Genomic DNA, 288,358 nt, shown 5'->3' on the forward strand with positions numbered 1-288,358 from the left:
TAGTCCAGTACAGGAGAGGGACAGGATGTAGCCACAGAATAATAGTGACGGGACACTCCAGGGTGACAGGTCCACAGTAGCCTGGAAGCAGCTGGTCTAGAGGTGGACAGGTACAGGGGTTACAGGAGAGAGATCACTGAAAAAAAAAATGAAATTGATAGATGACATGATGTCATCTACCAAACATACTGCAAGGAGATTTTACACCTCTGGTAGGAAGTTTTGAGATGTTTAAGTCAGAGAAACAGTTAAATAATAATAAGCAAGCTTTTAAAAATGAGATCATTTTAACTCTAGGAAAAAAGTCATGTTTTAAAGGAAAGGAATTGAGAATTACATCACTATAATAATGTAAGCACAGTATTTATTGAAGTAGCAGTTGTGTTACAACTATCCTGGGATGATGGAGAGAAGAAGAGTGTGTATGTGTTTGCACATGTGGGTACCGCGTGTGTGTGTTTCTGTGTGGCTGGGGGAGGAGTTGAAAGAGGGCTGCCTTGTCATGTTACGTAGTTGAAAGTCAATAAATAATTATATGAATCTGAAAAAATAAAAGAATAGTTGTATATGCTTATTATTATTTAAGACTATGAAGGTAACTACCAGAGAAACAGGTAAGTGGATCAGAAGTTCTCCCTCTAGGAGTAGTAGGTAATCCAGGGTGGTGAGCGGTAGGGCAGAGGACTGCTATTTTTCATTATAAGCCTTATTGTATTTAAAAAATAATAAATGCCTAGTACATAATAGGTGCCCCAAATGTAATAGCTACCATTTTTTTAAAAAAATCAGTAATTTCCTTATAGATCAGAAATTGCTGGTTTTATTCCTAAAAAAAATAATTAAAAAGAATCTACACATTAATTACAAATAACTATAAGATATCTACTAGTTACCCTAACAAGAAATGTGTATGATCTATGATGAAAAATTAAAAAGTCAATGGAGAAATACACAAATCTAAATAGAGAGACGTCAAATTCATAGATGAGAAGATGCCAATTCATCTCAAAATAACTCACAGTTTGACTAGAGTCCCAATCAAATGCCCATAATTGTTTTGTTTTGATTTTGATTTTTGTGGTAATTTGACAATAATTATATTAAAGTTAACCTGAAAGAATAAATAGGCAAAATCAATTAAGAACATTCTGAAAAAGAATCTGAGGGCCTAACTGTCAACATGAACTCATATAAAGTTCTGATAATTAAAAGCAACTTACTAGGATAAGAGCCAGCAGGTCCATGGAACAGAACACACATCCCTGGATAATACCTCCCATACAGGGAAGAAATGTCCTGGAGCCACTGTGGCACAGAGGACAAGAGCATGGGTTTACAGGGGCCAAGTCACTTGAGTTCAAATCCTGGCTCTGCCACCTACTAGCTGTGTAACTGAGTGTGAGATGAATGGAAATGATAAAAGTACTTCCCTGGGTGACATGTAAAGTATTCAGAGCAGAACCTGGTAAGGTGAGTGCCATATAGTGTCTGCTTATCACTGTAGGATGACCAGTGCAGTCACACCGGGCCCTGCTCCTAGGAAGGCCCCCATACTGGTTAAAAATACTGTCACCATATTAAAATTCTGAAGAAGCTTTGAACAAGGAGTCCTGCATTTTCCATTTGCAATGGGCCTGACAATTTACATAGTGAGTCCTGCAAGCCATTTAGGACAAGGATGAATTATTCAACAAATGGTGCTGGGAAAACTGATATTCCAATGTGGCGGGGAGGGGCAGGTTTAAGTTAGGTTCTCATTTCACACCATGTGGCGTACTAAAAACATAACTGTACAGTTTAAATTAAAACTCCATGTTCTGAATTTGAATGAGTACTGGTTTTGACACAAGATGAATTTTTATCTTTAAAAATTAATAATACGTATATTCTAATACTGTTCACCGAAGAGATCTAGAAACAAGAACCCAATAGCAAAGAGCACTCCCAGCACTTGGGTGTGGCCTTGAAATACCGTTCCCCACTAAAGGGAGCTGGGGTTCCCTGGAGAAACGGCTAATTCCAGAACTTGCACAGGAAATGGACAAGATTTGTCAGGAGCCTCAAACAGGAAATATAGATGAAAATCTTGTCCTACCAGAAAGCAAGGAGGTCAGCAAAGACCATGTGGATGTGTCAACTGGAAGAGATTCCCACTGGCTAAAGATCATTATTATTGGAGCATCAATAATAATGATCAGGGCAACTGGTTATCATGTATATTTACATGCATGACTTCATTCAAAAGAGAAAAAACTTAATGGTCATCTGAAAGAACCAACTCATTATTTTGAAAACTGGCAAATACATACTGAAAAATCAAGCATTTATCCTGCCATTATTATATGAAATGAACCTCAGGGTAGCCAAATAGTTGATGAGAGAAAGTTTCCCTTGGTAGAATTCTAGCTAAATGAAGAATTAGGATATCACCATTTTGCAACCCCTGATGAATCTAGGCAGTGATCATCAGTGACCGCTAATATCGCAACAAAAGGTAACCATGCATTCAATGCCACCTGCTGGAAGTTAAAACACTGATCAAGCCTTTAGATCTAACTACAGGGAAGAATATGTTAAACACCCCCTTAGGGGTGCAATCAGCAGAATCCAGACTGTGGGAAACCCTGCAGGACAAAGGACCCAGTTTCTTCAACTAATAAACTGCAAGGAAAAAACTAGGAGATGAAAAGGAAACCTATAGTTTGTAAAAGAGACAGCAACTAATTGCAATGTATGGACTTTATTTGGATTCTGATTCAAACAAGCTAAAGACAAGAACAAAAATGAGACAGTCAGAGAAATTTGAACACTTGCTAGTTTGGTTTTTTTTTTAAATGATATTTGAGAACTATTGCTAAGTATTTCTGGCTGTGACAATGGTGTTATGGTTATATATATATATATATATATATATATAAAACCATATATTATATATATATATATTTAAATTTCTTACCTTTGGAGATATACACGGAAATATTTACAGATAAAATGAAATGATGCCTGTGATTTGCTTGAAATAATTTTGGAGGTGGGAAGAAAGTGGGTGGGGATACAGGTGGAACAAGATTGGCCATGAGTTGGAAACTAGGGCATGGGGTACATGGGAGTTTACTATTTTGTGGGTGTGTTTAAATTTTTACATTAAAAGTTAGAAAAAAATATATCCGGGGAGAAAAAAAACTTACTTGTGAAAAGATGTTTAAACTGTATGAAATATATGAGTGAATATTTAACTGATCTGAATGACTTGCTAAGTGTAAAGTAAATGAATGAACTAAGGAAAAGACTGCTACTTTTTTCTTAACATCTTTATTGGAGTATAATTGCTTTACAATGGTGTGTTAGTTTCCTCTTTATAACAAAGTGAATGAGCTATACATATACATATATCCCCCTGTCTCTTCCCCCTTGCATCTCCCTCCCTCCCACCCTCCCTATCCCACCCTTCTAGGTGGTCACAAAGCACCGAGCTGATCTCCCTGTGCTATGCAGCTGCTTCCCACTAGTTATCGGTTTTACATTTGGTAGTGTATATATTTCCATGCCACTCTCTTTGTCCCAGCTTACCCTTCCCCCTTCCCGTGTCCTCAAGTCCGTTCTCTAGTAGGTCTGTGTCTTTATTCCCATCCTGCCCCTAGGTTCTTCATGACCAGTTTTGTTTTTAGATTCCATATATATGCGTTAGCATACGGTATTTGTTTTTCTCTTTCTGACTTACTTCACTCTGTATGACAGACTTTAGGTCCATCCACCTCACTACAAATAACTCAATTTTGTTTCTTTTTATGGCTGAGTAATATTCCATTGTATATATGTGCCACATCTTCTTTATCCATTCATCTGTCGATGGACACTTAGTTTGCTTCCATAAGACTGCTACTTTTAATTAAGTAAAAACTAAAAATATGTGTGTGCTTTTTTAAAAATTTTATTTTATTTATTTTATACAGCAGGTTGTTATTAGTTGTAAGTGTTAGTTATTAGTTGTAAGTTGTAAGTGTATTGTAAGTGTGTACATTTAAAACGTACTAAAATTAAAATACTCTAAGAAAAATAATTGCAACTTATGACAAATTAAAGGTTAAAGTGCTTAAGATATAAAGGTTAAAGTGTTATTAAGGAATTAATAACAATAGCTAATACATTGTGTTTATAATGCACTAGGCATTCCTATAAGCACTTTACAAAAACCATCTAAGCTATCATAAAATTTAAAAAGTACTAACATTCTTTGGTCTAATAGGTATCTCATAGAATAAGTTCAAATAATCAATAAACAAATAAATATGTATTCAACTTCACAATAATCAAATAATTGCAATAATTACAATTTAAATAATTGTACTAAAATTTTAACCTATCAAAATAGTGAATATTGTTGTTAATAATGAGCACCTCTTGTTGATGGTGCAGTGATGTGGCTGACTTCTTACCTTGCTAGTGGGCATTTAAGATGGAAGACTCTTTTTAGAGAGCCATTCAATGACATTAACTGAGTCTTGGAAACATTTATACCTCTGAGCCTATTGTTACGCTTTCAGGAATTTATAGCATTGACACGATCAGAGATGCATATAAAGATGTGTGTGGTAGGTGGTTCATAAGAGTTTTGTCTGTAATCAAGAAAAACTGGAAGCAACCTAAATTCCAAAAGAATAAAAGGAGCATTTGAATAAATTAGAGGACATCAATACCTTGAGATATTAAGGAATCCTTAAAGTCGTGTGTTGAAGTGGAAAATAACCCATCAGCAGATGAATGGATACTTTAATTGTGGAGTATCCATGTAATGAAATATCACTCAGCGACAAAAAAGAATATATATATATATATATATATATATATATATATATATACACACATACCTGAATCACTTTGCTATACACCTGAAACATTGTAAATCAACTATACTTCAATAAAAAATAAAAATAATATTCATCCTCCTGAAAAAAGAATGACTGACACAACAACATGAATGAATCTCAAAACATTATGCAGAACAACAACAACAAAAAAGTCAGACCAAAAAAAGGAGAATATACTGTTTGTATCCGTTTATATGGAATTCTAGAACAGGTAAAACGTGTCTCTGACTAAAGAAGTCACATTAATGGTTTCCCCTGAGGTGAGTCCAGGGACTGATTTGGAAGGAACATGAGGCAAATTTCTGGGTGGGCAGAAATGTTCTATATCTCGAACATATTAGTGTGAGCTAATTGGGTATATCCTTTTGTCAAACTCATCCCCCTCTACCTACTTAAATTCTGCTCAGACTTCACATAAGATCTTGACTTTGATTCTAAGCAAATTAGACCTCAAAAGATCATATTTTCCAAGATTTAATAAAATAGGTAAAATATTCAATTTATGGTCTTAATTGGAAAAAAGAACCATGATACAATGCTATGCATATAGCATTGTCCTAATTATGTAAAAGAAAATACATGAATAGAGATATACAAAAATAGAAATGGCAAGAAGGATATATTCCAATGAACATGTATAACTTTCATTATTAGAAAAAACAGTGAATATTCTTTAAACCCCACTTTAATGCAGAATTCCCTTTTTCTCTTTACATTCCAGCTTTGGCCTTCTTTCAGTTCCTCAAATACAGAACTTATGTTTCCTATGCTTCTGATGACCTCCTCATTCCCTCCGGTTATTTAATTCCTGCTCAGCCTTCAGGTTTCAGATCAATCTTGACCTCCTAAGAGAAGCCCTCTGTGGCCCTTCCCTCTCTAGGCTGTTTGCCTCTCCTCTGTGACCTTAACAACTGTGATTTTTTATTTCTTTGCATGCACCTTGAGTTAGCCAAACCTCAAGGTTAAGGGCACAGTCCTCTAGACTGCCAAGTCTTCTAAGACTTCTGATACTGACTGCAAGTTTAGGGGTTTTCCAAAACCACCCTCAGGTCCAGTAATTTGCCAGAGAAATTTAATTCACCAAAACCTATTATATTCATGGTTACATTTATTACAGGGAAAGAATACAAATTAGAACCAGGCAAAGTTGGAAGAGACACATAGGGCAGAGTCTGGTTAGTTTCCAAGTGAGGAACTTCTGTCCTCAGGATATATTACCTACTAGTCTTTATATGTTACAACAAAATGCACAGAGGATTGTCCACCCAGGAAGCTCTCTGAGCTTGGGTGTCCAAAGTTTTTACTGAGGCTTCATTACATGAGCATGATTGATTCACTGATTGATTGCCCACATGGTCTTTCTGGCTTTCTGGCTATGGCCAGCTTCTACCCTAAGATTATTGGGTGTGACTGTCCCCACCCTGAGAAACTCCTTAGCATAAACATAAATCAGGTGTGTTCTAAGGGGCTCACCATGAATAACAAAGACACTCCTGCTATCGCTCGGGAAATTCAAGGGTTGAGAGGTTACTTCTCAGGAACTGGGGGGTGGTGGGTGGCGGTTAGGACAGGTGGCCAGACCTTCTTTGAGCAGGCCAAATTTTTACATACAGCATGGTTAGGTAAACAATACCCCCACCCCCTCCCAGTTCCAAGAGTCTAGGATCACATCTGGTTTTGCTCCCAGTCTCATCCCTGGCACCTAACAGAGTGGTGGGCAAATGTTGAGAGTTGGCATGACATAGAAGTTTATAGCATGGAATTGGCAGAGTCCGAATTTGAATGTTGCCTCTTCTTTTCACTGAGTTGACCCTGATGGGTTATTTAACCTCTCGTTGCCTAACTGTCCTCATCTGTAAATTGCGGGTAATGATAATACCTATCTCAGAGAGTTGCAATGAGGAGTAAACAAATGAACATCAGTAAAGTTCCCAGAATAGTGCCTGGCACAGAGTAGAAGCTAGATAAATGTCTAATATTATTAAGTGCTCAATAAATAATTGCTGATTGAACAACTGTCTGGCACATGAGAGGTGCTTAGCAAATATTAATTGAAAAAATATAAAATAAGATTTTCTTCTTTAGCAGATTTAAAAATTTTTCTACTAACATAGTACTAAATGTATTGATTTGGACATGTCATCAATATGTCTGATTTTCAGGTCTCCAATCAGCTATTATTCCAAAGATTATATAGCTCAATAATATGCTTAGAAAAGTACAAAAAAGTTTCAGTCTTTTCACCTCTCCAGTAGGCATTACCCCCAACCATAGAGTGAGGAGTTGAATTACACAGGGTTCAAGGTGTCTTCCAACTCCAACAAAATGTTATTTGTCCTTAGGAAAGAAACTAGATATAACAAGAGAAGGCCATTTAACATGGAGGCATGAAAGCTTTGAATGTGTAAGTTTCCATTTAAAAAAAGGAACAAAGAGAACATTCAGTTGATTACCAAAATCCATCTTTAATATGTGAACACATAGATTTGAACTGTGGCCATGAATTTTTACTAATTTGATGGCCTTTGACTCCCTGGCAAATCATGCACTAAGGCCATAGAAAATTTATTTCAATCTGTGAGAAACGGTTTATTTTATCTTGTCACTTAAACTGGCCTGATGGAAGGTGATAGAATCAGTAATGTCTCCTTAAACACCTTCAAATAACATCATTAGCAATTAGAAAAAGAATCAAGTCTTAAAACCATTATGTTAGGGCTTCCCTGGTGGCGCAGTGGTTGAGAGTCTGCCCGCCGATGCAGGGGACACGGGTTTGTGCCCCGGTCCGGGAAGATCCCACATGCCGCGGAGCGGCTAGGCCCGTAGCCATGGCTGCTGGGCCTGCGCGTCCGGAGCCTGTGCTCCGCAACGGGAGAGGCCACAACAGTGAGAGGTCCGCGCACCACCAAAAAAAAAAAAGTAAATATGTTCCAACCATTCTTCTTACCATGTTTATTTTCCAAAGATAGCAAGTGTTAACAGTTTGGTCTACATACTTCTATGCATATACACATCATAGAAAATATGTATCTATGCTGCTATGCCAAGTATTTGTAAAGTACTACTTTTTCTTGCCATTTTAGTTTTACCTCAGGCCGTCACCCAGTTTGAAGAATTGGTTGGTATGGCGGAGGCCCTGCTCAAGGGTGGAGGAACCCTGTCCACGTCTGCGTCCACCCTCTGGAGAGCAACAAATAACTCCTCACCAGATTCATTTGCCTCCACATGTAGTAATTCTAATTCTAATTACAGTTCACCAATTTCCTTGAAAACTGAGGAGGAGCATCACGTGGATGAGAAACAGGTCAGCTGGTAGACCATCCCATCTTTCTCTGGAATACAGTTACATACAAAATTAAAATTACTGTACAACATAATCACTGTCTTATCAGATCACTTTATGTAACTTTAGGTCAATCATAATATTCTGACTACGTAAAACAGTCTTTTACAATAAATCTAATATTTGTGAAATGAATATCCAGTTCAGAAAATTAAAGTCAAATGGTGGACAATGATGACGTTATTAAACTAGGAAATTCTTAAACCAGTGACAGAAGGACAACTATGCATTAAAGGTTATAAAACTGTATCATTGAGACAAGGTGAATTTTAGGCTGTACATGCTGGCAGAACACAATTCTTCTACTTTCCCGACTTCTCTTAATCAAGAAATAGAAGCTAAAAATACAAGTTTTGTTAGAATCGGCCTGGGAAATTATGCCTTCAAGAGCAGTAATTAAATGCTCACTATCTAACATTCAGAATATTTGAATCTTAGTGTACTGGTTTCCTTTGCTGTGTAACAGATTCCCACAAACTTAGTGATTTATAATAATACAAACTTACCACCTCAGAGTTCTGTAGGTCAGAAATGCGGTAAAATCAAGGTGTTGGCAGGTACTCTCCTTTTTGGAGGCTCTGGAGAAGAATCTGTTTCCTGTCCATGGGGGTTGCTGTAGAACTCAGTTTCTTATGCTTCTAGAGCCGAGTTCCCTGTTTTCTGTTTTCTTGTCGACTATAAACTGAAGGCCATTCCTGCTTCTAGAGGCATCCCCCTTCCCTGGTTCACGGTCCACTTCCATCATCTTCAAAGCCAGTCAGGGCAGGCAAAGCCCTCTCACTCTTCTATTCTCTCCTCCTTCCTCTGTGTCTTCTTTCTGCCTCCCTCTTCAGCAGTTAAGGGCTCATGTGAGTGCTCAATAAATGTTAGCCATTTTCATTATTATTATTAACATTTACGATGTGCTTACTACGTACCAGATACTGTGTGTATATATTTATAAACATAAAGTTATATGTGTATGTAAATATACATATTCGTACCTGCAATAAAGTACACAAATTTTAAGTGTAAAAAAAAAAAAAAAAGGCTCACGTGATTGGACTGGACCCACCTGGATAACTCAGCATATTTTCCCCATCTCAAGGTACTTTAATGACACGTACAAAGTTGATTTTCCCATATAAGGTAACGTATTCAAAGGTTACAGGGATAACGATGTGAATATTGTCAGTGGGCCATTATTATGCTACCATGCTTAGTAGGAAATGTTAAGTATGGATTAATCCTTAAAGCACCAAATCCAGATTACATGACAAGAATTTGTATACACTCTAGAACAAATACCTCATATATGTTGGGAATTATCTCAAAGTTAACATCTAACTCTAACCCCTGAAATGTACAATATATATTAAAAGTATCATACATCACCTTAAAGACTTGGTTTTGTTTTCTGGTCTGTATTAATTCAATGAGTAATATATTCTTCAGATATTCCTTTCCTTTCCTTTTTCAGTTATTTCAATTATTATTTTTAATTTTTTAGTTCAAGATTGAAAAATGGCAGATTGCCCGTTGCAACAAGAGCAAGCCTCAGAAGTTTATTAATGATTTAATGCAAGTGCTCTACACAAATGAATACATGGCCACACACAGCCTGACGGGGGCAAAATCCTCTACTTCAAGGGACAAGGCAGTGAAACCAGCTATGAATCAGAATGAAGTTCAAGAAATCATAGGTGATAATGTGTTTGTATTATATTGTCACATGAATCTGAAATTATTTTACCATTCAACTTTAAGTTGTTCTTTCATTATCTTTTTTATTCTTCAAGTTTATTTTTCTATGAGAGAAAAATCTGAGGATAGCCTAAACCTCTTATGATATATGGGGAATTTTGTATAACAACTTTACATTAAAAATGGTTATTAAAATAAAAATGAATTTTATATCACTGAAAAGTTTGAATTCATAAAATTCATAGCTTTAGAAAAGTAAATTTTCAAAATCCTTTCCAACAAAATTTTAGTAACAGTTTATGTCTTATTTTCTTTTTCTTATCTTGGTTAGAAATATCCCTTATCTTTTACTCAGAAAAAAACAGAGTTAATTTAACCATCCTACTTATGGTTTTTAAGTTAATTAACCTCCTTAAATATAATAATTTAGGTTATCAAGTAATTTTTTTGCAAATATCCAACAAATTTAAGGACTCACTGAATCACAGCTCTCTATATTTTAATAGTGCATCATTTCTTAGTTGGAAAAGAGTCAGTCAGAATCTGCTTGTTTCAACTGATGTTGGGAATGGGTAAAAATAAATTCCCAGCATTTTGGATCAAGGGCACTTAGCATTCAGAGCAAGCAGCAAGGTTAAAGCTGAATGGTACCATAGGAAGACATATATGTATGCTCTCAGTTTATGATATAGACTTTTGTTATCTCTTGCTTTGCTTTGAAAAATCTGCCTAGAGATTCATCTATTTAAATATCTCATGGGTGTTGGGCTGCTTTTTCAAAATAGAGACAAAATTATAATGTGAATTGCTTGGTGTTTTATTTCAGTTCATACCTTAAGATGCAGAGGCCTGATAAAGTGGTTTTTTAAAATTAATTAATTTATTTTTATTCAAGTATAGTTGATGTATAGTATTATATAAGTTACAGGTGTACAATATAGTAGTTCACAATTTTTAATGTTTATGTTCCATTATACTTATAAAATCTTGGCTATATTGCCAGTTGTACAATATATCCTTATAACTTATTTTATACATAGTAGTTTGTACCTCTTACCCCCCTACCCAATATCGCCCCTCCCCCATCCCTTCCCACTGGCAGCCACTGGTTTGTTCTCTGCATCTGTGAGTCTACATCCTTCTGACAAAGTGTTTTTCTGTGTTTTGTTGTTGTTTTTACAGGAATCACAAAACAATTATTTCCCAACACAGATGATGTTTCAATTAGGAGAATGATAGGGCAAAAGCTAAACAATTGTACCAAGAAGCCATATTTGAGCAAAAATCTGAACTCTCAGGATATTAAGTAGATCCTTTCGGTAAGTCTTGTAAATCTTCACAATCCTTTCAATGTAGCAAGAAGACACAATACTTGTATCTATGGAATAGCATTTCCCAAACACTCTACTAGAGGAGACTAGAGGCCTGTGAGATGCTAATGAGTATTCCTGGGGGTGAAGGTAGGGACGGGATGGGGATTTAAACTTGGGAAATGCTGAGTCAGTTACACGGATTCTCCTTTCCCAGAGCCTCTCAAATATTTTGATGCCCTTTAAATATGCCCAAGTGCACCAGAAATCTCTAAGAAGGGCATATAGTGTAGAGTGTTTTCCAAATGTGTTTCACTAAGGAGCTTTTCTTTCTCTTCACACAACACATGTTAACTTGTGGGGAGGGGTAGAAAGCAGCCAAAGGAGGGACACGTGGCAATTTAGGAAGTGCTTCTCTAGAATAAGGGAAATACAGACCTTTAGGAGGTCTCTGAGGTAGATTAGTGCACTCTACCATCCCCATCCTGCTTCTCAATGTCTTTAAATCTTTAAGTCAGTTGTTATAGTTTGTATTTGTTTGATAAGGATTTTTACCAATATGTTTGTATTAAAATACTAAAAGGAAGAAATATTTGTTTGCAGCGAGTTCTAAAGAAAATACACTTTATGGTCAGGCCCTGCCCTAGGCAAGCCTGTGATGAGGAACTTTGTGTTTGCTTTAGCAACTCAAAGTCCTGGCCATTCCACCTGTTGTCACCCTTCCTCTCCATTATTTTGATGGAAAATATATGACAAATATGCATTGTTGCGCTATTAATATTTTAATTGATAAACAGACGTATATGATAAAAACATGAGGGCAGGTCTTCCTTCCATTTTCTTTACTTCTATCTTTGATTTCCATTTGCCTGCTCTTCGCCTGAGACCATGTCACTTGTCTTTTTCTTCTGACCATGTTTTAAATAGGATATGGACCCACCCCACCCCCACCCACTGTTTTAACTACTGCCCCATCCTCCTTGAGGGTCCCTTAGTATGTTACTATTCAATTAAGGCTACCTCTGCTGAGGGTCAATAATAGTCTCTCTTCCTTAAAAAGAACAAAACAAAATAACCAAAAAACCTACTTATAACAGCTGAAGGGGAATTCTTTCTCTTGGCTCACGCATACTGGTAGACAGACCTGAAGATTTATAAAAGATAAACATATTTGTATCCTTTTTCTCCCCAAGGGATTAAAAATTTCAGTAGATGGTGAATCTCACAACTTGCCAGTTAAGAGATAATTGCTTAAATGAGCCCTTAGAACTTCTCTTTTGTTTTGTTTTTTTAATTGAAGTATAGTTGATTTACAATGTTGTGTTAATTTCTACTATACAGCAAAGTGATTCAATTATACATACATAAAAATTCTTTTTCATATTCATTTCCATTATGGTTTATCACAGTATATTGAATATATAGAACTTCTCAGTTTGATGTCAGGCTATCCAGTTGTCCTGGTGTATCATGGCCAAGTTCCCTGTTTAAATGCCATGTAACCAGACCTCCAGGTCATAGGGCTGTCTTCTGGAGCACATTGTATTTCAGAGCTCTGCAAAGCATTTTAATATCCTAACCTCTGCCTTTTTTATATCCCAGGCTGATGAGGGTAGGCATGAAATTCATCTCTGATAAGTCAGCAGAGTATTGAAGAAATTGAAGTTAAAAAGTTTTTATATCAGTTTTGCTTGTACCAGCCAGTCGCAGTGTTATCAAATCACCTGGCGATAGCATTAATTAAAATTGAAAAAAGGTAGGGCTTCCCTGGTGGCGCAGTGGTTGAGAGTCCACCTGCCGATGCAGGGGACACGGATTCGTGCCCTGGTCTGGGAAGATCCCACATGCCGCGGAGCAGCTAGGCCTGTGAGTCATGGCCGCTGAGCCTGCGCGTCCGGAGCCTGTGCTCCACAACAGGAGAGGCCACAGCAGTGAGAGGCCCGTGTACCGAAAAAAAAAAAAAAAAAAAAATTGAAAAAAGGGAGAAATCTTTTGTTATGAACACAATATGTTCTAGCGCCTTCTGCGCCTGAGCTTGGTTGTCAAGATAGATCCTTGGAATAGAAATGCATATATTTTGAGTCAGAAGTAGAGATTAACACTAGAATGGAATTTTTTTTTCAACCAGCAGATATCTTTCATTTGAAGTATAGCTCAATCCACATTATTTCAAAAGGACTGAGAAAATACACTGGGAGAGACAGGGTCACAGAAAACCTAATTCAGCCATGCTTGGTGAATGAGTCAGATATAGCACCACCTGGTGGAATGCTGCTATATTTTTCTCTTCTTGCTCATTTAACTAATAGGAGCCTAAAGTGAACACATTTATTCAGGCAAACCATACCCTTCCTCCCCCTGCCCTCAAAAGTATTTGGAAAAACAACTGTCCTCCCATTACTATAAGCAAGGCAATAGGTACTGTGAAACCATGTAGATTTCTACAAATTCCAATACATCCAGGAAGCCCAGTAACCCCACCAGGGGCCCTGGTAGACTGTGCCCTCCACTCAGGACTGAGCTCGAAGTTGCCACTGGCTTGCATTTGAAAGGACAACCATTTCCCTGCTAAGATTCATTTCTGTGAAAGCAAGAGCTAAATCCCATCCTGACTCCTTTGTCATCTATTTGTTCTCACTCCTGTGACTGCCCTCAACTTGCTAGCAGCTCGCACTCTGCCTAGAGCTTGATGTTGCCAATCTTTCTGACCTTTCTCCATTTTTTGTTTTCTTACGAGAGCTAAAGAAAATTTAATTTATAAGAATTACAGAATATTAGAAGATCACCTCTATAACATCCCACTAAGTGTTCTAACAGCCTTCTCCTGAAATGTCCAAAGCTGTCCCAGTTTACATAATCTCTACCATAATATTACATACGCATAACTTAAAGGTGATCTAATACAGCAGTGCTCAAACAAAGTGGGAGGGATTTTGTCCCCTGCCCCTGAAAGAGGGGGTTTGAAAACACAGATATTTTGGGTTGTCACAACTGGGCGATACTACTGGCATCTAGTGGACAGGAGCCCGGAACGCTGCTATACATCCAACAATATATAGGACAGCCCCCACAACAAAATAATTACCCAGTTCAAATGTCAGTTCTGTCAAAGTTTAGAAATCCTGATCTAAATGATTTCCTGGTCACCAAGATGGCAGGGTAGGAAGACCCTGAGCTCACCTCCTCCCACGGGGCACACCAAAACTACAATTGTTTACGGAGCAACTGTCTATGAGAACAACCTGAAGACTAGCAGAAAAGGCCTTCTACAACTAACGATATAATGAAGGAACCAGAACAAGAAGGGTAGGAGTGGCGGAGTTGTGGTACAGTCAAGACCCACATCCCTGGGTAGGTGACCCACAAAGAGGAGGATAATCACAATTGCAGAGGTTCTTCCCAAGGAGTGAGGGGTCCAAGACCCATTTCAAGCTTCCCAACCCTAGGGTCCTGCACCAGGAAGGTAAGCTCCCGGAACATCTAGCTCTGAAATCAGGGCTTGCGTTCAGGAGAGCCAGAGGGCTGTAGGAATTAGAGACTCCGTTCTTGAAGGGCAGGTACAGAATCTCAGATGCTCCAAGTCCCAGCTCAGAGGCAACAATCTGAAAGAAGCCTGGGTCAGACTCACTTGCTGACCTTGGACAGCCTCCAGGATAGGCAGGAGGCAACTGGAACTCCCCTGGAGATATAGACACTGGCAGCAGCCACTTTTGGGAGCTCATTCTACCATGAGGACACTGGTACTGGTAAGCACCATTTTGGAGTCCTCCCTCTAGCCTATTAGTGCTGGGGCTTACCTGCCCACCAGCCAGTCACCCCTAGTCCTGGGACACCCTCAGGTTGAACAGGGGCCTGGCCCCACCCACTAGCAGGCCAGAACCCGCACTGGGAGCCCCAAGCCCCACAGCCAGCATGCCAGGTCCCTGCACCACACACCAGTGGGCTGGCACAAGCCCCAGGACCCACTGGGTCTTGCAGCCAGCTGACCTGGGACACCCTGGGCCTGCAGCCAGAATTGCCAGGATCCTGCCTCACCCAACAGTGGGCCAGCACCATCCCCAGGACTCCCCAGGCCATGCAGCCAGCTGTGCCAGGATGTGGCCCCACCCACCAACAGCTGGTAGCTTCTGTAGGAGGTAGGGATTGGCAGCCAACTGGACCAGAGGCCAGTCCTGTGTACCAGGGCACCCACAGTAGTCAGCCCCAACACAACAGAGGGCCCACTCAGCCCACATGGGGGCATCCCTATAGCATATAGTTCTGGTGACCAGAGGGGAGTGTGCTGCTGGGCCCCACAGAATGACTCCTACAAAGGGCCACTTCTCCAAGATCATGAAATGTAAACAACCTACCATTAGGTTACATACCATACAAATAACAAAGAGAATTAGGCAAAATGAGGTGACAAAGGAAGAAACAAGATAAAACACCCAAAGAAGAACTAAGTGAAGTGGAGATAAGCAATATACCTGATAAAGAGTTCAAGGTAATCATCATAAAGATGCTCAACAAACTTGGGAGAAGAATGGATGAACACAGTGAGAAGTTTAACAAAGACTTAGAAAATATAAAGAAGAACCAAACAGAGCTGAAGAATAAAATAACTTAAATGAAAAATACACTAGAAGGAATCAACAGTAGATTAGATGATACAGCAAACTGAAAGACAGAGAGGTGGAAATCACCCAAGCTGAAGAGAAAAAAAAAAAGGAATAAAAAAAAAATGAGGACAGTTTAAAAGACTTCTGAGACAACATTAAACATACTAACATTCACATTGTTGGGGTCCCAGAAGGAGAAGAGAGAGAGAAAGAGGGAGAGAAATTTTTTGAAGCAATAATAACTGAAAATTTCCCTAATCTAGGAAAGGAAACAGACTTCCATGTCCAGGTAGCATAGAAAGTCCCAAACAAGATGACCCCAAACAGGTCCACACCAGGACACATTATAACTGAAATGACAAAAGTTAAAGATAAGGAGAGAATCTTAAAAGCAGCTACGGAAAACTAACTAGTTGTACACAAGGGAACTTCCATAACACTGTCAGCCAACTTTTCAGCAGAAACTTTGCAGGCCAGAAGGGAGTGGCATGATATAGTCAAAGTGATGAAAAGAGAAACCTGAATCAAGAATACTCCACTCAGCAAGGCTTTCATTGAGATTTGAAGGAGAGATAAAGAGCTTCCCAGACAATCAAAATCTAAAAGAGTTTAGCACCACTAAACTGCACTAACATTTACAAGAAATGTTAAAGGGACTTCTCTAAGTGTAAAAGAAAGACCACAACTAGAAATATAAAATTACAAAAGGAAAAAATCTCACTGGTAAGGGCAAACATACAGTAAAGGTAGTATATCCACCACTTACAAAGCTAGTAGGAAAGTTAAAGGACAAAATCATCTATATCCACAATAAGTAGTTAAGGGGTACACAAAACAAAAAGATGTAAATATGATGTCAGAAACATGACACATGCTGGGGAGGAAGTAAAAATGCAGGGTTGTTAGAATGTGTTTGAACTTCAGAGACTATCAACTTAAAATAATCACATGTATATATACAATATATAAACCTCATGGTAACTAAAAGCAAAAATCTATAATACATACACACACAAAAAAGAGAAAGGAATCCAAATGTAACTCTAAAGAGAGTCAGCAAATCACATGGGAAGAGAGGCAAAAGAAGAGCAAAGAAAAGAACAGAAAAAGAGAAAAAAAGGAAGAATGAAGGAAACTATCAACAAAAAGGCATCCTAATGAATGGGAGAAGAATATTTGTAAATGACATACTCAATAAGGAGTTAATATGCAAAATATACAGAGAACTCATACAATCAAACAGTAAAAAAACACACAACCCAATTAAAAAGTGGGTAGAGCATGATACTATACATAGGGAATCCTAAAGATGCTACCAGAAAACTACTAGAGCTAATCAATGAATTTGGTAAAGTAGCAGAATACAAAATTAATGCACAGAAATCTCTTCCATTCCTGTACACTAATGATGAAAAATCTGAAAGAGAAATCAAGGAAACACTCCCATTTACCAATGCAACAAAAAGAATAAAATACCAAGGAATAAACCTACCTAAGGAGACAAAAGACCTGTATGCAGAAAACTCTAAGACACTGATGAAAGAAATTAAAGATGATACAAATAGATGGAGAGATATACCATGTTCCTGTACTGGAAGGATCAACACTGTGAAAATGACCATACTACCCAAAGCAACCTACAGATTCAATGCAATCCCTATGAAACTACCAATGGCATTTTTCACAGAACAAAAAATTTCACAATTTGTATGGAAACACAAAAGACCCTGAATAGCCAAAGCAATCTTGAGAAAGAAAAACGGAGCTGGAGGAATCAGGCTCCTGGACTTTAGACTATACTACAAAGCTACAATAGTCAAGGCAGTATGGTACTGGCACAAAAACAGAAATATAGATCAATGGAACAGGATAGCAAGCCCAGAGATAAGCCCACACACATATGGTCACCTTATTTTTGATAAAGGAGGCAAGAATATACAATGGAGAAAAGACAGCCTGTTCAATAAGTGGTGCTGGGAAAACTGGACAGCTACATGTAAAACAATGAAATTAGAACACTCCCTAACACCATACACAAAAATAAACTCAAAATGGATTAAAGACCTAAATGTAAGGCCAGACACTATCAAACTCTACAGAGGAAAACATAGGCAGAACACTCTATGACATACATCATAGCAAGATCCTTTTTGACCCACCTCCTAGAGAAATGGAAATAAAAACAAAAATAAACAAATGGGACCTAGTGAAACTTAAAAGCTTTTGCACAGCAAAGGAAACCATAAACAAGACCAAAAGACAACCCTCAGAATGGGAGAATATATTTGCAAATGAAGCAACTGACAAAGGATTAATCTCTAAAATTTATAAGCAGCTCATGCAGCTCAATATCAAAGAAACAAACAACCCAATCCAAAAATGGGCAGAAGACCTAAATAGACATTTCTCAAAAGAAGACATACAGATTGCCAACAAACACATGAAAGAATGCTCAACATCACTAATCATTAGAGAAATGCAAATCAAAACTATAATGAGGTATCACCTCACACCAGTCAGAATGGCCATCATCAAAAAAATCTACAAACAATAAATGCTAGAGAGGGTGTGGGGAAAAGGAAACCCTCTTGCACTGTTGGTGGGAATGTAAATTGATACAGCCACTATGGAGAACAGTATGGAGGTTCCTTAAAAAACTAAAATTAGAACTACCATAGGACCCAGCAATCTCACTACTGGGCATATACCCTGAGAAAACCATAATTCAAAAGAGTCATGTACCGCAATGTTCATTGCAGCTCTACTTACAGTAGCCAGAACATGGAAGCAACCTAAGTGTCCATCGACAGATGAATGGATAAAGATGTGGCACATATATACAACAGAATATTACTCAGCCATAAAAAGAAATGAAATTGAGTTATTTGTAGTGAGGTGGATGGACCCAGAGTCTGTCATACAGAGTGAAGTAAGTCAGAAAGAGGAAAACAAATACCATATGCTAACACATATATATGGAACCTAAAAAAAAAAAAAAAGGTTCTGATGAACCTAGGGGCAGGACAGGAATAAAGATGCAGATGTAGAGAATGGACCTGAGGACACGGGAAGGGGAAGGGGAAGCTGGGACGAAGTGAGAGAGTGGCATGGACATATACACACTACCAAATGTAAAACAGGTAGCTAGTGGGAAGCAGCCACATAGCACAGGGAGATCAGCTTGGTGCTTTGTGACCACCTAGAGGGGTGGGATAGGGAGGATGGGAGGGAGATGCAAGAGGGAGGAGATATGGGGATATATGTATATGGATAGCTGATTCGCTTTGTTATAAAGCAGAAACTAGCACACCATTGTAAAGCAATTATACTCCAATAAAGATGTTTAAAAAAAATGGGTAGAGGACCTGAACACACATTTTTCCAAAGAAGACATACAGATGGCCAACAGGCACATGAAAAGATGCTCAACATCACTAATCATCAGGGAAACTCAAATCAAAACCACAATGAGTGATAACCTCACACCTACCAGAATAGCTGTTGTCAAAAAGACAACAAATAACAAATTGTGGAGAAAAGGGAACCATCATACACTGTCAGTAGGAATGTAAATTGGTGCAACCACTATGCAAAACAGTAAGGAGAGTCCTGAAATAATTAAAAATAGAACTACCATAAAATCCAGCAATTCAACTTCTGGATATTTTTCCAAAGAAAACAAAAACACTATTTTGAAAGGATATATGCACCCCTTATGTTAACTGCAGCATTATTTATAATAGCCAATATATGGAAGCACCCCAAGTGTTCATTGATAGATGAATGGATAAAGAAGATATATATATGACAGAGGCAAGGCAGATTTGGGAAATTTCCTGATACTTAAACAATCAATAAGTGTTACCAAAGAGTGACAAAAAGAATTGTTGATAATATTTTAAGATGCGTATGTGGGGATCATTAATTTTCCTTTGTGTGTTTGAGTTTTTTAAAAGTCTTGTGAGATAAAAATATATGTTAAATATTTTAGTTGTTATCTATGCTGGAATTCTTCTGAATAGATCATAAAATAATTCCTAAGTCACCTCAACAATAATTGTTCTTATTAACAATTTTGTATTTTTAAGCAAAAATTTGTAGTTGACACAAAGATAAATAACTCATACTGTTATTATAACATATTATTGTAACCTAAAAACTGTTAAAAATACTATAAGAACTCTAACATAAATTTGCTCTGTTTTTTTTTTTTACTTGCTTTTTATAGGTATTATAGTTACCTGAAACAAAAGAACCTTCAGTAGTAAATCTAACATTGGATTTTGCTGGAGACTCTGCAGCCTCCCTGGCAGTGAGCACAGGGACAGGTGCAGTGAGTGACAGGCTGGGAGAAACCTGCGACATTGTTGGGCTGCCCTGATGGAGCACAAGCTTGTGAAGAAGCTGCATGTAGATTTCACCCTCAGTACCAGTGAGGCATCAAACCAGAGAATTTCTAGCAGGCCCATGAGCATGCAATATGGTTTCTTGGAAATATGCACTTTCCCACCCCAAAGTGGTCCTTTGTACAGCTAAACTAACAGGACAATCAGAGCTCTTACCCTAGCAACAAAAACTTTAACCCCAAAGATTCATCATTGTCCTAATCAATCCCTGTACATTTATTATTACCAATGACTCTCCATTTTAGCTTTTGGATCTTTAGTATAAGCACATGTTTGGAAAAGTAAACAGTGAAATAATCAATGTTCACAAACATGACAGCAGCAAAATCAGCCTAAAATCTGATAATCATATCTAATGAAGTAACAGAGTTTTGGCAATAAGATTACAGGATTATTCTGTTACATAAAATTGTATAAAATAAGAATCTGAAAAAATTAGAACAGCAAGACCTTTTTTTTTTTTTTTTTTTTTTTGGCGGTACGCGGGCCTCTCACTATTGTGGCCTCTCCTGTTGCGGAGCACAGGCTCCGGACGCTCAGGCTCAGCGGCCATGGCTCACGGGCCCAGCCGCTCCGCGGCACGTGGGATCCTCCCGGACCGGGGCACGAACCCGTGTCCCCTGCATCGGCAGGCGGACTCTCAACCACTGCACCACCAGGGAAGCCCCCAGCAAGACCTTTTTATTTGAATATTAAACTATTCCACTGTGCTCCTGAAAAAGAAATAAACCCAAGTTTTCATGATTGCTAAAACAATGCATCAACTTTTTAAAAAATCTTTTTTCATGTTTGTTTGTTTACATGCTTCTTTTTATTGCCCAAAGTATATTAAATATGCATGTGTAATACAGAACATCACACTGCTACATTGCTTAGTTTTAACTGATTTGTTTTCATAGTATCAGAAGAGAAAATAATTGAAAACAAAATCATATGGGTTTAGTAATCACACATATATACAAATACCATTTTGTAAATGAATAAAAGATAAAACATTCTTTATCAACAGGCCTCTCGTTTGATATCAGGTTGTCACACGTGACAACTGTACAATGTCAAGCCATGCTTCTTCAGTGCACAAGGCCATGTTCAAACTTGGAAAGGAGGATGATTATGATGGTTAAAAAGTCCAGCACTGTGGACCCAGGAACATTCCATAAATGTTGCTTGATAACAATGTGGTTGTACAAAATAAATATTCTTAAGGAAATAACTTATGTTAACATTTGCTATTTTTACTTAAATATAAATAAGTCCCATTGAAAACATAAAAAGTATTTGCTTTTTTCTTATTAATGTATAAAATCCAGGGAGAAAATCATTTTCTAGGCTGATGGCTTCTTTACATAATACAGGGGTGCCTGTATCTTTTCGAATTAGAGTTTTGTCTGGGTATATGCCCAGGAGTGGAATTGCTGGATCCTACGGCACCTGTATTTTTAGTTTTTTAAGGAACCTCCATACTGTTCTCCATAATGGCTGCACCCATTTACCTCCCCACCAACAGTGTAGCAGGGTTCCCTTTTCTCCACACCCTCTCCAGCATTTATTATTTGTAGACTTATTAAAAAGATTAAAAAAACCTAAAAATATAAAAATAAAAAGCTTCATATATTGAATGATCATATATGCTTGTCAAATAAGAGCTGAGATGAATTTTTTTTAATTCAGTGTCTGCAACGTCATTGTCTGCTCTCTGGGTTTCAATTTTGTGGTCACCTGATAGACCATCCACTGGAAGTGTATGTCCATGTTCATTCTGTGGGCTCTGGTCATTGTGAGGTGGAGCCTGGGCAGGGCTAATCATCCTGGGGGTCAATAACAAATATCAGTGCTCCTGTTCCCTGGTTATAGTCAAATACAGGGTCAAAAAGTCAACGTGTCTCAGGAAGTCCCAAATCTGAAAATTAACAAAGCAGTTAAAACCTACAGCTAACATTATACTTCATGATGGAAGACTGAATACTTTCCCTTTAAAGTCAGAAACAAGTCAAGAATGTTCATTCTCACCACATATAGTCAAGATTATTTTGGAGCTTCTAACTAGTTCAATAAACCAAGGAAAGAAATAAAAGGTATTCAGGGGACTTGCTTGGTGGTGCAGTGGATGACTTCACACTCCAAATGCAGGGGGCCTGGGTTTGATCCCTGGTCAGGGAACTAGATCCCACATGCATGCCACAACTAAGGAGCCCATGAGCCACAATTAAGGAGCCCACGAGCCACAACGAAGGAGCCTGCGAGCCACAACTAAGGAGCCTGTCTGCCACAACTAAGACTTGGTGCAACCAAAAAAAAGAGTCAGTGGAATGTGCAAAGTCTTTAAAAATAAATAAATAAAAAGTATTCAGATTGGAAAAGAAGCAGAAAAACTGTCTTTATTCATAGACAACAAGTTTATCTATGCAGATGATCTAAGGGAATCTCCAAAAAGGTACTAGAACTAAAGAGTAAAAAAAGTGTAAAAAAAAAAAAAAAGAACTAAAAAATGAATTCAGCAAAGTTGCAAGATACAAGATCAATTTACAGAAATCATTGTATTTCAGCTGTCGGGTCAGCAAGATGGCAGAATAGGAGTTTTCTACCATCATCTTCATCCATGGATGAGACTATCTTTGTGGGAGCCCAGGGGTCCAGCAGAGAGGTTCTAGCACACCACTGAACAAAAAAATCCAAGAATAGATGGACTGAAGATGGTAAGAACAGTTTCACTTTACCCACATCACCACTCCCCCAAGGTGGCACAGCTTAGTACCAAGAGAAACCCCCTTGGACCATAATTTCTCCCATGGGGGTAAGTGAGAGGTAGTGAATGAGCTGGTCCACCCAAGCCATGCTGAACGCTGCCTAAGAGGTCCACTTCTTTCTTGCCTACCCAGAATCCCGAGGTATTTGACATGGCTAGATAGGGGAGAGGCTGGGTGCAGGGAAGAGAGATGGGAATTACAGAAACCAGGACCCAGACTCAACAAAGGGCTGAGGATCCTACTGACTGACAGACTCCACCAGGAGGCCTGCCCACCAGCCCCCTGGGACACCTCACATGCAGACCCCCACAAATAGGACACCCCCACTGGTCTGTTCATAGATTGTAAGAATAATATTGTTAAAATGTCCTTAAATGATCTACAGATTCAATTATAATCTCTATCAAAATCCCAATGGCATTTTCATGAAATAGAACAAACAATCCTAAAATTCCTATGGAACCACAAAAGCCACTGAATAGCCAAAGAAATCTTGAGAAAGAAGAACAAAAGCTGAAGACATCACAATTCCTGATTTAAAGTTATATTACAAAGCTATAGTAATCAAAACAATATAGTACTGGCATAAAAACAGATAGACCAACAGAACAGTATTGAAAGCCTAGAAATAAAACCACCCATATATCAACAACTAATCTTTGACATAGGCATCAAGAACACACAATGGGGAAAGAATAGTCTCTTCAATATATGGTGTTGGGAAAACAGGATATTCACATGCAAAAAATAAAATTGGACCCTTATCTTACTGTATACACAAAAATCAACTGAAACTAAATTAAAGACTTAAATGTAAATCCTGAAACTGAAAAACTAATAGAAGAAAATGTAGGGGAAAAGCTCATTGACATTGGTCTTGGCAATGATATTTTTGGATATGACACCAAAAGCACAGACACCAAAAGCAAAAATAAACAAGTGAACTGCATCAAACTAAAAAGTTTCTGCCACAGCAAACTATCAACAAAACAAAAAGGCAACCTACAGAAGGGAAGAAAATATTTGTAAACCATAAACCAAATCTCTTTAAAGAGAGATTAACATACAAATATATAAGGAACTCATACAACTCAATAGCACAAAACCAAATAATCTAAAAATGAGCAAAGGACCTGACCTTATTTTTCCAAAGAAAACATACAAATGGCCAACAGTTATATGAAAAGGTGCTTAATGTCATTAATCATCAGGGAAATGCAAAGCAAAACCACAGTGAAATATCACCTTACCCCTGTTAAGATGGCTATTATAAAAAAGATAAGAAATAATAAGGGCTGGCAAGTATGCGGAGAAAAGGGAACCCTTGTGCACTTTTGGTGGGAATGTGAATTGATACAGTCACTGTGGAAAATAGTATGGCGATTCCTCAAAAAATTAAAAATAGAACTACCATACGATCTAGCATATATCTTCTGGGTATATATGCGAAGGAAATAAAATCTGTATCTCAAAGAGATATATGCACTCCAGTGTTCATTGCACCATTATTATGATAACCAAGACATGGAAACAACCTAAATGTCTGTTGACAGATGACTGGATAAAGACAATATGGTACACATACACAGTGGAATACTCTTCCACCTTAGAAAAGAAGGAAATCCTGCCATTTACAGCAATGTGGATGAACGTGGAGGACATTATGCTAAGTGAAATAAGCCAAACACATAAGGATAAATACCACATGATCTCATGTGTGGAATCTAAAAAAGATGAACTCGTTGAAACAGAGAGCAGAATGGTGGCTACCATGGGCTGTGGGGGTGGGGGAAATGAGGAGATGTTGGTCCAAGGGTACAAACTTCCAGTTATACGATGAGTAAGTTCTGGAGACCTAACAGATAGCATGGTGACTATAGTTAACAATAATGTATTGTATACTTGAAATTTGCTAAGAGAGTAGATCTTAAGTGTTCTCACCATGCACACACCCAAAATGGTAACTCTGTGAGTTGACAGATATCTTAATTAGTTTGATTGTGGTAATCTTTTCACAATGTGTAATAATATTGAAACATCATGTGGCACACCTAAATGTATACAATTTTTATTTGTCAATTATATTTCAATAAAGCTAGAGAAAAATCTATTTTATTTCTGTAATAATAATGAACAATCAGAAATTGAAATTTGAGAAATCATACCAATTACAATACCATCAAAAAATATGAAATACTTAGCAATTAATCTGACGAGATATATAAGATAACAAGATATAAAATACAAGATACAAGATAACATCTGACAGTGAAAACTACAAAACGTTGTTGAGATAAGTTAAACACCTACAACAATTAGATAAACAAGAAGATAAAGCTGAAAGACTAACACTATTTGATTTCAAGACTTATTGCAAAACTACAGTAATCAAGATGGTGTGGTACTGGTGTCAAGATAGATAAATTCATCAGTAGAATATAACTGAAAGTTCAGAAACAGACCTACACGAATATGGACAACTGATATTTGACAAAGGTGCAAAGGCAATTCAAATGAAAACTATTCTTTTCAGCAGCTGGTCCTGGAACAATGGTATATACATATGCATACCTCACATCATATACAAAAATGAATTCTAAATGGACCACAGACCTAAAATTAAAACCTAATTTTAAAACTTTCAGAAGAAAACAAAGAAGAATATTTGTAATCTTGCTTAGATACACCACCACCAAAAAAAAAAAAAATTGATAAATTAGACTTCATCAAATGTAAGAACTTCCCTTTGAAAGACAATTTTAAGAAAATGGAAAGAAAAGCCATAGCCTGGGAGAAAATATTTGCAAATCACATATCTGTTAAGGACTTGTACCCAGAATAAATAAACAATTTTCAAAATTCGATAAGAAAATAAATAACTCATTTAAATAACAGACAGAAGGTCTTAACAGACACTACCAGTGAAGACATACCGATGGCAAAGGAACACATAAAAAGATGCTCAACATTATTACGTTATTAGTCATTAGGTTAATGCAAATTAAGATTACAATGCAGGGGACTTCCCTGGTGGTGCAGTGAATAAGAGACTCCCTGCTCCGAATGCAGGGGGCCTGGGTTCGATCCCTGGTCAGGGAACTAGATCCCACATGCATGCCACAACTAAGGAGCCCTGAAGCTGCAACTAAGGAACCCACCTGCCGCAACTAAGACCTGGTGCAACCAAATAAATAAATACATATTTTTTAAAAATATCACAATGCAGGGCTTCCCTGGTGGCGCAGTGGTTGAGAGTCTGCCTGCCGATGCAGGGGACGCGGGTTCGTGCCCCGGTCCGGGAAGATCCCACATGCCGCGGAGCAGCTGGGCCCGTGAGCCATGGCCACTGGGCCTGCGCGTCCGGAGCCTGTGCTCCGCAACGGGAGAGGCCACAAGAGTGAGAGGCCCGCGTACCGGAAAAAAAAAAAAAAATCATAATGCAATATCACTACATACCTATTAGAATATCTTAAATGGAAAAGACCATCCCCTCAACAATTACCGAAATGAAGGGCATGAGCACATTTGGGCTCTAGGCACATACGTGCTGCTGTTTACCAAGAGCTTAACTGGAAAACTCCCAACGGCAACCTATGACAGTGCGTTTCTATTGAACTTTTACCAGCAGACTAGGAAAATTGTTTTTTTTTTTTTTGCGGTACGCGGGCCTCTCACTGTGTGGCCTCTCCCGTTGTGGAGAACAGGCTCCGGACGCGCAGGCTCAGCGGCCATGGCTCACGGGCCCAGCTGCTCCGCGGCATGTGGGATCTTCCCGGACCGGGGCACGAACCCGTGTCCCCTGCATCGGCAGAGGGACTCTCAACCACTGCGCCCAGAGGGAAGCCCCTAGGAAAATCTTTTAAATGCAACCCTCTCCTAGACATTTAAGGGATTTAGAAATGGTTAACTTACCTGTGGCTTTTGGGGAGATCATCATGGTAGGTCCCTCCTGTTCGCAACTTTCTTTTACAAGCCCCAAATTTAGTTGGAACAAGTGCACTTTGTGAAAATGCAAAAACTATAACAGTCGTATCTAATACCACCTATGAACATAATGTCATGTGCTCATTTAGACTGGCAAAAACGGACCTCCGACGAGAAATTAAATGTCTGCTGGGCTTAAATATCACACACACATTAAAGTCAGCTTAAACAGTAACAAGGGACAGTATCTCTACCAAAGAAATACGGCACAAAGTCAAAGTGACTTTGATAACTACTGGTTTCTTATTTGCTCAATGAGAAACTTTGTACTCTAAAATCAGACTATGAGACACTTTGATCTTTGAAAATGTATCAGTAAGAATGAAATGCCCCTCTCTTGGCTGGTCTCTTTGATATAGAGAACCAGCCTCATATCTCACACCTGGCACAGGGGTTCCTGGATACATCATTTAATATCTACCTTAATTTGTAGTTCCCAAGTTACCAAGACCTTTGCAGTCCAGACCTAATGTTGAACTCTTTACACGCGGCCCTATAATTGCTTTTGACCCTATCAGAACAGTTTCACTGACATTTCACCTATGTAAACCCTTCCTTAAAATCTCATAACTCCATTCCTTTGTCTCCTGAGGTTATTCCGCTGTATGGCCTCGCTCACTGCAGGCCAGGGTCAGAATCATAAAGGTGATTCTGTGGGAATACAGGTTCGTCGGACTACAGGTGATCTTAGGCTGATGGGGAAAGGAGAAAAAGCTTTACATGTCCTCAGATAATACCTGTTTTCACACATTTTATCTGTTCACAATCGTTCGTGTGTTTTTTAAAGAAAACGGTTGGTCACGATTTCACTAGTAAGCATTTTAACACCATTGAGCTATTATATAAGCCACAATTTTGTTCTAAAACAGAAAACAGAAGTTGGGAGACAAAGGTCACCTAATGACTCCACTTGAGCAGCAGAAGCTTCTCGAGGAGCGCATGCGCAGTAGCTCAGTCGTCCCGCGCCCCTCCGCGCGCGGAGCGGTCTCGGCGCGGCCGGAACTACATTTCCCAGCGGCCCGCGCGGCGGGCGAGGGTGTCCGGAACTCTGGGAGGGAGGCCAGGCCCCACGGGCCTACTGGGCCGCTGCTCAGGGGAAGCGGTTTGCAGCCCTTTCTACCGCCGGTGGCGGAGGCGGCGGCGGGGAGATGGAAGACCCAGGGTCGGAGGTGAGTAGCGGGCTGGGCCCGGCCTTGTGCAGAGTCCGGGGGGTGCTGGGCTGTACCTGGGGTCTGGGGGGCTTAGGGGGCCTGGGGAGCTTAGGGGGTCTGGGGCCTAGGAGGCCTGGGGGCCTGGGCCTGGGGGACTTGGGATCTGGGGCCTGGCGGACTAGGGGCCTGGGGGTCTGGAGGCCTAGAGTTTGGGGCCTAGAGTCTGGGGCCTGGGGACCTAGTGGGCCTGGGGGAGAGGGCCCCGCAGCAACAGTGGCCGCCCGGCTCGGGGACCGCTGCTCGGCGCGGGCGCGGCGTGGATTCCGAGGCCGACTGCCTCTTGGGGGAAGCGTGCTCCCTGCTCCTCGGAGAGAAGGGACGCGGAGGGGCCCCTGCGGTCCACGGACGCGAGCTCGGGCTCGCGGAGGCTGGGGCTTCGTTAGGTCTCCGCGAGAGCTTTCGTTCTTCGTTCCCTTAGGAAAAATCTTCCGTAAGTGCGGGGTTGTCTAGATAACCGTGTTTTGGCTTATTTTATAGATAATAGAATGTGTCCCTCCAGCTGGGCCTGAGGCGTCCGAGTAAACACCCGAGGAAAATGAAGATGACATTCAGTTTGTTAGTGTAAGTAGCGACGATATTCGGGTTTTTCCAAGTCAGAGACTATGCGTGATAAGCCGTGATGTGATTACCTCTCACCTGTTTGTTCTTCATGCAGCAAACGTGTGTGAATGTCTGATAGAGACTGTACACTGTGGAGTAGGGCATAGGAGTAGGGAATTTGCCTGAAGAGGTGTCTGAGCAGCCCCAGTAGGCATCACAAAGCCTGTGGCCTGCGGTGCGTGTTGTACCCTGAATCTCGCCTCTCCCCCTGCACTTAGAGCCTTTCATGTACGCAGGGTTGTGGTCTCCTAAGAGTGTTTTGAAATGAGACAAGAGTAACTTCTAAAAGATAGCACACAGGTTAGGGAGAAGGGGCGGCTAGTGATGAGGAATGAGGTAGAAAACCAGAAGGGCTGCAGGAACTCAACTTCTGAGCCTGTGTGTCTCCATAACGTGAAGGCGGGTGGCTTGAAGACTTCACTAAGCTCCGAGCTCATCCTGTTACAGCACAGTCCAGCAGGCGAGGTTCACAATGAAGGGCCCGTATCACCAGGAGCATCCTGTATCTTTCTGTTTTTATTTCCTTCGGACAGTAGTTTTCAAGCATTAGTAGTAGAAGTGTGTGGATTCCCGGGCCTCACTCCAGACCTATGGAATCAGAAATGGGAGGTGGGGCCCAGGAATCTTCATGTTGGTGCAGGGGTGTATGAAGCTGTGAACACACTTTATAAAATATTGGTTGCAAAAACTGAAGGGGGTGCTATGATACATTTGAGGATAATTTCCACCCCACACTGTTAAAGTTTTACAAAGGCTCTGCTTAAAGTAGTATCTTAGTTAGCTAGAGAATATTTCTACTGTGAACGACTCTTTTTGAATATTGTAGTTAGTTGAGGTTTGCTGTTAAAGGTGTATAATCTTTTTTAAAGGTTTGCCTGTTTAATTTTTGTGTGTTTCTTAGTTACTGTAGGTTTATGGCAACCATGTAATTGACTTGGTTTTTTTTTTATATTTTTTTTCAGTTTTTTTTGACATCTTTATTGGAGTATAATTGCTTTACAATGGTGTGTTAGTTTCTGCTTTATAACAAAGTGAATCAGCTATACATACACATATATCCCCATATCTCCTTCCTCTTGCAAATGACTTGTTTTTAAATCAAACAAAATTCCCTCCCTAAAGGTTGTGGTAACATTGTTTTTATGTTCTAGTAGGGTTATATAGAAATTCTTTAAAAGATCAAGATCATTTCCTTGACATTCTTCGCCACAATAGTGCATGTGGTACTTTTTTCTTGACACTTGAACTTTTATAAATTTGGGGATACCAAGAAGGATTGTATGCTGACTTTGCCTCCCCATGTGGTGAGGAGTAAGTGATGTAGGTGTGGAAATTGAAGAGCCATGATGTCTGTTTTTGTACTGAAAAACATTTGGAAAGAGGATTGCAGGGGTCATTAGGAAAAATAATTTAGGTTCTTCCTGACCGTGGTATAAAGACAATGAATAGGATACGATGACCTTGATGGTGTTTTGTGCAGCTCTAGCTAGGCGTGACACAAGTGTTTATGATTTGTGTGCCTTATTTTGAGAAACACAGTAGGATTCTACAAAATTAAGGTTGGAGAAATAAATGGGTGTAATTTTGTGTCATACTCTCAGGATTAAATGCATAATCATGTTATAAATTCTGACTGAGTTAATATTAATATTAGCTTGTGTTAAGGTGAGGTTTAGACATCTTAATTTACATTTTATTTTAAATATAGAGAATTTTTTGTACCTTTGCATCCAGAGTAGTGTACATCCAGCTTGATAGAACCTCTTAGAAATAGCCTTGTTTACAATTAGAGGATTGAAGATTTGACAGCTCAATAAGAAATGAATTATATGCACTGAGTGGAATTGCAGTACGAAAAGAATCTAGTAAAAATATTCCTGTTGCATTTAAATGGTGCCACATAAAAATGATCATTTAATTCTCCTTTAAACTACATTCAGATCAGAATTTACTTCCTCTCACCCCATCCTATGCTGGGTTCCATCAGGATGTGTTTATTACTATGTTTCTTAGGCTCTTTTTGGGTTTTGTCGTCATTGCATATTGGTCTTCTCTGAATCTTTACCTCTGCTGGTTCTGTTTCTGATTATTTTGCACCACGGGTGAGGCCACCTCTTCACAGGAATTCTTGCTAATTCCAACCAAAAAACCCCTAGTGATTGTAAAGGCACATTTGGTTTGAATGATTGTTAATGACTTGTAAATTTGCTGACTTCCTTTTTAGGAGGGACCATCAAGACCTGTTCTTGAATACATTGATCTGATCTGTGGTGATGATAAAGAGCGTAGCACCTATCATAGTGATGTAAGTATATTATATTTGTGTTTCTTCAGTTGTGTCATTAAGTGCAGTATGTGCTGGAGGTGGCTTGAACTGGCTTGCAAGAATTGTTTGTTAAATTTGAGCTGATTGTTAAACATAGCCATTATTAAAAATTCAAGTATAACTCAGCCATAAGAAAGAATGAAATAATGCCATTTGCAGCAACATGGATAGACCTAGAGATTATCATACTAAGTGAAGTAAGTCAGAAGGAGAAAGACAAACACCATATGATACCACTTATATATGGAATCTAAAATATGATACAAATGGACTTATTTACAAAACAGAAACAGACTCACAGATATAGAAAACAAATTTATGGTTACCGAAGGGGAAAGATAGGGGAGGGATGAATTAGGAGTTAGGAATTTGCAGATACAAACTACTGTATATGAAGTGGATAAACAACAAGGTCCTACTGTATTTTGTAATAACCTATAATGGAAAAGAATGTGAAAAAGAATATATATAACTGAATCACTTTGCTGTACACCAGAAACTAACATAACGTTGTAAATCAACTATACATCAATTTAAAAATTGAAGTATATAAAAACTTAAAGGTAAATAGATTATCATGTTTAAGGTAATAGATGCTCAAAACTCTTCATACCCTAATATCTACACACTTGAGGTTATTTACATCTGTTGTACTGTGTGGTAGGAATATGGTATAACAATGTGCTCCTGAAGGAAGATGGAAGTGTTTACAGCAAGGTAATTGGCAAACGATTGTACAGAGCAGGGCGTGATTTATTATTTGTTGATTGTCTAAACTGAAGGAAGTGATGGATGAAATGTTAATGCAGATTAAGCCTAAAAACATGTCTCTAACTACTAGGCTCTATGCTATACAAAACATTGAGGAAATCTTGCAGTATTTGAAAACTCTTCATTGAGTCAACAAAGATGTTGATGTTATCATTGATGAATGAGTGGAGTTCTGATATACATCTTTTTTTACATTTTTCTTAATAATGTAAATGAAAGTATCAACCACTCTTCACACTAGAACTATACTTGTAAATCATATGAGCAACTTTTCTGTTGAATTGGGTGATCATCAAAAGTTCAGTCAGATTTTGTGACCTTATTATTGGCTATAGAATTTAAAAAAGTGATAGTGCATTTTTCAAGAAATAGCAAGTCATATTGAAGTTATAGCTATAAACTGAAAATCAAGGTAAGTATTCTAGTTTAAAAATAATTTCTAAAATTATATAAAGAAATCATTAACAGAAGTTTTTACATTAACCCTAAAAGTGTTATCGTGACTTTTACTTACATATGTAAAATTATTTTTCAGATTTTGTTCCCTAAAATGCCAAAACGACAGGGTGATTTATTGCATTTTTTAAATGTGAAGAAAGTGAAAACAGGCACAGAAAGTAACAATAGGAACAAAAACTATTGTGGATTGTCTAAGTCTAAGGAATCAAATTTCAAATATGTTGAACAACCAATCATTGAAGAAAAGCCATCATGTTCATCAAAGGAAGAAATGGATAATCTTGTGCTTTCAGATTGTTGGAATGAAAAACAAGCATTTATGTTTACAGAACAGTACAAATGGCTTGAAATAAAAGAAGGTAAATTAGGATGTAAGGATTGCTCAACAGTTCAGCATTTGGGATTGAAAGCAGTAAAGCATGTCCCTGTGTCCAAGGAGTGGATTGCATATTTAGTAACCCCTAATGGCAGTAATAAAACTACTAGACAAGCTTCCCTGCGAAAAAAAATTAGGGAACATGATGTTTCTAAAGCCCATGGTAAAATTCAGGATTTGTTAAAGGAATCAATTAATGACTCAGTTTCTAATTTAGTGCATAAACAAAGTAATAAAAATATTCATGCTACTGTGAAAGTTTTCAATACTGTTTATAGTTTAATAAAACATAATAGACCTTTATCTGATATTGAAGGGGCAATGGAATTACAAGAGAAAAATGGAGAGGTCAGTTGTTTAAATACACGATACAGTGCAACAAGAATAGCAAAGCATATTGCAAAAGAAATGAAGATGACGATATTTAAGAATATTATAGAAGAAAATGCCAAAATCTGTATTGTAATTGATGAGGCATCCACAGTTTCAAAGAAAAGGACCTTCGTGATTTATCTCCAGTGCACAGTTCAATCGGTTCCTGCACCCGCTATGTTATTTGTTGCTTTGAAAGAATTGGTGTCAACCACAGCAGAGTGTATTTTCAATACATTATTGAGTACTTTAAATGATTGTGGTTTCACTAATGAATATTTGAAAGCAAATTTAATTGCATTTTGTTCTGATGGTGCTAATACAGTGCTGGGAAGAAAGTCTGGAGTAGCTACAAAGTTGTTAGAAAATTTTCCTGAAATCATTATTTGGAACTGTTTTAAACCATCGATTGCACTTGTCCCTTGATGATTCAATATCTGAAATAAAACAGGTGAATCATTTAAAAATATTTCTCCATAAAATTTATTCTAATTATCATCAATCTAATAAAAATCTAAACAAGCTTTTAGAAAATGTAGCTAAAGATCTTGAAACTGAAATTGTTAAAATTGGCCGGATAATGGGACCAAAATGGGCGGCATGTAGTTTACAAGCTGCTACTGCTGTATGGCGTGCATATCCTGTATTATATATGCATTTTTCTCATTTTCATTCTGGTTTGGCAAAGAGATTAGCTAACATTAATTTCTTGCAAGACCTTGCTTTAATGATTGACATTCTTGAAGAATTTTCACTACTTTCAACTGCATTACAGTCAAGCTCAGCTAACATTCAGAAAGCACAAAAATTGATCAAACGTACCATAAAAGCCTTGGAAAATTTAAAAATTGGTGCTGGAAAGCATGAATCTCAAATTGAAGGTTTGATTAAGTCAGATAAGTTTAAAGATATTCCATTTAATAAAAATAATAAATTTAATGCCCTTCCTAGGAACATGTTACTAGAAAATATAATTCAACACATGAACTTACGTCTTTTATCTGACAGGAACCATGATGAAAGTATTTTTAATTATTTTGATTTGCTAGAACCTTCTACATGGCCTTATGAAGAAATAACTTCACCATGGATAACTGGTGAAAAAAAATTATTTCATTTGTGTGAAATTTTAAAATTCGAAGTTGATTTGAATGATTTTCAGGAATTTGTAAATAATAATGTAAAGTCAAACAATGTTTCAATTCCTACAACCGTACAAAAAGCTAAAAGATAGCACCATTGCAGTCAATAGTGCTGAAGCTGAAAGAGGTTTCAGTTTAATGAACATAATTTGTACAAGGGTGAGAAATAGTTTAACAGTAGGTCATATATCAGATTTAATGACTATAAGTTTGTTGGGAAAAGAGTTAGCTGTTTGGGATGCAACTCCCTTTGTAAAATCCTGGTCAAATTGCAATCACAGATTAGCTACAGATACAAGAGTTTGACAAAAGTCAACAAAAGTCTATGAGAATCAGTTGGCTATATGGAACGTACAAGAAAGAGTATTGTGTGGGAATTCCCTGGTTAGGTCTTGGCGCTTTCACTGCCGTGGCCTGGGTTCAATGCCTGGTCAAGGAACTAAGGTCCTGCAAGCCGTGTGGTGCGGCCAAAGAGAAAAGAGTATTGTATATGATTTTATCATTTGTAAATTGTATGCTGCACATCTTTTAAATGCATACATTTTTATTTCAAAAGCCAGTTGTTAAACATTATTCAGCACGTTGCTGTTTAAAAGGCATTCTCCAAAGAGATAAAGTTGATTGTTTTTAGGAGCAATGGGTTTTTAGAGGTTGGTCCATGTCTGCTAGAGTGAGCCAAATACATATTTCAGGGAATCCTATACAGAACATCCAACAATTCCATTTTTGCTTTGTTTTATTTTTTTGTGAGGATACGAAAGAGTAATATAACCCAAATAACTTCTGAGCCCTGGAAGTTATATCAAATAAAAGAGAAATGGAATAAAAACTGCAAGCCTTGTGACTTTTGCCTTTCTCATTTCCAGATCTGCACTATCTAATATGGTAACCACTAGGACCATGTGGCTATTAAGCATTTGAAATGAGTTCAGTAGGACTAAGAAAGTAGATTTTTAAATTAATTTTAATTAAACATAAAAACTAAAGCAGTGTGAAATATTTTTGTTGAACTCAACTTATTTGTTTTTTTAAAAAATACATTTAATTTTGTTATCTTGCTTAAGGTGTGATTGTTGGAATGTGCTTGTCAGACTCCATGTGCTATGTCTGGTATTATATATAAACATCACTGATTGAGTTGGTGTTGGATTCAATGTAAATTATTTTTTACTATGAATCAATGTAACATAGTGTATTTATCTGAATATTTTATGCTGACAACAGGAATTACAGTGATTACTTCTGTAAATCATAGTTGATAATTGATATACTTGTTTTACTTACTATTTTTCTAGTTTAGACATGAATATGAACGAACTTTAAATTTTAAAATGAAGGCATACTGAAAAAGCAGCAAGTAGAACTGCAGAAGCTAGTCCTACAACTGGGACAGTAAACAAAGACTGGAAGAAGGTATGTTGCAGATTTCACAGTGAATGAGGATTGCAGTTTGTTGTGGCAGAGAAAAACAAGCTATAATTTAACAAAAAATAAGACAGTAAAGTAACAATATTGAGACAGTTCCAGCAAATGCATAATGAATGGGTGAATGAAGTTACCTTTCAAAAGTCAAAAAAGAATTGAAATTTAGTCGCCTGAAATCACAATGAAATGTCCAACAGAATTTTTTTGAACAACTTTTAAAAGGATTGAGTTTGTTAAGTTTGGCCAGATATAAAACAGCTTGGATTCTTGCATGAAAAAGAATTAGCTTTAGATAGATGGAGAGTAAAGTTCATTATTTCAGTTATAGAAATTGTTAGAAATTTATGAGTTAAAGCCTAAAAACATCTTATAAAAAAAGTACAGAGTCTTCAGTTGTCACCAAATGTTGCTTGTAGAATACAGGAACTTTTAACAATATTAAAGATTAATTGATTCAAAATCTGAAAAATTACAAGTACTTTTCTTTAGCTTTAGATGAGTTATGTAATAGAAAATGTGCTGTCCAAGTAATACTTGGATTGCGTTTTGTCTCATAGGACTTAAAAATTTACAAAGAAATAATTTCAATTCATGACCTGTATAGCTATATTTTAATCTTTAAATTATCAAAAGAGTTTCATCTAGATGAGAAAAAAGTACTTCTTGTCACAATAAATGGCATTCCAGCTAGGTTAGGTCAAAAGTCAGATTTCACTGGAATTTTTAAATGAGCTTGGTGTTTCCCCTATTTCTTCATTCCACTGTGTGGTACAGTTTGAGAGTACTTGTGCTCAGTTTTCTGAAATGATCTCTATGATGCTGTCATGGGTACAGTTGTTACGTGTTAAGTGCTATGAGTCAACATCAGCTTACAGGATTGCTGAACAAATGAAAAGACAATGAATTTAGTGATTTGTGTACTCTGCCAGTTGGTTGAATTGTGGAAAAGTTCTACAAAACTTTACCGTTAACACCAGTTCAAGATGTTCTTGCAACAACAGAAATGCTAGCCAAATATTTAAATAATCAAAGAGAAAATTGGGCCGTTTGTTTTCTGCTCAGTATTAAACAGAATATGAATGATCTAAATTTGAAGCTCCAAGTAAGGGAAAAAGCCTACTTGTGCTACCTAGACAAGTACTAGAATTTATTTATTTATTTAAAAAATTTTTAAATATTTATTTATCTTTGGCTGCATTTGATCTTCATTGCAGTGCGTGGGCTTCTCATTGCGGTGGCTTCTCTTGTTGGGGAGCACGGGCTCTAGGCACGTGGGCTTTGTTGCTCTGCGGCACATGGGATCTTCTTGGACCAGGGCTCCAACCCGTGTTCCCTGCATTGGCAGACGGATTCTTAACAACTGCGCCACTAGGGAAGCCTCTAGAATTTATTTTGAAATTGAAACTTTAAAAAATAAAAGTCAGAATAACTTTACACATTTTTCTAATATGAATTGGTATGCATAAGATTTTAACTGTTTTTGACAGGTAAATTTACTACAAAAACTACAAGAAAAATTTGAAAAATGTTACTTATTGATAAGTTTAGAGTTGCTTTTCAATTTACTCAGTAACTCTGAGTTCAGTGTTAGCAATACTGAGCTGACACAAGATTTATTGAATTTACTTAACTTGGACAAATGTAGTTTTCAAACTGCTGTGCTTTTGCTCTGAAGGCAAATCAATTTTTTTAAAACAGATAAACAGGATTTTTCCAGTGTGGATTTAAAAAGTAAAGGAAAAATTTTCTTTCAGGTACTGGCAAACTTAAATGTGTTTGGAACAGTATGGGTATGTGAATCTACTTTTTTCAACTGTAAGTTTTATGAAATTTATGTATAGATCAAGTATTTGTGATGAAAAAGGCATTCAGATTAATTGAGATGAGCTTTAAGTATAAAATACACATCAGATTTTAAAGACTTAGCATGTAAATCATCCCCATTAATAACTATATTGATAACATGTTGAAATAATATTTTGGAAAAACTGAGTTAAATAAAATATTAAAATTAAATCCATCTATTTATTTTAACTTTAGAATTACATATGTAATTAGAATTACATTATAATTCTGTTGGACAGTACTCTGTATCTGATGGTACTCTCAAATCTGGGTTTCTCTAATCCAGACCTCACTCTTGACTTCAAGATCCATAGTCAAATGCCTTATCATTTTCACGTGTTGTCCCATAGGTATCCAAGCTGAATATGTCCAAAGCTGAACTTATGCCTCACCATATGTGTTTTGGAGAATGGCATGACTATCCACCTAGTTTCTCAAACTTGAAACTTAGAAGATATTTGAAACCTTTTCTTTATCTTGCCTTTTCTCTCTCACCTTTTAAATATCTCTGAATCTATATTTTCCTCGCTATCATCACTGCCCTTGTTTCTCTTGCTTAGAGTACAATAATAACTTAATAACAAGTCTCACTACCTTCATTCTTGTCCCTTCCTAATCCATCCTCCACAGTAACTCAGGAATGGCTATTCTGAAATACACATTTATTCTTATAACTTTTATTGGTCAAGAAGACATTCAGACTCATGACAGAAAACCCAACTAAATCACTTGAATGGACTTATCATTTTGAATAACAAGAAATCTGGAGATGGCTTCAGGCTTTGCTTGAGTAGCTCAGTGGTATCATTGCTATGTTACCTGGGATGATTTTGGCCTTTCCGTTAGGGTTATAGCATGACTGGCACAGTTTTACACATGCTGGATTTAAGGCAAGAAGGCAAGGGTTGGAACAAGCCCTGGATATCAAAAAATCAAAAGGTTTGCCAGAAGGCTTTTCAAGTAGATTTGCATTTCACTGGCAAGAACTGTATCAATGTGGCCATCCCTCATTGCAGTAGAGGCTTGGAATGTGAATTTTTACCTTTCCTAGCTTCTGTAATAAAGGTAAGCAAGGCGGGCAAGGGGAGTGGATGGTAGTTTAGCCAGTCTGTGAGGTTTACCATTTTTCTCCCCTACTGAAAATCCTTCACTAGTTCCCCACTTTCTTCAAGAGAGTAAAGTTCAACCTTTCTGGTTTCCTTATAGTAAGAGTTCATTTTTTTTGTCATTTTCCCCTACTAGGTAGTGAGTTTCTTGAAAAGAGTCTATAACCCTGGTTATTAGCAATGACTAGCACATAGTAGAAGCTCAGTAAATGCTTGCATAGTGTTGGACATTTCCTACATATCAGTTCTTTTTTTTTTTTTTTTTTGTGGTACACAGGCCTCTCACTGCTGTGGCCTCTCCCGTTGCAGAGCACAGGCTCCGGACGCGCAGGCTCAGTGGCCATGGCTCACGGGCCCAGCCGCTCTGCGGCATGTGGGATCCTCCTGAACCGGGGCACGAACCCGTGTCCCCTGCATCGGCAGGCGGACTCCCAACCACTGCGCCACCGGGGAAGCCCATATCAGTTCATTTTTATGAATCGTTTACATCTCCAAATTTTCCTATTTGCCAGTGAACTTCTAAGGGAAATAAGATACTCTTTTGTTTTAAATTTCAGGTATATAGTTACGCCTTATATAACCTTTCATGTTTACTTTGAAGAGAAATTGAGGTACTCTTAAAAATGAGTTGAAAATATTTCCTGTTTTTTTAATATTGTAGAGATTTCAGGGTTTGGACAGAGTATTTTCAACAAGATTTTTATATTAAGCATTTTTTAAAAATTGCAATTGCTAGTGTGAAAAACAAAAACATCTTATAACCAACTTACCTTATAATCAGTACTGCTACCTGGTTTATTGCTTAAGTTTGTGTTTTAATTTACAAGCATGTTGGTGCCAAGTGATATTTCTTTACTTGTCATGAGTTAATGAGGAAGGTGAGGAACAGTCTTAATATAAAATTTATATTCATCCACATTAGAGGAAAATGGTGCACTTTGGTAATCCTCAAGTTTTGAGAAGTGGTGCCGATTTGACCAAAAAGCATGGGAATGGTTAAATAGGCAAATATAAAATACCATTTTTTCTTGTTGATTTCTTTAAAAGAAAGCAAAAGTTGTAACATTATTTTGTCATTTGTACTAGACACATGACAAGTAGAGCAGGGGTCCCCAACCCCTGGGCCATGGACTGATACTGGTCCGTAGCCTGTTATGAACTGGGCCGCACAGCAGGACGTGAGCGGCGGGTGAGCGAGCAAAGCTTCATTTGCCACTCCCCATTGCTTGCATTACCGCCTGAACCACCCCCCAACACACACACAATACACCCCCCCTCCCCCCCCCCCCCCCCGCCAACGTGGAAAAATTGTTTTCCACAAAACCGGTTCCTGGTGCCAAAAAGGTTGGGGACCGCTGAACTAGAGCATAAAATAGTAGGGGTTAGGTATAGTGAAGTATATGGTTGCAAAGTTTCTATGTATTACATGAAGTGGTACAATATTAACTACATAAAAAGAAAAGATTGTATAACTAAAAAATATAAATAAAATGGAAGTTTTAAAAATGTTTAAATGTTTTTTTAAAAGGCAGGAAAAGGTACAGAAGAACAAAACAGTGAGTACAAACAAAACTTACAATTATGTTTAAATATAGCCATAGCAATAATTACATTAAATAATAATGGTCTGGACTTCCCTGGTGGTGCAGTGGTTAGGAATCTGCCTGCCAATGCATGGGACACGGGTTTGAGCCCTGGTCCGGGAGGATCCCTTATGCCACAGAGCAACTAAGCCTGTGTGCCGCAACTGCTGAGCTTGCATTCTAGAGCCTGTGAGCCACAGCTGCTGAGCCCACGTGCCACAACTACTGAGGCCCGCACACCTAGAGCCTGTGCTCCGAAACACAAGAAGCCACTGCAATGGAAAGCCCTCACACCACAATGAAGAGTAGCCCCGGTCGCCACAACTAGAGAAAGCCCACACGTGGCAACGAAGACCCAACGCAACCAAAAATAAATAAATTTATAAAAAAAATAAATAATGGTCTAAACACACCAGTTAATAAGGCAGAGATGAACCAAAATGAATAAATAGCAAGACCCAATAATGTGTGTCTAGAGGAGATAGATATAAAATCAAAAGTTGAGGGTAAATGGGTGGGGAATGTACTTTGGGATTCCTCCTGCTATGTACTGGAAACCCTGAACATTGTTTATAAACATAAGAAGACTGAAAGATGGAGAGAAGGCAGACCAGCTATGAACGTTAGAACTCACAGAATGATAGAATGGTGAGTTCCCTGAGTTTTCTATTTGCCTCATATCCCAGGCTTGGAGCTGAAGAAGCTAGCAACCTGGAAATGCCAATGGATGCAGACAAGAAAGCCCTGCAAAAAGCCTGTCTTCTCTTCAAAAGATCAGGGAGGGGCAGGTTAGCAAGACAGAAAACATATTATTTTACACAATAACCTCTCTGCTTCAGCCAAATACCACAGAGAACACTGCAGCTTCACCCAAACCACCAAAGGCCAAGTGGGGAGCCTGGACTTCCACCTTTGCCAGCTTATAATGAAGTACCACTGACCTGAATCCCATCCCACTGGGCTGATGTCAGAGGAGGCCTAATGGAGAGTCATGACGTTTACCTTTGCTCAGCATTAAGGAGCCCCTTCCCCCAACTTCAGGTATTAACAGAAACTAACTAGGGAGCTTGGACTTCTTTACTACCTGGTAGTAACCAGGCAACAAACAACATCCCCCTTTCTGCTCCTAAAGTGGTGTCAGCGGAAACCAACTGAAGCAGAAAGTTTGTGATCTAGAGTCTCATAATATAATAACCAATATGTCTATGTCTGTTTCAATAAAAAGTCACATGTCATTCCTAGAACCAGGAATATCTTGAGTGAAAAAGACAATAGATACCAACACTGAGCTGCCATAGATGCTAGAATTATCTGACACAGATTTTAAAGCTTCAACAAGAAATTAAGACGTGTTTTTGAAATGAATGAAAACATAGAATGTCTCCGCACAAAAAAGAGGAAGTCTCAGCAAAGAAGTAGAAGATATAAAGAACCAAATGGAAATTTTAGTAATGAAAAATACAATAACCAAAATAAAAAACTTAATGGATTGGCTCAAGAGAGGAATGGATGGGACAGAGGAAGGAATCAGTGAAGTTGAAGGTAAACAATAGAAATTACACAATCTGAACAAGAGAGGAAATAGACTGGGGCAAAAAAGAATCCAGCCACAGGTACCTGTGGGACTATAACAAAGAAGCTAATATTCATGTCATCAGAGAACCAGAAGGAAAGGAGGAGGGCAGGGCTAGAAAAGTAAGATACATTGTCTGAAAACTTTCCCCATTGAGCAAAGACAAATCTCAATTCAAGAAGCTGAGTGTATTTAAGAAATACACACCAGTTACAAAGTCAGATTTTGTAAAACTAAAGACAGAAGTCTTGACAGCACTGAGGAAGAAAGGCACCTTACATATAGAGAAAAATAGAAGAGGCCAGAAAGAGGCACAACATTTTTCAAATACTGACAGAACTGTCAACATAGATTATCTGGTGAAAATATCTTTCAGGAATGAAGGAGAAATCAAAACATTCTCAGGTGAAGGAAAACTAAGGAAATTTGTCATCAACAGACCAATGCTAAAATGAACATTTAAGGGAAGTTCTGTAAACAAACGATTAAAGGAGGAATCTGGGAACATCAGGAAGGAAGAAAATATAGTAAGTAAAAAGGGTAAGCATGAAGCAGTATTGTGTTGTTTGAAAGTGGACTTAGATTTGTTGTAAATATATGTTGCAAACACTAAGAGAAACCACTAAAATATTTTTAAAAAATTTTTAAAGTATAATTGATATGCTAAGAAGATAAAATTTAAAAAATTTTTAAAGTATAATTGATATGCTAAGAAGATAAAGAAGATAAAATGCTCAATTAAAACCAGAGAAGGGAGAAAAGATTGGAAAACAAAAACAAAAGCAAAAACAAAAAAAAGGGGACTTCCTGGTGGTCCAGTGATAAAGAATCTGCCTTCCAGTGACTGGGACACAGTTTTGATATCTGGTTGGGGAACTAAGATCCCTTGTGCTGTGGGGCAGCTAAGCCCACACGTCACAACTACTGAGCTCGCCCGCCTCAACGAGAGAGCCCACGAGCCGCAGACTACAGAGCCCACGTGCTTTGGAGCCTGCACCACAACTAGAGAGAGAAAGCCTGCACACTTCAACTAGAGAGAAGCCTGCGTGCTGCAACGAAGACCCAACGCAGCCAAAAAAATAAATGAAATAAATATTTTTTTAAAAAACAAAAAAAAGAAGGAAGAACAAGGTAACATGTAGAAAAGTTACAAATGTAGTATATGTTAATCTGTCTATACCAATAGTCACTTTATTTTTATTTTTGGCCACACCACACGGCTTGCAGGATCCTAGTTCCCCAATCAGGGATTGAACCTGGGCCCCCTGCAGTGGGAGGACAGGGTCCTAACCACTGGACCACCAGTGAATTCCCCCAATAGTCGCTTTAAATGTGAATGGTCAAAATATACTAATTAAAAGAGATTGTCGAGTAGATTAAAAAAAGTAAGAACCAACTGTGTGTTTTCTACAAGAAATATTTAGGTATAAATCCAACAAAATATGTGTAAGGGAATATATGTGTTAGGAAATATATATGTAAGGAAAAATTGTGTACAGAAATGTATGAGGAGAACTAAAATTCTGAAGAAAGAAATCCAAGAAGATCTAAGTAAGTAGAGAGATATTCTGGGTTCATGGATAGCAAGACTCAATATTGTTAAGATATCAGTTCTTCCAGTTTGATTTGTAGATTCAGTGTAATCCAGATGAGAATTCTAGCAGGTTACTTTGTGGATATCAACAAACTGATTCTAAAGTTTATATGGCAAAGCAAAGACCCAGAATAGCCAACACCGTATTGAAGAAAAAGAGCAAAGTTGGAGGAGTGACTACCCAGCTTCATGACTCACCAAAAATGACAGTTTGGTAGTGACAGAGTGGGCAAATAGATAATGGAACAGAACACAGGACCCAGAAATGGATCCACAAACATACAATCAGCTGACCTTTGACAGGAGCAAAAGCAATTCAACAAAGAAAGGGTAGTCTTTTCAACAGATGGTGCTGAAACCACCAAACATCCACATGCACAAGAGTGCTGTGGTGCTTCCAGAGCATAGAGTACTACTCAGCAGTAAGGAGGAACAGATTTTTGTTATTTAAAACAACTTAATTCTGAGCGACAGAAGTCAATCTCAGAGGATTACGTATCGTATCGTAGGATTCCATTTGTATAACATTCTTGAAATGACAAAATTCTTAAGATTAAGGAGTTAAGGAGGTTAAGGAGGTGGTGAGGATGTCAGGGAAGTGAGTGTGACTGTAAAAGGACAGTGGTAGGGATCTGTGGTGATGGAAATATTCTGTATCTTGACTGTCACTCAGTATCCTGGTTGTGATATTGTACTATAGTTTTGCAAGATTCACCAAGGGAACACTGAGAAGAAGATACATGGTGTCTCTGGGTATTGAAATCCTTACAACTGCATGTGAATCTAAATTATCTCAAAAATAAATTCAATTAAAAAAGAAAAAACCCTCATCTAGACATACTTCATGAGTTAGTCAAATACAGCACTGCCCAGTAGTATACGGCTGTATTTTTTTCTCTTCTAGGCTGGTTAACTCAACAGAACCCTAAGTGTAATTACACTTCTTTACCCCTATATATTCCTTTTGGTGGGGGGGTGGGGCTGGCTGTTTTCCTATAGTCATTATTAGGAAAGAATATAAACCAAAAAATCACCAAATTTCTACAAATTTTAACGTGTCCAAGAGCCTAGCAACCCATGCCCCATGCCCTGTGATAGACTGTGTCCTCCACCCAGTACTGAGTTCAAGGTAGCTGTCATTGGTCTAGTCTTGAAGGGACGACTTAAAGATGATCTAATAGGATCTCTTTTTTGTACACAGCAAAACTGAAGTTCCAAGAGGTTAAATGAATTGCCATAATCACAGAGTCATGAACAGATAACCAACACTTAGCCATATCGTTTTTTGTATTTACTACTATTGAAACTGTGATTTTAAGTCATGTTCTGCCTTTTAATATCTACATGACCTTGAAGAACTGATCTTTCAACAAGGATAATATACTAACCTCATAAATGGTTCCAGGTTTTGTGGGGCTTATTGCTTATTGAATTTGGCAAGCTGTTTAAGAAAACCCCCACAAAACTATGAATACAGTATTAGATGCAATTTGAAATATTATTTAGGCCAAGATAAGCATACATATTGTCTTTTCATTTGACAACTTTGTAATATACTCTTCTATAGTAATAGGAGTAATAGGAAGCTCATTTTGAGTATCTTTTAACATAGTTGATGGAAATTTGCTTTTTATTTTTGATAGTTTACAGAGGTTTCTTTCAAATTCTCAACCGTTTGTTAGTAATACAGTGTAATTTTTTTTGATTGTTGTCAAATTTGAGGAAACTTCTATTGAGTTTCTTTGAAATCTGAGCTGTAAGATTTTGGTGCATTTTAAATTTTCTACAGAGTGAGTGCTCTTAAATATTCTTCAAGTTGACCACATTCAGAGTATTTCTAGAAGACATCCCAAACTGAGATGGCCAGCAATAACGTAATTAATTACACATGGAAGAGATTACAAAACACAAAAGTATATCCCAGTCAACCCTTAATAAAATCTTAGAAGTGCTCACTGCCACTTTGTGGAGGAGCAGGAGAAGGCACAAAGGAGCAGTTGAAGTGGAAAGAGACAGCGCTCTTAATGGTTAAAATGTGTGATTTTTGCAAATTTTACAAAAACATAACCATGTGAACATATTTCTAGGGCCCCTTTGTTGGAAGGTATCCAATGCAAGTAAACTGTTAGCTTCACACTAATTCTGCCACAACCTCGTTCGTTGGGTTTGTTAGCTTTAAATGAGGTAAGGGAGGCTTGGACATTTTCCAGAAACTTAACAAGCAATCAATAAATGTGACTTGAAGAATGACAGAATAGTTGATAACTTTTTAAAGATGATGGTTATGTATGGGTGTACTAGGGGTTCATTTTACTTTGTGTTTTAAAACTTCTGTAATACTTTTTTTTTAATGTCACTTGAGATAAAAATATATCTAAAATACTTTAGTTTCTATGGTGGAATTCCTCTGAATAAATTATACAGTTCTCAATTCTCCTCATGAATAATAGTTACTAATAATTTGCATTTTTGAGCAAAAGTAGATATAGTAGATATCTACTAATATAAAAATAGGTATAAAAATAACATGTAACTATTAAAAGTATTATAAAACTGCCATAAATTTGCCCTGTTTTTTTAAATTTGCTTTTTATGGGTTTTACAGTTACCTGAAACAAAAGCACCTTCAGTTGTAAGTCTTAACGTTGGATCTTGTTGGAGACTCTGCAGCCTCCCTGGCAGTGAGCACAAGGACAGGTGCAGTGACAGGCTGGGAGACACCCATGACATCGCTGGGCTGTGCTGATCGGAGCACAAACTCGTGAAGAAGCTGCAAGTAGATTCCACCCTCAGTACAAGTGACGCATCAAACCAGAGAATTTCTAGCAGGCCCATGAGCATGCAATATCGTTTCTTGGAAATACGCATTTCCCCATCCCAAAATAAAATAGGTATACTGAAAAAATTTAAGTCTATTCCTGCCTCAAACCAAATTCCAGAAAAAAATTAAAGATGGAGTAAAGAGCTAAAAGTGAAGCCATAACAGAAAAGTAAACTGGTGGATATTTTTATGTTCTCTAAAGGAAAAGGACTTCCTAAGTCTATAGTTAGTGCAACAAAAGTGCCAAAGAAAAATTTATTAACATCTGAGTTCCTGCCCTGTGTTCTGCGTCCTCCGTGGAGATGACAGTCTCACAGAGAGTTCTACCCTGTGCTGGAATGTGCACTCAGTGTTTTCATCTGTTCTATGGCAATGTTTTTCTGTGAATGGCTTTCTTGCGTTTGACAATTTTGCAGCTCTTTCCCACATTTTTTCTTATAAAATCACTGACCGATGCTGTGCCATAGCCTTTCATGAACACTTGTTTCTTAATGACTTGGTTTTTCCCAGCTCAGCTATTTGCATCTGGGTTTGTGGATGATAGGAGGGGCCCTCTTTGCTTCACAGAGACCACTGACTCTGGCTGCTGTGGCTCTTCTGAGGAATGTTTTGTGTAGCCCTGCTTCCTCTGTCGTCTGACCCAGGCTCAGTCGGAGAGGACTTGTCACTGGTCCTGCATCCCCAGGTCCTTCACCAGCACAGCAGACAGAGGACAGAGCCCCTGCTCTTCCAGATGAGCCCTGCACCTCAGGGGGTATGTTTTTGCTGGACCTTTCTGAGATCTGCTGCCGGGAGCCCTCCAAATACTCTCTGTGCCTGTTCTCTCTGCATCTGACTTCTGCTGAAGCTCAGCTCACCTCCCCCCTCAGTTGTTAGATTTACAGATTCTAGATTTTGCATTTCTGGAGGAGTTTCTGCCTTTCAGGAAGTATACTTGCCTGGTACTTTCTGAGATCTGCCACTTATGAGGCCCATTGACATTTCCTTTGCATTTTCTGTTTAATTTTAATTGCGTTTCTTTAGAGTTTTTATTTTATTTATTTATATTTCTTTTTGGCTGTGTTGGGTCCTCGTTGCTGTACGCAGGCTTCCTTTAGTTGCAGCGAGCAGGGAGCTTACTCTTTGTTGTGGTGTGCGGGCTTCTTATTGCAGTGGCTTCTCTTGTTGCAGAGCACGGGCTCTAAGGCACGCGGGCTCAGCAGTGTGTCTCGCAGGCTCTAGAGCGCAGACTTAGTAGTTGTGGTGCACGGGCTTAGTTGCTTCGTGGCATGTGGGATCTTCCCGGACCAGGGCTTGAACCTGTGTCCCCTACATTGGCAGGCGGATTCTTAACCACTGTTGCCACCAGGCAAGTCCGTGTTTCTTTAGAGTTTTGCAGATTTTTTCTGTCACCTATTTGCTGAGAAAGTGGGGCATTTAAAAAGAATCTTTATTTGGTTACTTATTTGTTATTTTTCCTCATTGTTTTGTTTGCTTTCTCAGAGGAGGAGTAGAGAGGTAGCAAGGTTACCAGCGTTTATACCAGAGTTACATCTACTGTTGCTATTTGGATGCCCAGTGCAACTCTGATTCTCCTTTTACTCAGAACCTGTGTCCTCATACTCCTTGGGGCTCTTGTAATCTTTGTCTCTGATATACTGGAATTGGAAGAACATGTGCCTGTTGTTTAGCTTTTTAAATTTATTGTACTGGGTACATGATGGATCTCTCAAATCTGGGAAAATTTATTTTATTACTTTTTATACAAATTATAATGTTCTCCCACCCTTCAGTTTATCTCTTTCTGGAAGTCCAATTATCCTGGAAATCCAGTTACCTTGAACTGAATCTCTGTCTTATATCTTTTTCTGCAATTTTTTGTGAGTCTCCCAAGCTGCTTTTTCTGTTTCTGAGACATTTCCTTGCCTATGTAAATTCCAGCCATCTATTGAATTTTTAATTTCAACTGTCAAAACTCGAATTTCCAAGACCTATTTCTTGTTCCCTGATTATTTCTTTTTCATTAAAATACTATGTTTATTTCTGGATGCCCTTTATCCCTCTAGAAAAAAATTCTTTTAAATATTATTTTCTGGGCAGTATCTGTTTCACGGAACCAAGATCTCTTTTTCTTGTTACCTTAGATTTACTTTTTCTCTCCAGGGCCTTTCCATTTGATCCTTGGATGTTCTTTCATATTTAAATGTTATGGGGAACTTCACTCTTGAATCGCTGGGTAGAAAGCTGTCTGTTTGGGTAGTTATCCTATGTATCAGTCTTGAGACTGAGTCCTTTGTTTGGTGCTGCATTGCTCTCCAGAAGATCCTGTGGTTCTTCCGGCTGTTAATACTTTGCACATGTGACAGCAAAAGGGGGCTGGAAGTGACCGTGTTCCCAAAACAGACTTTCAGTGAATTCTCTTTTCAGCTCTCACTCATGCCCACAACTGCACCTGGTGTCCTGGGCCCTGGATGTCTCCTTTTAACTTAATGCAGAGAATGTCTTGTGAGTAGAGATGTGGAGATGTGTAGGAGGAGGGATTTATGGCTCCTGCATGCAGTCTTTCAACCTATCTTTGTTTTATGGAACCTTATCTACATCATCCATTATACCAGGTCAGTTCTGAGCCCCTCCTGGGTTTTCTGGGGCAAACTGGTTTGCTTCCTCTGCCCTGTGAAATCAGTTACTACTCTATTTAATTTCTCACAACATTTTTTCAAATGGCTGATGCAGATAATACCAGATAATACACTGTAAGGTTGTATGGATCAAATGAAGTTATATGTGTAAGATGCAAAATACAGCACCTGGCATGGAGTAATCATTCTATAAATGGTAGTTATACATGTAAAATGACCTCTCAAAATCCCAGATTACTTCCCAAGATGATGAAGACAAAAGAAAAATCTCTGTTGCTGTCTTTGTGGACTTATTTATTTTTTTATATTCATCTTGAAAAAAAAATTGCGGGAGAAATGAAATGAAATCATGCTTTAATTTGCCATTTTAATGTCTTAATTACTAGAGGTTGTAACACCTGATAATTATAACTCAAAATTCTTTGTTTTTTAAGAATATTTTGACTATTTTTATAAGTTTATTAGTCCAGATGAGGTTTTGTTTTTTATTTTTGGCTGCGTTGGGTCTTCGTTGCTGTGTGCGGGCTTTCTCTAGTTGTGATGAGTGGGGGCTACTCTTGTGGTGGTGTGGGCTTCTCATTGCAGTGGCTTCTCTTGTTGCAGAGCACGGGCTCTAGGCACATGGGCTTTAGTAGTTGTGGCACACAGGCTCAGTAGTTGTGGCGCAAGGGCTTAGTTGCTCCACGGCACGAGGTATCTTCCCGGACAAGGGCTCGAACCCGTGTCCCCTGCATTGTCAGGGGGATTCTTAACTACTGTGCCACCAGGGAAGCCCCCAGATTAGTTTTATGATCATTTTGATTGGAATTACACTTAAATAGTTTTCAAATTGAGAAAGAAGTTATATCTCTGCAAAACTGATTCTTCCAATTCAGGAACAAGTTCAGTTTAAATTATAGCTTTTCTTTTTTTAGTAAATATTTGCATTTTTTTCATATAGGTCTTACACACGAATTTAAATCCTACGTTTTTTATATTTTGTAGGTTGTTGCTGTAAACATTTTTTTCTGTTATTTGTTTTGTTTTATTGAAGTATAGTTGATCGGTAATGTCATGTTAGTTTCATATATACAGCAAAGTGATTCAGTTTTACATATATACACTTTTTAGATTTTTTTCCATTATAGATTATTACAAGATATTGAATATAGCTCCGTGTGCTATACAGTAGGACCTTGTTGTTTATCTATTTTATATATTACTATATAATAATTATATTATTATATATATATAATGTATGTGTATCTGTTCATCACAAACTCCTAATTTATCCCTTCACCCCTTCCCCTTTGGTAACCATAAGTTTGTTTTCTATGTTAGTGAATGTGTTTCTGTTTCGTAAATAAGTTCATTTGTATCTTTTTTTTCTTTTAGATTCCACAAATGAGTGATATCATATATTTGTCTTTCTCTGACTTACTTCACTTAGTATGATAATCTCTAGGTCCATCCATGTTTCTGCAAATGGCATCATCTCATTCTCTTTTATGACTGAGTAATATTCCATTGTATATATACACTACATCTTCTTTATCCATTCCTCTGTTGATGGACGTTTAGGTTGCTTCCACGTCTTGGCTGTTGTGAATAGTGCTGCTTTGAACGTAGGGGTGCATGTATCTTTCCAAATTAGAATTTCCCCTGGATATATGCCCAGGAGTGGGATGCTGAATCATATGCTAACTCTACTTTTAGTTTTTTAAGGAACTTCCATGCTGTTCTCCATAGTGGCTGCACCAATTGATATTCCCACCAATAGTGTAGGAGCGTTCCCTTTTATCCACACACCTCTCCAGCATTTATTGGAGTTCTTTTTTTTTTTTTTTTAATTGAAGTCTCCAGCATTTATTATTTGTAAATGATGATGGCCATCCCGACTGGTGTGAGGTGGTACCTCATTGTAGTTTTGATTTGCGTTTCTCTAATAATTGGTGATGTTGAGCTTCTTTTCATGTGCCTGTTTGCCATGTGTATGTCTTCTTTGGAGAAATGACTATTTAGGTCTTCTCAGTTTTTGATTGGGTTGTTTGGCTTTTTGATATTGAGTTGTATGAGCTGTTGGTGTATTTTGGAAATTAAGCCCTTGTCAGTTGCATTGTTTGCGAATATTTTCTCCCAGTATATAGGTTGTCTTTTCCTTTTGCTTATGGTTTCCTTTGCTGTGCAAAAGCTTATAAGTTTGATTAGGTGCCATTTGTTTATTGCTTTTATTTCTTCTGCCTTGGAAGATTGACCTAAGAAAACATTGCTGTATTTCATGTCAGACTATGTTTTGCCTGTGTTCTCATCTAGGAGTTTTATGCTTTCATGTCTTATATTTATGTCTTTAAACTATTTTGGGGGGGGGGTGGGATTAACATTTTTTTTTATCAAATAATTTTTTTATTGGAGTATACTTGCTTTACAGTGTTTTGTTAGTTTCTGGTGTACAGTCAAGTGAATCAGCTATATGTATAAATATATTCCCTCTATCTTTGACCTCCCTCCCCCTGCCCCATCCCACCCATCTAGGTCATCACAGAACACCGAGCTGAGCTCCCTGTGCTATACAGCAGGTTCCTACTAGCTATCTATTTTACACATGGTAGGGTGTTTATGTCAAACCTAATCTCCCAATTCTTCCCACCCTCCCCTTCCCCCACTGCATCCACACGTCCGTTCTCAACCTCTGCGCTTCTGTTCCTACCCTGAAAATAGGTTCATCTGTACCATTTTTCTAGATTCCACATATATATATGTGTTAATATATGATATTTGTTTTTTTTCTTTTTGACTTCATTCTGTATGACAGACTCTAGGTCCATCCACATCTCTAAAAATGACCCAATTTCGTTACTATTTTTTTTTTTTTTTTGCGGTATGGGGGCCTCTCACTGTTGTGGTCTCTCCCGTTGTGGAGCACAGGCTCCAGACGCGCAGGCTCAGCGACCATGGCTCACAGGCCCAGCCGCTCCGCGGCATGTGGGATCCTCCCGGACTGGGGCACGAACCCGTGTCCCCTGCATCGGCAGGCGGACTCTCAACCACTGCGCCACCAGGGAAGCCCCCCAATTTCGTTACTTTTTATCTCTGAGTAATATTCCAGTATATATATGTACCACATCATCTCTATCCATTCATCTATCGTTGGACAGTTAGGTTGTTTCCATGTCCTGGCTGTTGTAAATAGTGCTGCAATGAACATTGGGGTACCTGTCTCTTTTTTAATTATGGTTTTCTCAGGGTATATGCCCGGTAGAGGAATTGCTGGGTCATACGGTTGTTCTATTTTTTGTTTTTTAAGGACCCTCCATACTGCTTTCCACAGTGGTTGTATCAATTTACATTCCCACCAACATTGCAAGAGGGTTCTCTCTTCTCCACACCCTCTCCAGCATTTATTGTTTGTAGACTTTTTGATGATGGCCATTCTGACTGGTATGAGGTGATACCTCATTGTAGTTTTGATTTGCATTTCTCTAATAATTAGTGATGTTGAGCATCTTTTCATGTGCCTCTTTGCCATTTGTATGTCTTCTTTGGTGAAATGTCTATTTATAGGTCTTCTGCCCATTTTTTGATTGGGTTGCTTGCTTTTTTAATATTGAGCTACATGAGCTGTTTATATATTTTGGAGATTAATCCTTTGTCCGTTGCTTCATTTGCAAATATGTTCTCCCATTCTGAGGGTTGTCTTTTCATCTTGTTTTTGATTTCCTTTGCTGTGCAAAAACTTTTAAGTTTAATTAGGTCCCATTTGTTTATTTTTGTTTTTACTTTCATTACTCTAGGAGGTGGGTCAAAAAGGATCTTGCTGTGGTTTATGTCAAAGAGTGTTTTTCCTATGTTTTTCTCTAAGAGTTTTAAGTTTATAGTGTCTGGTCTTACATTTAGGTCTTTAATCCTTGTCTTGTTCCTTATCTTAGAGGAAATACTTGCAGTTTTTCACCATTGAGAATGATGTTTGTTGTGGGTTTGTTGTATATGGCCTTTATTAGGTCCTGTATTGGATTCTGTTTGCTAGTATTTTTTGAGGATTTTTGCATCTATGTTCATCAGTGATATTGGTCTGTAATTTTCTTTTTTTGTGATATCTTTATCTGGTTTAGGTATCATGGTGGTGGTGGCTTTGTAGAATGAGTTTAGGAGTGTTTCTACCTCTGCAGTTTTTTGGAAGAGTTTGAGAAGAATCAGTGTTAACTCTTCTCTAAATGTTTGATAGAATTTGCCTATGAAGCAATCTGGTCCTGGAGTGTTGTTTGTTGGGAGTTTTTAAATCACAGATTCAATTTCAATACTTGTAATTGGTCCCAGATTAGGCCCGGGACTTCAACAGGCTCCCCAGGGCTCAAGTGGCCAGGGAAAACTCTAGCTGCACTCCCTTCCGATCCTCTGCTTTCCTGAGGGTCTCCCCTGTCCCCATTGATCCCTAATTGTGGGTGAGCCGCTCCAGGCATGGTACCCTTCCCCTCCACCCAGCTGCCCCTCATGGGTGCTGGTCCAATTCGGCCAGCTTTTAGTTTTTCTCCCCCTTTCTCCCTCCCACTCCCACAGGACCCACGTGGCTGGAGGAGGTCTTGATGGGCAGAGGATCAGGCCCAGGACCTCAGCAGGCTCCCCAGCGCCCAAGTGGGCAGGGTAAATGCTGGCCTCATTCCCTTCTGATTCTCTGCCCTCTCCAGGGTCTCCCCTGTTTCCCTCTGGGCGTGGGAACCCCTCCCCTCCCCCAACTGCTCCTCAGGGCTGCTGGTCCCATCCCACCTCTACTTCTCCTCCCCCCTCCCTCCCCCAACATCCTGCCCAGTCGCTTGGGCATCTTCCCATTCCCTTAGTTGTCTGTGGTTCCCCACCAGTGCCTGGTAGGTGCACTAGTTGTGCAGAGATGTGAATTCCACATCCTCCTAGTCCACCATCTTGACTCCACCCCAAGATTCTAAATTATTTTTTTAACATCTATGTATTTATTTGGCTGTGTCGGGTCTTAGTTGCGGCACGCAGGATCTTTGTTGTCACGTGCAGGATCTTTGTTGCAGTATGCAGGATTTAGTTGTGGCATGTGGGATCTTTAATTATGGCATGTGAACTCTCAGTTGTGGCATATGGGATCTAGTTCCCTGAGCAGGGATCAAACCCGGGCCCCCTGCATTGAGAGCACGGAGTCTTAGCCACCAGACCACCAGGGAAGTCCCAAGTCTTTAAACTATTTTGAGCTTATTTTTGCGTATGGTGTGAAGGAGTGTTCTAACTTCATTGATTTACATGCAGCTGTCCAGTTTTCCCAGCGCTGATTGCTGAAGACACTGTCTTTTCTCTATTGCATATTCTTGCCTCCTTTGTCGAAGATTAATTGACCTTAGGTGTGTGGGTTGATTTCTGGGCTCTCTATTCTGTTCCATTGATCCATATGTTTGTTTTTGTGCCCGTACCATGCTGCCTTGATTGCTCTAGCTTTGTAGTATTGTCTGAAGTCTAGAAGGGTTATGCCTCCAGCTTTGTTCTCTTTCCTCAGGATTGGTTTGGCAATTCTGGGTCTTTTGTGGTTCCATATCAATTTTTGGATTATTTGTTCTAGTTCTGTGAAAAATGTCATGGGTAATTTGATGGGGTTCACATTAAATCTGTGGGTTGCTTTGGGTAGTATGGTCATTTTAACAATGTTAATTCTTCCAATCCAAGCTCATGAGTTATCTTTCCATTTCTTTGAATCATCTTCAGTTCCCTTTATCAGTGTTTCATTGTTCTCAGCGTCTGTCTTTCACCTCTTTGGTCAGTTTTATTCCTATGTGTTTTATTTCTTTTTGATGTGATTTTTAAAAGGGTTGGTTTTTTTTACTTTTTCTTTCTGTTGTTGCATTGTTAGTGTAAAGAAGTACAACAGCTTTTTGTATGTTAATCTTGTATCGTAATACCTTGGTGAATTTGTTTATCAGTTCTAATAGGTTTTTGTGTTGAGGCTATAGTTTTCTAGAGAGAGTATCATGTCATCTGCATATATTGACAGTTTTACCTCTTTCCTTCCAATTTTTTTTTTTTTGCGGTACGTGGGCCTCTCACTGTTGTGGCCTCTCCCGTTGTGGAGCACAGGCTCCGGACGCGCAGGCTTAGTGGCCATGGCTCACGGGCGCAGCCACTCCATGGCATGTGGGATCTTCCCGGACCGGGGCACGAACCCATGTCCCCTGCATCGGCAGGCGGACTCTCAACCACTGCGCCACCAGGGAAGCCCTTTGCTTCCAATTTGGATACCTTTTATCTCTTTTTCTTGTCTGATTGCTGTGGCTAGGACTTCCAACGCTATGTTGAATAAAAGTGGTGAAAGTGGGTATCCTTGTCTTGTTCCAGATATTAGCAGGAAGGTTTTCAGCTTTTCACTGTTGAGTATTATGTTGACTCTTGGTTTGGCATAGATAGCTTTTATTATGTTGAGGTATGTTCCCTATATAGCCACTTTGGTGACAGTTTTTATTGTGAATAGATGTTGAATTTTATCAGTGCTTTTTCTCATCTATTGAGATGATCATGTGGTTTTTGTCATTTCTTTTTTTGATTTGGCGTATCACGTTGATTGATTTGCATAATGTTGAACCATCCTTGTGGCTCTGGAATGAATCCAACCTGATCATGGTATATGATCATTTTTATGTGTTGTTGGATTCGGTTTGCTAATATTTTTTTGAGGATTTTTCTAACTATATTTGTCAAAGATACTGGCCTGTAATTTTTTGGTAGTGTCTTTGTCTGGTTTGGGTACCAAGGTGATGGTGGTTACATAGAATGACTTTAGGAATGTTCCCTCTTCTTCATGAGCTCCACCCCTCCGAGCTCTTGGAATGCACAAGCTCTGGAAGGTTGTCCACACATGGAGACAGGGCTGAAGTCTGAGCCGATTGCCTGCATTCCCCTGTGAACACACTGCTATGGTGGAGCCTGCCCCTCCCTTCGCATGATGGACCTGGGCTGTGTCCTGCACACACCCCCAGTTGCAGCCTGGACCACATTCTAGGCCCTTCGGACTGTCTTCGCACAGCCAAACTGAGTCCTCTCCCTGGGTCTGTCCACTGAAGCCTGAGTTTCAGCCCCCAGTTGCCACACACACCAGCAGGCATGCATCATGGGCTGGGAAGTGCAGTGAGGTGGTATTTTGTGACTGCCTTCTTTCACTTACCATAACATTTTAAGGGTTCATCCATCTTGTAGTATGTACTGGCACTTTATTCTTTTTGTGCATGAATAATATTCCATTGCATGTGCATATACTACATTTTATTTATTAATTCATCAAGTGATGAATGTTTGCCTTGCTTTCACCTATTAGCTATTATGAATAATGCTGCTATAAACATTCTTGGAAGTGTTTTTGTATGAACATATATTTTCACTTCTCCCGGGTATATATCTAAGAGGGGAATTGCTGGATCATATGTTAACTCTTACGTTTAATCATTTGAGGAATTGCTACACTGCTTTCCAAAGTGGCTGCAAAATTTTACATTCCCCTAGCAGTACCATGAGGGCTACTGTTTCTCCACATCCTTGTCAACTCTTGTTATCTGACTTTTTAATCTTAGTTATCCAAGTGGGTGTGAAGTAGTATCTCATTCTGGTTTTGATTTGCACTTACCTGATGACTAATGATTTGAGCATATTTTCATGTGCCTATTGATCATTGTACATCTTTATATATCTTTGTATAGCTTTACATTCTGGATACAAGTGTCTTATCACATATATGATTTGCAAATATTTTCTCCCATTTCTTGGGTTATCTTGTCACTTTCTTGATGGTGTCCTTTGAAGCACAAAAGTTTTTAGTTTTGGTGAAGTCCAGTTTATGAAGTGATTTTTTAAAATTTTCATTTGTTGTACTTTACAAGTTCCATCTTTTTGTATAATTTTTATCTTTTATTGATATTTTCTATTTGATGTAACATTGCCATCATACCTTTATTTACTTCTTAATCATGTTTCCTGTAGTTCTGTGAATGTGTATATAATGGCTGATTTGGCATCTTTTTCTTACAAATCTGTTCTCACAGGCAGTTTCTGTTGACTGCTTTTTTGTTGTTGTTGTTTTTTAAAGTTAACCACTCCCGGACTTCCTTTGTGGCTCAGTGGTTAAGAATCCGCCTGCCAATGCAGGAGATACAGGTTTGAGCCCTGGTCTGGAAAGATCCCACATGCTGTGGAGCAACTAAGCCCATGTGCCACAACTACTGAGCCTGCACTCTAGAGCCTGCGAGCCACAACTGCTGAGCCCGTGTGCCACAACTACTGAAGCCCGTGTGCCTAGAGCCTGTGCTCCACAACAAGAGAAGCCCCCACAATGAGAAGCCCGCACACCACAGCAAAGAGTAGCCCCTGCTTGCCACAACTAGAGAAAGCCTGCACGAGCAACAAAGACCCAACGCAGCTAAATAAATAAATAATGATAACCACTCCTAATTTTTTTTAAATTAATTAATTAATTCATTTATTTTTGGCTTTGGCCATTATTAGGGCAAGATTTCATTTAATTCCCAATTAAGCAAGTACTTGTAAGTATAAATTCTGTATGAACATAATAAAATCTTCCCAGTGTCTTTCAACGGAGGATAACCCAGGTACCTAAGTTCAAGGAAACCTGTTACTCCAGTGAGGAGTTTAATACCACCAAACAAAACTTAGGATCATGAGCCAACAATGGGAGGTTAGAGACACAGGAGAGACTCACTCAAATTTATCTGGACCCTCAGAGGAGGCAGATGGGCACAAGAGGCCTCTGCTGGTACCCAGGCTCTGGATCCTCATCGAGTTTAGGCAAAAGAGAGAAGTCTGCTCTGGGTCTCTTCATTGGTTGCCAAAATTATTGACAGAAAAAACACGAAACACATCCTAAAAAGTTTCAAGTTACATGTTTTATTTGGGGACCTTACTGAGGACTGTAGCCTGGGGAAACAGCCACTCAGATAGCTCTGAGGAGCTGTTCCAAAGAGGCGATAGGAGAGCCAGGATATGTAGGAGTTTTTGCTGAAAAAAAAAAAATGTAGCAAAGATCACAAGGTAACTGCTAATCACACAAAAAAAGACATCTCAAGTTAATGATTTCAGTGCTCTTTTATGTATGGGAAGATGCAAGAATCTTGGGTCATTGAAATTATTCCTTCAATATACATCTTACCGATCTAGGGCCAGTACCCTTTTTTTCTCCACCTTGAATTCCCCTCAGTGTGCACTGCAGTGGCTGAGGGATGGAATCCAGTAACATGTGTTTACTGGAATGACAGGTGACATCATTTGTCCACATCAGCATAGCTCTGCACATCATCATGTCACAAGTACTCTGTATTCTTAAAACTGCACGTGAATGTAAAATTGTCTCTAAAGAAAAAAATACTAATCAGAACATAGATATATGGCATGGCCAAGCTACATCTAAAACAAGTGTTACAGGTCACAAGGTAGAAAAAGTAGATGCACAGGAAGTTGTGAATCAATGACCTCTGATATTCTGAACCCCTAATATCCACAGTGATTACCAGGTAACATGCTAGGAAGGCTCTTGATGTGACTGTATCTGCACTCTGTACAAACATCAAAAAATCATTCAATGAAAGGTTAGAAATGAATTAATACATGAAAAATTATTTCAGGGCTTCCCTGGTGGCACAGTGGTTAAGAATCCACCTGCCAGTGCAAGGGACACGAGTTTGAGCCCTGGCCCAGAAAGATCCCACATGCCATGTGGAGCATCTAAGCCTGTGTGCCACAACTACTGAGCCTGAGCTCTAGAGCCCACAAGCCACAACTACTGAGCCCATGTGCCACAACTACTGAAGCCTGCGCGCCTAGAGCCCACACTCTGCAACGAGAAGCCGTAACAATGAGAAGCCTGCACACTGCAACTAGAGAAAGCCCGTGCACAGCAACGAAGACCCAACACAGCCAAAAATAAATTTATAAAACGTTATTTTAAAAGAAAAGGTAAGACTCTTACAGAAGAATGCCAGCTGAAAAAAGTTGAGAGGTGGCATTATTTCATTCTTTTTTTATGGCTGAGTAATATTCCATAAAACCAAATAATGCCGTTTGCAGCAACATGGATGGACCTAGAGGTGACCTTACTTCATACTAAGTGAAGTAAGAAAAGGACAGAAGTCGGAAAGAGAAGGACAAATATATGTGGAATCTAAAAAAATGGTACAAATGAACTTACAAAACAGAAATAGAGTCAGAAAATAGAGTCAGAAAAAGAGTCAAAACAGATACAGAAAACAAACTAATGGTTACTGGGAGGAAAGCAGGGTGGGGGAGATAAGTTAGGAGTTTGGGATTAACATATACACACTACTATATAGAAAATAGATAACTAATAAGGACCTATGTATAGCACAGGGAAGTTTTCTCAATACTCTGTAATGACCTATATGAGAAAAGAATCTAAAAAAAAAGTGGATATATGTATATGTAAAACTGATTCACTTTGCTGTATAGCAGAAACTAACAGAACATTGTAAATCAACTATACTCCAATAAAATTTTTAATTAAAATCTTTCTTAATAAAAAAAAGTTGAGAGAACAGTAGAGTTGGGATATTATCATTTTGTGGCCGTCATAGTAAAGTTTGGGAAAAGCAAAAATCATCAGAATATGCTATATATAGGCAATACATTTCATGAGGCATAGTGTTTGAATGGTCTAAAAGTATATCCCCCCAGATGGCCTATTATTTATAAGGGGGAAATTACATATTGTTGATATGGGGCGATACCTTGACCAGGTGATTAAAATTAATATCCTCAATGAGGGTCAAATAGCCATCATGGGTCTCTGGATGTGATCACCTAAAACACTTCAGCATCACTTCGATTTATTTTGTCTGGTAATGCATAACATGAATCAAATCATGAGGAAACATCTGACGAACCAAAATTGGGGAGCATTTTATAAAATATTTGGCCTTGGGAATTCAAAAACATCAATATCATGAAAGACAAAGTTGAAAAACTGCTCCAAATTAAAGAAGAATAAAGAGACATAACTCAATGCACTATGTGATCCTGGAGTAGACAATTGATAAAATGTGATAAAGGACTGCAGATTAGGAAAAAAAGGATCATTCCATGTTAAATTTCCAAATTTTGATGATAATACTGTCATGGCCTACATGTTTATGTCCCTTCAAAATTCATCCCCATTAGGATGGTATTTGGAGATGGAGTTTGGGGGAGATAATGAGGTCATGAGGGTGGAGCTCTCACGATGGGATTAGTGTCCTTACAAGAAAGACACAAGAGAGCTTGCTTCTCTCTGCTTTCCACCCTGTGAAAGTAAAAGAAGACTGTCTGCAAACCAGGAAGAGGGCTCTAACCAAGAACTGATTGTGCTGGCACCTTGATCAGGGACTTCCCAGCCTCCAGGCTGTGAGAAATAAATTGTTGTTTAAGCCACCCTCTCTATGCTAAATTAGTAAAGCAGCCCAAGAGGACTAAAACAAGTACACATGTCAAAGAAAATCCTGATTCTTAGGAAGTACACACTGAACTATTAAGGGATAAGGAGGCATGATATATGCAACCTACTCTCCAGTGATTCAGAAAGAAAAAAGTATGTGTATATTTCTATGTAGATAGAAATACAGAATACGATAAAACAGATACTATTCTTGCAATTTTTCTGTAAGTGTGAAATCATACAGAAGTTTTGCTCGTGCTTAGGATTTTTCACCCTTCAGTTTGTGGGAAGAAAGAATATTATACTTGCCTTAAATTCCTCCATAGTCACTCTTTAGTAAATAAATTTTAACAACTATTCTAACATGTAGATTATCATAAAAGAGGTTAAATAGATCTTAATACTTATGACATCTTAATACCAGCCAGCAAGATAGTAACAAATATACCTACGGTTAAACTGTGCCACAGACCAATTACTTTATCAGATACAAACCATTTCTAATATTTTGGTTGTCCATGGTGTTTCCAAAACCCTTGTGACCCACTACAAGTTGAACCATCAGAAGTTTTGTTCAGTGGCCTTATATGGAGGAGTAGTACTGCTATGAAGCAAATACTGAAAGATGATCCTCCAAACATTTCTAGAAAGAGGGTGGGAAGTTTTGCAAATACTACTCACAATATGTAGTAATGTTACCCCAAACTACTGTTCCCAGTTTACTCATAAGGGCAAATACCTGATTGCTTGAAGGGGAGGATTCCTTTCCCGAAGAAGTAATTATCACAGCTTCCTCTGATGAGAAAAGTGGCTTGTACATATGACCCAACCATAGAAATGAACCACCCCTTTTTTCCTGCGCTTCTTTTCCTTGTGTGCAACACTTGTACAGAATTCCAGACCTGAGAGGAACAAAGAAATTGTACTACAGACCTAGTGGATAGTCTTTTGTACTCTTTCAGATCTAAATGCTCTTTGTTCTGCTCTCACAACTCCCAGAAAATGACTGTGACAACTGGTTCCAAAGTATCTTAAGAGCCATTTTTCTTCCCTAAAGAATATTCTATTTTGGAATAAATGCCTATAAATCTATTTCTTACTTTATCAGAACTTATTAAAGAGACCATTCCAGTTGCCAGGTCTTAGAGCATTTACTCAAAACCAAATATGGTTCTTAATAATACAAATGCATTGGAAATATTTGTTCCTTTTCTAAAGCATAATATTTGGTGCTGTGTATATATTAACTCTTTTCCCCAAGTTGAATGCTCCTTAAATAAATGACAGGCTCATGGTAGCTATACTTTCCCTTTTTTGAGATTTATGAATATTGGACAATGATTCTTTTTTGTTTGTTTTGGCCAGGTGGCTTGTGGAATCTTAGTTCTCCGACCAGGGATTGAACCTGGGGCCCCGGCATTGAAAGTGCTGAGTCCTAACCACTGGACCACCAGGGAATTCCCTGAACAGTGATTCTTAAAGAGGGTTTGAGACTTACTGATGCATTTAATTTCCTCTTGGTGTCATTCCCTTAGTCAAGAACCAGGACTTGGAATCTTAAATCCTGGATGCAGCCAATGTTCAAACAGATGGTTCTATAAATAATCACTCAACAAAACCAGCTAGAAAGTCAATAGAAAACTGCTGAAATCAAAACTAAAGTTGAAGCCTGTACTTATTTGTTTCAATGAGTTGAAGGAAGGATATCAACATGTAGATTTGGAAATTATTATAATGTTGTGTCCAACAAAGTCTAAGAGAACTGAATTTGAGGGGTTACCAAACCCATTGATGGGTTCCCTTCAGGATCTTAACTCATAAAGCAAAATAATGGATCCACAGTGAAACATAAAAAACATTTTCCCATGGTTAAAAGTTTCCATTTTGAACCCTGAACCAATCAGCAAAGAACTCTGCTTTTTCCAATTCTAACCAGTTCCCTACCACACCGACTGGCCTTTAAAGCACCCCACCCAATCTCTTCTTAATTTCCTAAGATTAAGGGACTCCCAAGCTTTGCCTATAGTTTGTTCTCCTCTGCTACACCAAGCTAAATAAAACTGGCCTTACAGGAACTACAGGCATGTCGCTTAAATATTAATGGGTTTCAAAAGATTTTCTTATTAACACATAGTCCAGCTCCCCAGAGAAAATTACTATTAGTACTTAAGTCGGGTTCCTATTTCAGGCATGGTTTGCTTGGTGGTTTGATGTGGTTCTGATCATATTATATATGCCTTGCATTAAAAAAAATATGCTTTTAGAAATTTTTTTTAATACCTTCCTCAGAGAATCATGGTACAGGTTCAATCTTAACAGCAGTATCTATCTATCTATCTATCTATCTATCTATCTATCTATCTATCTATCTATCAGTCTACCTTGGCTGTGTCAGGTCTTCATTGTGGCATACGGGACTTCTTAGTTGTGGCATGCATGCAGAATCTAATTCCCTGGCTGGGATTGAACCCTGGCCCCCTGTATTGGGAGCGCACAAGGAATGAAGAGTTATGAGCATATTTGGGCTCTTGTTTTCCAAGTTTTACACATTAACTCCTACCTGCAAATGGTTAATGTAAATGTTCCACTGAACTCTCACCAGCACATTAGGAGAATCCTAAATACAAGTTTTGCCTAGACATTTAAAAGTTTTAGAAATATTTACATACAGCTTTTAAGGAACACAACAGGCAGGTCTCTCATTCTCAATTTGCCTCTACAATTCTCAAACTTACGAAGTAGAAAAGCAACTTAAGTCATAAAGCCCTGGAAGGAAATATGGACTATTAAGCAATAATTACTACCAATATAGGTAATCACATGTTGGGCATGTATGCAGACAGGCAAAAAAGGCATCTAAGATTTACAAGAATTTTCCAACTTAAAGTCTTTTCAAAACCTTTACTAACAATTGTGGATGTGTAAAAAAAAAAATGGGGCTTTTTGGTAAGGCAGTTAAGTGAAAAATATGAGAACACATATTTGAACATGAGTGAACTATTTTACAGGATTTTTGAGTGTGAACACTGGAAAACAGTCAACTATTCTATTTTACTAAGATACTATCTGAGAACGTCTTTAAAAAGTACGTTGTAACATTACTGTCCTACTGGGCCCAGGATTCTCTAGCCTCGCCAGCTTTCTTCAGGTCAACCTGGAGATGGGAGCTCAGGGCCTCAGTTTTCCTCCTCAGGTGTATTAATACAGGCTCTGAGTGGAGACTGAGGATGGAGAACAGGTGAGCAGTGTAAGGCTGCCTCAGATTTCTGCACTGATCTTAGAATTCGGCTAAGCATCCATATCTCCGACCCTTCGGAGAAAAAAGGAGAAGTGATAAATTAGTCTCCATCACCCGCCTGTCACTTCCACAACCACACGAAACGCATGCCTACGCACTCCTCCCCATCCTCGTCCCCGCCCTTTACTGTAAAACAGAACCCCGCCAGCCCACCGCCCGGCGAGCGGCAGTGACGTCAGCCTCGAGGAGCGCATGCGCCATGCCTCGGGGTCCTCTTCCGTTCTTTTCCAGTAACGCTTAGGGTGGTCTCGGTGCTGTTGAAACTATAGTTCCCAGCGGCCGGCGCGGCGGAGGAGGGAGGCCGGGACTGCGCCAGGGAGGCCAGGCACAGCGGGCCTAGCGGGCCACTCCTCCTCGGGAAGCGGTTTTGCAGCACTTTCCGCCCGCGGTGTCGGCGGCTCGGCGGCGTCCTCGGCTCGGCACGCACGCGGGGGCGGGTCACGGCGGCGTGTGGCTGGCTGGCCGGCGGGTTCGGCGGGGAGGCTGAGGCGGCGGCGGGGACGGCGGCAGCGCGGGTGCCGGCAGGCGGGCTGTCGGGGAGATGGGAGACCCAGGGTCGGAGGTGAGTAGCGGGCTGGGCACGGTGTGGTGCGGGGTCCGGGGGGTGCTGGGCCGGGCCTGGGGGCCTGGGGGACGAGGGTGCCTCAGCAACAATGGCCGCCCGGCCCGGCTCGGGAACCTCTGCTCGGCGCGGGCGCGGCGTGGGTTCCGAGGCCGACTGCCTCTTGGGGGAGCGTGCTCCCTGCTCCTCGGGAGAAGGGATGCGGAGGGGCCCCTGCGGTCCACGGACGCGAGCTCGGGCTCGCGGAGGCTGGGGCTCCGTTAGGTCTTCTCGAGAGCTTTCGTTTTTCGGTTCCCTTTGGAAAAATCTGTAAGTGCGGGGTTGTCTAGATAACCGTGCTTTGGCTTATTTTATAGATAATAGAATGTGTCCCTCCAGCTGGGCCTGAGGCGTCCGAGTCAACACCCGAGGAAAATGAAGATGACATTCAGTTTGTTAGTGTAAGTAGCGACGATATTCGGATTTTTCCGAGTCAGAGACTATGCGTGATAAGCCGTGATGTGATTACCTCTCACCTGTTTGTTCATCATGCAGCAAACGTGTGTGAATGTCTGATAGAGACTGTACACTGTGGAGTAGGGCATAGGAGTAGGGAATTTGCCTGAAGAGGTGTCTGAGCAGCCCCAGTAGGCATCACAAAGCCTGTGGCCTGCGGTGCGTGTTGTACCCTGAATCTCGCCTCTCCCCCTGCACTTAGAGCCTTTCATGTACGCAGGGTTGTGGTCTCCTAAGAGTGTTTTGAAATGAGACAAGAGTAACTTCTAAAAGATAGCACACAGGTTAGGGAGAAGGGGCGGCTAGTGATGAGGAATGAGGTAGAAAACCAGAAGGGCTGCAGGAACTCAACTTCTGAGCCTGTGTGTCTCCATAACGTGAAGGCGGGTGGCTTGAAGACTTCACTAAGCTCCGAGCTCATCCTGTTTACAGCACAGTCCAGCAGGCGAGGTTCACAATGAAGGGCCCGTATCACCAGGAGCATCCTGTATCTTTCTGTTTTTATTCCCTTCGGACAGTAGTTTTCAAGCATTAGTAAGTAGAAGTGTGTGGATTCCCGGGCCTCACTCCAGACCTATGGAATCAGAAATGGGAGGTGGGGCCCAGGAATCTTCATGTTGGTGCAAATGCGGGGGTGTATGAAGCTGTGAACACACTTTGTAAAACATTGGTTGCAAAAACTGAAGGGGGTGCTATGATACATTTGAGGATAATTTCCACCCCACACTGTTAAAGTTTTATAAAGGCTCTGCTAAAAGTAGTATCTCACTTAGCTAGAGAATCCTTCTACTGTAAATGATTCTTTTTGAATACTGTAGTTGAGGTTTGCTATTAAAGGTGTATAATCTTTCTTTAATTCCCTGTCTGATGTGTATTTGTGTTTGTTGGTTCTTGGACAGTTTTGAAAAACTGGTTATTAAACAGTGTCTTCTGTGTACCCCAACATTAGGCCATTGTGATGCATTGTTGTATTGTGTTTCAGTGGGTTTGTTTAGGAGTCTTTCACAAGATCATTTCTTGGGTTTTTTGGTCTTTGCCCATGCATATGGTGCTGTATCCTTTTCATTTTAAACTTTAAAGGTTTGGCGGGGGTGGTAGAAGAAATTGTATCCTGCCTGTTCCTTCACTGTGAGTTGAAGTATGTTTGGCTCTTCAGGACAGATATTTCAGGTTCTCCCTGAATATGGGTATATTTGTGAATGGAGAATATTTACCTTGGTATTTTGTGGAAATTAAAGTAAGAAGGATACACTTCTTTATGAACTATGGGGCTTACTTTGAGAATCATAGATGGAATCTACAAAAATAAGATTAAAAAATATATATATATAGGTACTGTGTGGAGTGAAGAATGGTGGTGTAGCTTGTCAGTACTTAATGTAAGCATGTATTAGACTGAAGTTTAAGAATACTCTTTTAAGTTAAATATTATTTTAAATGTAGAGAATCTGTTATATCTTTGCATCCAGAGTAAAAATACACAGTCAGTGAATATGTGTCCATCTTGATACATCTTATATTTATCTCTGTTTCCAAATATAAATTCAAAGGTTTGATAGTTCAAAATGGAGAAGTGAATTATATGTATTAAATGCAATTACAGTACTAGAAGAAACCTATTAAAAACATTCCTTATGCCTTTATGGTGATAACACTTCAATGTATTAATGATACCTTAATTCTATTTTAAAATACATTAGAGACAGAATCTTCTCTCTCTAACCCAATCTTATACTTGACTCCTCAGGTAGTGCTTGTTCAATAAAAATAATAAATAGTCTGTGCTTAAGATTTCTTCAGATACAAAAAGAACATTGTGATATTACTTCTTGATTTACACTGGTTTGGATTTCTTAGTTCATTCTTAGCCTAACTTTCCCATCTTTAATCCGCATGGTGGCACAGTAGTTTTTGTGTGGTTTAGAAAATACAGAGTTTGAAACTAAGCATATTGAAGGAACGGAAGGATATAGATGTGGAGGTGCAAAAATGAGCCCTTTCATTTAAATTTTATTGAAATACACATACAGAGAATTGCACAGTTCATAAGTGTACCGTCTGATTTTTGCGAAGCCAATACACATGTGTAAACAGTGCTTTAACTCAAGAGACAGAATATTACTATACAAACTTTTCATTTAGGTCTTTTGCTCTAATTTTCTGTTTAATTTAGTAATATGATCCCTTATTCAGCCACCATATTTATTCTCTGCATTCTTTGAAACTGCAGATATGTTAGTTAATTTACTCCCAGAAAACTGTTTTAACTCAGGGCTAATGACGTGATCTTTCACAGTGCTACTCTAGATACAAAGGTATAAAAACTGCTGAGACAGCCTGTCGTAATCTTGATAACAGCACATGAGATTTAGGCTTCAACCAAGATGATTGGTATAATGTGGAATCATTGAACATGTGGAATATTTGTATATTTTCATAAATTACTTCGGGGGGTCATGGACAAATAATGAGGGTGTCTTTTGGCTGCGTATCTTGGGGTTGTATTAGCTCAGTAAATAAAAATAATGTTGGAGCAAAGTCCTGAATTAAGTACCTTAGAACTACAGAGATTAGTTGGAAGTACATCCTACCCGTAAGTGTCAGTATTTCAGTGTGAGAGATGAGATAGGGATGAGGACTTTGTAAATAGTTCTAGTAGAAAGTTCTTTTATAAAAAGTACAAGGTGCTGTAAAAAAAAAAAAAAGACATACGATTTTCAGTTTATTTTTCATAGGAAGCATTTAGTGTTTGTATGTGTTTAAAAGAGTATTTTAAGAAGAAACAAGGAAAGTCATCAAAATGGGAGAGCAGAGAGGATTATGCTTAGTTCTGAAGGGTACTTTTTTTTAAGTGGGAGAAGGAAGGATGGGCCGGATAGTATAGATTTTGAATTGTGGACTAAATTTGAACTTAGAGCAGGCATTTGGGAATCATTTGAAATGTTTGAATCGGGCGGGACTGCAGAAGTAAACTATGTCCCTAACTTCTCTATGTGGGGAAAAAAACCCGTGTTTTGCTTCTGCCTGTGCTCCTGCCCCTAAATTGTGTGACTTTGGAGTAGAATCCTTTGATTTTGTTACTGGTACAGAGGGGATGAGAATGATGGTTCACTAGTTGATGGATGAAGCAAATTTAAATAAAATACCTTGGAATTGGAGGACCACATGCATTTATACTTTTTAAGAATATAAGCAGCCATTATAAATGTAGTAAGAAATTGCCTTTTCTTGATATTTGTATTATAATTATTACTGTTTGAGGAGAATTAATAACTTATTTTTTGGCTAGTGTTGTGAGTTATTCAGAGTTGGGGACAGTAGCAGGTAGACTTTTTCCTCAAATTAAAGGAAGAGAAAGTATCTTATCTCTGAAACTTAGGAAATAAGCATTGATTTAAACATAGTGTGTATACTTGGAACTGCCTCAGAATTATGTGATTAGAGACCACACAGCCAATGATGTGATTAGAGAACCAGATGGGCCTCAGTTAGTTTTCTCCTTTGTTAAATGGTACAATAGTGAAGTAATGTGGGGATTGAATGAAATAACATACGTGAAAAGTTTAGTACCTTTGCCTGTACAGGGCTCAGTGACACATGTTCCCGATTAGAGTAAAATCAACGGAGTACCAAAGGGTGTTGATTCCTTAGGTTCGTTATGGTGGAAGTTTGGCCATATCCACTGTGAAAATTAGCTACAGTTAGAGTGTTTGTTTATAAGTAATATTTTCCTTTGGAATATCTATCTTCCGTTGTTTTTCCACTCAGCCTCTTTGCCTTTTTAGGTCTCAAACACATGCTGTCTTCTCCTACCATTCTGTCAGTTATAACTCCATAATATTTGTTGAGTGAATGAATACTCTCAATGACCCCTGCTTTTTCTCATGTATGGACTTCCTATCCTGATTCTTTTTATTCTGCTCTCTTAATTAGTGTGAATCATAAGTTGTCATTGTTCAGTAGTTCAGAGGTGGCTGGGTATCAGTTTAGTGGTTGACCCCAGCAGGATATTTATGCTACTTTTTCTCATCTGTCCTTACTCCTGCCCTTTCTCCTGTTTCTGCAGCTACTTTTTCATCTTGTTTGTGACCATTTTCCTGCCCATTCTACTTTGTGCTTTGTGCCCAGTTATCCTTTCATCTCCCTTTTTTCTCTACCTGCCAACCCTTCATGGAAGCTCTGCCCCAGCCTCTGTGTGTTTCTGGTACCTCAGGGACTTTCTTGGTGTGCTGCTTCACTGGGCGTGTAATAAAAGTTCCTAACGTACATTTCTTGAGGAGAGCAAGCTATTATATTTTTATCTCCTCTACTACCTTCTTGGATTGAATGTATGATTTTGATAACCTTATTACAAATGGTAGGTTTGGGTCTTAAAGTAGGTGATTCATCTCTGTTGACCACACATTGCAGAATATCTGTCTCTCTAATCCTCTTTTTAAATGTCCATTTTTACAGCTCAGGCAGAAATCCTAATTACTTTATTACATGAGCCCTGCCCAGAAGTTTTGCTCTCTGGTTTTATCTTAGTGGCTAAATCACCACCTGCAGGGAAAGCAGTTTCCTGCTTGGAGAGAAGTTGCAGCCTAGGGGAGAAATACACTGTCTTTGAGACTGGATGCCTCCTCTCAGGAAGAGGATCTTTAACTAGATCTTAGCTTCTGTCTCTTGACCTGAGGTCTTTTTCTCTTAATTTTTCCACTGAATATATCACTTTGGCTTCCCAACAGCCGTCTTTACCAATCCTGAGAAATCTTTCCCTCAGCCATGTTCTCCCCCATGTCCCTTTCTCTTGTTTTAAACATAGTAGAATTTTTCAAAGAATAATCTTTACTCTTGGCCTTTACTGCCTCATTTTCAGCTTAATTTTTTAGAGCCTGACTGGTATGCTCACTGCTATCTTGAAAGTTGCTCTGTTTGTTGTTAAATTCAGTGGCTTTTTTTTTTTTTCGGTGCTCAGTGTTTTTGGCCACATTTAGCATTGACACCTTTTCATTGAGGTTTTCTCTGTCTTTACGTTCTTTGAATTTGTGCATTTCTGATTCTTCTCAGATCTCTGATTACCTACTTAGCTCTTCTTCCTAAATCCTAAAATTCCATCATTTCCTCAAGAGCCTCCTTGAATCCCTTCTTTCTCCTCTTTGCTTTCTTCCTTGGCAATATCATAGTTTCAGTTTAGTTCTAGAGTTACTAGTCTTGTAGGGGAGCATCTTTCCAGTCTCCATTTCCAGTTACGTTCCTATACCCAGATTACAGGCTTGCATTTCCAGCTGTCTGCCAGGTGCCTCTGTGTACCCCTCGTACATCATCCCATTATGGCCAAAGGAATGCCAGCTCTGTCTTTGTATTCCAAATTTATGTCTATCCTTTAGTCTCCTAAGCTTGAAACCTTAGTGACCACTTTGACTCCTTGTGGTTGTTGGGGTTTTGTTTTTATAGTCAATCATTTTTTGTTTTTTGTTTTCATCTTACCTGTATATCCTTTTGTATATGCACCACAGCATCACTGTTATTTTTGCCATCACCACTATTTTAGTTTTGCATTATTATGTGTGTGGACTGATTAATTATCCTGCTTTCTATACTTCTCTATGTGATTAATCTTCTTAAGGTAAGCTCTCATGATCTTATTCCCATCTTAGTATTTATTGATTCCCTTTTGCCTACAGAATAAAATCTAGGCTTTTAAGCTTAGCATTCAAGGCTTGGTCTGCTGTGGAGTCAGTATGGATGGAAAGAAAAGATGAAGGAGAACCAGGTTTGATGTGTGACTGTAGGAGTCGGAAGTACAGCCTAGTTCCTAGTCAGAGATACCCATCCCATCTGAAAAGCATTGGCTTACAGTATCTGACCTTGTAGCACTATTCCTGTGTTAATAATCCTCTCCCCAAGGAATCAACACAGTCCTAATACCCTACCTTGGCCGAGTCTCTTTTAGGTCTTGTCATCATTTCTTAGTCTTGTGCTATGAATATTTTCATCTGCATTTGTTTTGATTATTTTCTACCACCCATAAGGCTTCCTCTTCAGAAGAGTTCTTGCCAATAAATCCCAGCATCGACAAAAAGGATTGTTTTAAATGCTAATTTAGTTTGAATAACTCTCCATGACTTGTTAATTTGTTCATTTTTTCCTAGGAAGGACCATTGAGACCTGTTCTGGAATACATTGATCTGGTCAGCAGTGATGATGAAGAGCCTAGCACCTCTCAGAGTGAGGTAAGTATATTACATTTGACTTGCATTTCTTCACTTCTGGCATTTAAGAAGCATTCTCTAAAGAGAGTCATCAAATCAGCGATGGCTGTGTTTAGGTGCTATTGTGCTTTAGAGAACGGCCTGTTTCTGTTAGAATGGCCCTGAAAGGTAGTCCAGGGAGTCCTCTGCCCAGAAGATCTCCTGCTTCCAGCTTTGTTCCTCTACTTTCAGCGAGGATTTGAAAGGATTATGTGACACAGGAAAGTTCTAAGCCTTGGAGGCCATATCTGATAAAAGGGAAATGGAATAAAACTGCAAGATTTTTGGCTCCCTTCTCCTTTCCTGTCTCTCCTCAGGTGCCCTGTAGAACTGGATCCTTTTCTTCCAGAACCATGTGGCCACAGAAAATTTGTTGTATCTTGGAAGAAAGGATATGTGAAGATCCTTTAGAAATGGAATATGGGGAAGGGTTGTGGATTATTCAGGTGTCATCCTTTTAACCTCCTCTTTCCCCCTCATATTTGGGGTTTTCTCTCTGACCTGTGATTTATTGGTTGTGGGTTTGACCTTTAAACTTATGCTTCCCCTACTCTGAGAACCAAAGTAGCTGAGCACTTTGTAGAAATCTTGTCTTTCATTTGTCTTAGCCCGAATTTCTGTTAATGGGCTCTTTTCTTGATTCATTAGAGAACTGGCTGTGTGTTCAAGGCGGCCAGAAAGCTACTTGCTGTATGATATAAAGTATTGGGACTTGAACTTGCAATCAAAATACCTAGGTTTTAGTGTCAGCTTTACTTCTTATTAAGTCTGTGAATTTGGATAAGTAGCTTTTTAACCTTAGTTTCTTTACCACATAAGAATAATACCTACCTCACAGGGTTGTTGTGAGGATGAAATGAGGTAACAAAGCTCCTTGAAAACTACAAACCGTAGAGTAGAACTGTGCAACTGGAAAATTTTGTTCATGGAGAGTGAATGAGAATTTTTAAAGGGATTTAAAAGTGACTCTGCAGTGCAGGACTTCTAGAAATGTTTTTTCTTCTCAGTGGAACTTTTCCCAAGTTCTCTTTGCCATTATTAACGTCTACTTGTTGCCTTACATATGTTGAATGGGATTTTTTTTTTAATTGTTTTCACCAATAGTCTTGTTGCCTCTTCTTATTCTAGCATGGGAACAAGCAGCAGGCTAGGATGGCACCCCTTGACCTGGGCTTGTTTTTACTCTTTTTCATAGACACAGTGCCAGGTTAATGCCAGTAGTTGGTTTGGGGCCTTTGGGGTAGTGAAATTTGTGGATTTGACTTCTGTGGTCCCCTTGCTGACCTGAAGTGGATTGTATATTGTTAATTATAATAATTTAAAAAATTGAGTTCTACTTACTGGACATGCATCTCTGCACTTGAAAGTTAACATATTAAAAGCATATTTTTTTTCTTCCTTGGTTTTCTTGTTCATGTGGATAACCCAGAGAATGCCTGAGTCTAAGGTGCCATCCTCTGAGAGTCATCGCCCAGAAATGTGCTCTAGCTGCAGTGTTCCTCTTCCCAGTGGAGACAGCAGCTCCTCCTCTGGGAGCTGTACCAGCAGTCCACACAGGATAGTTTCTCAACCTTCTTCTGTTGAGAACCCATTGGAGAACCAGAAAAGTGATCAAAGTAATTCAGTTATTAAGATCTCTGAGACAGAGACGCTTAAGCCATCACAAAATTGCCAGATTCTGCCTTCATCTCCACTTCTGGTCCCCCAAGAATCTTTGGCCTCTTCAGAGGTCAAGGAGGATTTACCTGTAGAGTCTTCTGCTTCACAGCACGGACAGGATGCCATCCTCTATCTCCAGACACAAGTGGCTGAGATGTCCCGAGTGATACGTGATCTGCAGTCTAGGAGCTGTTTTCGATTTCATCATTCTAGGCCAAGTAAGAATTCCTCGGTTCCTTGGGACATCTCTACCTCCAAGGAAGAACATTTATCCACAGTGGAAGAAGAAGCTGACTGCAAATCCCCCTCAGCTGATGACAAAGGGCAGCCAGGTGACCCTAGTCAGTCTAGTTTCACAGGGCTTTTGAAAAGAATGGAACAAAGAGGTATTATCAAGAGAGTCACGTTACAGTCCGAAGCAGAACCATGTGAAGGGAAACCTGATTGTGTGACTTCTAAGAAACGTTTGGTCCCTCCACTGCATCCTCTTCTGAGAATCGCCACCACTGAGGTTTTTAAAGACCCTGCTGATTGCCATCCTTCCTCCTTCATGGGACACAGGGTATATCCTGTGGCCAAGGATACCTCTCCTTTCCAACCAAATCCACCGGCCGGGGGCCCCATCGTAGAAGCATTAGAGCACAGCAAGAGAGGAAGCACAACATCACCTCTGGATTCTACCTCGAAAGAAATGGAGGTCATGGGTTGTAGATTCTACCATGCTGCTTCCATTGCAGCCCGAGCTGCTAGCTACATGGCCTATATGACTCAGTATCAGCGTAAACTCTGGGAAGACATGGAGGATCTGGTCCATGACCCAGAGTTTGATCGTGGAAAAGCAAGATGTATAATATCTGATGGTATGGATGCGGGCCTTTGGCAGCTTTGTACTACTAGGGATATAATGGACTCTGTGGTCAGAGTTATGGCAATGGCAATAGACTACAGAAGGCAGGCTTGGCTTCGACTCACATCTCTCACTAAGAAAACCCAAGAGAAGATCTCACACTTGCCCTTTGACGGTACTTCCCTCTTTGGACAAGATGTGAATGCTGTAGTTGCCGAAGAAAACAGTATAAAGGAAAATGACTATAAAGACCACAGCAAATACTATAACCAACATCGATACTTCTGTAGTCATGACCAGAAAGCACATTATCACAGTAGAGGATACTCCAGAGGGGATTGGTACAAACCCCGAAACCACCCCTATAGATACAGGAAAAAGGGAGAATCTCCAGAACGCCATGGGTACAAGAATTAGTAACCCATTCACGTTCAGCAGTGCACCTGTCCAAGATGCTGACTGTGCTACTTGCTCCTCCCATCCACACAGGATCTACAGGTAGGAGGGCACCTCAGAATCTGAACGCATGGCTGGAATGATCACAGCTGACATTTGAATTCTAGACTTTTAGAATGAAGTAAATAATAAAGAGACTCATGCTTTCTTGGCCAAGTGAGTGGTAGAGACGTTCAGTAGGGTTGAACAAAGGTTTACCTGTTATTTCTAGTCCAAAATAAGTCTAGAGGAGGGTACTCAGGAATCTGAATCCTCTTACGATTAAGGAAAAACATAAATATTTCTTCCCCCTCAGGAAAATCTCACTGGTAAACTGAGGACTAGGAGATTTTGGATCTGGAAATAACCTACTACTAGATCTCTAACACCAGAGGCAGATCCTTCGTTTTTAGGTCATCAGTGCTTCCTTGTTTAGGCTTCCGTTTGTCAGATCTTCACAAAACGACAAATCTGTTATAATCTCTTTATGTCAGGGTGATCAGCTCACCAAGTGTCCATACTACTGTCAAGCTCTGTGAGACTTCAGAATCAGCCTTGAAGCTGTATATCAAGAACTAAAATTCAAATCAGAATTTGCAAAATCCAGTTTGCTTCCAGTGGGGTGGCTAGATGTCCCAGGTCTACTGTGGACACCAGCTGGAAGAAGACTTTCCTACCTGTGACATCTCTGTAGAAACTTTCACAGTAACTGTCTTCACCACCCAAAGCTACACAGAGAATTCTCTGCAGTTGTCACTCCTAAGTCTGTCAAGCTCTCATATATCACAAGCTGTGAGACCTGGTCATGGTGTTCTCACAGGATAATCTGGGCCTTTCACCAAGATGACCTTGACTCCCTTCTAAACTCTTGAGCTCCGTAATTCATCACGCTCTAAATACAAAAAAGATAATGCACATTAGTGCCCTGGAAATCAAGGATGTTACACCATCCAGGCATGCAAATCTGAACTCTTGAAAGAGCAAGAATTCCAAACATGCCTGACAATCTGGTCCTCTGATTATAATAAAGAGGGATGCCATCAGTCTAGATTTTACTGAGAAATCCTTCAGATTCAGAGCGTAACTGTGGATGTAGTAGAGAGAACATCTCATGCACTTCTCTTTCTGGATGTCCATTAATGGTTTCTCAAGACTTCAGTGGTGTGTTCTTGGTTTACTGGTCCCTTAATCTAGTCAGACTCTTACCATGAGAGACGACTTATCTTTTCGTTCTCAGTTCTTCGCATTATGATTTCTCCGTCAGACTGGAACTGGCAGCAGATACCTCAGTTACATGTCCTACAGTATCTGTCTCGAGGCAGTGGCTGTGCAGTGCCCAGCCCTTAGACCCTTGTCTTCACATCATGACTTCAGTGTTGGAGAAACTGCCAAATTGGAGGGGTCTGAATACATCATCTAGAATTATTTGCTTGGCCAAATAGAAAAAAATATTATCAGTAGACTCATAATTTTGTAATTTCTTGGTTTGTCGAACATCTGCATTATTATTATTTTTTCATCTGCTTGACCGTAGTATTTTGGGTCTACTGTTAGTGGACCATGACACTGTTTTCAGGTTTATATGGTTTCTGTTTCTTGCCATGGTTCCTGCAGACTGGTGACTGATGCTTTCCCTGGTGCCCCACTTTTTGATAGTTTATTGGAAGCCCATTCCCCCTCCTCATCATAACCATATTCAGCACCCTTTTTGTTTACTTTTCTTCCTCTCCCTGTTTGTGCTGTAGAGGTTGAAGATGCAAATATCCCTACTTGGAAGAAGTTATTTTATTTTGTCAGATAGTTTCAGGGTACTGTATTGATTCTGTTTGTCCTATTTGTAGATGAAGCTTAAGCTGCAGTCTTGATAGAGTCTCCTCTTGGCACATTTGGTCAAGTCATATCTAGAGTTAACATTTACCTTTAATTTTTCTATACTTTTCACAAAGTTTTACTTCTGTTTTAGGTCCATGCCAGTGCTCTAAAAATTCTTTCAAATTGAACACTAGAAGAGCACTGATACTGTCTAAAAAGAAACAAGGGCCTAAGAAGTCATACGAAGATTTTTATAGTTCACGACGTGTACTCTGCCAGTTCAGCAGTCTCATGTGCCCTTGCTGTAGCACCGTAGTTTTCTTCTGTGAAAGGACTAGTCGTGGGAAACTTGCTGGAGAGAGAGATCTTGACACTTTTCTGTACGGCTGCACATAGATGTTCCCAGTTGTCTGAGGCTACTTTGCACTGCTCCCACTTTTCCATTTCTCCCCGTCCCTTCCCTGAATTGCATACTGTGTCACCAACTTGATGATTTTTGAGATACTCTTATTTTCCAAAATTCAAACCAAAATTATGTTGCTTGAAGACCTGGTTCTCTGAAACTGCTCTGGCATTTCCACCTAACCTGCTCTTTTTAATTTTTTTATATTTAATTGTGCTTAAAAAAAGACAAAACATAAAATTTACCATCATAACCATTTTTAAGTGTATAGTGGAGTAGTGTTAACTGTTCTCAATGTTTGTAGAGCAGCATTGCTGCTGTCTTCATTTTGTGTTATGTTGCTCCGTAGCAACAAGTAGCATTGCTTTGCCACTCTCTGATTGATATGCCCAAGCATCTCCAGAGATCTTTCCTGAAAATAAAAAGGTATTGAGATATCATGGAACTGGTGGTCAGGTGGCTAGCTTCTGAAGGGGTTCGGCAGTTGCGTGGGGATGGGGCAGAACACCGAAGTGTGGGAGCAGGTTTAGCTGTAGATTGGGTGCTTGACTGCAGAAGAAACAATATTCTTAACCTGTTTTTTAAGATTAGTTTAAAGTCTTTCTCTGGCATACTTGAATGATGATGGTGTTATAAAACTAAAAACAGGGATTTGGTGTAGGGAAACAGCCCTAATAGACAACCATAGTAGTGTATGGAATTCATAATTAGATAACAAGTTTTCACATCATGTCTGCCATTTGCAGAGCCTTCAACAAGATTCTCCATCAGGCCAGCCTCTGATGTTTGAACAGCTCTAGGTCTTCTAGGAGGCCTAGCAATCATCGCAATTTGAGTGATTTGGTGTTCTTGAAAGGGATGCATCTAATGATCCTTTTTCTTTAAAATGTTATAGTTTGACTAGACATAAAATGTATGTGGAAATGATATGATTTCTCATGGTTACTGTGTGTACACAGAAATGCTGTTTCTATTCATTGTTACATGAAGTGCCTTTTTAAATTTCACACTATTGTTTAAAACTTAACATTTTAATGTGTTGCATATGTTGCTGGTGATATTTATGTAAATTCTGTACAGTGATTTTTTTATCTTGTAGTTTATTCGTCTTCTGTACAATTGCACTATCTAAATGTACTCTCCTTCTGAATGTTACTTTGTTTTCATTACAGCACTATTGATCCATTTCAGAAGGTTATAGAGTATGTCCTTCCCCCTTTATTTAAATAACTTCACAGTAGTTATTTTAGTTTTTAGTGATTGGCTCAGTTTTCTGGGCATTGAGGCAGCTTTGTTTTCTATATCTAGGTTCTAGGTTTCTGATTGAACCATTTGTCTCATGTCTAACCTTGTTCTTAGCCATGGTAACACAACTTCAATTTGATAAGTGGGTGTGTTTACTCGGTAATACGTAACAAGGACATTAGGAAAATGAGTACATTTGTTGACACTTTATCTTTTTTTTTAAGACTGTGTGACAGCTTATCAGTGTAATTGCATTTAAACATTATTGTTATTATTATTATTATTTACTGTGTGGCAGCTTCTTTATCAGTATAATTCCATTTATTTACCTAGCCCTCAAAATGTCATTTTGAGGGGAGCATAAACTCAGGCTCCTTGGGTACTGTTTAGTATATTACATTACTATTATACTAATAATTTACTGAATGATACCTAAGTGACCTGATCGATAATGTCCTTAAGGCCTGCTCCATCCAGGATAACCTCTCAGGTACCGTGAACAAGGAGGTTGGAATCGACGCAATCCAGAATCCCTTCTAGCTGTAAACTTGGATACAGAGTTAAATGACATGGATGAACAGAGTTAAATGCCACATTCAGTATTCTTGAGGACATACTTTATTGGGATTCTGGTAAAGGTTAGAAATTATGGATTAGATCTTTGTAGAAATAAAGACTGCAATAACTGAAAACTTTTTTTTATTTTTTTTTAATGTGAGGCATGTTTTGCCCAGACTTGCACTGTTCAGGTTCCATTGTCTTTTGAAATTTACCATTCTTACTTAGTGGCTAGTCCAGTAATTGACTGTCAGATCTGTATGCATCTCCTTCTTGTCATTTAGTTGGCTGGACCTATTCTATATAGTTTTTCATTAGTGTTTACCCCAATCAGGTCTTCATTTTTCACTTAAGAAAATAAACAGGTGGAAGTCGTCAGTAAGCTGATGATGATCACTGTATTGAATGCAAATCTTTCAGTTATTTATCCAGATATAACAAGTTTTGTAAGCCATTAAAATATGTTATGGAATGTCTTTTCCTGGATGAATGATGAGAATATTGTTTTATTAAATCTTTTTTTCTTGTATTGATTAGTGGGATGATATCTTTGTACTACTTTGTCTTTTCATTTGCTTGACTTTATAAGAATGAAACCATTTTTATAGTAGTGTTTGGTACCATTGAGATACTACTCAAAATTAGGTTTGCTTCCCGTGGATATATCTGGAAGTGATCACAGGCCAACCATGTCCTTTTGTTGTTAGCATCTCAGTTATTTCATTCTTTGTATTGGGTCTTTTCTTCCCCTTTATGTAAAACCCCTTTCTAAAAGGATGTCTGATCTTCCTTAATCTCTTTGATGGAGATTATATTTTTTATTCTACCAGTCTATACTAGCCAGGATTTTGATGTGGCTTTTTATGTTTAAATACAATGCCTTCAGCATTATTGTAAGAGATTTTCTAGTTTTCTCTTAAAAATTTCCTTTTTAAAAAAAAATAGCCAGTCCGGTCTCACAGTATTTGGCTATTGAACTTTCATCAGTTTTTAATGCCTTCTTGTTTACTGGTGGTAGTATTTTCTCATTTCTGTATAGTCTTTGTGCAAATGTATTATTACATGTAGTTTGTGGTCAATTGCATTTTTTCTCTCTAATAAAAATTTTAAGTTCATCATCATGAATTTATAGTACAGCCCTGACATATACTGTATCTTTAACATTAATCAGGTTTTTTTCTAGGGCATAAAAACTTTACTGGTTTTGTTGAGGTAACTGTCTATTTCAAATGGTCTGTTGGATTTTCTGATGCCTTGTCAATTCAATAAGACTTCTCAGGTTGTCTGTAGTTTCTTTTAGGACTTCGGAGATCTCTCAAGTTGTATTGCGTTTTCTAATATTCCTGAGTAGTGTATTCCTTGGTAGAAGTGAAAGCAGATCCTTTATATCTGGTAATATTAAAAGAAATTCTTTGAACTTAAATGGTTCAAATGTTATCTTGTGGGTTCTGTTAGTAGTCCCTTTGTAAGACTAACTTTCATATACTTTTTTTTCCCCATGAGCTATCCTGTGCTTTCTGTTTTCTTTCATTACCCATAAAAGTGGCTCTATCACAGCATTCAATTTTAAGGGCTACAGTTAGACCTCTTGTTAACTCCTGGTTTTATGTTATGGCTGTGTTTCACATTGCCTTGACTTACAGTGTAGTGATGTGCTAAAATAATTATGTTTGTGGTCCTTCTTTCTATACTGCTTTTATTTAGTGAGGCAACAGTGATGTGGATGATAGGGGAAAAAGATATTTTCCAAGTCACTAAACATAGTTTAAAATTTTCAGTTCCATTTTAAAAAACATTTAATTACATTAAGCTTTCTGCTTTTAGGTGTGCAGCCCATTCCTTTCTGCCTTAGGGAGAACAATTGTAATTAGTTTCATTTAGATTCTTAACACAGGTTCGAATGCGTGTTGGTCTTTGCCTAATGGTTTATAACAGCTCCTGTTTTCTTTTGCTTTTGACAGAAATATATTTTGACAGATGTTGGAAGCTCTTTGATAGTATTGGGTCTAATTGGCATCTTCCTACCTGGGAAGGATTAGAGGAGAGAGCCTCTATTGATAGAACGTATACGTACCAGGCTGTCTGTTGGTTGCAAGGGACTCTTGAGGCAGAAATGCACTCTTATTTTGCAGATAAGGAAATGGAACTTATATTAAACAATTTGCTCAAGTGGTGAGCTTTGAATATACACTGTTCCTCCAAGTTTCAATTCAATGTGTACTCAGTGGCCTTCTTTTGTCTTTCAAGACGCCACTCAAATCTTAACCTCTCTGAGAAGGTAATTTGTCAAATAACTACCCTTCCCTGGATTTTGTGTTTATGGCCGTACTCTTATCCCTTATTACTTGATGTCTTTATTAACTAATTCCTGGTTATTTCACTTGTCCAATCAGAAACCCTAACCTTCATTCTCACATTGAGTTTTCACTGTGCTGGACTGAGATGATTTCTGGATATGTTGTCGTTGGCTTCTGTTTCATGGATTTCTTATTTGTGTCCCATTCATTTTCAGCACTGATCATTTCAGTCATAGTTCTTGATGCTTGTGTTTTTCTTTGTTGTACCTCTTTTGTTCGTTATACGCTTTTTGTTTCAGATATACACTTAAATTTTTTTTTAACTGATGTCTTGAGGATACTGGCTTAATGAAAGGAAGGTGGAATGCTAAGCACATGGTATTTGAATTCCAGAGATCTTAATCTGAGTATTAACAAGTCACTTATTCTCTGAGACTAAGTTTTCCTACTCTCAAATGAGGTAATAATGCCTGGAACTTGAAAGCCTGATACAAATTTCCTTTCTATAGTGGTTATGCTGTTTCTACCCACATTTGTAGATTTCTCATAACTGTGGGATGGTATTGGATATAAATACAAATATACCTTAAGATGTATTTAATAGTATATAATAGTTCATTTCATGTCATCATGTCATGTTCCCCTTGTTTACAGTTTTTTTTAAGGCTGAACCATTAAGCTACATATATATAATACAAGCCCAACAATGGATTAAGTCATTGAAAGATGTATTTAAAATAAAATAGTCTCTTAAGTGCAAGCTAAGAAATGCTCATAATAAACAATAAGAAAAAAATTAAAAATAATGTAGAATGAAGAGCTAGAATGTATAGGTATGTGTATACAATTTTTGATGGATGGTATTTTGTCATTTTGTGTCTCTGATGGAAACAATCAGTACCTGCTATGTGCAAGCAGGCCCTGAGGAAGGTCTGTGGATACTGGGAGTTAATAAGAGATGGTATATTCTCTTGAGAAAGAAATACCAACACAGTGTAATTGTTCTATTTAGAGGAATGCCTATGATGAGGTTGGAACAAAAGAGAGGGCCATCTGAAGTGGTCCAGGAAAACTTTTCTTACCAGATGCTTGAGCTGTGGTTTGGAACGGGATTGGAACGGGATTGGGCTAGTGGAGAAACAGGAGCCAGACATTCAGGTGAAGGAATCAGTGTGTGCATGAGTGTGGGGAACATCGTGTATCTGGTTTTTCAGAATTGTAAGGAACAGCCGCTATGGGCGCAATTGGAGGAGATCAGGTTGAAGCAAGGATAAATGTACATGAGAATGTATTGGTTCCTACCTATTCCAAGTGTACTAAGATACGTAGCCATTACTTGTAAGGTCGTAGAAGTAGTCTGTCTAGAAGTTTCTTTGTCCACTATGGACATCTAGGCAGTTCCTTTTTTTCCTTGAACTGAGCCAAAGGAAAGCTCTCCATCAGTACACCTCTAGCCCCAGGGACGGCTCCAGCAGTGACAACAAACTGGGGCCCTGTGGGAGAACAGATTTGGTGATGAACAGGATGCTGCTGCTGAAGAGGGAGGGGCATTCCATCATGGTGGGCAGGTGCACACTGCAGGACCACCTGTGGGCCATGTTCCTCACTGCAGCTCAGTGTGGCTTGTTTCCCTGTGCATTGGCTTACAGATAATTTGAGTGTGGACTTGGAGAAAATGAAGGTATTTCTTTAAAAAATGTTGCTTTTTAGGAGATTGGAGATGTGTTGCACAGGGCCTGTGAACCTTGTGCCAGTGGCATCTCCAGCAGCACCTAGAGCACGTTTTGTCAACTTCCTTTTTGTTTTTTCTCTGCTTTGAGTTTCTTTCCTTGCTCTGGTTGCTACTTTCACCTTTTCTTATCTCTCTCCACAATTCTTTCTTTTCTTACTGTGCCAGAGGTAGAGCAGTGGCACTAAGGGTTGAAACATTGTAACTCCCTTTTGTTTTGTCACAGCTTCATTGTAGGAGATACTAAAAAATTCTCCTAAGTTCCAAGGTTGTTTTTTGGGGGGTTGGGGGGGGGTCCTGTGTCTAAAGAGAATCAAAATCATTCTGCCTAGGAGGAGAATTTTACAAATATAGATATTGGTAATTAACCCAAAAGACATTGTAGGAAGAATCTTATTGAAGAGGTTTGGTGGTACGAACCTTCTTCACTGAGTAGTACTTTACAGAATGGTGTATATCTATATGTATGTTTTAAAATTTGTTCCTATAAGGCATATGTTCCATGTACTTTGTATTTGTAAACACTAACCAGTTTGGGGGTGGGAAGGAGATTGCTTTGTACAAAAGGGTTGTTTCCTGGTTTTAAAGCTTTGCTGCTGGAGATGGTAAATAAATATTGTACAGCTTTGCTGGGTTTATCTCTTATGTTCTATCTGTATTTGAATATAAAATTCTTGAGAAAAATTGTTGTTTTTCAAAATGTTATTTGGGGTGTGGTTTCAGTTATAAGTTGGGTACAAGGAGATTCTGGTAAACAGAACTTATTCTGGGAGTGTAAACCTCTAAGACCAAACTAGAGACCCAAGCTTTGAAGGGATGGGCAATGAGAAATAGGCTTTGAAACTGGAGTTTGTATGAAGTAAAGCAGTTGTTTCAGGAATTCTGTTCAGCCTGTTGAACTGAAAATGGCTTGCCCTAATTCTTGATTAATACCTGTTTCTGTTATGTTTAGGCAATAATGTAATCCAGTCATTGCACTTCTAGATACAGAAAGAAACCTGGAGGGAAAAAGTTATATACAACATTATGTTCCTTTTAGAGACAAAATTTCCATTTGCGTTTATGAAGGATACATGTTAAACTTATATTTTTAAAAGGCAAAAAGTAGTGATTTAAGCCAAATTCATTACATTTCCAAACAAAAGATTGAGATCCTCGAGACTTTTTGTCTTTATACAGTCTTGTTCATTAGTAATTAAAATTTTCTTAACAATTTTATAGCATATTCTAATGCAGAAATATTAGAAAATAGAGATTTAAGGAAAAAGATACCCTCTAGACAGAAATAACTACTGTTAACATTTTGATTTATAGCCTTCTAGATTTGGTTTCTTCTAAATATTTTTACAAAAAATGGGATCATTTTCACTTAAAAACAAATACAAATGATGTGGAAAAAAGACATTGAAATATATACGTTATAGCTTCATTGACAAGTGGGATTTTGTGCTGTGTCATTAATTTGCTTATTTAAAGATTTGGTATGCATTTATTTTATGGTTCACATAGCAGGTCACAGTTCCATAGCAATGTTAGAAATTTTAATAGTTTCCAGGAAATCTTTGTTAGCTCATTAAACTTGATTAGTATATGAAAGTATTAATTGCTTTGGTAAAATTTTTGCCTAAATAGTAGAATTTTCATTGGACATTATTCCTGATGATCTTTTATGAGCAAGATTGTGAGTCCATGGCCAGAACCGTTTTCACGTTCACTTGAACTGATTTCAAGTTTGAAGTGGTTATTTGTAGCAAAAAGAGAAAAATCAGGACAGTGCAACTAGTTTTCACAAGGTTAAGTTTATTCAATAATGAGACTACTGAGGGAAATTTTGAAGTATTAGCTCAAGTTTGTGTCTTCATTCTTATGAAATGAAAAGTCACAATGCTGACCATTGATATTAGTTCCTTTTTTAAAAATACCCTTACTTGACAAAATAAGGGAATTCTATATCAGGCTTTCCTTCCTCCCCTGTCCCCTCCCCAATTATAGAGACCCACTGAATCCCACTATTACAGATTAGATATCAGAAGAAAGCCCTCTTCCCTTCCCGCCCAGGTTATCTATTTCTGGACTTGGAATTTTTGCTGTGACTGCCAAGCTCCATTAAAAGATAAACATTGTCCTCTAAAACAGAAGAATTCTTGCTTATTTTCTCCTAAATATGCTTAGCTTTCATGGATATGTGCACTCAGATATAACCAGTATCCTTAATCTGCTGTCATTTCTAGGACACAACCCAAATTTGCTTTGTATATAAGAATTTCGTAGTGTCCAGGGGTGAGCATAGACAGGGTTGCAGGGAAAGGCCATATTAACCTGGCTTCTGAGGTTCTGGAACAGCTTTCCTTCCTGTACCCAGTGTGGCCCTCATTTTGTAACCTTCCAACTCCTGATCACCCACGGATTTTGGTATGTTGGACTATGTCATTGGAATCATACCTCTGCTTCCCATTTTTTAAAACCATCATTTTAGTTAAAAAAAATTTCATAGGGACTGAACTAGAATCTGCTCTTTAACCTTTTCTGGCTTTACAGCTTTCTCCTTAATTGTTAGGACCCCACAAACTTCCCCAATGGGAGCGGGTGGGTATGGAAGAAAAACTAACTCAGAGAAGTGATCTAAAATATTGGCAAATAGGGACTTTCCTGGTAGCCCAGTGGTTAAGACTCCACGCTACCACTGCAGGGGGTGCGGGTTTGATCTCTGGTCAGGGAACTAAGATCCTGCATGCCATGTGGCACGGCCAAAATAATTTATATATATCGGGGGGGGGGAGGAGGGGGAGAGAGAGAGAGAGAGAGAGAGGCAAATAGAGACTCTCCCCTCCCCAATATATTTCTTAGGACTTTCCTTTCCTATGCTTCTCCCCCCAGATAACTGAGCGGATACACTTTCTTGCTGGTCATTTGCTATCATTGTGGACTCTTTAATATTACTCTTTAGTAGTATTTAATATAGAAGTTAATCCAGGGTAATCACAACAAGTGCTTCAAGAAGGATGACTGAAGATCTGTAGCTGCTAACATTCTAAATGAAACTGAGAGCCCATTATTCTTACCATTGGGAGCCAATTCCATTTCTAGTTTGAGAAGTTACATATCTGAAAGCCTGACCTCCCTTAGAAAAACTCCAAGGGCCTAAAAGCTTCTTTAGACTATAGGCTTTGGGGGAGATTGGCAAATATAGCCTAAGAAGAGTCCTGGAATTTTGTGATTTCACATTAAATTACAATTCAGCATTGTGGCACTAACGGAATGGTGGAAATTCACAAACTGAAAGATACATTGGCCCCTTTTCATCTTAGTTCTACAGGAAACATTTAAGACATTTTCATGTAGCCTGAAATCAGTTCACTTTCTGCCCATATTCTGACAGTACTGTAGCTTTGGTTCTGCAGTTGGGTGAGTAACAAGGTGGCCTGCAGTAAGTTTTTCCCCCATGTTCTGATCAGTTAAAACCTATTTCTGAACATATTGATTCTTTGAATTACCAGTTAAACTTCTGTGCAAAATAAGGCCTTCTGTGACCTAATGGGTTAAATCGCTAACATGCATTTTAATATCAATGATCCCTCTGTTTTTCCAATGCCGATATGTTCTTCCAGAACCACAGAAGAATATAATTCAGTGAGATCTGAGGCCAGCCCTCATTTTGGATCACTAACAATGGAAATCCCAGGGACTTGGCTTTCTGGAGAGAGTGAGTGTTCATAGATAACCTATTACTCATGCCTGGCTTTAACCAGCAACCTTGATTCCCAAACCCAAGTCTGTGATGGAAAAATATCAAATGAATATCACCCTGCTGCACATGCTTAATTTCTTTCCTCTTTAACACATTCTTCTTTAAAGTACTTCCATTTTGTCATTTTTAAATGGCAAAGATTTCAAAGCTGAAGTTCTTCCTTTCTCTAGCTACCATTTCTTTTCATCTACTCACAACAGATTGTCTCTCAGATCTGCTTTTCTGCTTTCAGTGTAGGTAGCCAGAGTTCTTTTTTTTCTTTTTTTTCCTGGAAACTAACCCACCTTAGAGGGGAAGGAGAAGGAGACCAAACACAATTCTGAATGCCTTTTGTTTTCAGAAAGCATCAGGGCCATAAGGTCTTTTGAGCCCTTCAAAGTCATGAAAGTTAACAAACAGATCAGCAGAATTAATTAGAAATAACATAAGTAATCCTGTTTTGACATAACCATATAGTTAAATAAAAGACAACAGGCTACTGATAGCTAAATATAAGAAAAATAATTTTAACAATAATACCAACAGGTTATACTTACTTGACCTTTAAAAGGTAAAGTTCTAGGGCTAGAGATTAATTTTAGAATGAAGTTGAAGAGATCCAAACAAAAGTTTAAATGTTGATTAAAGGGCTAAATAATTTATCTTCCTAGCATATGTATATAGCTTGAAGGGGGTAAAGTTTTAGGAGCATACTTATATTTTGACTAGTGGATTACTAAAAATTTTTCCTGTAGGATATATAATTGCTGTATTTCTGGCATTAGTTTTCATTTAGCTTTGCATCCAGAGTTTATAATTTACAGTGTAAATCAGAGGATCATTACTTGTGCTTTAATGTAAACCTTAAGAAGAATAAATATTATGTAAAGTTTTCCTGAATGAGTATAACTTGGGAAGTAATTCAGAATGGTTATTTTGTCGTGGTTTGGGAAAACGTAAAATGATAGTGGAACCATCAATTCAAGGTAACTCTTCCTGGATTAGGATTACCTTAATTACGTTAATTAACCTTAATCAACCCAAAACATGGCCTTCTTCCTGTCTCCAGAATATTCACATTGTTGTGACACAACAACATATTTTGTCAGTAAATCCTAATTTGCACCTTGTCTACCTCATGTGTTAACATGACCTTGGTTTACCTGACCTTCCAAGCATGACTTTTGCTAGCGTTTAAAACTTAAATAAAATGTCATCTCTGTCAGGAAAACTAACACACTATAGGTCCATGTTTAAATACTGTTAACTTCCTTAAATTAAAAATTCTTTTAGGGCTTCCCTGGTGGCGCAGTGGTTGAGAGTCCACCTGCCAATGCAGGGGACATGGGTTCGTGCCCCGGTCTGGGAAGATCCCACATGCCGCGGAGCGGCTAGGCCCGTGAGCCATGGCCGCTGAGCCTGCGCATCCGGAGCCTGTGCTCCGCTACATTTTCTTCTCAAGGTAGTACCCACATTTTAAAGAGATTAATTTTTTATCTTCCCAAAGAGTAAATTTCATTTGCTTTTAAGACAGAGATACACTTATCTCAGGATCAGAGCTCAGATAAATAAATTTTTATGACTATCATTTTTAGTAAGCTGCATTGTCCTATGACTTGTAAAAGGACATTTTGAAGTTGGTAAGATGCCACCTGCTACCTGATGCAGTGGTATAGGCTGGCCAAGTGGTCAGAAAGTTAGTTTGGGACTACTTCTACCCAAAGTGATCCTGTGAACATTCTTTACTGCAATGATGTAGCCTTGTACCCAAAATACCACCTCGGCCTTGTTACATATGCTCACTTCAGTGGAACTTCTGTGTACTTGGAAAATCACACCTGCTGTTTGATTTGGTTGATGCAACTATGTCCCAATTTAGATAAAATTTGGGTTGTACATATATGATTGATTTGCCTAAAAAGGGATATTTTCGTTAGTAACACAATCTTTCTGGTAGAATAACATTAAAAAAATTTATTTATATTTATTTAATATTTATTTATTTATGCATGCATGCATGCTGTGCCAGGTCTTAGTTGTGACATGCGGGATCTTCGTTATGGCATGCAGACTCTTAGTTGCCGCACGCGGGATCTAGTTCCCCGACCAGGGATCAAACCCTGGGCCCCTGCATTGAAAGCGTGGAGTCTTACCCACTAGACCACCAGGGAAGTCCCTAGAAAAACATTTTTTTTTTAATAGACGCCCATATGATTTAAATTTATTTATTTATTTATGGCTGTGTTGGGTCTTAGTTTCTGTGCGAGGGCTTTCTCTAGTTGTGGCAAGCGGGGGCCACTCTTCATTGCGGTGCGCGGGCCTCTCACTATCGCGGCCTCTCTTGTTGCGGAGCACAGGCTCCAGACGCGCAGGCTCAGTAATTGTGCCTCACGGGCCCAGTTGCTCCGTGGCATGTGGGATCTTCCCAGACCAGGGCTTGAACCCGTGTCCCCTGCATTGGCAGGCAGATTCTCAACCACTGTGCCACCAGGGAAGCCCTAGAAAAACATTTTTAATAGAGTTTATGTTTTAGAAAAGTTTTAGGTTCACAGCAAAAAAAAAAAAAAAAAAAGAGGAAGAGATCTCCCATATACCTCCCCACCCCTCAATAAAGCTTCCCCCATTATCAACTTCCCCCAACATAGTAGTACATTTGGAATAATCAGTGAACCTATGGTGACACGTTATTACCCAAAGTCTGTAGTTTGCATTCGGGTTCACTCTTGGTGCTGTACATTCTATGGGTTTGGACAAATGTAATAAGGTATCTACCTTTATAGTGTCATATAGAATAGATTTCCTACCCTAAAAATCCTCTGTACCCTGCCAATTCATCCCTCCCTCTCCCCTAACCCCTGGCAACCACTGATCTTTTTTTACTGTCACCATAGTTTTGCCTTTTCCAGGATGCCATATAGTTGGAACCATACAGTAAATAGCCTTTTCAGATTGGCTACTTTCATCTAGTAATATGTATTTAGGTATTCCTCCATGTCTTTTCATGGCTTGGTAGCTCATTTCTTTTTAGCACTGAATAATATTCCATCATCTGGATGTATACAGTTTATCCATTAACCTACTAAAGGTGCTTTGTTGCTTATGAATAAAGCTGTTACAAATAAAGTTTATGAATAAAGCTGTTATAAATATCTCATAACACAGGTTACTTCACTCCTAACTACTGTGTGGTTTATTTGCATGTTGTTTTTCTTAGGAAGAGCATTTCTTCTGCAAAGAAAGAGGGTTTTATTTCTTCCTTGATTTGTGGTTTGGTGTCTGACATTAATTTGGGGAAATTATTGGTCGTTATTGCGTCAAATAGTTCCTCTGTTCCTTTCTCTCTTTCTTCCCCTGGTATTCCCATTATGCAACAGTAACAGTTTTTGGATATTCTGGGTTTTTTTTTTTTTTCAGTCTTTTTTCTCTTTGTCTTCCAGTTTTGGAAGTTTCTGTTGACATATTCTCAGGCACGCAGATTCTTTCCTTGGTGGTGTGCAGTCTGCTGGTGAGCCATGAAAGGCACTGTTCATTTCTGTTGTGGTGTTTTTGATCTCTGATTTCTTTCTGGTTCTCAGGATTTCCATCTCTCTTACATTACACATCTGTTCTTACAGGTTGTCTATTTTTTCCATCAGTGCCCTCAGCATAGTGATCATGGTGGTTTTAAATTCCTGGTCTGATAATTCCAACATCTTTGCCAGGTCTACCATTCTTTGCTCACTCTGACTCTTCAAACTGTGTTTTTTGCCCTTTGGTATCCTTGTAATTTTCTTGTTGAAAGTTGGGCATGCTGTCGTGGGTCAAGGGAACTTTGGTAAACAGGCCTTTAGTGATGAGTGGTAAGGCTGGGGGAGTGTTGGTGCTCTGTGTGCCTGGTCTCAGCCTTGGAGAGCCTGTGCGCCTGGACTGGGAACCCGGTGGTGCTTCTCAGGCCTTCCCCTCACCTGGGAGGGTGGCTGCAGTGGCCTGAAATGGCCTAATTCCCATCTCCCAGGTCGGTCAGGCTCTCTTGAAGTAGTTTCTCTTGAGACCAGGCATTGTTAAGGACAGAACACTCTGACATATTTTGAAATGCTTACTTTTCTTCTCCCCCTGCTGGAAACAAGGTGGGATTTTTCTCCAGTCGTCACTGTGAGAACCTGGTAGAGCTTTTGAAGGTAAACTCACAAAAAGAGTAAGGTCCCCTTCCTTGACTGGGTCCCCCTGGAGTTTAAGTCTTGTTAATACTTGACAACACTGAGCTTCCAGCACTTGGTCAGTTACAGTTCAGGTTTTCCTCCCCAGCACTGGTCCTGCTGAGGTTTCCACCCTGGGTTTCTGCTCCACTCAGTTGTGATTCTCTGTATCTGCCCCTCTGTCTCTCCCATTTTTGCATCAGTCACTTACACTGTGACCTCACTTCTATGGTGGATCTAAGAGAGGCTGTTAATTTTACAGTTTGTTTCAAGCTTTTAACTTGTTAGGATGGAGTGGTGACTTCTAAGTTCATTCTTTACATGTTGAGCCAGAAAACAGAAGTTAGAGGTATTCTTTTTAATCAATAATTTTTCTTACATAAATACTGTCTAGGAATTGCTGAAAAGCCAGAACCAAGGGGGTTGGTGCTATTAGACTTTTAGGGGGTGGACCAATGGCTTGGCATTACCTTATGGGCTCAGAGCAAAGCAATGCCAAACTTTTCAATATCCAGATGATCATAAAGTAAATAAGGATGATTAATAGGTTATGTAACTTTTTGAAAAACAAAGATGCTGGTGGGTGACTGGCTGTCCTACAAAATACCACAATTTTAAAACATAAACAAAACAGGTTCTTAGAAATTTGATAATGATAAAAGTAATTAGTTCCTTAATCAACAAGGACCCACTGTATAGCACAGGGAACTGTACTCAGTATACTGTAATAACCTGTGGGGGAAAATAATCTGAAAAAGAATGGATATATGTATCAATATAAATGAACCACTTTGTTGTACACCTGAAACTAACACAACATTGTAAATCAACTATACTCCAATATAAAATAAAAATTAAATTAAAAAAGTAAATAGTTCTTTTTTTTGAATTTTATTTTATTTATTTTTTTATACAGCAGGTTCTTATTAATTATCCATTTTATACATATTAGTGTATATATGTCAGTCCCAATCTCCCAATTCATCACACCCCCCCAGCCTCTTTCCCCCATTGGTGTCCATACTTCTTTAGTACAGTAACTCTTTGGTAAGTGGATCTGTGTTATTCCAAAGCTAATTTTGTTAACTAGAAGGAATGAAACTTGTTTTTTCAATTATAGGATAACGTTAAGCATAAAGACCATATTGACCATCAGAAGGATAAAGTTGCCTTGACTCTGGCTCGTCTAGCCCGCCATGTTGAAGTGGAGAAACAGCAGAAAGAAGAGAAGAATAGAGCATTCAGGGTATGTGGCTGTTTTAACTGATATTTTACCAGATTATAGAGTTGTTTATAAGAAAGTTAAAGAGGTTCTTGTATAATCAAAAAATGTATAATTGGATCCAAGTTCAGCATGAAGTCTGCATAGCTCACTGAGTTAGTAGTAATTCATGACGGCCTTTTACATTTGTTTTTGTTTGTTGGATTCTGCTCATATATGTATACAGACAAAAAAAGAAAAAATAGAATTAAGTGGACTTTATTTTTGGGAATTAAAAATCATGGGATTCCTTAAGCTGGTGAGCAGTTAAGGGTTTCTAGTTACTTTATCACAGTTTATCAGGGCTTCTGTAGATAGAAGCTGTTGAAAGGTTATTTTCTACTAAGTACAGCCAGACCAGTTTCACTTCAGCCTCTCCCTTCAGATTATTGAATTAGTGTGGTAGAAGAGCTACTACGTGGAAAATGAAACCTAATTTAGACTCTTGCATGATATAAACGTTTTAAAACCTTGACTTGCTTTATTTATTTTTTTTAAGATTTTTTTTTGATGTGGACCATTTTTAAAGTCTTTACTGAATTTGTTATAATATTTCTTCCGTTTTATGTTTTGGTTTTTTGGCCGCGAGGCATGTAGGATCTTAGCTCCTCAATCAAGGATTGAACCCGCACCCCTTGCATTGGAAGGCGAAATCTTAAACCACTGGACTGCCAGGGAAGTCCCTTGACTTGCTTTAGAAGGCACCAAATGAAATTACCTTAAAGAACTTCCCCAATATTGCCAAATGTCTGTTAGGAGTAGAATGTTGGCAAGTTGGGTAAAAAAAAATCCTACTGGGAGTTTAAAAATGGAAGTAGAAATCATGGCATAATTTTACCTTGTATGTTTTTGATTCCTTGTTCCATTGCTTATTATAAAGGAATTTATATATTTCTGTTGCCTCTATTTTAGTATCTCCTAATCTAATGTAGAATACATTAGTCTTCTTTAAATTTAGAAGTAGCTTTGTTTGGGGACTTTAACTTTATAATGTAATACCAGTTAAATTAGAGCTTAGTATTCTAATTGTATGTTTAAAATGCTTAATACATTAGTGATACTTTTTTTTTCTATAAATTTATTTTATTTTTGGTTGCTTTGGGTCTTCGTTGCTGCACACGGGCTTTCTCTAGTTGTGGCGAGTGGGGTCTACTCTTTCGTTGCGGTGCGTGAGCTTCTCATTGCAGTGGCTTCTCTTGTTGCGGAACACAGGTTCTAGGCGCACAGGCTTCAGTAGTTGTGGCACACGGGCTCAGTAGTTGTGCCTTGTGGGCTCTAGAGCGCAGGCTCAGTAGTTGTGGAGCATGGGCTTAGTTGCTCCGTGGCATGTGTGATCCTCCTGGACCAGGGCTTGAACCTGTGTCCCCTGCATTGGCAGGTGGATTCTTAACCACTGCACCACCAGGGAAGCCTAAATTAGTGATACTTTTTTAAAAAAAAGGATTCTTTCTTTTCTGGTAGAGACACTATTCAATTTTTTTTTTTTTTAATTTTTACTGGAGTGTAGTTGATTTACAGTGTTAGTTTCATTATGATCAAATCTTTTTTTTTTTTTTTTTGAGCCAAATTGCTTTACAATGTGTTAATTTCTGCTGTACGATGAAGTGAATCAGCTATGTGTATACCTGTTTCCCCTCCCTCTCGGACCTCCCTCCCACCCACCCATTTAGGTCATCACAGAGCACCAAGGGGAGCTCCCTGTGCTATACAGCAGGTTCCCACTAGCTATGTATTTTACACATGGTAGTATATTTATGTCAAACCTAATCTCTCAATTCGTCCCACCCTCCTGTTCCCCTCACTGTGTCCACAAGTCCGTTCTCTACATCTCTATTCCTGCCCTAAAAATAGGTTCCTCTGTACCATTTTTAGATTCCACATAATATGCGTTAATATATGGTATTTGTTTTTCTCTTTCTGGCTTACTTCAGTCTGTATGACAGACTCTAGGTCCATCCACATCTCTAAAGATGACCCAATTTTGTTCCTTTTTATGGCTGAGTAATATTCCATCATATATGCATACCACAACTTCTTTATCCATTCATCTATCATTGGACATTTAGGTTGTTTCCATGTTCTGACGATTGTAAATAGTGCTGCAATGAACATTGGAGTACCTGTGTCTTTTTGAATTATGGTTTTCTCAGGGTATATGCCCAGTAGTGGGATTGCTGGGTCATATGGTAATTCTATTTTTAGTTTTTTTACAGAACCTCCATGCTGTTCTCCATAGTGGCTGTATAAATTTACATTCCCACCAACAGTGCAAAAGGGTTCACTTTTCTACACACCCTCTCCAACATTTATTGTTTGTAGATTTTTTGATGATGGCCGTTCTGACCCTTATGAGGTGATACCTCATTGTAGTTTTGATTTGCATTTCTCTAATAATTAGTGATGTTGAACATCTATTCATGTGCCTCTTTGCCATCTGTATGTCTTTGGTGAAATGTGTACTTAGGTATTCTGCCCATTTTTTGATTGGGTTGTTTGCTTTTTTAATATTGAGCTGCATGAGCTGTTTATATATTTTGGAGATTAATCCTTTGTCCGTTGCTTCATTTGCAAATATTTTCTCCCATTCTGAGGGTTATCTTTTCATCTTGTTTTTGGTTTCCTTTGCTGTGCAGAAGCTTTTAAGTTTAATTAGGTCCCATTTGTTTATTTTTGTTTTTATTTTCATTACTCTAGGAGGTGGGTCAAAAAAGATCTTGCTGTGGTTTATGTCAAAGAGTGTTTTTCCTATGTTTTTCTCTAAGAGTTTTATAGTGTCTGGTCTTACATTTAGGTATTTAATCCATTTTGAGTTTATTTTTGTATATGGTGTTTGGTATTGTTCTAATTTCATTCTTTTACATGTAGCTGTCCAGTTTTCCCAGCTCCAGTTATTGAAGAGGCTGTCTTTTCGCCATTGTATTGTTCTTGCCTCCTTTGTCATAAATTAGGTGACCATATTGTGCATGGGTTTATCTCTGGGCTTTCTATCCTGTTCCATTGATCTGTATTTCTATTTTTTTGCCAGTACCATAATGTCTTGATTACTGTAGCTTTGTAGTATAGTTTGAAGTCAGGGAGCCTGATTCCTCTAGCCCTGTTTTTCTTTCTCAAGATTGCTTTGGCTATTTGGGGTCTTTTGTGTTTCCATACAAATTGTAAAATATTTTGTTCTAATTCTGTGAAGAATGCCATTGGTAGTTTGCACTGAATCCAGTTGGGATTGCACTGAATCTGTAGATTGCTAAGGGTAGTATAGTCATTTTCACAATATTGATTCTTCCAATCCAAGAACATGGTATATTTCTTCATCTGTTTATGTCATCTTTGATTTCTTTCATCAGTGTTTTATAGTTTTCTGAGTATAGGTCTTTTGCCTCCGTAGGTAAGTTTATTCTTAGGTATTTTATTCTTTTTGTTGCTATGGTAAATGGAATTGTTTCCTTAATTTCTCTTTCTGATTTTTTGTTAGCGTATAGTAATGCAAGAGATTTCTGTGCATTAATTTTGTATCCTGCAACCTTACCAAATTCACTGATTAGTTCTAGTAATTTTCTGGTGGTATCTTTAGGATTTTCTATGTATAGTATCATGTCATTTGTAAACAGTGACAGTTTTACTTCTTTTTTTCCAATTTGTATTCCTTTTATTTCTTTTCCTTCTCTTATTGCCATGGCTAGGAATTCCAAAACTATGTTGAATAGAGTGGCAAGAGTGGACATCCTTGTCTTGTTCCTGATCTTTGTGGAAATGCTTTCAGTTTTTCACCATTGAGAATGATGTTTGCTGTGGGTTTGTCATATATGGCCTTAATTATGTTGGGGTAGGTTCCCTCTATGCCCATTTTCTGGAGAGTTTTTATCATAAATGGGTGTTGAATTTTGTCAAAAGCTTTTTCTGCATCTGTTGAGATGATCATATGGTTTTTATTCCTTAATTTGTTAATATGGTGTATCACATTGATTGATTTGCATATATCGACGAATCCTTGCATTCCTGGGATAAATCCTACTTGATCATGGTGTATGATCCTTTTAATGTGCTGTTGGATTCTGTTTGTAGTATTTTGTTGGGGATTTTTGCATCTATGTTCATCAGTGATATTGGTCTGTAATTTTCTTTTTTTGTGACATCTTTGGTTTTGGTGTCAGGGTGATGGTGGCCTCGTAGAACGAATTTGGGAGTGTTTGTTCCTCTGCGGTTTTTTGGAAGAGTTTGAGAAGGATCGGTGTTAGCTCTTCGCTAAATATTTGATAGAATTTGCCTGTGAAGCCATCTGGTCCTGGACCTTTGTTTGTTGGAAGATTTTTTTTTTTGCGGTACGCGGGCCTCTCACTGCTGTGGCCTCTCCCGTTGCGGAGCACAGGCTCCGGACGCACAGGCTCAGCGGCCATGGCTCACGAGCCCAGCGGCTCCGCGGCATGTGGGATCTTCCCGGACCGGGGCACAAACCCATGTCCCCTGCATCGGCAGGCGGACTCCCAACCACTGCGCCACCAGGGAAGCCCTGTTGGAAGATTTTTAATTAGTTTCAATTTCATTCCTTGTGATAGGTCTGTTTATATTTTCTAATTCTTCCTGGTTCAATCTTGGAAAATTGTACCTTTCCAAGAATTTGTCCATTTTTCATGGTTGTCCATTTTATTGGCATATAGTTGTTTGTACTAGTCTCTTATAATCCTTTGTATTTCTGCGGTGTCAGTTGTGATTTCTCCTCTTTTGTTTCTAATTTTATTGATTTGTGTTCTCCCCCCCCCTTTTTTTTTTGATGAGTCTGGGTAAAGTTTTATCAATTTTGTTTATCTTCTCAAAGAACCAACTTTTAGTTTCGCTATTCTTTGCTACTGTTTTCTTCATTTCTATTTCATTTATTTCTGCTCTGATCTTCATGATTTCTTTCCTTCTACTGATTTTGGGTTTTCTTCATTCTTTCTTTAGTTGCTTTAGGTGTAGGGTTAGATCGTTTGAGATTTTTCTTCTTTCTTGAGGTGAGCTTGAATTGCTATAATTTCCCTTGTAGAACTGCTTTTGCTGAATCCCATAGGTTTTGGGCCTCTGAATCTGAACTACTGGGCTAACAGAGGACCTCAGACCCCAGGGAATATTCATCAGAGTGAGGTCTCCCAGAGCTCCTCATCTCAGCACGAAGACCCAGCTCTACCCAACAGCCTGCAAACTCCAGTGCTGGAAGCCTCAGGCCAAACAACTAGTAAGACAGGAACACACTCCCACCATCAAAAAAAAAAAAAAAAGAGATGACAAAAAACATGTGTCACACATTAAAGAGCAAGTAAAAACCTACAAGACCAAATAACCGAAGAGGAAATAGGCAACCTACCTGAAAAAGAACTCAGTGTAATGATAGTAAAGATTATCCAGAATCTTGGAAATAGAATGGAGGCACGGATTGAGAAAATGCAAGAAATGTTTAACAAAGATCTAGAAGAACTAAAGAACAAACAAACAGAGATGAACAACACAATAACTGAAATGAAAAATACGTAGAAGGAATCAATAACAGAATAACTGAGGCAGAAGAACGAATAAGTGAGCTGGAAGGTAGAATGGTGCAAATAACTGCCAAGGAGCAGAAGAAAACAAAAAGAATGAAAAGAATTGAAGACAATCTCAGAGACCTCTGGGACAACACTAAACACACCAACATTCAGATTATAGGGGTCCCAGAAGAAGAAGAGAAAAAGAAAGGTTTGAGAAAATATTCAAAGAGATTATAGTGAAAAAATTCCCTAAACATGGGAAAGGAAATAGTCACCCAAGTCCAGGAAGTGCAGAGTCCCATACAGGGTAAACCCTAGGAGAAACACACCAAGACACATATTAATCAAACTAACAAAAATTAAATTCAAAGAAGAAATATTAAAAGCAGCAAGGGAAAAGCAAAGAATAACATACAAAGGAATCCCCATAAGAATATCAGCTGATTTTTCAGCAGAAACTCTGCAGGCCAGAAGGGAGTGGCAGGATGTACTTAAAGTGATGAAAGAAAAAGACCTACAACCAAGATTACTTTACCAGCAAGGATATCATTCAGATCCAATAGAGAAATCAAAAGCTTTACAGACAAGCAAAAGGAAGAGAATTCACCACCAAACCAGCTTTACAAGTGCCAAAGGAACTTCTGTAGGCGGGAAGCACAAGAGAAGAAAAAGACCCACAAAACCAACCCAAAACAATTAAGAAAATGGTAATAGGAACATACATATTGATAGTAACCTTGAATGTAAATGGATTAAATGCTCCCACCAAAAGACACAGACTGGCTGAATGTATACAAAAACAAGACCCATATATATGCTGTCTACAAGAGACCCACTTCAGACCTAGGAACATATACAGACTGAAAGTGAAGGAGTGGAAAAAGATATTCCACGCAAATGGAAATTAAAAGAAAGCTGGAGTAGCAATACTCGTATCAGATAAAGTAGACTTTAAAATAAAGACTGTTACAAGAGATAAGGAATGATCATAATGAACATAATGATCAAGGGATCAGTCCAAGAAGAAGATATAACAATTACCAATATTTATGCACCCAACATAGGAGCACCTCAATACATAAGGCAAATGCTAACAGCCATAAAAGGGGAAATCAACAGTAACACAATAATAGTAGGGGACTTTAACACTCCACTTACACCAATGGACAGATCATCCAAACAGGAAATAAATAAGGAAACACAAGCTTTAAATGAGGCAGTAGACAAGATAGATTCAATTGTTATTTATAGGACATTCCACCTGAAAGTGGTGAAATACACTTGCTTCTCAAGTGCACACAGAACATTCTCCAGGATAGATCACATCTTAGGTCACAAATCAAGCCTTGGAAAATTTAAGAAAGTTGAAATTGTATCAAGCATCTTTTCTGACCACAACGCTATGAGATTGGAAATTAATTACAGAAAAATAAGCTGTAAAAAAACACAAATACATAGAGGCCAAACAGTGCACTACTAAATAACCAAGAGATCACTGAAGAAATCAAAGAAGAAATTAAAAAAAATACATAGAAACAGATGACAACAAAAACACTATTCAATTTTAAGGAAGATCCTTTCCCCAGACTATGTTAAGTGTGTTATTTATGGGTCATGGGCAAAGTCTCTTTGAGAGAGGAGTGGTTTGCAAGTTGTCCCCCCTTTCTGCCCATTTCCTCAGTATGCTCACTTCTTTTCCCAAATCAGATGTTACAGATGTGTTAACACCACATAGGTAATAAAGCATTTGAGATGAGTTCAGAATCTGTTAGTCACTATGACAAGTAGGGTTTTTCTCAAGGGTAGTTTCAGCTTTTACCCATGTAAATTTCATTCATTGTATTAAAGACTTTAGCATTTGAGAAAGTTTTTTTAAACTTTGAAATTCTTGTTTATCAATTGTAAAGAATAAATTTATCTAGATTTCATTCTTTCCTAAGAAAGAAACTGACTCACACAGATACTTTAGCTCATTTTTTGCTATTCATTCATGACTTTTTTTTTCTTATTTGATTCTCCTTATGTATAACTTGTTTTTTAAAACTAGATGACAGAAAACAATAAGAAAACAAAACTACCCGAAAGGAAGATAATGAAACTAAAGTAAAACTCATTCTTGCAGAATTTTAGTAGGTGTTAACTGTGACTAAAAATATGGTAGAAAATGTTTTCCAGCTCTTCTAGGCCTTTGTGAATTGTTGGTGTCTCACTGTTAAAGTGGATTGTCCATCTTCTGTGACGGAAAGGTTTTAAAGAAAATTTGTTAAAATCTTCACTGGATAAATCACTTTCAGAGATAATGTGTTGTGCTTGACTAGTTGATCAGTTACCAGCTTTGCTTGTTGATATTCCAGGAGTTAAGATGACTTGCCTGAAGGGATGTACCCCTAAGGTGTGTGGAAATAGCTGGGTGACAGGAAAAGGGTGACTAATTTGGGGGTGATTTTAGCCAGCAAATGTTTTTTGAGCATTGACTATGTATGGCCACAGAGTTCAAATTCTATTGTAAGAAATGCCAGAGAACTTTCTTTTTAAAAAGCCTGCTTATTTTTAATTACTGACAGTAGTTTAAAATAAGTAGGCTATTGGCTGGCATATAGTAATATTTAATCTCAATTATATTTACTTAATTTAAGGTGTTTTTTTTTTTAAAGATTTTTGTAGGGAACTCTTCTGATAGATGGTTTAATTTTGTATGTAAGAAAATGTCTTTATAGTCTACCAGAGGCTTGCCATATTACTTTCTTTGGATAAACTAATTTTGTTTCCCATGGCATGTTATCCAGAGCACTGATCCTATAGGATACACTTTGAGAAACAAAAAAGTAATTTGGTGACTTATCAAGTTGGGATACTGTGTATTCACTGAAAGGAAAATCACATGTGTGTTAGCACTTCAAAGTTTTGGAAGTCCTACACAGAAGGGACCTTTTGAACTCTGTTTTGAAACCAATGGTTCTAAATTTGATTACAGAGAATTTTAAAATATGTATATAATGCATATTAACATCTTTGGAAAATTAGTATTCTATGGCCATACTTAGAACAAAGTTGTGTAGAAGATTTTTTTCAGAGTAAAATCTTGAATCTCCCTGTCCCCCTACTTACCCTTGCTGATAGAATATCCTGTTATAGTGATAAGTAGGTCATTCAATATTCTGGTCTGTTTCTTGCAAATCCAGCATTTGTGGATTTGTGATTTCTTTTTAACAACCTTTTTGAGACACAGTATGTTGTACAGTAAGTCCCCTACTTATTAATGAGTTCCATTCTGAGAGCGTGTTCATAAGTCCAATTTGTTTGTAAGTCCAACAAAGTTAGCCTACATACCCAACTAACACAATCGGCTATATAGTACTGTACTGTAATAGGTTTATAATACTTTTCACACAAATAATATGTAAGAAACAAACACACACAAAATATAAAGAAAACATTTAAAATCTTACAGTACAGCACCTTGAAAAGTACAGCTGGCATACAGAGGCTGGCATCGAGTGAACAGGCAAGAAGAGTTACTGACTGGAGGAGATCCTGGGCTTGAAATATAGGTACTGTACTACCGTACTCTATACAATACTGTACAGTAAAGTACACAAAATCACAACCAGTTGTAGAGTATGCACACATGTGACAATGTACGCCAGACATGTGAACTAACTTACTTGACTGGACATGCAAACACACATTCGTATCTTTGAAAGCTCTCATCTTGAAGGTTCGTGTGTAGGGGACTTACTGTACTGGTTAAGTGAATGGATTCTAGAATCAGGTTGGAGAACGAGAGTTTAAATCCTGGCATTGTTATTTATCCTTGTGCAATTTATTTGACCTTCATGTGCCTCAGTTTTCCCATCATAAAATGGGAACAATAATAGTACCAATCTCATAGAGTTATCGTGAGAATTAGATCTAAGATGCTTTTAGACAATGCCTGGCACGTGGTAAGTGGTTAATAAGTGTTACTTGTTAAATACAGCATGATTAGAGTATGCAAATAGCTTTATTAATAACGTAACTAGAAAGATTTAGAGACTGTAACAGTCTAAAGCATCTAGTTTAGTGGTTGGCACTGGCCCACTGCCTGTTTTTATAAATAAAATTTTATTGGAACATAGCCATGCCCATTTGTTTACATATTATCTATGGCTGCTTTCATGCTGCAGCAGCAGAGTTGAGTAGTTGCAAAAGAGACTGTATGGGCTGCAAAGCCTAAAATATTTACACTGTGGTCTTTTATGGAAAAAGTTTGCCAGCCTTTGATCTAGATGCAATAGATGCTTTATGCTGGCACATTTTAAGTACTAATGTGTGTCTGCTCTTATACTATTCACTGAACAAATATTTAATAGGCTTCTGTATACTTAAGACTATATATGGAAAATTTGAAGGAAAATGTATAAAAGGTTAAAGATGAAAATAATCATTCATATTTCCATTCCAGAGATAGCCATTGACGTTCATCATATTTATTTTCTGCCTTTTCCCTCTCTGCAGATAGAGTTACATATAGCTTGAAATAATCTTTGTTTATATTTGGCCTTATTTGTTTAATACTATTTGGTGACCCACTTGATATCAAAAGTATATTTCTGCTTCAATGAAAAAGTTTTGTTAGTGTTTCTAATGACTTTCATGAAATGTACACACCATAATTTACTTAAATGTACCCTATTGTTGGAGATTAATTTGTTGCAAACTTTGTGCAAATGTAGATGACATTGGGATCAACATCTTAGAGCATGAACCTTTGGTTTGACTTACCTCTTTAAGATAGAGTTCTAGGTGTGGAGTTACAGGAATAAAGGATAATCAATATTTTCTGATCGCTGTTGTGACAAAATCATTTTCTTAAGGAAACCGGATTAGTAACCATAGGTTAATTGAGTTTTTTCTTAATATCTTTAGGAAAAAGTAGATTTTCAACATGCTCATGGGTTACAAGAATTGGAATTTATTCGAGGACATTCTGATACAGAAGCAGCGAGACTGTGTGTGGACCAATGGTTAAAAATGCCAGGTAGGTATTCTTTAGAGATCAGAGTGGAACATAAGATTACCAAGCTTCCCTAAAGCCTTAAAACATTGTGTCTGTTTTATTCAGTTGCTAATAAGTACATAAAGTATTGAAATTTAGTTCAGTAATACTTAACAGAAGACCTACTTTACCAATTGTCTTCCTACTTTGGCAAAAGTATATTTTGAGTATAAGTAATCCTTGAGCTGATCATTTATTCATTCATATGTCTTCTAGTTATTACCCTCTATGGGAGGGCGTGTAACAGGTTACTTGAGGTCAGGCTTCTCTAAGGAAGTGGAATTTAAGCTGAGATGGAAAGGATTAGCATTTACTTTTTTATTTGTCAGTGCAGCCTGTGTAGATATTTTGTTAAGGAAATGTCCATGTGGGAGGCTTATCAAAAGCAGTGGGTAGCTTCTTCATTGCTAACTCTTTGCAGACCTGAAATTCTTGGAAGAGTCACTGTGCAGTGTTTTCCTCCTACCAGATAATTTGGTAGAATTTTTAAGAGCCACCATGGCAACTTTTCTAGCTTGTCTTGTAGAAGACCCACTGAGCCCTTAAAGGCTTGGGATATCCACAGAAACCTTAGCTGTGGATTCAATCCAGCAGAAAGTTTAATTACAAAAAGTCTTAGAAATATCTATGTATGCAGTGCTCAACTTTGAACCTAGGTATCTTATTCTGTAGTTTTCAGAGGGCTTTTCTTTGAATAGAATCAAATTGCAACTTTTAAAATAATTCCAATAATTTGTAGATATTTTAACACCTGGCCACTCCCTGAAACTGTATTTTCTTCTTATCTCCCAATGTGTTTGTGCCTGGCAAACTCCCACCTTGCCCCATCCTCCTTTTTAAATACCCTTTCCTCTTTTTTTCTTCTTAATTGCCTGTGGGGTTAGCCCTACAGATAACATTCAATACTAGAGGTTGCTAGGTTTATTTAGTCGGCATAAGTTTGGTTGTTCAGCTGTCTTTGATCCCACAGTGCTTTATTCATTTCTCTCAAATAGTTTCTACCCTGTTATGTTGCATTGATAATTTTACCAGATTTATATGCTCCGTGGGGACAGAGACTAAGGCTTATTAATCCGTTTTAGTGTCAGTGCCTAAAAAGAAGGCTCAGCATAGAGATGTCCAATAAGTGTTGGTTGAATATTATACAAGAGTGGGCTGTAGGATTTGCATATGAACACAGAAAAGAAGCCTAGAACTCGGGTACCAAATGTGACTGTCATTCAACTAAAGAAAAGAATTGTTTGGCATTCCAGACCTACTTTAGAAAAAATACTTAGAAATTATGGTCCTTAGCTGCATCAGAATCACCTGGGAGTCTTAAATACACGTATCTGGGCCTCACCACTAGAGATAATTCTAGGGCATCTGTAGATTTGGGAAGATTCCTATGTGATTTTGGTAGGAAAATGGGCTAGAACTACAAGGCTCAATCTACAAGATCTCTTGTAAAAATCGTTCATCTCATGTGAATCTAACACTTACAAGTCTTGTCTAGAATGATTGCTGGGCCAGTAATATGTCCCTTTAGGCCTAATCCCTGGCCTCCAGATTGTCAGAATATTTTAATTCATTGTAAATTGAATTCATGAGCATCTGTTTATATATTTCTGGGAACTAATGAGTCACTTAGCTGTGTCTTTAGGATTCTTTGCAAGATGTGATATTGTATCAGTATATCACTTCAGGTGACATCTGGTTCATTGGTGGCTGATAAGCTGTGCCTTGAGTTAAGGTCTTTAGTTATGCTCTTTTTATGTGATGGTTTTATCTTTTTACTTGGTCCCTGCCACTCCGTAACACTGAAGTCTGGGGTCTTTTGCTAGCACAGCTGCCTTAGCATTGGGCTATACTTGGTGTGGTGCAGTTCCATACATGGGCTTCAGAGAATGCTGAGATCTTTGAGGAGAGGAGAGCTGGGGAGAATAGAGATGGCATTGTTCTCGTCAATTATAAAAAGTGAGATTCTGCTTCTCAATAGCATTAAGGGACTTGTTCAATCTGTTCCAAAGTATCCAACCATTATAATTCAGTTCTTTGATTAGAAGTAGTTTGAATACTTTATAATTACTCAAACTGGAAATCCATCTTTTATAGACTTTTATAGTTAGGCCAGTTTCCACACATTTGATTACTTAGTAATTTAAAAACAACACTGTACTATTTAAGGGAAAGAGCTGTTTAAATCTCTCTGTATTTTGCCTTTCCATAGATAAAGCTTATTTTCTTTCTGGCTTGTTTTCTCCACTTTGATTTTTATCCAGAACCTCTGTTTGGCTAAATAAAGGTTTTAATAGGCAACACCTGGAATGTGGATGGACAGGAAATAAAAATTATTATAATTCTGACTGCATTAAAAAATTAAAGATAAAAAAGTATATTGTTGTTAATGCCTCTTTTAATATGATTAATGCTATGTTAGTCGTTGTTTATTGGTAGAACACATTTATAAGCATTTTGGCAGCATTTAATAGAGGCATTTCCCCCATTAACAGCAGAAAAGCATGGAAACTTTCAACATATATAACCATTTGGGGATCTTAACTAGATGATGTTAAAGGAATAACATTTATTCTAGTTAAATGCTTAGGGGCTTCGTAGAAATTGCCATAAAGATAAATACGCAGCTTTTTGTTGTATGAAATATTTAAGGTATTTGAGTGAAACAATTTATAAGAAATAATAGTAAAAGATAATAACCAAACTATCTAGAGTATATATTAGAATCCTCCTGGCAGTTTTTACAATTCTTTGTTTATACAGCATAACTCTAAATTTTTCATTGTGTAACATGTATTGGGAGTTTGCCTGGGAAGAAAATTTGGCTAAGTCTAGAAAGTTATGTGACTGTTAAGACCAAGATTATAAAGAAAGAAAAGGGATGAAGAATGGACCAGGATAAAGGGATAATTAAGGCATTCTCCTTGTCTCTCTGTCCTCTTCACTCCTTCCCACCCTCCCAGTTGCATTGTTTGACATAATGTTCATAGAACCCAGATCCTCTATAATATAACTAAACCTTACGATGTGTTTAAGATAGTTAAAAGAGAAAATAAGAATTAGAAGAAAAAATCTTTGCCAACTTGCATAAATGAAAAGAAGGGAGGCAGGAATAGGGGTTCTGTAGAGCAACTGGTTTTCTAATATATTCCATCTTTGATGTTTCCTGGCTGTTGAACTTAAGGGAACTGTTTTTTTCCTCAGATAATGTTACTTGGGGATGTTAACGGCTTCCCTTGTCCCAAATAGCTATTTACTTGTAGGTTGTTGTACCTTTTATAAGAAAGTTTGTAAACACCTAATTACAAGTAGGATCACCCAGTTGATGCTGCACATGTTTTTCATTGTTTTTTCATGATTCTGATTACCAGTCCAAAGGACAAGTATCTGAAATAGAAACTTAAGAATTTATATTCCAATGATGCAGGACTCAAAACAGGCACAATTAATTCTGGAACAAAAGGTTCGTTCCGAAGAGGAGGCCAAATACGAGTGTCTGGGAAGCCAATTTCATGTCCCATAATGCACTGTAACAAGCAGTTCGATAATGGGCACCTTCTCTTAGGACATTTGAAAAGGTAAGTGTGATATTCAGAATAGTGGATGCTGAAGATGAAATGAAAGCGTGATGCACCTCTGCCATTGTGATTATAGCTTTATATTCCAAACTCATTGTTCTGTGCTATTATGATATAATTTTTTCTAATGTACATTTCTTAGCCTTCCTAGAATGCTTGAAATCAGATTATTTTAGTGATATTCAATCCTAATATGTCTCATAAAATTCTGACCAGACTTTTTGCATTGATATGCATTTGGATCAGTTTTAGAGAAATGCAGTCCATTAGAAAATCCAGCATTTAGTAAATTTGAAGAGACACAAAGCACTTAACAGATATTTGGGCTAGCCTAAAGAAAGCTAGTATGGCATTACAAAATAAATGCTAAAGGCAAACCAAATGTACCAAAGTTAACAATAAATATTCTATTTATGAAATCCATCTTATTAATTTACTGAATTTTTGAATAGTAGAGCTTGAGAAAGTAAATATCAAGGGAAGGCAATATTAAAAGCATTAAATAGTCTTATCTTCAGTCTCCCCTTCTCATAGTTTAAAGATGGGAATTGAGAGTTTGGAGCTCTAAGCCTTCTCTTTTCCAGATGTCTCACCCTACTTACGCCTTACCTTACTCTTAGAGCCTTCTGGAGGGGCTTCAGCATTCTACAGATAACTGTATTCTAAGTATTTTTAAAAAGTCTCTGAGGCAGTTTTAAATGACACAAATTTGTTAAATGGTTAAAATGACATTTTAAAAGGATTAAAAGCCATTTTTAGGAAATAGGTGTGAGCCAGAAATCTTGACATGAGATTATTATTCCAGTGGTTCATTTACAATTATTTGTGAGTTTTATGGTAAATAAAGCAGGAAGGAACAGATGATGGCTGTACAGTTTTCAAACTGGAAGTTTACCAGTTTGGCAAGACATGCTTAAATCCATTTTATTGGATCTTGAGTACTTTTATGAAACATAAAGCTGTTGGTCACTGTTTGAAGAGATTGCATGGCATATGGGAACCACTTGATATTTCTTGAATATAAAGAACCTTAATATTTCAGTAGAAAAAGTGTAAAGTCCTGAATGTGTGTGTGTGTCTAGCTTAACAAATGAAGCAACATAGTTCTGCCCCTAGAATGTCAGATTTTCTAATGTTACCTCTCTTTTGCTGAGTAGGTTTGATCACTCTCCATGTGATCCAACAATTACACTGCATGGACCTTTCATCAGTTCTTTTGCTTGTGTAGTATGTTATAAAAATTTTGTTACTCAACAACAATATAGGGATCACCTTTTTGCTAAGGTAAGAGCATATCCTAAGCTAAGAGTAGGTATTCTTTTTCTAGAGAACCGTGGAATGGGATATAGGTGTTTTCTTGCTGTTCTTAAGGTTGCATTCAACAGTGATGCACATAAAGATCAAAATTATGATTGTCTATGGGGAATAAAATTACTTGGAACATTAAGTTATCATGGGCAGGTAACCCTGATAGCTGAAAGCCAGCAGTCTTAAAGAATATCATTTTTATGGAGTTGCTCTATGAAAATAACTTACTTTGTTCAAGATGTTCTGTGAGTTAGTCACATGATAACCAGAACATTATTCTTAAGTGTGCTGCCGTTCACTGCTGGTTGAATTGTTGGAGCCACGTAGTAAATAATGATTCCTTTATTAATGCTGGTATTAAGAAATAGATCTGGTATTTAAAAGGCTGGTATTTAACACCCACATTAAGTGTTAAATCTCAAGGGATATAAGATTGATTCATGATATTAGCAAATTCAATGTAATGAAGAACTCTGTAATAAGTGTTTCCCACACTTGATATTAGATATCTCACTAGTTAAAATTACAAAATGTTAATTGTGCAATATGTTCACTGTGGAAAAATTTTAAAATACTAACAAAAGGAAAATAAGAAATCACTTTTTAAAAAAATTTATTGAAGTATAGTTGATTTACAATGTTGTGTTAATTTCTGCTGTACAGCAAAGTGATTTAGTTATACATAAATATACATTCTTTTTTATATTCTTTTCCATTGTGGTTTATCATACGATACTGAATATAGTTCCCTGTGCTATACAATAGGACCTTGTTGTTTATCCATTCTATATATAATAGTTTGCCTCTGCTAACCCCAAACTCCCAGTCCTTTCCTCCTCCATTTCCCCTCCCCCTTGGCAACCACAAGTCTACTGTCTGTGTCTGTGATTCTGTTTCTGTTTTGTAGATGTGTTCATTTCTGTTGTATTTTGGATTCCACATATAAGTGATATCATATGGTATTTTTCTTTCTTTTAAGAAATCGCTCTTAATTTCACTTATAGAGATAAGCATTGTTAACATTTTTATGTATATATTTCTGCTTTTTCTTCCTATGTAAATATTTTTACATAGGATAAAGTATGTAAATTTTTTCGTTAAGAAAAGCAGTGTGTTGTAAACATAAATGTTTAAATATATGTTGAGTCAGTATGTACATTTAAAATCAATGAATGACATTCTGTATGAATATATTATAGTTCATTTAATTTCCTACTAGATGTATTAATTGTTTACATTTTTCTGTTATTAAAAACAATAACACATTAAATATCCTTGTAGCTAGAAACCTGTGAGATCCATACATGATGTATTTGCTGAGTAAATATTAGGTTTTGAAGTAGTAAAATGCTAATGTCCAGAGAGAACTAGGGTTTTTCTTTAAACCATGTTTTCAGAATTTGCTAATCTCTAGCCCTATACTTGAAAATTCATGTGGGTAGTAACTTGGATTCTGTAGAGGTTCACACAGAAAATGAAGACTTGCACTCCCAGGTGTCTCTGGTTGAGTTCTGTGGTTGACTGACCCCTGTTCTGGTGCTGGAGAGTGTTCCCAGGATAGATGCGCCTATTAACGCTGAGTTCGTTGTATACTTAGTCATTAGTTTTGGGGAGCCTGTGTCTTGTTCAACCCTGATGAGTCACCGTAGTACGAGAGGAATCCATGTGCTCTAGAATGAATAAGCTGCAATGGTACATCATTAGGTGAAATAGGAGTTCAGGGGAAGGGGAGAGGAGTAGCAGAAGAAGCTGACAGAGCACTGCAGAGGAGAAGTGGTCCTCCAGGCTTGGGTTTGGATAGATGGAAAGGACAAGTGTAATCACAGGAAGGTTTGAACAAGAGCCTACACAGAGTAGCAAATATGGGAATAGGTAGAGTGCAGAGAGCAGGTGACATAGCAGGCCTGAGACTTCTGTCCTTAGACGGACTTGCTTGCAAGGTTGGCACTGGGCTGTTGTCTAGGAACTTAGATTTGGCGGGTCCCTATGAATCTCTGATGAGTGGCCCTTTGTGTGTGAACTGTTGGTGCAGACAGTGTGGTTTATGCCGAACACCTAATTTCCTTGTGGAAATTAGGTGTGTCTGTGTGTCTCCGCTGGGAGAGGACCCTTGGAATCTTACACCTGGTTTCCTCTGGACCTTGCCCAGTGTGCTTTTCCCCCTTTGTATCCTTTTGCTGTAATAAATCATAGTCATGAGTACAACTGTACACCAAGTCCTGTGAGTCCTAGCCAGCCACCAAGCCTGGGGATGGACCTGGGGACTCCCAACACAAGTACAATAGTAACTTGACTATAAAGGCACAAAATTTAAACTTGATATTGGCAAGATACTGGCACTATCACAGGACGTGACATGATGAAAATAATTGTTATATCTTCAGAGCTAGAGGGACTTTAAATTCTAGAACCAAATTCCTTCTCCTTTTTTAGGGACACCAAAGAGATGGGTGGTATTAGAATGGCACCAGTGTTAAGGGTGGATTCAAAGATGTGGACAAGGAGACCAGTTTAGGTGACTTCAGCAGTAACTTAGCTTTGAGATGAGAAAAGAGTTTACTTAGGTAATGACATTTAAAATAAAGACCTTAAAGTGGATCCAAAAGACACATTAAAGAAAGAAATGATAGGGCTGTCTAGTGCCCTGACACAGGTTTGGGGAGAGAAAGGAAAAGGGTGCAACTACATTCCATAGTTTTTTAGTGTTTGCAGTGGGTCACTAGTATTCCACCTTTTTCAGAACTGGAGTTCTTTCAGGGCATGTTTTTCTATTCCATGCTGTAAGCATATTCATCTTTTTTCTTCAGTAAATCTGAATAGATATTTTAACCTTAAAATTAATTAATACTCTCATTTGTGTTTTCCCAAATTTCATTAATTTGTTTCCTTTTTTTTCTGGGAATCACTCATCCTATGCTGTTTTGCCCTCCCTTTTGCCGTCTCTCTGGGAAGTAAATTTATGATATTCAGCCTTCTGGGAAGCAATCTGGTAAAACAGAGCAAAGGCTTTGGTGTCAGACAGACCTGGATTCCAGTTACTTTTATTAGCTATGTGTTCTCACCAAGTTACAGCACATCTGTGAGCTTGGTTCTTCATCTCTAAAGTGGAATTGTTATACTTACATACAAGATTGTTGAGAGAAAACATAATACAATATAAAGCACTTATGGCCTGACATATAGTTTTTAATAAAAGCTCCTATTGCTTATTCTTTGGAGTGTCTGTCACAAGGACTCGGAAGGAACCAGTCATTACGTATCTTAAATGAGCCAGAAGAGGTCGCTAGAAGATTGCATGCCTGTGAATTCTGTTTCATAAAGATGATGTTCTTCAATGAAATTGTGAAACTGTCCACAATTTGCATTGTTTGCCTTGCTGCCCTTCCGTTTTCTTTTTATCTCCAGTTTCTTCTGTCTAGACTCATGCCTCTCAAACTTCAAAGTGCACACAAATCACTTGGGAATCTTGTTAAAGTGCAGGTTCTGACTCAGTAGATCTGATGTGGGGCCTTAGATTCAAGATTTCTAACAAGCTTCTAGGTGATGGCAGTGCTGCTGGTCTTTGAGTCATACTTTGAGTAGCAAGTGTCTAGTGTTTTCTGACATTCAAGCTATCCAGGGACTTCCCTTGTGGTCCAGCGGTTAAGACTCCGTGCTTCCACTGCAGGGGGCATGGGTTCAATCCCTAGTCAGATCACACATGCCTCGCAGGATGGCCAAAAAAAAAAAAGACTGTCCAGTGGGTCTGTCACTGCGTAACTTCCTGCTTTTCTCCCTTTTGGTGCTGGTGGGGATGGTGGAGGATGTATCGTAAGCCCCAGGGTGCCTCATTGTCACTTGTCGGTCTCGGTGGGCATTACAACTCTCTCTCATTCTGTTCCTAGGGCCATTCTGTCATCGAAGGTGACTCTTCCCCCTCCCCAGCCTGAGGCAACTAGTACACTACTTTCTGTCTCTGTGGTTTTTGCCTTTTCCAGACATTTCATTAAATGGAATCCTACAATATGTGGCCTTCTGTGACAAGATTCTTTCACTTACCATGATGTTTTCAAGGCTTATCCATGTTGTGACATATGTCAGTACTTCATCCTTTTTATTGCCAAGTAATATTCCATTGTATGGACATATGCCACTTTCTGTTTATCAGTTCAGTTGGTGGACACTTGGGTTGTTTTCACTTTTTGACTGTTGTGAATAATGCTGATATAAACAAATGTACAAGTCTTTGTGTGGTCATACTTTTTCACTTCTCTAATGAGTTAATTGTTGGGCCATATGGTTATCATCTTTAAGTTTTTGAAGAACTGCCAAATTGTTACCCATCACAGTGTACCAGCTTACTTTCCCACCAACAATGTTCCAGTTTCTTCACATCCTTGCCAACACTTATTATCTGTCTTTTAAAATAGCCATCCTAGTGGGTACCTATGAAGTGGTATCTTATTATGGTTATACTTTTTTTAATGTATACATATTTGTATGGTGTGTTTTGATTTAATATAACTGGAAATATAATGGTAAAAAGGAATTGAGTACTTCCCAGATACCCTATTTCCCATTCCTTCCCCTGGTTTGTAGAAGTTATTTGCAAATATGCTATACTTTTGCAATAGGTATATTCCAATAAAATTTTATGTAGAATCACAGTTTTTGTTCTATTGAGCAAACAGTTTAAACAAGCTTATTTTGAATCCACTTATAACTCACAGTTGAACTAAAGCTTATTAGAGTTCTTCAGGTAGGGGTCATTTGTACAAATTGGTTGGTAGTAAATGCTTTTAGTGCTCTTATTTGGAACCTTCTAATTGGAATGCAAAGTGTCATACTGGGTGTTATCTTCTGCATGGCTGTCACCAAAATAAAATAGGGTGAGGAGTAGTGGAAAGAGCACAGGATTTACCACCACAGCTGTAAAGCTGGGTGTGAATGGTAGCTTTGTCTCTTCTGAGGGTACAACTTGGAGGGGAGTGATAATTTTGTTGACTTATGTAAACTTAAGTTTTCTTATTTGTAAATAATGAAAATAGTACTTCACGGGGTTATTGTAAGGATTAAGTGGAAAAGCACATTTGAACCGTAAGGTGGTGCTTGACATATACTCAGTATAAATGTAAATTTCCTATCACTCCTCCTGTTGCATTTCATAAGCAACTACACAAACTATTTTGATATCCCTAATGTTAATGATAGTAAATTTAAGAAGACACAATGCAACCTTTAAGGCTATTATTCTAAAGACCATTAACAAGAAGTTACATTATATTTATACACAGCACACATACAGTTATACATATACATATAAATATACACTTAAAAATATTTCCAATTTGGGGATAGAGGAGACTCTTAGCCAAGTTTGGAAACCTGGACCCTAGAAAAGACATACCTGTTTGTATCAGAATTTTAAGGTGACCATATACTAAATTAATAGCTGTTTGATGAAGAATATTTGAAAAATAGAGGATGAGACAGAGTTAGTTTTGATAACAGAGAATGGATACAAGTTGACCAGAGGGGAAAAAGCAAAAACAATCAAAACATGAGGCTGGAATGGAATAAGCAATGCACAGAATTGTATGAATAAATGCTCACACTCACTAGTAGACAGGAAAGGCAAATTAACATAACACACATCTGTAAGACTGCAGACATGACAATAAGATCTGTAATAGCTATTGTGCCAGGCTCACTCAGTGCTAGGGAATCGGAATTTGTAGAGCCTTTTTGAGGAGCAGTTACACAATATCTTTTAATATTCAAATAATGAACCTTTTAACCCAATGCGGCCAATCTTGGTAATGAGAGAAAAGCACTATTTAATGAGGATATATAGTCAACAATATTTACAAAACCATTGTTTACAGTGGCAAAAAAAAAAAAAGCCTGGAAATGAATAGTTGACTAAATCTCAGTAGATCCACATCACACCATGGAGTAGTTTGTAGCCATTAAGAAGAATAAATTAGAGCGACACCAGTTGATTTTTAGGGATTTCCATTAGTTATTGTGGAATAAGAAAACTAAGAGGCAGAAGAATCTGTAAGATGACAATATTTGATAAAACAATGGCAATTCCCTCTGTGTATTTATTTTTGTATGGAGAAATTTATAGAAGAATACGTATTTGTAAACATAGGTTATATTGCAGAGTAGAGTGAACAAAGCAAAACATAAGAAAAAGTATATGTGATATGAAAACATTTATGCATTTATATAATATTGCATGTAGATGTATATATAAAAAAATGTATAGAAAGCAAATGTATGTTTATTGTCATAGAAAGATGGTAATAATTTGTTTTTAAGGAAATAATTTAAAATTTCATATATGGGACCTCATTTATGACAAAAAAATCCACAGTTCACACTCAGGGAAGAAAAGTTTTCATGTTAAAAACTGATACAAAATATTCCAAATAAATAGGAAATTTTGAAAGTTGATTTAAGAAATTGAATATTGATTTTAGTTGTCTATAATAAAGCTTTGCCTTATATTTTAGGAAGCTGCAGATGATGGACATAAAAACAACCTTCTTCCTCAGATTATTCAGTGTTTTGCGTGTCCAAATTGCTTCCTTCTTTTTAGCAGCAAGGATGAGTGTTTGAAGCATATGTCTGGAAAGAATCATTTCCATCAGAGTTTTAAACTGGGTGGTATGTTAATACTCTCTTCCGCTGAAAATTATTAAACTACTTTAACCTTTGCTGATTTACCATACTTCTCAGATAATTCTTGAGGTAACTTATCTTCACATTAGTTTTGAGAACCATGAAAGCAAAAGGTTTTTATCTCATTTTTTATTTTTCAAAAAAGATTCTCATTATTTATTTGCACCTAAGAGTAAGGTTTACTTTGAGGAATGAAAAGAAACTTGAGAAGAAAACATTTATGCAGGATAATGTTTTTGTATATATCCATTGGGAAGTTGGGTATTTCTCTGCATTTAAGATTCAGATTTTAACTTGAGCATGAGTTCAGCATCCACTGCACTTAATTGAGGCTAGAAAACGACTTCTCTTAGATTTTTATCACATAAATAACCATCTTCTTTTACTTACGTCACCTGATGTTGAGAAAGGCAAAGGGGAGGAAGGCCGGGTCACTCTACTCAGATCTTTGCAAGTCATAGTTCATTTTGTCTTTCAGATGACAAGGGAATGGCACAGCCAATATCATTTCCATCTTTTGCAAAGAAACTTTTGATCTCTCTGTGCAAAGATGTTCCATTTCAAGTTAAGTGTGTGGCCTGCCACCAGACACTGCGTTCCCACATGGAGCTCACTGCCCATTTCAGGTTTGTAAGGGGCTAGTCTTGGGCTGTAAGATTCCCGCCCAATAAGCTCCACAACAGCCAGAGGACTCAACAAATACTTTTCTATTCCATGTTTCTCTCCTTCTAAAATGAGAATGTATATTTGCCTGGACATTACCCAAACTTAGCATAATGAAAGAAGTGAGAGGTGTGAGAAAAGTGGATATATTGATGTTGCTGTGAACATAAAACAAGCTAACAGTTCTAAGTTCTGCATGTGCTGTTGAGGGTTGTGCCTGGAGGAGGAGAGGGTTATGATAGAACCTTGGCTTTGAGTCAACCAGCATGGAAAGTATCACAAACAAGTGAAAAATTACATGTCAGTGAAAGGCCAAATTTGTCAAACAATCAAGTATGCTTTTTTTGTCTTTACAATGGAAATTATCAAGCACTATACAAAAGTAAGGAGAATCGTATAATGAACCCCAGTGTACCTTTCACGAGGCTTCAGTAGTTATCAACACATGACAGTCGTGTTTTATTTATACTCTCATCCCCAGAAGTTCTTATTTTGAAGCAAATCTTGTCATTTTATCTGTAAATACTTCAATATATATCTCTGAATGATAAGCACTCTTTTTTTTAAAGAAAAATAACTAATACCATTATCACACTTTAAAAAACTATTTTTTTAAATATCATCAAACACCTAGTCAGTTATCAAATTTCTCCGATTACTTCATGATGTTTTTTACATTTGGTTTGTTGGAATCATAATTCAAAGTCTGTACTTTACATTTAGATGCTGTGTCTCTTAGGTCTTTTTTTCCCCATTATTTCTTTAAAATGCATTAAAATTGTATCACACTACTAAATGATACAATTGCATTTGTTTTAGTAGAACAGTTGTTTTCACAAACCTTCAAGTAAAATATGTTCTCAAAAAACAGAGGCAGTGGAGTATAATCACTCTGTATACACTCAGTATAATTATTGATGTTAACAGTCCTGGTTCTGACTTATATTTTATGAGTTCAAATCCTGGTTCTGCCCTTTATTTTTATTCCTAATTTTTTTAATGGAAAATTTCAACTGTATGGAAGTCAGCTGAATAGTATAATGAACCTCCATTTACCTGTCACCCAGTTTTAATAATTATCAACACTGCCATTCTTCTTTTATTTATATATCTGTATGTTCCTTACTACCCTTAATTATTTTTTACAGTTCTTTGTTTCTGAGATACAATTTCGATTTATTGAAGTATACAAATCTTAACCTTTATGATTTTGACTACTGGATACATCTGTTAACCCACACTTTTACCATCCTGTGTTACCTCTCCATGGAAAGTTCCATTGTTCCCTTCCTGGTCACTTCCCACCCTCTCACCCTCAGGCAGTCTATTCTGATACTTTTTCCACCTTACGTTGGTTTTATCTCCTCTAGGACTTTATGTAAACGGAATCATATAGAGTATGCACTCTTTTGTGTTTGTCATAATATCTGTAAGATTCATCCATATTGTTTAGTACATTGTTCCTTTTTATTTGTGAGAAGTATTCTCTTGTATGAATACAGCACAATTTGTTTATTCATTCTTATGTTGATGGACAGTTTTTAGCTAGTGTGAATAAAGCTGCTATGTACATTTTATACAAGCCTTTTATAGACATAGGTTTCATTTCTCTTGGATGAATATCTAGGAGTGGAATTGCGGGATCGAAGAGTATGTGTATTTAATTTTATAAGACACTACTAGACATTTTCCCAAAGTGTTTGCACTGGTACACATTCCTACCAGCCAGGTGTGAGAGTTCCATTTCCTCCACATCCTTGCCAAGGTTTGCTGTTGCCAGTCTATTTCATTTTAGTTGTCCTTTTGAGAGTCTCACTGTGGTTTTAATCTGGATTTCCCTAATGAACAATGATGTTGGACACTTTCTTTAGTATAAAAGCAACCATGGGCATGGCATTTTCCTAACGTAAAATCAGTTCATTCTTAAAGAATAGGTACAGGGTTGTTGAGAGTCTCACTGTAGTGCTCCTCTGTATTGTTTAATTACCACAGAGAAGTTAATTACTTGCTTGTCTCATGACGTTCCTATCAGTGCATTTGATATAGTTTGTACTTGTCTAAAATTTGTCTGAATTTTTAAAAAAATTTTTGATTCTAGTTTTACCCTTTGGTATATGGATTAGAAACAGATAAGTGTAGGTAATGGTCAGGTAGATAGAATATTATTATATCATCTGCAACTTTATTTTTTAAAATTTATTTTATTTATTTTTGGCTCTGTTGGGTCTTCGTTGCTGCACGCAGGCTTTCTCTAGTTGCCGCGAGCGGGGGCTACTCTTCATTGAGGTGCACGGCTTCTCATTGTAGTGGCTTCTCCTGTTGCAGAGCATGGGCTCTAGGCACGCAGGCTTCAGTAGTTGTGGCACGCGGGCTCTAGAGCGCAGGCTCAATAGTTGTGGTGCAAGGGCTTAGTTCTCCGCGGCATGTGGGATCTTCCTGGACCAGGGCTTGAACCCGTGTCCCCTGCATTGGCAGGTGGATTCTTAACCACTGTGCCACCAGGGAAGCCCTGCAACATTATTGAAAAACAATTTTTAGTGCTTGTGTATACATTGATTACTTTATAATTCCTACAATAAAAAGCAGAGATACCATATTTAGAAAATACTTATGAGTTTATTTTTTTGTCCAATTTAGAGTTCGTTGTCGAAACGCTGGTCCTGTAGCTCTAGCTGAGAAGAGCATTGCTCAGGTGGCAGAGAAATTCCTACTGAGAGGTTATTGTCCACATTGCAACCGTGTCTTTGTGGATGAAACCAGTACCCGGAATCACAAGCGGAACTCAGGACACAAAGTCCGAGTCATTAACTCAATGGAAGAATCAGTCTTACTTTATTGCCACAGCAGTGAAGGGAACAAACCCCCTTCTGACTTGCACCTGTTGCAAGATAAGTCAAAATTTTCATCACTTAAAAGAAATATGTCCGTTCGAGAATCTAGCTCAGAAGATTGCAGCACTGTTCCAAAAAAGAAGATTAATTTAGGAGATAAAAGCCATGGGGGTATGGTTTGTGTTCAGAAGGAAAAGTCACTTGTTAAAACCTGGTTTTGTGAATGCCAGCAACGCTTCCCAAGTGAAGATGCAGTAGAAAAGCACGTTTTCTCAGCAAACACGATGTGTTATAAGTGTGTGGTCTGTGGGAAGGTGTGTGAAGATTCAGGAGTCATCCGTTTACATATGAGCCGCATTCATGGAGGGGCACATTTAAATAACTTTCTTTTCTGGTGTCGGACATGCAAAAAGGAGTTGGCAAGGAAAGAGGCTATAATGGCCCATGTGACTGAGTTTCATAATGGACACAGGTATTTTTATGAGACAGATGAGGTAGAAGGTGACACTTTGCCGTCATCCTCTACAACGTTGGTGAATGATCTGACTGCTGATAATCCTTTTTCGACTATTACTATTCTTGATCATTCCCCAGCAACCAGTCCTCCAAGCGGTAAATGGCAATGCCGAATTTGTGAAGATATGTTTGACTCCCAAGAATGTGTGAAACAACACTGCATGTCTTTAGCAAGTCACCAGTTTCATAGGTATAGCTGCGCCCATTGCAAAAAGACTTTTCACAAGATGGAAACACTGTATCGACATTGCCAAGATGAGCATGACAACGAAATAAAGATGAAGTATTTCTGTGGCCTTTGTGATCTGATCTTTAATGTGGAAGAAGCGTTTCTGAGTCATTATAAGGAGCACCACAGCATAGACTATGTATTTGTGTCAGAAAAAACGGAAACTTCCATTAAAACCGAGAGTGATTTTCCAGTTATAGAGACCGGTAACCTACTCACGTGCGGCTGCCGGGAGAGCTACCTCTGCAAAGTCAACAGAAGGGAGGACCACGCTCGCTGTCTGCAGACTCTCCTGGGCCAGGGCCGCCTGTGGTTCCGCTGTGGCGTGTGCTCGGCCACGGCGCAGGCCACGGATGACATGCTGGCACACGTGCGCCAGGTGCACGCGGAGCCGGAGGGCGCAGAGGGCACGCCGCGGTGCCTGATCAAGTGCGGCACCTGCACCAGAGCCTTCCAGGATCCCGAGAGCGCGCAGCAGCACTTCCACAGGAAACACTGCTTCCTGCGGGAGCCCAGCGTGGCCTGCTTTGGGCCTGAGCAGACGAGCCCGTACACGTTTGCTGCCAGTTCCTCCCGTGCAGAGAGAAAGCTGAGACAGGCAGCAAGCTGTCCACAGACTTCAGACCTGGAGAGAGGAGCCGAGACTGACGTGAGCTGTCAGAGTACAGGTACGGCTCCACAACCCTGACGTCCGTACACGTTTCCCATTTCCGCTTAGAAACACGTGCATGTGTAGCCACCCTCTTTGCTCCTAGGGAGCCAGTGTTGAAGCCAGGACTTGATGGGCTGATACGTGGCGTGCACTTTACCGGGAGGAATCTGTATTCCCGCTGCTTCAGGCAGCCACTCTCTCAACCTAAGGGCACAAGGAATATCTGTTACGCTAAATAATAGGTACTTTAGGTAACATTTTCTTTTCTTTTCCAAAAGACATGGGAATTTTGAAAGATGAGGGAAATAGATGGTCCTTCTGAAAGTCAGATTTGAAAGTTATCCTGCACGTTACTGTCATTTAGATTTAAGTTCAATAAAAAGATAAATCAGGTGAATTCTTTTTATTTCTATTTTGACCTTATTCTATAAGTATGAGAAGTTTTAAAGGTCACTTGAGAATTTGTATATTTTTGTTACCGTCTTCGGAAGCAAAGCTTTTACTTAGAGTTAAAATAGCAATTAGAAGTCGAGTTGTTAAGTGGTAGCAAGAAACCAGGCAGAAAACTGAGGTATGGATCCCCTTGTCTGTGCTTACTCTAGGCTTCCCTTCTTCTTTGATAAGATTAAGGAAGTCTAGAAGAGTGCAGTGTTTTCATTTTGTTTAGAAGTAAATTGTTTTCTTTAGAGTATAATTTTAAGTGTATATTCTTTTAAAGATTAACTCTTCATAAGTTATACAATGTCGAGTGGAAAAAATGAAATATGCGAGTATTTTGGTTCATAAAATATGTTTATGAATTACTGAGTTTGTAGCACATGTAGATCTCAACATTGCCTTTAGCCACGGTATGTTTTATGTGAGAAATGATGATCCATTCAACTCGATGTCAAACAGTGAAACCGTGGTCACACTATTTTATGTTCTGTTGTTTTCCTTTTGCTCTTGTGATTGCTTTGGGGGGATTTGTGTTGGTCTGTGTCTGATAGGAGGTCATTGTTGTATCTATTAGTATTTTAAGAAGACAGATAGGAAGATGGGTGGTTTGGAAATGGGAAGATGGCAGTCTTTTTCTGAGGGAGTCTCTAGTAGGTGGAGTAGAAGCTATCCATTTTAAAAATAATATAAACATTTAAGGCTTGCATTGCTACCACTCGAAACTGTAAGGCCCTGTCAAAGTGAAAGGTATGAAAGAAGAGAAGAGGAGGGAGGGGAAGAGGAGGGAGGACAAGAGTTGCAGATGGTGGGAGGTGAGAGGCCCTGAGTTGACTGAGGAAGAGGTGTCCTTGGCGCGAGGAGCACCGGGCCCTGTTCTGCACGAGCCACAGGAGCCTCTTGTGGTCTGTCTCGTGTCTGCTTTCAGGTGTGTGAGCACAGAGCCAGAGGGCTGCTGATGAATCAGTCTACATTAGGAAAAGAACAAACTCCTGGCGGCGAGAAAGTTCTTAGCAAGTAACCCTGAAAGTTTATTTTGATGGATGGTGCGAGTTTTTAGTTATTTAGCCTTAAAACTTGGTCTTCCATATCTTCCAGTATACTAATTTTTTAAAAACTTTCTTTTATAAGTGACTTTTAAAGAAAGCCAGGATCAATGGTACATATTTGTTGAAAGAATAATCATTTCTGAAATATTCAAAATATTTCTTATCTGATATAAATATATTATGTCACATACAGGTTTGGATTTCATGACATGGTTTAGATAGAAGTAAATAACATGTAAGATTAATATTAAGTTGACAAATTAAAAAGTTTTTAGCTAATTCTTATCAAATTCATGTTGATGTTTCTCTCTTCTCAGATGAAGAGGTTGTTGAGCTCCCAGATTTGGATTACCTGCGAACCATGACTCACATAGTCTTTGTAGACTTTGATAACTGGTCCAACTTTTTTGGTCATCTACCAGGGAATCTTAACCAAGGAACATTTATTTGGGGCTTTCAAGGTATGGTTAATAAGGAACACATTTGAGACAACCTCCCTTTTTTTCCCCCTTAGAATGTGATTTGCTTTAAAAGGACTCCTTTTGAACCTTCCTGAATAGAAGATAGGAACATAATTGGAATTTTGTCACTTTGCATTATAGTTACTCTGCTAGAATATTTTTCTCTTTACATTTCTCTGAGGTAAATATTCGCTCTACCTGGTGACCCACAGTTTGTGGATCTTTAGATACAGATTGAAAGAGCCTTTATTCAATATCTACAATGCGCCAGATACTGTACTTGGTACTAATGCATGCTTACTGATTGTTATAATTTTCACCCTTTAAAATATAAGGAAGAAGGCTGAGAAGTTTATTTTTCACAAAGTACAAAAATAATAAATAGTAGTGTTAGCTTTCAAACTGGGGCCTCATGACTACAGGACTAGTGTGTTTTCAATATAACTGCCTCTTCACTTCATCCTTACTGTTCATAAATGTGCATCTTCACATAAATCTCCCTTCCAGGTACTAACCAGGCCCAGCCCTGCTTAGCTTCCGAGATCAGATGAGATCGGGTGCATTCAGGGTGGTATGGCTGTAGTCTAAATCTCTTTACAAACCATTGACCAAACCTGGGAGAGAGACTCCTCTTCGATTAACTGAGGCTTAGTACAGTGAGCCTCTGATGTACAGGCATCCCTAGGAGATACTGCTGGTTCAGTTCTAGACCACTGCAAGTCACATGAATTTTTTGGTTTCCCAGTGCATATAAAAGTTATGTTTATACTATACTGTGGTCTATTAAGTGAGCAACAACATTATGTCTAAAAGAAGTCTTAATTAAAACATACCTTGGGACTTGCCTAGTGGCACAGTGGTTAAGAATCCGCCTGCCAATGCAGGGAACATGGGTTTGAGCCCTGGTCCAGGAAGATCCTATATGCCGTGGAGCAGTTAAGCCCATGTGCCACAACTACTGAGCCTACGCTCTAGAGCCCGCGAGCCACAACTATTGAGCCCGAGTGCCACAGCTACTGAAGCCTGCGCCTAGAGCTCATGCTCTGCAACAAGAGAATCCACTGCAATGAGAAGCCCGCACACTGCAACAAAGAGTAGCCCCCGCTCACCACAGCCGGAGAAAGCCCGCAGGCAGCAACGAAAACCCAATGCAGCCAAAAAAAAAAACCCTATTGCTAAAAAAATGCTAACCACCTGAGCCTTCAGTGAGTCGTAATTTTTCTGCTGGGGGGGGTCTTGCCTCCATGCTGATGGCTGCTGACTGATCAGCCTGGGGGTTGTTGAAAGCTGGTGTGACTGCGGCAGTTTCTTAAAATAAGACAACAATGAAGTTTGTAGCATTGGTTGACTCTTCCTTTCATGAACGATTTCTCTGTAGCATGCAATGGTGTTTGATAGCATTTTACCCACAGTAGAACTTCTTTCAGAATTGGAGTCAGTCTTCTGAAACCCTGCTCCTGTGTTATCAGCTAAGCTTATGTAATATTCGAAATCCTTTGTTGTCATTTCAACAATCTTCACAGCATCTTCACCAGGAGTGCGTTCCTTCTCAAGAAACCACTTTCTTTTGGCTCATCCATAAGAAGCAACTCCTCACCCATTCAAGTTTTATCCTGAGATTGCAGCAATTCAGTCACATCTTCAGACTCCAGTTCTAATTCTAGTTCTCTTGCTGTTTCCACCACATTTGCAGTTCCTTTGTCTACTGAATTCTTGACCCCTCAAAGTCATCCATGAGGGTTGGAATCAACTTCTTCCAGACTCCCGTGGATGTTGATATTTTGCTTTCTTCACATCTTCCCAGTCATGAATGTCCTTCCTGATATCTAGAATGGTGAATCCTTTCTAGAAGGTTTTCAATTTAGTTTGCCCAGATCCATCAGAGGAATCACTACCTATGGCAGCTGTAGCCTTACGAAATTTATTTCTTAAATAATAAGACTTGAAAGTCAAAATTGCTCCTTGATCCATGGGCTACAGAATGAATATTACATTAGGAGACATAAAAACAAAATGAATCTCATTGTACATCTGCATCAGAGCTCTTGGGTGACCAGGTGCATTGTCAATGAGCAGTAATATTTTGAAAGGATTCTTCTGAGCAGTAGGTCTCAAAAGTGGGTTTAAAATATTCAAGAAACCATATTGCTGTCATCCAGGCTTTGTTCTTACATTTATAGAGCATAAGCAGGGTCAATTTAGCTTAATTCTTTTTCTTTCTTTTTTTAAAAATAAATTTATTTATTTATTTTTGGCTGCATTGGGTCTTTGTTGCTGCGTGCGGGCTTTCTCTAGTTGTGGTGAGCAGGGGTACTCTTCGTTGCAGTGCATGGGCTTTTCATTACAGTGACTTCTCTTGTTGCAGAGCACGGGCTCTAGACGCACGGGCTTCAGTAGTTGTGGCATGAGGGCTCAGTAGTTGTGGCTCGCGGGCTCTAGAGCACAGGCTCAGTAATTGTGGCTCACGGGCTTAGTTGCTCTGCAGCATGTGGGATCTTCCGGACCAGGGATTGAACCCGTGTCCCCTGCGTTGGTAGGCGGATTCTTAACCACTGCACCACCAGGGAAGTCCTAGCTTAATTCTTAAGGGCCCTAGGATTTTCAGAATGGTAAACGAGCATTGTATTCAAGTTAAAGTCACCAGCTGCATTAGCCCCTAACAAGAGAGTCAGCCTGTCCTTTGAAACATTGAAGCCAGGCATTGACTTCTCTCTATCTGTGAAACTGCTAGATGGCATCTTCTTGCAATAGAAGGCTGTTTTGCCTACACTGAAAATCTTTTGTTTAGTGCAGCCACCTTCATGAATTATCTTAGGACTTATCTTCTGGATGACTTGCTGCAGCTTCTACATCAGCACTTGCTGGTTCACCTTACACTTTAATGTTATGGGGACGGCTTCTTTCCTTAAACCTCATGAACCAACCTCTGCTAGCTTCAGACTTTGCTTCTGCAGCTTCGTCACCTCTCTCAGTCTTCATAGAATTGAAGGCAGTTAGGGCCAGGCTCTGGATTGGGCTTTGGCTTAAGGGAATATTGTGGTCATTTGATTTTCTATGCAGAGACTCAGACTTTCTCCATATCAGCAATAATGTTGTTTCACTTTCTTATCATTCATTTGTTCACTGCAGTAGCACTTTTAATTTCGTTCAAGAACTTTTCCTTTGCATTCACAGCTTGGGTAACTTTGTGGTGCAAGAGGCCTAGCTTTCAGCCTGTCTTGGCTTTTGACATGCCTTCCTCACTAAGCTTAATCATTGCTAGCTTTTGATTTTAAAAAACGTGAGATTCTTCCTCTCACTTGGACATTTAGAGGCCATTGTAGGGTTATTAATTGGCCTAATTTCAATATTGTGTCTCGGAGAAAAGGGAGGCAGGAAGGGAGGGGAGAAGACGGGGGAAGGGCCAGTCGGTGTGGCAGTCAGAACACACACAACATTTATCAGTTAAGTTTGCCTTCTTGTATGGGCATGGTTCATGGCACCCCCAAACAATTACAATAGTAACATCAAAGATCACCATAACAAATAAAATAATGATGGAAAAGTTTGAAATATTGCGAATATTAACGAAATGTGACACAAAGTTAACAAATGCTGTTGGAAAAATGACATCGATGAGCTCCCTCAATGCAAGGTTGCCACCAACCTTCAGTTTGTAAAAAACACAGTATCTGCAAAGCACAGTAAAGCAAAGTGCAGTGAAACAAGGTGTGCATGCCATGTTTGACAGCAAGCAGCATATAAAGAAGACGATTAGGATTTAAGATAGAAACATGCTGACCTGGATAAGGTAGTCAGTACAACCTCTTAGTAAGTCCAGCTTTCCTGATTGCACATCATTTTTATTCACTGAGCAGCCTTGACATATTTGTAAAAAACCACTAATGCGTACATTCATATAGAACAACAGCAGTCAAAGAATTTTCATGCACTTTACTTTTGATTCTGCTTAACATCCCTGTGAGTTTTCAGATTAATAGGCAGATTTGGGGAAGTCGGTCTACTTCCCCAAGATTTAAGCAACAACCTGGTGTTACCTGCACGAGAACTGCCTTGTTTTGCCTTCTAATCTGGTACTTTTCCTCTAGAAACATTTTTTTCTAGTATTTGTTTTTCCTTATAGAGTTTTCAGTTGTATCCAGTGTTCTGTTCTTTTTCTCTTGTTTGACTCATCATTTATGCCTTTTCTAAACATAATAGGAGGAAACACCAACTGGAAGCCTCCCGTCAACTGTAAGATCTATAATTACCTAAACAAGATTGGGTGCTTCTTCCTTCATCCTCGCTGTAGTAAAAGAAAAGATGCTGCTGATTTTGCCATATGTATGCATGTGAGTCATTGTTTTATTCAAAATCAAACGTGCATTTGGATTTTTTCCCCTCTTGAATCATAATGACACTGTAGATTCCTTTTCAGTGTTGTGCTTTTTGTATAAAACCTTTTGCATCAGGTTCTACTTATGACTATTGAGGGCAGGAGTCCATAGCATGTGTTTACTGCTTCATCCCCAGTTCCAGCAGACTCTCAGCTACTCATAGTGCACCCTCAGCTATTTCTAGAATAAATTATCAGGAGATGACACTCCTTGATGCGTGAGGCACTTTCACATTTTAACATCTCTGAAATGGGGGGGCACCATAGCAGTCACTGTTGACCCAGATGGAATTTGCATTTGCTTCTGTCTCTGCTAGTCACCTGGAGAAACAACCCACCTGAGACCCAGTTTAAATTAAATTCTCTGCTGAAGGGTTTCTGTGTCACACTGATACTCTGCAAACTTGTTGACTGCTGCTTATGTTTTAAACCACAGATAGTTTCTTTTTCCATCTAGCCAGTTCTAAGATTGAGTTATGCAAATTACTTTGCTTACCTTTTCTCTATGGCAGATTCATTTTTTATTTACCCTCAGGTTGAGCGCGTAGCCCTGTTAGTGTTCCACCTTTATGTGGGGGCCTCCTGTTATATTCTTTTTGGCTTTCTCTTTCTTTCTTAGTGGCATATAAAAGAGCTTATCTTATAATTGACAGCATTTTATATTTGATTAAATATGGTATATTTCATTTATGAACGAGATCTTTATATCATACTTTGGTGGGAGGTTGAGCGCGTAGCCCTGTTAGTGTTCCACCTTTATGTGGGGGCCTCCTGTTATATTCTTTTTGGCTTTTTTTTTCTTTCTTAGTGGCATATAAAAGAGCTTATCTTATAATTGACAGCATTTTATATTAGATTAAACATGGTATATTTCATTTATGAACGAGATCTTTATATCATACTTTAGTGGGAGCAAGGGAGCAAGCTAAATACACGTTTCTAGGTATGTGTTCATTCTGAAATAGCTGTAACTTGACTGGAAGCTCAGATGCTGATCTTTATCAACTTGTGCCATTTTTTCCAACTTAGGCTGGCCGTCTGGATGAACAACTGCCCAAGCAGATTCCTTTCACCATCCTCTCAGGAGATCAAGGTTTTCTGGAGCTAGAGAATCAATTTAAGAAGACTCAGAGGCCAGCACATATACTCAACCCTCACCACTTAGAGGGAGATATGATGTGTGCCTTGTTAAATAGCATATCTGATACGACCAAAGGTATGCAGCTGTAGCCACAGTGCCAACTGCCCAAGAGGAAGAGACTTCACTTCACTTATTGATGAGAAACCAATAAACTGCTCTCCACTAGTGCCCTGCTGCCTGCTCACTAAACCGCCATGCGCTCATGCTTCTATCGTATTTTTTCTCTTATCTCACTTTAACTTTGAGTGTATTAGAAGGAGAATGAATTCATAATATTTTAGAGCCCATTTTTAATCTAATGAATAAAATTTATATTCATATATTTAAAATATATACTTATGGTTTGAAATATGCTAGTATAGTTTTGCAAAGCTCAGAATCCAGATCTTCATTTCATTTCTAAAATTCTAAATTTATCTTCAGTTTTTCAGAAAGCAAAGTGCTTATAGGAGAAATCAGAAAGCAATAAATGCTAATATGGCAATACCAAAAAATAAAAAAATAAAAATTTAAGAGGTTGACAGTGACAAAATGATGCCCTGAAAGATCTTTATTGCCTTGAAGGGCTAGGCATCCGCTGTCCTACACTCTTCTCTGCCTTTTTGAGATTGTTCAATGAAAGGGCATGCTGATGTCCAATTTCACTAACCAGTATTTAAGAAAGGATGTAATTCTAGGGATCCAGATGGGTTTTGGTTTTGGTTTTTGTAATTTCTGAAATGTGGGTAGGAGAGAATAAAAGAGTAATTTTTAAATATCCTAATAATTTGCAGCCATGAATATGGTTTGAAGGTATTGATGAATGACCTCAATGAAAAACTGACTACTTTTTGGAATTTTTATTATATGCCTTTAAATTGTCCAAGTGTGCTCTCCTCCTAGCTATTTTCTTCTTTCTACATATATAGAGCCACATTTTGATTGAAGATCTATTCTGAAGAACTTTGCTCTAACCACTCACTGCGTTGGATCAATTCACTTTGCAAAGTTAGGAACCATTAAGCTACTGGCACAATTGTGCTCTTTAAAGAAAAATCAGCTCTGTTTTGCATATTTATGTCATGATTCAGTACTGAATTTTGTCTTCCTATTCTGTAGTTTCTGTTTTCATTCACTTGCTTTTTCTGTCTGGCGGGTTTTTTTCTTTTCTTTCTTTTCTTAAAATTTTTAATTAATTTTTTTTATTGGAGTATAGTTGATTTACAATGTTGTGTTAGTTTCTGCTGTACAACAAAGTAAGTCAGTTATACATATACATATATCCACTCTTATTTATTTATTTATTATTTTTAAAATATTTATTTATTTGGCCGTGTGGGGTCTTAGTTGCGACATGTGGGATCTTCATTGCAGCATACAGCCTTCTCTCTAGTTCTCTAGTTGCGGTGTGTGGGCTTCTCTCTAGTTGTGGCGTGCGGGTTTTCTCTCTCTAGTTGTGGCCCATGGGCTCCAGGGTGCGTGGGCTCTGTAGTTTGTGGCACGTGGGCTGTCTCGTTGAGGTGCACAAGCTCAGTAGTTGTGGTGCGTGGGCTTAGTTGCCCCATGACGTGTAGGATCTTAGTTCCCTGACCAGGGATTGAACCTGCGTCCCCCACATTGGAAGGCAGATTCTTTACCATTGGACCACCAGGGAAGTCCCTATTCACTCTTTTTAAAATTCTGTTCCCATATAGGTCATTACAGAGTATTAAATGGAGTGCCCTATGTGTCTGTGGCTTTTTTTAACCTCTTTTTCTCCCATTCTTTTACCATCCCTTTCCCGATCCTTAACAACATCTACTTAATATCTTGAAAAATATTAAAATTTTTACCTTTGCTACCTAGGCCCACCCCCTTTTCTTCCTCCTATGCTGCTGCTCTGGGGAGCATTTCTTTTGTAATTTAGAACATGAGACCTGTAATGGATTTGCCTTTCTTTCAACTTTATTTGGAATGAGAGCTACATATGAGTAGGTCTGCATGGGTATATTAGGGTTGGAGGTAAAGTATAGGTTATTGTTATATACCGATGTTCTTTTCCTAATGTCTCTTATGCTCTAGCCTTTTTTTTTTTTTTTGACATATACTTTAATTTCCTTTTTCACTCATCAGTGTCATAAACCACTCTCTATGTCAGAATATAGAATTCTCTAGGTATTTTTTTTTTAATCATTCATTTGTAATCAGTGCTCGTTTGAACTTACTGCTCTTTGGGGACACATGTATACTTTATTCTGAATTTTTGTGAAATACAGAGACCATGCAGTGCATAAAGAAGGGCATGGTCTTTGATTCGAATACTGACTTCTGCTTCTTAGCTGTGTGATTTCAGGCAAGTTACTCAACTTTTTCTGAGTCTCACTTTTCATATCTATAAGGTTGTAAGAATTAGTGATACGTATAGTGTCTAGCATAGCATAGGAAAGAGCATAGGTGCTCAGTAAATAGCAGCTATTATTAATTATTACTACTGTAAAAAGGAAATATGGTTACTAGCCACTATATATTTTTTTACTTTTTCTTTCCATTTTTTTCATTGTAGTAAAATATACATAAGATTTACCATCTTAACCATTTTGAAGTCTCCAGTTGAGTGGTATTAACTGCATTTACATTGTTGTGCAGCCATCACCGCCATCCATCCCCAGAACTCTTTTCATCTTGCAAAACTGAAACTCCATACCCATTAAACAACCCCACACTCCCCTTTCCCCAGCTCCTGGCAGCCACCATTCTGTTTCCTGTCTATGAATTTGACTACTCTAAGTATGTCGTGTAAGTTAAATCATGCAGCCTTTGTATTTTTGTGACTGGCTTATTTCACTGAGCAAAATGTCCTCAGGTTTCACCCATGTTGTAGCCTATGTCAAAATGTCCTTCCTTTTTAAGGGTGAATAATACTCCATTGTATGTATATACCCCCTTTTGCTTATCCATTTATCCATTGATGGACACTTGGGTTGCATCCATGCTTCAGCTATTATGAATCATGCTGTTGTGAACATGGGGATACAGACATCTCTTCGAGATCCTCCTTTCAGTTCTTATGAGTATATACCCAGAAGTGGAATTGCTGGATCATATGGTAATTCTATTTCTAATTCATTCATTCATTTATGGCTATGTCGGTCTTCGTTGCTGCTCAAGGGCTTTTTCTAATTGCGGTGAGTGGGGGCTACTCTTTGTTGCGGTGCATGGGCTTCTCATTGTGGTGGCTTTTCTTGCTGCGGCGCACGGGCTCTAGGCGCACAGGCTTCAGTAGTTGTGGCACACAGGCTCAGTAGTTGTGGCTTGTGGGCTCTAGAGCGCAGGCTCAGTAGTTGTGGCGCACGGGCTTAGTTGCTCCGCGGCATGTGGTATCTTCCCAGACCAGGGCTCAAACCCATGTTCCCTGCATTGGCAGGTGTATTCTTAACCACTGCACCACCAGGGAAGTCCTTTTTCTAATTTTTTGAGTAATCTCCATACTAATTTTCCACATGGATTGTACCATTTTACATTCTCACCAGTAGTGCATAAGGGTTCCATTTTCTCTGCATCCTTGCCAACAATTGTTATTTTCTGACTTTTGTTTGTTTTTATAGTAGCCATCCTAATGGGTGCGAAGTGGCATCTCATTTTGTTTTTGATTTCCATTTCCCTAATGGTTAGTGATGTAGAGCATCTTTTCATGTGCTATAGCCACTACGTTTTAAAAGTAATGAAAATTATTAAAATTAAGTGGCCAAAGAAGTGTAGTCTTTAAGTCACATATTTTATTTAGGTCTGGATTTAAAGATGCTTTTATAACTCTAAAATTTAAAAAAATATTATGCTGAATCACAGTATGTTCAGATTCAGTTTAAGACAAATTTTTTTCTTCATGGAAGATTGAAAGGCATCAAACTGCCTGCTAATAAACTTTATAATAAGAAAAATCAAAGAACAGTGACTTTCTTGGGTAACTTTATTCCTTTACCTTTCCTAATAAATGGCTTTCTGAATAGTAGAGTAACAGTCTTTGTTAAGAAATGATATTTAATATGTATTGTGACTGAGAAACATCTCTCAGTGTCCACAAATACTGCAGTTCGTGTTGGGCCTGTAGTGTAGTTTTGGTTACCACAAGAATGCCAGGGTAACTCCTTTCATCTAGCTTAACCCAGTGTGCTATCTTCAGATCTGACAACCAGTTATTTTAAGGCAGTGTGGTTTGCGGGTAGGCGTCGATGGACCTTTTTGGGAATCTGAAAAAAGCTTTCCAAACCTCTTTCCCCCAAATGGACATGTACAGTAAGTCCCCTACATATGAACCTTCAAGTTGCAAACTTTACAAACGTGCATTCGCATGTCCAATCACTTAAGTTACTTCACGTGTCTGGCATACCTTGTCACATGCGTGCGTCCTCTACAAGTGGTTGTGTTTTTGTGTACTTTACTGTACATTACTATATAGAGTACAGTAGTACAGTATCTTTATTTCAAGCCCAGGATGTCCAGAAGCAAGCGTAAAAGCAGCGGTGATGTAGCTGGTACTACTGTACTTTTCAAGGTACTGTATTGTAAGATTAAAAATGCTTTCTTTATTTTTTGTGTTTATGTATTATTTGTGTGAAAAGTATTATAAACCTATTACAGTACAGTATTATATAGCTGATTGTGTTAGTTGGGTACCTAGGCTAATTTTGTTGGACTTATGAACGCGCTCTCGGAACGGAACTTGTTTGTATGTAGGGGACTTACTGTACATACAATATCACGTACAGCTTCGGGCATCTGTCGTTTCAAGGCTCCTAGTTACCAACCAGCCACCCCACAAATTCTCTTACAAGTAACACACAGTGAGAAGTTCTCTCATGTTTTATAAGCATTGTGATGATTTTTCACGTTTTTAAAATCTCTGCCATAGCATAGACAAATGATACAAGCTTGAACCTCTTATTTCTTTATAACTTTTCAGAAATTTTCCATTATTAGGACCATAAAGTGGTTTTATTACTCCTGTGTAAACAGGAAGAATCTATTGAATAGTGTTGTCAGAATCAGTGATCATATGGTATCTTATACTTTCTTTTTTGCCAGTTTTTCAGTTAATTGAAAGTTTTTTCAGGAGATACTTATTTCAGTAGAAATAGAGGTATTGGGAAGTTGCTGGCTCCATGTATGAATGTCAGTCATTTGGTCATAAGGTCTTATTATATCTTTGCTTGGTAGGGAGAGGACAGGTAAGTAGTGCTACTGCTGCTACTTTGTTAGATCTCTGACTTGGGTTAAATCAGTTACCCTCTATAGCAAGGTGAGCCTTTATACTAAGTTTGAGATTTGAATGTGTCATGGTTTTTGCCCTTTAAACTCACTCTCCTTCTATGCATCAGGGTTCCAGCACCAACGTTTTGATTACAGCTATGATATATGTGTAAATCCCTGTAGAGATGTGTAAAAATACTAATCTGTCCTGAATTGACACCTTTGGGCCCCTTATCCTTCATCAGTTCTATTTTATATTGTACTCATTTTCACTTTTTAAAAATTTACCAAGATACATGGATCCTTTCTAGTGATCCTAGTCAGAGGAGCCAGGTAGACTTTTTCTTCTTTTATGCTTTTCACACTTTATTCACAAATATGTGTTCATTCTAACTCAAGCCTCATGTTTCAAAGATGCAGATATCACTTGTCATTTCAATTGTTGTTTTAAAGAAGTAAAAGGAACTAACCTTTATTAAGGACCTACTGTGTGCCAGCCACCATGCTAGCTGCCTTTTGTATTTGTAGTGTTTGAAGATATTTGAACATGTTCAAAGAACTTCTGCGTGTTGTTTAATCCTCTTTTCAACGCTGTGAGTTAGGATATATTAGATCGCCCCCTTTCATAGATGAGGGAGCAGAGGCCCAGGAAGGTTAAAATAGCTGCCTGAGGCCACACAGCCATCACCTGTGAAGGCTGAGGCTTTCACTGACACAAAGCCCTGATTTTATTATGTAGAGAATCCATTGTGCATTGTTCGCTCTTACCACGTCCTTGAGGAATGAAGATGAGACGCTCTGTTGCAGTCTAACGGCAGTGCAGAGTGTGTATAGATGAAAATAACATTTAGGAAGATGCTTTTTTTTTTTTTTCCCTAGAAGGTAAAAAGATTTGATTGTGGGTTCTGGGGGTTCTGGTACTTTAAAAAGTAAGCTGATTATGTGTCAAGCATAGCCAACTTATCATTGTAAGTTCTCTGGGATCTTTTGTCTTGTAAGTAAACCAGGAAGCCCCATTTTCTTTTCTTCAGACTGTAGAAATGCAGTCTCAGTGTGAGGGCAGGCTGAGTTAAAGGGACCACGCTAGCACCATTTTTATTTACCCCGTGACGCTGCTCCTGGCTTGTAGTATGCTCTTTGTAAAGTAAAATAACTATGGTACTTGTTTTTACTGTCTTGACCATACATTTTAAGGTTTTGTTTGTTTGTTTGCTTTTACTTTCCAGAGTGTTGTGTTATTGGACCTACTTCAACCACATTCTTGATGACTGAATTTCTGAGTTGCCATTTTCTACTATTTCATTAGTCACCGCCATTGCTTATATAAAAAAATTCTCTGGGCTCTTAAAGATCTGTTTATGTAATAGAACTTGCCTGTATCTTGTAGGTTAGTTCAAGAACATTGTTTGCTTTATGTAAACAGTTTTTAAAAACACAATTTTGTGTATTCAGTTGTTTATAGTTCTTCAGTAATTAAACATCTTCCTTCCAGTTTTATGGAAAGTTTGAACTTTCCTAGAATATTTTTTCTTAGGTAATGCAAGGAGGGACTTGAGCATAGGCTGTTATGAATTAGTGAATTTAAATTGAAAACAGACTTTACTGTGCTTTGACATGATTTTTGTTGAATCTGAACACTGTCCTTGGGCTGTCTGGTTTATGGCCCTGGGACTTTGTTATGTCTGTTTGGTTTGTGTCTTCATTTTGGAATGAATGGGATGAAGGCATTAAGTATGGTTGGTACCAATTATACAGGTTTTTAAAGCCATCTTAAAAGTTGAACATACTAATTCACCCATGCTGTGAAAGTGTAGGTGATTGAAGCAGTGGCATGCCCTATATGAAATAGTTGTTGAACCTAATTCTAAGCATCTATCTGCCTGCTTGCTCAGCCTGTTGATGAGACTATATAGGTTGTTGCTTTGGGCACCATCCTAAAAATCTATATGATACAGTTAATTCTGTGCAAGGTACTGAAAAATAGGGAAAAAATTCATGATTTTCTCTGTTCTACAGATGGGGGGCTGATTGAGGCAAACGAAACCTTTAAAAATTTTTACAACCTAGTGTCAAGCTAAACCTTATGATTCAAACCTGCAGTTTTGCCTTAGGTCTTGGTTGCCATGATGAATTGTTTAGGCCAGTTACCACATGCTGCTTTTGACTGGCCTTGACTTTGAATTGTAATAAAAGAAACCTTGGGTATTTTCTCTTTGTTCCTAATGTTTTAAGACTAAATTTTTTGTTCTTCAAATTGTAAATGTAATGTTTTATTTCACTAAAACACAGCTTGAAATATTTGAAGTAGTAGGTGTATATAACATATTATAGAAAAAGCAATAGTTTTTTTTGCTGGAATAGCAAAAGGTGACTCGTAATAAATTTTTGCAGCAAAGGAATATAAGAGAAATATAGTGGTTTTTATTTATAAACAGTGATATATTGATAAATTTTTAAATGTATATTGTTAGTTTTTATATATTTTCACAGAAGCAAATACGTCCATGTGATTTGTATTGAATACACAATCAGGGTTATTTAAACCCTGATTCAGTCACTCTGATAGAAATTGATTTAAATGTAGTTAAGGTGGAAAGCCAAATACTGGGTCCCTGATGGTACCACGTTCATATTTTAAGTGACTTTTGTAATACCCGGTCAGTCATGTCATTATTTTAAAGCCTTAGGTCTCTCAGTAAGCATATAAGGCATCAAGTGAGTTTGTGCCATGCAGAGACACTGTTAATATAAATCTATGGTCTCTATAGAGATGAATGCATATGATTTTCAAAATACAGGAGAATTTTATCTGTCATCATTAAAAATCTTTTAAAGATGATTTCATGCAAATGAAACTTCGGAGTTTATTTGCTAGATCCAAATAAACATACTAGCTTTTTAAAATACACAGTTTTTAAAAATATACTAGGATTTTATATTTCCTCAACATGCAAAAAGAACTTTTTCAAATAATTTTTTGAATATGGAGCCAAAATCAAATTGCCTATTTCATTCATTTTTATCTTTTTCTCAATTTAAGTAATATTATTTGGTAAGCATTAAAAAACACACAAATCTCTAAGGAAAGTTGTGTAATACTAATGGATTGTAATTAGTAAGCTTGGGTATGGGAGAAGTCATTGAAAGTCACATTGTCTTAGAATACATAAATTATGGCACAAAACTTTTTCAGAAGTACATTTGAATTTATTCTTCTTTACAGAATGTGACAGTGATGATAACCTGGGTATGAAGAGTACTTCAATGGGAGAAGAATTCAGATCCACAGAAGGTAACCTAATCCCTTCCTGACTGTATCTGTATGTTTTTTTTAAATTTCTCCCTCTTTCACTTCATCCCTCCTACCACTGAGTATAAAAAAAAAAAAAAATTGTTCTCTCATTTAAAGGATAGTTTGCATTTCCTCGTGTAAGATGATTTAGGGGCTAAAAGAGAAATCAGCCAGTCGACTGCCTGGTTTTGTAAATAAGGTTTTATTGGAGCTCAGCCACACTCTGTTGTGTAAGTATTGTCTGCGCTGTTGCTTTGATGTCGCAAGAGCAAGGGTGAGTAGTTGTGATACAAATAATAGATCCTCCCCCACCCCGCAACCAAGCCTAAAATAAATATTTTCTGACCCTTTGCAGAAAAAGTTGCTGTTCCAGGGATAGGAGAAGATTTTGGTGTCCTAATTTTTATTTATTTTGAGTAGTATTAAATTAAGAATATTAAAGTTTTGCAGTAGAACTATAAAAGCAAGCACTTACATCTGAATATTAGTGGACTTCTTAAATAAATTAATTATGTTTCCCTCCTCTTAAAGGAAAAGGTATTTCCTTCCATAGGTTAAAGAGAACTTTTTATATTACTTCACATCAAATAATTTACTTGCTGTACCACTATTTGGTTGTGACATAAGTCCAGTTTTTACTATGGTTTTTCCATAACAGACTGTGCTTTTTAATAACCCTGGGGGGAAGTGAAACAACAGATTTTGGAAAATACTTGAACCTTCACTAAAGTAGTTGAAACTTTTCTTTTGGCATCTTTGACATTCAAGGACGACAGTAGGAGTCATAGTATAGTTCCAGTGTAGTATTTGTTGGTGGAGATTTGAGAGTGGAAATGTGTAATTAGAGAGGGAAACGTAGCAAAACAAGCACACACAGAATGGCCACCTGGTTTGTTTCTGCACGTCTCCTTGCGCTCTCCTAGAGTACAATTAGTCTGACTAGGAGCACACTGGATCTTTGTGCTATCTGGGGTTGGAAATTTGAGTGTGGCAGTGGAACTGATTCATCCATTCAGTGAAGTAGAAGACTGATCTTTCCCTCTTATAGTCAAAATTCACTGGTTAAACAAAGTTGGCAGTAAATCTGCAGCCTAATTGGAAGCAAGTTTTCTGACCAACTTGTTTTCCCAACATGGTCTTGCAAGGTCTGGCTCAGTGCTTAGCAGCCACATAATGATGAGTTAAACAGGTGAAAGAACATTTTGTGAGTTTTAAACAAAAACTGCCAGCTAAGTTGTTTATCAAGGCCATGAAAAGATAAACACCGTTGAGCATCTAAGTAGCTCAGACTTTGCAACCTTCATGTACTACCCATGACTAATCCCATGGAAAATGCCAAACAAAATTATAACTTTTAAATAAACACACATGAGAAACCTCCACAGTTCTGTGGGCTCCTAGCTAACCCAGGAAATCTGAGATGTGTATAAATGAATATGTACCAGAATTTCTAGTGTTTTGTTATCTATGTAATACATTTTATGGTTGGGAGATTTTGAGAGTTTTTACATCTTTATCATGTCTTAGTTTGGAAGAAGGATTACCATTAATGGATTCAAGAAAAGATACTTCAAACTTTTAACTAGTTGTTCTATGAAGAAAGGATATAATGCTCTAATTTCAAGAAAAATCAAAGTGGTGTTACGTGTGTGTTTTCTTTCATTTCCTGATGCTTTATGTAAAATGAGTGTGAGAAGCACATAGTGTTACACTTGTAAGTTAGGGAGTGTGGCCTCCTCTGTACTTGCCTCTAATACCTTCCTTTGCCCCTTCTTTTCCCCCAACAAGAACTAGCTCAAATATCATCTCTTAGGTTGAACCATATAGAATTACCAATTTTGTAGACAATTTTGTTTGATCAGTGCCTCTTAGATCTTCCATTTTTAGAGACAGCTACCCACTACCACTCCTAGAATTCCTCCAATTTAAACATTTTTTTTGTTTGCATCTCTCATCCCCACCAGACCATGAGCTCCTCAAGGAGTAGGATCATGTTTCATTTATCTTTATTTCAACAACACCTAGCACAGTGTTTAGCACTAAATGATTGTTGAATGAATAAACTTATAACACATTAGAGCTACGAGGACCCATCTCCCTATAACTGAATAAAGGAAATTAAGACAGAGGCCATTTGGCTGGGAGAATATTGGGTGATTTTGTTGACCCTGCACCATGGGAGCAAAGTGATGTTCTAGTCTAGACCTAATAGCAAAACTCAAAAAAGTATAAGTAACTTCTCAAATCTCTTCTCATTCCTTCCCTTCCCAACACAACACTTTAAAAGCCTGACAAATGAGTGGCAAAAAGCAGGATCAATTTGCTTATGATCTTTTTGCCTTGAGGAAAGGCAGTTTCTCTTGTCGCCGCGTCTCCGCCCACCATGATTTATCTCCAGTCTTCTGTCTCATTCTTTGTTGTTCTCTGTAGACCTGTATCAGATTGTAACTACCCAAGTCAATCATAAAGGTCCTATTTTATCTCAGCTCTGCTGCTTACAAGTTATATAATATTGTGCAAGTCCCTTAATTTCACTGTGTGTCAGTTTCCTCAGGAATACTAGTATACCTACCTTACTAGAGTAGCCTGGCACATGGTAAGCAGTGTATGCATTGGTTGCTGCTGCTGTTATTGTGACTTATTTATTTATTTATTTTTGGCCACACAGCTTGCAGGATCTTAGTTCCCCGACCAGGGATTGAACCTGTGCCTTTGGCAGTGAAAGTGCAGAGTCCTAACCACTAACAAGAGAATTCCCTATGATTTTGATCATTATCATTAGTCACTGTTACCTGCATGTAAGGTGTGCTCTGGAAGCATGCACACTTAACAGAGGTATTCTGACTCAAATCCTTGGAAAAGAAAGAAGACAGCATTATGTGGATGATTGCCAATGCAAAACAGTCTTTCTGTAAATGTCAGCAATTTGCCTTAGAGTTCCTTCAATTAATAGCAGTCATCAATATAATTATTAATATTATAATGTAACATAAACAGTAAAACTCTATACTGTGGCCACAAAGAAAGGATAAGAGACTAGTGTGTTCAGTTTTAACTTCAATTAATGCTTATGAAAAATCTAATACTTTGAAAACTGCTCTTAATCTTAACAACTTATGAGAGTCAGAATATTCTCCTTATTTTACATAAAAACTTAGTCTTCCAAACATTAAGTAATTTGTCTTCAGATTCACAGCCTCAAAATGATTGGAGCATGGTTCGATATAGGTCTTCTAACTCCCATTACTGGGTTCTTTCTTATTTTGTCATATTACCTCTCTTTCAAAGAGAGTGAAATTAAGGCAGAGAGAAAAGAGAATAAGAGAAACATAGACTTAGACATATAAAAGAAAAACAAGGACATATTTGCCATAAATGTTCTTTATTTCTTCATATAGATTTGAGTCACTGTCTAATGTCCTTTCAGTTCAACTTGAAGGATTCCCTTAGCATTTCTTGCAGGGCAGATCTGCTAGTAACAAACTCCTTTAGCTTTGTCTTGATTTCTTCTCCATTCTTTCTGGATATAGAATTCTTGCTTGACAGTTGTGGTTTTGTTTTCCCTTTCAGCACTTTAAATATATCTCACTGCCTTCTGGTCTCCATGATTTCTGATGAGAAATAAGCTATTAGTGTTATTAAAAATTTTACATGTGATGAGTTGTTTCTCTCTTGCTGTTTCTGTTGATTTTGGCTTTTGACAATTTGACTATAATTTGTCTCAGTGTGGATCTCTTTGAGTTTCTCCTGTTTGGAGTTTGTTGGGCTTCTTGGATGTGTAGATTTATATCTTTCATCAAATCTGGGACATTTAATTTGCTGATTCTTTTTTCTGTCTGCTTAATTTTGTTAAACTCCTGTAATGAATTTTTCATTTTAGTTGTACTTTACAGCTCCAGAATTTCTATTTGGTGGCCTTTCATAATTCCAATCTCTTTATGATATTCTCATTTTATTCATACATTGTTTTACTGGTTTCCTTTACTTCCTTGTCCATAGTTTACTCTAGCTCCTAGACGTATGTAAGACAGTTGGTTTAAAGTCTTTGTTTAGTAAATTCAATGTCTTGGTGTCCTCAGGGATAATTTAACTCAATTTTTTTCACTTTGAATGGGCCATACTTTCCTGTTTCTTTGTATTATCTGTGTTTTTGTTGTTGTTGAAAATTGGATGTGCAAATATTATAATGTAGTACCTCTGGAAATCAGATTCTACCTCTTCCCCAGAGTTTGCTGTTCGTGATTGTCAAAGGCTGCGGTTGTCCGTTTGTTTAGTTACTTTTCCAAACCATTTTTGCAATAACTGTATTCCTTGTCACATCTGGTCATTGAAGTCTCTGTTCCTTTAAGCTTTTGTTCAATTAGTGTTTTAACAGAGATTTCCTTGAATACCAGGAGCTAAAACAAAACAAAAAACAACCTCTCTCTGGTTTTGCAGATTGGCTGTGTGCTAGGGCCCTTCAGCATTTAGCCAGGCTTGCACTGAACCTGCAGATCAGCCAGTGGTGAAGGCTTGGTGTCTTCTGAGGTATTTTCTGAGCATGCATCGTGTCCTGGGTCCTAAATTCCCCAGTACACATAGGTGCTTTTGAATGCCCTGATTTCCCAAGGAAATTCTCTTCATGGCTTTTCCTCTCAGATATTAAGTGTTCTATTGTATGTCTCAACCATAATCTTTTACCCCAGGCTGTGGGCTTTTTATTTGTCTTACAGTGTTTCTGAGCAATGCAGCCTGCTTTTCTGCCCTGAGTGGGTTCTGAGCTTCGTAAAATAGAGATGAATGCCTTGTTTCAGTCCTTCAGGTAGCCCCCAGACAGATTAGAACAAACACAATAATTTGTGAGTTCTGCTCTGCTCTGCCTGGAACCAGGGACCAGGGTCCCACACTAGGAGTATGGGCTGCCATCTTTGAGGCTGCTGCGGAGGCACGGGGAGGTGGTGAGGAGAGGGCAAGTGAAAATACCATGAGGCTTTCCTACTGCTTTTATTTGCCTTTTTCTTGATTCAGTGTTTGCTTGGTTGCTGTGAATGTTTTCCAGACTTCTGACAAAGTCGTTTCTGACAGTTTCTGCTTGTGTTTCAGTATTTCTGTGTTTAGAGCTGCCTACTCTGCCATTTTGTTGTATATTCACTCTAAGACCAATTTTATTTCTTCTTTAAATGTTTAAATGTTTCAGAGAATTCACTGGTAAAACTATTTGGGTCTGGAGTTTTCTTTCTGGGGAGTCTTTTAATAATAAATTTACTGTGCTCACTTCGGCAGCACATATACTAAAATTGGAACAATACAGAGAAGATTACCATGGCCCCTGTGCAAGGGTAACATGCAAATTCGTGAAGCATTCCATATTTTTAAAACTCTTAGAGGAAGACATAGGCAGAACACTCTATGACATAAATCACAGCAAGATCTTTTTTGACCCAACTCCTAGAGTAATGGAAGTAAAATAAAAAATAAACAAATGAGACCTAATGAAACTTAACAGCTTTTGCACAGCAAAGGAAACCATAAACAAGACGAAAAGACAACCCTCAGAATGGGAGAAAATATTTGCAAACGAAGCAACCAACAAAGGATTAATCTCCAAAATATACAAGTAACTCATGAAGCTCAATATCAAAAAATCAAACATCCCAATCCAGAAATGGGCGGAAGACCTAAATAGACATTTCTGCAAAGAAGACATACAGATTGCCCACAAACACATGAAAAGATGCTCAGCACCACTAATCATTAGAGAAATGCTAATTAAAACCACAATGAGGGACTTCCCTGGTGGTGCAATGGTTAAGAATCTGCCTCCCAATGCAGGGGACATGGGTTTGAGCCCTGGTCTGGGAAGATCCCATATGCTGCAGAGCAACTAAGCCTGTGTGCCACAACTACTGAGCCTGCGCTCTAGAGCCTGCAAGCCACAACTACTGAAGCCCGTGCGCCTAGAGCCCATGCTCCACAAAAGAGAAGCCACCGCGATTAGAAGCCTGTGCACCGCTATGAAGAGTAACCCCCGCTCGCTGCAACTAGAGAAAGCCTGCATGCAGCAACAAAGACCCAATGCAGCCAAAATAAAATAAATAAATTTATTTTTTAAAAATGCAATGAGGTGTTGCCTCACCCTGGTCAGAATGGCCATCTTCAAAAAATCTACAAACAACAAATGCTGGAGAAGGTGTGGAGAAAAGGGAACCCTCCTGCACTGTTGGTGGGAATGTGAATGGATACAGCCACTATGGAGAACAGTATGGAGCTTCCTTAAAAAACTAAAAGTAGAACTACCATATGACCCAGCAATCCCACTACTGGGCATATACCCTGAGAAAACCATAATTCAAAAAGATACATGTACCACAGTGTTCATTGCAGTACTATTTACAGTATCCAGGACATGGAAGCAACCTAAGTGTCCATTGACAGATGAATGGATAAAGAAGATGTGGCACATATACACAATGCACTATTACTCAGCGCTTAAAAGGAACAAAGTTGAGTTATTTGTAATGAGGTAGATGGACCTAGAGTCTGTCATACAGAGTGAAGTAAGTCAGGAAGAGAAAAACAAATACCATATGCTAAGACACATATATGGAATCTAAAAAAACAGTACTGATGAACCTAGTGGCGGGGCAGAAATAAAGACACAGACATAAAGAATGGACTTGAGGACACAGGGTGGGAAGGGGAAGCTGGGACGAAGTGAGAGAGTAGCATTGACATATATACAGTACCAAATGTAAAATGGATGGCTAGTGGGAAGCTGCTGCATAGCACAGGGAGATCAGCTCGATGCTTTGTGACAACCTAGAGAGGTGGGATAGGGAGGGTGGGAGGGAGGCTCAAGAGGGAGGGGATATGGGGATATATGTATATGTATAGCTGATTCACTTTGTTGTACAGCAGAAACTAACAACATTGTAAAGCAATTATACTCCAAATAAAGATATTAAATAAATAAATAATTTTTAAAATAATTACTTTCTTTAATATATTTATAGGTAGATTTTGTTTAATCTTGTGTTAGTGTTCGAGAATAGTGTTTTTCAAGAAATTTGTCCATTTTACCTAGATTGTCAAATGTACCAATGTAAAGTTGTTCATAATAATATTCCTTTATTACATATTTTTTTATTTCTGTAGGATCTCTGGTGATATCTTCTCATTTTTTCCTGATATTGGTAATTTTTGTTTTCTCTCTTTCTTGATCACTAACTAAAAGTTTATCAGTTTATTTAGTCTTTTCAAGGAATGAACTGTTTTTAGTTGGTAATTTCTCTCTTTTTGGTCTGCTTTTCATTTCACTGATTTCTGCTCTTTATTATTTCCTTTCTTCTATTTTGGGTTTAATTTTCTCATCTTTTATAGCTTTTTAATGTGACACTTAGATTGTTGACCTAAATTTTTTCTTGTTTTCTAATGTAAACATTTAAAGGTGTTTATTTCCCTCTAAGCCAGGGTGAACAAGCTTTTCCTGTAAAATACCAGATAGTAAACATTTTAGGCTTTGTGGTGTCCGTTACAATTACTCAGCTCTGCTATTATAGCATGAAAACAGCCCTAAACAATACATAAATGAGTGTGGATGTATCCAATAAAACTTTATTTACAAAAATTGCTGGTGGACTGGATTTGGCCCACAGACTGTAGTTTGTCAATTCTCTACTTATTGCCGTGTTCCACACCTTTTCATATTGTATTTTTGCTATCAGTTTAAAATATTTTCTGATTTTCCTTATATTTTCTCCTTTGATCTCTTGGTTCTTTAGAAGTATATTGTTTAATTTCCAAATATTTGAATGTCTTATTATTCATTCCTAATCTAATTTTGTTGTGGTAAGAGAGTATACCCTGTGAAATTTAAATCTTTTGAAATTTATTGAGACTTTTATGGCCCAACATGTGGGTTGTCTTGATGAACATTCCATACGCACTTGAAAAGAATGTATTTTCTGTGTTTACTAAGTAAAGTATTTTATACATGTCAATTAGGTCAAGGTGGTTGATAATATCAGATCTACTGTGATTTTTTTTAATCTAGTTGATCTCTCAGTTACTACAGTAGGAACAGTGAACTTCTTCATCAATGATTGTAGATTTATTTTTTCTCTTTAGTTCCCTCATTTTATATTTTTGTATTTTCAAGTTCTGTTTTTAGTTGCATATACATTTCTGATGTGTCTTCGTAATGAAATGACCTATTTTTCATTATGATATTATGAAATGTTCTTTATCTCTGGTAATACCTTTTATCATGAAATCTTCTTTTCTGATATTAATATAGCTACTCAAGCTTTCTTATGCTTAATTTTTCACGGTATATATTTTTCCATCCTTTTACTTTCAATCTATTTATGTCCTTATTTTGAAACTACATCTCTTATAGACACCGTAAAGTTCAATCTTACTTTTTGATTTACTCTAACAGCCTCTACTTTTTAATAGTTGTTTAGTCCCTTAACATCTAATGTAATTTCTCACATGGTTGGATTCCTCTCTGCCATTTTATTTTCTTTTTGTTCCCTCTTTTACCTCTTAGTTCCCCCTTTCTTGCCTTCTTTTGGATTATTATAATATCTATATTTTACTCCATTATATTTATTTAATGTTTACTATTTTAATATACCTACTTGATGTTTTAGCTCTTTAATTTTTATGGTTGCTCTAAAAAATATATATATATATTTGCTTTTGTTATAAATTCTACAAGAAAATGTTATTTTTTGCTTTAAACAGGGCTGTGAGTTTTAAAGAAAGAGAAGAAGAAATATATATTCTTTTATATTTACCCACATAGTCACCATTTCAAATGACCTTCATTCTTTCCAGTAGATTACAGTTTCCATCTGATGTCATTTTTCTTCAGCCTAAATAACTTCCTATTTTATACAATGCAGTTTTGCTAGTGTTGAATATTCTATTTTCATCTATATAAAAATATCTTTATTTTCCCTTTAATTTTGAAGGATATTTTCTCTGGCTTTAGAATTCTGGTTGACCAGTATTTTTTCCCTTCAGCACTTTAAAGATGTTACTCCATTGTCTTATCGTGTGGCCTCCATTGTTTGTCATGACAAGTGACTATAATTTGTATTATTGTTCCCTAATATGTAAAGTATCATTTTTTTTTCTCTTGTTGCCCTTAGTATTTCCTCTTTGTCCTTGATTTTAGCAGTTTTTGATAATGCCTCTAGATGTGGTTGTCTTTGTAGCCTACTTGGAGTTTTCTTAGCTTCTTGTATCTGTAAGTTTATAGGTTCTCTCAATTATTTCTTCATAATTTTTTGCCCCACTCTCTGTCTCTCTTCTTTTCTTTTGGAACTCCAGTTATACATATGTTAGCTTAAATTTATCCACAGGTTTGTTCATTTTCTTCTAGTTTTTTTTCTCTCTGTTCTTCATATTTGATCATTTCTATTGTTCAAACTTCAAGTTTATTGTTCAACCTTATAACACCTCCAGTATTAAGCTGCCCTAGTAAATTTTCCATTTCAAATATTGTATTTCTCAGTTCTAGAATTTCCACTTAGTTTTTTTTTTTTTGTAACAGTTTTCAGTTCTCTGTTGAGATTTCCTATCCACTCAACCTTAAATCCTTGAAAGTATTTATAACTTTTCTAAAATCCCTTTTCTGCTAATTCCAATGGCTTGATTATCTTGGGGGTTAGTTTCTTTTGACTGCTCTTCCTCATGAACTGTGGGTCACATTTCTTGTTTCTTTGCAAGTCAAGTGATTTTTTTTTTGAATAAGCTAATACATGGGAAAGCTCTCTTTTTTTTTTTTAATATTTATTTATTTAATTGGTCGTGTCAGGTCTTAGTTGCACAGGCGGGCTCCTTAGTTGCGGCATGCATTTGGGATCTAGTTCCCGGACCAGGGCTCAAACCTGGGCGCCCTGCATTGGGAACACGGAGTCTTAACCACTGCACCACCAGGGAAGTCCCACAAGTCAAGTGATTTTTGATGTATACTGGATGTTTGTGGATGTAAGTTATAGATTTTCTGAATTCTGTTAACTTTACCTGAGGAACATTAGTTGTTTTTTTCCCCTTGTGGGTAGTTAACGTTCTAGACTCAAACTCCAAACTCTGCCTCCTCCACAGTAGGCGACGCTACAATTGCCTGCTTCTTATAGCTTTCCAACTGTTGCTTTTCACGGAGAATCTTGGCTCCTCTCCCGGGTAAGCACACAGAAGTCAACCAAGTATTTGTAGGATCCTCTTCTGTTACTTTCTCACTTCTGCTGGGAGCTCTTCTTTCTCTCGTCCTACCCACCCTTCCCCCGTCCCCCCCCTCCCCCCGTCCCCCCCGCCTCCTGCCGCCAACTCCACTTTCCAGCTTCTCTGTCAAACTCAGACTCTGTCTTTGACTCCTCAAGGCCACAAAGAGGTTGACTTTCTGGGTGAAGTTCTGCCATTTTGTTTCACAAGGATTGAGGCATGCTCTAAGGCAAAAAATAAACCAAAACAAAACCATAAAGCTGCAAATTTAACTCCATGAAATTCACTTCTTTCAGTGATCAACTTTTGTCCTGTTTGTACCTGATTTTTGTTGCTCTTCAGTGCCTTAAAATACTTTATAATTGTTATCTATGGAAGAGTTAATCCAATATAAGCTACTTCACTATTATTAGAAGTGGAACCATTTAGAAATTGGTTTTGTTTTTATCCAGTCTTTTAACTGGCAAGTTTAATCCATATAAGTTCATTGCAGATATTAATATTTTTGTATTTACTCTTGCTATTTCATTCTTAGCCTCCTCTTTTTGCTTCTTCAAATTGTTTTATAAGCTATGTATGGGTTGGCCCCAAAATTCGTGTTTCTGTTCTTTTTGTGGTCACCTTGGCATTTTACCACATTTTTTATATATAACTTAAAGACTAAAGTACAGGTACATGTTGTCTACCTCTATGCAATGTAAAAGGACTCTGGAACACTTCAACTCTGATCCTTTCCCCCAACTTATATGCTGGTATTCTCCAGAATTTTAGTTCTCTGTGTGTGTATATGTGTATGTAATGCACACAGAAATTGTACAAACATCTCACAAAGCAGGTGACCATCTTTCAGGTTAAGAAAAACAGAATATTGCCAGTGTATTGATTTCCTAGGGCTCCTCAACTAAGTACTACAAACTAGGTGGCTTAAAACAAAAGAAATTGTCTGACAGTTCTAAAGTTTAGACATCTAAGGTCAAGCTGTTGGTAGGGTCGTTGTCCCACACACAGCTTCTGGTTGTTAATGGCAGTTGTAGGCATTCCTTGGCTTTTAGATGCATCCATCCCTCTAATCTCTGCGTCCATCATCATGGAGCCATCTTCTACCTATGAGTCTATCTTCACATAGCATTTTCTTCCAATAAGGACACCAGTCGTATTGAATTAGGGCTCACCCTAGCGACCTCATCTTAACTTGTTTACACCCACAAAGACCCTATTTCCAAATTAGATCACATTCATAGGTACCAGGGGTAAGGACATACCTTTTTTGCCGGGGGGGGGCACAATTCAACTCATAACAACTAGTACCCTAGAAGCATCCCCCTCATTTAATTTTAATTAATTAAAATACAAATAACCACATATAGTTTAGTGACCATCATATTGGACAGCACAGGCATAGTCTATATTCTTTTGGGTCTGGATGCCTTCAGTCAACATTGTTTTACAGATTCACCTGATTGTTAGCATGTAGCTTTGGTTTGTTCATTTTCAATACCTCTATAATAATTTTACACATATATCACAACTCATGTATTATTTATAGACATTTGGTTGGCTGTTACAAGTAATTCCCACACTTCTGGGAATGTATACTGCGGCGGGGACTTGCTGACATTCAGCTTTAGTAGGTTATGCCAAGTTTTTGTCCAAAGTGGTTGTTCCAATTTCCTTCCAGTACTGAATGTGAGTTCCCGTTGATCTACTGATACATCTTCACTAATCATTGAATTATTGGTCTTTTTAATTTTAGCTAGTGATGGTCATTTCTTTGTGGTTTGAGTTTACATTTTTCTGATGAGTAATGTTTATTGACCATCCTCACATCTTTTGCCAGTGCCTTTCCAGATTTCTTGACAGTTTTCTTTTGGATGATCTTTTTTTTTTTTTTAAATTTATTTATTTATTTATTTATTTTTTGGCTGTGTTGTGTCTTCGTTGCTGTGTGCAGGCTTTCTCTAGTTGTGGCGAGCGGGGGCTAGTCTTTGTTGCAGTGCACAGGCTTCTCATTGCGGTGGCTTCTCTTGTTGCTGAGCACAGGCTCTAGAGCGCAGGCTCAGTAGTTGTGGCGCATGGGCTTAGTTATTCCGCGGCATGTGGAATCTTCCCGGATCAAGGCTCGAATTCGTGTCCTCTGCATTGGCAGGCGGATTCTTAACCACTATGCCACCAGGGAAGCCCTGGATGATCTTTTTATTGATTTTTCTGGGTTGAAAATCTTTTAGTTCTCTCTGGATACAAGCAAGATCTATGTATTGCAAATATTTTCTCTCACTCAATGTCTTGTCTTTTTACTCACTTAATGGTGCTTTTGGTGGAGAAAAGTAATTTTAATACATTCCAAAGTACGATTCTTTTTCATAATGTTTTTTGAATCCTATTTAATAAGGATTATTAATCCTATTTAATGACCTACACTAAGGTCATGAAGGTATTCCCATGTATTATCTTCTAGAAGCTTTGTTGTTTTGGCTTTCACAATTATATAGTTAAATATACAGTAAATCTGAAATGTGTTTTTGTATATTCCATAAGGTAGAGGTAAATTTTAAGGTTTTTTCCATATGGCCTACTAGTTGACCATTTGTTAAGAATATCATCTTTCCCCACCTTTCTGCATCACCACCTTTGTTATCAATCTAGTTTCCATATATGCATGAGTCTGTTTCTGAGTTGTCTATGCTGTTCCTTTGGTGTGTTCATCTGTTCTTACACTGGTACCACACTTTTTTTTTTTTTTTTTTTTTTTTGCGGTACGCGGGCCTCTCACTGTTGTGGCCTCTTCCGTTGCGGAGCACAGGCTCCGGACACGCAGGCTCAGCGGCCATGGCTCACAGGCCTAGCCGCTCCGCGGCATGTGGGATCTTCCCAGACCGGGGCACGAACCCGTGTCCCCTGCATCTGCCGGCGGACTCTCAACCACTGCGCCACCAGGGAAGCCCCCACACTCTTAATTACTGTAACTTTGTAATAAGTTTTCATAAAAATAAATCTTGTCACCCTTTTCTGCTTTGCTAAGAGCATCTTGGCTTTTCTGTGCATTTCTTCATCCCTTTGAATTCATCTTAGGGCAACTCACTGACCCAGAATCTAGCTTTAACTTAATGCAGTGTAGAGTAGCTTGTAGTGTTTTAAATTGCCAACTACATAACACTAGTGCCCCAGCTCAGAGGAAGGTGCGGCTGTATCTTAGAAGAATTACCAGTGTCTGTGAACCAAGTAGGCTCTGGGAGACCGTGGACTGGACAGGATGAGATAAATCTGGTGCGAGAAGCTACTGAAGGCCAAGAAACGGACACCTAGTTCCACCCTCTTGGACCTTAGTAGCATCATTCTTGGGAAATGGAAAAAAAGACCTGTGAACACAAGAATGTCAGTCTTGTTCACGGTTGTATTCTGTGCCTGGTATACAGTGGGCATTCAGTAAATATTTGTTCAATGAGTGCATATGTGTATATGCTTCTCAGAGGACATTATATAGCCATGAGTTTGACTCTTTGCTTAGATACTAGAAAGCTTAAAACTAAAATTTTAATAGCCTTTGAGATTTTGCCATTTCATGGTTTTGGCTTTCTATTTCTGCTTTAAGTCTTATATGCATTACCTCAAATCTTTTTGGAAATACATACTCATTTTCCACGTTGAGTCTGGTGATTACCTGTTAGTGATTCCAGAAGTTTGTTGAGTTTCTATGTCCCTAAATGGAAATTACTTACAAGTTTCTTAGCATAATTAAGCTCAGATATATTATAATTCAGTTTGAGATTATATCCAGATTCTCATATTTCAAAATAGTCATATTTTATGATGAAGAAACTGCCAAGTTACCCTCAGTTTCTCCAATTTGTATTTCCTTTCCTTCCTGAAAATACAGATGTAGTTGATGAGACCTACATAAAGCACATCTTTATTAGTTTTCTGCTCTAAATATCAAACTTCTATGTTTTTTAATGCAGATGTGGAATTAGAAGAAGCGATTAGAAGAAGTCTTGAGGAAATGTAATTAAAGATATTACCACACAGCATCAAGTGGCCTTGAAGAGACTCAGGATAATAAATTCTTGAGTTTGTTTTCTAAAGGAGATCAGAAATCTGCTAGTACAAATGTACTTGAAAACTTTTTTTTGCTTTCATATGTTCAAAATCTGATATTGCTTTGTATTTTTGTGCTATTTTGCAAAAATGTATAGAGGAATAGAATACATGGTAATGCAAATACAAATCATGAATTCTAATATAGGTATCATGTTTCCCAGTTAACTTTGAATTCATATATTTAGGTTACAAGAATTAAAAATTAGAAAAGCCCTTGACTATTGTTTATATGTTTCCCAAATAGAATTGGTTCTTTAATTTTATTTGTACAGTACAGATGATTCTAGTTTATTTTTTTAGGAGTGAAAATGAATATAAATAAAGCTGTCATAGCTCACTTTTTCTGTAAATTCTGCTCATGTGGCACTAATATATAATACCTTTGAGATCTTTGATTATTGGGAGAGAGTAATGGAAACTGATCATGGAAAGAGATGAAAAATTTTATCAGCAATGTTCTTTGTGGGTTTCACTCATATGTATATCCCTGCTTTAATTAGAGCTGCATATTGCTGGAATAAAAAAAATTTTCTTTGAAAATAGTGAAAAGAAACTTTTGCCATTCCTTTTACCTGCTTAGACTTTTTTTTTTTTTTGCGGTACACGGGCCCCTCACTGTTGTGGCCTCTCCCGTTGCGGAGCACAGGCTCCGGACACGCAGGCTCAGCGGCCATGGCTCACGGGCCCAGCCACTCTGCGGCATGTGGGATCTTCCCGAACCGGGGCACAAACCCGTGTCCCCTGCATCGGCAGGTGGACTCTCAACCACTGCGCCACCAGGGAAACCCCTGCTTAGACTTTTATGTGACTTGTATTATCTACTGTTTAAAGGGAATGATGTAAAAAATATTTGCATAGAATTAGGCATATTTTTAATAATATTAATTCTTTTATATATATTTGTGTAAACATAGTATTCTTCAGAAAATAACGTTGAAAGTTCTACTCAGGAGTAATCTTCCTTAACCCTTTAAAATTTTTATTTCATATGGAGGTATCTTCATTTTAGTTATTCATTAAAATGTTAGTTTCCTACTGTTGGTATTAAATATTTAATTTTAAATGTTGAGGCCACATTGTGAATAATAAAAAACGTTACCTAATTAGGAGACTAAGAAGGGGTTTGTCGTACAGTCTTTGTGTATATGCTTCAAGTTATTTGACCCAGAAATGTCATCCCTAAAAATTTCAAGTAGTAATTACTTACCAAACTTAAAATTTTCTGTAAATATAAATTTTTCTTTAAGACAGAAAAAAAATATATCATGGCTAGAACTTTGATCTTTCTCTGTAACTAGATAGTTTAGTGTGAAATAGTATTACTGGGTTTTTTTTATTATTATTATAAAGTCTTTTCAATCCACATTGGAAACCAATTTGTGTTTTTATTTCTTAAGCTGTCAGTTCTGTCCTACGTGCTTGCATTTTTTTTTAAGTACACATCATAGCTTGAGAATGTACTAGTCATTTTTCCAAAGTGACCACATTGTATTTTTAATTTGCTTGTTAGAGTAGTTAAGGCTTTGGGTGGTAGTCATGGAGCCGGACCTTAAAGACATCTGCAGGAGCTTGCTCAGTAGTGAGGAGCAGAAAAGAGTGTTCCAGAAAGAAGAGTGGTCCAGTAGATGTAGGGGAGGTGCCACACACAGGTGGGATGCAGCCTGTGTTCTACTAGGACGCTTGTGTGGTGTCTATGGTCAAGAGTAACTGAGGCTTTTCATACGACAGGAAAGGGATAATTCATCATGATCCTTTAAATAAGGTAACTGGGTTGTTTAATGTTTTAATTAATAATTGTCACTGATTCTATTTCTACTTAATAAGCAATTAAAAATCACTTTTAAATTACTTCATAAGTTGAAGTTAAGTTAGACACAAGGAGGAGAGGTAGTCTGGATGTTACAGAAAGTTATGGGGAATATTATCAAGAGTAAATGTTTCTAACATTGACAGTGATGCTTACCTGTTTGTTTTCATTTTTTATTTTATTGTGATTTTTTTCTTGTAAAAAGTTTTTATTGTGATTCCTTATTTTTATACCTGAATAACAACTTTTGTCAAAGCAATGATGGATAACATATGTTTATTTTAAAAAGGATATGTAGATAATGTACTGATAGTATCTGGTTGGTGGTATCATTGATTGTCTTAAATAAAAATATCTCGGTTAAGAAGCTTTTTTTTTTTCTTTCTGGATGCTTGGTATCCTACCAGACCAGCCCTTTCTCCTACTCCTTGTCCCCCTGACGACCTGGCCCTCCACTCTGGCCTCTCCCAAGAACAAGGTACAGGGACTGCTCTGGACACCCTTGGGCAAGTGCAGCTGGGAGACTCAATCGGCTGGGCCTCAATTTAAAGACTTTTTTTTCCATCATTTTTTTCTTTTAAATTTCTTTGAAACAATTCATTTATTCATTCACTCACGAAGTATTTATTGAGTACTTACTGTATGTCAGCGTGGCTGTTCTAAGCACTTGAGATACACCAGTGAGCGAAACAAAGCCTACACTCCTCTCTGGAGCACAGCTGGGGGAGAGGTGACAAGAGGGGAAGGAAAACAGGGAAGGGGAAGATAGTATGGGGGTGGGGCGGGGCAGGAGTGCTTGCTATTTGTAATAGGGAGGTCAAGATCCTTCTGGTAAACTTGAACAAAGACCTGAAGGCCAGGGAGTGAGCCAAGCAAATGTGTATGGGGAGGAGCTGTAGGTGGAGGTGAAAAGTCTGGAAGTGAGCTTGATACATCCATGGAAAAGCAAGAAGGCTAGCATAGGCGAGTGAGCGGGATGAGCTCAGAGAGAAACAGGAGATGGAGTCCTCTGAGGCCTCTTCTGAAGACCTTGGCTTTTACCCATTTCACAAACGAGGGGCCGCTGAAGGTTTCTGAGAAGTGGTGTGGTGCGCCTTATTTAGAAGGATGACTGTAGCTGCTGTGCTAAGCATAGACATGAGAGCAGAAGCAGGAAGACCAGGTAGGAGGGTGTCACGGTGATGCAGGAGAGAAGTGAGGCTGGCCGAGACCTGAGTAGCGGAGTGGGGACAGGCAAGTGGGAGTAGGCCTGGGTGTTCTCTGAAGGTGGAGCCCACTGGGTCTAGGGTGTGAGAGAAAGAGAGTCCAGCACGTTTCCAAAGCTACGTGATAGACTTTCAGACCATTCACAAAATGTCTAAAGATTCCAGGTGTCATGATAGGACAAAACATTTAATGAGGTCAGATAATCTACAGCAACAGTTTATTAGTATTTAGAGTTCAGAGGAATTGGGATCAAGCCTTAAAGGCCTCATCTCTGTTCAATTATTTCAATGGCTTTGATCTCAGATTAAAGGTTGTGATGCAGCTTTAAACTGTTATTATCTCCATTTCAGGTGTCCTGTACATTCTCATCCTTAGAGACAGAGAGCTATAATGAGATGGGAGCAAAGCGCAAGTATTTAAGTCGATACATCTTTGTATTCCCAGCCCCATTCCACTCACTGACCTTTATAATGTCTGACCAAGTGGTCTACTGCGTCTTTTCATAACTGGAGATTTAAATAAGTGGGGTGTGAAACGGCCTTAAATAATAATTATTTCACTCAAATTCCAACCAATAACTTTTTTTAAACATGTGTGGGTGCTTTACCAAAATTCCTTTCTTAATCATCTTTTCTTTTGGTACTTAATTTTATTTATTTTGGCCGCCCCCGGTCTTAGTTGTGGCAGGTGGGAATCTTTCTTGCAGCATGCAGACTCTTAGTTGCGGCATGCATTGGGGATCTAGTTACCCCACCAGGCGTCAAACCCGGGCCCCCTGCACTGGGATCACGGTCTTACCCACTGGACCACCAGGGAAGTCCCAACCAGTAACTTTTTAATACAAAAGAAAGTCATTAAAAATGACTTCATGAGAGCGGGTGTAAAAAAAAGAGGTTCAGCTTGCTCCGTACATCTATCAGCTTCAGTTGTGGCCTCCAGGCTCCTTGTTCTCATCTCGGGAAAGTGCCCAGAGCCGCGGCCGCGGTTGCATGAAGGGCCCTTTCCACCCCAGCACAGCCCAAGCCCGCTCCCCTTGGAGCCCCTGCGGGGCGGGGCCGGGGGCGCGGGCTCCGCCTCGGGCGGTGTTCGGGGCGGAGACGCGTCCCCGAGCCCAGAAAGGCCTCCCCGCCGCGCCGCCCTCGAGGCCGCCCGCGCCGGACAGAGCAGCGGCCGGCTCTCGTGCACCCGCGCCCGTTTCCCGGTTCCCCGGTTCGCGGGCGGCGTGTCAGAGGAGGCGGGTGGAGCGCGGGGAAGGCAGTGATCTCGGGCCGCCCGCCGGACGCCGATGGCTCAGGCGAGGATCAGCGCCAAGGCCAACGAGGGCCGCTTCTGCCGCTCCTCGTCCATGGCCGACCGCTCCAGCCGCCTGCTGGAGAGCCTGGACCAGCTGGAGCTCAGGTGCGCGGGCCGGCCCTCCGAGCCTGCGGAGGGCGCGCGGGGACCGAGAGCAGGGAGCGCGCGGGCAGCGGGGAGCGGCTGGCAGGGGAGCTGGGCTGACCCGGGCCCCGCGGAGGGCCGCGCTGGGTCGGCGGGTCCCCTCACGGGAGCGGCCGTGTTCTGGGTCAGCGGCCCCGCACGCTCCGGCGGCCACGCTCCTTCGCGGCTCCAGACCCGAGCGCCGGAAGCGTGAGAACCGAGAAGGGAAAGTTACGGGTACGTTACTCGACATGGGAGCTGTGACACTGCCCGTCCGCAGAGCTTCTGGAACGTTCCGTGTGGGGGCCAGGTGTTTCCGGCCCAGTCTTTTCCCATAGTGTATTTCTAGGACAGGCGGCAGTTTAGTGGTCACCGTTGTGAATGGTTGATCTCTTTGCAAAATATAAAAATCCATCTGATCCCCTACTTTCAGCCCGGGTGTGTGTGTGGGGGTGGGGGGGGGCTCCTTCTCCAGGTCGCCGGTCACACCTTCCAAATGCTGGTCACTGGCCTGAGAACACGAGTCAGTTTTCCCTTCTTAACTAATGACGGTGTTACTAAGTAATCAGTGTGCCCATTGCGATAAACACGTGCAAGATGAGAGCCTGAGTTGTTCTATTGGGGGAAGTTGGGGGGGGGGGCGGTTCCGGCGCTGAGGTCCCAGGAATGTGACTTTAGAGAAGGGCCCGCGCACTCAGGCGCACATTTGGGTGGCAGGTTACTGCTGACCAGGAGCAGATGTCTCCCTTAATGGTTTGAGTGTTTTTCTGAGTTTGGGAAGATGCAGGAATGTGTTCCTAAGATTTTTCCTGAAAATCTCTGAGTGCCTGTTCTGCTGGTTTTCCCAGAGCTCTGAGTGCCTCATTCCTGCTCTTCTCCTGAATTCTTTCCAGGCTGTGCTGTCAATTCCTGTAGAACCGGGCACCACGGGCACTCCTTAGTGGCAAATGTAGTGGCTGGCTTGTATGGAATTCCTAAATAATTTCTAAGAAATTTGGGAAATACTTTTTTTCCTTTAACAGTGAATGAAAACTTGTATGTACTTCCTGTAACTGTTTATGTCACTAAAGTTACTGTGTAAGTTGTGTGCAAGTGTAGTTACAGGAAAATCATATTGAAGCGCCCACAACTCCCTGAAACCACAAGGAATTTTTTCGCATAGTTTTCGCCAGGTTCTGGGTGAGCAAGGGAGTACGTAAGACAAAAATTTTAAGAAGCATTGCTTATATGTCTTTATCTCCCTGGATTAATATACCAAAACAAGGGGTCCGTTTGCCAATAAAGTACATTAATAACCAAGTGAATGATTTATTAATATATATGTTTAAATTGTCATTTATTATATACATCTTTATTATTATTATCATCATGGGAAGAAACGATGTCTTCTCAGAAAATAAGTTCTCCACCACCATGATTTCATGGAGAGTAATAGAGGGGTCCTGCTTGGAATGAGGCAGATGGAACTAGCTGAACCAGATGGAACAAAACTAGAGCCCCTGAGTGTCCCTGGGAAGATTATGATTTCTTTTTATGTAGCAGCGAAACAAGTGCCTCAAGCGTCTCCTCCGGTCTTTAGAACTTTGAGGGCATGTTCTCAACCATTTCAGGGGTCTTTCTCCCCTAGTTAGAGGGAAAGGATGTTTTCTTAAAGGAACAGGTGGATGCTGCCCCCTCCTTTCTTCAAGCTGATTCACTTTCCTCAAACTTGGTGCCTCACATAGGGTAGGTACAGAAGCAGTCAAGTACTCATCTTTAAAAGGAAGCCTCTGGTTTTGAATATTATTCCAATGCTTCATTAATGTAAAGTGAATTCTGATTACCGTGTGCAAGTGATTAAATAATAACTTGCTGAATTAACCCTTGAGCTAAAGAAGATTAATATGTGTCTAATTATTCATTTTAGGGCCTTTTCTAGTAATTTTAGACTTTTGTGAGCTTTGTTTCTTCCTTTTAAAAAAAATGATGCCGGGCTTCCCTGGTGGCGCAGTGGTTAAGAATCTGCCTGCCAATGCAGGGGACATGGGTTCGAGCCCTGGTCCAGGAAGATCCCACATGCCGTGGAGCAGCTAATCCTGTATGCCACAACTACTGAAGCCTGTGCACCTAGAGCCCATGCTCTGCAACAGGAGAAGCCACCGCAATGAGAAGCCCGTGCACCGTAATGAAGAGTAGCCCCCCACTTGCCACAACTAGAGAAAGCCTGTGCACAGCAACAAAGACCCAACACAACCAAAAAAATAAATAAATAAATAAAATTTAAAAAAAAGAAACTGTTGATAGAATCATGCCTATAAGATCAAGTTTAAAAAGAAAATGTAACATTCATGTGTTCTTATCTAATAGTTTAATTTCATATTGAGGATGGCAGGGTACTAAGTAGGGTGAAAATTACAGGCTGTACCTAGAAGCTGGTGTTTACTGTTCCCCACTGTACTAGTTTTTTCAATTGTGGCAGAACTTTTTCCATATGAAACTGAAAATAGAATTATGCTCACTGCTTTATGACCTGCCTTGTGAACTGATGTCCATGGTGTTTAAAGTGCTTTCAGGTGTTTGGCAGCATCTGACAAATCATTAAAGAAACTCCATTTGTTTCTAATATGTTAGCATGACATTAGCCTTTCTTTTTTGACGCCGGCTCACCTCCTTTTTTGCTTCCTCCTAAAAAGGTGATGCCTTTCTCTCCCGGTTTTCATGACCAAATGGTGTCTGATTTTTCCATTCATCAGTGGCTCTAAACACTTTGCTTATGATTGTTACTAATTTAACAGTGATCATAATTCATAAATGATACCCATTAACAGTTATTTAGTTAATGGGCGCTGACTCTGCAGGCCCCGTGCCTTTGTGGAAATTACCGTCACCTCTGTTCTTCAGGCAGGAAATTGAGGCTTGAGAAGTTAAATGACTCGTCCAAGGTCACACAGCTGGAACCCAGGAAGACTGGCTGTAGAGCTTAATACTTTGTGCCTGAATTTTCTTAGAGTTAAGTATGTCATATTTCAAAAATGTAGGAATAGTATATGATTTTACTGAAAGGTGAAAATTCCACTTAGATTGGTGTCCCTGAGTCCCTGATCTCAGGGACTATTGAACACCTGCTGTGTGCAGGGTGTTGAGCGGCCCCTGAAGGCTCTGGATGGTGGTGAAGATGCTTGGGACGTGGGGTGTGGAGAACAGCCAAGGGGAACGACAGGACTGGGAGACTAGCTGTTCACAGATGTCCCCAAACTCATCCTATTGTGGCTCCCTCCCCCGCCATCAGCCAGTCACCATGGCTTCCATGGCAGCCAAGGAATGAAGGATGGGGCAAGGGCGGATGTGGTCATTTAGCTGACAGTTTCACTGCACCAACGTCCCAGGAGCCACAAGACAAGATGGCACCATAGTTAATATTGTATAAAAGCCTGTAATTTAAAAGATCACTTCTTGTAGACATTGTCATGTGAACCTTCCAAAACCCTCTGAGGCAGGAGGAGGACATATGTTCCCTCCTTTAGAAGCGAGTGAATCCAGTCCAGAGGGACTGAGTGGCCAGTCTGAGGCCATCCTGCTCATGAGTAGCTCCTGACACTAAAGCATAGACCCTTTTTTACACCAGAGTGTCTCAGTAGTGAATGTAATTTATCATTTTGGTGATGATTAGGGAGCCCTTCAAAATCTTAACCTTGCCTAAAATATAAGTGATCTTTGTAGTATTTTCTTCTTCCCCTCCCCTCTCCTCCCGTCCCCTCCCCTCTCCTCTCCATGTTGGGTCTTGTTGCTGTGCGCGGGCTTCTTGTTGCGGTGGCTTCTCTAGTTGCGGAGCACAGGCTCTAGGCACGCGGGCTCAACAGTTGTGGCTCGCGGGCTTAATTGTTCCGCGGCATGTGGGATCTTCCCGAACCAGGGCTCGAACCCGTGTCTCCTGCATTGGAGACCACTGCGCCACCAGGGAAGTACCTGTAGTATTCTTTTTTTTTTTTTTGCGGTACGCGGGCCTCTCACTGTTGTGGCCTCTCCCGTTGCGGAGCACAGGCTCCGGACGCGCAGCCTCAGCAGCCATGGCTCACGGGCCCAGCCACTCCACGGCATGTGGGATCTTCCCGGACCAGGGCTCGAACCCGTGTCCCCTGCATCGGCAGGCGGACTCTCAACCACTGCGCCACCAGGGAAGCCCTCTGTAGTATTCTTTTGATACAAGAATTTTGAATAAGAAACAGGACTATGATTTTAAGAACCTGTTTTAGAAGTAATTTCTTTGAAATAAGTCCATTTGCCATTTCCCCTTTTGATGAAAGCACAATTCTTGTTATTTACAAGCCTGAGTTCATAATGGAAGCATGTAATAACGACCAGGAAGCTAGCGTTCAAGGCACCAGTTCTGGGCATGGACTGCATGCAGTGGTCCCTCAGTGTCTGCAGGGATTGGTTCCAGGGCCCGTGGGGTACCAGAAGCCACAGATGCTCAAATCTTTTATATAAAATGGTGTCGGAGTTGGCCATCCGTATCCACGGGTACTGCATCTCTATTAACTCATAGCTTGTTTAGTCAGTGCTGTCAGTCACTGTGTTAAACTCTTTACCTGCTTTACTTCATTCAGTCACACCATTTCATGATCCCCGTTTTGTAAATGAGGAAATTGAGGCAAAGAGAATGTAAGTAACTACTCGAGGTCACTCAGCTGGTAAGTGGCAGCAGCTCTAGCTTGAGCGGCAGGACTGAGGCCCTTGCAGTCCCCGCACGTGGCACAGAGCACATGCCGGGGTGGCTGGCTGGGAGACCACCTCCCAGCACCTTGTCTCTTGGTCCCCAGGCTTCGATCTCTGGGCCCCGGGGACCAGCCGAGGATGTGTGCGCTCCACATTTGTCCTCGCGGGAACATTCTGAGCACAGGTTCTCTCTGTTAAAGCTTAGTTGTGATTTCATGCAGAGAGTTTTCCAGGAGCGCAGCCCAGGCCAGCCTTGCCATGAGGATCAGTTCTTTCCCAATTTGGACATGTAGCTCTTACAGGATCTGCTGGTAAAACCAGAGCTGCACCCCTCTGCCAAGGAGTGTTGTCAAGTGATGTGTTAACGTGAAGGATAAAGTGAGTTGGTCCAACACGCCTCTGAACAGAGTTCCAGGAGAAATCATAGAAGGGCAGGTGGGAAATATTTGAAGGTTTAATGGCTAACAGTTTTCTAGAACTAATGTAGACAAAAAGATGTGTATATGAATTGAATTTAAGGAGACCAATAGCTGATAAATATGACTTAAGCAAACTAAGTAGAGATGCAGGTTCAGCTTTTTAAAAGAAAAAACTAAGCATGTGATGTCCATACACTAGACAGATATAGTATTGACGGCCTCAAGGGAGGGGAAGGAGGAAGCTGCTAAGGAAACAGTTCCTGCCAGAAGGACTGGGTTTTGAAAAAGGATCACTCAGTAGACGTGGGCCAGGGATAAAGAATGTTCAGGAAGCGGGGGACAGAAGATGAAAGGGACAAGATGCCAAAAAACCCCTGGGAATCTTTACATCCTGAAGAATGAAATTTTATCTTTGCTATGAAATGAAAAAGGTTTACATAAAATCATATATAAGAAGTTCTATAAAAGATGAAATCTGTTTTTCACAGGGAAAATGCCCTGGCAATTTCTAGCCTTGTGGGGAAAAAAAAAAAAAGTTCCATCTAATTGCCTCTATATTTGGTCTCATTTAATGACAAAATATCTTCTTTATATGACAGATTTATTATATTTTTTCTAGAGTGTCTCCTTTCAAACGATTTTCTTGTTAACAACTTCATGAACTTACTAGTATAACTTATTATCATAAATGGAGCATTCTTCTTTAGAGTAACAATTCTCTTTATCATCTTACATTTGAATATAAACTCAGGAGTGCTGGAAAATTAATCTCTTCTTTCAGCAGCATCTCATTTACCAATCAAATGACTCATCTGTGCCATTTAAATACTAGAGTCACGTTTGTGTTTTTGCACAAATGTTTCATGTTAGTGACAACCTGACCCATTTTCATGTGTCCCGGGCCCTGAGAGTCTGCTCATGTGAAATGTGTAAGCACATAATGAATGGGGCTGGAAGGCAGCCTGATGCTGTGTGTTTACTGTTTTATAGAATATTGGTTTTGATTGTTTTCCAGCCAAATTTGTCACATAAGATTCTTACGAGCTCTTTGCTTCTACTGGCTCTTATAAACACAGAATCCAACAATGTATTTAGTATCTTGAGAATCGAGACCCTGTGACTGTACAGTGTGTCGGTGCTATTTTGGGGGATAACAGGTGGGTGCCTGTAGGGGAAAAGGCGTGTGTGTGGTTGGGGTGAGGGCCTCTTCATGGGGCAGGAACACATGCTAGAACACGTGCCCAGGAAGACAGAAGGGATTAGATCTCCTTGTGATCTGTGTTTCCAAGAGCATCTGAGTACTGGAGGTAGGCCTGTCACTATTTATTTTGCAACACTTGGCAACTTATTTAGTTGTGGTGTAATAAAAAAAACGAGAAAGTGCCCTGGAAACAGCACTTTAAACACACAGGACTTTGTTTTGTTTTCTTTCGCTCTCATAATTTCACAGCCTCGTTCTTTAGTCACTGGTTGTGTTCATGTGTCTGTGTAGTAAGTGCATGTGTGTATAGTTGCGGGGTTATCAGGGCTTTACACCAAAAACCTACAGAAGCATTCTCTTTAAATTCGGGAAAAGACAAAGATGCTGTCTCTTAGCGCCACTGTTTAATATCGCACAGGAGGAGTTTAGTCAGTGCTATTTAAGAAAGAAAAATTGGAGCTGATAGGATTGAAAAGGAAGAGATGAGAATTTTCGTTTTTTGTAGATGAAATGATCATCAATCCAGAAGAACTAACAGAAATTAAAAAACCATTAAAAATGAATAAGTGTAAATGAAGGTTGCCAGTTATGACGTGAACCTACCAAAAACAGCATTTCTCTAATCAACAATAGCCAACTATAAAATGTAGTATATATGTAAATATATTATTCACAACAGTAACAATATCCAAAATATTCAAAACACTTAAAAGAGTCTGTAAGACTACCATCAAGAATACTTCAAAACTCTAATAAAGAACGGAGAGGAGGGTCTGGATGAAGGAGACACCCTTAGAGGAACTAACAGTGTTCTAAAGGTGTCTAATTTATTCCAGTTTTTTAAGAAACCCAATAAACTTACTTTAGAGTCTATGGAGGAATAAAAGTCGAAATAGCTATGTTATTTTTAAAGATTAGAGGACTGGGGACTTCCCTAGTGGTGCAGTGGTTAAGAATCTGCCTGCCAATGCAGGGAACACGGGTTTGAGCCCTAGCACGGGAAGATCCCATGTGCCGCGGAGCAACTAAGCCCGTGCACCACAACTACTGAGCCTGCGCTCTAGAACCCATGAGCCACAACTACTGAGCCCATGTGCCACAACTACTGAAGCCCACGCGCCTGCAGCCTGTGCTCCGCAATGAGAAGCCACCGCAATGAGAAGTCTGCGCACCACAAGGAAGAGTAGCCCCCGCTCACCACAACTAGAGAAAGCCCACGCTCAGCAATGAAGACCCAACGCAGTCAAAAATTAAAAAAAAAAAAAGATTAGAGGACTGGTCTACCAGATACTAAGGCATATCACAAACAAAGCTGGTGCTATTTTTAAGAAATGGGTGTTGGTGTAAGAACAGTCAAAATACTACTGGATGGAATAGAGATTTCAGAGGCAGACAATCTACAAATCATTGAGGGAAAGATGGATTTGGGGTGCATAATGTTGGGGAAAATGATTAAATCCTTACCTAACCATATACAGAGGTGGATTCTAGATGAATTAAGACATAAGTATGAGAAAAGTGAAACAAGTTAATAGAAGGAGATGTAGGAAAGTATGTCCTGACCTAGGGATGGGAGGACCCTGAAACAAAACTTCACAGCATGAGCTAAGGCAAAACAAAACCAAGAAAAGATGGATCTTTTTACTTTTCACTTCAAAATAAGGCTCTCTGTTCAGTGAAGGACCTCCCAGACACAGATCATATAGGGTGGGATGGGAGAAGATGGTCACAGTGTCTGTCACCAAATCACCAAGAGGAGAGTAACCCCAGTTTAAAAAAGAAAAAGTAGGCGAAGGTTGTGAACAAGCTCACAAGGATACAAAGAGATGTCCAAAATTATGAGCAATGAAAGAAATGCAGATTAAGTACTGACATATCACTTGTTAGCCTGGCAACAGATGGTTAGAAAGTTGGGAGATGCTGAGTGCTGGTAGGGCTGTCGGGACACAGGGACTCGAGGTCCGGCCATTCTGGAGAACAATCCAGGGTGGAGTCAGATGACAGTCCACACATCCTGTGTCTCAGCAGTTCCACGCTGGGATGGATCCTCTTATCAGGGCCATAAAGGGAAGGGTAATTGTGGACGGGTTGTGAGCAGAAGCTGGGGGACAGGGCGTGTCTCCGCTGGGCCAGGGAGGGCAGATCAGGTGAGGGACACGGGAACCTGGTGATTCTAAGTATGCTGCTGAGTGAAGAAAGAAACAGTGAGATATAAATAAATTGAAAATAGACAAGTACATGAGTGCAGATTTTTTTGGTAAAAACGAATACAAATCGATAAACACTAAATAGAATGAGTGCCCTGTGAGCGGAGAGGAAACTGGGAGCCACAGGGCAAGTGGATTAAAAAGAAAACAATTACAGAATAAAAAATAGAAAGGAGTAAGGAGTTTTTGGGAAGTGTTCCTAATCGTCGTTACACCTGAGCTGGACTGAGCAGTGGAGAGATGAGGAAGATGCGGCTTCCCTCCAGTAACTGTCCTGTCCCCCGCACTCCGCAGGGTGGAGGCTCTTCGGGAAGCGGCCACGGCTGTGGAGCAGGAGAAGGAGGTCCTCCTGGAGATGATCCACAGCATCCAGAACAGCCAGGACATGCGGCAGATCAGCGACGGTGAGGGCCCCTCCCGGGGCCGGGGGGGCGGCGGGGGTGCCGCAGAGCCGCTCCTCCAGCCCAGCAGAGACAGCCGGGCAGGATGTGACAGCAGAGGAAACGGGCACAAGGTCGGCAGCAGAGAAGACAAAAGGAGATGAATGGAGGTGTAACGTATAGAGGGGAAGAGGAGAAAGGCAGGGAAAACAGATTATGGACCCACTGAACCCCGTTCCACAGGAGGGCCGGGTGGCCTGTGATGCTCTGCACCAGTGGGCGGTGCTCCTCCTAACCGGGCTCCCCTGGGGCCGCACAGGACCGGCCTCTGGGCCGAGCAGCTGGTGCGGTTAAGTGTGCATCCCGGCCCAGACCCACACTGTCACACATCTTCATAGGGGTCAAGATCTAGTGTGTCTCTTCACTGTCCTGGCCATAGAGCAGTGAATTGGGAAGGAGGTTACAGAGCAGGACAGGTTGCTGATTTCCATCTAAATAGTGAAGTGATAACCCAGCACCCTCTTCATACTGGCCAAGACTCAGACTACTGGCCTAAATTAGTCTGGAGGGGATGAAGTCAGTGCCTCATTTTCAGGCCAGCTTTTCCTCCCGTGTCATGGCTTTTTTCAGCCAGAATCGGGGCATTGTATTGATACACACACAGAATGTGAGGCCCCAAAATATGCCTCTCTGGCCTAAGGATTATTCCGAACTGGATATTTTTGAGAAACTGCAGACACAGGAGGAGGAGCTCTGAAAACAGTAGAAGTCACTGTTTTGTAAGGGAAATTTATATTTACATTTTGTAAAGGAAATCATTTGTAAGGGTGTCTCCCTTTCTACCAGGAAGAGGAGGATGACAAAACTACAAGAAACCTTTCACCAGTGGAGAAGGCACCTACTGAATCTACATAAGAACCTTACCTTTGTCTATCGTGCCTTTTCTGGGGACCTCCAGAACTTGCCTTCCTCCGTCCTCACCTTCTCTAGCTGAGGGTATTTTGGGTGGAGGCTGGGCCATCTCAGGGGGTTACTCGTTTCCCTGGGGATCTCCCATGTATATACATGAGGTATACATGTCAATAAGCTTCTGGGTTTTTTTCTTGTTAATGTCTTATTACAGGAGGGTCTCAGCCAAAAGCTCAGAAAGGTAAAGGGAAAGTTATCTCCCTCCTCTAATGCACATCCTCACGTAGATCCAGGGCATCCAGTCTCCTGCTCTAACCAGCACAAAGCCCCAGTTACAGACGCACACCTGCCCCAGCTTCTGCAGACGTGACAACCGCAGAATCATCTGGCGTCCAATCTGATACTCTTTATAAATTAATCTTATTGCTGTAGTTTTAACGTGTATCTTTAAGAAATTCATAGGTGCTCACAGGATAGATTCAGCCACACAAAAATACCTTAGTGTTCTTGACATAGATGTGTGTATGTCTCATATTGATTGATATTTCAAACTTTTCATGATTAGGAGAAAGAGAAGAATTAAATCTGACTGCAAACCGTCTGATGGGACGAACCCTGACTGTGGAAGTTTCAGTAGAAACAATTAGGAACCCCCAGCAGCAGGAGTCCCTCAAGCACGCCACCAGGGTCATTGACGAGGTGGTCAGTAAGTTTCTGGATGATCTGGGAAACGCCAAGAGTCACCTGATGTCGCTGTACAGCGCATGTTCCTCTGAGGTGCCTGCGGGGCCGGTGGATCAGAAGTTCCAGTCCATCGTGATTGGTTGTGCTCTCGAGGATCAGAAGAAAATTAAGAGAAGACTAGAGACCCTGCTTAGGAACATTGAAAACTCTGACAAGGCCATCAAGCTGCTGGAGCATTCTAAAGGGGCTGCTTCCAAAACCCTGCTACAAAACACTGAAAGCAGATTCAACTAGTGTTCCAACCTAAGAGCCCTTATAAATAATCACATAAAAATGATAACGTACTATCTTAAGTGATAACTAGTTCTGTTTGTTAGACAGATAACTAGTTCAGTGTTGTTAGTTTGTGAATAACAATTAAAACTAGAAATATTTTGATTACCTTTCTAAAAGTTTTTAGATTGAATTTTTGTCTTGTACTAGGATCTAGCACCTCCTATATATATATATATTTTTACTATTCTGTGGATGAACACTTAGTATGTGGGGGAAATAAGAGCTCAGCTAGGGGTAAAAGCATCATGGTTCTCTCCTGGGCTTTGTCTGCAAAGACACACGGGCACACACTGACCACGCATCTGCTGTGAGCCAAGCAGTGAGCTTTGAATTATGGAAGGGAACCTTCCCTGTGTCTTCTCTTTCATTCAGCAGGTTTTTTAGACATCTATATCAAATTATTTTGAACTTAAACATTTATGCATCTCATAATATGAATGTACTTCTTGATAATACGTGAAAACATGACATAAAATGTGAGAAACTTCACCTCTAATTTTACCACTCTGAACTGTATATGGTATATCCACTTCATCTTCTTCCAAATGCATCATTTCTTTAAATTTTTAATCATTATAGAAATATAATGTTGTAACTTGCCTTTAAAAATTAAATACTCTTTTAAAGTCTGCTTTTAATTCTCAACTTAAGAACCTCTATTCCATGTAGTTGTACAATTTACCCATTCCCCTTACTGGACATTTAGGTTGTTTCCAGTTTGTTGCTTATTACTGCAACATATTTGTGTACATAGAGCTTTTTCCTTCTTTCGTTTGTTTTTGATTTTCTTTGTATAAATCCCCAGCAATTGGTTTTACTTGGTCAAAGGGTATATACATTTCCATGGCCTGATATGTTTCCAAAGTTTTTTTGTATAAGAGTTATATCAATTTATACTGTCTTCAATAATTAAAAAGTTGCTGTTTCACTGAGAGCTTTTCAGCATTATTTTTTTCTAATATTAAATATGAAATACCTTAATTTAGATTGCATTTTGTTCACTAACAAGGTTGACCAGTGTATTGATTATTCTTTTATCTGTGATAAATGCAGCAACTATAGAACACTTTTATTTGTTCAAAATAACTAGTGCTATTGATACACAAAAACTTTAGCTTCCCCAAATACTACTTCAGATTGAATATATCAGATTCAATTTTCATTAAAAGATAGGTATTCTTTCACACTGCAAGAAAAAAAACAGTCAAGCTGCAGATGATTGGTTTTATATATTTATATGTCTCTTCATAAAAAGCAATTACAATCTGAGGACATTCATGATAGTTTTGATGCCAGCCCAAGTTCACCTTATTTAAATCTATTCTTTCGTGGGAAACATTAATTCTCACTGATAACTGGTAAAAGCCTCTTGATTTATCAGACTAATTTGCTATCATTAGGTTCACTGTGAGATAGAAGATTTTCTTTTTGTGCCATCTTTTTCTTTATCAGCTTTTTGAAAATTCAGCAGACAACCAAATTTTTCTCACGTTCCCAAAGACCATCAGCATCTGGAAATCCTCCCCTTCCTGTTCACCATCAGCCCAGACTTTCTCTGTTCATTAGATGACTGCAGTGTGGGACAGATTTTCACCTGTCAGTTCATTTTGTTTTCAGAGAAACAGATACCGTAACAGTAACGAGAGCACTTTAGCAAGTTACCAGTAACTATTTCAAAGGTTTTTAAGAGGGGAAAAATTAATAATATTTTACATTAAAGTAGTTCCCTTTAAGTTGAGATGTCATGTCCTGAGGCCACTTCCCCATCCCAGGATCTCCAGAGGAGACCCAAGCCCTGGAGCCCTGGGCACAGTGGAGCCCATCAGTGAGTTCTTCCCAAGCACTGCGCTGCCAGCGTCTGAGGCACCCAGACAGCACAGGACTGTCGCCACAATGGGGAGGGGCTCTTCTGATAGTGTTAGTTTTACTATATTTTGAAGAAGTACATGAGAGCTGTCAACTTTGGGCAGATAAAAAGGAAACCATTTAGCCTGGTTTTATTTAATTATATCGCCTTATGTGGCCTATTCTGTACACTATTAATTCGAGAGGCAGACTGAAAGAGGAAAAGGAATCCTGAGGACTCGGAGACACAGCAGCCACGCCACAGCCAAAAATGAGCCACGACATACGAAAGCTATTACTGCACAAATGCACAACGTCCCGGGGTCTTAGTATTTCTTCAGCATCCATGGTTCATTAGAAATTAGTAGTTAAGTTATTTAAAAGAATTAAAGGCCTCAAGGTGAAAGAATATAATGTCAATTTTGAAGGTTTTTAGAATTGAGAAAGTAACATATCACTTGTGGCTGATTTTCAGGCCTACTTAATTATTTAAAATGACTAATTATGGTTAGGTAAAATACAGAATTGCAAATTAAAAATTCAAATGTGTAACAAAGATCTCTCTTCAGTTCTTGTTTAAAAAAAAGGACAAAACTAAGTACATAAAATTATATTACAAATATCAGGGGAACTGCAACCATCATCAGATTTTTTTAATGTAGAAAAATAACAAACTTTTACCCACACACATTTAATTAATGTGAAATAGAACTACAACATTTTATATAACGTGGTTTTTCTGCTACTAAAGACTATTTGACGCAAAATATATTTTGTGCAAAAATTAAAGGGACTGTATTTCCAGAGAGTAGAAAAGGGAATCACTAGCGGGTACCCATTGTTAGGAAGAGAGTTTTTCCCCAACACCTATCCCACTGCCAGCAATGGGAGTGGTGACAACTGGTGACATAAAAATAAACATATTACTTTGAAATAGATAATGCCAGATTATTTCAATATTATGAAAAGCAAACCTTCACTCCTGACCACTTAAAGACATTCCCTACAAAATTCTATTATGTTTTCAACATTAATCTGGACAGGGGATGAGGGTGGTGCAGACGGAAGACTTAAAAAAAAAAAGAATGAGAGAGAGAAAACATACAAAAGGAATATATAAAACATTATGCATTTAGTAGAAATAATGAAAAATGACTTTGTGACACATTTTCCAAGAAAAGTTATTTTTACATATATTTAAATCCTGTAAAAACCAGGTATATTGCAAGGGTTAAAAACAAGTCATTGATGAATGATGATCAGTTTTACCAGAGTTCATGCAATTAATTATCTGAGTTGGAAAGCTACTGTCCCAAGTCACAAAATGTATGCTCTGCCACATGATTACATGTTAAAATCACTTATTAAAAGAAATTATTTTGCATTTGGTGCTGACAGAGCTCTTGAGAAAGTGCTATACAAACTGAAGTTTATAGAAATTTTTAAATGATAATCTCAAAATACCATACAAAAAATATGTAAACAAAAAGATGCTTTAGAGTTGCAGGGCATTATAAAATCCATAATGTGGTTTAAGACAAAAGATCACCTCTTGTGTATTTAAAAAAACTGTTAGCATAATCCTAAAAGTTCAGAATTGCGTTGTCAACAGCAAAAGGCACTGGGTACAGGGTGGCCACGCTGCACAGGGCGGGGGTCCTGCAGCCGCCAGCTCAAGCCCGCCATGCATGTGCAGGGACATGAAAAGATTCCGCACGCAACCAGTGCCACCTGGGAGGGGCTCTAGCACTAAGACACTCTTTCATCTACTCTGTCAGAGAGGAAAACTGCTTTTAAAAGAGATTATCAACAGTATAAATTCTGGTAAAGCACTGAAAATTAGGTATGGTATTTTTGGCACAAAAGCACTTTTAAAATCTGAGCTCATTTTGCAAAATATCTGTCTAGAATTTCTCATTTGAAAATAGAAACTTATAACATACACATAAATGTGTAAATGGTTTCATGAATGAATGAGTTAGAGTCTATGTTTCCTTAAACACTGCACACACCTTCTGTTTACTCCAGAACCAGGGATCTGCGTGTGCACGTACCTCCACATTCCACATCTACAGATATTGCACAAGTAACATTGCCAAAGTACACACTAATGCAGTCTGGCAAGATTAGGGTTCGCCTTTCAATATTATTCTTTTCAGTATTCAGATTCAATACTACTTCCTAGAAAAGCTAGATGACCGATTTCAGAGAAAGAACGGTTGCTATCTTTCCTTGATCCATAATATTAAAATCTGTACCAGTATATTTAGGCATTTCATTTATGTTTTCCAGCATTTCAAATTCAGCAAAACCTGTTTTTGATGTTTCTTATAGCATTCCTTCAAAAACAGGAGAAGCTTCGTCTAATGTAAAAAAATTAAAATAAGTCCAGAGGGCAGTAATTTTCCCACCAGAGATCTTGCTCCATTCTGAAAAGCACTGCAGAGCAGTGCTATCTGTTTAAGTCTGTCAGCTTTCAGAGAGCCATTAGGTGCAAAGTCTGCGAAAAAATTGTGTTAACATACCGTGACAGCTGGATGTATCTTACTGCACAATACAATTCATTTCTTCCTCCCTGAAGCATTTTAGGGTATGCTACAGCTGCTAAAAGGATTTCGGTTTTTCTTGGTCCTCTGTCTGTTGGGCCTGAGGTTGATGACATCTCCACCATTAAGGGTACTTGAATTCTGACCCAAGTGACTCCCAGCAGACGTGCTAAAGACACCTGGACACGTTGAGGGAAAACACAAAGGTTAACACTAACGGATCTCAGGGTCACCTGAGCGGACAAAAGGGATGAACTAAAGAAACACTTTCAACTGTTAGAGTTTTCATTTTGAACACTGTTTGTTCTAAAATGTAATCTCCAGTTTATGGGCTATTTATCATCCACGATACACAAGACTCTGGGCCAGAGACACTATGAGCGACACAAAGACTACTAAGACTGATTCCTGCCCCCAAGAAGCTTACAATCTGATGAGTGAGGTGAGGCACTACAAACAGGCAGTGATGCTACAGGACACTCTATGTTAAGTGTCATAAAAGAGACAAGATCCCACAGATGGTTCAAAGGAAGAGTCAACCACATCTAATTCATAACAAAGGACAAACTACATGGAGGGACTGGACCCCTGGCAATGCCCTGCACTCAGGTCTCTGTTCATTTAAGAGAAGTGAAGGCTGTGCTTCAGCCAGACAGATAGCCGAGAGCTTTCTCCATAGATGTTGAGGGATGCACAGTTCTCAACAGAAGGTGGGAATGGGAGGCCATTCTTAATGGAAGAGCCAAAATGAGCAAAGGGATAAGTAAGACAGCCCTAGGCAGGCTCAAGAAACAGCGGGCCCTGTGGTGGAACCGTAAACAGGGTACATTACAAAAGTGGGGCACGAGGCTGCACAGGAAGGATGGACCAAACTGTCTTTAAATGCTGGGATGAAGAGAGCCTGCACTGAATGTGTTCCACAACCAGAATCTATCAAAGGGCTTTAATCAGCAGACTGGAAGGAGACAGGGCGGGCCCAGGAGACCAGACCAGACAGCGGCTTATCACAACTGCCCTGTCGTTTCTCAGAGCATGTGAGTGAGGTTCCTGACAGTAGGAACATACACAATAAAAAGGGCAAAGTAAGAAAAGTTAAAACAGGCCAAGAAAATGCTGTGTCTGTGTGCGTGTGTGTGTGTGTGTGTGTGTGTGTGTGTGTAGTGAGGAGTGGGGTGCAGGCAGCAGGTCCTTAGGAAAGAGGACTGGCACCCATCCTCCCAGAAGCCATGGCCCAAAGTAAGATGCGGACAGGTGCTTCCTGTTCTCCAGGAAATACTAAACTCTGCTGGCATCTCATGTTAAAAATCAGGATGGGTGCTCAGCAAGGTGGCAGGAAAGGGAAAAGGTGTGGAGATGGTGCAAGTGTCAAGTCAGAGAAACAAGTGTTCAAAAAGGACAGACCTTTAGAAAATTCATCAGTTAAAAAATCTTTTAACTCAATATACTTTTTTTTTTTTTTTTTTTTGCGGTACGCAGGACTCTCACTGCTGTGGCCTCTCCCATTGCGGAGCACAGGCTCCGGACACACGGGCTCAGTGGCCATGGCCCACGGGCCCAGCCGCTCTGAGGCATGTGGGATCCTCCCGGACTGGGGCACGAACCCGTGTCCCCTGCATCAGCAGGCGGACTCCCAACCACTGCGCCACCAGGGAAGCCCCCTCAATATACCTTTTAATGAGAGCTGATACTACTAAATTTAATAATCACTCATCTCACGCTTTCCAGTCACATTTCTTAAAGAAAGGAGCATACTGTATTTAAAAAAAACCCCAGTAAATATGATAATAATGAATGGAAAATAAATTTACCAGGTAAACATGGGGCTAAAACTTCCTGGGTACTTACCAATTTTGTTACTACTTGAATGCATTGATTCAGGATCCTCAGCTATTTGTTGTTTAAGCTTTTGAAGATATTTTTCAGCCAAATATTTAAAAACTGGAATGAAAACAAAACCAAAAACCTTGCCAGGTCAGTATAATTATGCATGTAAAACCTGTTCTTTCACATCACTTACTATAATATTTATACTTAAAAAACAAATTTAAAATTATAGTTAGAAGTATACAATCTAGTTGAAAAAAATTCAACTTCTAAAAATTATCTGAGTAATACCTAATTACAATGGTAATACTAATAAATATATAGTAGCATTTTATTAGTAAAGAAATGAAATATTACTTGTAGTCATTGGCTCTTTAGTTTTAAGTACCTGAATAGTGACTAATATTCAGCAACACTAAACTGACTCAGTCTTAAAAAGACTCTTTCTTTAACTGAAAACCACTATTCAGGGGACACTGAAGCAACAGCTGAGCTGCAATCTAATAAAATGAGCAGCAATTCCGGAATGAGAAAAATAACCACCATCTTTCTCTAATCTCACTTTCTTAAACTAGGAAACACTATTAAACAAGTTAAGGTCACTGTAACTACCTAGTGGGGTGTCCACCGCTGTGGGGTTCTAATGCAGCAATTTTAGAAGGTACGCTTGAAAAACACACACGCATATACATAGCCAGTTGTATTTTTAAATACAATAAAGCCCACTGGAGTTTTGCTGTAGAGTAACAACTATTCAAAGACATTAGTAAATAATCAAGGACTCAAACTCAGAGCAGCATCAGCCTTTAAACTTTACTTAATGATACATGACAAACAGAAAATTCTACTCTCGTTACAAATATGATTTCTAAACAACAAAAAGAAAAGGCATAAGAAGAATAAACAAACTTCCTGCTGTTAACTGTTAAGAAGGCATTTTACCTTCCGTCACGTTCAGATCCTCCTTCACTGAAGTCCTGTAGAATCTCAGCTTCAACTTTTTTGCCAGTGCCTCAGCTTCCTCACTACACATCAATTTGAAAAAAGCGTATGTAAAGGTACTTTCTGAGAGCTTGTTTTGTTACATTTACTGCATACAGCCTGAGGACAGCGGTCAGCCCTTCCAGAACAGGTGAGAGCTACACTCAGTGCTTGAGCAGGATTTTCAGTTGTCACTGCTCTTGGGGGGGTAAACACCAGCCATCTCACTGTAACGGCAAGACACTTTTCTATAAGGTCACTTACTCTAGCCTTAAAATGACTAAATGTCACTTTTCTTTATATACTACTTTAATTTTCTCTCTTCAGTTATTAAAAACACTTGAATTTAATTACACTCTGAAAGTCTTATACTGCATTACCTATTTTACTCTTATTGGCTACAAAACTACTTTGCTGCCAAAGCCTAAGTCAGTATATTGATGTGTCTAGAACAGTGGACTCCTAATTTTAGTTTCATTATGACTCCCCAATTTTCTAAAATATTTCCCAATGATTCTACCACACGCCTCCCCTCCCTCACTGTAATCAAGTTGGTCTGTGTCATCAATGACATACATAAGTGATGGCGTATGACTTTGAGACTCCTCATAAGAGGCACTGCGGTTTCCGCCTTGCCCCCACTGGGATCACATGCCTGGGGAAGCAGCTGCCACACGCTGAGGACACTTGCAGCCTGAAGGAGAGGCCACCTGCCCATGGCCAAGTGAGGGTGCCATCCCGGAAGCAGACCCCCCTAGCCCCAGTCAAAAGCCCTCCTGTGACCACAGGCCCCGGCAACATATTGACAGCAACCTCATGAAAACCCAGAACCAAGCCACCCAACTAAGCCACTCCCAAATTCCTGACCCACAAAAACTGTGACATAATAAATGTTTGTTGTTTTAAACTACTAAGTTTTGGGCTAATCTGTTATACAGCATCAGACAACTAATACAAGAACTTATAAAAAAATAAGGTAAAAACCAAATAAGTATTTTCAAAGCCAGCAAAACATTAATAATGCAGTAAACAAATACTTATATAGAGAAATTATCTGGATGCCAAACTCTGTTCACAAATGTGAGCATAATGGTTCTGGGTATACAAAACAATACGAATCTGAACTGCTTACCTATTTAAACTCATCAACATACTTATGCTAGACATTAAAACATCTAGGGATGTTTTCCTTTTTAAATTTATTTATTTATTTTTGGCTGCGTTGGGTCTTCGTTGCTGCAGGCAGCCTTTCCCTAGTTGCGGTGAGCGGGGGCTACGCTTTGTTGCAGTGTGCGGGCTTCTCATTGTGGTGGCTCCTCTTTGTTGCAGAGCATGGGCTCTAGACATGCAGGCTTCAGTAGTTGTGGCTCGCGGGCCCTAGAGCGCAGGCTCAGTAGTTGTGGCGCATGGGCTTAGTTGCTCCGTGGCATGTGGGATCTTCCCGGACCAGGGATCGAACCCATGTCCCCTGCACTGGCAGGAAGATTCTTAACCACTGCGCCACCAGGGAAGTTCTGGAATGTTTCTCTTAACATTCTTACTCTGTCTAGATTTGACTTCACATGAGGAGTTGGATTTGAGCTGCAAGGACCTGGAATTCTAAAAGGGCTTTCAAAACGTACTCCTTTAATTTTCTTTACTACTGATTCAGTGTGAACTTTTTAAACCCAAACCAATCACACAATAGCTCACAGAAATTTTTAAGTATAAGGCAGTCTTTTTAAAAACTTTCCTAAATTTTGTAAGTGTATGCAAAAACTAAAATAGGTTTTAGCTTTACAGAATTACAGCCACCCCCTCAACAGTAGCCACCTTACTTCTTTATACAAGAGTCATCAAGGAGATCGATCTTGTTTTGTACAAGTACAGTTGGTATATCTCCAACTTCAGCCACCACCTTCTCTCTCCAACTGGAAATCGCTTCAAAAGATTCCCTGTCTGTGGTGGAAAATACAAGCACACAAGCCTGGGCTCCTGTAAGTTCACAAAATAAAAATGTTATTTACATTAATGAAACAATCCTATGCAGGGTGAGGGAAACTTTTACGTATTCAAAACAATTTTTATGTAAATAAATGTTGAATTCATCTTTGTAGCACTGCTTTTTTTTTTTTAATTTAATTTATTTTATTTTTGGATGTGTCGGGTCTTCGTTGCTGCGTGGGCTTTTCTCTAGTTGCGGTGTGCGGGGGCTATCCTTCATCATGGTGCGCAGGCTTCTCATTGCAGTGGCTTCTCTTGTTGCGGAGCACAGGCTCTAGGCGCGCGGGCTTCAGTAGTTGTGGCTCACGGGCTCTAGAGCGCAGGCTCAGTAGTTGTGGCACACAGGCTTAGGTGCTCCGTGGCATGTGGGATCTTCCCTGACCAGAACTCGAACCCGTGTCTCCTGCATTGGCAGGTGGATTCTTAACCGCTGTGCCACCAGGGAAGCCCTATTTTTTAACATATAAACTCTATTTTCTAATTCAAAGAACCAATTTTTACCAAGAACAGCGGTTCTCAAATTTGTGCAAGTGCCAAAGTACCCTCAAAATTATACACATTCCTTGTGGAACACCACAAAATACTGATATATTTAATAACACTGTAAAAGCCACAGAGAACAGTAAACTAGGCATGAATGACAGAGTTGCTGAGTTCTTCTCGTTAATATCTGTCACCTGCTTCTTAATTTCTTTTGGCACAGATTTAAGAAGTCTATGAGAGAAAAATATCATAATTTTCTCATTCTATTTACTTTTTTAAAAAAATCTATATTATTTTGTTTTAGTAGCAGAATACCATCAATGCTAAAGAATGTAATTTAGGAACCAGTGCCAAGAGTAAAATATTAATATATAGTAGAGAGGAAAAGAGTTTAATTTAGTTTTTCATCCTCTTTAACTGCATAATTCCCATACCATACTCACAATATTTTAACTATCAACTATCACATTAGGTTGACAATATTTTAACTATCAACTATCACATTAGTTGATAATATCTCATTTTAAAAATAAGCATCAACCTTCTGGAAGAGGGTTTTTACCAATGATTTGCTGTTGAATCAGACAGCATAGTGACAAAAACAGGTGAGAAGAGAAAATCGTCCTGGAGTCAAGAGGGTTCCTCACTGCTACTCCTTCCTTCCAGATATCCCAGGTGTAAGAGTTTCCTACTAAGACTCAAGACACACATACCTGGGCTACCTAAGACACTCTAGGGCCAAAAAAGGTTTGTTTATCACCTGAGGGAATATGGTAGGAACCCAAAGAACAATTAATGAAGGAAAAAAACAGCAGTTCACTATGACTGTAAAAGCAGAGGCTTCCCTCCTCTAGAACAGGCTTTGAACCAAAGAATAAATTAATTATGCAAAACTGAGGGGTGGGGGACAGGCAGATTGATAGACACAGCGTGAGACTTGCTCAGAATTGAAGGAGAAGTAAAACTGAAGAGATCACACTAGCATATTGGACAACAAATTTATATTTACTTGAACTCTTAACATTTACTTAAACTACAAATAAAACATTATTTAATCATACTTTAAGAAACTTTTTTGGGGACCTCCCTGGCGGTCCAGTGGTTAAGACTCCGCCTTCCAATGCAGGGGGTACGGGTTCGACCACTGGTAGGGGAGCTAAGATCCCACATACCTCGGGGCCAAAAAACCAAAAACATAAAACAGAAGCACTATTGTAACAAATTCAATAAAGGCTTTAAAAAACGGTCCACATCAAAACAAAACAAAAAAAATCTTAAAAAAAAAAAAAGTTACAAAACTCTGTTAGCTTTAAACCTAGAATTTTATATCAGTCAAGTGTCGTTTAAATTTGAGGGTCCAATAAGGTATTTCCAAGTATACAAGGTCCCAGACACACAAAAAAAACACTTATTAGAGAAAATGTTAAAAAAAACAAAACACGGCTTCCCTGGTGGCGCAGTGGTTGAGAGTCCGCCTGCCGATGTAGGGGACATGGGTTCGTGCCCCAGTCCAGGAAGATCCCACATGCCGCGGAGCGGCTGGGCCCGTGAGCCTTGGCCGCTGAGCCTGCGCGTCCGGAGCCTGTGCTCCGCAACGGGAGAGGCCACAACAGTGAGAGGCCCGCGTACCGCAAAAAAACAAAACGAAACAAAAACAACTAACAAACAACAAAAAAAAACTAAGCAGATGGTGCCAGAGATATGGGCAGTAAGAATAATTAACTAAGAAAAGCACAATTTTGTTTGAAAAATCAAGGATCAAAGGATAAAAGAAAAAGTCTGCCCATAAAACCGAAAATTATTTAGTGGGGGACTGGGTAGAGAGACCACACTGGGCGGGATGGGCCGCAGTGCCCTCTGAGGAGGAGGAGGAGGGACCTGGATTCAGAAGCCACCAGGGACGTGAGCACGGTGCCCCCTCCCCCCACAGGTGCCCTGTGTGTTCCCCGCCCCGACCCTCCAGCAAGGGCTGCAGGGGGCGCTCTGCTCTTCTGCCAGGGGTGGTCTAGCACACCCCCTAAGGAGACTGGATGCCTGGGGAGGGGTGGGGGGGATAAAAAACTCAGCTTCCCTGGGGTGGGGTCACCCCGAGGCGCGTCTCCCCGCCTGCTCTCCCCGCCTGCAGTAGTAACTGGCTCATTACTGCACCCTTTATGCACGGTTCTCCCTTCTTTCCCTGGCCTCTCTCTTCTACATCCCACACCCACCCCGCTGTGTGTGTGTGTGCGTGTGGGGGGAGGTGTAAAATGACCCTAAAAAAATAATAAAGTAAATTAAAATGACCCCACGCTGCTCTACCTTCTTTTTCTTTCTTGGACCCCTAGCTCTGTGTTTGTACCAGCCATCTTTGGGAAAGTTGTTTTAATTTCTCTGTTGTTAATATTGAAAGGCAGCTAGTGTTTTCTACCCATATATTTTACAAAGACCTTTATTTTCCTACTATTCAATCTTCCTTCAATACTACCTACCCTAAAAATTGCACCGTTGGAAAAGTTTCTTCATTATCATAGATAACAGTAAGTCACCCATAAGTAGATCACTTCTAACAGTTAATAAACTACCTCACTTGTCCATGCATCAGAAATACAGAGCTCTGAATAAATTTTTGGTGTCAATGATAAGATCACCAATAGCAAGTATTTATTCCTCCTTAATAAGATCATTCCAAAAAAGCCACTATATTTTAATGCAATTCAGAAAATACTCTCCAAGACACATAATGTGCAGAGAGTAATTCTATCCTCAAATCACTGACAGATCCTACAAGATGGTCTGTAGGCAGGTCCTGAGTGTGGCTGACAGCAGCATCAGTGTCACCTGGAAGGCTGTAGAAATGCAGACTCTCAGAGCTACCCACAGATCTATAGAATTCAGTTTGCATTTTAATGAGCTCCCCAGGGGACTCCTGTGCACAGTCAAGTTTAAGAAACACTGCTCTAGCGAACACCAGCAAAGGCTTTAAAAATACTATTATAGATACTACTCAGGATTTAAAATGCTGTCCCTTATTCTTTTTGACATTCTATACAATCTAAAGCACATAAATTATTCACTGAACCAATCTGTCACAGATTCCATGCTCACATAATTTCAAAACAAACCTCAGACTTGCATAGTCTAATTCTGTTGTTCTTTAATTCTTGCATTTATAACTTATAACTAGCTTCTTGTCCAGAGCTATTTCATTTCCAACAATTTATATTCATTTATATTTGTGAAAAAAAAATATTTTTTAAGAAAATAAGGGTTTCCTTCTACTTATGTGCATGATCTCAAATAATAGGTCTCAAGTCTATAACCTAATTTACATATACTTAGAAGCATTTTTTTTCTGAGAACCAAGTCACAGTAAAAAACTGTAATAAAAATCTACTTCATGTTGTCTGTAACTTTCTGTACTAAGTACGGTTTCTACTGCCTAGGGTGGACTTTCTTAAGGGTTTAACAGGAGTCATCTGGGCTCCCAAAGGCTTCCTAATATGATCTGTGCTCTGTTCTAACCTACTGATAAGGAGATCATGTTTCCACATGTCTCACTGTACAATTAAGCCAGCATTCTAAGAACATAATGATGCGTTGGAGCAATGGTCTTGCTATAATAGGTCTTTTAAATGAATTACAATAAATTTTTTCTTTTTTAAATACAATTTTTATGCATCTTGAATAACACATTTTTAGGACATAAGTCAGTAGGTCATAATTTTATAAGGCATAGTGTTTCTATCACTAAATCTCTATCTTAACTCATTCTGCCCACCTTACCTTTTCTTCCTACTCTTTATTTAATTATATCGTCATCTGAATCTATACTAGTAGCAGATATTACCTGGTGCCTAGCCGCCATCCAGTGCCCTGTCCCCAAGAACACCTCTCCCCCTCTGTACGGTAGCCTATGGTTTAGGCAGCTAAACTTCCCTCTGCCTTGGGGGAGCCCCAAGTGCGCCAAGCCCATTAGGGCAATCACCTTCCTCTGACTACTCACTGTAATCTGGTCAAAGGTGGTCTAATCAGATAAAAGCTCTGGACTTTTGGTCCACTGTTGTAGGAAGTAACCCTCGGTCCCCAAGAATGTGAACAAAAAGCACTGTCGATGGTAGCAAACTTGCAGACAAGAGGAAAATCAGCATGAAGAGGAACCCCACACAAGGAGGCGGCCAGCCAGAACAATCAGCAAGGTTATAGTCCCAACAAACCACAAATGAAAGCTACTCCCAGTAACAAGTCAACAGACGCTAAATAAGTCAGTTTGAAATTGCTTTTCTGCTGTCAGCAACCAAAAGCACTCTGATAGAACCTCAAAAAAAAAAAAAGCATGTAAGTCCAATATGCCATTTCTCAAATTCATGTAACATTGCCACTGTTTGTTCCTTAATTCAAATAGGGATGTGAGGGAAAAAGCTGAAGCTTAAGACCTGTCTCAGTATCTACCCTCTTTGCCATTTTAACATAGTTGGCTAAAAAACGTTACATTTAAAAAAAACCTTTTAACAGATCTATTTATACACTTAAGATTGCTTTAAGTTAAAACGTTAAACACAGGGAAATCAATGCTGTTTAAAGCCTTTTAGTCCAAATGAAACAAAGTGAAAAGAAATTTGAACATCACCCATATAAATTAAGATGTAAATATTAATAATTATGGGCTCTCTTTTTAGTTTCTGGCAAAGAATGTTGTTTGTAAACATATGAAAGAGAAATGGTATGATTCATGGACATCTAACAAGTTAAAACAAGAAGTTTGCAACAAACTGGATGAGTCAAGTTAAAAAAATTAGAAGATAATAATGTTGAACAAAGTCTTATGGCAGTGGATATTAAAATATGTTTAGCTACCTGGTCTTTTTCTTTAAATTAGGGACCCAAATGAGCTACTTAACTGTACAGTTCCAACATTTTCTCCTTTTTATTCATATACGAATCAAATCATTTTGACATTTGACCAGTTTTGTCTTTTTTTAAGTTAAACTTTATTTTGAGATAATTGTAGACTCACAGTTTTGCCCTTTTAAATTAGAGAGACATAATGATAATACTTTCTCCAAAAATAACCATACTAGTTAAAAAGTAATACTGCCACATCACATTGTCAAAAGCTTAAAAAGAAATAGCCCAACCTATTTTTTTCCACACAAAAAGAACATATATTTTAGGCTGAGAATTTAGAGAAGAAAGCTAGGTAGGTAAAAAGAGGAATTTCCCCCCCAGTTTATTTAGTCTTAGATCCTATCATTGTAGCTCTTCCTTTTCACATGTATCTCATACTTCCCTGAACTCGTATAGCCTAGAGAAGGCTTTACCCACATTAAATATCGTAACAAAATGCCATCTTGTCTGCCAGGGCTTTACTTTTTCTTATGTTAGTTTCCACTCTACGTAGTCATTTCCCTGGAGTCAGAGAAGACATTTCACAACTTCTGACTTATTAGGTCTGGGAATGACTATATGAGTCATGTAATTCTAAGGCAGAGATAAACAGTCTATAGCACAGAGTATTATTTACCACCCAACAAGATCTTTAGAAGAATAATAACCTGGGGTTTTAAAAAATACTTTGGAATTGATTTAAATATTCTTAAAGAGAAATCCTTCTATGGGAAACAAGAAAAGCAAAGTTCTTTGTTCAGCTAAAAGAACACGTCAAAACAAACTAAAGACACCCATGATTTACCTCGATAGTAGGCCTTTGTTATTGCATCAAACTCCTCTTGACCTGCGGTATCCCATAACATGAGCCTGACGTCTTCATCATTAACTCTGAAACAAGAGATGAATGAATTTCATATGCAAAGGAAATGTATTTTTCAAATCTGGTGGTATTAAAACTACATTGTTGGGCTTCCCTGGTGGTGCAGTGATTAAGAATCCACCTGCTGATGCAGGGGACACGGGTTCGAGTCCTGATCCAGGAAGATCCCACATGTCGCAGAGCAACTAAGCCCGTGTGCCACAACTACTGAAGCCCATGCGCCTAGAGTCCGTGCTCCGCAACAAGAGAAGTGACCGCAATGAGAAGCCCGTGCATCGCAACAAAGAGTAGCCCCTGCTCGCCACAACGAGAGAAAACCCACATACAGCGATGAAGACCCAATGCAGCCAAAAATAAATAAACAAATTTATTTATTTATTTACTTATTTAAAAAAAACTACATTGCTGGTTTCACTCTGAATAAGTCTGAGCGCTTTTAAATGCTGATACCATTACCAACAGTGCAAGTAAAGGGTGAAAGACACTCCCCTAAAGCTGTAATTTTACACGATTTGGATTTATCTGTCATGTTTTTTCCTTCAACCACAGTCACAGATAGTGGTGGCTCTAAGACTAGCATCCGAGGGGTCCATGCCTGAGGATTCAACCAACTGCAGATAGAAAATATTTGGAAAAAAAATTCTAGGAAGTTCCAAAAAGCAGAACTTGAATTTACTGTGTGCCTGGCAACTATTTACACAGCATTTACATTATATTAGATATTATAAGTAATCTGGAGATGATTGAAAGTCTATGGGAGCACGTGTGTAGGTTAAATGCAAATACTATGCCATTTTATACAAGGGACTGAGTGCCCATGGATGTTGGTGTCCGTGGGATCCTGGACACCCAGGGTCAGCTGTCCTGGGAAAGGGTTCCCTTAGGTCAGTGTTTGCCCTCCTCCTGCTACCCTATTCTAATGGGGGAGAATAGTAAGAAAGGAAAGAAGCAGCTTACTGCTTGGTTGCCCTTTAACCCCCAAATTAACTCTGTTCTGTCACACCTGTTGTCTTATTCGCAGGCAGTAGTTCTGTTCTACAGAGTCACTGCCAACACTGAATTAGCAAATCCTGAACCATTCCTCTGAGGGAAAATACCAGGCGGGTGAGGTGCCTGTGAGCCCCTGGTTACAATTTCATCAACTGATGAATATATAACCTTGTTTTTTGCCTTGTTCTGTTTAAACACACCTTATTTAATATACACTGTTGATTCATTAACATTGAACCCATGGCCAACAGTACTATAACTGGTGCCTGAACGAAGCTTATCTAATACATGTGTTTTCTCCATAAGGCACGTCACAGCTCACCAGACGGCACTTCAGCTCTAGGCTTGGGGCCATTTTAAACAGCGAAACTACCAACAGAAAGCACAAAAATGTGGCACAAAAACAGAACATGAAAAGGCCACTCATGTACAGTATGAGAGATGAAACAAAAACGCAGTGGGTCGCCTTGTTCAACCTCAGCCGAACGTGTGTGTGTAAGTGACTCAAATTTTTTGCTGCTCTGTGCATGTCCACAAATGACCATCAGAGTACTGGGAGTACTGAGTCTGGGGTTACAAATAAATTTTAGCAAGCAGTGAATTTGCAAATATGAAATCCACAAATAATGAGAAGTAACTGCATACTTAAAATATAAATATGGAGTCTGAATAATAAGGGTCAACTGTATACTTAAAATATTAATTTGGTCCAGATAGCAAGTGCAAAAAATAAACATCATCAAGATTTAAAATGAATCCCCTTAAAATATCTAAGAAAGGAAGCAAATAGAGAAGTATTTTTAAAAAGAGGGTAACAGAATACAGATTATAAATTCAACATCTTTAAAACAGTGAACACAATTATCTTTGATGCTAGTGTCTGGGATAGTTAAATCAGATTTGTTTAATGTTTCTCCTACAATTTAAAATATCCTTAAAAGTTCTCAGGACTAATGACAAAAAGTGTTACTTTGATGTGTTTTAGAATCCAATTGGATTTCCTTTTCACAGGAGTATTTAATCCTCTCAAATCTTTCTCTTACTTCTTTAAAGTAAAAACAAATTATTAATTCTCTAACTTCTATAAGCCCAGTTTTAAAAAGAGAAGAGACATTTTACACAAACAGATCCCATAATATAAGAGATGAAAATTATTCTGAGAGACAGGTAACTTTCTTTCCAAATAAAATAGTCGACAGAAATCTCGGTAGAATCAAGCGTCAGTTTGTGTTTAAGAAGTGCTCAGGGTGCCACCAATAAATATAAAACAGATGTAAGATTGAAAAAGAGAGAAGGGAGAAGTGTAGGTAAAAAAGAAGAAAAAAATGAGAGAGAAAGGGAAGAGATGGGGGAGGGGGAAAAAAGAAGGCGAAGACACACAAAGGAGTGAATAACTGAAAACCCGCTGCCACTAGACACCTAGCCTTGGATTGTATTGTACTCAGTTACTATTATTCTGAGCAAACTCTTGGACACAGCTCACATATCAAAAGCGAGAGGATAAAACAGCCAAGTACATACTGTATCTGTCGCTCCAAAAAATCAACTCCAATGGTTTTCTTGTAGTCTTTTGTAAAAATGCCTTTGCAATACCGCTGAATCATACTTGATTTTCCAACTGCGCCATTCCCTACAACCACCATCTTTATGGCCACTTCCATATCTTCCTCCAACATTTTTGGAGTTGAAAAGGTTTCTGTGCCAAATTTAATTCCAGGTGATCCGATCTTCTCTCTCAAATCTGTGGTTTAAAATGAAGTTATTTTTTCATGACATAAAACCTATATAAAATAAAATAAGCTATAATTGTTTTATCAAGAAATAATCATAATGAATTGCAAGAATTTTTTTCCGTGTTAAAATATTAATTTGGTCCAGATAGCAAGTGCAAAAAATAAACATCATCAAGATTTAAAATGAATCCCCTTAAAATATCTAAGAAAGGAAGCAAATAGAGAAGTATTTTTAAAAAGAGGGTAACAGAATACAGATTATAAATTCAACATCTTTAAAACAGTGAACACAATTATCTTTGATGCTATCTGAACAGGGTGGGGGCCCTCTCCCCACCCTGTTCAGATAATGTAAATTCTTTGAAAAAAGAGACAATAATACCATTCACTTTTGCACCCTTAACAACAGCAGAATGTATGACTTCCAGGTACCAATAAATGCCTAGATTACATAGTTCTGCCTTTCACTGAGACTAGAGTATGAGTGTTAAGAGTCGAGGCCTGACTTACTAGTTGCTATTTACTGGTTCTGTGCTCTTAGTGAAGTTATTGCTTAACCTCTTGAAGCTTCAGTTTCCTGAGGATATTTACCTCACAGGATTGTTGATCAATGATAGATACAAAGCACTTAGCACAGTGAAAGTTAGGCATTCAAAAAAATGGTATTTTCATATACCATAATAAATCCTCCTTTTATCCCATTTGGTGGATAGTTACCACCAAATGGGCAACAAATACAAAATCTAAGGAAACTGCTCTTCATCCTCACAGGTAATAATTAATGTCCCTAGAACAGCACCCTAAGGAAGGGTTTTGTATAATGCTATGCAACCACGTGATAGCATCGGGCTCTTAGTTACTGTGCTTTAGTATTTAGATTACAATGGATCCTCTACACATCATCTTATACCATGCATTTTTTTCATCAGTTTCAGACTAGTTACAGTTACTCATATAATGAAAGTAATAGAATGTGTACTGTTCGCATTTTAGACTGAAAAGAACAGAAAGCCAATTTCTTCATATTTCTTCTTAAAATTACTAGTTAAGTTCCTGCCTACTTAGCTATTATATTCTAGCTACCTTAACCAAAAATCCATTTATACAACCACTACACAAAACATGTCTGAAATGTGAAGAACATTCCTTTCTTTGCCCCTAATGGAGTCTCAGTAATTGTCCCTAATGCTTCACAGACTTGCACGATTGTAAGCAGCATCTAGGAGCATTTGTTAAAGTACAGGTTCTAGGTCTCCACTTCAGACATAATTAAATGATTAAAACAACAACTTAAAGTATTGGAACAAGAGAAAGAAGATGACAGAAGCAAAAATATGGGTAAATATAGCAGACTTCTCTTAAATGTTCTGCTACATTTGACAGTTGAAAGAAAAATTATAATACTGTTCAATATGGTTTTCAATATATGTAGAGAAAACATTTAAAACAAGTAATTATACGTGGAAGAGGGGACTTCCCTGGTGGTCCAGTGGTTAAGACTCTGTGCTCCCAATGCAGGGGGCCCGGGTTCGATCCCTGGTCAGGGAATTAGATCCTGCATGCCGTGAGCCCACATGCTGCAACTAAAAAAAGATCCTGGGCTTCCCTGGTGGCACAGTGGTTGAGAGTCCGCCTGCCGATGCAGGGGACACGGGTTCGTGCTCCGGTCCGGGAAGATCCCACATGCCATGGAGCAGCTAGGCCCGTGAGCCATGGCCGCTGAGCCTGCGCATCTGGAGCCTGTGCTCCGCAACGTGAGAGGCCCGCGTACCGCAAAAAAAAAGAAAAAATAAAAAAAGATCCTGCGTGCTGCAACTAAAGATCCCACATGCCACAAATAAAGATCTCGCATGCCACAACTAAAAGAGCCTGCGTGCTGCAACTAAAAAAAAGATGTCGCGTGCTGCAACAAAGATCCCACATGCTGCAACTAGACCTTGCGCAGCCAAATTAAAAAAAAAAATTATACATGGAAGAGGACAAAAGGGAGGTAAGGTTTCTTAACTTCACTTGAACTGGTAAAATGTTGACACCAACAGACTGTGATAAATTACCTATGCAGCTAAACAAGTTACACAAAGAGATACTCAAAAACACTATAAAACACAATAAAACAAAATGAAATTCTAAAAACAGAAAACTGTCAGAATCCAATCAACATTTATAGAGCTGTCCACACAACAACAGCAGAATATACTTCAAGCACCCACTGAACATATACCAAAATAGAACATATTCTAGGCCATCAAACAACCCTCAACAAAAGCCAAATAAAGGGACCACAATGAAATCAAACTAGAAATCAGTAATGGAAAGATAACAGGAAAATCTCCAAACATTTGGAAATTAAAAACACAGATTTCTCAACAACCCATGGGCCAAAGAAGAAGCTCAAGAGAAATTTAAAAAATAACTGAATTGAATTAAAATGAAAATATGTCAAAATTTATGGGACACAGCTAACATACTGCTGAGAGGGAAAATTTACAGCACTAAATGCTTACCTTAGAAAAGAAGAAAAGTCTCAATCAATAATCTAAGCCCCCACCTCAAAAAACTAGAAAAAGAATCGCAAAATAAACCCAAAGCAAGCAAAAGGATGGGAATAATAAAGAGCAGAAATCAGTGAAATTGATATAAACATTAGGAAAATTGAATTTATAACTTTAAAAACTCAAAAAGAAATCTCCAGGCTCAGGTGATTTCATTGGAGAATTCTACCAAACTTTTCAAGAATGATACATACTCTCCCCTGGAATACAGAAGAGGAGAAAACACTCCCTAACTTATTTTATAAAGCCAGCATTATCTTGATACCAGCACCACACAAAGACAGTACAAAAAAGAAAACTAAACAAATAACCCCTCATGAACACAAATGCAAAAATCCTCAACAAAATATTAGTAAATCGCATCCAGCAATATATAAAAAGAATAACCAGGACCAAATGGGCTTTATTCGGGAATGCAAGGCTGGTTCAATACTCAAAAATCAATCAGTGTAATCCACCATATTAACAGAGTAAAGAAGAAAAACCACATCAACATCCATTTGTGAAAAAAAACTCTCAGCAAACTAGAAACAGAAGAGGACTTCTTCAACCTGATAAAGGGCATCTATTAAAAAAAAAAATCTACAGCTAACATCACACTTCATTCTGAAAGACAGATTGAATTCCCCCTTAGACTGAGAACAAGGTAAGGATGTCCACTCTCACTACTCCTGTTTATCATTAGGCCTAGCCAGAGCAACAGGCAACTAAAATACTTAAAATGCTTACAGATTAGGGAAAAAAACTATTTCTATTCACAGATGACATGATTGTCTATCTAGAAAACTCCAAGGATTCAAACAAACAATCCTGGAACTAATAAGTGAGTTTAGCAAGGACATAGGATACAAGAGCAACACACAACACTCAACTGAATTTCTAATATCTTAATGTACAATTTGAAGCCAAAAATTTTTTAAATGATATTTACAATAGTTTCCTCCCAAAATGAAATACTTTGGCATAAATCTAACAAAACATGTACAGGGTCTGTATACTGAAAACTACAAAACACTAATGAAACAAAGAAATAAATGGAAAGATACATCATGTTCATAGATTGAAAGAGTCAACAAAGTAAAAACAGCAATTCTCCCCAAACTGATCTATGGTTTGATATAATTCCAAAGTACCAGCAGAATATTTTGTAGTTAGAGACAAGCTGATTCTAAACTTTATATGGAAAGGCAAATGAACTAGCATAGCTAAAACAATTTTGAAAAAGAATAAAGCTGGAGAAGATTATGCTACCCAACTTTAAGACACTATAAAACTACATCCATCAAGAAAGTTTGATACTGGCAAAGAGAAAGATACAAAAGTCAATGGAACAGAACAGAGGGCCAATATAGACCCACACAAATACAGCCAATTGATTTTTGACAAAGGTGCAAAACTATTAAATGGAGAAGACAGTCTTTTCAACAAATGGTGATCGAACAACTGGACATTCATATGCAAAAAAAAAGTAAACCTTCCCCTAAATCTCACACCTTATAGAATTTAAACTAGGGCTTCCCTGGTGGCGCAGTGGTTGGGGGTCCGCCTGCCGATGCGGGGGGCGCGGGTTCATGCCCCGGTCCGGGAGGGTCCCGCGTGCCGCGGGGCGGCTGGACCTGTGGGCCATGGCCGCTGGGCCTGCGCGTCTGGAGCCTGTGCTCCGCGGCGGGAGAGGCCACAGCAGTGATAGGCCCGCGTACCGCAAAAAAAAAAAAAAAAAAGATTATAGATCTAAATATAAAACTATAATATCTAGAAGATGAAAATCTTCTTGACCTGGGATTAGGCAAAGTTCTTAGACATGCTACCAAAAGATGTACAAAAGGAAATATGGATAAATTAGACTTCATCAAAATTAAAAACATTAGCTCTGTGAAAGACACTGTTAAAACAATGAAAAGAAGCTACAGACTGCAAGAAACTTTTGCAAAACATATCTAACAACTTGTATCCAGGAAAGATAAAGAACCCTTAAAACTCAACATAAGAAAGAAACTACTGAATTTAAAAATAGGCAAAAGTCTTGGCCAGATACTCACCCGAGATTATATATGCCAATTAAGTACATGAAAAGATATTCAACATCTTTAGCCATTAGTTAAAGACACATTAAGACCACGAGATACCACTACATGCCTATTAGAATGGCTAAACTAAAAAATCCGACAATACAAAGTGCTAGAGAGGAGATGAAGCAACTGGAACTCTCACATGTTGCTGGTGAGAATGCAAAATGATACAGCCACTCTGGAAATCAGTGTGACAGTGTATTACAAAGTTAAACATACTTTATATGATCATGTAATCCCAATCTTAGCAGTACCCTAGAGAAATGAAAACTTATGTTCACACAAAAACCTGTATAGCAATGTTTATAGCAGCTATAGTCATAATCACCAAAAACTGGAAACGATCCAAATGTCTTTCATTGGGAGCACATCCATCTAATAGAATACTACTCAGCAATAAAAAAAGAATAAATTGTTGATACATCCAACAACTCGAAGGAATCTCAAAGGCATTATGCTGAGTGAAAGAAGGTTACATGTTGCATGATTCCATTTCTATGACATTCTGGAAAAGATCAGTAATTGCCAGGGCTTGGGGTAAGGGGGAGGATATAAAAGGATAGCATGAGTGTTTTGGAGGTGATTGAACTGTTCTAAATTCTGACTGTTATGGTAGTTACATATATCTAAAATTCACAGAACTGCACACCCCCCAACAAAGTCAATTTTACCATATAATAATTTTTAAAATAATAAAATGTAAAGAAAAGTAAGTGGAATCAGATTTTAACACAGGCAGTCTGACTCCTGTGATTATCAGCCAATACTCTACAAACTTAAAGAACTATACCAAAACAATTAAATTCTTAGAAAATTAGCATAATTCTGAGTACAATACTTTAAAAGCTTGACAGTAACACTTTACATGTGTTCTTCTTCCAAGTTTAATTTTAAAGATTTTGCCAACCAACAGCCGTCCAATACATTAGAAAAGTAAAGGATGAGTTAACTCACTGATCGAAATGGTGGCTTTTTCATCACAGCCTGTACTTCAGCACAGGTATGATTATATTTATAAAAGCACTGAAAAACTTCTCAAGTTCAATGAAGTTACCTAGAAGATGTCAGGAGTTACATAAAACCTGGAGAAGTAGACAGCCCTTTTCAGACTGTACTGCCACTGGGATCCCCGAGTGAAGTGACTCTGCGGTAGCCAGTGTCAAGGAGACCGCGTAGTCAGGCTCATTCATATTCGAGCGGAACCCGAGCAACACCCGGGCTGGGTGGGGCCGCAGGCAGGGAAGGGGCCCGCCGCCCAGGACGGGGTCTGGAAGCCAGGGTGGGGCTTGGGCCCTTTCCCCGCCAGCCCCAACCCACACCTAATGCCCAGTCCCCACCGCCCCGCTGCACCTCCCCGCCCGAGGGCCACCCCAGGGAGGCGGGGGCGCGGGGAGGGGAGGAGGCGCCGGGGGTTGCGCCCACCGCCTGCCGCGGGGACCCGGGCCCCGCACTCGAAGTGCGCGCGCGGCGGCCGAGCCGGGGAGGGGCGCCCGGCCTGGAGGCTCCCGCCGAGCCCCTGTCCGGCCCCCGGTGGGCACATCCCGGGCCGCGGGGACGGGCGGGTCCTCCGCAGCCAGCCGCGGTCGAGGGCGATGAGTGCGGCCAGCCGCCCCGGGCGCGAGCCGCTACTCACCGTCCCCGCGCCGCCCGCCGCCCGCCGCCCGGCGCGACCGCTCCTCCAGGTCGCGGTGTAACCGCTGTCTCCGCCGCCCGGTGCGCCAGCCCTCCGACAGGGCCTCCAGCCGGCTCGCGCCCTCTTTTGCTCTTTTAAGAATGACTGTGACTTTTTTCAGGAACTTTATTGGCAGAAGAACTCGGAACCAGCAGATCGCTGCGGCCCCGCCGCGGAAGGTAGGGCGCGGGAGACTCGCCTACCCTCTGCCGCGGACGCCCCCCACTCGGAGCATGCGCCGGACTTTCAGTGCGCACGCGCGCGCCGCCGGCCTCGCCCCGCTGTCCCGCCCCCGAGTTGGCCAAGGCTGAGGGGCGCCGCGTTCCCTGTGAGGCAGCTGTGGCTGGTGGGGTTCCAGGAGGCTGGCGGGAGAGGACGCTGCCGAGGAAGGGCCGCAAACGCTTCGTTTACCCAGTGGTCAGCTTTCAGAGTCCTCACAGGACGTGCCCTCCCTGGATGCACATCTTATACTCTTGACCGGAGGACATCCAAGTGGCGGAGTGAGCAAAACTGGAGCAAAGTCGAAAACGCACTTGGTCCGTACTCTGTGACTGGACCAAGTGCAAGTCTGCGATGCTTAATAATAAAGAGAACCAAAAGAAATCCAAAAGTTGGCTCCCAAAGCAACCTAAACTTTGCTTCAGTTGTTTTAATACTGTGAAATAGAATAGAAAAAAAAAAAAAAAAGGAAAATACCAAGTGTTGGCGAGGTTGTGGAGTAGCTGAATCCTTCTGTCCTGCTGCTGGAATGTAAGCTAGAATAACTTTAAAAAACAATTTGGCGTGCTAGTAAAGAAGCATACCCTATGACCTAGTAGTTCCATGTCTGTGTGTTCAGCCAAGAGAAGCGTGTGCTTACGGGGGCACCAACAATTATCAGAATGTTCGCAGACGCATTTGTTTTAATACACCCAAATGGAAATATCGCAAAAGACCATCAACAATAGAATAAATTAATACATTCACAGTGTTCATATACTGGAATACTACTCAGCAATGAGAAGAGTGACCTGCAACTACAGGCAACAACATGGATGAACTGCAGAAACATAAAGTTGAGCATAAAAAGTCAGACACGAAAGTGTTACTGACCAGGGTTCTTGGCCTTCCCTAATCAATAGAAATTGACTAGAGGCCAGATAAGAAATTCAGGCAAGGCTTTATTGGGACCCCTGCTGTAGCATGGGGGAGAGAGAACAAGCAACATATTTCCTTGCTTGCTGGCTTGCTCGTTGGGAGGTGGGGGGGGGGCGGGCGGGCGGGGAGCAAGCTTTTTCCTTATATAGCGTGAGGGTAGGGGTGTATCCAAGGGTTGGGCCAGAGGTGTGGCCTAGGTGGTCTGCCCACCCCTTTAGGTGGTGTTGAGTACAGGGGGCATGTGCAGTACCCTGCTTTTGCTCCAGACTCTTCAGGAGTGGCAGTTAGCTTTTTTGGTCTCTTTGTATTTTGGGGGTCCAGAATTTGCCCCAACGGCGCATGCACGCAGTTATTTTTAGTCCCATACAGTTTATTTGTATTTTGTTGCTCGAGGAGAGGTGTGTCCATGTGCAAGCACTGCAGCAAAGGGTCCCTGGTCCCAGCCTGTCTCATTCCCCCCGAGAGACTCTACACCCTTATTCTTAAGGGTAAGGGGCTGAAGGTCTCTTCTTCTGAAACTTCTTCCTGCTGGACAGGGGCCGCAGACCCTAGCCTGCCCTAGATGTCCCTCGCTGACTGTTTCAAGGACCTGTAGGGACTTGGGCCACCTTCCGCTGGAATGGGCTGAATTCCTTGAGCCAACATGAGCCTTACTTCAAACCGTTGGAGCCTGAAAGACACAAACTTAACCAAAAGGTTAAACAAACAAGGGCTAAAAAGGAGAAGAACAATGATAGCCATTAAAGGGCTTAGTAAGGGAAGGAACCAGGGTTAACTTTGGGCTTCCTTAACTGTTGACCAGACAAGGGAGGCAGTATGGTCCCTGCCAAAATTATGAAGCCACTCTTGCCTTGTTCGGCCAGAAGGTAATCAAGGGCCAGAAAATTGTCAAGAACCACATCAGCTAAGGTAAGAAGAGAGGTCCCAAGTCCTGTTAAGGGTTCAAATAGGAGCCAACCCACTACATCATTTTACTTATCTGTTGATGGTGCCTGTCTTTTGAATGGGTATCTCAGATTGTCCACTGGCTCACAGGTGTATTCTTCTTCTGTTGTGACCTGCGGGGTTTCTGGAGGTAAAAGCTTTAGTCTGGACAAATGTACCTAACTAGATGTCCTTGAAGTTTGACAGCAGTAGAGGTGGCTAAAATTACTTTATAGAGGCCCTTCCATTTTGGCATTAGTTGGTGTTGGGGGGGACCCCTCTTTCCAGGTTTTAAGAAGAACTTGGTTCCCGGGGTTTATTTGTAAAGGAACTGCTCCTTCCTCTGTAATTTTAGTGGGAGTCGGCAGTGCCTTGTGGGCATAGTCCTGGATTGCCCTCTGAACTTGTCCTACATTAATAATATATCTCAGGGCCTGGCTCACTTCCTCATCTAGTAGAATGTCAGTAGTAAGAAAAGGCCTCCCATAGGTCATTTCAAATGGGCTAAGCCTCAGACCACTCCTGGGGGCTACATGGACCCTGAGGAGTGCAAGGAAGCAAGTTGGTCCAGAGTGCATGAGTTTCTTGGCAGAGCTTTGCTAGATTTTCTTTAAAGTATGGTTCATTTTCTCTACCTTCCCTGAGGACCGGGGGTGCCAAGAGGTGTGTAGCTTGTAGTCTATCCCTAGGGCCGTTGTGAGTCTCTGTGTGATTTTGGCTATAAAAGAGGGCCCATTATCACTCTGGAGGGACTTTGGAAGTTCAAACCGAGGAACTATTTCTTTTAAAAGGGACTTACAGACGTCCAACCCCTTTTCAGATCAGGTGGGGAAGGCTTCAACCCATCCTGTGAAAATATCAACAAACACCAGAAGATATGTATATCCTGATCATGGGGGCATTTGAGTGAAATCTAACTGCCAGACTTCCCCTGGATATGTCCCTTGGCATTGGATTGGCCTGAGTAACGAAGGAGGGATTGGATGGGTCTGTGGGTTATTATGGGCTCATAAATCACAGGCAAGTGTTATTTGTTTTGCTGTTCTTTTAAGCCCCTTCCCTGAAAAAGCCTTTTGCACCAAGTCCCTTAGTGCATCCCTCCCATAGTGGGTGACATCATGTAAGCTCATAGTGAGTTTCCATCGTTGGGCCTCAGGGCTTAGAACCTTATCCTCCTTTTTATACCAGCCTGTGCTTCCCTTCTCATAGCTCTACTTCTCAGCATTTTCATGTACCTGTGGGGAATACTGGGGAAGGCTAGAGAGTTCAGGGGTGCCAATCACTAGAGCCATAACTTGTTTGGGTTCCTGCAGCCAAGCTCCCTGTTTTGCAATTTGATCAGCTTTGCTGTTCCCTTATCTCACAAAAGAGCCATCCCTCTGATGGCCCTTGCAGTGGATTACTGCGACCTGTGTTGGAAGCTGCACTGCTTCGAAAAGAGCCAGAATCAAATCTTTATGTTTTATGGGGGAATTTTTAGCAGTTAACATTCCTCTTTCTTTCCAAATGGCAACATGAGCATGTAGCACGTGGAACCCATATTTAGAGTTAGTAAAAATATTTAATTTCTTATCCTTCCCTAATTGCAAAGCACTCATTAATGCAGTTAGTTCAGCCTTCTGGGCTGATGTCTGGGGTGGCAGAGCCTTGGCTTCTATGACTTCATCTAGACCAGCGGTCCTCAACCTTTTTGGCACCAGGGGCCAGTTTCGTGGAACACAATTTTTCCATAGACTGGGGCAGGGGCTGGGGGTGGGATTGGGATGATTCAAGTGCATTACATTTATTGTGCACTTTATTTCTATTATTATTACATTGTAATATATAATGAAATAATTATACATCTCACCATAATGCAGAATCAGTCGGAGCCCTGAGCTTGTTTTCACTTGCCACTCACTGGTAGGGTTTTGATATGGGTCTGCAAGCAATTGATTTATTATGGTCTCTGTGCAGTCAAACCTCTCTGCTAATGATAATCTGTATTTGCAGCTGCTCCCCAGCGCTAGCATCACTGTCTCAGCTCCATCTCAGATCATCAGGCATTAGATTCTCATAAGGAGCGCGCAACCTAGATCCCTTGCGTGCGCGGTTCACAGCAGGGTCTGCACTCCTATGAGAGTCTAATGCCGCCGCTGATCTGATAGGAGGCAAAGCTCAGGTGGTAATGTGACGATGGGGAGCAGCTGTAAATACAGATGAAGCTTCGCTCGCTCGCCCGCCGCTCACCTCCTGTGCAACCCGGTACCTAGCAGGCCACGGACTGGTACTTGTCTGTGGCCCGGGGGTTGGGCACCCCTGATCTAGACTAACTATGGCATACCCCGCCTTTTGGGTCCCCATTTCTACAAAACTGCTCCCATCAGTAAACCATTTGACCTCAGGGCTGTCTAGAGGCTCATCTAGAAGATCAGGCCTGCAGGAGTAAGTTTGTTCTATGGTCTCCATACACTGATGCAGTACGTCTCCACTCTCAACCACTTGGAAGCAGAGTTGCTGGGTTCAGGGTTTGGCACACCTTTAAGGGGATGTCGGGGGTGTCCATTAGAAGGGCCTGATAACTTGTTAACCTTCCTCCGGTCGACCAATGATGTCCTTTGACTTCCAGCACAGATTGTACCTGATGAGGGGTTAACACATCTAAGAGGTGTCCCAGGGTGAGCTTGGAAGTCTCATTTACCAACAGGGCTGTGGCTGCTACTGCCCAAAGGCAGCTTGACCATCACAGAGCCACTGAGTCCAGTTGTTTTGAAAAGTAAGCCACTGATCTCTGATCTGGTCCCAGCTTTTGGGTCAGGACTCCTGGAGCTATCCCTGACCTCTCATGAATGTATAGGGTAAAGGGCTTGTCCAAATTTGGAAGCCCCAGTGCTGGTGCTCTACTCAACTCTGTCTTTAGAGTCTCAAAGGCCCGCTGTGGTCCCTATTCCATTAAAGGGGTTCCCTTTTTTCTCCCTCTGGAGCCTCATACAGGGGTTTGGCAATAAGGCCATAATTTGGAATCCAGATACGACAGAACCCATCCATACCTAGAAAGCCTCGGAGTTGTCTCTTTGTGGTTGGAGATGGTAATGCACTAGTTGCTATTTTTTGATCTATGGCCAGGGTTCGTGCCCCTGGGGTCAAAACAAATCCTAAATATTGAACCCATTGCTGTGAGATCTGAGCCTTGGTTGGAGAGACTTTATATCCCCTTTTTGCCGGAAAATTTAGGACCTTAACGGTATTTTGATCTGAATCTTGTTTGGTCTCACTACTTGTCAATAAATCATCAACATATTGTAGCAAAGTTCCCTTCTCAAGGCTTAGTTCCCTCAGTTCCCTTGCTAATGCATTTCCAAAAAGATGGGGGCTGTCCCAAAACCCTGGGGCAGCACCGTCCATGTATATCGGGTAGCTTCCAGGGTGTCAGCGTCCCTCCATGCAAAGGGAAAAAGGTATTGAGAGTCTAGATGTAGAGGAATTCAGAAAAATGCATCTTTGAGGTCCAAAACACAGAAATACTGAGTGCTTCCTGGCATGTGGGTGAGGAGTGTAGATGGGTTTGGCACTAGTGGGTGAATAGGCATGATGGCCTCATTCACTGCTCGTAAGTCTTACACAAACCAATACTCCCTGTTAGGCTTCTGAACAGGGAGGATCAGGGTATTGCAAGGGGATTGGCAGGGCCTAATGAGTCCATGTTTTAGGAATTTGCTGAGCAGCGGTTGGATTCGCCTCAGCAGTGGTTGGATTCACCTTCAGGCTTTAAAGGATATTGTCTCTTCCAGGGGTATTCATCCCCAGGCCTTAACCTTCTTTTTATTGGGAGAACACATTTTGCCCTTCCTGGTACCAAGGTATCCCAAACTGCAGGATCTACCTGTTCTCTAATTTCTTGGGGGATGTCTTGGGGAATATTTTGATGCCCAACAGGTGGGTCATCTGGGGCTACTCATAGATACATTCTCTGTTCCGATTCTTTACCTTCTTAGACTTCACCCTGTCCTAAGAATATACTAGCTTCTAACTTATTTAGCAAATCTCTTCTGAGGAGGGGAACAGGGCATTCTGACATATACAAAAAGGAGTGAGTAATAATAATGGACCCGATTCTGCAGGGAAGGGGAGATGTAAATCGCCTTACCTTTGGATGTCTATCAACTTCTGTCACAGCACAGTCACGGTTGGAGAAGGTGATGGCTGCCCAAGTCAGAACAGAGCAGGCAGCTCCAGTGTCTACAAGAAATTCAGTTCTCCTACCTGCCACATTGAGGGTGACCCGAGGCTCTGCTGGAGTAATGAGGATGGATCAAGTGGGATCTGGAGCTGGGCAGGTGCTCAGGCCCATCAGTCGGTGTGTGGGAATCTCTCATCCGAGAGGTTCTCAAGGAACTGGGGTGGGTCGGGTTTGCCCTTTGGGCATCCCACAGGAGGGCACTCAGGACATTCTCCCTTCCAGTGCCCCCCTCACCAACAAAAGGCACACTGGTTCCAGCCCAGGCAGCTTCTTGTTGGTTTGTCCAGCCTCCTCGGCCCTCCAGGGTCCACGTGAAGTGGTGGGTGAATCAAAGCAGCCAAAAGCTGCATTTTCTTTATTAGCCTCTGATTCTTATTGGACTCCGCCGTTAAGTCTCTGTTGTTATAGACCTTGAGGGCCTTCTCTACCAAGGTTTATAATGGGGTTTTGGGCCCAGCCTCAAGCTTTTGTAATTTTCTTCGGATATCAGGAGTAGCCTGGGTGATAAAATGCATGGCTAATAGTGTCCTCCCTTCTGCAGACTCAGGGTCCGTATTGGTGTACTTCCTGAATACCTCTGTCACCTGGCTCAGGAAGACTGCTGGGTTTTCATCTTTTTCCTTTGTAACCTCTCAGACCTTATCATAATTTACAGGCTTCACCATACACCTTTTCATTTCTCCTGATAGACAAGTAATATAACGTCTCATCCTAGTCTGGCCTACATGATGGTCATTTTTCTTTTTTAAAAATATCTTTATTGGAGTATAATTGCATTATAATGTTGTGTTAATTTCTGCTGTATAACAAAGTGAATCGGCTATATGTATACATATATCCCCATATCCCCTCCCTCTTGAGCCTCCCTCCTACCCTCCCTATCCCACCCCTCTAGGTCATCACAAAGCATCGAGCTGATCTCCCTGTACTATGCAGCAGCTTCCCACTAGCTATCTATTTTACATTTGGTAGTGTATATACGTCAGCGCTACTCTCTCACTTCTTCCTAGCTTCCCCTTCCACCCCTGTGTCCTCAAGGCCGTTCTCTACGTCCATGTCTTTATTCCTGCCTTGCCACTATGTTCATCAGTACCGTTCTTTTAGATTCCATATATGTGCGTTAGCATATAGTATTTGTTTTTCTCTTTCTGACTTACTTCACCCTGTATGACAGACTCTAGGTCCATCCACCTCATTACAAATAACTCAATTCCATTCCTTTTTATGGCTGAGTAATATTCCATTGTGTATATGTGCCATGTTGTCTTTATCCATTCATCTGTCAGTGGACATTTAGATTGTTTCCATATCCTGGCTATTGTAAATAGTACTGCAATGAACATTGTGGTACATGTATCTTTTTTAATTATGGTTTTCTCAGGGTATATATATGCCCAGTAGTGGGATTGCTGGGTCATATGGTAGTTCTATTTTTAAGTTTTTTTTCAATATAAATTTATTTATTTATTTAGTTAGTTTTGGTTGTGTTGGGTCTTTGTTGCTGTGCGTGGGCTTTCTCTAGTTGCGGTGAGCAGGGGCTACTCTTTGTTGTGGTGTGCAGGTTTCTCATTGCAGTGGCTTCTCTTGTTGTGGAGCACAGGCTCTAGACGTGTAGGCTTCAGTAGTTGCAGCATGTGGGCTCAGTAGCTGTGGCTCTTGGGCCCTAGAGGGCAGGCTAAGTAGTTGTGGCACATGGGCTTAGTTGCTCTGAGGCATGTGGGATATTCCTGGACCAGGGCTCGACCCGTGTCCCCTGCATTGGCAAGCAGATTCCTAACCACTTCGCTACCAGGGAAGTCCCTATTTTTAGTTTTTTAAGGAACCTCCATACTGTTCTCCATAGTGGCTGTATCAATTTACATTCCCACCAAAGTGCAGGAGGTTCCCTTTTTTCCACACCCTCTCCAGCATTTATTGTTTGTAGATTTTTTGATGATGGCCATTCTGACTGGTGTGAGGTGATACCACATTGTGGTTTTGATTTGCATTTCTCTAATGATTAGTGATGTTGAGCATCTTTTCATGTGTTTGTTGGCAATCTGTATGTCTTCTTTGTAGAAATGTCTATTTAGGTCTTCTGCCTATTTTTGGATTGGCTTTTTTTTTTAATATTAAACTGCATGAGCTGCTTGTATATTTTGGAGATTAATCCTTTGTCAGTTGCTTCATTTGCAAATATTTTCTCCCATTATGAGGGTTGTCTTTTTGTCTTTGCTGTGCAAAAGCATTTAAGTTTCATTAGGTCCTATTTGTTTATTATTATTTTTTTATTTCCATCACTCTACGAGGTAGGTCAAAAAGGATCTTGCGGGCTTCTCTGGCGGCACAGTGGTTGAGAGTCCACCTGCCGAGGCAGGGGACGTGGGTTCATGCCCCGGTCCGGGAAGATCCCACATGCTGCGGAGCGGCTGGGCCCGTGAGCCATGCCTGCTGAGCCTGCACATCCAGAGCCTATGCTCTGCAATGGGAGAGGCCACAACAGTGAGAGGCCCACATACCGCAAAAAAAAAAAAAAAAAAAAAAGGATCTTGCTGTGATTTATGTCATATAGTGTTCTGCCTATGTTTTCCTCTAAGAGTTTGATAGTGTTTGGCCTTACATTTAGGTCTTTAATCCATTTTGAGTTTATTTTTGTGTATGGTGTCAGGAAGTGTTCTAATTTAATTCCTTTACATGTAGCTGTCCAGTTTTCCCAGCACCACTTATTGAAAAGGCTGTCTTTTTTTCCATTGTATATTCTTGCCTCCTTTGTCAAAGATAAGGTGACCATATGTTCATCTCTGAACTTTATCTCTGGGCTTTCTATCATGTTCCATTGATCTATATTTCTGTTTTTGTGCCAGTACCATATTGTCTTGATTACTGTAGCTTTGTAGTATAGTTTGAAGTCAGGGAGCCTGATTCCTCCAGCTCTGTTTTTCTTTCTCAAGATTGCTTTGGCTATTCAGGGTCTTTTGTGTTTCCATACAAATTGTCAAATTTTTTGTTCTAGTTCTGTGAAAAATGCCATTGGTAATTTGATAGAGATTGCATTGAATCTGTCAATTACTTTGGGAAATAGTCATTTTCACAACGTTTATTCTTCCAATCCAAGAACATGGCATATCTCTCCATCTGTTTGTGTCATTGATTTCTTTCATCAGTTTCTTATACTTTTCTGCATACAGGTCTTTGCCTCCTTAGGTAGGTTTATTCCTAGGTATTTTATTCTTTTTGTTGCAATGGTAAATGGGAGTGTTTTCTTAATTTCTCTTTCTGATTTTTCATTGTTAGCGTATAGGAATGCAAGAGATTTCTGTGCATTAATTTTCTATCCTGCTACTTTACCAAATTAATTGATTAACTCTAGTAGCTTTCTGGTGACATCTTTAGGATTTTCTATGTATAGTATCATGTCATCTGCAAACAGTGACAGTTTTACTTCTTCTTTTCCAATTTGTATTCCCTTTTCATTTCTGATTGCCATGGCTAAAACTTCCAAATCTATGTTAAATAATAGTGGTGAGGGTGGGTACCCTTGTCTTGTTCCTGATCTTAGAGGAAATGTTTTTAGTTTTTCACCACTGAGAATGATGTTGGCTGTGGGTTTGTCATATATGGCTTTTATTATGTTGAGGTAGGTTCCCTCCATGCCCACTTTCTGGAGAGTTTTTATCATAAATGGGTGTTGAATTTTGTCAAAAGTTTTTCTTCATCTATTGAGATGATCCTATGGATTTTATCCTTCAATTTGTTATTATGGTGTATCACATTGATTGATTTGTGTATATTAAAGAATCCTTGCATTCCTGGGATAAGCCCCACTTGATCATGATGTACAATCCATTTAATTTGCTGTTGAATTCTGTATGCTAATATTTTGTTGAGGATTTTTGCATCTATGTTCATCAGTGATATTGGCCTGTTATTTTCATTTTTTTGTGACATCTTTGTCTGGTTTTGGTATCAGGGTGATGGTGGCCTCATAGAATGAGTTTGGGAGTGTTCCTCCCTCTGTTATATTTTGGAAGAGTTTGAGAAGGATAGGTGTTAGCTCTTCTCCAAATGTCTGATAGCATTTGCCTGTGAAGCCATCTGGTCCTGGGCTTTTTTTTGTTGGAAGATTTTTTTTTTTTTTTTTTGTGGTACGTGGGCCTCTCACTGTTGTGGCCTCTTCCGTTGCGGGGCACAGGCTCCGGACGCTCAGGCTCAGTGGCCATGGCTCATGGGCCTAGCCGCTCTGCGGCATGTGGGATCTTCCCAGACCGGGGCATGAACCCATGTCCCCTGCACCGGCAGGTGGACTCTCAACCACTGCGCCACCAGGGAAGCCCTGTTGGAAGATTTTTAATCACAGTTTCAATATCAGTGCTTGTGATTGGTCTGTTCACATTCTCTATTTCTTCCGGGTTCAGTCTTGGAAGGTTGTACTTTTCTAAGAATTTGTCCATTTCTTCCAGGTTGTCCATTTTATTAGCATATAATTGCTTGTAGTAATCTCTCTTGATCCTTTGTATTTCTGTGGTGTCAGTTGTTACTTCTCCTTTTTCATTTCTAATTCTGTTGATTTGAATCTTCTCCCTGTTTTGCCTGGTGACTCTGGCTAATGGTTTATCAATTTTGTGTATCCTCTTAAAGAACCAGCTGTTAGTTTTACTGATCTTTGCTGTTGTTTCCTTCGTGTCTTTTTCATTTATTTCTAAGCTGATCTTTATGATTTCTTTCCTTCTGCTAACTTTGGGGGTTTTTTGTTCTTCTTTCTCTAATTGCTTTAGGTGTAAGGTTAAGTTGTTTACTTGAGATTTTTCTTGTTTCTTGAGGTAGGATTATATTACTATAAACTTCTCTCTTAGAACTCCTTTGGCTGCATCTCATAGGTTTTGGGTCGTCAGGTTTTCGTTGTCATTTGTTTCTAGGTATTTTTTGATTTCCTCTTTGATTTCTTCAGTGATCTGTTGGTTGTTTAGTAGAATATTGTTTAGCCTCCATTTGTCTATATTTTTACAGTTTGTTTCCTGTAATTGATACTAGTCTCATGGAATTGTGGTTGGAAAAGATGGGTAATGTGATTTCAATTTTCTTAAATTTACTGAGGCTTGATTTGTGACCTGAGATGTGATCTATCCTGGGGAATACTCTGTGTGCACTTGAGAAGAAAGTGTATTCTATTCTTTTTGGATGGAATGTCCTATAAATATCAATTAGGTCCATCTGTTCTAATGTGTCATTTAAAGCTTGTGTTTCCTTATTTATTTTCTGTTTGGATGATCTGTCCATTGGTGTAAGTGGGGTGTTAAAGTCCCCTACTATTATTGTGTTACTGTCGATTTCCCTCTTTATGGTTGTTAGCATTTTGCCTTATGTATTGAGGTGTGCCTATGTTGGGTGCATAGATATTTACAATTGTTATATCTTCTTCTTAGATTGGTCCCTTGATCATAATGTAGTGTTCTTCCTTGTCTCTTGTAATAGTCTTTATTTTAAAGTCTATTTTGTCTGATATGAGTACTGCTACTCCAGCTTTCTTCTGACTTCCATTTGCATGGAATATCTTTTCCGTCCCCTCACTTTCAGTCTGTATGTGTCCCTAGGTCTGAAGTGGGTCTCTTGTAGACAGCATCTATACAGGTCTTGTTTTTGTATCCATTCAGCAAGACAGTGTCTTTTGGTTGGGTCATTTAATCCATTTACATTCAAGGTTATTATCGATATGTTATGTTCCTATTATCATTTTCTTAATTGTTTGGGGTTTGTCTTTGTAGGTCTTTTCCTTCTCTTATGTTTCCCACCTAGAGAAGTTCCTTTAGCATTTGTTGTAAAACTGGTTTTGTGGTGCTGAATTCTCTTAACTTTTGCTTGTCTGTAAAGCTTTTGATTTCTCTGTCGAATCTGAATGAGATCCTTGCTGGGTAGAGGAATCTTGGTTGTAGGTTTTCCCCTTTCATCACTTTAAATATATCCTACCACTCCCTTTTGGCCTGTAGAGTTTCTGCTGAAAGATCAGCTGTTAACCTTATGGGGATTCCTTTGTATGTTATTTTTTGCTTTTTCCCTTGCTGCTTTTAATATTTTTTCCTTGTGTTTAATTTTTGTTAGTTTGATTAATATGTGTCTCGGTGTGTTTCTCCTTGGTTTTACCCTGTATGGGACTCTCTGCACTTCCTGGACTTGATTGACTATTTCCCTTCCCATGTTGGGAAAGTTTTTAACATAATCTCTTCAAATATTTTCTCACCCATTTCTTTTTTTCTTCTTCTTCTGGGATGCCCATAATTTGAATGTTTGTACGTTTAATATTGTCCCAGAGGTCTCTGAGACTGTCCTTCATTCTTTTCATTCTTTTTTCTTTACTTTGCTCAGTGGCAGTTATTTCCATCATTCTATCTTCCAGCTCACTTATCCATTCTTCTGCCTCATTTATTCTACTGTTGATTCCTTCTAGAGTATTTTTAATTTCAGTTATTCTGTTGTTCATTACTGTTTGTTTGCTCTTTAGTTCTTCTAGGTCCTTGTTAAATGTTTCTTGTATTTATTCTATTTCCGAGATTTTGGATCATCTTTACTATCATTACTCTGAATTCTTTTTCAGATAGTTTGCCTATTTCCTCTTCATTTATTTGTTCTTGTGGGTTTTTATCTTGGTCCTTCACCTACAAGATAGTTCTCTTTCTTCTCATTTTGTCTAATTTACAGTATTTGAGGTCTCCTTACCCCAGGCTGCAGGGTCATAGTTCCCCTTACTTCTGTTCTCTGCCCCTGGTGGTGAGGTTTGTTCAGTGGCTTGTGTAGGCTTCCTGATGGGAGGAACTGGTGCCTGCATTCTGGTGGGTGGAGCTGAGTTTTTTTCCCTCTGATGAGCAGGGCCATATCAGGTGGTGTGTTTGGGGCTGTCTGTGAGCTTAGTATGACTTTAGGTAGTCTCTGTGCTTATGGGTGGGTTTGTGTTCCTGTCTTGTTTGTTGTTTGGTGTGAGGCATCCAGTGCCAGGAGCTGCTGGAAGTTGGGTGGAGCCAGGTCTTGGATTCAGATATAGGCCTCTGTGAGAGCTCTCTGCGATTAATTTTCCCTGGGGCCAGGAAGTCTCTAGTGGTCCAGCATCCTGGACTCAGTGCTCCCACCCCAGAGCCTCAGGCCCGACTTCTGGTCAAGGAACCAAGAGCCTGCAATTTCGCTCGTCCCAGCAATAAAGGGGATTTAAAAAAAAAGACTAAGAGAACCCAGACAAATGGTAAAAAGTAAAATCAAACAGACAAAAACAGAAACAAGGAAACGTGCATACCCACAAAAGAAACAAAAACAGAACCAAATAAATCAAAAAGCAAGAGAACAGCCAGACAAGCAAAAGAAAAAAGAAAAAGGACAAAGGAGAGGGGGAAAGTGTTGCCTGAATGAGGGTACTGGGGCCCTCAGGGGCCAGGAAGGCAGACTTACCAAATGTGACGTTGAAGCAAGAGGTTCAAGTGGCCGCTTGTCACACACGGGGAAGCTGAGTTCAGTGGTCCCAGAGGTGCCCAGATCCTCTCCCCAGAAGGGGACAAGTGCCCCACGTTTGGTGCCACAAATATGTTACCGACCAGGGTTCTTGGCCTTCCCCAGTCAATAGAAATTGACTAGTGGCCATACAAGAAATTCAGGCAAGGCTTTATTGGGACCCCTGCTGCAGCAGGGAGGAGTGAAAATAAGTAACAGCTTTCCTTGCTCACTCCCCAAGGGGAGCAGTTTCCTTATATGGGGTGACGGTAGGGGTGTGTCCAGGGGTCGGGCCAGAAGTGGGGCTTAGGTGGTTTGCCTACTCCTTGGGTGGTGTTGTGTGCAGGGGGCATGCTCAGTGCCCTGCTTTTGCTCCTGACATCCTGTTTTTGCTCCAGGCTCTTCAAAAGTGGCAGTTGGGTTTTTTGGTCTCCTTGTATATTTTAGGTCCAGAATTTTCCCCAACTGTACATGCACGCAGTTATTTTTAGTCCCATACAGTTTTCTTGTATTTTGCTGCTTGAGGAGAGGTGTGTCCATGTCCATTGCAGCACTGCAGCAAAGGGTCCCAGGTCCCAACCTGTCTCAAAAGGACATATGAGTAAGTCCATTTCTGTAAAGCACAAAAACAGGAAAAATAATCTGCTAAAAGTTAGGTTAGTGGTTACCTTTGTGGGGGGAGGGTGGATAGTGAATGGGAGGGGAGTTCCAATGGGCTCTATTTGTTGATCTTGGCGCTAGTTACACAGGTGTGTCCCATTCATGAAAATCCACCAAACTCTACCCTTATGGACACTTTTATGTATGTGAATTATACTTCACTTGCAGTAATTTTTAAAATTAATTTAATTAAAAAATTTAGAAATTGTTTTACCTATAATTTCGATATAGTTTTATAAATGTAAACATAGTGATTATTTTGCAAGAAACTTAATGTCAGATAGCTACCTTATCTCTAAGATTTGTTTAGTATTGTCTCTTAAACTTGAGTAATGTAGTGACCCCCTTTAAAAAAAAAGAAAAAAAAAAACCTGATTAAGAAATGGACAAAAGACTTGAAAGAAGATACACAAATGTCTAATAATTACATGAAAAGAGGCTCAATATCACTAATCATTAGTGAAATGCAAATCAAAACCACAGTGAGGGGCTTCCCTGGTGATGCAGTGGTTGAGAGTCCGCCTGCCGAGGCAGGAGACACGGGTTCGTGCCCTGGTCCGGGAGGATCCCACATGCTGCAGAGCAGCTGGGCCCATGAGCCATGGCCGCTGAGCCTGTGTGTCCAGAGCCTGTGCTCCACAACGGGAGAGGCCACAGCAGTGAGAGGCCAGTGTACTGCAAAAAAACCCACAAAAAACAAAAACAAAAACCCACAGTGAGATACCACTTCACACTCATTAGGATGGCTATTACAAAACAAACAAAAGCCAGAAAATAACAAGTGTTGTCAAGGATGTTGAGAAATTATAACCCTATGCACTGCTTGATGGTAGGAATGTAAAATGGGGTAGCCACTATGGAAAACATTATGGCAGTTCATAAAAACAAAATTAAAAATAGAATTTATCATATGATCCAGAAATTCCACTTCTGGGTATTTGGTGAAAGGAATTGAAAGCAAGGACTCAAACAGATATTTGCACAACCATGTCCATAGCAACATTATTCACAAGAACCAAAAAGTGGCAGCGACCCAAGTGTCCATCTATAGATGAAATGATGAAGAAAATGTGATACAGACATACAATGGACTATTATTCAGTCTTAAAAAGGAAGGAAATTCTTGCACATGCTACACCATGGATGAACCTTGAAGACATTATGCTGAGTCATAATAGGACAAATGCTGTATGATTCCACTTATATAAGGTACCGAAAGTAATCAAATTCATAGAGACACAAAGTAGAATGGTGGTCGCCAGAGACAGAGGGGAGGGAAGAATAGGGATTTAGTGTTCAATGAGTACAGTTTCAGTTTTGCAAGATGAAAAAAGTTCTGGGGATGGATAGTGGTGGTGGTAGTGCAACAATGTGAATGTACTTAATGCCCCTGAACTGTACACTTAAAAATGGTCAAAGTGGTAAATTTTATGTTAAGTATATTTTACCACAATTTTTATTAAAGGGGAAAAGAAAAAATCCTAGTGGGTCTCAGAGAATAAATCTGCAGATTAAAATTTGAGGGAAACTTCTTTTTAATAAAACATCTTGAAGGGGATCCTCCCCAAATCATTCTTTTTCTCCTCCACTCCCACCCTGCTTTTCACTTCCATGGGATTGTTGGACATTTTCAGTGCAATTAAGTCCACCTTTTATTTGACTCAAGTCTGTACCCAAGGAAAGAGCAGAGATTTGTTTTTTTAATGATGGCCATTCTGACTGGTGTGAGGTGGTACCTCATTGTAGTTTTGATTTGCATTTCTCTAATAATTAGCGATGATGAGCATCTTTTCATAAGTCTGTCGGCCTCTCTATGTCTTCTTTGAAGAAGTGTCTACTTAATGACCAGCTACTTTTTTTGTTTTGTTTTGTTTTAATTTTTTATTTTACATTGGAGTATAGTTGATTTACAATGTTGTGTTAGTTTCAGGTGATTTAGCAAAGTGATTTAGTTTGCTGTTTAATTAGTTTAGTTTTTACACATATCTATTTTTTTCAGATTCTTTTCCCATATAGATTATTAAAGAGAAAGATACTGTTTTTTGTTTTTTAATTTATTTTCTTTTTCTGAATTTTATTTATTTTTATTTGTTTATACAGCACGTTCTTATTAGTTATCAATTTTATACATGTAAGTGTATATATGTCAATCCCCACCTCCCAATTCATCCCACCACCCCCACCACCCCCACCACTTTTCCCCCTTGGTGTCCATAAGTTTGTTCTCTACATCACTGTCTCTATTTCTGCCTTGAAAACTGGTTCATCTGTACAATTTTTCTAGATTCCACGTATGTGCATTAATATACAATATTTGGTTTTCTCTTTCTGACTTACTTCACTCTGTATGACAGTCTCTAGGTCCATCCACGTCTCTACAAATGACCCAATTTTGTTCCATTTTATGGCTGAGTAATATTCCATTGTATATATGTACCACATCTTCTTTATCTAATCATCTGTCAATGGGCATTTAGGTTGCTTCCATGACCTGGCTATTGTAAATAGTGTTGCAATGAACATGGGGGTGCATGTGTCTTTTTGAAATATGGTTTTCTCTGGGTATATGCCCAGTAGTGGGATTGCTGGGTCATATGGTAATTCTATTTTTAGTTTTTTAAGGAACCTCCATACTGTTCTCCATAGTGGCTGTATCAGTTTACTTTCCCACCAACAGTGCAAGAGGGTTCCCTTTTCTCCACACCCTCTCCAGCATTTATTGTTTGTAGATTTTCTGATGATGCCCATTCTGAATGGTGTGACGTGATACCTCACTGTAGTTTTGATTTGCATTTCTCTAATAATTAGTGATGTTGAGCAGATTTTCATGTGCTTCTTGGCCATCTGTATGTCTTCTTTGGAGAAATGTCTATTTAGGTCTCCTGCCCATTTTTGGATTGGGTTGTTTGTTTCTTTAATATTGAGCTGCATGAGCTGTTTATATATTTTGGAGATTAATCCTTTGTCCATTGATTCATTTGCAAATATTTTCTCCCATTCTGAGGGTTGTCTTTTCATCTTGTTTATGGTTTACTTTGCTGTGCAAAAGCTTTTAAGTTTCATTAGGTCCCATTTGTTTATTTTTGGTTTTATTTCCATTACTCTAGGAGGTGGGTAAAAAAAGACCTTGCTGTGGTTTATGTCAGAGTGTTCTTCCTATGTTTTCCTCTAAGAGTTTTATAGTGTCTGGTCTTACATTTAGATCTCTACTCCATTTTGAGTTTATTTTTGTGTACAGTGTTAGGGAGTGTTCCAAATTCATTCTTTTACATGTAGCTGTCCAGTTTTCCCAGCACTACTTATTGAAGAGACTGTCTTTTCTCCATTCTATAACCTTGCCTCCTTTGTCATAGATTAGTTGACCATAGGTGCATGGGTTTATCTCTGGGCTTTCTATCCTGTTCCATTGATCTATATTTCTGTTTTTGTGCCAGTACCATATTGTCTTGATTACTGTAGCTTTGTAGTATCATCTGAAGTCAGGGAGTCTGATTCTTCCAGCTCTGTTTTTTTCCCTCAGGACTGCTTTGGTTATTTGGGATCCTTTGTGTCTCCATACAAATTTTAAGTTTTTTGTTCTAGCTCTGTAAAAAATGCCACTGGTAATTTGATAAGGATTGCATTGAATCTGTAGGTTGTTTTGGGTAGTATAGACATTTTCACAATATTGATTCTTCCAATCCAGGAACATGGTATATCTCTCCATCTGTTTGTGTCATCTTTGATTTCTTTCATCAGTGTCTTATAGTTTTCTGAGTACAGGTCTTTTACCTTCTTATGTAGGTTTATTCCTAGGTATTTTATTCTTTTTGTTGTAGTCGTAAATGGGAGTGTTTCCTTCATTTCTCTTTCTGATCTTTTGTTGTTAGCGTATAAGAATGCAAGAGATTTCTCTGCATTAATTTTTTATCCTGCAACTTTACCAGATTCATTGATTAGCTCTAGTAGTTTTCTGGTGGCATCTTTAGGAGCCTCTATGTATAGTATCATGTCATCTGCAAACAGTGACAATTTTTCTTCCGCTTTTCCAATTTGTATTCCTTTTATTTCTTTTTCTTCTCTGATTGCCATGGCTAGGACTTCCAAAACTATGTTGAATAATAGTGGTAAGAGTGGACATCCTTGTCTTGTTTCTGATCTTAGAGGAAGTGTTTTCAGTTTTTCACCGTTGAGAATGATGTTTGCTGTGGGTTTGTTGTATATGGCCTTTATTATGTTGAGGTATGTTCCTTCTATGCCCACTTTCTGGAGAGTTTTTATCATAACTGGGTGTTGAATTTTGTCAAAAGTTTTTCTGCATCTATTGAGATAATCATATGGTTTTTATTCTTCAATTTGTTAATTGTGTATATTGAAGAACCCTTACATTCCTGGGATAAATCCCACTTGATCATTGACCAGCTACTTTTAATTAAAGTAAAATATCAAATTTGAAGAACTTAGCTTGGTTATGTTGATTATTAAATGCTGAAATGTCTAATGAAGTAAAGATGAGCAGTCTCTATAAAGGAAAATATTAAATTAAAAAAATAGATTGTTATCCATGCTGAATGCCAACTTGGATGTCGAAGTTGTATAAAAAACTTTTTTATTTTCCCAATTCTTAGGTCTTTCGGAGTTCAATTTTTCATATATTTGAGTGACAGATTCATGTAAGTATGTTTTTATTATTTTTAACTAGTTAAGAGAAATCAAAGGCTAAATTTGCTTTCTCCTTGGCTTTTGTCTTGTACAGTGTGTAACTCTTTTATAACTCTTATCAAATTCTATCTTTGTGCTATTATTAAATGTGTGCATATTTCATCTCTTCAATTAAAAATGTTATTCAAAGTTTTCTACTTCTAAAACAGTAATGAAGCTACTTTGCTCCTCTATTAGATTGTGGGCAAAAATATGTCATACCATCTTGAAATTTCTATTATGGTTTTACACAGATTACGAATTACAGTAATTAGAGCAGATTATAAACAAACATTTTAAATTAAAGTATGTGATACTTATTGCTGAGATAAATTAAAGAAGACTTAAATAACTGGAGAGATATATTATGTACATGATTGGAACTCAATACCGTTTAGTTGTCCATTCTCTCCAATTGATCTATAGATTCAGTGCAGTTCCAAGCAAAATCCAGCAGACTTTTGGGCTGAAAATTTCAAGATGATCTAAAAGTTATGCAAAGAAACTAAGACAGCCAAAACAATTTTGAAAAAAAACAAAATTTAAGAACTGAGACTCTCTGATGTTAAGAATTTTAATAAAAGTAAATAAACAGGATACATAGACCATTGAAACAGAATAGAATCCAAAAATAGACCCACACGAATATGGTCAATTGAATTTTTTTTCTACTTAAAAAAAAAACTTTTTAAAAAATTTATTTATTTATTTTTGGCTGCATTGGGTCTTGTTGCTGCGTGTGAGCTTTCTCTGGTTGTGGCGAGTGGGGGCTACTCTTCGTTGCGGTGCACGGGCTTCTCATTGCAGTGGCTTCTCTGTTGTGGAGCATGGGCTCTAGGCACATGGGCTTCAGTAGTTGTGGCACATGGGCTCAGTAGTTGTGGCTCATGGGCTCTAGAGTGCAGGCTCAGTAGTTGTGACGCATGGGCTTAGTTGCTCCGCGGCATGTGTGATCTTCCCTGACCAGGGCTTGAACCTGTGTCCCCTGCATTGACAGGCGGATTCCTAACCATTGTGCAACCAGGGAAGCCCCTGGTCGATTGATTTTTAACCTAAACTCCAAAACAATTCACTAGAGAAAGAGAAAATGGTGCTGGAATAACCGGATACCTATATTTTTTAAAAAATTTCAGTCCCTACGTCACACTGTACTCAAAAAGTCATCTGTGATGGACTATTAACCTAGATGTAAAAGCTAAAACTCTAAGGCTTCTAGAAGAAAACAAAGGAGAATATCTTCATGTCCTTAGGGTAAGCAAATATTTCTTAGAACCCAGAAAGAACTTACTGTAAAAGAAAATACTGATAAGTTGGACATAGTAAAAATTTAAAACTTCTACTCATCAAAAGACATGGTTAAGAAAATGAATAGACAAGTCACAGAGTGGGAGAAAATGTTTTGTAATAATCACATCTGATGAAGGACTTATATCAGAAAAAGAACTTATATTAAAAACATATAAAACTCATTTATAGAAAGGCAAACAACACAAGTAGAAATGCGCAAAATATTTTAATGGCCACTTCACAAGGAAAGGTATATGAATGGACAATAAGTGCATGAAAATGTGCTCGACATCATTAGTCATCAGGGAAATGCAAATTAATACAACAATGAGATACCTTCTCACCTCTAGAATGCCTACAATTAATGACTGACAACACCAAATACTTGCATAGATGCAAAGCAACTGGAATTCTAGTCCAACCACTTTGGAAAAGTGTTTGAAAATTTCTTGTACAATTGAAGAGATATCCTCTCTATGACTCAGCAATTCACTTCCATGTGAATTCCTAACCCTAACCCAAGAGAAATAAAATCTTATGTTTATGACTTATACAAGAATGTTCAAAGCAGCTTTGTTTGTACTAATCCAAAACTGGAAACAATCCAAATAACCACTAACAGATGAATAGTTACTAAACTATAGTATATTCATAAAATGAAATACTACTCATAATTAAAAGGAACAAAATATGTGAAACAACATGAATGAATCTAAAAAACTTTATGCTGAACAAAAGAAGTCTAGCACATAAGAGTAGGTGTTTATAATTTCATTTATATGAAGTTCTGGAGTAGGCGAATCTAATCTAAGATGAAAAACATCAAAACATTGGTTCCCTCTGGGAACATGCCTTGACAAGGAAAAGGCACAAGGGAATGTTCTAAGGTGAGGGACATATTCTATACCTTGATACAGGTATGTGTTACACAGCTGTATGCGTGCACCAAAACTCACTGAATTATACACTTAAGACTATTTATTTCACTGAATGTAAATTATACCTCAATAAAAAATTAGAATAGCAACGTTGTGCTTCTTTTCTGGGAAACACCACTTTAGTTAATATGAGTTGTAATTTCATTAATAATTCTTTGACACTACTTCTAAGAAGGGAGGTGGCTTAAGTGCCGACATTTGGATATCTTTTATGGAAACTGATCAAAATGGCCAATGAAATATAAAATTGAGGAGCAACCTGAGTAGTAAATATTCTCTAAAGATGGCCCCCATGTGATTCTGCCCATCCCTGTCCATGTATGCGGGTCCTTCCATCAGGTGGGAGATCTTATGTCTCCTCTTGAGTTTGACCTGGGCCTGGAGCTGCTTTGTCCAGGTGAATGCAGAGAAGTGACATTCTGGGATCTCTGAGCCCAGGCATTAGTGAGCCTCTGCTTCTTTTCTCTGAAACCCAGGAGCCATGCTGTGAGAAACGTCACCAGTCAAGTGGGAAGGCCACATGGCCAAGAATAAAGGCCTCCGCAGGCCCTGCTGAACTCCCACGTGACAGCCTGGAGCTCCCTTAGAAATGAACTCCCAGCCTCAGTCCCACCAGCCCCACCAGTGCCATGTGGAGCAGAGACGAGCTGCCCATGGAGCTGGCCCAGATTGCAAAATCACAAGCAAATAAATGATTGTTGTTTTAAATTACTAAATTTTGGGGTTGTGTGTTACATAGTAATTGATAATCAAAACAACTTGCATTAGTACCGGAATATGAAGAAAAATACCATCTACACGCCACAAATGTCGAGGAATTTCTCTCAGTATATGTGGAATCAGATCAAAGGAAGATGTGTAGTGCTTGCTCGTAATTCCTTTTCTGAGGAATGAATTCCTCAGAGCAGAGGAAATTCTGGTGAAAAGCTCCATACAATCCCTTTCGGGTTTTAGTTGGGATTGCATGAACAAACACTCGAGATGAATTTGGGGCAAACTGTCATCTTTGTCATATTGGGTCTTCCTATTCACATTCCTGTCATAGCAACACTTTATATGTTCAAGTCTTTGTGTGTGTTCAAGTCTTTGCATGTGTGTGTGTGTGTGTGTGTGTGTGTGTGTTTGTCAATAAACTTTTTGAAATTTGTTAACTTTTCTGTTTATTTATCCAAACAAAGAGTATCTATATTGGTCCAGTATTGGGATTTGAGATGACTTGTGTTGGAGATTATCTGAGTCCTTGGGCAATTCTTTTGGTCCCCAAAAAAGAAGGGGTAAAATTTTATATTTTCTGTGGTGATTTGGCAGGATTTCGAGTATAAATAGCCTGTTTGAGGTATTGAGGAAGCTGTCTCAGAGAAATTCACTGATGTGCCAACTGGTTGCTTCTGCAAGTCTTGTTCCTTGGTGCTGGTCCCACCCCATCTTCCCATGCCCACCTGGCAACAGGCCCCAGTGCCCGTGGTGGGGTCCACAGCATCAATCCCCTTCCTGCTCATTTCACAAGGGCAGGCGTGAGGAGCACTGTTCTCCTGGCGGGGCCTCCTCTGCCAGCCCTGAGCTCTGCTACTTCTGCTCATCACTTGGGAATTTGGGTTCAGTAATGGACACCATTTACTCATTTCCCAAGCAGGTTTCTTCTTTTCCATTTATTAAATTACAGACTGCTCAATTTCCGCACCCCCCCCCCCGATCTGGTCCTGTTTGCACTTTGTCTTTTAGAACTTGCTCTGTCCTATACCTCCTCTTTTTCCGTCCTTGAAACAGAATTATTCCTATTTTTATATTACACTGGTTATTTCAATGGCATTTGAAAGGGTGAAAATAACCGCCCTGAAATGGAAAGTTTCAGAATTATCTTTCTTAAAGGAGATATCTGATTATAAACAAATCTCTCCATAACATCCAAATGTCTCAGCCTAGCATTCAGGGTCCCCAAAGCTCACCTTCTCACTATGTATCTGAGATTTTGACCATGACCATTTTTAGAACATAACACAGTTTGCCATCCTTGGGCTAGTTACATTGATTTCCTGACCTGAAGAGTCTATTCGTTTATCATATAGTTATTGAGTGACTTCCATATACCAAACACTGTAAATAGTAACATTATTTTAAATCAGTCATGCTTAAAACCTTGGAGGAAAATATTGTCTTTGATCAAAACTATATCTTATTTGTCTAGATGTTTAAAAGTATCAAATTTTAAACTGTGACAAAGTAATATGTAGAGTCCATCTATTGACACACGAGCTGAATTAGTGCCATTGGTTCACATGTAAGGAAGCTAAACTGTCTGTCATCCTGACCTAGGTCATGTTGTACTGGGAGGTGAAGGCATAAGTAGTGTCAGCTAATGGTAAGTGAAGTCAGGGCAATAACACCAAAGGAGTCTGTAGGTTTGTAATGAAGAATCATTCCATGCATAATAACTGAAAACAGCATGGCAAGAGGTATGGTGTGTTCTTCTTTGACCAATTATAGATGCCAGGTGCTATAGACTGAATATTTGTGTCCCCCCACGCTCCCCCAAATTCATCTGTTGAAATCCTAACATCCAATGTGATGGCATTAGGAGGTGGGGGCTTTGGTGGGTGATCGGGTCATAAGAGCAGGGCCCTCATTAATGAGATTGGTGCCATTACAGACAAGACCCCAGAGAGCTCTCTTGCTCTTTCTGCCACATGAGGACATTATGAGAAGATGACCATCCATGAACCAGGAAGGGGGCCTCACCAGACACCAAATCTGCCAGTGCCTTGATCTTGGACTTCCAGCCTCCAGAGCTGTAGGAAATAAATTTCTGTGGTTTACAAGCCATCCATTCTATGGTGTTTTGTTATAGCAGCCTGAACAGACTATGACAGAAAATTGGTACTGGGAAGTGGGGTGCTACAGTAACAAACACCTAAACATGTGGAAGTGGCTTTGGAACTGGGTGATGGGTAGAGGCTGAAGAGTTTTGAGGTGCCTAATGGAAAAACCGTACATTGGCATGAACAGATGGTGAAGGGTGATTCTGGGAGAGCTCAGAAAGAAATTCAGAGGGCTGTAGAGAAAGCCACAATCTTCTTAGAGGATACCTGAGAATATTGTTGGAAATATGACAGTGAAGGCCATTCTGGGGAGATCTCAGACAGAAATGAGGTTATTTCTTGGAAACTGGAGGAAGGGCAATTCTTGTTATCAAGTGGCAAAGAACTTGGATGAATTGTTCACGTTCTAGTGTTTTGTTCTAGTTTCCACATTCCCAACTGGTCCTGTGCCTCTAGCCTTCACCTCTCATCCATCCTACACATTGCTGACAGGATGACCTTTCCAAACTGAATTGTAAGACTTTCGGCTTCAGAGCCTTGAGCGACTCTTCACTGCCATTATTATGACTTTGCCCTGGTCTTGTGCTCTAGTCTCCTCTCTCTCCATATCCCTCAATGTTTTCCTTGTTATTCTGCTATTTTGAATAAGTTCTCAGAATGCATCATGTTATCTAATGTCTCTGCGACTTTGATCATGCTGTTTCCTCTCCTAGAATTCTCTTCCCGTCCTTCCTTGCCTTACTAACTCTTTTATGTTCCTTAAGAATTCATTTAAATGCCACCACCCTCAGGAAGTCCTCCCTTATCATCCCACACTGAATTAAGTATCTTTGCTTAGTTCTATTTCTTCTAGAATCCTCTTCTAGTGCCATGATTAAATTTATATCATACTACTTCTTGATCTGCTATGTAAATACTGTTTTTTTTCAGAACATGTACAATGTATCAGGCACCATGCTAAACCGAACTGGTAAAGTGGTGATTAATAAAAACAGTTCTTGCCTATATGCTCATAGACCAAAGAGAAGACAGACATGCAGTAATTGTAAGTGCTCCAAAAGAGAACTAACAGGAAGACCTAGGGGATCAGGAATCTTTAGGCTCAGACATTTCTGTATACTCCATTCCCATGAGTTCCATGATGGAAAACTCTTTATATCATGAGGCAGCAGATTAAATTTTTAGACTGTTATATTTTTTCTTTTATTTATCTGGAAAATCTCTCTCTAAAATTTTTACTCATTGTTCCTAGATATGCTCTGGAGGTGCTCAGGATAAACTCACTCTTCTTCTATATAGGAGCCCTTCAAATATTTTAAGATAAGTTATATGGCCCTGTGTATATCTTATATTGGGCAGGAGTGGATGGGGTGGAGCGGGGTGGTTAAATATTCCCATTCCTTCAAAGTAAGAAGAAAAAAGCATTTGTACAAGAGGTAGTATCTGACTACCAGTTAAAGGTGGTGGATTGAACACAAGCACTCACCTTTGCTACCTCTCCAAACCTCACTCAAATGACCATAAAGGATTTTTAAAAAGGCATAAATATCTCATATTCAAACAGAATGAGGGAGAACACAACAACAAAGGATTTTGGAAGCTGGAGAGTAGATGGATGATAAGTCCTCACTTGTCATAATCAGATTATATCCACGAAAGCAGAACCATGAACAGGAAGTGGAGGAAGTCTAGAAGTGAGCCATCTTGCACACAGACCTCCATCTCAGAGGCACAGGGATTGGCAGTATCATGAATATTAAGCATACCTTTTCATTCCAATGTTTTGATATCTGGGGCCTTATTGATCATGGGGAAGCTGTACCTCCCAGAACCAGCCAATTCCTGGAGATAATAAAGTCCCCCTTTTGGTGTGCTTTTCATGTGCAAACCAACCATTCCAGAGCCCACACTCCCCCACCCCCCCTTCTATTATTCCAGGGCCAGGTACCAAGCAACTAGGGACAGCCACTATGCCACAAAGCCTGCTGAAATTATTCAAAATACCCACTCCTTAACCTGCTCACCCTGCCTCTCCCATTCCTCCCATGAAAACCACAATAAAGGCTCTGCCTATATTTCCCCATCACTCCCTCTGCCTTCTGACCAACCTGGTACTTCCCTGTGAGGCTCTGTAGGGTGTGGCCTTCTCCTCCTCTCAGGAACTGTGAGTAACAAACTAACTTTCCTATGGCAGTTTCCTCCTGAGATGTTGGCCTCACAATATATTTGAGTAATAATAAAACCTAAAATTTAAAACGCCAGGGATCTCTGAAAAAGAAGGTAAAACAGGAGGATTTTTGGAGTTTGCATAAGAAGCAGTTAGATACTCCAGTTCTCCTTTGCTGTTCCCCCACCCCTTGCCTGCCACCATGCATAGCTGGTCAACTGCTCCTTCCCCATGACAGTGGAAACTTTGTTTACTTTCTTTTTTAAAAAAATTTTATTTATTTATTTATTTTTTGGCTGCATTGGGTCTTTGTTGCTGCACGTGGGCTTTTCTCCAGTTGTGGTGAGCAGGGACTACTCTTTGTTGCGGTGCGCAGGCTTCTCATTGAGTGGCTTCTCTTGTTGCAGAGCACGGGCTCTAGGCACACAGGCTTCAGTAGTTGTGGCACTCGGGCTCAGTAGTTGTGGCTCACGGGCTCTAGAGCACAGGCTCAGTAGTTGTGGTGCACGGGCTTAGCTGCTCCATGGCATGTGGGATCTTCCTGGAGCAGGGCTCGAACCCGTGTCCCCTGCATTGGCAGGAGGATTCTTAACTGCTGCACCACCAGGGAAGCCCCCTGTTTACTTTCTGAGCAAAGGTGAACTAAAGTGAGCACAAGGCCCCACCAGGAGTGAGAATACCACACCAAAAACAAGAGTAAGAAGTGCAAGTCTACATATGAAGAGAGAAATCCTAGGTCCACTCAGCTCCAAGATCAGTTGCAAACAGGCTTAGAGCCCCCAAGTAGAACATTGGATACATTTTCTCTGGAACTCTAAGAAGCTCAAAAAAAAAGCCCTAAATATACTGATAATTGGGGGTCGCTCCCAAGTCCCCTCAGCTGGATCACCCTATAGTGAAGCCCACCAGTTGACAAGTCCTGCCCATGCACACAGAGCTTCAACTTGGGCTTGAATGCTTCACTCTTAGTTGGAGTGAATAGACAAGGATTCCAAACATGAGTAAAGTCTCCAACATCAAAGACAGAGACAGAATCCAAGTTTAAGCTAGAATGTAGAGAAAATAGAAACTAAGAGAGAGGAACAGTTTAAAAAAAACCCCAACTCATTAAAATCTGCAGAGATATAAGGAAAAAATAATACATCCATGAAATAAGACTAGATGCATAAAAAAAGGAAAATTATGAGAACAAAAAAGAATTCTTGGAAACTTAAAATATGATAATGGAAAATAAAAATCCCAACAAAAGGATTGAAAGGTAAATTTGAGGAAACCTCCTAGAAAGTAGAATAAAAATGGAAAGAGATATAAAATGGGAGAGAACAGATAAGGAAATTAGAGGATCAATCCAGGTTCAATCCAACATCCATAAAACAAGAGCTCCAGAAAGACTGGAGCAAGAGACTAGAGGTGAAGAAATTATCAAAGAAATAACCCAAGAAAAGTTTGCATAATGGAAGGATCCGATATTACAGATTTCTCATCAATTGTGCCATGTCCCCAGCACAACTGATGAGAAAAGCCCATCATCATGAAATTTCAGAATATTTGGGACAAAGAGACCTTAAAGGTTTTCAGAAAGAAAAACCATCACATACAAGGGATCAGGGATGAGAAGGCCTCAGGCTTCCCAGCAGAAACACAGGGAACCAGACAACAATGAAGAAGGATCTTTAAATTTCTGAAGGTAAATAATTTCTGACCGAGGATTTTTCACCAAGCCAAACCATCTAATAAACATGAAGGTAAAATCAAAACATTTTAATTTATTTTTTAAAAAATTTATTTTAGGGCTTCCCTGGTGGCGCAGTGGTTGAGAGTCCGCCTGCCGATGCAGGGGACATGGGTTCGTGCCCCGGTCCGGGAAGATCCCACATGCCACGTGGAGCGGCTGGGCCTGTGAGCCCTGGCTGCTGAGCCTGCACGTCTGGAGCCTGTGCTCCGCAATGGGAGAGGCCACAACAGTGAGAGGCCCGCGTACCGCAAAAAAAAAAAAAAAAAAAAAATTTATTTTACTGAAATATAGTTGATTTACAATGTCGTGTTAATTTCTGCTATACAGTAAAGTGATTCAGCTATACATATATATACATTCTTTTTTATATTCTCTTCCACTATGCTTTATCACAGGATATTGAATATAGTTCTGTGTGCTATACAGTAGGACCTTGTTGATTATCCATCCTATATATAATAGCTTGCACCTGCTAACCCCAAACTCTGAATCCATCCCTCCCCTACACCCTCCCCACTCTGGCAACCACAAGTTTGTTCTCTATGTCTATGAGTCTGTTTTTCAGATAAGTTCATTTGTGTCATACTTTAGCTTCCACATATAAGTGATATCATATGGTATTTGTTTTTCTCTTTCTGACTTACTTCACTTAGTATGATCATCTCTAGGTCCATCCATGTTGCTGCAAATGGCATTATTTCATTCTTTTTTATGACTGAGTAGTATTCCATTTTGTGTATATATATATATATATATATATATATATATATATATATATATATATATATATATACACACACACCACATCTTCTTTATCCATTTATCTGTTGATGGACATTTATCTTGTTTCTGTGTCTTGGCTATTGTAAATAGTGCTGCTATGAACATAGGGGTGCATATCGCTTTTTGAATTGATATGACAACTCTATTTTTAGTTTTTCTGATGAGCCTCCATGCTGTTTTCCATAGTGGCTGCACCAATTTACATTCCCACCAGCAATGTAGGAGGGTTTCCTTTTCTCCACACCCTCTCCAACGTTTGTTATTTGTAGACTTTTTAATGATGGCCATTCTGACTGGTGTGAGGTGGTACCTCATTGTAGTTTTGATTTATATTTGTCTAATAATTAGTGATGTTGAGCATCTTTTCATGTGCCTATTGGCCATCTGTGTGTCTTCTTTGGAGAAATGTCAATTTAGGTCTTCTGCCCACTTTTCTATTGAGTTTTCTGGTTTTTTGTTATTGAGTTGTATGAGCTGCTTGTATATTTTGGAAATTAAGCTCTTGTTGGTAGCATCATTTGCAAATATTTTCTCCCAGTCTGTAGGTTATATATTTGTTTTGTTTATGGTTTCTTTTGCTGTACAAAAGATTGTACATTTGATTAGGTCCCATTTGTTTTTAAATCAAAACATTTTTAGGCATACAAGTTCTCAAAAAATTATCTTCTATACACATTTGCTCAGGAAGCTAATGGAGAAAATACTTTATGAAAATGAAAGAGTAAGCAATGAAAGGGGAACATACAGGATCCAAGAAATGGGGATCAGCACAGGTGAGAGGTAAGGAAGAGCCCAGGCCAGCAACTGTGGGACAGAGAGAGCAGTCGAACTGGTAGAAGAGGGAGAGGCAAGAAGGGCTGTCTCCAAGGAGATAAAACTGATGGAGTACAAAACAAGTCTGAAAAGCATGTTGAGAGAAGACATATTTCTAGAAAAGGGTTTAGGATAAATTAAGATACATAGAAAACTAAGTAAATGACAAAACAAATACCAGAAAAACAAAAGTTGTACAAGAAAGGAAACATAATCATACTACATGGCTCAGCAATGAAAAACATTTCACAGTCATGGCAATGTAAATACTGACTACTGATCTAATCAAAAGATGAGGCGATAATACATTATATTATGAGGAAGGAGGTGACATATAAATAAATATGTGTGGGTGTAGGGGGCAGTAAATGTATAAGAGAACCATGTTCTCACCTTCCATAAGAGGAAGTTGACAGATATGTAAAACTGAAAAATTTTTTAAAAAGTAATTGACCAAGTACAGAAATATAGTTATAAATACTAAAAGAAACAGAGAAAAGGATTGAAAATTAGTCCTTTGGGAACAAGAATTGGGAAGAAAGCACATGAAGCATCTTTTTTTTTTTCTATTTGTATTTATTTATTTATTTAACATCTTTATTCGAGTATAATTGCTTTACAATGGTGTGTTAGTTTCTGCTTTATAACAAAGTGAATCAGTTATACATATACATATGTTCCCATATCCCTTCCCTCTTGCAGCTCCCTCCTTCCCACCCTCCCTATCCCACCCCTCTAGGTGGTCACAAAGCACGGAGCTGATCTCCCTGTGCTATGTGGCTGCTTTCCACTAGCTATCTATTTTACATTTGGTAGTGTATATAGGTCCATGCCACTCTCTCACTTTGTCACAGCCTACCATTTCCCCTCCCCATATCCTCAAATCCATTCTCTAGTAGGTCTGGGCCTTAATTCCTGTCTTGCCCCTAGGTTCTTCATGACCATTTTTTTATTTTTAGATTCCATATGTATGTGTTAGCGTATGGTATTTGTTTTTCTCTTTCTGACTTACTTCACTCGGTATGGCAGACTCTAGGTCCATCCACCTCACTACAAATAACTCAATTTCATTTCCTTTAGGGCTGAGTAATATTCCATTGTATATATGTGCCACGTCTTCTTTATCCATTCATGTGCTGTTGGACACTTAGGTTGCTTCCATCTACTGGCTATTATAAATAGAGCTGCAATGAACATTTTGGTACATGACTCTTTTTGAATTATGGTTTTCTCAGGGTATATGCCCAGTAGTGGGATTGTTGGGTCAGATGGTAGTTCTACTTTTAGTTTTTCAAGGAACCTCCATACTGTTCTCCATACTGGCTGTATCAATTTACATTCTCACCAACAGTGCAAGAGGGTTCCTTTTTCTCCACACCCTCTCCAGCATTTATTGTTTGTAGATTTTTTGATGATGGCCATTCTGACCGGTGTGAGATGATATCTCATTGTAGTTTTGATTTGCATTTCTCTAATAATTAATGATGTTGAGCATTCTTTCATATGTTTGTTGGCAATCTGCATATCTTCTTTGGAGATGTCTATATAGGTCTTCTGCCCACTTTTGGATTGGGTTGTTTGTTTTTTTGATATTGAGCTGCATGAGCTGCTTGTAAATTTTGGAGATTAATCCTTTGTCAGTTGCTTCATTTGCAAATATTTTCTCCCATTCTGAGGGTTGTCTTTTCGTCTTGTTTATGGTTTCCTTTGCTGTGCAAAAGCTTTTCAGTTTCATTAGGTCCCATTTGTTTATTTTTGTTTTTATTTTCATTTCACTAGGAGGTGGGTCAAAAAGGATCGTGCTGTGATTTATGTCATAGAGTGTTCTGCCTATGTTTTCCTCTAAGAGTTTGATAGTGTCTGGCCTTACATTTAGGTCTTCAATCCATTTTGAGTTTATTTTTGTGTATAGTGTTACAGAGTGTTCTAATTTCATTCTTCTACATGTACCTGTCCAGTTTTCCGAATATCTCTTATTGAAGAGGCTGTATTTTCTCCACTGTATATTCTTGCCTCCATTATCAAAGGTAAGGTGACCATATGTGCGTGGGTTTAGCTCTGGGTTTTCTATCCTGTTCCATTGATCTATATTTCTGTTTTTGTGCCAGTACCATATTGTCTTGATTACTGTAGCTTTGTAGTATAGTCTGAAGTCAGGGAGCCTGATTCCTCCAGCTCCGTTTTTCTTTCTCAAGATTGCTTTGGCTATTCAGGGCCTTTTGTGTTTCCATACAAATTGTCAAATTTTTTGTTCTAGTTCTGTGGAAAATGCCAGTGGTAGTTTGATAGGGATTGCATTGAATCTGTAGGTTGCTTTGGGTAGTATGGTCATTTTCACAGTGTTGATTCTTCCAGTACAGGAACATGGTATATCTTTCCATCTATTTGTGTCATCTTTAATTTCTTTCATCAGTGTCTTATAATTTTCTGCATACAGTTCTTTTGTCTCCTTAGGTAGGTTTATTCCCAGATATTTTATTCTTTTTGCTGCAATGGTAAATGGAAGTGTTTTCTTAATTTCACTCTCAGATTTTTCATCATTAGTGTATAGGAATGCCAGAGATTTCTGTGCATTAATTTTGTATCCTGCTACTTTATCAAATTCACTGATTAGCTCTAGTAGTTTTCTGGTAGCATCTTTAGGAGTCTCTATGTATAGTATCATGTCCTCTGCAAACAGGGACAGCTTTACTTCTTCTTTTCCGATTTGGATTCCTTTTATCTCTTTTTCTTCTCTGATTGCTGTGGCTAAAATTTCCAAAACTATGTTGAATAATAGTGGTGAGAGTGAACAACCTTGTCTTGTTCCTGATCTTAGTGGAAATGGTTTCAGTTTTTCACCATTGAGGATGGTGTTGGCTGTGGGTTTGTCATATATGGCCTTTATTATGTTGAGGAAAGTTCTCTCTATGCCTACGTTCTGGAGGGTTTTTATCATAAATGGGTGTTGAATTTTGTCAAAAGCTTTATCTGCATCTATTGAAACGATCATATGGTTTTTCTCCTTCAATTTGTTAATATGGTGTGTCACATTGATTGATTTGCGTATATTGAAGAATCCTAGCATTCCTGGGATAAACCCCACTTGATCGTGGTGTATGATGCTTTTAGTGTGCTGTTGGATTCTGTTTGCTAGTATTTTGTTGAGGATTTTTGCATCTATGTTCATCAGTGATATTGGCCTGTAGTTTTCTTTCTTTGTGACATCCTTGTCTGGTTTTGGTATCAGGGTGATGGTGGCCTCGTAGAATGAGTTTGGGAGTGTTCCTCCCTCTGCTATATTTTGGAAGAGTTTGAGAAGGATAGGTGTTAGCTCGTCTCTAAATGTCTGCTAGAATTCAACCGTGAAGCCATCTGGTCCTGGGCTTTTTTTTGTTGGAAGATATTTAATCACAGTTTCAGTTTCATTGCTTGTGATTGGTCTGTTCATATTTTCTATTTCTTCCTGGTTTAGTCTCGGAAGTTTGTGCATTTCTAAGAATTTTCCATTTCTTCCAGGTTGTCCATTTTATTGGCATAAAGTTGCTGTGGTAATCTCTCATGATCCTTTGTATTTCTGCAGTGTCCATTGTTACTTCTTTTTCATTTCTAATTCTATTGAATTGAGTCTTCTCCCTTTTTTTCTTGTTGAGTCTGGCTAATGGTTTATCAATTTTGTTGATCTTCTCAAAGAACCAGCTTTTAGTTTTATTGATCTTTGCTATCATTTCCTTCATTTCTTTTTCATTTATTTCTGATCTGATCTTTATGATTTCTTTCCTTCTACTAACTTTAGGGGATTTTTTTGTCCTTCTTTCTCTAATTGATTTAGGTGTAAGGTTAGGTTGTTTATTTGAGATGTTTCTCGTTTGTTAAGGTAGGATTGTATTGCTATAAACTTCCCTCTTAGAACTGCTTTTGCTGCATCCCATAGGTTTTGTGTCATTGTGTTTTCATTGTCATTTGTTTCTAGGTATTTTTTGATTTCCTCTTTGATTTCTTCAGTGATCTCTTCGTTATTAAGTAGTGTATTGTTTAGCCTCCATGTGTTTGTATTTTTTACAGATTTTTTCCTGTAATTGATATCTAGTCTCATAGTGTTGTGGTTGGAAAAGATACTTGATACGATTTTAGTTTTCTTAAATTTACCAAGGCTTGATTTGTGACCCAAGATATGATCTATCCTGGAGAATGTTCCATGAGTACTGCAGAAGAATGTGTATTCTGTTGTTTTTGGATGGAATGTCCTATAAATATCCATTAAGTCCATCTTGTTTAATGTATCATTTAAAGCTTGTATTTCATTATTTATTTTCATTTCGGATGATCTGTCCATTGGTGAAAGTGGGGTGTTAAATTCCCCTACCATGATTGTGTTACTGTCGATTTCCCCTTTCATGGCTGTTAGTATTTGCCTTATGTATTGAGGTGCTCCTATGTTGGGTACGTATTTACAATTGTTATATCTTCTTCTTAGACTGATCCCTTGATCATTATGTAGTGTCCTTCTTTGTCTCTTGTAATAGGCTTTATTTTAAAGTCTATTTTTTCTGATATGAGAATTGCTACTCCAGCTTTCTTTTGATTTCCATTTGCATGGAATATCTTTTTCCATCCCCTCACTTTCAGTCTGTATGTGTCCCTAGGTCTGAAATGGGTCTCTTCTAGACAGCATATATATGGGTCTTGTTTTTGTATCCATTCAGCCAGTCTATGCCTGTTGGTTGGAGCATTTAGTCCATTTACATTTAAGGTAATTATTGATATGTACGTTCCTATTACCATTTTCTTAATTGTTTTGGGTTTGTTACTGTAGGTCTTTCCCTTCTCTTGTGTTTCCTGCCTAGGGAAGTTCCTTTAACATTTGTTGTAGAGCTGATTTGGAGGTGCTGAATTCTCCTAGCTTTTGCTTGTCTGTAAAGGTTTTAATTTCTCCATCAAATCTGAATGTGATCCTTACTGGGTAGAGTAATCTTGGTTGTAGGTTTTTCTCCTTCATCACTTTAAATATGTCCTGCCACTCCCTTCTGGCTGGCAGAGTTTCTGCTGAAAGATCAGCTGTTAACCTTATGGAGTTTCCCTTATATGTTGTTTGTTGTTTTTCCCTTGCTGCTTTTAATATTTTTTCTTTGTATTTAATTTTTGATTGTTTGATTAATATGTGTCTTGGCATGTTTCTCCTTAGATTTATCCTGTATGGGACTCTCTGTGCTTCCTGGACTTGATTAACTATTTCCGTTCCCATATTAGAGAAGTTTTCAACTATAATCTTTTCAAATATTTTCTCAGTCCCTTTCTTTTTCTCTTCTTCTTCTCAACCCCTATAATTCGAATGTTGGTGCATTTAGTGTTGTCTCAGAGGTCTCTGAGACTGTCCTCAATTCTTTTTTCTTTATTCTGCTCTGCAGTAGTTATTTCTACTATTTTATCTTCCAGGTCACTTATCCGTTCTTCTGCCTCAGTTATTCTGCTATTGATCCCTTCTAGAGAATTTTAAATTTCATGTACTGTGCTGTTCATTACTGTTTGTTTGCTTTTTAGTTCTTTGAGGTCCTTGTTAAATGTTTCTTGTATATTCTCTATTCTATTTCCAGGATTTTGGATCATCTTTACTATCATTATTCTGAATTCTTTTTCAGGTAGACTGTCTATTTTTCTTCATTTGTTAGGTCTGGTGGGTTTTTACCTTGCTCCTTCATGTGCTGTGTGTTTTTCAGTCTTTTCATTTTGCTTACCTTAGTGTGTTTGGGGTCTCTTTTTCGCAGCCTGCTGGTTCGCAATTCCCGTTGTTTTTGGTGTCTATCCCCAGTGGCTAAAGTTTGTTCAGTGGGTTGTGTAGGCTTCCTGGTGGAGGGGAGTAGTGCCTGTGTTCTGCTGGATGAAGCTGGATCTTGTCTTTCTGGTGGGCAGGTCCACGTCTTGGTGTGTGTTTTGGGGTGTCTGTGGCCTTATTATGATTATAGGCAGCCTCTCCGCTAATGGATGGGGTTGTGTTCCTGTCTTGCTAGTTGTTTGGCATAGGGTGTCCAGCACTATACCTTGCTGGTCGTTGAGTGAAGCTGGGTCTTGGCGTTGAGATGGAGATCTCTGGGAGATTTTTGCCATTTGATATTACATGGTGCCAGGAGGTCTCTTGTGGACCAGTGTCCTGAACTTGGCTTTACCACCTCAGAGGTACAGCCCTGATGCCTGGCTGGAGCACCAAGAGCCTTTCATCCACATGGCTCAGAATAAATGGGACAAAAGAAAGAAAGAGAAAGAAAGAAAGAAAGGAAGAAAGGAAGAAAGGAAGAAAGGAAGGAAGGAAGGAAGGAAGGAAGGAAGGAAGGAAGGAAGGAAGGAGATAAAATAAAATAAAGTAAAAGAAAATAAAGTTATTAAAATAAAAAATAATTATTAAGAAAAAAAAGTTTTAAGTAATAAAGAAACAAAAAACAACAACAACAAAAATGGACAGACAGAACCCTAGGACAAATGGTTAAAGCAAAGCTATACAGACAAAATCACACAGAAGCATACACATACATAGTCACACAAAAGGAAAAAGGGAAAAAAAAAAAATCTTTGCTCCCAAAATCCACCTCCTCAATTTGGGATGATTTGTTGTCTATTCAGGTATTCCACAGATGCAGGGTACAACAAGTTGATTGTGGAGCTTTAATCCGCTGCTTCTGAGGCTGCTGGGAGAAATTTCCCTTTCTCTTCTTTGTTCACACAGCTCCCGGGGTTCAGCTTTGGATTTCGCCCCGCCTCTGCGTGTAGGTCGCCTGAGGGCCTCTGTTCCCCACTCAGTCAGGAGTGGGTTAAAGGAGCAGCTGATTTGGGGGCTCTGGCTCACTCAGGCCGGGGGGAGGGAGGGGTACGCAGCGCAGGGCGAGCCTGTGGCGGCAGAGACCAGTGTGACTTTGCACCAGCCTGAGGCATGCCGTGTGTTCTCCTGGGGAAGTTGTCCCTGGATCACGGGACCCTGGCAGTGACGGGCTGCACACGCTCCGGCAGGGGAGGTGTGGAGAGTGATCTGTGCTCGCACACAGGCTTCTTGGCGGCTGCAGCAGCAGCCTTAGCGTCCCATGCCCGCCTCTGGGGTCCGCGCTGACAACCGTGGCTCACGCCCGTCTCAGGAGCTCCTTTAAGCGGCGCTGTTAATTTCCTCTCCTGGTGCACCAGGAAACAAAGAGGCAAGAAAACGTCTCTTGCCTCCTTCGGCAGGTCCAGACTCTTTCCCGGACTCCCTCCCGGCTAGATGTGGCGCACTAGCACCTTCAGGCTGTGTTCACACAGCCAACCCCAGTCCTCTCCCTGGGATCTGACCTCCGAAGCCCGAGCCTCAGCTCCCAGCCCCCACCCATCCCAGCGGGTGAGCAGACAAGCCTATTGGGTTGGTGAGTGCTGGTCGGCACCAATCCTCTGTGCGGGAATCTCTCCGCTTTGCCCTCCGTACCCTTGTTGCTGCACTCTCTTCCGTGGCTCCAAAGCTTCCCCCTCACCACCCCCGATCTCCACCAGTGAAGGGGCTTCCTAGTGGGGAAACCTTTCCTCCTTCACAGCTCCCTCCCACTGGTGCAGGTCCCGTCCCTATTCTTTTGTCTCTGTTTTTTCTTTTGCCCTACCCAGATACGTGGGGAGTTTCTTGCCTTTTGGGAGGTCTGAGGTCTTCTGCCAGCATTCAGTAGGTGTTCTATAGGAGCAGTTCCACGTGTAGATGTATTTCTGATGTATTTGTGGAGAGTAAGGTGATCTCTGTTACTCTTCCGCCATCTTGAAGCTCCTCCCCTCTATTTGTATAGCACATGAAGATTTTGCATTACTGTTTTTCACAGTAAACTTTGTGGAACTGTTTAATTTTTTTAAAGTTTTATTTATTTATCTATTTTTGACTGTGTTGGGTCTTCGTTTCTGTGTGAGGGCTTTCTCTTGTTGCGGCGAGTGGGGGCCACTCTTCATCGCGATGCGTGGGCCTCCCACTGTCGTGGCCTCTCTTGCGGAGCACAAGCTCCAGACGCGCAGGCTTAGTAGTTGTGGCTCACAGGCCTAGTTGCTCCGCGGCATGTGGGATCTTCCCAGACCAGGGCTCGAACCTGTGTCCCCTGCATTGGCAGGCAGATTCTCAACCACTGCGCCACCAGGGAAGCCCAGAACTATTTAATTTTTAAAACTATGACTATATAAGCTCATAAAGATAAAATTACATTAAAATTTCTTTGTAAACTGTAAAGCAACAGATAAAGACTATCATTATTAATCATAGTTTTATAATATGTATATATTATGTATGTATATAATATGTATATAATATGTATATAATATGTATAATATAATCATAGTTATAATATGTATATAATATGTATAATATAATCATAGTCTTATAATATAGTCTCATAATATTAATAATAAACTGTTTCTTCAGTTGGTTTGAGACAATAATTATGCTGATTAAATGAGATCATATACATTAATGTCTGGAACACTGCTTGGCACATAATACCAGATCAATAAATAAAGATTTCTTTCTTCTATACCTCTAAATCAAAATACCTAAAAGCTTTCCTCATATCAAAATATATTAAAAGCCTTTATTAAAGCAGTAGTAATTTCCTGCCTGTAAAATATAGTTGTGTTAACAAATACAAAATTTTAAAAAGAAAAGAGAAAAAATTGAGATGTTTTATTTTTTTTTGATCTACCAACAAATATTCCTTGAGAGAATTATCATAATATAAATTATTTTTAAAAGCAATAATTTAATACTGAAAAATTATAGTTCTGTAGATACAAAATGGAAATTAAATAACTTACAATTGACTTAAATTGTTTCATGTTTTCCCAAACCAATATGATGGTTACCAAATGAAATGGAAAAACATAAAATCAAAAGGAAAAACATGCCAGTTAATCATAGCATAATTTTTTTCCTAATATGGTATAAACAATTTTAAAGTTCTTACTGTATGACATCTTAGGGTGTGTATTTTCTCAACTCTCAGAGGAAGATTAGTAACATATCATGTGCCTGTTTTTTTGTTTAACCAAGTTGCTACCCAGACTTTGTTTAGAGCCCTGAAAAGTCCAGGCTCCTTACATTGCAATTAAGCGATGATGTGATCTGACCTGGATTTGTATATGAAGTAATCACAAGCCATCTCATAGGTAGAGTTTTGTGTTTCAGGAATGAATTCTCATGGAAAAGAAGACCTTTCTAGAAATTCTGTTTTAAATGGTTTTGGGGAATTTCATAGACATCCTCAAACAATATGGTATTACTTGTTCCCCAATTTGGTATCAACCAACAATACCACTTATTAAGGCTAGGCACCTGTAATATATATACAAGAGAGTCTTAGATGGTTCCTAATGTCCACTCTCATCTGCAATCTACAATTCATCATTTCACATTTTCACACTTTCCGAATGTCAATATTACACAGCCTCTTAAAATACAGATAGTGAAAAATGCAAAGAATGATGGCAGATTAGGCCTTGATTCAGTTTTTAGGCTCATAATCTATTTCTTTCTAGATCATTTGAATCTAGCTAATATAATGTGGAAACACGGATACCTCGATTGGTTAAGAAGACTTTCCCAGCCTCCCCAATCCTCCCAGTTATATTCTTTTCTTCCACGTGTTTATTAAGGTTGAATGTTAACACATATTTATGTGATTCTTTTATTTCATTATTCTCACCCACTAGACTATAAGTTCCCTAAAGAGAAGCATCTCATCTTTTTTTCTGGTTCAGAATTGTAACCCAGTGTTTGGCAATGTGCCTGGCACATGGTAGATTTTCCATAAATGTTTATTGAATGAATCAACAAGGTACACTGTAATTGGAAAAGTCACTTCACCCCAACAGAAATCACTGTCATGGAAACAAACAAACAAACAAACAGATTCTACCACTAAAATTCTCCCACGATGACTTTGGACTTTGTTGCCAAGAGGCATGTTTGCCCCCGAGCATAGTGGGGTCAACTTGTGGCTGGTACACTTTGGTGGAAAAATTGCATAGGGACTGATGAAGAGGATTAAGAAGGTTGCTCCAGGACCATTGCCAAGCACCCCACACCCTGAAGACAGCTTCCATACCTGAACTGTGATATATGCACCCCCAGGGCTTACTAGGCATTGGCTCAGAAATAACACATAACCCCACTTCCTTCCAGCCCATCTGAGCAGAAGGCTGGGGAAGAGGGAGAGGGGCCATGGGGTCAGGGGTGGCACCCTGGTGAGAGGACACCCTTTCTGTGACGGGGGAGATGCTGCTCACCCTCCCTCCCAAACAAGGCAGTTGGAGTGCTAACAAAATGGTTCAGAAAGATCGAGGGTGCCTGCAAAGAAGGGAGGGTACTGTTGATGTGCCCTGCTCCCAGCTGAATGAGGAAAGGGAAGTGGGGGTGAGTTTGCGGGATGAGAGATGGAAGGGCAGAGGTGCAGCCTGCATGCCTATCATCTGGTGTTGCAAGGATTCATGGGTTTACAACAGGTGAAGTGAACAATGCTGAAGGGGGCTGGGCTGGAGCCATCTTGATGGTACCCTGCCCCCCTGCCCCACCCACCACCCCAACACCAGAGGGCAGCTGGTTGGTAAGGGGGCTGTAGCAGCCAGTTAATATCAGGAGAGGGGTGCGGGGGTGCAGGCAGGGATGATAAACCAGAGCCAGGCCTCACACCTCACACATCTTTTGGGAATCCTGTAGCCAGAGGTCTCCTGGAGCGCTACAAATAATTCACACTGAGGACACAATGGGTCAGTGCTAGTTTGAGAAAAAAGTTAGTAAAAATCCAGGCTCCCAATATCATATTCAGTTCAGATCTTGTAAATTCTGAGAAGTAAGGTTGTACAAACAGAAAAGTAATTGTGGAATAAGCTTCTTGTAAATACGACCTGCCCGAGACACTCCGACCTACTTCTTAGCAGCTCTGTTGAGGAATTTACTGGAAGGCAAGTTGAATTCACCACGCTGACCAGCCACAATTCCATCCTCACCCATTCTGGTGCAGCAGCTGTACAGGTGTGCCTTGCTCTTGGCTATAGTAGTACTCATGAATAACTGCTGGTAAGTAAAATTTATTAAATCGTATCGTAATTTCAGTATAACAAAGGAGTTTTTTCTTTACTAGAAACCTGTAATGAATTCATTGTTTAAAGTTTGTAATAATCACACTAATTTATAACCAGAGCCTGGATTTTCTTATATTTTAGGATTAGTGTGATAACCAGCATGAGATTCCTGCTGCATTACTTTACAGCTGATCACTGGACTTGTCTCTTGCAACTGTTTTATATTTCTTAGCAATATTAGTGGAAAAGAGGTTGTTAACTTGAGGATAAATTGCTTTCTATACGTCAGGATACTTAGCTGCAAGCAACAGATACTTTAAGATCTTATTTAAGAAAAATAATTCATTAAATGAACATTAAGTAGTTCTTAGAATCTCTGAGAGGTTGCGGAAGCAAGGTTTGGAGTCTACAAAGCCAGAAAACAAACCCTGTAGATCATGTAAGAAATGGGCGTCAGGAAGGTATACTCTCCCTTCTGGGCAGACATTGCAAATTCCACTGCTGATCTTATCAGGACGCAGAACTAGACGCAGTTTCCAGCACTGCTGCTGTTGCTCACATTAGTGTCCTGACCAACTGTGGCCACTGCTTTCACCACATCTGTCACTGGAATGGACCCGATGTGGACACTGCCTCTAGCTGTCCTTAGCTGTGGATTCAAAGTCTGGGGGAAGTAGATCTGGTTGGCAGAGCCTAGCTCACGTACTTGTGCTCTAGCAGCAAGAGAGGCTGGGAAAGTGGAACGCAGCACTTTTAACTTCTATAGTGGGAGTGGCTCTACCCTGTAAGGGGTGGGGGACTCCCAACCCATAGAAGGAGAACCGGCAGAATATGTATGGTGTACGTGTTGGGCTTGAGATGTGTATTGGAAATTCAGGTGGAGTTATTGAATAGGCAGTTGTGTCCAGAGTTCAGGGGAGAGAGGGGGTGAGAAATATGAGAGTCATCATGATGTAGATGCTATTTAAAGTCATGGGATGGGGCAAGATGACCTAAGGAGTGTGTCTGGATAGAGAACACGGTGGAAATGGGGTTCAGTTCTTGGGGATGAGAGAAAGAACCTGCAAAGGAGCCTATCATCCTAGACTCACATCTCAAGAGCCCTGGAAGCCACTTCAGTGTTTCACCAGGAGGAAATGATCAACCATCAAATGTTGGTGAAAAGAGAATTTACAGCAGGGTTACTCCCTAGACTAGGGTCTCAGAAGAACAGAGCCACGCAGCGAGTGGCAGAAGCTAGTGCATCAATGCCCTGCCTCGTCCCTACCCTTGCAGATGCTGACAGCCCACACGGCCACATCTGCAGGGTGTCTGGGAAACACTCCTATCGATTGGAGCAATTTTCTGCAACCTGGGGAATGATGCTGCTTTGTGTGACATTTCCCCCTTTATCTGGCAACACAAATTCGATTGGCCAATGACACAAAACATTTAATTAAGAGCGTGATTTTCGGGGGCTTCCCTGGTGACGCAGTGGTTGGGAGTCTGCCTGCCGATGCAAGGGACGTGGGTTCGTGCCCCGGTCTGGGAAGATCCCCCATGACGCGGAGCGGCTGGGCCCGTGAGCCATGGCCACTGAGCCTGTGCGTCTGGAGCCTGTGCTCCGCAACGGGAGAGGCCACAGCAGTGAGAGGCCCGCATACCGGAAAAAAAAAAAAAAAAAAAAAAAGAGCGTGCTTTTCTAGCTAGGAGGGCCGTACCGAGGGATGATCTTTGAAGAGCACGGCAGGAGTCTGAGGAAAAATAACACTATTTAAATGTATATTTTTCTTGTTTAGTTAGAAAAGGTAGTGAAGTTTTTTGTCTTGTTTTATTTTATACACCACAACCACTGATAAATTTGTCTAAGGGGACACATTTATAATAAGAAGAGAATGAGTGAAGATAGAAATAACTCACCCAATTCATATTAATAATTAAGAATTGATATAATTAACAAACCATCAAAATCTGTATTTTTAGCTTTCTTGTCACTAACAAGATGGCCCCCTAACTGGGTAAACACTTAGCTGATCAGGAGGGTTTCTCAAAGCCTTGCTGTTGGTTAATACTTGCAAAATTATATATATCAAGAGAGTAGCCAAGATGTCTCGAGCTCACCTCCTCCTCCGGGCACAACCAAATCACAACTACTTACACAAAAATAGCAACTATTGATGAGAAAGACCTGAAGACTAGCAGAAAAGATCTACAACAAAAGACATAAAGAAGGAACCACAACAAGATGGGTAGGAGTGGCAGATACACAGTATAGTCAAGACCCACAGCCCCAGGATAATCATGATTGCTGAGGTTCTCCCCAAGGAGTGAGGGGTCCCAGTCCCACATCGAGTTCCCCAGCCTGGGGTGCCTCACTGGGAAGGCAAGCCCCAAGAATGTCTGGCTTTGAAGGTCAGTGGGACATGCACACAGGAGAGCCAGAGGGCTGTCCATGCAGAATCTCACACACTCCAGGATCTGGGGCAGAAGCAGTAATTTGAAAGGAGCCTGCGTCAGACCCACCTGCTGATCTGGGAGAGCCTCCCAGAGAGGCAGGAGGCAACTGCAGCTCCCCCGGGGACACAGACTCTGGCGGCAGCCATTTTTGGAAGCCCTGGTCAGAGGTCCTGGGCCCCATGTGGATTCAGCAGGAATCCAGGCCACGACTGATGAACACTGTCTGCCAGGGCCGCCAGGAGCATGTTATTAACCTTATCAGAGGCTTCATTTACCTCGGAGTATAACGAATGGGATGAATTAGATTATTTACATAGTATCTTTCAACTCTAATGTCTTATTAGGTAAAGAAAAATTATAGTGGACATTTTCAGGAATGTTTTAAAATATAGGTTTATTTTTACTTAGATATGGCAAGGCCATTAGATCAGGAGATGACTGCCAGTGAAGAGATAATTTGTTATACTCACAGATCCCAAGACAAAGGGGCACGCCCCACCACAGAGACCACATGGTAAAGTATCAGGGTCCATTAGGAGGCAGAGGGAGTAGGGGGAAACCATGGGTAGCTGTCTCTGGGGTGATTGGGGCAGGTGGACAGTGGCCCTGAGTGTGGATGGGCAAGTTGATTACCATCTCTAGGAACAGGCCAGCCCAGGGGGGCAGCCCCTCCAGTGTCGGCACCATCCCAGGTTTCAAAGCAATAAAATACAGAAAATTAGAAGACATGGTTGTTGCAAGGAATTTTTCGGGAAATTAATTCTCTTTTGCGTTTCATTTGGGTAAATACAGTGTCTCTTACTGCTATGAATCTCCTTTTGATTTTAGGGAGAAAATGTGAGCAACAAGCAATAAACTGTTCTTTTCCAAATGGAAGTGTGCTCAGGCATCTGAAAGAGATCTCCCCTGAGACTCCCATATTGTTTTGGCTGTAATAACAGCATTTGGGGGCTGGTTGCCTACTGTTAACAAAAAGTTATTGAATATTTTTAGGATATTACTTACAGTTCACTGTTGAGACTGCCAAATCTGACCAATCAGTTTATAGCTGCCCATCCGGTGATTAGACAACACTATGATCTTCCCTAAAGGGAAAGACAGATAATATCATAGATTATTGCGTCTTATTGCTAGCTTTTTGTGACTTTAAAAAAAAAGGTTCTTTTGCAAAGAAAATCGATCCTTGTTTAACATGGCATCTCCCTCCTTGTTTTTTGAACAACCACGTGGAACAATACCTTGTCCTAGTTCTGATTTTGTCTTTAAAATCTCTCAAGACTAATATTCATGGTAGAGAGCATCTGATGGACCTAGTTTGGCTCACCTTGTCCCATCACTGTGATCAGGAGATGAGGAGGAAGTTAGTTCTTCTACATACATCAAAGTTTCATGTCACATGCAGATCAATACCATTAAAATGAAAATGGAAATATTAAAATCAGAAAGACAGCAGTAAATGTAAGAAACTAATAGAAGGAGCTTTAAGTTAAGCACTGGGATTTCTAGGACCCGACATAAGAAAGGATGTGTGGTAGATAATTAGCTTCAACTTTGTAGTAGCAAGGAAAGAATTGACACTGAATAATTGTCCCTTAGGGCATCCTATCACCTGGGCTGCTTCCTGGTACCTGAAAGTGAGGAAAGCTTAAGCAGAAGCTCCTGTGGGTCCTCATATCCACCTCAAGCCACATCCTAAAGCCTGACCTCTACATCCTTTTAAATATTTTAAAAACTTACTTTATATTCCACACACCTTTGACATGGTAACATTGAGTAAATACTTTGTTGAATTAAATAATTAAATGTGACAACATCTGTTAAAACCTAAGTATAATTGTCAATGAATTATTCTTCCATGTTTTGAATATTAATTTTTGTTCCCTTTTTAACCATACATATGAATAAGGTCACCAGGAACGAATCATGAATAAGCAGAGCAGGTGTTTAGTTATTTTATTATGTAACTTTACAGACACTGTGAAAGCTTTCCTGTTCCACCTCTTTTCAAAAGAATAAAAAATTACTCCCACAGTTCTGGGATGATGTAGAAAATTAAACTGTTAGACATCCAGTTCTTTGGTTTAATGCTACCTCCAGGCTGGCTACACAATCAGCAGGGCCGAGTGCAAAATAAGACTGTGGAGCCCCTTGTTCAAAAAGCAGGGGAAAAGTGCCACTAAAGGAACTAAAATATAATGCTTTTTCCTTTAAAAATGCTTTTATTACTAAAGACAAGCAGGGAAATAGTGATACCTGAGTAACAACATAACTTACAAACTGAAAAATAATGTTTTTGATGTCATAATTTTTTAATACAATAAATAATAACACTTGATAGAATAATATCTTGAATGATTATAAGACTTCTGGCTTGGCTTTCTGCAAATTAATTTACTAGGTCATCAAAATTTACACTTTTAGGGCTTCCCTTGTGGCGCAGTGGTTGAGAGTCCGCCTGCCGATGTAGGGGACACGGGTGCGTGCCCCAGTCCAGGAAGATCCCACATGCCGCAGAGCGGCTGGGCCCGTGAGCCATGGCCGCTGAGCCTGCGTGTCCGGAGCCTGTGCTCCACAACGGGAGAGGCCACAACAGTGAGAGGCCCACGTACCGCAAAAAAAAAAAAAAAAAAAAAAAAAAAAATTTACACTTTTAGCAACTTCATTTTCAACTGGTATAACTGAAAGTAATGTCAGTCACACTCGGCAAATGCAAGATCACACATGATTTTGTTATAATTAAAATTTTTGAGATCTGCTGATGCAACAGTTACTGGAGCTCTTAAGAGTATTTTATAAGCTGTGACGATGTTGGGAAACATTTCTGATGAATTATTTTGAAATACAAATTTCAACACATATAGATCTCATCCTTCTCATGGAAAAATTTTTCTAGAAAGAAACATGTATTTGTATTCATACAAATACATTTTGTGTAAGCCTGAGTGGGAATTTAGTTTTCAATGAGAATTTATACAATGGCATTAAAAAATTTTTTTTATTGAAGTATAGTTGTTTTAAAATGTTGTGTTAGGGACTTCCCTGGTGGTGCAGCGGTTAAGAGTCTGCCTGCCAATGTAGGGGACACCGGTTTGATCCCTGGTCCGGGAAGATCCCCCATGCTGTGGAGCAATTAAGCCCGTGTGCCACAACTACTGAGCCTGCACTCTAGAGCCTGTGAGCCACAACTACTGAGCCTGCGTGCCACAACTACTGAAGCCCATGCTCCTAGAGCCCCATGCTCTGCAACAAGAGAAGCCACTGCAATGAGAAGTCCGTGCACCGCAACAAAGAGTAGCCCCTGCTCGCCTCAACTAGAGAAAGCCTGTGTGTAGCAACGAAGACCCAATGCAGCCAAAAATAATAAATAAAATAAAATTTATTAAAAAAATAATAAAAAAATAAAATGTGCTAGTTTATGCTGTACAGCAAGTGATCCAGTTATACATATATATTCTTTTTCATATTCTCTTCTATTATGGTTTATCACAGGACATTGAATATAGTTCCCTGTGCTATACAGTATGACCTTGTTGTTTATCCATTCTATATATAATAGTTTGCATCTACTAACCCCAAACTCCCAGTCCTTCCCTGTCCCACACCCCTCCCTATTGGCAACCACCAGTCTGTTCTCTATGTCTGAGTCTATTTCTGTTTTGTAGATAAGTTCATCTGTGTCATATTTTAGATTCCATACCTCACACCTCGTTTACAAAGCACGAGTTCAAAAATAAATTATTAATAATTTCAAGACAGTGTGAGTCCTTCTGAGAGCGTAGGCCAGGTCCCACAGCCATGAAGCCTAGCCGGCCGACCTCCTGTTATGCTCTATAGATTATTCTAGCTGTCCTCTCTGGAAGTGCACCCGATAACTCATGGGGCTGACTTTGCCTGGGGTGTGGTAACCAAGTAACTAAGTAATCTCAAGAAGCTGCAATAAAGCTCCATTTTCCACCCTCTTAGTCCTGCTCTCCCTGGTTTCAGTTTTGCAGGTTTTTACCTAGATTTTCCTTCTCTAGCTCCGAGAGATTGGCCAGTCTAGGTTCCTGGTTTAGCACAAGTGCTGGGATCTCAGAGCTCCAAGGGATCAAACAATTACTCAGCAAGAACATAACGATCAGGTCCCGTGTCCCTGCATATGTATGGAGGGGGTGGGGTTGGGGGAAAGAGGAGACACCTGCAGTAATTGATGATAAACTGTAGGACATGAATATTCCTGTTTACAGAATACGATGGAACAGAGCACTGAATTTTTAATCCATAATTACAACTTTCAAATTATTGAGAAAGACTAGGTGATTCTTAAGAGTGTCAAGGTAATCACAGAAAACATACAAATCTAGTTCTGGTTTTGTATCAGAGGAGTCCTATTACGTCAGCGGTTGCTCACTTACTATATCACATCTATGGCTATTTATCCTTATATGATATAACTGAACTCTAAAATTGAAAAATTTCTCATAAATTTTTATTTTCTCCTTTTATTTTATTCTAAGATTTTTTTCCAGTAGCTCATTTAAATGTTAAATTGTGTTGCAGAAACCTGCGTTGCTTGTTTGATAGGCCACTTATGCACGAAAAGGTATAAGTGTTAAAAAATGATCAAAGTAGACAATTTAGGTAATACAAACTTTAATACTTCATGAAGAGAACAGTCTCCATTCAAAGAACTGCAAAATGGGTGGGTGGGGGTGAAGGCTGGAAGCTTTTACGGGATAAAGAATAGAGAACAAGGAAGAGATGACTAGAAAATATCTGGTTGTCTGGGGTGGGAAGGCCCAGGTTGGCTTGGCCTTTGGTAATTGGCTGACCGGATGCACTGTGTTTCTGGTCACATGGTGCATTTGCAGGGATGCAGGAAAATTATTGAAGTTTTGATTTGCTGACCTTGCCTTTGGCAGGAGCGGCTCTGTCTTGGGCCTAGAAATGTATTTCAACCCAAGTTTTCTTGGTCTGTATTTCAAAGGCATCAATTCTTTTTATTCCTATATAACTTCTTCCCTCTTCAAGTGACAAACAGTAGGAAATTATATGATTTTCTTTCTCCCAGAGGCGTATAGAAAGTGGCTGTGAAACTAGAGATAATGCCATTCTACCTTCGTTAGTGCCTGGGTGGTCAAGGATGTTCATGAGATACAGCTGAAGAGATGCTTCACCCGTGAAGAAAAAGAAACCGCTCATTCCTCTTCTAACCCAGCTGCTACCAACAACTTACCCTGCCAGTCTCTGCTTACCTATGTGATACTTGTTTTGGCAAAAGGGCAGGAGCAAGAGCTGAAGGCAGAGCAGTGATACACCAGCTCAGAAACCAGGAGCGCAATTAACCCTGATGCAGTGGTGCTCATTTACTCAGCCTGTTCCATAGATCATGCCTGTGCCCAGGAGGATGGGGAGTAGAGGGGGAGAGAGGCAGCCTCTGCCCAACCACCAGGCTGGAGCAGGGAGGGGTCGCTCACCACTGCAGGGAGTGCTAGTGTCACTGAACCAAACTCGGATCTGCTCATCTGCATGCAGTAAAGCCAATCCACTGAAACCAGGTTGTGGTGAAGGAAAGTGCAGTGTTTATTGCAGGAGCCAAGCAAGGAGTCCAGGCAGCTAGTGCTCAAATGCCTGCACTCCCTGAAGGCTTTCAGGGAAAGGGTTTTAAAGATGGGGTGAGGAGGGGTGTTGTGGGGTGTGTGATCAGCTCCTGGACATTCTTCTGACTGGTTGGTGGTGAGGTAATCGGGAGTCAACATCATCAACCTTCTGGTTCCAACTGGTCTGGGGTCTATGGGCTTGTGGTCAGCACTCAGTTAAGTTCTCCCACCTTGTGGGGGTTTCAGTCTCTGCAAAACAGCTGAAAGGACATGGCTCAGAATATTCTCTACAGCCCTTGAGGAGGAACTAAAGGTCCTTGGGTTTGTTTAATGGCTAAACTATTATTATTTTGTCTCGTTTGACTGTTTTCCTTTCTTTCTGCATTTTCTCACTTCTCTGATTAAAGTTCCTCTTTGGAATTCAGGGAAGGCCTAGGAGGCTAACATTTTTCGGCAGATAAGAGGCAGGCAGAAGACATGGTTGGGGGGGAGGGGGTCTGTTCTGGGAAGGGTCCTGCTCGGTGGTCCTGCTCGGTGACACTAAGGAGATGCATAACAAGGTAGCATTCCTGTGGATTCCCTCACCTGCTAGTTTCTGCTTCTGCCCTTATTGTCTTCATGTGCTCCTTCCTCTCCAGCTGACATCTCTGGACACGATTTCTTGATCGCCTGGGGCCAGGGTATCCAACATTTCTCCCACTGTGCTGGAAAAGTAACCCTAGGCTTTCAGGCCAGCCTTCCTTCATTGCCATCACATCCAGGGGTGACTTTGGTTGAGGGTGGAAGATTATTCATCAATTCTTTGGCCTGAATATATTGTAATGAGTTTAGGATTTGTCAAATTTCAAGGCTCTGTTTCATACCACACATGGTGTTAGGAATTTGAAAAGTGCTTAATAATTACCTATCAATGAGTAATCTTTGAAGGAAGATAAAAAGTGTTGTGAAATAAATAGCAAAGTTATAATTGAGGCTTATTCAGGGCAAAATTCTTTCTGGTATATTTTGAGCACCAGATAAATGTCAAGGAAACCAATGAGAAATAGCAAAACCTGCTGAAATAGCATAAATTCACATTTGTAGCGGCTGCAGGTGAAACAGCAATGCTCTCTACATGATCTGTGTGAGAAAGTGTTTTATGGGACTATCAAAATTATGTCTTAAAATGTGGTTTAGATGTGGAATCTAAAATATGACACAAATGAACTTATCTACCAAACAGACATAGAGAACGGACTTGTGGTTGCTAAGGGGTAAGGGAGGGATGGAGTGGGAGGTTGGGGTTAGCAGATGTTATTATATATAGAATAGATAAACAACAAGGTCCTACCTTATAGGAGAGGGAACTATATTCAATACTCTGTGATGAACCATAATGGAAAACAATGTGAGAAAGAATGTCTACGCATGTATAACTGGATCACTTTGCTGTACAGCAGGAATTAACACAACATAGTAAATCAACTATACTTCAATTAAAAAAGATATATAGTTTAGGATCCTAACATTTTCATGTAATGATTTGAAGAATCTTGGGGTTTTCTTTTGACATAGCCTAGAAACCTCTGGCAAGTAATTTCTGTATGACTCAAAGGATATCCCCTAGCAGGAGAAGCCGCTATTTGAGCTTTTAAAAAATAAACTCTCAGGGCTTCCCTGGTGGTGCAGTGGTTGAGAGTCTGCCTGCCGATGCAGGGGACATGGGTTTGTGCCCCGGTCTGGGAAGATCCCACATGCTGCGGAGCGGCTGGGCCCGTGAGCCATGGCCACTGAGCCTGCGCGTCCGGAGCCTGTGCTCCGCAACGGGAGAGGCCACAACAGTGAGAGGCCCACGTACCTCAAAAAAAAAGCAAAACCAAAAAAACCAAAAAAAACCCCTGTCACTTTGGATGTATTTGTAGCCCTAGCTAGTGAGTGAGAATGACATTATTTCTGAAATCCTTAAAGAATAGTGAGATTAAGGAAAAATTAAGACACTGGATGCAGTAACGCTAGTCAGCATGTCATTCAATCTGTGCTTGGGAATTTTGAATTTAACCAAAAAAGAATGGGATCTATTACAGGTGTCAATGGTTAGAATCAGACAAAGTGGGAAATTAAGGAATGTACATAAAATCTTGGAGTATATAGATCACATCGAGTGGCATATCCAAATCATATATCGTGTATGTCACAGGGCATAACCATATGTATCTGCACCTGGCTTTGAAGTGTGACTGCAGAGCTGGTCAGGAAAGCAAGCACCCAGGCACTTGGCAAATTAACACTGGGAACATATGGTGGGAGCAGTCTGAACTTGAGGCAAGCTCTTTGGGTTACAAAGCGATTTTCAAATTCATTTTGCTATCCATGGAGAGAGGTAAATCACACCTGTTAACTTACCTAATTGTCCTTAGCTAGCAAATTAGATTCAGCCTTGTAACCCTTTAACTTTCATTTAACAGCCATTTGAGAGGGAATACAATATTTCAAAAAGTGCCTTACAGTGGGGGTAGTGATACTCCTCAATACCCTTAAGTTATTACTTCAAAACACCAATATTCATTGGTTGGCACTGTGTCAATTTTCTCAGCATGTTATTTCTGGAGAACTGATGGCTGCCTCTCCCCTCCCCCCACTTTTTTGAGGCCATGTTAATGGCTGTAACTGGGGAAACAGACTCAGTTCCCTTTGAACAATGGTCAGAGGACAATTATGAAACATGTGAACCTGAAAGGCTAGAATATGATGCCACAAATTAAAAAAAATTGTCCTCCAAAAACATTTTCTTCTTGAATGTGACATGCCTGTTTCAGTGAATGTTTCATAAGGAGAGAAATACTCTAGGAAAATCTCAACTAGCTTTTTTTCCCCTCCTTTGCTTCTGCAAAGAGCATATTTTCCCCCATGAATTTGCTGAGAAATTTTTCCCTATTATGAAAAATAGGCCAGCTGTGGAAGAAAAGTCTTTTTCTAATTGGATACTGGGAGTAAGACTAGCACCAGTCTGCCTGGTCAGAGTGAGGTGAGCCTTCCTAAGATGGGACATAGGTTCTCTACTGAGGGATAAGGGATACCCAGGTTAAAGTGCTGGCTGAAGCCTCGGAGCCAAAAGGTTGTGCAGACAGGCGAGCTGGCACACTGACCTTGACAGCCTGGACCTGGGGAGGCTTTAAGCGGAGTCTTGGTCAGTGCCAAGGTGGAGTGTTGCTCTGTTATGGGCCTGAAGCTCCTAAAGTTACTACATCCACCTGGACTAGATTTTGGCCTTCCTGGATTTTGGAAAACCAGTATCGAAAAGCCCATCTTTCTCATTCCAGTGCAAGTCCCACTGAGGCAGGTGGTTCCTCTGGTGGTTTGGGACATGAGCCCTAAGAGATGAAGGAAGGAACTGATATTTGTTGACTGACCACTCTGGTGCACTGGACACTGCGTCAGACTGTTGACCTTTCCTGACTCACTCATTTTTATTCCCTATTCCCTAATTTTATTCCCTATTCCCTAAGTCTTCAATTATTTGATTCTACAAATATTGCTATCTTTTCAATATGTGAATACTGACTTGGACAGTGTGTATCATTTCTCCAGTATTTCAGGTTAGAAATCTGAGAATTTGTTCATTCACTCAGCAAATATTTATTGGGTATTTACTAGTTTCAGGTATGATGTTGGGCATTGGGTATAAAGGAGTAAAATGAAAGAGACACGGCTGCTGTCTTCATGACATTAACCATCCAGGGGGACAGACTGACTGTAAGTAAATAAACGCCTACAGATATTTGTAATCACAAACAGTGATTTGTGGTAAATACTGTGAAAGAAAAAAATTCAGGGAACTATGAAAGACGATAAAGAGGATTGAGGAGACTCAGAAAGCCTCACATGAAAGTGACATTTGAACAGAGACCTGAGGACAGTCAGGAGAGAGTTAGCCACATGAAGAGAGAGGATAAGAAAATTCCAAGCAGATAATCAACAAGGACCCACTGTATAGCACAGGGAACTCTATTCAGTATTCTGTAATAACTTACATGGGAAAAGAATTTGAAGAAGAATAGACACATATATAACTGAATCACTTTGCTGTACACCTGAAACTAACACAACATTGTTAATGAACTATGCTCCAATATAAGATAAAAATTAAAAATAAAGAAAATTCTGAGCAGAAGGAAGGGCTGAGGCTGGAAACAGCTCATGTGATCAAGATGCTGAAAGGCCACTAACGGCAGTGGGCAGATGGAGAGGGCTGCAAGATCAGGTAGCACTTGACTCTTCCTCACCCATCACACCCAATTAGTGTTTTTGGATGTAAATTTTATTATTATTTAGGCATGGTGAGGCCAACAGGTTGGGAGGTCACTGCCATTGAAAAGATAGGTTGTTACTCACAGTTACAAGAGGAGGGGCACATGAGGCCACCCAGGGCCACGTGGGGAAGCACCAGGGTGGACGGAGGCAGAGGGAGCGAGGGGAGGATTGGGCCGGAGCCTTTGTCGTGGCTCATGGAGAGGAAGGAATGAGGCAGAGGCAGCAGGCTTAGGGCTGGCTCGTTTGGATGATTTCAGTGGGCTCTGGGGCATCGGAGTCATCTCTAGTTGTCCGTACCTGGCCCTTGGGTGATTAGGGTGGGTGGGTAGCAGGTAGTTAGAGTGCGGGGTCTGGACAACTCGGTTTACATAGGAAAGGCGCACTGACAGGCCAGCCTTCACCAGCTCTAGGGATTGGTTAGCCTTTGGAGGGCCAGTCTCCCCAGGGTCAGAATGACCCCGGATGCCAACGCATCAGAAATACAGGCTATGCACAGGCATGATTAATACAATTAGTTATTTTGATTTATCTCTTGTAATCTTCCTCTCAGCCACATCTTATTTTCTTCCCTATTCCCCAATTCAGGCCTTATTATGTGGATTCTAAATTTCTGTGTTGCGTTTGTAACTGATCTCTCTGCTTCCAATTTCTCTTTCCCTTTGATCCATCTTTCAGGTCATCTATAGATTAGATTTTTAAAAAAAATCTTACTTTCATTAACAAGCCCAAGCATTCAAAGGAATTATTTAGGGGTGAGACAGTCTAACTCACTGTATTAGTCAAGATAAGTGAAACACTGCTACAAACAGCCCCCAAGTCTTGGTGGCCTAACACAATACAGGTTGTTTTCTGCTGGGTCACGTCCAGTGTAGGCTGGCAGGGGCTGCTCTGCTCCAGGCAGAGTCATTCTGTGGCTCAGGTCACTTCCTCTCAGTGGGTCAGTCACCCTTAGGTTTTTGACTCCTCTGCTGGACCAATCTCAAATTTCCAGAAGAGACAATCTGAATGCTTTGCTTGGATTAGAGGCTTTCTTTGGTCCAATCAACTGAGGCGGTGGAGGGGGGGTGGTTAAGTCCTTCACACGTGGGTGTAGTGGTCATTTTTGTGGATTGGGACTATTTACACAGAAGGGGGAAGGATCTGGGCAGATACCATCAAACTAGTTGTTCCTCAGGCAGCCTCTTTTACTTCATATAATAGATCTTCATATAGTTGAAGAAAATCATCTAGGCTTCTGCTTTCCCACCAGCTTCATTATTTTCTCATCAGAGGAAATATTGTCTGCTTTCTAAAGCCTGCACAATCTAGGTTATTTAGACCAGCTCATCAACATCCTTCCCAAAATTCCAGTTAAATATTTCCTTCAAACTTCACCTCCTCTAAGAAGAGGTCCTTAATTAGATCCTTTCCTTACTAATTCATCTGTGGTTCTCAATTCCTACATGACTCAATCCACCCAATCAAGCAACCCTTAATCTTGCTTGTACAGTTACTTAGCATTAATCTTTAGCTTTTAAAATTCCATATGTAGCCTCACAAAATCCACAAAAATTAGCCCAAAATGAGTAATAGAAATAAATGTAAAATGCAAAACTGTCAAACTCCTAGAAGAAAACATAGGAGAAAACCTACATGACCTTAGGTAAGGTGATGCTTTTTTAGATACAACAGCAAAGGCACAATCCATGAAAGAAAAAATTGTGAAATTGGACTTCATTAAAATAAAAAAATGCTCTGTGAAAAAGAATGTCAAGACAATTAGAAGGTAAGCCACAGACTGGGAGAAAATATTTGCAAAAGACACATCTGATAAAAGATTGTTATCCAAAATGTAAAAGGACTCAAAACTCAACAATAAGAAAACAAACCACCCAATTAAAATATGGGCCAGTGACCTAAACAGACATCTCACCAAGGAAGATATACAGATGGCAAATAGGCATATGAAAACCTCCACATTGTATGTCACCACTGAAATGCAAATTAAAACAACAATGAGATACCACTACATACCTATTAGAAGGACCAAAATGCTGACCATGACAACACCAAATGCTGGTGAAGATGCAAAGCAATAACTCTCATGTATTGGTGATGGGAATGCAAATTGGTCCAGCCACTTTGGAAGACAATTTGGCAGTTTCTTACAAAACTAAACCTACTCTTACCATACAATTCAGCTATTGCTTGGTATTTACCCTTGATACGTGCCCAAAGGAGCTGAAAACTTTTGTCCACACCAAAACCTGCACATAGTTGTTTATAGAAGCTTTATTCATAACTGGCAAACTTAGAGGCAACCAAGATATCCTTCAGTAGGTGAATGGATAAATAAACTGTGATACATCCAGACAGTGGAAATATTATTCAGCACTAAAAAGAAATGAGCTATCAAGCCATGAAAAAACATGGAGGAACTTTAAATGCACATTACTAAGTGAAAGAAGCAATTAGCAAATGTCGTATATTGTATGATTCCAACTATAAGGAATTTTGGAAAAGGCAAAACTATGAAGATGATTAAAAGATCAGCAGTTGCCAGGGTACAAGTGGGGAGGGAGTAATAGGCAGAGCATAGAGAATTTTTAGGACAGTGAAAATTCTCTGTATGATATTTTAATGATGGATATATGCCATTATACTTTTGTCCAAATTTGTAGAATATACAACACCAAGAGTTAACTATAAACAATGAACTATGGATAATTATATTGTATCAATGTAGGTTCATCCTTAGTAAAAAAACATCCTTCTGGTGAGTTTTGTTGATAATAGGGGAGGCTATGCATGTGTGGGGGCAGAGAGTATATGGGAAATTTCCATACCTCTCAATTTTGTTGTAAACCCAAAACTCCTCTAAAAAAATTGTTTTAAAAAATTCCATGTCTTCCCCACTGGGGATGAAGACATGTCTTCTTCTCACTTTGGATACATCACAACATAGTGCTGACTATATTTCTTCCTGAATCTTATTCAAAAGACTTCATAGTATCTCCCTCCTTAGGAATATTTTTACGTTTATAGAAAGCAGTAAATACTCGATTATCACTTGATTCTGCATTGTGCATTTTTTTAAATTGGCCTGCAGGATGGTGTTGTTTATTTATAAGAAATGCAAACTCAAGTTACCATTTATTGAGTTTCCCCATTTACTGGGAATTCTGCACTTTTATATGCATTATCACTTAACCTTTAACACTATCGTTCTTTCCAGGATGACACAGCTAATAACTGGCTTATCTCTTTCTGGAACCTGAGTCTGTCTAAGTTTCCAAGCTCTCGCCTTAAGCACGTTCCCACTGCGGCTCTGTACTTTCTCAGATCCCACACTCCTCACTGTGGATGCCTAATCCTACCTTCCTGCCTTGTCCATTGGGGGTTGTATTAACTAGAAAGGAGATCTATTTTATTGAAGGAAAGAAATTTATTGGGTTAGTAGTTATTTGAAATAGATCAGTAAATTCAGGGGGCCATTGGAAGTTTCAGACAAGATAAAGAGGGTGAGGTTTCCCAGTGTTTACACTCCTGGGATTCAGAAGAGCAGAGAGCCAAGAGCAAAACTGCAGTGCACCAGGACAGGGGAGGGTCCAGCTATAATGAACTCTGCAGGTGCTGCCTCGTGGTCTGGGTTTCAGGACCCCTCCTCAATTTCCTAAGAAAACAACATTCAAATGACATAAACAGCCGTGAAGGAACCTGTGTAATTAGGGCCGAAGCAACCCGAAGTGTACTTAGTTCTGTTTGGGGAATGATCCCGGTGGCGGTTCAGGAGGGGTTTGTATCACAGCAAAGCGGGAGGCCGTGAGTACAAGACTTGGCATATAAATCACTCCATGAACTTGAGTGCTTCTTAGGTACTACAGGCTGCTGGAGTGAGGCTAAGCTGAGAAATCATTAGTCCGTGTGGCTGTACCTGTTCCATCTGACAAAGCAATGCCCCACCCTTCAGCACTGGGAGATCAGGAGCCTAACCCCCTGCTGGTTTTTATGATTGCACCTGGGTTAATAGTTACTAATTATATATAGTTATTAGCAGTATAACTATGGTCACTATAAAGCATTGACATTATAGTTATTCATCCAGCTTGTCCCTAGTTTCCATCGTGGACGGCTGAGCTCATGCAAGGGCTGAGGATAGGAAGGAGTAGGGTCCACATTCAAGCTGTCTCTGGAAACCTGTTCCACTGTAACTGTCTCTTCTATCCCCAACACTTTCTCCATGATGCTCCCTCCTCCATTTCTTGGCTTTCATTGGAATCTAAATTTCAGAGGTGACTCGAGAGATGGCTGTGATGGTCAGTGGGTGGTGCTGACTCGTCCTTCAGTCCTCCCCACAGCCACTTCAAGACAAGCAGCTATCACAAGGGCTTGTCCAAACACCAATTTCTGAGCCCTACCCTCAGTTTCTGATTCTGTCAATCTGGAGTGGAGACTAGAATGTGCGTTTTTAACAAGTTTCTAGGTGATGCTGATATTGAGGCTCAGGAACCACACTTTGAGAACCACTGTAGGAAATCATTACACTTTCATCCTGGTGAAAATGCTCCTCTTCCTTTGCTACATTGAGCTATGCCATGCACTCTCCAACCTGTGGCTGTGGTTCACGGACATACACACACTCTCAGAAGATCTAATGGCATCAAGCTTACTGTTGTCCCTGCTACTTTAACTTCTGAATTTGTCCTGGGTGTTTCAACAGCCATGGACCTTCTAGCATCCTAGCTTTTAGAACGTATTTACCACCTCAGTTCAATAGATTTTCACCTCAACTCTTGAATCTTATTTCCATTACCCACTTGGAGAGTCATAACAGGAACCTTATCATCACTCTGAACTTCTCTCCCATGTGACAATATAAATGTCCCTTTTCTTCTCTGTAGTTCTCAATCCCATTCCTTCCAATTCTCACATCTCACTGAAGCTGCACCTGCTCTTGAGCACAAGGAAAGCTTGATCACCTCGATCCCTTTATTTAATTCATCTTTCAGTGCCTTGGCTTCTAGCCCTTCTCTATATGGCCTAGAACCCATGGCTGGTCGTTAGAATTACTCTCCATTTATTTGCAATCTTATCTTCCCACTGCTCTTTCCAGTGACCAGTGCTGGGTCATGGCCACAGCCTGTCATGTCTATTTTTTCAATGTGCTGGGAGAGGTGATAAGATATAAACATAAATAACCACCATATGTTGTGTCGCATAAAAATGATAAGCATAATACAGAAATCCACAAACTTGTGAAGGGGGGAAAGACTATCTAATTAGGATGACTGGAAAAAGCTTTAAGACACAAATATAAGAAAGACACTACTAGTCTCTAAAGCTCTTTAAGTATAAGAATGGTGTAATTTATATTCATTTCACCAATAGTACCTAACACTTTTAAAAAGAGAATTAATGAATTGTGTCTCCTCTAATGTCATTCTTTATCTGTTATGCAGTGCAGTGCTCAAGTGAATAAATTTTAAAAAGCAATTTATCACTGTCTTTGTGTGTGTAGATACTCACATACATATATTTGTTCTATAAACATTGAACAAACTGGAGAGGAAGATAAATACTGTCTTGCTTTATCCACCAGCATATTGTTTTCATTTGTGATAAGGTGAATGCCCCCTTTTGTAACTTAAGCTTTTGTAGTAAAAATTAAAATATTATTCTGAAGAAGGAAATCAACTTGCTTTTGGCAAAAAGGGGTAGAAATAATAATCACCTTATGTTTCCTGAGAACCTACTATGTGTTAGGCATACGTTACCTCATTTATCCTCCACCATCACCCTGCAAGGCTGTAATATATATTATCTTCATTCTGCAAATGGAATTCAGATAAATGATTGTTATTTCATTAATTCCAGGATGAAATTTTTAAAAAATGTTTTTGATCTTTGAAATTTGAATGAATCTTGTAACTACTGATGAAGTTTTAGATTTGATAAAATAAGTTGCACTCATTAAGTATTACATACAATGTTCTCATTCATGGTTGAATTTGCTCTAAATCTTCTACTTTTTCCCTCATTAAATTGCAATATCTTTTATAACAAAAGCAGACTTTGAGCTCCTTCTCCAAATTTTCTCTCTCCCTCTTACACACACACACACACACACACACACACACACACACACGCACAAACACATTCTTCTTCTCTCTCTCTTTCACATGTCCTTATATCTCAGTCCAAACTAAAAATATCCTGCTCATAAGATGCTCTGCCTTATGTCAAGTCTTATGTTTATTTTGAGTTTAGCCATGGTGAGCCTCATCTAACTCATGTGTTAGCCTCCTTTCTCTTGCTAAATTACTGTTAATCTATTTTGTTCAATCCCATTTTACCCACAACCCTTTAGAATTAGTGCTTTGACTTTGGGGAAGAAACTAATCTTTCTTATATATTTGGTTAATTGAACACATTAATCATGACTGATACAATAAAGGTATTTTTATTTTTTGGGGGCAAGTTACCTACCCTGGGCCAGTGTTCCTCAAATTGAGCACACCACCTCAAATGCTTGGTGTATCTTCTTGGGGCATATTTTACTTAGAAGGGAAGTAGGACATTGGAAAATGTAGATAAAAATCTTTGAAAGAATTATTTTTAGCTTAAAGCAAACATGTAAATATCATGGACTAGAATGAAGTATCCATATGCATTTTTGATTATATCACAAGTGTACCCCTCTTACTGTCTCATTGTGGTTTCTTCTTTGTCTTTGGATGTAGAATATCTTTTCTGGTAGGTTCCAGTCTTTTTTACTGATGGTTGTTCAGCCATTAGTTGTGATTTTGGTGTGCTCATGAGAGGAGGTGAGCTCAAGTCCTTCTACCCTGCATCTTTGTCTCCTATCCTCCATGCGCATTTTTAAGCTGGTGACAGAGTATTCATGGTGACTCAGGGTTGAAACTACAGGCTTTGGAGCAAGACTTTGAATCTCAGCTCTACCGCTTTCTAGCTGTGGGCCTTGGGAACTTGCTTAACCTCTTTGTGTATCAGTTTCTCAATCTTCTCATCTATAAAATGGAAGTAATAGTGTCACCTGCCTCATGAGGTTATCGTGAGAATAAAGGACAAGCACATGTTAAATGTGGGGAGAGCGGCTGGCATAGTGAGCTCTCACTGATGTGAGGAATTTTCACTTTTATTTATACTCCGCATGTCCCAGGGGCCATTCTCCTCTCCTCTTTCGCTAGGATGTTGGTGTAAATGTCTGAGAAGCCCTTCCCCAGGATTCTCTTCAGTGTGCTGCCCTTGCTTGTCTTCTGTTGGTCTTTTGTAATGTTTCAGGAATGCACTGTTTTCTTTTCTCTTTTCTTTTTCTTTCTTTCTTTTTTTTTTTTTTTTTTTTTTTTTGCAGCACCATTAAAAACAACAAGTAGCTGTTTTAGGAATTTGGGAAGGGAAGGGGGATGACTCTCAGTTTCTCTCATGTTTAAAATGAAATAACCTAAGAATTAGGAATAGTGTGCCATAGTTAAGATTTCAGAGCTAGAGACGTGAACAAAGGGGTCAAACTCCCTTTGTTTGACCCCTTTGTGAACAAAGGGGTCAACTCCCTTTGGACCCCCTGCTCATAAAATATGAAGTCTGCAATTAGAACTTTCTCTTGTAAGACTTGGGGTATGTATAGTCTCATCTGGTTATGGCTCATTTGGGAATGGCTTTTCTGACGCAAATGAGGTTTTAAAAAAAAGCATAGTATCTCTTTATTTGGTCAACATTATTTCTGCACTTTGTTTCTCCTTGTCAGCTTTAAAAGGAAGAGGAAAAAAGCAAAGCACGCTGCCAAAACCTGGCAGTAGAATTTCAGGGAACAAAATCTCTCCGGCTATAGCAGCATTTGAAGTGGCTGCACAAGGAGGGCCCCACAGACCATTCTTGATGCCTCAGAACATGACGTGCTGCAAAGTGAAGAAAACCCCAGAGCCCGGAAGCCATGGGGCAAGACCAGCGTAGGACCAGAGACACCTGCCCCTGTTCTTTCTTGCCTCTTCCATCTGATATTGTCTTTGGCTCAAGGGTCCAGGAACCCACAGGGAGGCACTCCAGTTTACCATTGGCTCTGCTGCACCCAACTCCAGCTCCTCCTACATGGCCAGAACCTACACATGAGGAGGGCAGAGGGCAGGACAAGGGCAGCCTAGGGGGCTGGAGGGCAGTGGGAACTGGCCCATCCTCTGCTGCCCCCCTTCATCCACAGTATCTTCCAGGGGCATTGTTTGTGCACCTAGAAATAAAAGCATGTGTATATGGACCATAACTCATAGTGATCAAGTGCTTCTGACTCGCCTTGTGGAAATTTATTATGAGGAATTGTGGAGACTGAGAAGTCCCCTAAGAAGGTGGTATCTGCTGTCTGCACGCTGGAGCCCAGGAAAGCCAGTGGTGTGATTCAGTCCAAGTCCAAAGGCCTACAAGCCAGGGGAGCTGATGGTGTAAATCCCAGTCCAAGGGCAGGAGAAGATAAGGTGAGATGTCCTGCTCAAGTAGTGAGGTGGGGGGAAAAATGATGAATTCCTCCTTCCTCTGCCTTTTGTGCTATTTAAGGGTCTCACAAGTAGATGCTGTCCACTCACACTGAGGGGAACAAGTTAGTCCACTGATTCAAATGTTAATCTCACCTGGAAACACCCTCACAGACACACCCAGGAATCATGTTGAATCTGGGCACCCACAGCCAGTCACGGTGACACATAGATTTAACTGTCAAAGGTACTGGACACTGGAACAGATCTGCTGAGCCAGAGCCTGTCCTAGGGACTTGCTATCAACGCATAAGAAACCACATCATACAAACAAGCACTTATTTCTATGGTGACTATGGGCCACCCTGGGGGTTAGTGAGTCTACACTGGGCTTGGCCTGGTGGCTGGTCTGGTCCGGTAGCTGTGCTCTAGGTGCCTCTCATCTTCTGCGCCCAGCAGGTCAGCCTGCACGTGTATAAGAAGGAGATTGGAAATATGCAAGGTCTCTTGGAACTGCACACTCACTTCTGTCTCATTCCACTGGGCAAGGCAAGTCACACAGGCAGAGCCCGATGTCAAGAAGCAAAGACACATCCTCTGCCTCTCTAGGGTGGAGTGGACACTGTGCTGTTCCTGCTTGTCCCTGGTCAGAACCAAGGCTTTGATTCCCTCAGCAGCTGGGAACAGTGCTTGCTGATGATGGCCCCCAGACAGCCCCACCCCAACTCCCACCCTCTTACTTCCATCCTCACCCTTGGCGCCCCATCCCCACTGCCTACCAGGCATGGCCCTTGGCTGAAGCACATGGCCTGGCCTAAGGGTGACCCCCATGGCAGCCCACACTCTGGGCTGAGCAGTCAGATGTGGGAAGATAAAGACCCGACCCCTTGCCCCAATTCAGAACATATCTGAAGGGCCACCCTGGCTCCAGAGCTTCCCATGGGATTGGCCAAAGCCTCAGTTGCATCTAAGTTAGCTCCATTTTTTTTCTGCCCGATCTTGCTTCCTCACTCTATAAGTGCTGTTCCTAAGAGCACTCCTCAATAATGACCACATGTGGGACTTCCCTGGCGCCACAGTGGTTAAGAATCCGCCTGCCAATGCAGGGCACACGGGTTTGAACACTGGTCCAGGAAGATCCCACATGCCGCGGAGCAGCTAAGCCCGTGCACAACTACTGAGCCCACACTCTAGAACCCGCGAGCCACAACTACTGAAGCCCGCGTGCCTTAGAGCTGGAGTGCCATAACTACTGAGCCCGTATGCTGCAACTACTGAAGCCCGCAAGCCTAGAGCCTGTGTTCCACAACAAGAGAAGCCATTGCAATGAGAAGCCCGTGCACCACAACAAAGAGTAACCCCCACTTGCTGCAACTAGAGAAAACCCACGCACAGCAACAAAGACCCAGCGCAGCCCAAAAATAAATTTAAAAAAATAATAATGACCACATGAATATCTAGCCTTCGGCATGGGAGGAATTCTGAAGACAGTGGCAGAGGGCATGGATGGAGCGTAGGAAAGAATCACACCGAGAATGTGGTTTCCTGCAAACCACACCTCAGCATTCAACAACTAAAGTGCATCCCAGCTTAGAACAAAAAGTATGTGTTAGAGAAACACTGAACCTCTGTCTGAAATGTCCTAATAAGTGTTTGGACCCTTGATTGGAGCTGGAACTCAGTTTGCAAAGGCAGGTGGTCCTGAAGAGTTGTGGGCAGATAGAAACTTTGTAAATTGGATCAAATTCCAAGTGCATGGTGGGAGTTTGGTATTCTAAAGTGAAAAAGGCACTGAATTGTTTTGTGGATAATCACTTTAATAACGTATTGATTTTTCTATGTCAGGTTTTCTAGATCAGCATTTATTTCATTTTTTAAAACCCATTCCAGTTTTTTTTTTTATAATTCCATGTATGAAATTATAGCATGTTGTCATAAATTTGGGGGCTTTCATTCTTAGTAGATTTCCTTTGTATCAACTGATAGGAACCTTAGTGGATTCAAGGGACTCTGGGGAAAGACATGGGTGTAGGATTGTTGGAAATGCGGGCTATGGGTATAGTGAACAGAGCAGACAAACATCCCAGGAGAAGAGATTTTTGGCCAAGTAGTTATTTCTCTGGTAAACAAGCAGGAACAGAGAAAGTAGAGAATTTGTTCGCTTCAGGGATTGTGTTGATAAGATAACTGCAGCAGGAGGACAAGAAAACCAAGAATTCTGATAGGATAGTTCTTACAAGGCTGTTTGCGACCCCCAGGGGTAAGAAGGTCTCACTGGTGTGACCTCCAGTGAGAGGAAAGGACCGGCTCACAATAGTGATTTACTCAGTGCTTTCATGATATGCAAGTTGTGCTTACATTCATTTTCCCCCCCACTTTCTGGGAAGGTTGAGGTTTCTGTTGTGAGTTTCCTATGTCAGTCAGGGTCCAGCAAATAGTCTTGATATTTTACATAGACAGAATTTAGTATAAGGGATTCATTACACGGGAGATGACAGAGCAAAGAGACCTGAAGTGGGACAGAGAGGCATCCCTGAGGTCATTCAGAGCAAGACGCTGCTGCCACTGCCTAGAGCTTAAGGGACAAAAGGACCTGGGGTGGCCAGGAAGAAGCTGGAACCACAGCAGGTCTTGCAGCAAGAGTTGGGTCCATGGGAGAGGCAGCTACTGCTGTAGACACCACCCGAGGCACCAAGAGAGGAGAAAATGCCCTGGCTTCTCCTCTCCTGCCCCAGAGTCTCCGTCAGGGCCTCCCTCTGGCTGAACTGATGCAGAAAACAGAGGGCAAAGGAGGCTGGGAGCAGTGATCCTTGTGACATAGGACAGGGCAGAGTAGGGCAGGGAACGGCCCAGCCCAGCATATGGCCTCAATGTCCCTTCTCTCCATGGAAATGTCTTCCTGCTCCTCCCTCTCTGTGAGTCTCCCATCCCCGCCGCTGCCTGCCTCTCCCAGGCTCCCCGACAGCAGGTTTCCAGGGGGCACAGCTGGTAGGTGGCAGGGGCAGATGGGGAGTGAGAGGGGAGATCAGATTATCCTTCCCCACTCTCCCTGCTTTGCTGCTGCATCTCTGGTGGGGCCATGTCCTTCCAGGATTATGGATGTGGCTGGTGGCCTTTCCTCCGTGGCTCCACGTCCTGCTAGGACCCACTAGGACTGTAATGGCTTCCATCTACTACAGGCCTCTGGCTGACTGACTATCCCCTGTTGGTTCTCTTAATCCTGCCCACAGCTGTGTCAGTAGTATCTTTATTTGTCTCTTCATTCAAACAACTTGGGTTGCATTCTGTTTCTTGCCAGGACTCTGGCTGGTGTCCTGACCTACTGCAGTCTTTTCCAAACTCCTTGCAAGTGTCATGCTTTCCCCTTGCCTAGATCAGCAACTGTGGAACAGCAGCAATAGCACAGAGCTTAGTGGCAGACAGACATGGTTTTTTGTTTTTGTTTTAACGTTTTATTTATTTATTTATTAATAATATTTATTTAGTGGCACCCAGTCTTAGTTGCCACACGTGGACTCCTTAGTTGAGGCATGCATGTGGGATCTAGTTCCCTGACCAGGGACTGAACCTGGGCCCCCTGCATTGGGAGCACAGAGTCTTATCCACCGCGCCACCAGGGAAGTCCTGGTTTTATTTCTGATTCAGTCACTTAGTGACTGGGTCACAGGATGGGAAGGTTATTTAACCTCCTAAGCCTCAGTTTTCTGGCCTGTAAAGTGGGGATAGTAATGGGTTTCGGTTGAATTAAGTGGGAAAATCTGTCCTAAGCAGTGTGTTCGGAGCCTCATCAGCCTGCTATCTCCAAACAAGGTCTCACATTCTCTTCATATTCTAATTTTTATGGCATGAATTCCTATCATACTTGGCTGTAGTCAGTTAACTCCCTTCAAAGTATTTCCAGTTAGTTCTAGAAGTTCCCAAAGACGCTCACTTGCCAACCTGCCTCTGTCACAGTTGCCATGGGCCTCTGCCCTCCTCTGTCCTCCTACCCTGGCTCCCATAAGTTCACCATCTGCTTGCAAGGCCACCAGCTGCGGCTTTGCCAAGGCTGGAGTGTCTCCAGGGTCACTGTCCACTGTGAGAACACAGCCCACGCCCAGGATGCTGACTGCTGCTGCTCCCAGAGAGCCTGGTCCCTGGGTGCCTCCTCATGGCCCAGTGCTTTGGGAGGAAAGGACAGTGGCTTCCCTGGCTCGAAGCTGTCTCAGCCCCAAATGCAGAGCCTCCGGAGCCTCTGACTGCTTCCTCACCAGGTTTCACATCAAAACAAAACAGCTCACAGAGGTTCTGGAACTTGCTTCCACCCTCTCTTCTACAGGGGGCTCATGGCCAGGGCTAGGATGGGAACAGATACTTTGCCATCTGCTCCATTTCTGACCCCCTCCCTCCCCAGCCATCCCCAAACCCCACCCCTCCTTCCTCTTCCATTTACCAAACTGAAGCTTCTATGTGTATCAACCATTGTGGGGTGGAGCGGAGGGTCAGTTAGGGAGGTGAGGTCTACATGTCCACGCCAGTTACATACGAATGATTCCTGGTACAATACTTGGCACATGGTGGGTCCTCAAGAAATGGTAGATACTATGATCGTATAAATAGGAAATCCCATTTCCTGCCATCCAGATGCTACAAGTTCTTCAAGGTTCAATTCAGATGTACTTCTTACAAGAATCTGTTTAGTAGAAAGGGTTCTCTCCCTCCGTATTAGTTTTCTAGGGCTGCAGTTACAAAGTACTAATAACTGGGGGGCTTAAAACAACAGAAATTTATTCTCACAGTTCTGGAGTCTAGAAGTCTGAAATCAACGTGTCTTCTCCCTGGTCTACTCCAGGGACGGATGCATCCTGGCTTCTGCTACTTCTCTCAATCTTCAGCACTCCTTGGCTTGTAGCCGCACCCCTCCAGTCTCTGCCTCTGCCTCTGCCGCCTCGCGGCCGTCCTCTCCCTGCGTCTCCATCTCCCACGGCATTCTCCTCTCCTATAAGGACACCAGTCATAGCAGATTAGGGCCACACTGATGACCTCATTTTAACTTCACTGTATTTGCAAAGACCCTATTTGTAAATAAGGTCGCATTCTGAGGTACTAAGGGTTAGGATATTTTAACATATCTTTTTGGGGGACAAAATTTAGCCCGTAAGACCATCCAATAATCTAAAATTTAATAGCAATAATCTTATTTCTCTTTTGATATCTGTCACATTCTAGCTTATTTTATAGTATTTATCTTTTATTTCTCCTTACAACACTGAACACTCTGAAGACAGAATCTATTTCTGATTCACTTCTCTGTCCCTGACAATACCTGACTGACTATAATAGTTTTGATAGTTAATAAGTGACTGGGCTGCTCTCCTGACTCATGACCAATCCATTAGGCTAGAGTCTGTTGCCACATGCTTGGGACACGCATTTCCGAGTTCCTTGTGTTTTCAACTCTTTGGTTGATTTCTTTTCTTAAAAGTACATAGTTCAGGGAGTTCTCTGGTGGACTAGTGGTTAGGATTCGGCACTTTCACTGCTGTGGCCTTGGTTTAATCCCTGGTTGGGGAACTGAGATCCCGCAAGCTGCACAGTTCAGCCAAAAAAAAAAAAAAAGGAATATAAATCAGGAGGATGGCTTTGGCCAGCTGAAATAGCTGGTTACAGCCTGCCTCGGGTGGTTAAATATTTATGTTTTCTGGGGTGAACAGTGGGCTTCACGCTACCAGGAAACAATCTTGTTTGTTCCCAGTTTATGACTCTTTATTTTTCTTTTGCATTTTCAATGTCCTAATGATGTCCTTAGTTACAGTTGCTATAGAAGTATTTTGATGTTTCCTGCAGTGCTGGGTGGGGCAGTGCCTGGCGCCTCTTTAGTGAGGGTTCCTGACGCCGCCCAAGCCGGGGGCTTCATTTGCTAGTTTTCTGGCCTAGCAAATTGTCATGAGGTTGTCATGAGGGAAGTGATGCATGTTTATTTTGGTCCCCTGATTTATCACACTGATTTTTTTCTTCTTCATTGGTTCTGGAGTGCTCATCATCTTCTTGAATAATCAACCCATCATTTCACAGAATGTAATGATGGGAACAGCCTTATGTTCTTGACATTGAATAAATCGGTAAACAGATACAGTCCCTCTGATATCAGTGTGGTGAGAGGAAATCTAAGTAAAAGCACTTGAAATCTTTTAGGGACGTACAGTTTAAGAGTTGAGCTTGAGGAATGGTTAGAGGAGAGAAAACTGAGCTATCTGGAGACTTGGACTCTAGTCTCTTCTGTAAAATGGGAACAGTTATAGTGATACATGTCCACCTGCTTGACAGGATTGTTGTAAGGGTCACATGATTAATGTCTGTGAAAGCAATTTGTAAGCTATACAGTGCTATAAATGCTCACAAATGTCATTGTGTGTCACAACAAGTAGAATCTTAACAGTCTTGGCTCTGTCTTTGAACTGAGTGACCAAGGGAAGCAACTTAATCTCCCGTGAAGACCTGGGTTTGCCTCTTTCCTAAACCATCCAGGCAAACAGGCCATTTTGCAACATTTCAAGGTCATTTTGTGTGTTAACCTTGTCTATTCTTTCCTCATTTTTTATTTTGGGGAGGGAAGGGATAATGTGACTTTAATTATTAGGTGGAAAAGGAGGAAAAATTGTGATATTTTGGATATCTTTTTTCAAGTTAGTTGTTTAATATACAGTCTCTGTGATGCATCTGTTGCTTGTTTGGCATGTTGGCATATGCCATTATAATTTTGCTCCTCTAAAAAGGTGTGGTTTTTTTTTTCATGTACTTTGTTTTAGCAGAGACACTCAGCAACTTACCAGAACACATTTAGGCATGCGGACTCTGACATTTCTAGGGAAAAGTTCTTGAATGCATTTAGTGATATATTTTAGTTTTTAAAAAATCTATCAATTTAGTCTAGAGATGCTCCAGAAATTGAGCATCTCTTTATAAATTCTTTATAAAGAATTTCCTGCCTGACAACTCTAGATATATTTATTATGCAGCTTCTCTTGACGCATTTTCAATTCGCTCCTTTGGAGCAAATCTTGTGTGTTGAATGCGGTTGGTTCCTAGACACTGACTCATTTTCCAAATATGAGTACACATTTTTTTTTTCCAATTGACTTTCTCCTGCCAGTATGTCATCCAACTCTTTTTAAAGTACTGTCAGAATATGGTCAACTCATCATTAACAAGGAATAGGCTTTCTGCCTACTTTTACAAAAGTAGGATGAAGTCAGATAATTTGATTTTTAAATTATAAGAAAAAAAAAAGAACAGCCAGAAACCCAAGTAATTTCCAGGCTCGGGACTACTATTCTAAGAAGATTGAACAAATGAAACACCCAGAAACAAAAGGAAAATCTGCCATTTGCATGGTTTTGAGTAGAATGCAGCAAATTTTTCCATTTTATTTTAAATATCAAGTAGCTGTAATGTGAGTCAATATAAATAAACCAAGGAGCCAAGGCTTCATGGAAGACAACAGCAGTTTCATGTGGGCAGACAAGTGTTTAAGCATCTTGACATGAAAACTTGGCCGTACACTCAGGACTATTTCTCTGTATTTAGAATTTTGGTGCAAATTACATCTCTGTATCTAGAAAACAAACCCAGAAGTCGTACAAAGTCAAGAATAAACAACTCATTTTATTAAAATTCCAATAATGTCAGCTCTAAAAATACCCGAATTTTCTGTTCTACCTAATCAAATAATCACCTTGACAGTTTTTGCAGCCACAGTTGTTTATGGGACTGATCAGTGACCATTTGTTTAAGATGAAGTTCAAAGTTAGCTAAATATAAAATATATAGTGAAGATTTGATTCAACCACGTGGATAATTCACCCCAAAAATGTATGTATAATTCATACATTTCCTATATGTCAGGAGATGCCCTTAAAATGTTCTTAAGTTGTGGAGGAAAGGGATAATTTGTCGCTGTTGAATTATCAGGTTACCTGCCCCCATCTTCCTCTTCACTTCAGGTGTGTATTGTAGCCTTTATTAGAATAATATTTTGTAGGGTAAAAATAGTTTATCCTGCCAAAGCTTCTCTCCATTTGCCAGTTCAGAACTTTGAAGTGGGTATAATAACACCTCTAAAATAATAAAAGGTTGTTGCAGTGTTAGCGGGATGATGCAAAGCACTTAACACAGGGCCTGACATATAGTAAATGGTCAATAAATCTTAACTATTTGTACCTTTACTATTAAAGATGGGAACTTGGAAGTCATTAAATCTTTTTCAAATTTGTTCTTTAGCTATAAAAGATAATGTCTCGATATGTCAGGAAATGCCCTTAAAATGAATATAGTACCTCCACATGCAAAATGAAGTGTAGAATTTAAGCAATTGCCTTCATTAATTAATCAAGACACTGTTTACCTTAGTGGTTGTTACATGCTTTGGAGAAGGGCTTAATGCACAAAGGTTTACTTTGAAATTATTTTTATTACCATTTTGCCAGTTATTTTGGTATTCCTCATTTACTAGGATGTGATAAGAATTTGGGTGCAAATAGCTCATTTGGGTGCAAATAGCTCATTTGGGAGGTAATCCCAGCTAACGTGATCAGGGAGTGGGAAGTGAGACTGGCAGGAGAGGAAGGCCATCAAGGGCACCTTGTGAGCAGTCACTGCAGTGGGCAGGTGGACCCAACCCCACTGGGGTCGCTCTGAGACCCCAGTATTCATGTGCAATACATGAACCTGTGGGCTTTGAGCAGTCTCATCCATCTATCCCAGCACTGTGCAAATCTCATCCCTTCCTGCGAGTGCTACCACACGAAGAAGTTTGGGAAGCGTTGATATAAAGAATGGCTGAGAGAGATGTAGAGCCCTCACTGGGAGAGGGGAAAATCTGTGTTAAGTTGGGGGTCAGAAGGTGTGAGGTCAGAGGTGGAGGCTTATGGTCTTTGTCTACTTGGAAAACTGTCTGGGAAAGAAGAATTAGGGTAAAAACAGTGTCAACTGGTGGAAAACTCAGGGAGGCAAATACAAGTTCCTATCAGAGCCATCTCAAAGTGAAACAGACTGCTTGTGAAGGGCAGTGTGTTAGCTCATTTGATTCTATAACAATCATGGCGATTGGGATCTTTACTTTTTCCCTCAACCCCCAATCAAACTATACTATAGATGAGAAAAAGGACGTTTCAGAGGTTTTGTTGTTCACCCAAGGTCACAAAGCTAGTAACAGCAAGTGCACAGATTAGGACTTGAGTTTGTCTGTGTTGGAGCCCATTGCCTTTTCTTTATTTGAGACTAAACTTGTTCTCTCTCCCAGGAAGTGTTCAGGCAGAGACTGGTTGGCTACCTGGAAATTGGAGGGGTTGCTACCATGGTAGAGAACCAGATGACTTCCAAGCTTTCTGCCATTAACGATTCTGTAAATTGGTGAAATAGCTGTCATATGCTAAGCCCTCAAAATTCCTTCCTTTAATTTATGAATTGTTTATTTCTTAAGAATTTAAATTCTTGTTTATTTTAGTGGATATTAAGGATTTTTGAATTATTTTTTTTTTTTGTGGTACGTGGGCCTCTCACTGTTGCAGCCTCTCCTGTTGCAGAGCACAGGCTCCGGACACGCAGGCTCAGCGGCCATGGCTCACGGGCCCAGCCACTCCACGGCATGTGGGATCTTCCCAGACCGGGGCACGAACCCGTGTCCCCTGCATTGGCAGGCGGACTCTCAACCACTGTGCCACCAGGGAAACCCCTTGAATTATCTTTGATTTGATACTAATAACACCTGTTTTGTTAATTGTTTACAGCATCCATTATTAACATCTCTTTTTAATTAGATTGAAATATGCTGTTTGAATCAGTTTAGGGAACCAGAGGTCATTACAAATAATCAAGCAAGAAAAGGTTGTAAATTAATAAAGACTAGAAATGGAAACACAAGAGAAGTCCAGACAGAAAATGCAGAAGGACAGATTACATTGAACTGTGTCCCAGGAAAGATGTGAGAGTCACACAAAACAAGCCCGATGTGAACAGAGACAGCTGAGCTGTAGGAGGTGGGCGTGTGGGGGCAGAAACACCATCCTGTTAGTGGACTATGCGCTGTTTAGGCTTGAAAAGAATGACGGCTCTTGTTTCTGGCTTTGCAGTTTAAACGAGATGGGTTTAGAACAGCTCAACAAAGGTTATAAAAGTGTTGGAGTGGGTGGAAAGTTCTGTGAATCAAGTAAGCTGTTACTCTGTCTCCAGCGGTTGGGAGGGGGGGCATCTTCCTCCTTGGTCCAAAGAAACTACTTTATTACTGTTCCCTCAGTGCCCGCTGGGTGGTGCTCCAATTACTGCAGAGAATTCCGTGCCATCTAGTGGGATCTTAGGATGTTACATGTTAGAACCAAAGGCAGGACGTATTCGTTTGAGCTCATGTGAGGATTTCATCTATTGAGAGGACAATCAAGGCTTTTAAAATACCATGTGACATTAAAATGTCTATCCATAAAAGGTGAAAAAAATGCTACCTCAGAGTCAAGGTTAACATTGTGGGTAGAAAAGTGGATTTCATTCAATATTTTTTTCTACTGAGCTTTAAGAAGAATTCTAATACACCAGGTTCTGGGGCATTTAAGAGGATTTTAACTTACATTCATATATCTTTTGGCTACCAACACTGCTAAGGAGTCGTTTTTCCATGTTTATACATAGTCTTTCAATGTCATCTCCAAAATGGATAAGTCGTGGATCAGTAATTCTGTCAAATGCAATGATTTGGAGGAAAAAGAGAAAAAGGCAAGCAGAATAAAATTCCAGTTGCAGAACTAAGAAGACAAGCCTAGAGTTAAAAGTAGACAGTGTTACTATTACTGAGTCCAAGTTCATACTGCTTGCTGCTTGACAGGCCAGTAAATGGAGAGATGAGTTGTTGGGGCAAGGAATAGTGACTTTATTTGGAAAGCCTGCAGACCAAGATGGTGGACTAGTGTCCCAGAGAAGCATTTTACCTGAGTTAGAATTCAGACTTCTTTTATACTAAAAGGGGAGGAGGTGTGGCTGGTGTTTCAAACTTCTTGGTGCCAGCCAGACCCCAGAGGATATGTGATAATTCTTTGTTCTTGCAGCTGTCCATGTAGGTCAGAGGTCACCATGTTCCTGTAAACCTCCAACAAGACAACTGTTATTATCTGTTCTGCAACTTTTTATCTCTATATGAATGAAAAGTGTTAGACCTTTAAAGGTTAGAGCCCTGAGAATAGGCTATCCTGTATATTTCAGGCTATAGGTAACATTCTTTTACAAAACCTGCAGAGCCAGCATGACTAAGCACAGGTAACAGAGCACAAGGGTTAGAGCTAAGGGAATAGATCCAATGTGGAGTCAGGTTTGTTCTTCTCTGTTATATTACTACTGGATGGTTTCAGACTACTTGAGGCACAATCTTAAAATAATTTTTTTCTCCGAAACCCAATCCTGGGCGAATCCAAATATTTGCTTTCTCCAGTCCTACACTTGAACTGCCAGGCTGCTAGAAAAGCATCTCATAGCAGGGTAGCTTGGTGCCATGACAAAGTCAAAGTTTTGTATAGAGGGTTGGAAACATGACAACTTGAATGCATTCCTCCTTACTGTCACTGCCACTCCAGCACAGCTCCCTCTGAGCCACTGAGTTCCTGGGTCTGAGGTGGCTGGAGGGTGCCAGCTCTTTCTGAGTCCTCATGAAAAAGTCAACTGGACTTTCTCCCCAGGGGCCAACTGGAGCCCCCTCTTTGCTCCCACCTAAGGGTAACAAAAATGTGCATAGCAATAGTGTTCCTAATAGCAAAATTGAAAACCACCTACAGGTCAATTAGTAACAAAGTGAATTGATCAGCTGTGATATATTTGTACAATGGAATGTTATATTATACAGCAGTGACAAAGAACGAACTAGACTGCCATGTTTCCCATGAAAACAAGCAAGTATTACTTATACAATAAGTTAATAACTGTGAAATAATACTATATACATATACATATATATATAGTAAAAAATAAAGGATAACAGCTACTTTTAGGAAGGGAAAAGCATTTTGGGGGAGATACATACAGGGGCTTCAATTATAACTGTAAACCTCGATTTGTGAGTTGAGTGGTGGGTGGAGACAGGATCATTAAGATATAGTTTATGATTTTTTGCATGTCTCAAATAATTAAAAGGAGAAAGGGGAGAAGAAGAAAGAGGAGAGGAAGATGAGGAGGACATTAAGAGGGGAGAAGAGATGAAAGGAAGAGGAAGAAGACCAACTCGGAAGGACCAGGAATAGGATCTAGCAGGCCAGTGAGTTCCAGGAAGTTTATGGTTTAGTCAAGAAGTCACCATCACAGAGACTCAGCACAGAAAGAGGGACTACCGAGAGGAGAGTCTGCGGTCAGAGTGTGTGACTGCTAGGAAATCAGATGAAATAGGAAGGGTAAGAAGGCAGTCTTTCAAATGGAGCAGATTCACTCATTCAACATGTATTTGTTAACTCTGTGTGGTCCGCCCTGTTTCAGGATACAGCAGTGGACAAAACAGCCAAGAATGTACCCTGATGAGGCTGAGATGTTGCAGACAAATTCATTCTGTGTCCAATCTGTTGTGAACTTTCCAGCTAGGCACCCAGGAAAGGAAGGAGATTTATTCATTCTACAAATATGTACTGAACACTTCAGAGATGGCAAACATTGCTGGGTACTGGGGAGATGGGATGAGTCCTTGTCTTCAAGGAGCTCACAGTGCACTGGGGAGAGCCAGGTATGTACTTACACGTTGAAGTTCTGGGTGCTGGAGGAATACACAAAGTACCCTGGAACTCAAAGATTGGGTGTGTGTGTTGGGAGTCAGCTTCTGCTTCGAAATAGAGTTGATGATCTTGTGGAATCATGATGGGAATTGAGTCAGTTCATTAGCGTGGATTAAAGACTCTGCCTGTGGAGTATATAGGTAAGGTTAGCTGTATGCACCAGGGCACTGGGAGAATCTGTTACCCAAAACCTGTTCCCTTACCCTCATGTCTGCTCTCCTAACATCAGAACTTCACTCCATTGCCTCAAGATATTTCTCTCTCTCTCTTCCAGTTTTATTGTGATATAATTGACATACAGGACTGTATAAGTTTAAGGTGTACACATAATGATTTGACTTACATACATCATGAAATGATTACAATAGGGTTAGTGAACATCCATCATCTTATATAGATATAACATTTACGAAATAGAAAAAATATATTTCTTTTCCTTGTAATGAGAATTCAGGGTTTACTCTCTTGACAACTTTCATATATAACATACAGCAGTGTTAATTATATTGATCATGTTGTACGTTATATCCCTAGTACTTCTCTATCTTATAATTGGAAGTTTGTACCTTTTGGCTGCCTTCATCTAATTCCCCCTCTCCCCACCCCCCACCTCTGGTAACCACAAATCTGACCTCTTTTTCTCTGAGTGTGTTTGTTTGTTTGGTTTTGAAGTATAATTGACCTACAACACTATGTTAGTTCCTGGTACACAACAGCAAAAATAAACAAACGGGAAAATGCTTTTGTTTTGCAAATGTTTCCCATTTGTTTATTTTTGGTTTTTTTGTACATGGTGTGAGGAAGTAGTCCAGTTTGATTCTTTTGCATGTACCTGTCCAGTTTTCCCAACACCACTTATTGAAGAGGCTATCTTTCCCCCCGCATTGTAATATTCGTGCCTCCTTTGTTTTAGATTAATTGACTATGTAAGTGTGGGGTCTTCTGGGCTCTCTGTTCTGTTCCATTGATCTATGTGTCTGTTTTTGTGCAAGTACCATACTTTTTTGATTACTGTAGCTTTGTAGTATAGCTGGAAATCAGGGAGCATGATGCCTCCAGTTTTGTTCTTTTTTCTTAAGACTGTTTTGTCTATTTGGGATCTTTTGTGTTTCCATACAAATTTTAGAATTATTTGTTCTAGTTCTGTGAAAAATGTCATTGGTATTTTGATAGGGATTGCACTGAATCTGTAGATTGCCTTGGCTTGTATGGTCATTTTAACGATTTTAATTCTCCCAATCCATGAGCATGGTATATCTTTCCATTTATTTATGTCATTTTCAATGTCTTTTTATCAGTGTCTTATAGTTTTCTGAGTACAGGCCTTTTACTGCCTTAATTAGATTTATTCCCAGGTATTTGATTCTTATGGATGGAATTGTAAATGAGATTGTTTCCTTGATTTCTCTTTCTGACAGTTCATTGTTAGTGTATAAAATTGCAACAGATGTCTGTATATTAATTTTATATTCTGAAACTTTACTGAATTCATTGATGAGCTCTAGTAGTTTTTAGGTGGCATCTTTGGGATTTTCTGTGTATAGTATTATGCCATCTGCAAACAGTGACAGTTTTTCAATACATTTTTATTATGTTGAATGCAAGCTATTGTATTGAAAGATATTTTATAAAATAAAGTCTTCATATTATAGCTTGTAACTTTAATATTTTGACAAGAACTATGCTCTAAAATGTCTCATTTACAAAATCACATATATATCTGTGACATTCTGAGAGATACACTGTAATATAAAATATGGACACGATGTGTGTTTGCTCTTGTTTTCTTAGGAGCTGTGGATGAGGGAGTGGCTTCAGCTGGGAAAGAATCCATGAAGGAGGTGGGAAAGGGTATCAGCAGTTGGGGAAGGAAAAGGGACCTAGTCATGAACCATGATGGAAAAGAGACCCTTTCCATCAACATTGCTCTGGAACTCTGTATTTTTTCCTCCCTGAGTGACAATTGTTTTGCTACATGAAGCAAATAAGAAAAAAACCCTCTATGTATGCATTCAGTGATGATTTTTTGTGCTTACTACTTGCCAGGTATGTTCGGGTCCCCGTGATAGGCCCAAGGGGCGGGGCCCAAAGCACTTTAGAAACAGTAGGTAGTTACCACCTATAGTGTTTGTTCTGCTGCAGGAGTGAAGTTGTGGTCTGCAAAAACCTAAGCCCAACTCATCAAAGCCACAATACTAGACATTTGGCTTCCAAAATGGTTTAAAATCCTGTTTCCAAGTCCCATCTTGAGAAGGACTTGAGTTGGTAAAGGTTTTTGTATGGGGGAAACCACCCATTAGAGCTGGAAAATCTTACTGCTTCCTTTACTGGTTTCTCTCTCTCACTCTTTTTTTAAAGACTTCTGGAAACTGCATTTTGTAGGTCTGAGAGGAAAAGTTAATCTCTGCTTCACTCCTTTGCAATTCTCAGATGGGATAGTTTGCTTTTAAGCTGCAGGGAAATAACTTAGGGAATCATTGGAGAAGTTTCTCTCAGCACTTTGAACACAGAAACATTTTGTGGATGAGTAACTGCAGTGCCCTTGGGAGAATTTCCAGGAATTCATGACTGCTGGATTTATCTACCCCAGGCAAGATGCAGTCATCCCCTTTTTGGAGAACTATAAGACTAGATCCAGGCAAGTTCCTCTTTGCATATAGGGACTTAGAGGAAAGCAGGGTGGGGTGGGCTAGAGGGGAAATAATGAATACAGTGAGTGAAATTTGTGTCATTCACAAAAGGTTTGAGGCCCTCCTCTTTGCCAGCACTGTGCTAAGCTCCAAAATGGAAAGTAACACTGAGTCTTGTCCTCAGGGAGCTCATAGACAAATGGGTCACCCCAGCCACCCTGGGATCTGTGAGCGACCAGAGGAAAGAGGAAGAGGAGGCTGAAGGGCAAGGCAGAGCCTCGGTACCACCTCTGCTGTGCTGAGAAATCTGACAGCCTCCTCGGTATTCCACAGAGATGCAGGGATCCTGAGTGAGGCGATGAACTTTCAGAGGGGGCTTATTTCTTTAGTCTTTGTATTTTCTGTTACAAAATTTTAAAATCTCATTGGAGAAAATGTGGAGGTTAGAAAGGTGTCAAGAGGACATATAAAACCAACTCTAATCCCACCACACAGAGATAACCATTGCTACTATTTTGGTATATTTGCTATAGAAGTTTTTACATGTATGTTTGTGATCATTTTATATATAAAACTGTATTTTTCTTTTTTCATTAATACTAATTCCTGGACATTTTCTTACTTTCTATTTTTTTTAATAATAAAATTTAAAATGTGAATTCCCTGGTGGTTCAGTGGTTAGGACTCTGTGATCTCCCTGCTGAAGGCCTGGTTTAGATCCCTGGCGGGGGAACTAAGATCCCTCAAGCCATGGGGCATGGCCTAAATAAATAAATTTTAAAAAAATGTGAAATTATTTTAGGTTTACAGAAGCGTTCCAAATGCCATGCAAAAGTTCCTGTATGTCCTTCACCAGCTATCCCTAATGTTAGCTTTTTACTTTCTAACTCTCATCTCTGTCAAAATGTACTTATCTCCCTCATATTTCCCCTGAGATTTCTAAAGTGACAGATTACTAGCCTGGAACACTGACCCATAGTCCTGTGAGTCAACGGACACTCCCAGCCTGAAACACAACTGCAGTTGGACAGGGCACTGCTGGAGTCACCAGGCATTGACCTGGAGGAGGGGATTCTGGGTGGAAGCAGTGCTGGGCGGGGAGGTGCTGCTGAGCAGATGGGACCCCAGGACCCTCAGCTTGGCCTGGCGGGAGCAGCTGCCAGCATGACTTCTAGATAAATCCTCACTCGCTAAGATATTAAGTGATCTGCTCATGCCTCTCCTGATATTTTATTATAGAAAAGTAATAAAACAGAGTTTCTGCGTAATCTTGACCAGCTTAGACCCCGAGTCTGATCCAACATTTACCCGCATTGCTCAAAGCCAAAATGAAATGATTTCTGATCTGTTCTAAAGTCCTGGGGTAAATCACTCTGTCCTCACAGATCATCCAAGGAAAACATCAAGTACTGGCAAAAGTCATCACTCATGATGGAAATAAACCATCCCCAAGCCCCAGTCCTGGACTCTGTCTGTACCTTTCACCATCCAGTGTGAGCTCTTCCTTTTAAAAACACTCTTAGTACTTATTTGTTCTCTCTTAGGATCATTTTCATGTTATGCAGTGTGTGTGTGTGTGCGTGTGTGTGTATTTCTTATTATTGTCTTCAATTTTGCCTGTTGCACAGTGCTCAGAACAGTACCTAGCTATTACATGCTAAATAAAAAAATTTTTCATTTAAATTTATTATCTCTATACCCTTTCCCTTGGAGAAGTGATGGAGTCTCACAGCTTCAATGAATACATTTTAATACGTATATTTTAGTACATAAATTCTGGGATCTCCCACTGCTTCCTAACTGGTCCTACTTTAATAATCTAATTTAATTGCAAATTATAAAACACTAAAATTGGGATAATCCCCTCTTTCAGTCTCTTCCTGTGATGGGCTGAATTGTGTCCCCCACCCCAAATTCAAACGTTGAAGTCCTAACCCTTAGTGCCTTAGAATGTGACTATATTTGGAGATGGGGTCCTTGAAGAGGTGAATGAGGTAGAATAAGGTCACCTGGGTGGGCCTTAATCTACTATGACTGGGTGTCCCTGTAAGAAGAGGAGATTAGGACACAGACAAACACAGAGGGAAGACAGCCATCTACAAGCCAAGGAGAGAGGCCTTGGAAGAACCAACGCAGGCGACACCTTGATTTTGGACTTCTTGCCTGCAGAACTGTGTGGAAATACCTGTCTTATTTAAGCCACACACTCTATGGTACGGCAGCCCAAGCAAACAAGTACACTTCCCTCACCCGAACTCTGAACTGGCTTTCCTGGGGAACCTCCGTATTTCTGCCACCTGCCATCCTTCTCTCAGGCACACATATTTGAAGTCTCTTTTCCAGCTCTCAGTTCATTTGATCATCACTAAATGTGTGTTGTGCATTCTTTCTCCCCTTCATTGGCACTGCTGTTGTTCTAGTCCAGCTCAGTGTCGACCCTTACTTAATAGCCTTTATACATTTCTCTTCATACACAGATCTTGGTCTCTGATTTCTCTTTTATGATATGGGCCCAAATGTACTCTGAGTGCAGCTCACACTGAATGATTGACATTGGACCACATCTTCTCCCATGTCATTGCCTCTGCTGGGGGTGCCCTTTTCTCTCTCCTCCAGGGCTTGGTCATCTGTGGCTCTGGACGTGTAAGTCCATGCCTTCTTGCTCACCTCTCATCTGACCTCTTCTCCTGACTTCGGTGTTATGTCCTTAACATCCCTAGTCTCAGCCTCCTAATCTGTCTTTCTGCTCTTTTTCCATACCAGCTATAGTTTAGAATATTAAATTAACATTGAATACCCCCTGTAACCGACGAGGTACTTTTCCTTATATTCCGTCATATGTACGGGAAGCAGACACTAACAATTCATGTGGGGTCATGTTAGAGGTTTTGGTTTAGCCTCAGTGTTTTATTAGTTTTGAGTCTTTGGGAGAGTCCTATGACTTTTTTTAAATCTCAACTCTAAAGCAAAGATAATAGTATTTAATTTCACTTGAGCATTATGAAGAAAAATAGATTAAATGTATTAAAAATTTGCAAGGCACTAAGAAAGCAATATTCAGGTTATTTGATGTAGTTGGCTTTCTTGAAATTTCCCATATTGCCTTTTATTGCCACTGACCCTGTCTTCAAGTGCCTGCTAACCTCTATGCAAGCTGATTTTGTGTGTCATGTATTCTTTCTGATTTCTACAGCACCTAGTTGTTTCTTAATAAATACTGAAAAAATTTAAAAAGCTAAGCTAAATCCTAAAATCACAGAAGTTGAAAAACCTTATAAGGAGGGTGATTATTCAATCCACTCTGCATGAGGTGGTTCTGTTTCCCCAGCCTGATTATAATAGCACCCCCCCACTCTCAAAAGTGTGCTTATTGGACAATAAATTATATGGTCACCCTCCCCATGAATGACTCTGCTTAAACAGAATTGTGGTAGTTTATTTCACAAAGATAAAAGGGGCACAGGGCAAACTTCCTAAAAGGAAGAAAAGCCTGAAGATAAAGACAGTTGAAGCCAAAAGTACAAGTTCTACTTGGGAGACTATTTCAGCTAATGGACATTATAAACCCCATGGGTAAATGGATTTTCCTTAAATGTCTGAATGTCAGATGAGATAAAACAGCTGCATGCACTTCGCTGCAATATTGCCAAGTTTAGTCTTTGAGTTAACTCTTGGCAGATACACTTGGAATCTGTACAGCTCAAAAGCTATTAATCAAACTGCTAAACGTGTATTGTTAAAAGATAAATATGTTGTCTATATCTGATTTTCATAGTTTTTGTTTGTTTTTAATTACCCAAGTAATCCATGTATACATTTTTGTTATTAGTTAAAATGTCAAAATATAGAGTAAAAAAAAAAGTCTCCCCTCCATTACCTCTCACCCAACCAATCTCACGTTTCCACATGTAAGCCAATTTTAACCAGAAACAATACCAAATAAAGATTGAGTACAAGTAAATTATAACTATTAAATATTCTATAAATATAACAAATTAGTAATTTAAAATAAATAGTCCAACTTCAAGAAGACAATTTGGCAAAAACATGCTACTAAACAACCAATGGGTCACTGAAAAAATCAAAGTGGAAATCAAAAAACACCTGGAGAAAAATGAAAATGGAGACTCAACAATCCAAAAACTAAGCGACACAGCAAAAGCAGTTCTAAGAGCAAAGTTTATAGTGATACAAGTCTATTTCTGGAAACAAGAAAATTTTCAAATAAAAAAATCTTTACATCTTAAGGAACTAGAAAAAGAACAAACAAATCCCAAGGTTAGTAGAAGGAAAGAAATAATAAAGATCAGAGTAGAAATAAATAAAATATAGACTAAGAAAATAACAGAATAAATCAATGAACTATGAGCTGGTTCTTTAAAAAGACAAACAAGGGCTTCCCTGGTGGCACAGTAGTTGAGAGTCCGCCTGCCAATGCGGGGGACACGGGTTCGTGCCCTGGTCCGGGAGGATCCCACATGCTGTGGAGCGGCTGGGCCCGTGAACAATGGCTGCTGAGCCTGTGCGTCTGGAGCCTGTGCTCCGCAACAGGAGAGGCCACAACAGTGAGAGACCCGTGTATGGCAAAAAAAAAAAAAAAAAGATAAATAAAATTGACAAACCTTTAGCCAGACTTAACAAGAAAAAAAGAGAGAGAGCCCAAATAAAATCAGAAATGAAGAGAAAGTTACAACTGACACCACAGAAACACAAAGGATCATAAGAGACTACTACAAACAATAATATGCCAAAAAAATGGGCAACCTAGAAGAAACGGATAAATTCCTAGAAAAGTACCATCTCCTAAGACTGAATCAGGAAGAAATAGAAAATATGACAGACTGATTACCAGTAATGAAATTGAATCAGTAATCAAAAAACACCCAGCAAACAAAAGTCCAGGACTACATGGCTTCATGAGTGAATTCTAGAAACATTTAAAGAGTTAACACATATATTTCTCAGACTATTCCAAAAACTGAAGAGGAGGGAATGCTTCCAAACTCATTCTAGGAGAACATTACCTTGAACCCAAACTGGATAAAGCCACCACAGAAAAACAAAATTACAGGCCAATATCACTGTTGAACATAGATGCAAAAAATCCTCAACAAAATATTAACAAATGAATTCAACAATACATTAAAAGGATCATACACCATGATCAAGTGAGATTTAGTCTAGGGATGCAAGGATGGTTCAACATGTGTAATTCAACCAACATGATACACCACACTGAATAATAAAAATCATATGATCGGACTTCCGTGGTGGTGTAGTGATTAAGAATCTGCCTGCCAATGCAGGGGACACGGGTTCGATCCCCGGTCCAGGAAGATCCCACATGCCGTGGAGCAGCTAAGCCCGTGCACCACAACTACTGAGCCCACGTGCCACAACTACTGAAGTCCGCGTGCCTAGAGCCTGTGCTCCACAGCAAGAGAAGCCACTACAATGAGAAGCCTGCATACTGCAACGAAGAGTAGCCCCCATTCGCTGCGACTAGAGAAAGCCCGCACGCAGCGATGAAGACCCAACACAGCCAAAAATAAATAAGTTTCTAAAAAATAAAAATCATGATCATCTCAATACATGGAATAAAAGCTGTCTACAAAATTCAACATCCACTCATGATAAGAACTCTTAAAAAAGAGGGTAGAGAGGGAACATACATAATAAAGGGAACATACGTAATAAAGGCCGTATATTACAAACCTACAGCCAGTATTACACTCAATGGTGAAAAGCTGAAAGCATTTTATCTAATATCAAGACAAGGGTGCCCACTCTTGTCACCTTTATTCAATATCGTAGTGTGAGCCCTAAATATCTCTTGTGCCAAAGGAAATAATTGGCATGAGGAAAGGCCAGTTATATATTTGGTTCATGGCATACTGTGGTTAGAATTACGATCTTTAGCTTTGTTCTTAATGAACTGACTGATTTTAGGAAAATAAAAAGAAAGTGCATGGAGGGGATAAAAGAAGATACAAAATTTCCAGACACTAGCAGAAGGACTGTTTCTCTCCTGGCTTTCCACTTTGTTGGCAACTCTTATTTGCCAAAATCCTGGTGCTCATCCTCACATGAACGGGTCCACAGGCACCTTGACTCTTCATTTAAAAATCAAATGCATCGGGGCTTCCCTGGTGGCGCAGTGGTTGAGAGTCCGCCTGCCGATGCAGGGGACACGGGTTCGTGCCCCGGTCCGGGAAGATCCCACATGTCGGGGAACGGCTGGGCCCGTGAGCCATGGCCGCTGAGCCTGCGCGTCTGGAGCCCGTGCTCCGCAATGGGGGAGGCCACAACAGTGAGAGGGCCACGTACTGCAATAAAAAAAAAAAAAAATCAAATGCATCACTTTCTTCCCACAAATCTGCCATCTATTATTTGATTCCTCAACATATCTAAGAGAAAACCATCCTCTCCAACACCCAGATAAGTAACCTCTAAATCTGGATGGATAGAATAGAGGAGTGGGCACAACATCTTTTGTGGAAGGACATAATCCTGCCCAAATTGTACAACTTGAATTCAATCATGAGGAAACATGGGGAAGGAACAGAATCACTGGCTAGTCCTCTTCAGAAGTACCAAGGACATGAAAGACAAGAAATGGTTCAGGAGCTGCCCCGTGTAAAGAAGACTGAGAAAGTGGGACAACTGAATGGAATGTGGGATCTTGGATGGGAAAGGCAGACAGCAGTGGGAAAATATCTTTGGGGTCAGCTGATGAAGGTCGATAGGTAATATTCAGTGCTTTTTTGTACTTTTTAATAAGTCTGAATTATTTCAAACTGAAAAGTTTAAATTGAAGTATCAGTTAAACTATATATCAGTTTGCAGACTGGCACTCAGTGCTGACAGAATGACAAGACTGAAGAGCTGAGTGGAAGTGTGGAGTGGCTGTGGGTATGCTGGGTGCCTGAAGGAGGTGGCCCTGGAAGCAGGGCTGGACCAGATGCGAGAGGGGTGAAATATCACACTGGGGAGCAGAGTTTTAACAGTGACAAAACTGGGCCTTCCTGCGAAGCAGTGGACTTCTCTTCATTCTCCTCTCTCTCCAAATTATGAGAAGCATTTTCTTCTTCTATTTTTTAAAATAAATTTATTTATTTTATTTTTGGCTATGTTGGGTCTTCGTTGCTGCCTGTGGACTTTCTCTAGTTGTGGTGAGTGGGGGCTACTCTTTGTTGGGGTCCACAGGCTTCTCATTGCGGTGGCTTCTCTTGTTGTAGAGCAGGGGCTCTAGGCACGCAGGCTTCAGTAGCTGTGGCACATGGGCTCAGTACTTGTGGCGCACGGGCTTAGTTGCTCCATGGCATGTGGGATCCTCCTGGACCAGGGCTCAAACCTGTGTCCCCTGCATGGCAAGTGGATTCTTAACTACTGTGCCACCAGAGAAGTCCCCTATTTTCTTCTTTTAAACAGTAAAAATTGTCATTTTATTAAGTTACTTTCATTTGTGTAAGATGATTGTCAAGCCCAAACTCACACATTGCTATGGAAATTAAAGATAACATACAGAAAATGTAAAAATAATGTTCAGAAAGTGCATTTTATAAGAAAGCATAGGAATAGTGAAAGACAAAACCAAACAAACAAATCTGAATCATCTGGACTCTGCACTCTCTTCCCTGCCTCCCTGTCCTGGTCTCCCTCATCCCATCTGTCACTAGGAGCTGCCACCTCTGCCTTCACATTAGTTCTTGCACTGGGATTGGAATCAGAAGGCTTGGGTTCTCGTCCTGACAATTCCGTGCCTGAGCGTCCCCATGTGCTGGGTTGGGGGACTGGGCCGTAGATGGGATCCAGTCCCTGTGTGTGGGGTAACATATATCTGCTTGTTTGAGTTCAACCTTCCTTCCAGTAAGAGTAAGTAGGCTGTTGGTTTTTTGATGAGTTGACAATAAGTGAGCACACTTCTCAAACAGAGACGTTAGTTTTTCTGGATAAATCTTGGTTTAAACTTGTCTTGCTATTTTCCCTCCTGGCAGAGTTCTGGTCCTACCTTTAGAAACAACGGTCCTCATCCTCAAGCTGAGATGCAAAGTTGGACATCTTCCAACTTCACCCCAGGTAAGGCAGCAGCAGAAACAGGGACCCTTAATGGTTGCTCTCTGCCTCAACTTGTACAAGGTACTGATCTGTATTAAAGTACTTCAATTAAAAGGATTTCCCTCTTATCAAAAGGGGATAGGGAGGGTTGCCTGTTATCTTTGCCATCCTACTATTAATGTTGGTGAGACTAGCTGATTTTGGAGAAGTACGTAGTTGGTTTCAAACGCGTGATGTTTCAGGGTTTTTTTTTTGTTTCTTTGTTTTAGTTTGTTATTTTTGTGTGTAAAGGTATTCGTTGCAAGAGACAGAAGCGATGTCTATCTACCCCAAGCACAGGATAGCCATTGTTTTGGTACCTGGTCTGGGTAAGACCCCTTTTCTTCTGGGTTTCATTACCCTCTCCTTTTAAAGACTGCTGCCAGTGCTGAAACCCATGTTGGTCCTGAGCTCAAATCATCGACTGGTATGGTAGTCCTAAGAATGGGAGAAACAGCCCTGGAAACATCATACCTAATGATTTGAAAAATCAGCATTAAGAATGAAGTGTAGGGGCTTCCCTCGTGGCACAGTTGTTAAGAATCCACCTGCCAATGCAGGGGACACAGGTTCAAGCCGTGATCTGGGAAGATCCCACGTGCTGCGGAGCAACTAAGCCTGTGCGCCACAACTGCTGAGCCTGTGCTCTAGAGCCCGTGAACCACAACTACTGAGCCTGCATACCACAACTACTGAAGTCCGCGTGCCTATAGCCCGTGCTCCACAACAAGAGAAGCCACAACAATGAGAAGCCTGCACACTGCAACAAAGAGTAGACCCCGCTCGCCGCAACTAGAGAAAGCCCATGTGCAGCAGCGAAGACCCAATGCAGCCAAAAGTATATTAAAAAAAAAAAAAAAGAATGAAGTGTAGAGGGACTTCCCCGGTGGTCCAGTGGTAAGAAATGCGCCTTACAATGCAGGGGATGGGGGTTCAAGCCCTGGTCAGGGAACTAAGATCCCACGTGCCACGGGGCAACTAAGTCTGTGTGCCACAACTACTGAGCTCACTCGCCTCAACGAGAGAGCCCGCATGCTGCAAGCTACAGAGCCCACGCTCTCTGGAACCTGGACACCACAACTACAGAGCCCACATGCCTGGAGCCTGCCCGCCACAACTAGAGAAGAGAAAACCCACATGCCACAACTAGAGAGAAGCCCGCACACCACGAGGAAGAGCCTGCACGGCCACAACGAAAGATCCCGCATGCCTCAACTAAGTGTTGTGTGCCGCAACTAAGACCTGATGCAGCCAAAATAAATAAATAAATAAAAATAAATTAAAAAAAAAATCTTAAAAAAAGAAAAAGAAGAATGAAGCGTAGAAACCTGCCAGCCAGAGTCTGAACTCCTGCAAGTGGGTGCTATCAGGGAGGAGTTTACCTAAAAAGACTCCTGTGGATTATTTGTTTTACGGGTGTTGAATCAAGGCTGAGTTAAGACTGCATCCTGACGCAATTCTGGTTCTATTTTCCTTTACCTTCTCCATGGCAACCACTCAAGACAGACACTTCAGAAGACACTCCAGTTACTGGCTGGGATAGAACCTTCTAGCACTACGATAGTACCTTCAGCCTCCACCCTCAGAGGGACACAAGATTCTTGCTTCCAAATTTGAAATGACTTCACTTCCAAATTTGAGACACCAAATATGAAACATTGACTCACCTGGGCCTTTTATGATGACAATATAAAAATATTTTTAGGGAAAAAAACCTTTAAATATGAGTATCAGTTAAATAATTTAGTTAGTATTTAGTTCTTTTTTTTTAGCAGATTACATTTTAATATACATAAAGTAGAATTTTTATATATATATATATATATATATATATATATATTCTTTCCAAGCTGTTTAACTCCTGAATTTTTAAGTATTCCGTTTAAGTACATCCTTGAATCATTAGCAAACATTTTTGGGTTTTGAATGTTTTCTCAGAGTTTCATTGATTTCAAGGTAGCTGTTGAATTTTTTTTTTTTTTGCGGTACGTGGGCCTCTCACTGTTTTGGCCTCTCCCGTTGCGGAGCACAGGTTCCGGAGGCGCAGGCTCAGTGGCCATGGCTCACAGGCCTAGACACTCCGTGGCATGTGGGATCTTCCCAGACTGGGGCATGAGCCCGTGTCTCCTGCATCGGCAGGGGGACTCCCAACCACTGCGCCACCAGGGAAGCCCACTGTTGAATTTTAAGCAGTATGTTAAAAATTATGTGTCCGTAAGAGATATGAAAATTGTTGCTTGGTTATTCATATATGGCTAAGAGATAAAGATATAAAATCTCCTAGCAATGAAGGTATTATCTTTATCTCTCAAAGACACAACTATTAAAACACATTTCTCTTCCTTAATATTTTGTAAATCCATTAAGGTTAATGGATGTTCTAAACAACCTTGAGCCTTTTGGATGAGTGCTTTTAAACAACATTGTTTATCTCCCACAAAATAAGCACTCCAAAGGCCTAGTACGTCTATCCCTAAGCCAATACATTCTGGAAATAACTCAGTCATAAAATTCTATTATCCCTCATTCAAATAAAATAATCTCTGGAGCAGAAAGGAATAACTGACTTTTAAGATTTAAAAAATTTTAAATTTAAATTGATTTTACATTTCTAAATTTGTTGAAAATTGTTTTAAATCACTGTGGGAAAGTTATCCCAAGTAGCATAAATCAAAAGGCTTACTGTTAATCTAATTTATGATTAGGCTAGATTTCTCGAACTTGAGTGATATAAAGAAGCCCTTAAGAGGAAGAAAATTTTTGAGGATACCCAGAGTTGATGTATACCATTTTGATGTCATTGTTCTTGTTACGATAGTTTTTATATGTGCATAGCTAAGATACCCCCGAAAAACCTAAATACATTTACATGTTAGACACAAACAAAATTGTAAAGCTGATAGAATTCCAATGAACAATAATAATTTAATTTGCTGGATAAGGTTTTGTGAAAATTAAAGAGCATATGATAAGGTTAATGATAGAAAGATTTTGTCACATTTTTACTAGATGATTTTTATTTTGAGCACAGTGGATCATCATCTGAATCATTGTCATTACCATAGTTGGTTATTTATTTATTTTTTAAAAATGAGTTTGTTTTTAGTCACTACAATTGTTTGGAGGACTGATCAAGTTAATTGTTCACCGCAAAATGCAAGAGAGAAAAATTTAGAAGTACAACCAACTGAACATCCTTCATCATAGATTGACTTTTCTTTTTCTTTCTTTCTTTCTTTTTTTTTTAATTGAAGTATAGTTGATTTACAATGTTGTGTTACTTTCAGGTATACAGCTAGGTGATTCAGTTACACATATAAGTATATATTTTTTCAGATTCTTTTCCCTTATAGGTTATTACAAAATATTGAGTAGAGTTCCCTGCGCTATACAGTAGGTCCTTGTTGGTTATCTATTTTGTAATTATGTTAATCCCAAACTCCTAATTTATCCCTCCCCCGCCCCCTTTTCCCCTTTGGTAAGCATAAGTTTGCTATGTCATTGTAGATTGACTTTTCTATATATTGCATATACACTGCTGCAGTTGATCCGTACAAAGGCCAAATCAGAGCAATACTTCTACTTGCAATACTGATGGAGCACTGGCTGGAGGAGCAGGGTGTGTTCTTTGGAATCACTAAGTGTCTTTTGAATTATAAACCCTGTGAAAACCCAAGTGTCTCACCACAAATCTCTATTCCAAATGCTGTGAAATCTTCCTTTGTTCAGTGAACTAAAGTACCATTTACCTTATTTGGCACCAATGAATCCTCTTCATGTTTAAGTTCACCTCTATTATGCTTTCAATAGTAGTTGACTTTTCTACACTGGTTTGTTTTCACAATATCAAACTAAACCTCGACTTGTTGAATATCTTAAGAAACTAAAGGCTTTTTCGTGAGAATATCTTGCAATTGCAAATAATGACTGCAAGACAGAAGCTAGTTTTGTCTGTATAACTGTTGATAAAAATCTAAATTAAGAACAATGATGATGCAGGGTGATGAATTGTATTTTGACTTTAGAAGCTGCTAATAATCGAAGAGCAGCTGGACACACTTACCAATACAGTCATCCCTCTGTATCCGTGGAGGGCTGGTTCCAGGACCCCCAGTGGATACCAAAGTCCGAGCATGCTCAAGTTCCTTGTATAAAAGGGTGTGATATTTGCATATAACCTGTGCACATCCTCCCATATACTTTAAATCATCTCTAGATTACTTATAATAACTAATACAATGGAAATGCTATGTAAATAGTTGTCAGCATGTGACAAATTCAAGTTTTGCATTTTGGAACTTTCTGGAAAATTCTCCCCCCAAATATTTTCCATCCTCAGTTTGTTGAATCCAAGGATATAGAACCATGGATATGGAGGGCTGACTGTACATGGCAAGCCAAACTGTGTCATTTCAGATGATCACATGACACCAACAGGATTGATGTCACAAGCAATGGCTGGACTGAGGGCATATTTGGAAATAACACAGGTTTCCAGATGACTCAGAATATGCTTTAAAAAAAGTCCTTTAAAGCTTATTGTAAACCCATCTAACATGATTCAAAATGGAGTAACACCTGTCAAGGACCCCTATTATGTCTCTTCAGACACCCAAGAACTGGAAAATTACAGAAGACTGCAGGTCTATTCTCCAAAAAGCACACCCTATAGAGACACAGCCAGCCCCGGGTACTGCTGTGGACCAGAATAGACATAAACCCACCCCCTTTTCCTGCACCTTGCCCTTTGAAGCCCAATAAAAGACTCAAACCCCCACCCTTCAAGTGCCAATGCCATTCTATGCGTCTGGCCCCTTTCCTCCCTTGGAAAGTGAATAAAAACTTTCTTTTCTTCCCTTGCTAATATTTCTATGAATTCTTTCACAACCTGCGTCAGCTCACCTAATACTTATCATAAAAAAATGTAAGGAGAAAATGGAAAGAAAAAAAATGGAAATTATATTTGAACGAAAGGACCCCAGAAATTCAATTGGTTTGAGAAATCGTGGGTTAGATCATGTAAATGAAATTGCTGTGATAACGATAATGTGTTCCACAAATGCCCATACTCTGATTGTTAGGAAACAAATATATTGGAAAAGTCTGGAGTTAATATAACATAAAAAAGATCGGATTAAGTCTACATAGCAGACAGAAAATTCCCACGGTGAAGGTCATTAAACTGAGTTTCCAGGAAAACAGCTGCTCCTATCACTCCCCTGTAGAAAGGACAAAATAACCTAATTCCTTCATAAATGTACTCTGGGAAACACTGACCTTGGTTCTGAGCATAGCCTTTGTTGCCTGAATGTGTGTGGGGGTCGGGTGAGGAGGAAGTGGTGGTGAGTGTCCCTGAGGAAGAGGCTGAAGCCTTTGTCTGGCACCTTGTGGGGCAGAGAGGCTGGAAAGAGAGCAGTAAGTGAGAAGACAATTCTGGGTCCCAAGTACACACCACACTGCTTCTGGGGCACCGACACTGAAATATTAACCTCATAAGAAATAACCATGTTCCCTGTAGATGGATGAAGTTTTTACCCCATGGGCCCTTGACTGACAGATTGTTTTGTTGCTCAAAGAGAAGAAAATGCAGATGAGGTGATCACACGTGTGTCAGGTAGGCCCCTTCTATTTTCTCACTGAGGATAACCCTGAGCATTTCTCCTCAAGTGTCTAGATTAGTCAGAGTAAAGGCAGATTTATTTTTATTTTTACATTTCCATTTTCTGAAATGTTAAAATCATTTTCTAGCTGAGGAGGCTAACTTTTGGACATGATTATCAGTCAGCCTGTCAAGGTGGAATTAAATCTTGGCATCACAGCAGGATCATATTTACAACTACTTCAGTTTCCAAAAACCAGCCAATGGAGAGAAAATATTTTGTTCAGGAATTTCAACGGGAAAGCCAAAGTCTAGAGTGAAAACACATCTCCTGTGAACAATTACATCATAAGGCATATGAGAGCCCATCTGGAATCAGGAATAAATACAGAAGAGTTCAATTCAGTTCAGCAGACACTCTGGAATCTCTGCTGTGTGCCGGGAGCTGGTCAGCTTGGCCTTGAGGAGCTCATGGTCTAATCATCAGTCTCATATTAAAAATTCATATATTCAGAAGAGCTTGGGCCCAAAGAACAATGGATGTTGCCAAGACCTAGTTGAATTCATGTAAAATAACCAATTCACTTCAGAAGTTCATATTTAGCTTATTGAATAGACAGTACATTGAAAATGACATCAGTTATAAAGCATAAGACAAAATTGTGTCTGAGGTGAGTTCCTTGATTATTTAGGTTCTTTTCTTATCCCCCTTCCTTCAACTACATTCCTTTTAATACCAAAAGATGATTCTAAGTAGATGGGTCTAGCACAGGGATTCCAATCAGCTTAAATTTAAATAGGGGAAGAAAAATAATACTAAATTGTTAGGCTCCAAATTGGGTTGTGTGCTGACCTAAAATAAGTATTTCTTGTCTTTGGATGCTGTGAGCTGGCATGAATAATAAGTACTGTGATAAAATAAATTCTGCCAAAAAATTAATCTGACACAGAGTAATCAAATGCCTAAAGTTATGGTCCATAAGTAATTATCCATAACTGGTAAGTGGAGCTTATAAATACCAGTACTGAAAACACTTCCATGTGGCTAAACCGAGGTCACATCTTTTTCTGTGCTCTCTGTTAGTCTCCTGTTTGTATAAACAGCACCAAGAGTGAACAGCTTTACTGGATACTGTGTTCATTGTGAGTTCATTTCATGCCCATGTCCCGCAAGCCGCCACACTTACCAGACAGATAAACTAGAAGCAGAGGTGTTAGATTAGACCCCATATAGTTCCCATCCCATTTCTCTTCCTTCCATCCCAGGCCCCGATTCAGGATTCTGTGCTCTGGCCACACGATGCTACCCCAAGTGAGAGGGTCAGACTAGTAATCTACCTCTCCTGCCCCCTGCAGTTGTGTCCAGATGCTGAGAAGCTCCTGGCAGGACGAGCTGCTTGGGGGGCTCAGGCAATCCCCCTCCCAGGTCATTACAGGAAAGAGTGAGTTACACTAGCAAGTAGGGGTGAGAATTTAGGCAAGGCTGGTGACTCTCAGTGAAAAGGACTCTGGATGTGGGCACCTGAGCAGTTCAGAGACAGGTAGGCAGGAGGAGGACCTGTGTTGCCAGGGTGAGCACCTGGTGCCAGGACCCTGGACAGAAGACAAGGGATATCAGGTGTGAATGGTTGTCTGCAGGAAACCCACATCAGGCCTTCAATGGTCGCTGCTCTGAAACCTCAGTCCCTCCTGCCACGTCAGCCCTGTCTTGGGGCTAATAAGAGAGAAGGGAGAGAACTTACGGGTTTGGAGGGATAGGAAGTGGGGATGAGGTGTGGGGTGGAGAGAGCAGGAAATAAGAGTGAAAACTACTGTACTCCCAATGGGATCCCACGAGGAGGATGACTGACTGTGCTCTCCTATTTCTTGGGCTGTCCCTTTTCCTTTTTAGATGTCCACTCTACATATATGTACTGCTTGAAGAAGAATATTAAAAGGAATGTTCGTGTGCCCAGTATTGAGCATAAGTCCCAGAACCATACCAGAACCTTTGAAGGCCCATGTGCCCCCAACGGTGCATCCTCTCCCTCCCCCCAGAGTCAACTACTATCTTGAATTTGGTGTTAATTTCTCTCTTGCGTTTTTGACAATTTCCACCTGCAGTATGGATCCCTGAACAATATATTATTTCACTTTTTTTAAGCTTTCACATGAATGCTGATATGTATCCATCAGCTTCCAAGAAGAGACAGATGGCACACTCAAAACAGGCTGATTCAAAGATGATTTTTTGCAGAGACCATTTGTGAAGGTGTGGGGGTAGGGAACCATGAGGGTCAATAGCGCAATCAGGTAGGGCCTCACCAAAGTCAACATGTTATGGTGTGGAGGGAGGGACATAGGCAGCCTTGCGGGAAGGCAGCTAGGGGAACAGATACATTGTCTCACTTCCTTCTCTCCTTCCTGCATCCTGTTGGGGCTCATAATTGCCTTCAGAAGGTCTGGAAGCAGAAGGCACAAGAGGACGATTCACATGAATCAGGAGCAGAGAGCAGGAGGGAGGGTGAGGGGTGGCGTGGAAGATACCAGCACCTATGGATTCTCCTATGACTTGCTTTTTCAGTTAACATTATCTTTTTGAGATTCATCAGCGTTGATGTGTTTAATTGTAGTTCATTCAGTTTTGCTGTTGTTTTTTATATTCCACTGTGTGAACTGACTACAATTTATTTGCCATTTTGTTGATGATGGGTACTTACCAGTGTTTATCCTGATGTTGCTATGAACATTCTCGTCAGTGTTTTTTGATGTCTATGTACAAAAATCTCTCTACTGTAAGTACTGTATACTTACAGTAGAATTACAATACTGGGACAAAGGGTCAAATTTGCCAGAAGATGTCAAATTATTTTCAAAGTAGTTTCATCAATTAACACTTCTACTGGCAGTATCTGAGTTCCTTGTCAACACAATATTTTCAGACTTAAAAAATATTTGTTCATCTGGTGGGCTTACAATATTTATCTCATTGTGGTTTTAATTTGCATTTCCTCAATTACTAATGTGGTTGAACATATTTTCACACTTTTATTGGTCATTTATGTTTCCTCTGTTGTGAAACATCTGTTTAGGTTTTTTTCCCCCCTCTTTTCTACTGTGTTTTTACTTTTCTCTTATTGATTATAGTTGGATACTAACTCTTATGTTAATTATTTCTTACAACTTTCTTTTCCCAACTTGCAGATGCTTTAAAAAATGTATGTTTATGTATTTTTAAAGTTAAGTTCTTAATTTTAGTGTAGTTAATATTATCAATCTTTCTTTTGTGCTTGTGCTTTTTAAAAAGAAATTGTGTTAAGATATACATAACACAAAATTTACTGTTTTAAAATGTACAATGCAGTGGCATCGTTATGCAACGATCACCACCATCCATCTCCCTAACTGCTGGTGCTTTTTCTTAATGATTTGTTTAAGAAAATCTTTGCTGGGAATTCCCTGGCTGTCCAGTGGTTAGGACTCACTGCTGAGGGCCCAGGTTCAATGCCTGGTGGGAGGACTAAGATCCTCCCAAAAGCCAAGTGGCTCGGCCAAAAAAAAGAAAAAAAGAAAAAAGAAATTCTTTGCTACATCAAGACTATCTATATACTTGTTCTAAATTCTTAGCTTTGTCATTCACAGTTAAGTCATTAAAGCATCTGGAATTGATTTTTGTGTACAGAGGGAGGTAGGAAGTATAATTTCCCCCCATAGCCAACTGTTCCAGCACCATTTAGAACTGTCCATCTTTTCTCCATTGATTTGTACAGTGGACCTGTCAGATGCCCGGTTTCTTCATAGGTGTTGGACCATTTCTGGGTTCTCTGTTCTGTTTCAATGGTTGATTTGTCTATCCCTATACCAATATCACATTGTCTTAAATACAATGGAGTTATGACAAGCTTTCCATCTGCCTGAAATGCTATTCTCTTAAAGATACGCATGACTAAATCCCTAATTTTCTTCTGGTCTCTCCTTCCTGGTCACATTCTTAGCTAGCATTTCCTGGCTACCCTTTCTAAAATTTAATGCCTCCTCCAAAAACTTAATATCCTCTTCCTCTGCTTTATTTTCCAGCTTAGAATTTCTTATTTAACATAGCAACGTGTACAATTCTCTTGTTTATTATTTCTCTTTCCCACTAGAATATAAGGTTTATGAGGGCAGGGATTTTGGCTGTTTCATCACTCTTGTATTCCCAGCAGAGAAAACATTGCCTGGCACTTAGCAGGTGCTCTGTTAGTATTTCTGAAACAAATCATGCACTGTTGATATATGGAAGGGTAACCTGCCCTCTGTGTACTTTCTTTTAAGATATGTTTTTTCTTTAGTTTTCTTGCTTCTTGATGCTAGGCTAATAAAAGCAATCTGAAACAAAGGGAGAAAGAAAGAGGCTTTAGGTTTCCTCTCAAAGCTGGACAGTGAAATGGAAAGGGTGGAGGGACCAGGATGGAAAAGGCTGGATTGATACAATGCTTAGCCCTGGCAACCAAGATACATATAAATTACAGACCCCGACCTCACAACCTATGTCTGGCTAAGTGTGCATTAACTTTTATGGGTCAGCTGTCCTGCTGGGAATGCCTCCTGTTCCTCTGCTTTCCATGGCAAGTGGAGCTGAAAGGACCCAGAGTTTATAGCATCCTTACTGGGTAAAGAAACTTACCAGGCCTTTGGTTTTTAGGGCAACACAACCTGCACAGGGAAAGAATGAACATTCGCTTTGATTCACCAAGCATGGCAACTAAAATCTCAGCTGTAAGGGTGACATACGACAGGACAGAACCCTGGAGATGGAGTCGTAAGGGTGAAAGCTCTGTGGGACAGCCTGTCAGCAGCTGGGTAATGCCCAGGGCAGGCAATGAATTGAGCAGTGATGATTCATGGAAATTCCATCAGACAAGGTACTCTGTGCTTTATTGCAGGCTAGACTAGGGAGCCAAGTCATTCTGGAAGGAATGTGTACAAAGTTTTCAGATGAGGACTTGAAGTTTTATAGGTTGGAATCCCATTTGATTCAAACCATCTGTTGAATATCCAGCTGAACACATCAATTTTTTCATACATCTCTCATATTTACATCATCTCAGGATAATAAATATTTGTTGAGGGCCCATGGAGGGTTATAAAGATGAATGACACAGACACCAGGGTTACAAAGGTGAATGACACAGTAGTCCCTGTTTTGGGGATGGTTATGGTCTAGTGGAAGTAAAGGTTATATGTTTATATGTGTTTTCTTCTCCCTGATTGTGAGGTTGGGGTCTGTAATTTATATTCACCACAGTTGCCAGAGCTGAGCATTGGGTCAATCCATTTGGTTGGTGAAATAAACACAGGAAGAGCTCACAGTGATTTACCAAGTATGGCTAACTGAAATGTATCATTATTGTGCATTATTGATCCTGTGATACATAGATTCGTATTGCAATTACCAAAAACACTGTCCACAGTGAGATAGTGACAAAAACCATGGCATGGGAAAACAATAAAGATGCTAAACCAGTTGGAACAGACACAGGCTATTTTGTACTCTGAAGCTTAAAGCATCTTTAACACTGTGAAAAGGCAGCTCTTACGTGACATGTTTAGTAAGCTGTTGGTAATGTGAAACGTGAGCATATTTTTTCCAGCTCTCTCTGAAATGTCATAAAATGACATTGATTACCTCATCTTTTAATTTGGAAGATGCTCTGGTAGGCACTTTAGGGATCACAAAGACAGAAAAAGGGGCCTGTCCCAAAAGAGCTGAAAATCTGGTAGTGCTACACAGTCAGCCACACATGTGTTCACAAACCTTTTGAAAGAGTGAACAAAGTTGGTGTGTAGGTGCATTTTTCTGAGGAGTGCATTCATTAAATCATTCAGCGGTTCCTGTTCCCCAAAGATGAAGACCTTCTATAGTAGAGGGGTAGAGCTGGAGAAGGAATTATACAACTCGGAATTACTGGGGGTTTAAACCAGGCGGCATAAGCAAAGGCTCAGCAGGACAGAGGAAGGTAGTATTTGACAACTGAAGTGCTGAAGGACAGGGAGGGAAGGTTAGGGCTCCTGAAGCGGGGAGATCACCACAAAGAGACACGGGTAGGGAATGCAAGGTCTTCTTTGGGGAAGAGCTGGTAGTTCAGCTTATAAACTGGGGGCAGCCATAGGCAAGAAAGTCATCGAATCCTGGGGCCATGCTGTGGGAAGCTTTCAAATGTTTCTTGAATTAAAATTAATATAGAACTTTATATAAAATTAAAATAGAACTTTAAAAATACCATCAAATGTTCCATTGCCGGTGTCTTAGTTCCCACTTATGTTAAGCAATTTTCTGTTTGCAATAGACTAATTTTTTAAATTGTCCAAAGAAGTATTTAATATCACCTATTGCAGAAAAAGGGGCATTGACACTTAAGTTAAAAGAGGGCCAGTTTAAGACCAGGCCAAAGATGAAGCCAAGAAAAGTGAAATAAAAACAAGACTAGGGCTTCCCTGGTGGCGCAGTGATTGGGAGTCCGCCTGCCAGTGCAGGGGACACGGGTTCGTGCCCCGGTCCGGGAGGATCCCGCGTGCCGCGGAGTGGCTGGGCCCGTGAGCCATGGCCGCTGAGCCTGCGCGTCCGGAGCCTGTGCTCCGCAGCGGGAGAGGCCACAGCAGTGACAGGCCCGCATGTGGCAAAAACAAAACAAACAAACAAACAAACAAAACAAGACTAGCACAGAGGGGCGGTCTTGCACATAAAATTCTGATTGCAACGGATAACACATGCCTGGATTGTAAGACGAGGATAGGAGTTGCAGAGGGCAGCCTATTGGTAGTAGTCAGAAATGCTGCAGAAAATTGTAATGCTATGTTCTTGCAAAATTGGGATCATCTGGCATATGTGATTTTACGTATTCTGCTCTGTTAACTTCATAGCATCCCGAACATTTTCCCAGGTCAATATTGTTCAAAAACATATATATTTAAAAAGTCTGTGTAATGTCTCATGATATGAACATACCATCATTTATTTATTTTCCTGGGTTTTCATCCTTATAATGGTGCAATGACGTTCCTTGGACACAAATTTTTGTGTCTATTTCTGGACAGATTCATGTAAGTGAAATACTTTGGTCAAACTGTATGAATTCTTTTAGGGCTCATAATACATATAACTACAGTATACTCCACAATTGTAGCACGGCAGTCAATTCCTATGTGAGCCCATCATATTGTGCTTTGCCCGATACTGAGTATTTTCATTGTAAAATCTTTGCCAGTTTTGTAGGGGAAATTTTCTTTGCTGCCAGTGATAAACATTTTTTCACACTTTACCATTAGTTGCTTTGTCTATGAATTATCTATTGCTATTCTTTTTCCATTTGTATCTTATGATTTTTTCCCCAGTTAATTTACATAAGTTCTTTACATCTTGATGGTATTAGCCTTTTTGATATTATTTTTATTTATTTTTTAATTTTAATTTTTAAAATATTTATTTATTTATTTATTTGGCTGCATCGGGTCTTAGCTGCGGCAGGCGGGGCGGGCGGGCTTCTCTCTAATTGTGATGTGGGCTCAATAGTTGCAGCGTGGGCTCTAGAGCCCACCCGGCTTAGTTACCCTGCGGCATGTGGGATCTTAGTTCCCCCACCAGGGATCGAACCTGCGTCCCCCCCATTAGAAGGTTCATTCTTAACCACTGGACCACCAGAGAAGTCCCTGATGTTATATTTATAGTGAACTTTTCCCATATTGTTATGACTGCAAAAATTTTTGCGATTGTTTTTTAGATGCACAATTTTATATTTGTATAGTCAAGTCTTTAGGTATTTTTCTTTGTAAGTTGTTATATTTAAATTCCTTCCCTATCCAGAGATCAGCTAAACATTCATATAAATGTTCTTATGGTCTGTGCTCCAGGTTTCTTCAGGCAGTTCTTACGCTTCAGGTGTCTTTTTCAGGCCAGGTGATGTTAGTTATGTGTTGAATAAGGAATTAAGGGGAGGCGCTGATATATTAGTGGAATTGGTACAGTGTGGTGGTTAGCACTGTGGTGCTTGGCATGTCTCCCAGACTTTGAACCAGTCTCTGCCATTTACTATGCGATCTTTGAAGTCACTTAATTTCTCTGTTGCACCGTTTCCTTATCTGTAAAGCGGGTTAATAACAGAACCTACCTTAAATGGTTATGGAAATAAAATGAACTTATGTGTAAGTCACTTAGAACACGTCCTGGTACAAGGTCAGTGCCAGCCACAGTTTGGTCCATGCTGGGTAAGTGCTCTGAAGATTAACGCTATTTCAGTGCCGTTTTCATCTCTAAAACCTTGAGCATTTCAGAGGGCTCTTCACCTCCCATCTTTACTAGAGCCTCTCGCGGCCACTTTTGTAAGCGAGACACGCCTCCTGGAGGCCACAGGCGAAGTTTATTTCCAGCTCTGAAAACCTTGCGGCCTGCAGTCGGGAGCCGGGGTGTGGCTCCGGGTCCGCAGCCCTAGGGCACCTTCTCTGCAGCGCTCTGCACGTGCTCGCCGCTATGCCCCTCTGGGCTTGCTCTACTTTAGACGCCGAGCGATTTCTGGGTGCACGTGTGCATGATAAATGCGCTCTACTTCACTGCAGATCTTCTGTGGGCGCCCTGTACCAGGTGTGTGTAGGGGGTGCACTGGACGTAAATCTTTCCCCAGGGGAGGGCCTGCAGTCTAGGAGAAAACCCGACTAGGCATTGTAAGTAGATGGCCTAGGCATTGTACGTAGATGGCCTAGGCATTGTACGTAGATGACCTAGAGTCTGCCTCCGCATCTGTAAGACGCGGGCCGTGCAGCCTAAGGCCGGGGCCCTCAGAGATTACCCAGAGTCCCTAGCGGGGAGCCAGTACCGGGCCCGCTCTCCGCCCACCGCCCCAGACAGCGCGGCTCCATGGACAGGAACTGCAGCTTACAAAGTGGACACAAATCCCGCGGTCCTCAGAGCGCCCCACTGAGCAAGCGCGGGGCCGCACAGGTGGGCGGGACCTCTGGGGCGGGTTTGCTGGTCCAGCCACTTCCGCTTCCGGTCCTGTATGAACTCTCCCGCCACCCGGGGAAAGCGCTTGCCGGGGTTTGTGTGTTTTCACGTCTGGTGTGGCTGGAGGTAGGAGAAGCCCCCGCGGGTTTGGGACGGACAGTAATCCTGGTGTTGAGGCTTGCGAGTCCAGAGAAGGAGGAGAGCGCTTTGGGGCTACGGGCGCAGAGGGTGGGTATCGAGTATTGGTGGCTTGTCCGGGCAGAGCCGCCGGTGCCGGGGTTGACAGACGGCCCTGCGTGGGGGGCGGGGAGGGCGGGAGCGGGGTGTCACTGGGCACCTGTGGACGCTCCTGAGAGGAGCTAAGACAGACGGGACCTGAAAGACTGTTGTCTGTTTCCCGGGGATGTAAGGGAGGAAGCGAGTAACTGGACCCTGCCCATGGAGTCTCTTACCTAGCCGGAATCTCCCGCACTCTCCTCCGAATTCAGGATTGCTGCCCCTGTGAAATCTTATCTTGACTCTTGGAACGGCAGAGACCTAAGGGCGGAGGCACACAGACCTCTAGTGAGCAGGCAGCATCACCTGCCGTTGATGTTGCAGGAGGCTAGGACCACTGCCTGCGTCTCTTCCAGCGCACACCTCTCCCCACAATTGTTACAGGTGTATCGTCGAAAGTCTGGAGGATACAGAAGACATCACTCAGGGACACTACTGTTAACACTTCGTGCGTGCTCTTCAACCTCAATTTTTTTTCCTTTTACATGTGGAGTTATTTTTTTAAAACTCCATTTTCCATCATTTCAACCATTTTATGTGCTTCCTTCCAAGGTAACAAGATGCAGTTTCTTGGAGGAAATCGGAGGAAACTGAGGTTGGCAGATGACCAGAGGAATGCTTGCTACCCACATAGCCTTCAGTTTTACTTGCAGCCGCCTTCTGGAAACATATCTTTGATAGAATTTGAAAACTTGGCTATCGATAGAGTTAAATGTGAGTGATTTGAATTAGAATTTATATATTCTTGAGAACCTCACTTATACTTTGTGGAAATGAATT

The 288,358-nt window shown here is 39.8% G+C and overlaps 6 protein-coding genes and 1 non-coding gene across 13 annotated transcripts in view; 6 read left to right on the plus strand and 1 right to left on the minus strand.

Annotated features, from left to right (window-relative positions):
- Positions 1-20,649, plus strand: part of BEND6 (BEN domain containing 6) — a 36,531-nt gene extending 15,882 nt beyond the window's left edge. For both annotated transcript variants that reach the window (XM_060022060.1, XM_060022062.1), the window contains exons 4-7: positions 7,952-8,172; positions 9,701-9,893; positions 11,077-11,213; positions 20,034-20,649. In XM_060022060.1, coding sequence (XP_059878043.1) covers positions 7,952-8,172; positions 9,701-9,893; positions 11,077-11,204 — 542 coding nt within the window. In that variant the 3' untranslated portion in view covers positions 11,205-11,213; positions 20,034-20,649. The remainder of the gene's footprint in view (positions 1-7,951; positions 8,173-9,700; positions 9,894-11,076; positions 11,214-20,033) is intronic.
- A 7,341-nt stretch (positions 20,650-27,990) lies between these two features.
- Positions 27,991-59,291, plus strand: KIAA1586 (KIAA1586 ortholog). Its single transcript, XM_069541135.1, is given in 6 exon segments — positions 27,991-28,111; positions 28,631-28,714; positions 30,978-31,058; positions 32,386-32,668; positions 45,931-46,900; positions 56,824-59,291. Coding segments are annotated over 5 exon segments (477 nt in total). The 5' UTR covers positions 27,991-28,090; the 3' UTR covers positions 45,939-46,900; positions 56,824-59,291.
- A 4,405-nt stretch (positions 59,292-63,696) lies between these two features.
- Positions 63,697-150,535, plus strand: ZNF451 (zinc finger protein 451). 3 transcript variants are annotated; one of them, XM_060022063.1, is made up of 15 exons: positions 63,697-64,034; positions 64,391-64,474; positions 70,664-70,744; positions 90,770-90,895; positions 101,314-101,425; positions 104,868-105,018; positions 106,176-106,302; positions 112,827-112,980; positions 113,474-113,621; positions 116,296-117,902; positions 119,688-119,831; positions 124,032-124,162; positions 125,236-125,422; positions 133,776-133,844; positions 148,013-150,535. In XM_060022063.1, exons 1-15 carry the CDS (start codon positions 64,014-64,016, stop codon positions 148,057-148,059), a joined length of 3,189 nt encoding a protein of 1,062 aa, XP_059878046.1. In that variant the 5' UTR covers positions 63,697-64,013; the 3' UTR covers positions 148,060-150,535. The 3 variants fall into 3 exon arrangements, with proteins under 3 accessions (XP_059878046.1, XP_059878047.1, XP_059878048.1); XM_060022064.1 differs by lacking the exons at positions 119,688-119,831; positions 124,032-124,162; positions 125,236-125,422; XM_060022065.1 differs by lacking the exons at positions 90,770-90,895; positions 101,314-101,425; positions 104,868-105,018; ... (7 more) ...; positions 133,776-133,844; positions 148,013-150,535 and adding an exon at positions 72,192-76,186.
- LOC132433040 (U6 spliceosomal RNA) lies at positions 139,091-139,197 on the plus strand. Its single transcript, XR_009521079.1, has one exon. It is a non-coding gene; the product is annotated as a U6 spliceosomal RNA (small nuclear RNA).
- A 1,766-nt stretch (positions 150,536-152,301) lies between the features above and the next one.
- Positions 152,302-164,339, plus strand: BAG2 (BAG cochaperone 2). The gene is made up of 3 exons (XM_060022066.1): positions 152,302-152,562; positions 161,397-161,506; positions 162,957-164,339. Exons 1-3 carry the CDS (start codon positions 152,450-152,452, stop codon positions 163,367-163,369), a joined length of 636 nt encoding a protein of 211 aa, XP_059878049.1. The 5' UTR covers positions 152,302-152,449; the 3' UTR covers positions 163,370-164,339.
- A 256-nt stretch (positions 164,340-164,595) lies between these two features.
- Positions 164,596-187,963, minus strand: RAB23 (RAB23, member RAS oncogene family). Its single transcript, XM_060022068.1, has 7 exons — positions 187,797-187,963; positions 181,331-181,550; positions 178,742-178,827; positions 172,425-172,581; positions 170,569-170,651; positions 169,648-169,740; positions 164,596-167,981 (listed from the first exon to the last, which is right to left on the minus strand). The coding sequence occupies exons 2-7, from the start codon at positions 181,483-181,485 to the stop codon at positions 167,842-167,844; spliced, it is 714 nt and encodes a 237-aa protein (XP_059878051.1). The 5' UTR covers positions 181,486-181,550; positions 187,797-187,963; the 3' UTR covers positions 164,596-167,841.
- A 99,399-nt stretch (positions 187,964-287,362) lies between these two features.
- PRIM2 (DNA primase subunit 2) overlaps positions 287,363-288,358 on the plus strand; it is a 277,151-nt gene continuing 276,155 nt past the window's right edge. For 3 of the 4 annotated variants that reach the window (XM_060021359.1, XM_060021361.1, XM_060021362.1), the window contains exons 1-2: positions 287,363-287,428; positions 288,131-288,292. In XM_060021359.1, coding sequence (XP_059877342.1) covers positions 288,139-288,292 — 154 coding nt within the window. In that variant the 5' untranslated portion in view covers positions 287,363-287,428; positions 288,131-288,138. Of the gene's footprint in view, positions 287,531-288,130; positions 288,293-288,358 lie in introns of all 4 variants that reach the window. The other variant, XM_060021360.1, reaches the window with a different exon arrangement.

Source organism: Delphinus delphis, chromosome 10, assembly GCF_949987515.2.
Source record: "Delphinus delphis chromosome 10, mDelDel1.2, whole genome shotgun sequence".
Taxonomy (NCBI): domain Eukaryota; kingdom Metazoa; phylum Chordata; class Mammalia; order Artiodactyla; family Delphinidae; genus Delphinus; species Delphinus delphis.

Coding starts and splice junctions, on each gene's coding strand:
- RAB23 (XM_060022068.1), bottom strand. CDS start 181,485: ATGTTGGAGGAAGATATGGAAGTGGCCATAAAGATGGTGGTTGTAGGG. Junction 178,828..181,330: donor TTTTTGGAGCGACAGATACA/GTATGTACTTGG, acceptor CTCTTGTTTCAG/AGTTAATGATGAAGACGTCA. Junction 167,982..169,647: donor TTCAAGTAGTAACAAAATTG/GTAAGTACCCAG, acceptor CAACGTGTCCAG/GTGTCTTTAGCACGTCTGCT.
- BAG2 (XM_060022066.1), top strand. CDS start 152,450: ATGGCTCAGGCGAGGATCAGCGCCAAGGCCAACGAGGGCCGCTTCTGC. Junction 152,563..161,396: donor CTGGACCAGCTGGAGCTCAG/GTGCGCGGGCCG, acceptor CGCACTCCGCAG/GGTGGAGGCTCTTCGGGAAG. Junction 161,507..162,956: donor CATGCGGCAGATCAGCGACG/GTGAGGGCCCCT, acceptor TTTCATGATTAG/GAGAAAGAGAAGAATTAAAT.
- ZNF451 (XM_060022063.1), top strand. CDS start 64,014: ATGGGAGACCCAGGGTCGGAG. Junction 70,745..90,769: donor CTAGCACCTCTCAGAGTGAG/GTAAGTATATTA, acceptor TTTCAATTATAG/GATAACGTTAAGCATAAAGA. Junction 124,163..125,235: donor ATTTTGCCATATGTATGCAT/GTGAGTCATTGT, acceptor TTTCCAACTTAG/GCTGGCCGTCTGGATGAACA.